This window comes from Nipponia nippon, unplaced genomic scaffold (genome assembly GCF_047370975.1).
Source record: "Nipponia nippon isolate SJK-2023a ecotype South Korea unplaced genomic scaffold, ASM4737097v1 scaffold_2, whole genome shotgun sequence".
Lineage (NCBI taxonomy): Eukaryota > Metazoa > Chordata > Aves > Pelecaniformes > Threskiornithidae > Nipponia > Nipponia nippon.
In genome coordinates, this window is record NW_028262336.1 from 38816284 (window position 1) to 39104641 (window position 288358).

General features: G+C 41.0%; 5 protein-coding genes across 17 annotated transcripts in view; 2 read left to right on the top strand and 3 right to left on the bottom strand.

Moving 5' to 3' along the window:
• The first annotated feature begins 28304 nt into the window (after positions 1-28304).
• SRPX (sushi repeat containing protein X-linked) lies at positions 28305-73002 on the top strand. 3 transcript variants are annotated; one of them, XM_087757405.1, is made up of 10 exons: positions 28305-28477; positions 51930-51989; positions 58423-58614; positions 59232-59408; positions 65076-65202; positions 67189-67310; positions 68016-68195; positions 68654-68787; positions 69980-70101; positions 72460-73002. In XM_087757405.1, the coding sequence occupies exons 1-10, from the start codon at positions 28408-28410 to the stop codon at positions 72638-72640; spliced, it is 1365 nt and encodes a 454-aa protein (XP_087613531.1). In that variant the 5' UTR covers positions 28305-28407; the 3' UTR covers positions 72641-73002. The 3 variants fall into 3 exon arrangements, with proteins under 3 accessions (XP_087613531.1, XP_087613532.1, XP_087613534.1); XM_087757406.1 differs by lacking the exon at positions 51930-51989; XM_087757408.1 differs by lacking the exons at positions 28305-28477; positions 51930-51989 and adding an exon at positions 52040-52191.
• A 493-nt stretch (positions 73003-73495) lies between these two features.
• SYTL5 (synaptotagmin like 5) lies at positions 73496-173933 on the bottom strand. Of its 5 annotated transcripts, XM_087758702.1 has the most exons (19): positions 173449-173661; positions 144365-144871; positions 129252-129467; positions 118174-118289; positions 116473-116605; positions 114417-114542; positions 109838-109994; positions 108164-108293; positions 106210-106316; positions 101522-101614; positions 97035-97100; positions 95905-96083; positions 94934-95036; positions 92596-92757; positions 88818-88926; positions 87186-87321; positions 84405-84613; positions 83655-83826; positions 73496-73523 (listed from the first exon to the last, which is right to left on the bottom strand). In XM_087758702.1, exons 2-18 carry the CDS (start codon positions 144481-144483, stop codon positions 83684-83686), a joined length of 2304 nt encoding a protein of 767 aa, XP_087614828.1. In that variant the 5' UTR covers positions 144484-144871; positions 173449-173661; the 3' UTR covers positions 73496-73523; positions 83655-83683. The 5 variants fall into 5 exon arrangements, with proteins under 5 accessions (XP_087614828.1, XP_087614827.1, XP_087614826.1 ...); XM_087758701.1 differs by lacking the exons at positions 73496-73523; positions 173449-173661 and adding an exon at positions 173833-173933 and having other exon boundaries at positions 77677-83826; XM_087758700.1 differs by lacking the exon at positions 73496-73523 and having other exon boundaries at positions 77677-83826.
• Positions 173934-189009: 15076 nt separating this feature from the next.
• Positions 189010-196886, top strand: DYNLT3 (dynein light chain Tctex-type 3). The gene is made up of 5 exons (XM_087758883.1): positions 189010-189122; positions 190460-190501; positions 192390-192513; positions 193492-193569; positions 194670-196886. Exons 1-5 carry the CDS (start codon positions 189093-189095, stop codon positions 194744-194746), a joined length of 351 nt encoding a protein of 116 aa, XP_087615009.1. The 5' UTR covers positions 189010-189092; the 3' UTR covers positions 194747-196886.
• An 8183-nt stretch (positions 196887-205069) lies between these two features.
• CYBB (cytochrome b-245 beta chain) lies at positions 205070-261853 on the bottom strand. Of its 6 annotated transcripts, none has more exons than XR_015704692.1 (15): positions 241207-241641; positions 230692-231367; positions 227756-227851; positions 226264-226374; positions 222518-222602; positions 221113-221258; positions 220131-220321; positions 216735-216864; positions 215815-215907; positions 214099-214352; positions 213645-213807; positions 212658-212804; positions 211350-211474; positions 208441-210650; positions 205070-205136 (listed from the first exon to the last, which is right to left on the bottom strand). XR_015704692.1 is itself a non-coding variant. In XM_087757234.1 (15 exons), the coding sequence occupies exons 3-15, from the start codon at positions 230845-230847 to the stop codon at positions 210524-210526; spliced, it is 1824 nt and encodes a 607-aa protein (XP_087613360.1). In that variant the 5' UTR covers positions 230848-231367; positions 241207-241641; positions 243394-245775; the 3' UTR covers positions 207668-210523. The 6 variants fall into 6 exon arrangements, 5 of the variants coding, with proteins under 5 accessions (XP_087613364.1, XP_087613360.1, XP_087613361.1 ...); XM_087757234.1 differs by lacking the exon at positions 205070-205136 and adding an exon at positions 243394-245775 and having other exon boundaries at positions 207668-210650; XM_087757235.1 differs by lacking the exon at positions 205070-205136 and having other exon boundaries at positions 207668-210650; positions 230692-230838.
• A 1678-nt stretch (positions 261854-263531) lies between these two features.
• Positions 263532-288358, bottom strand: part of LANCL3 (LanC like family member 3) — a 41393-nt gene continuing 16566 nt past the window's right edge. Inside the window, exons 2-5 of one of the 2 annotated variants that reach the window (XM_087758564.1) lie at positions 275156-275279; positions 273854-274051; positions 271676-271883; positions 263532-269819 (exon numbers count right to left, since the gene is read on the bottom strand). In XM_087758564.1, the coding sequence (XP_087614690.1) occupies positions 269783-269819; positions 271676-271883; positions 273854-274051; positions 275156-275279 (567 nt within the window). In that variant the 3' untranslated portion in view covers positions 263532-269782. Of the gene's footprint in view, positions 270681-271675; positions 271884-273853; positions 274052-275155; positions 275280-288358 lie in introns of both variants that reach the window. The other variant, XM_087758565.1, reaches the window with a different exon arrangement.

The window sequence follows — 288358 nt, forward strand, 5'->3', positions numbered from 1 at the left end:
ACACGAGAGGAGTGTCAGTAAATCATCAAAGATACGTATTTTTAAATTTTGGTATCACTGTGTATTCATTCTCTGTAGTTTCCTTCTGTTCATATATTGATAAAATGTTTGAGTACTCAGCGTAAATTAAAGAAAGGACAAGTTGCCAAATTTACATGAGTCTGTAGATGAGACGTAAATGGCAATACAAGCCTGGGTAAATGGTGGCCTGGGCTTTTTTGAAGGCCTTAAGGTTGACTTCTTATTTTGGTGTCAGCACACAATTGTCTGCAAAAAGACAAATACAAGTCTCAGAATCTGACGTAGATTATATTAGAATCAGAATGCATCTGTTCAGGGATAATTTTTGACTATCACATTTGGTGATTAGACATAATTAAGAATTTGGAAATACACATGTGTAAAACATTATTTACTTGTGTATACTGTGCAATAAGCAAAAGATTAAATATCTGCCTACAAAAGACTAGATTACATTAGTCATCTAACTCTAAGGTTCTCAAGGAGGGGAATATACTTTGTTGCAGTGTGAAGTGTATATATGTTTTCAGGATCAGAGCCTAAGCTTCTCTTCATTGGAGGAGATTTGTGTTTTTCCCTCCTAAAAATCACATCTGTGATCTCCAAAAAGAGGATGATGTAATAAACCAAGAAGCCAGATGGAATAGTACAGAAAATGGCATGAAAGTCTGAATTCTTTTTGGAAAAGACGAAGTATGTTAATACTTCTGGAGTTTCCCTAAAATATGCAAACAAATCTTGCAAATTATTTTTGTGACTTTGTAAGATATTGCATTAGTGTTTCAACTATTAGTGGTCGAACTGGCAAAAGAAGGGATAGGCACTCGTCATACAGCATTATTACTTAAATACTGTGGGTGGTCTGAGAAATTTTTGTAAACAGATCTCACTATTGACATTCTCTAGAAAAATAGCTATTTAAATCCTATTTGAAAATGAGGACAGGAGAAAAAAGGAATCAAAATGAATAAATGTCATTCAATAAAAATGTTAATAGATTAAATGTTAATGAGATTATGAAACATTTTTAATGTTGTTTTGTAAGATACTGGCATTAAACTATCTTTGACACAATGTCTCCAGAATTTATTTTTAAAAAGGCTGTAGTAGATTAATAGTTTGCCAGTAGATTCTAGTCCAGTTTGATCCTTCTTACCTCAGTCACCCCTTCCATATACCGCATTTGAAGGTAAGATCACTTTCAGTCATGTGCTGTATGCCCTAACTGTAGCAAAAAGTTAGTCCAGTGATTGTATTTTGTCCCTGTGAAATTTATTTCAAGCTTTGGGATTTTGTGGAATACGTTGTCTTGACATCAGCATCATAAGTCTTTGGAGAAGGGTAAGTATCCTCATATTCTGATAGAGTGCAATATTTTAACAGTTAAATGCACTTCCCAAAAAGCCAGCTGTCTCTAACAACAGAGTCCTCGGTTATTTAGCAGAAGTGCTGCGTTATCACTGAACTGCTGTGAAAATACTTGGTTTTGAAACTAAGTGGAACTAAGCTGTGCTATTTTGTCTTTCTTAGGAAAGATTAGGATGTTACTGTGATTAAACTTAGAGTAATATTGAAAAGTATTTTTATAGGCCTAAAACTGTGTTTCTTGGATATGACATCTATTTATTTGTGATTCTAAAATTCAGCTTTGGAAGAAAATTGTGCTGTGAAAAAAATCTGTTATTTCTTATGAAAAATATTTGCTAGAGAGAGGGGAGAAAAGGGAGAGCACTTTGAAGCAAGCAATTTCCAATTCTGCATAGGAATGGCTCTTCATTTACTATTTGGCTGTAGCTTTTAATCTAAATCCTTAGGCAAATGGGGACAATTTGTTGTTCCTCTCTTAACATGTGCTGATAGCATAAGGCTTCCCAAGAGAGTAAAGGAAGCCAAGTTACGGGCATCTCCTCGTCTTTGTTTTGTCTGGATAAAAATTCATTGACTTGAGAACCAATTTTATATTGTTTTGTGGATCGTTCCTGTGGTAAGGGAAAAGCAGAGCATTACTCCAGCACTTCTAAGGGTTTTCCACAGAATAGTTACATAAATTGTGCACTGTGCCAATGTTTCTGGGCTTTGGGGGGACTCTGGAAATCCATTAGCATAATGAGTGGAATTTTATTTAGTTTGACTCATACTGGTTTATAAAGTTTGGTACTTGTGGTTTTGTGGAAATTCAGTATGTCCTTGGTATTTATTATGGAATACAAAAAGATTTATGTGCAGTACTTAAGCAACATGGCAGAAGTACTCCTGAACTAGTTTTTAGTAGAGAAAAAATATCCTTCAATAGAGAAACAACAGACAACTGCTCAGACCAAAGGTCTATCTAGTCCAGTACCTTTTTTCTACCAGTGGCTATGGGTCAATGCCTGGCAAAAAAAAAACCAAGAATAGAGCAAACATGTAGTGCTACTTCTCCTGTGTATTACACATTCAGTATACCGAATATATTCAGTATATTCAATAATCTGAATATATTCAGTATATTCCGTAATCTATGGTTCAGAAGATGTATCTATTGTATTTAATAGCCATTTTTTCCCCATTAATTTCTTTCAGTCAGTTTTTAACCTGTTTAGCATCCAGTACGTGTTTTGGCAAACAATTCTTAGATTACTTTACATGTCATTTGAAGAAGTAACTCCTTTTTATTGTCTTGAATCTGTTTTTTGGTACCTTCATTTGATGTCTCTGTATTCTTGCATTAGAAAAAACAGCATTTATTCCCTCTTCATGATTTATTCCCTCATGATTGTCACATGGAAAAACTGTTCAGCTATGTGGTTTAAATCAAATCGAGATCAAGGTGGTTTATTCATTTATTAATACCAGCTAACCAGCAATCAACCAACTACACGTTCAAGATGAAGAGCGGCAATACAGCAGGGAACAAGAACGCTAGACATCCATAAATTAATAATAAATTAATCCATCCATAAATTAATAAGCACCTGCAAATTTCTAAGCACCCGCTAATCTCGGAAGTTTTAATCCCCCTGCACACTCTCACATACATGTTCACAGAATTACATATTGCACATACTGCCTTTTATAGCAGGCATGAATTACAAGCACATATCCCATTTTCGGGGGGCGGGATGCAAGTCTGCTGTTGGCACACACCTCCTGTTAGAGATGAGGGTGCTCTAGGTTACTTTTGAATACGCTGTAGCAGAACTCTTCGCTTATGCCTGCAAAATTTCAGCAGTTAAATTTTGCCATTATATCTGAAAATATCAAACTATTTTTTCAGATAATAGTTCTCTCTGCATAATTGATGCTGAATAACAAAAATGTCTTTCTCCAAACTACAGAAAATATCTGGGTTTCATTCACTATTTTTTGTCCCAGTGTCTTATCTGGATAGGTACATGGTTATTCTTTAGAATGGGGCTTTTAGGAATCATACAGAAAAGGACATTTAGTTTTTGTTTCCATTGCTTTTAGTTTTTTTCCCTGGTGCTTCTTAGCTTTAGCCACCTTTTAAGATAAATTTTAGCTTACTTTCTTCAAAGATGACACTACCTTCTAGATCTTACCTCTCAGAATAGCAAACAGTCTTTTATTTTTATTAATTGAATTTGTGGTGTGAATCTAGTAATTTGACAAAAGTGTTGTTAAATACTCTAAAACAAGTGAGAGTGATTAAAGGCAGAGCATCTTTTTTAATGCAAATTGAGTTGTTTCTTAGTGCATATAGGCTAGATTTATGAACCGTGTACTCACCTAAACTTCTGTGTATTGTCTTTAATTTTATAATGAGTATTATGGGAAGCAGAATCAAGCTCAGACATAACAGGATCTTCAGACAAAAGAATGTTGTCAGATCTGTAAAAAGGCAAAAAAGGGCAACATAAATGTAAAAGGGCAAATTCTGAACTCATTTCTAAATGTGCAATTCAGATAAATGACAGTCCTGTGGCATTCTATGAGCAACTGAGCAAATATTTTGCTTGCACAAATAGCAAATCTATAGTTTTGTCCTCAGTTAAGTTCTGAGTGTGTTTGTGATCTGAAGCTACTCACGGAGTTGTAATATTTTTATACACTTATTCATATGTTTTAATGGAGAAAGGAGAGGTTTGCTTTTGCATATTGAAAGGATTTTGGAGAGAGAGCTTTGGCGTCAGAAGATTGCGCTGCTGAGAGCTACAGAGGCTTTATTTTTCTGTTGCAAAAAGAAAAAGCAAGTACACTTAATCGCTGTCTTTTTTAAGGATTTGTGATAGTGCCCATTGCTTCTCTGCTTGGCAACCTCATGCTATAATAATTTAAACAAATGTTAATACTGTTATCTCAAAAAACCATACTTAGTTATGAAAATATTTATTATCAGGGTCCTGAAATGTCAAGTGTAAAGATATTTACCATTCCGGCTTTCATAAATGTCCCAGCACTGAAAAATCAGACATGATTCTTTGCTCTTTCTGTCTGAGGTGGGTCGCAGGGCAGTCTGCTGGGATGTCCCAGGTTCAACATTATGGGTTTACAGCTTCATAATTTCTCATGTGTCCCTCACCTTTCACACAGAGTTGCATTTGTGGTTTGTGTGAAATGTAAAGTATTTGTGGTTTCATATTGAGAATGTGAGAGAGCGCTAAACAAAAGTTGCTCTAAGCAGAATTTTATATTAAACAAAGCCTTTATCTGCACCTATACCTGTAAGGATATCGATCACAGTAGTAGTCAAGAGTAGTATTTCCCAGTCCCTATGTACCAATAATAATACAAGAGACTGTGCTGTGCTGTTCAACTGCAACCTCAACAATAATCACCAATCTAATATGAGTTTGGGATTGTGAGCCACCCTGGCAGAGGCTGGGTTTCTTACAGGAAGTTTAAAACACTTATTTTCACTCTGTCCAGCATCTAGCCAAGGCAGAAAACGACTCTCATGATTAGAAACACAGCAGCAGAACAGCTGCAAAATTTAATCTATTTTACTAGGCGCTTCATTGTCATCTCTGAGGAGAAAAAGAACAAAGCAAACCTGAATGTGTCCTGTATCAAGAGTACAGAAAGAAGTTAAGCTGTGTTTTAAAGCTGGCCTTCCAATAGCTGGAGTAGAACTTTCACAAGTACCAGCATGATGTGGAGAACTGCATGGGGAAGCTGGTGAGGCTTGTCTTACTAAGTTGGGTGTGCCTTGAAAAATCTACCCATGGAAGCTGAGAATGGATTTAAAGATTATTGATGGTTGTACAGAAATTGCCCCTTTCACATCAGATGGTGGATCTCCCCTGACAGACCCACTCTCGCAGGCTGTGGGGATTGTAGCAGTGACTCGTGGGGCATCCTTTTCAGGAATGTACGGAGAACAGAGAATCTTGAAGAACCTTCCTGGATGAGGTGGTGTTATTGGTGAAAGTTTGCCTCTGTCCATATTTTTATCTAAGCACTGAATAATAACTAGCATGATTAAGGCAGAATTTCAACAAAAAGCACAGGAGTTTGGAGAGACGTGCAGTACTCTAAGCTATGTGGCACAATAAAAGCAGAAAGTAGTGACTGTCCTCATTCACTTGCAAATACGTGGGAGCTGCATGAGAAACTCCAGACACTAAAAATCTTTATAAGAATTCGGAAAAAATGCACAAACTGTATCCAAGTGTGGGCTAATATTCCCAAGTTAGTTTTTCTCTGTGTCTGTTAGCGTTAAGAATTCATTTTGTATGCAGCACAGTATCTTCCAGAGACACACTGAGTTTTTGAGACAACATCAATATATTCTGATTTGGAGTTGCTCATTATATTTCATCTGTTTTGCTTATGTACCCAGGAGTTATTTTGGTATGCTGTTTCCAAATGACTGAATATTAAAGGGTATTTGTTACTATGTAAAATAGCTCATAAGAGATTATACTTGATGTAAATAGACTCCAACTTGTTTTGTGATTCTTCACAAAACACCTTAAAAATTCTTTCTAGTTCTATAGAGGGTTTTTTCCCTTTTCACCTTGGAAATTGGTATTATGTATTTGTTCTCCAAAGAAAGCAAACTTTTTTGAGAAGATAACAGTTTTGTATATGAAAGCTGTAGTACATCTGAGCTATTTCAGATGTTGATTTATCTTGGGGAATAAATAAAAAAAAATATTCTGAATTGCTGGAGAAAGAGAATCCTTTAGATAACTCTATTTAAATTGTTTTTTGTAGTGAATAGTCAGAATCTAAAACAAACCTGAAAGTACAAATACTGTCTTTTTTAGAATGTAGTTTTACATTAAATTTTTATACATTTCTAAGTAGTTATTTATACTCAAACGAGAATGCAGAGATATATCTTTCTCCAAGTACACCTACAGCAGAAAGCTGGCAAGCCACAGAATAGTTACACCAAAGCCAACTGAAATAATCTTTAAAAATCAAAAATCAAAATCAAAAATCCTTAATCCTTAGTCCTTAATCAGAAAAGGACTGTCTACTGTGTAATAAATGTTAGTGTACTATCTAGTAGTGCACTGTCTACTACTGTGTAATAAATGTTAGTGTACTATCTCTGAATGACACCTGAAGTCTTGATTAATAAATGTAAACAGATTAATTCTCTTAATGCAAAGTATGTGCACTGCCAGCCTGTGACAAAAGTGCACACATCTAAACTTGTAGGTCCTTGTGTTTGGCTTTTAGTAAATAAAATATATTGTGTAGTAAAGTACTGGCAGATAAGAAATTAGAAGCACAACAATGAAAAATGAGTCTGCTCAATCAGTTTCTAACTACATTATTTACAGCTATGTATTCTCTGTTTTATTCCAGTTTTCTCAGAGTGACACCATGCTGTTGGAGGATGCAACTGTAGTATCACAAGTACTTAGTCATTACATAAGTAATTAGTCATCAGATATTCAGGATAATCAGTGTATCACCATGTGGCCATCTACTACTTTGAAACCTTTTCTTCTATCATATTTACAAGAAGGCATAACTATCTTTAAATTTCAATTTTTGCTTGACATGTAGAAATGGAAACTCATGCCTGACATAAAAATTACTTCCAATTGTTTCACTGTCTGCACAGTGTGCCTGAAATTGTGCGTTCAGCATTGCATTAGTATTCTAGGATACTTACATGACAGAAGCATTAAGGGGCTGTTATAAGCATCAGATAATCCATGTCAAGTGCTCTTGATACAGAATTGTACAATTAGGAAACCGATATAACCTAGTGGAAGTCTAGATGTTAACTTTTGGACAAGGTATGGTGACAGGCTCGGCTTTGTACTGAAAATTCTTTTAAGTGTATTCAGCTGAGCTCTTCTGTTTGTCTCCATGACAATATATAAGGAAAGCCTAGTTTGGCTTGTTGATGGCCTTGTAATTGAAAGAATAAGCTTTTAAATCTCTCATTTGAGTAGTTATGTCTTTGAGTTTTGTCAGTCATCGAACTGGACAGCTCTTTCTTTAGTAATCATTAAAGTGAAAGATAGTTCTCTTAAGGTTTAGAGTAGCTGAGCTAATAAATTTTCTATATTAATAGCTACAAAATGAAAACCTAGTTCAAATTCCTGATGACAAATGGCTAGCACTATGTGGATTTTAAGGTGTTAAGCTTGCACTGTAACTGCTAAGTAAGAAACTACAAGTATGTATCTTAGCTTTACTAAGAGTTTTTTCAGGCAGTATTTCCAGTCACTTCACGTCAGATAACTTGACATCATGACAAGATCCATATCAACAAAATGTTGATGTTGATCAATGCCTATCCAACAATGCCTACCCATCCATATATCTCCAACGCACAAAGGGTAAACAGAGCTATTTTTTTTTTCTCTCATCTGCATGTAAAATCATGGTTAATATTGTTACTTTAAATGCTGTTTTAGAAAAATGTTAACACAGTGCATTTTCCCAGCATGGACAATTCAGGAATGACATTGATGTGCCCTAGTATTTTGGAGAGCAAAATGATAGCTAGTGGAGAATATGATTCCTCTACCTATTCCTCTTCAGCCCTGCATCAAAAAAAAGTAGGATGGTCTGTAGAAATGTATTTTGTAGTTCTCTTCACCAGTGCTCTACAAAGGGAGCATTGTTCAGTCCCATATGACAGCATATGACAGGGGAACTACAGGCCTGTCAGTCTGACCTTGGTGCCAGGGAAGGTTATGGAGCAGATCATCCTGAGCGCCATCACGCAGCACATACGGGACAACCAGGTGATCAGGCTCAGCCAGCATGGGTTTATGAAAGGTGGCAGGTCCTGCTTCACTAACCTGATCTCCTTCTATGACAAGGTGACCCGCTTAGTGGATGAGGGAAAGGCTGTGGATGTTGTCTACTTGGACTTTAGTAAAGCTTTTGACACCATTTCCCACAGCATTCTCCTGGAGAAACTGGCTGCTCATGGCTTGGACAGCTGTACTCTTCGCTAGGTAAAAAACTGGCTGGATGGTCAGGCCCAAAGAGTTGTGGTGAATGGAGTTAAATTCAGTTGGTGGATGGTCACAAGTGGTGTTCCCCAGGGCTCGGTACTGGGGCCAGTCCTGTTTAATATCTATCTTTATCAGTGATCTGGACGAGGGGATTGAGTGCACCCTCAGTAAGTTCACAGGCGACACCAAGTTGGGTGGGAGTGTTGATCTGCTGGAGGGTAGGAAGGCTCTACAGAGGGATCTGGGCAGGCTGGATCGATGGGCCGAGGCCAACTGTATGAAGTTCAACAAGGCCAAGTGCTGGGTCCTGCACTTGGATCACAACAACCCCATGCAATGCTACAGGCTTGGGGAAGAGTGGCTGGAGAGCTGCCTGGCAGAAAAGGACCTGGGGGTGCTGGTCAACAGCCAGCTGAATATGAGCCGGCAGTGTGCTCAGGTGGCCAAGAAGGCCAATAGCATCCTGGCTTGTATCAGAAATAGTGTGGCCAGCAGGACTAGTGAGGTGATTGTCCCCCTGTACTCAGCACTGTTGAGGCCACACCTTGAATACTGTGTTCAATTTTGGGCCCCTCACTACAAGAAAGGCAGTGAGGTGCTGGAGCATGTCCAAAGAAGGGCAACGAAACTGATGAAGGGTCTGGGCACAAGTCCTGTGAGGAGAGGCTGAGGGAGCTGGGATTGTTTAGCCTGGAGAAATGGGGACTGAGGGGAGACCTTCTTGCTCTCTACAACTACCTGAAAGGAGGTTGTAGTGAGGTGGGGGTCGGTCTCTTCTGCCAAGTAGCAAGCGATAGGACAAGAGGAAATGACCTCAAGTTGCACCAGGGTTTAGAGGTTTAGATTGGGTATTAGGAAAAATTTCTTCACCAAAAAGGTAGTCAGGCACTGGAACAGGCTGCCCAGGGAAGTGGTTTGAGTCCCCATCCCTGGAGGTATTTAAAAGATGGGTAGATGTGGTGCTTAGGGACACGGTTTAGTGGTGGACTTGGCAGTGCTAGGTTAATGATTGGACTCGATGATTTTAAAGGTCTTTTCCAGCCTAAACAATTCTATGATTCTATGATTATGCCCATTGACTAACCTCTTTAGACCTGATACCCATTTATTAAGAGTCTTCTACTTCATAGTGACACGCCTGCTAGGTATGTATTCCATTCAATTGTTGTATGGGCAGGTAAGAGAGCCATGGGATGCTTCTGAGCATCTAAAGTTAATGGGCTGGACAGGTATGGGAGAAATCTGTTCCTTAAATGATTAAAATCTCTGCTAAGCAATTGCTGTTTTATGGCTGCTTGGCAGAACAACTCCAAGGAAGAAGCATGTAGCTAACTACCTCATTCTCAGCTCTCTTTAATGATCTTCTCTGTGGATTTTTAACAGTTTCCAGGGCAACTAGAAACAGAGATGTCTTTTCTGTAAACCAGAGCTTCCCAGAACTCTCCATTTCAAGTGGTACACATAGTAATTACAGGTTTCTCTTCATCACTGAGTTTTTACCAGATTTTTAAAAGTTCTGCAGCTAAATTTGTCTCATCAGTGGTTTTGAGATTTTCTTCCCTAGAAACATAAAATGGTGGTGGCAAACATAAAATATTTTGATTTCTTGAGAAGGCCTGGAAAGATACCATAAGCCTTCCCTTCTGAAATGCTAATTATGAACAGCCCGTCTGCCAGAGCTCAGTTTCCATAAAGTATGCAGGAGCGATCCACAATGAAATAGGTAAGGCAGTATAGAGAAACCTAGTTCGCAGCTGTCATTTGAGCAAGGTCTACCATGAGACATGTCTCCAATCTTCAGTGAGACTGTCTTTCAGGCAGAGCAACCGTAAGCGAGTAAGGTCATTCATCCCCTAAAGCTTGGATACAGCAAATTTATCCTTAAGCATGTCTTGTTATGAAGGTCTAGGTTTACAGGAAACCCAGTGTAAATGCATGCAAAAAATTAAGCAAACAAAACAGTTATACAAAATCTGTATAGTCTGTTAAGTCTGCAAGGTCATCTTTTCAAGACTGATGTTCTGCTGTACTGATTTATTATACTAGAGGTAGAAAATGTTCAAGGTTGTTTCATAGTACCGACCACTTTTTTGTCCTTGAAGAAACTGGAGCCTCAGACTTAAATTAAAACCATTTCAAATATTTTACTTGTATGTTCTTTACAACTTTTGACTTCTTGTGTGTGACCTTGGCCAAGACAGCTTCTCTGTGTTTCAACTTTAGAGGTGAAACTATTAAAGTTATTCTTACAGCATTATCTTTCTATGAATAGGGAATTCAAAGTGGAATAAGAAAATAAACCTCCTAAAGCATAATGAAAGAGAATAATGAAGAGATTATACATCTATATAATATATACATATAAGATAACATGATATATACATATCATAGAATCATAGAATCATAGAATCGTTAAGGTTGGAAAAGACCCTTAAGATCATCGAGTCCAACCGTTAACCTGACACTGCCAAGTCCGTCTATACCATGTCCTCAAGCACCACATCTATCCGTTCTTTAAATACCTCCAGGGACGGAGACTCAACCACTTCCCTCGGCAGCCTGTTCCAATGCTTGACCACCCTTTCGGTGAAGAATTTTTTCCTAATGTCTAACCTAAACCTCCCCTGGCACAGCTTGAGGCCGTTTCCTCTCGTCCTATCACTTGTTACTAGGGAAAAGAGACCGACCCCCACCTCGCTACAACCTCCTTTCAGGTAGTTGTAGAGAGCGATAAGGTCTCCCCTCAGCCTCCTCTTCTCCAGGCTGAACAACCCCACTTCCCTCAGCCGCTCCTCATAAGACTTGTACTCTAGACCCTTCACCAACTTCATTGCCCTTCTTTGGACACGCTCCAGCACCTTTAAGACCCTTAAGATCACTGAGTCCAACTGTTAAATACATGTATATTATATGTATAATACATATGTACCTATACATATATATATATTTGCTTTAATTAGCAGCCTCAGATTCCTCAGAGATTATTTTTAATGGCCAGATGAATCATCTTTTAAAGTAAAAAGAGTATCTGTAGTATGACATTCTTATCTCTCCCTCACTACCATTGGTAAAAACTCTCCAAAACATGCCTGTAAATTGGCAAGTGGAAGTGACAGTAATAAAACTGTGCTATCAGAGTTATTATTCAAAGCAGGTTATTTTAGAAGTTGAACAGATAAGGTGACAGCCAGAGACACCTGTGGCAAGCTGCAAATACAGTAAATGGAAATTTGGTCAGTCTGGGAAGCTGTTCAGTTTAACAACAGTAGGTGTCTTCTTTGGGGTGAAATGAGAAATCGGCTCCACTGATTTTTTTTATGAGAAGCATGGCTCAGTTGCCTAAACAAACACATCTAGTGTGATTTTAGGTGTTGTCGGGTATCCTACATGGCTGTGAGTTGGGGTCCAGAATGATGCAGGTCTCTGTAAGCCCCATGTAAAGATGTCTCACATTCCTAGGATGTCTGAGTGGTGCTTATCAAAGGAATTCCACCGAAGATCTCCATTAACTACAATGGCAGCTTAGATTCTATCATCTCCTTTGTAGACTCCTGCATTTCGATATCTTCGTTTAGGCTAATAGGAAACATTGCCTTTATGATAGAATCTAAACCTGATACGTAAGTTCACTGTAAGCAGAACCTGTGGAGTAGTACAGTAGAAGTTTATCCATTATGCAGCTGTAGAAGAGCAGTGATTTTTGTAGGCATAGGAGCTGTATATAAGTCTTGTAAGTTCTATAAGGCTACTGTAGGATCTTGGTGTACAGTTTCTGAAATGCTATTCCTATGTTGATATGGATGATATCATACTGATTGTGGTCTGCTGTTTTATTCAAGTATGCTAAATATGTGTCCACCTGATTCTGCTTACCACGATAGGCAAATTCTAGAATGCTGACTGTAATTTTGTACTTCATTAAAATGTTGTTTTATTTGTAGAATAATGCTATTCTAAGTCCCACTGATCAATGCTGGCTGTATAAAGAAGCAGAAAAAAAGGTCTTTTTTTAATGTTATTCTATGAAAACTTTCCTAGCCATTTGGAGCATTTAGTTCTGATGAGATTTTCACCAAATTTACAAAAAAAAAAGTGTCCTTCCTTCCTATCTTTTTCAATTTAGCACTAGACTGTGCTTCTAGGAAGTATTTATAAACAGCAAGTTCTGCTTTTCTTCGTTGCTTTCAGTAGATTTAGCTGCCAGCTTAATGAGAATTAGAGAGTGCTGTTCCTCATTAGACACCTTATTATCTGTGCAGAAGAAATGGTTTTGAAAGAAAATAAGCTTTGCATTTCTTAAATTATGTTTTGAATATTCAGACGAAGAGGAAAACAGTTGTCAGCGGACAGAAAGCTGGAGATCAAGTGTGCCTAGAGATGAGGCTAGAAATACAGGTCATTTTTGAGACTGGATTATGTAACTGAAAAGGTGAGGATTGGAAGAAAGAAGAGCTGTTTCCATATCAGTTTGACTTTGGGACTGATTTTCATGTGAATATGTCATGACTCTTTACTATGTAATTAGGAGAAGTTCCTCCCTCAGACTCAAATCCTAACTACTTTTATTGCCCATGCTATATGGAACATCAGTATTTTTGTTGTTAACTGCTTGACTATCATCTCCATATCAGCAGAGCTAGAGATACTTACATCTGCTTATAAAGTGGGATAAACATCTTCAGTAGTTCAAAGCTGGACCAAACTCTTCTTTTAGATTTAGCTGTCTTTACACATTTTTCTGTGTTTTGTAGATGCATGTTACATAGTGCATACATGCCTTACCAATCTTAAATTTCTTCCAGTGTGAAACGGCTAGGTTGAATCCCTTCCATAGGCCATAACTATGCTAAACATCTGCGAAGACTGTTCTAATTTTGAAGGAACCAAAAATAGAAAATTCTGGCTTTCTCACAGATGTCTGAGTAATTCCATCTCAATCTGGTACTCTCCTGGAAGACAGAATGTCAATATTTTATCCAGTGGAGGGTTTTTTATGTTTTTTACAAAGACAAAATCCTGTGCACGTGTTATCTCTAAACACTTCTGTACTGACTGTTGCAGTGTACCCATAGTGGTACCATTCAAGTCTACAGATAAACTATACCAATGATAAATAACACCACTTCCAAAGGACTTTAGATGAAAACATTTTCAGTTTTTATTGTGCATTATTCCTCAGATATACTGATATGTAAGAAGCAACCTTTTCTTAGCTCCTAGAAAGGTGGAAGAATTATTAGCTTTTGCTTTCCATCATAGATGCTGGAATATATTATAGAAGAGTCAAGTTTGTAGAGCGTTTGTCATGTTTAGCTTCATAATCAATCTTCTCAGTAAAACAAAAAAAAAAATCAAGAACATTTCAAAAAAAGATCACATCCTTCTGAAACCTGCTGTCATTTTCCTCCTACCTGTTTACCTGTTGGAAATGTCAGGAGACGGGATCCTTACAGTGGTTGTGCTTGTTCTCAGAAGGACTTTCCACTGTGCGGAGCACCCAGGGCACAACCGTGGGATCACCGCTGGGAATCTTTGTGTGCTACTGCCGGGAACCTGCACAACAGTGTGCCAGGGCACACGGCCAGGTTATACTATGGAACGGTGTGCTCTACCCTAAACGGTATTGTGTGTGTCGGCTGCTCAGTCTGCTTGCTGGGGGAGAAGAAATGATCTCACCGCAATATTTTGTGCTTTTCTTTTGTTAGAGTTGAAAGCAGATTGCCTTTTTCACTGTTTGCGGTGAAATTCACAGTTACAGAGCCAGACTGTTAAGGTGACTGGAAGAAGCCTCAGTTAAGGAAATACTGGAAGGTATCTGTTAGGAGAAGGCCTTTTCCCCAGTTGTGTGAGCTGAAGCGTTCCTCTGTTGCACAGTGCCGGTTGTTTGGATCACATTGTCCTGTGCTACAAAAGGGACCTTCTGCCAATGGCACGTGGTGATTTCCAGTTTTATTTCATTCCTAACATTTCTAGAGCTGGAATACGTAGCTGGCGATATAACGTACTACCAGGGTACCTTCAGTTTCCCAGGTGCTCTCTGTAGCTTCAGCATGTGGTTAATGTGTAGCCTGAACTCCATGCTGGATTCATCTTTGCTGCTAGCCCGTTTCACAGCAGTTCTCAGAACGTGGTGTGTGCTGCACGGATACTAGACACTGTGGAGAACTCCCACTAACTCTGCTGCACGTGCTGGTATGCACAGTGAGGCTTTTTATCCGAAGTTTAAAAATTTGGTCTTCGAAGCTGCACCAGACAAACCTGTGGAAAATAGGGCAAAAGAGAACGAGGAAAGTGGTCCAAGCTGAATGTCTGTGGTATCATTGTGATTCTTAATTACAGGTGTGCTGTTGTGCTTAAAGTGGCGGAAAGCTTCTTAAGTAAGGTCCAAAAATACCTTGCTATGCAGTTCGCTCACCCAGAAGAGTACAGGCCAGGAAACAACTAACCTATTAAGCTTTTGCATGCCTCTGACATTCTTGGCTAAGCAGCCTTGTGTTCCGCCCTCTAGAACCATTAGCTAATGGTCTCCTCCTGACCAGCAAGTTACCTTCTGACGAGCATGAAAACAGTCATTGTGCAGACTGTGGAGCAAAAATTCAAAAAAATAAGGAGGAGTAAGGAAAACATTGGCAAAAGATAGGAGACAGCGTTTGGACCCGAGTATACGAAGGTGTTCAGAATAAGACCCATTCCTCTAACACACTTTCAAAAGAGCATGCGGATTGTTCACACCAGTTCCCATCATGACCTAGGCTGCAGTGGAACAGGAGTGTTTTGTTGTTCAGGTTTCTTTAACATAAAATACTGGTTCAATACCTGTATTTCAATCAATCACAGAAGAAGAGCATCAGAATGCAAACATGTAATAGTACATCTGGGCACTCTGATGCAATGATAAGGGTTCACCTGATTTGACATCAGAAGTCCATCTTGGACTTGGTTTAGGCCCTTATATTTCCGCAATAGGAGGGAGAATATTTCTGTTTAAAATATTGTATTTCATGCTGTTATAAATACATAAATGGCATAGTAATGGCAATCTGATTGAATGGAGTAGTAAGGATGTAATTGGTTCTTTTTTCTACACATTTTTACAAAAATAGCATTTGCACCTTTTAAAATTTATTTTATAATACTCCTGGCTATTTTATTTTACTATATTGAAGTTTTATCCTGGGCTGAAACCAACTTAAATGCAAATTATAGTGTCTATATTGAATCAGATGAATCAGAACATTGTATCTGGTACTGTTTTATTAATTTTCTTGGCAAATAGATTTTAATGATTTTTTTTTCAGTGGTGGAATTACTACTGCTTGTATTACTTATGCATATTTCAAATATTTAAAATAAGTATTTTGTTTAAAAAAAAGTTTGTTTTCATTGCTTTTCCATTAAGGAGACACGTTAGCAAAACATAAAAGTCAGCTGCGCTCCTAATGTTCACTGGAGGTCTGTATTTTTAAAATCTATTAAAATTAGCAAACCTTGAGTGAGGGCTCCTGTCTTTGTCCTTACTCTGTCTACTCCTTGGAACATTTTCTTTTGTGTTTTCTTGCTCTTAGTCAAATTGTGATGTATGACGAACTAATGTAGGATGAGGACCATGATATCATTGTGCAGCATCAGTTTCAAAATTATGTTTTGGCCATTTTGTCAAAGGAACAAAACTTGTCTGGAGATGAAGACACAGATGATGATGATGAAGAAGAAACAGAAGAAGAAGAAGAAACAGAAGAAGAAGAAGCAGAAGAAGAAGCAGCAGAAGGAGAAGAAGCAGGAGGAGGAAGGGAAGGAACAAAGAAAGAAGAGGAAATAGATGAAAAATATGAAAAAGAAAAACATAGTAAATCACCTGAGGGAGAGAAAAGCAGTAATAGCATAGTGGAAACTGTAGAGGTAAAAGCATTTATTCCTATTAAGTTATTGGTCTCTGAAAGAATTTGGTTCTATAACTTACAGTAGTTTGAATATATGTGTAGCTATCTTGGAAATGCAAAGTTGTTGTTTGGGGTGGTTTTGGTAGAGGGAGAAACAAATAGGTAGGTGTCAATAGTTAAAAATTTTATTTTTTAACAGGTTTGAACATAGATATTTCTTTGTTTTGTCTCTCTATAGACAGAAGAGATTACTCAGAAAGAGACCATCATTCAGCAGGGTAAGAATACAATTCCTAAGAACGGGACCATTACGGACATTCTAAAAAAAAATAAAACATTTCAAAAGATAAAACTTTTCTAAAAAATCTCTATTATAAAAATACTGAACAATACAGTTATTGTCAGTAGTTGGTAAGGCAGTTCTTGAGAGGTGATGAAATTTGAGAGGCAAAAAACCCATTACTAATTGTTAATGATTCGAAAGAAAAAAATACTTTTCCCAGTTACGTATTGGAGGAAGTCCATGAGGAGGACTTTCTCTTAGCAGGACTATATCTTACTTTCTAAGAGCATTTCTAGTTGTGCGGTGACAAATTAATGGCAATTGTATTACCTCTCAAGCAACTTCTTTAGGTGCCGTGTTTCTTCACTTCAACAGAGAAGCTTCTCAAAAGTCTTGCTCATTGCTGCCAACTGACATTTCCTCATTACATTCACAAACAGATTATTTTAGGTGAAATGTGGTAATTACTGAACACCATTCAGAGATGCTGAAGATGTAAGTCTAGATGTTTTGATGACAGTTTGAGTGAACTGTATATTCCCTTAGAAAAGCTGGGGACCGTGAAGCTGGGTGCCCTATATGCAAGACAAGTCAAAAATACTTATTTTATTTTAGAAATTCTGGAAGAATCTATAATAGTTCTTTTGAAAGAAAATAACAAATGTGATATAAAAAGACCACTGCCTTAATAATGAAGAAGCGATGCCATTTATTTTCAATATTATAATGGAAATAGCTTGTCCAGAATGGATGCTTAAATATTTTTCCATCACCCAGTGATCTGCAAGTTTTGATATTAAGTTCTAAATTTATATCATTCATACAGGGAGTATAGGAAAATTTAAACACAGGAACATCAACTCAGATGGAAAGTTTTTCCTTTCCCAGAATTGTTTCTATGGAATAAAATTAATGCTGAACCATAACTCCTGTCCTAAAAGTCAGCTTTTCCAGATTAGAATATACTTTCAAAATCAGTGTGCAAGACATTGTCTTCTGTCAGCAAGGGGAAACTATGAGTGTCAAGTCAAAACTTTTTATATAATGTCACTGCCATAAGTGTTCTGTTCTCGAAAATCGAGCATCTGGAGAATAACATAAGGGCATTATGTAGAGAGATTAAAAAAATAAAAACATTCTTGTCAGGCTGGGCATCAAGTTGAACTGAATATTCTGATTGCTTTTTTTTAAGATCCACATTTTATTTAGTGACTTGTACTTCAAAAATAATTTGAAGAACAGTTTTTTCTGCTCTTAATTTGCAAGAATCAGAAGGAAGTTAATATAAAAGTTTATATTATTGTAGAGAATGAAAACACTGACAATCACACTGTGAATAATTCTTCAGAGAACACTGATGACCAAGTAACTGGAGGAATCATTGGGAGAAAAAAGGTACGGGGCCTGATTTTTCCTTCTAGTTTTACCAGTGACCAAGAAGGCAGTAGGCCATTACCAAGCTAAAGCAAATAGCCCTATTTACCTGATCTGCATAAACAATTAAACTGCTGAGCAACCTGTTCCTTCTGTTTAAGGTTTGATTTTATTTTGTGATAAAATAACTTAAAGTTGTCCAAATAATTGCTCTATTAAAATAAATCATAGTACTTCTGTCAGTAGAAATGAGGTAAAGCCCATTATCACCTGTTCATGTATAACATGCCCGTACATCACAAAAGTCAAGTTGTTAATCACGTCAGATTTTGGTGAGGTGAAAACTTAGGACTTGATTCCTATGGGATGTTTACTAAAAAAATTTTCCACCATATTTTTCTCTGAAAGCAGCAGCTGAGCCAGTTGACCTTGTATCTATTTCCAACATGCACTGATTTAAAGTGTGGTTTTATATATATATATATATATGCATGTTGAGGAGTACCTTACATGGCATTTCTTACAGGTTTAGGACCCAAAGGCTTCTGCAGAGACTGGCTGCTGTTTTTGCTGCTGAACAAAGACCTTAAGCACCAATTAACTTCAAGCACGTGTGTAGTCTCACTGACATAAAAACACATTGTCACTAACTTTAATGGGACTACACACATATTTATAATGAATATTAAGCATTTACTGCTCTGGGGCTTTGCAGATCTGAGCCTGTATTTTTCGACCTTCCCTCAGACTCTTGTTTGAAAGAAATGCAGATAATTTTGCACCACTTGCAGTATTTTGTACAAACTGTACAGTGTGCAATTTGACAAAATGCAATCATTTTAACTTCTCTGATTCATTTGTGCTATTTTGATACATTTCAAATATTGCAGCAGAATGTTTTCCATTACAATTTTTTAAATTGTCACTTTGTTTTGAAAAAGTATTTACTTTACCAAGGAGAAATTTGTGACCTAAATTGACCTTGGTTATGAAAGGTTTTGTGTTTTTTTCAACCTTGAATGTCACAGCTAACTGTTTTGGGCATATTATTTACCTGTTTTTTACTTCAGTTTTCCCTGTTTAAGCGAAAGCCACTGGCAGGCCAGAAGAATGTATGTAGCGGAAAGGAAGATAGATCTGGAAAGCCATTACAGAGTGAACACGAAAAAGAAAGGGAAGATTTATCTGGTGAAGACAGTAAAGATGAAAACCAGAATCATACATTGGAGAATTCCAGGGAAACTGTGACTAACCAGGACAGAAGGATGAAATCTTCTACTTGTATATTACTCTAACACTGTTATAGTATGTAAGAATGTGACAGTCTTAAAGCACATAGCGCAATTTTTACTTGAAAACAGTTATGACTCACTAGAGATGTTGATGGTTGCTTTTTTGATTGATTTGATTGCTGTGATTTTAAACATGCAGACCATTTTCTTGGTATTTATTGGTAATTTTAATAGTTGCAACTGATATGCTTATCAGCACCTTGCTGGAGTTCTGTGGCCTTAACTGTTAGTGTTGTAAAAAAAAATATATTTTTTTATGTGAAAAGTTGAATACAGGCAATTCATGGTTTTTGCTAAATAATTTTATTCTGTTTCAGTCTACAGAGTACCACTTTCAGTATGATACTCTTGCAAAATTATAATATTTGATGTAAGATATTATTTGGTTTAACAAACTAGGTAAGAACATTGAAGTTCGCATTTTTAAAGAGGGTACTCAGTTACTTAGAAATACATATGCCTTTTTCTGTTTTGACTTAGAAAAATGGCAATAAAACTTTCAAGTTAGCATGTAGGCCACTATTGAGGAATATTTTATGTTATTATTTATTTTAGTATGTGCCTAATTTCATATATGGCAATAGTTCCATTGGAAACAGTACCTAAGAGCAGCGTAAGTATATATGTAAGTATCCTGCCAAACTGGGACTTGGAGAAACCTTTCATTCTGAGAGATGCTGAACACCTTCACTCCTGCTGAAGTCAGCGTAAGCTGATGGGACTCTCTCCTCACAGAATCAGGCCCAATAAAAAGTGGACATTCTTACTGTTGGTTCAGTTGGATTCTAATCCTATATTCTTTGAACATCCATACCTTAATGAGTCTCTAGTGAAGCTTTTCTTACAGGAAAATAGTGTGACCAAAGTTACTATGGAATACATTGGTATGGCAAACAGATCTTTATGAGCTAAATATTCATGTTTTTCTTAGGCAATCTGGCATTTCTTCAGATGGGGACAGAGCAGCAGGAGTAATGAATCCCATTCCTGGTATGGATGAGCAGAATGTTTGGGTTTTTAATTAGTCCAAGAAGCAGAAGTGACAAACGGACTATTCTAATTACCAGCATTCCCTCTAAATGAAATTTGCTTTCTGAAAATTTAGTCCGGGTGAATAAGAAATATAACCCTTGCCATGATGAATCTGATCCAGGGTCTGTGTTTGCCCCTTACTAAAATATGCTTAGTTTTTTATGAATAGACACAAGCTCTAACATAAATATAAAATAAAGAATTATTTCTAAACTGATTACTTTTCAGAATACTTTACAAGGGACAGATGATCTTTGTAGAAAACCTAGGAAAATGTTATTTATAATTTCACTGACATATGAACATATTTTAATATGCCTTTGGCCATGTTTCGCCTTTGGATTATCAGTTTTTCCTAGTTTCAGAGTTGCTTAAATTTTATATAACATAGTCAGAAGTGTCTGGAGTTGGTTTTGACCTAGAAGTTGATTCAGCTGAACGCTTTGTCCCTATAAGTACGGCAGGTGCCCAGATTCTTTCACGGAGCCTCCTCTGTGCTACGGTAAGCATCAGATTAAAAACCTGGATGCTCGGGTCATCCTTTGCCAGAGTTAATTAAGATCATTTTGTTTCTGTTATTTTTCTTCGGGCTACTCTTGAGTTCTGCAATGAACCTTACATAAGCTATTTTTTTTTTCTGCCAATGTGCATTATATTTACATATTTTCTTGTTTTCCTGAATGCACATGTGGTTTCTGTTCTACTTGGATACTGTTGTGAATAGTAAAGAAGTGGAAAAGGAAAAATAAAGTAAATAGTGTCCTCATTAATTTAAATAAGCTTTAATTATTTTTTAAGGGGAGATCAATCACAGAAATTGTTACTGTAAGGACAATTTCTTTTTTTAAAATGTGAAGTAATTTAGTGAAAAATATTACTTTAAAGTGGGAATTAGCCTTAAATCTAATGCTGCAGAAGTTTATGTAATGGATTCTAAACTGCTGTACATGAAAGCAGTTTCAGGGACTTGTACACTTACCTGGTACATACACTTCGCTTAAGAAGAAGCAGGAGCAAATTCATCCATTCAGATGTCTTTTTTACATGTCTTCCTCGGTAATAAAAAAGTTTAAACAAATAAAACAAGTTACATGTACACGTGTATTAATTTAAAGGGGTTTTTAATAAGTTCACAATCCTTATGATACAAATTAAGGGGGTTTTATTACTGAAAGGCTTTCAGCAACTGATGAGTAGCAGAAAGTTGTGTCAACATTTATAGTACCTTTTTCTCTGGTTTTTCTTACTTTCCCAAAGATAACTGTATCAACTTCAATCTTTCCTTCTAGATTTCACAGCCCTTTCATACATCGGAGATAGCGCTTTAGAATTGATGGTTTTCTAAAATTTCACCATGAAACTTACCACTAGGTGGAGGTTGTGCTCTTCGAAGATGTAACTGCCTCATCCCACCCAGCCTCTGGAGCCAGACATTTTCCTTCCCCTGGCCCCTGAAAAGCAGTTAAAGATACTCCCTCTGTATCAAATTTTCTGATTCAAAATTCTCTGAAAACTTTATGTTTTCTGGCATATCGCTTTTGGCTTTAAAGTACGCTGGTACCGTGACATGTTTATGCAGTGTATTTTTAAAGTTTTAGAGAGAGTATGTATATCTGTAAAAATACAAATATGGAAAAATAAAATCACTTATGTATTTCTCAATGTATACATAGATGTTCAGTGGTCAAATTCTGATACATAAATATAAGTTTAGGTATACATGTTTGCTCTAAAAAGAACCGCTGTTTGTGCATCTTGCATACACATATAACATACATACACGCACCCTATATACACTGATACATATATATGTGTATATATACGTTTACTAAGATACATAGAGACATATGTATGTATGTGTGTATGTATATGAATGATCAAACGTGTATACCTGACCTCCAGGATTCATTGATGCAGCTACCGTTCTGATGCAAGTTTGTGATGATTGAAGTAGAAAAGGAGAGAACATGCTGTTTAGACAGTATTTTATATACCTAAAGATAATAATAATATATCAAATGAACTTTGTGCAACTTTTTCCTTTTTCTTCCAGGAAATAGTTGTAATAATATGCAAACTACGTCCAGTCTTTGTCCCTGGGGATGATTTTAAGTCATGCTGTTGACATTAGGGTAGTTGAAGTAAATTGAATTAATATCATAATGGTAAACTGCTGTAAGTCCTGGTAATCATGTATACACAAGCTCATCTTACATTACTATTGATAAACTAAGTAGGGGTTCATTCAAAATGCACTCATGAATAAGACATGAACTTCTCCAGCTTTTGACAGCTGGCTTTTGACATCTAGCATTTTTGACATTTGCTTAGTATATCAGAAATGCTTTCTTGCACACGAAACCCATTCTGTACTCAATTTCTGTTGAACCTGCTGGCCGGGCTCCTTGCTGACCCAGAAAGGGGTGGTTCTTAAAGCGACACAGTTGCACGACCACTACTGATACCACTATCACTACTCTCCACACCTAATACCCCCAGGTGAAGGAGTAACACTTCACTCAGGTTTATGACATGCACCTAGGCAGCATAGATGCTTAGCAATACAGAAAAAAAATCATGTTCCAAAAATACCTAAAATATCTGAATTAGCAGTAGAAAGGAAATCTATTTGAGTTAGATATTAAAATCCAATATTGAGCACATTTAAAAATACCCAAATGTTGTATAGGAAAATGATAACCATTTACTGCATCCTTGGACTATTTTCTCTCTTTAAAATATAAATAAACTATCTCTAAATTCCCTCAGAGTGTTTTTAAGAGCTATATTATTTATACTATTCACTACTCACTGGTGTTTACAACATTTTCACACTCTGTTACATCTAAATTCTGTTAAGAACACAAATAGTGTCCTGGTTAAGTGTGATGAGACCACTATCAGTGGTGAGAATTTGAGAAATTAATGCTTTGGTAGTAGGTCTGCGTTGCTCAATATCTCCTACTGATGAGGTCTCAAGCTTCACACCTATTTGCCTTCCAAGACTGTGTTAGAATTACATTTTAATCACGCTATACAATTACCAGTCTCTTTTTCAGGACCAGGTAGTAATGGCTCAACAAAAACATCGCAAAATCTAAATCTGGCTGAGTTGTTGTTCTTTTATTTGTACACAAAGAAATCTTTCATTGTCAAGAACATTCTCATTTGATGTTGAAACAGTTTAGACACAGCTGTTTCCAATCACACTCATCAAAAGCTGAAGAGATATTAACAGTTAGAATTTTAAGAGACGTTAACAGCTTTAAAAAATTAAAAATACAGAAGTTTTGTTCTTCAGTGTATCTATTAAACATTAAACCATGTATCTGCTGATATACCACATATTATTCTTAAAAATACTTACACATCATTCAGTATCTAACAGGAATGCAATATTGTCTTCCCCGAAAAATTTCTGGTTTGCTGGCTGCCGAAGACACTCTGTGAGTAGGACACATGCACCCCGCCAGATGGAAGGGGGGAAAGGCAGCTGGTGTTCTCCAAGACTTGCTATGTGTGTATACTATGCATATGCTATGTATGTGCCTGACCCAGACTTCCATGTTGAAATTTTCCATCGCAAGGTTTTTGGTAGTGGAGAAACTGAGGGAAAGTTAGTCTAGCCATCTCTGTTATGCCATTGCTGGAAGGGAGGGCATGAGGCCACCATTAACTGGGAAGACCCAAGGAAACTTCTTCAGATCACTGATGTAGGGAGCAGGTAAGTGCTCAGGGATGGAACACACAGAGCACGCTGCCCTGAAGAACATCTCATTTCCCTAAAATATGTTATTTCTACAGCCAGCACAGTATAGTCTTTTGTATTTTTGTCAAGGAGTGTGCCATTAAGGTTTAGGTCTGACCTAAGAAAGAAAATTATTAGGATATAACTTAAGATTGTGGTTTCACGCAAGAAACTATTTGATCATTATCTCTGTTATTTAAGCTTATAGAACAAGAATTTCCATTGCTCTACAGCCTCTGAAATTTTTAGCCAGTGATGCTTTCTGGTAGGCTGGCCTCTAGTGTTTCTTTTCTGTCTGTCATCTTAGAAAAACCAGCTTCCTATTAGAAAACATGAATATATGATTTAAAAATGCAAAATGAGCCAAGTCTGTTTGACAGGCATGCTAGCTGCAGTGAGATGCCGTTTGAAACAGCACTGAGTGAAGCATCTACTCACCATGAACTGAGGCACATGTGCTGGCAGTGGGGTTTCACAGGCATGTGCTGACAGCAGCAGCACGGCAAGATTGAGGAGTTCTGTCTGTCATTCCCCAGACAGCGCTCCACGTGGCACACATCCAACCGCCTCTTTCTGACCATGTCTTCCCCTGACTCCTTTTTGCCTTTTCTCCTCTCGGCGCCTCCAGCTCCTCACCACAGCAGCGCCTACAGCAGAGCTTCTCTTCCCGCCCGTTAGCTCCGCAGGTCAGTCCCAGTCTTTGCTTCCATTTCAGTCTCCCTCTCCAGGACTCTTTGTCAGAGCTTCAGAAATGTCCCAACACTGAAGTGCACCCCGCCAGCCTGCAAGCACCCAGAGCGGGGTGCTGACAGGGACCAGCGTCCTAGCAAAGTTCATACACAACAGGCTGACACCCAGAGGGAAAAAATTGGCCCTAGGAGCTGGCACTTACAAGCAGCTGGAAGGAGGCTCTGATAACAGCCAACGTTGAGCAACAAGTAAGTATTTCTAACTGTTGCTGCCACTAAACATCATAAGAAAGTAATTAATAAACTTCTAGAATTGTAAGAACTGTACAGAAGAACTGCATTTTTTTTTTTTCATTACTATTGTTTTAGGACTGTCTCTTTTTCTGCAGATATTTACACGGGTAATTTGAAGCATTAGAACATTCTCACTCAGTAAGGCTGTTCACCGGGCTAAAAATGCTGTGTATTTGGATGGGGGCCCCAGTGTGTCATCCTCTTATCATGACTAATTGAATCTTAGTTGGAGCTTCCAAAATGTAATCACACACAGCGGGGATATTGGGTTATTTTTTTTTTTTCCTTATCATTCTTTTACTATTTGGAGAAAAATTATTAGATTGTTAAACATTATTAAAAATTGTACTGTCATGAATTTCTCTCCTCCATCAAAAGTGGTATTTTTATTATCACTGTAAGTGTAGTTAAGTTACAGCTATTCTGGTACAGAGTAATAAAATTATACTTGTGAACGGCTATTAAAAAAGCATGAAAGAGAAATGATGTGCTTAAATTAACTCCTTGGCGTATTAAGAATATATCTTTAAGTCTCCAAGAGCACTTAACTTTGCTTTGGGTCTTATTGCTTATTCGACTAAGACATTCTCACACACTTTCATCCCGTACTGTTGCTTCATGTCAGGTTTGAAAGTTTTCTTTATTTAATCTGGGACTGCATTTCATTTACCTCTGAACAGTCACAAACTGTGAATCTTCAATGAAAAGCACGCTGGTTATTTCTTGTGTAATGCCAGTAGTGCCTGGAACTCCAAATAACCACAAGCTTAAATATTTGGAATTTTTTCTATGAAAATTGAAAGCTGAACTGTGAGGAAAAAAATGACCAGGACTATGCTTTCAAATGCAATAAATGTGACATTTGTTTAACACATTCCTAGTTCCAAATGGTTTCTCCTATTAAAAGGTCCCTTAAGGAAACTACTTTACAAAAATCTCACTTGTATTACAAATTGAAAAAAGATTTTAAAGATGCCTTGAACTTGTCCTTCAAGCCCCGATCTTTTGGGTGGTTTCACGCAGCTGTCATTCCAACAAAGACGTAGAAGAAGGGTTACATTGCACAGAGAAAGTCCAGAGCCAGCTTGCATCTGGGTGATTGCACACCTCAGTATTCACACGGTTACAAGGCTAATTTCAAACAGTCCACGAAGGACACGTTCACACTACTGGTTATGCTTGCACTTGCGTCTGAATTTGAGCCGTAACTTGCAGTCTTCTGTGGGCAGCGGCTTCTTGTACAACGTTATCATACTAGCATAGACCTTATGTTCTTAGGAGGAATGTCCGAGTGAAGGCCATGGATTTGGAAATGGGCAGCTGAAAGGACACACGCAAAGAGAAAGCCAGAGATACCTCACCCATTAAATCTGCTTCAGGTACCTCTATTGTTCCAGCAGATTCATGTGCTGAACTTTTACCAGAGCCTCGCAGCACCGATAAACTACAGAGATTATCACTACTTATTACAGATTTCTAACCTTTTAGTTTAATCTTTTCTATGATATCTGTGCCAATAATAGCCTAAAGCACTCCTTTTTCATTATTCTTCTACTTTCAAACAGATTAATGTTGGTCTTTTTAATCTCTCCTCACATGGAAATCTAATCTTTCCTTAGGCTGTTAAACAGCAATGGCTCAGATGACACCGCTGTTGGTTTTGTTAGTTTTTGGTTTGTTTTTTTTTTTAAACAAAGTGATTCAGACTGAATATTGAAGCCCTGCATACTCAAGCTGCATCTGCACTGGGCAGAGCACGGTCAGCTTGGAGCAGAGCTGGTGCTGAGGGCCCAGCACCTACCCATGCCCATCCAGGTATTTTACTCAGGAGGAGCTCTCGCCTGGCCCCGCGGGCGCAGGAGGTGCACTCCCTCCTGGGGCACGTTTCAGTCTGGGACACCAAAAGCAGTGGATTCGAGTGGGGAGGTATACTTCAGGTGCACTCCTGATCCAAACAAAAACTCTGATGAGAAGAAAACGTTTTGGAGGCCGCTCCCAAACATAGCTCCCACCCAGATTTTTATTCTAATTACCAGCAAGGGCCAGTTTGGTACAGCCAGCCTCAAAGGTAGGCAAAACTCGCGTCTCTTCTTCCTCAGTTTCCAAACTAACATTTCCCCTTGTGATGACTATCCTTTCTCTGAAAATTGGTGTCTCTTATTGTTAAAGAAATATTCTTTTGCTTACTGCATAGTGTTTCCCTATTTGTGCTTCATTGCAAATACTGCAGCATGCTGGTGGGACCCTAGGAAATCCCTTGGGGTCTCTCCCTGCCACTGCCCCAGCACGCAGGCTCTTCACAGGCAGCACACCAGCAGGGGCCAGTGCTTTCCTGCACCTTCGCCAGTTTATAGGGTGCATTAGATGCTACCTCTTACGGTGGAAAGTGGGAAAAAAAATATTAATATCCAAGTCTAGCTGTAGTCAAGCTGCAGGGCTGACAGATCTCAGACTTAAATCCAAAGTATTGGCACATTTGATGCTCTGCCTGAAGCCCTCGCTTCCGTAGGCTATGAGCGATTGGGGAATTCGCTTTCCTCTGGAAGGCAGAAAAAAAGCCTCTACTTTTTGTGGTTATGGAAGACAGCCTGAAAATGTGACCCCACAACACCCTAGCAGCTCAAAAAGTTAATGGGAAACGTGAAGGCTTCAAACTTTTTTTTCTTAATCTCATGACTTGAGGATCTGACTCATGATTTTTGAACATTTAAAGCTGGCCATCTGCAAACTGCTGACGAACTGGAGCAGTTTATCTTGAAAAGCGCCGTCTGTTTTCCAGGCCCGCAAAACTCTGCCGGCCTGCCCCGGCAGCCGCCGCCGCCCTGGACGGGTGGCAGCCGGCAGCTGCCTGCCTTCCCTGCCTGGTCCCAGGCCGCCCGGGAAGGGACCGGCGGGAGCACGGCTCTTCCTCCCCATCACCCCTCGCCCAAGGGAGCGCCAGCAACGGCGAGAGGGCGCCGCCGGGGCTGGCTCCCTCCCAGCCTCGCAGGCGACACCGCCCCGGCCAGCTCGGTGCCCTGGCTGAGGTCCGGGGGCGGCACCGGGCGGGGGACCCCAGGCCGCGCACCAGGGCGAGGGAGCCCCCCAGCTCCCGCCGGGCCGGGGCACTGCCGGGCCGTGCCCGGAGGCCACGTCGGAGCGGAGCCGTGCCGCCGCCCGCGGGCGGGAGGAGCCCCTCGGGGGGCACCCGCGGAGCAAACCGACGCCGGAGCCAAATGCCCGAGCCCCTTCCCGCCCGGTCCCGGCGGGAGGCGAGGCGGGGCGGGGCGGGGCGGGCGGCCTGCCCCGGCGGTGGCGGCGGGAGGAGGAGTCTCCGGCGGCGCCCGGGAGCCCGCTCGGAGAATGTCTCCGTCCCACTCCTCCTCCGCCTGCCCCTTTGCCGCGCAGCCCTCAGCCGGGAAGGGCCGCCGCCCAGCATGGGGAGCTGCTGGCTGCGCCTCGCCGCGCTGCTCGCCCTGGGCGCCTGCCCCAGCCTGGCGTACGAGGGTAGGGAAGGGAAGGGAGGGGGCGGCGGGGGCCGGGGAGCCCCCTGCGGCGGGGCGGCAGCGGGGGGGAGCGGGGAGCCGGAGCCGTCTGCTCCCGCCGGGCCGGGGAGCGCTGCCCGCCCGCGGCCGCGCCGGGGCCCGGGGCGGCGGGGGAGCGCGGCGGTGCCCGGCCGCCCGGGGGGGCCTGCGGGGCCCGGCCGCTCGCTCCCAGCCCGGAGCGCTTTGTCTCGGCCTTCCCGTGGCTCGTCCCGGGACGGCCGTCAGCTCCGACGGAGCCTGATGCTCCGCTTAGAGTCCCGGGTCATTGGCGCGATTAAAACTTGGAGCTGTGTCGGGTTTAAACGTGCGGCGTGCAGGGTGGCGGTAGCCCATCGCGTTTTCACGGGGCATCGCATTTGCGTCTCCGTGCCGTTATCCTGGCAAACTTAGAGAGGACTGAGAAAGGAGAAGACACCCTCTCTTTGCTTGAGTAGAACAGAGACTCTGTGTCGTCCTTAATTGTAAAGGGGGGGGGGCGAGTATATGTCTGATCTGCCAGCCCTGGCTCCAGGACCTTGGCACTTGGAAGTCCTTCACTGTTTTTTGTTGCCCATGTGTGACTGCTGTGCAGAAAGCTAATCTCGATTTTCAGTGTGAAAAATGAAAGGCTGAATCTGGCTGGGTTCTTATGCTTCTAGCAATTAAAAAAAAGTACGCTTATGCTATTTCACTTCTAATTATTTGCATTTGCTTTAGCAAAATTTGAAATAAGCTCAAATTTACGGCCATTTCCATGACAAAAGGAAATTGGCATGTAGGTCTGCCTGGTCTTTTAAAGCAGCTGCATCTTGTCAGAATTAACATTGCTGACTTGGCAGACATGGCCAGCAAAGCCAGTGCATACTGGCATGCAGTGGTGGTTTAACAGGTGTAGTCAATGAAAATCTGTGGTCAGAACAGAGCCTTCAAAGTAAGTGGGTATTGCTTCAAATTAAGGTGCGTTACTGTGGGTTGACAGTGAAGCGAGGCGATGAACAGGTGAGAAAGGTGTCTAATAAAATTCACAGCTGTGCGTGCGGAGAACCTCAGTTCATTGGTGATGCCTATTTTTTTGTATCCAGGAGCTGCCCCTACTTAAGACATAGCTCTGCCCGTGGAGAGGCGTAAAATGGCATAATGATGGTATTTGTGAGTTGAAGTTAGCTTTTCTTATTTTTATTGGCGTGCTTCAAGGGGCTTCTTTCCAACAGGAAAGATGCTGGAACACACGTTTACGCTCTTTCTTTACAAAACACTAAGGTATTGGATACATCACTTGCTAAATTAACAAAGACAACAAAAGTTTCTGTCCTGGCATTTCTCTGAGGGCTATTGTACTGCCAAACTCTCTTTATTTTCTTAGGAAGATGACTGAATGCTTTATTTTGCGGTTCATGTGAATGTTAGTCTTCAATTAGTTTGCAGAGGATGCTAATATCCTGTCCTTCTCTTTCTTCCTAAAAGGCCAAATGTAATTTCTCCAATCTCAAAGATCTGTTTTTTGCATGTAATCTTCAAGTTGGCTGCACAATGGCCTGCTTGTTTCAGCTTTCACTCATTTGAAAGTCCAATTTTCCTCTTATGCTTAGTGTCAAAGGCTCCAAAGAGCTTAAATCATCAGCAGCTGTATTTGTAAACCCTAATAAAGTCAAGGTTTCATGTGCCATTTCTTTTGCTTGTTTGTTTTTAATGGAGAAAATGTGATATTCTTTCAAATCTTTATTCTCAATATGAACTCTAGTGAAACTGTAAATAAATATTTTCTTTAATGGTACTGTGTTGGTATGTAACTGGGCATATTAGGTACAGAATGCCATTCGGTAGACTAAAGTAGACTTCTTCAGAAAATCTCTGTAGGATGTGTGTGTATGTGGCCCTCTTGAACGCAGACCATTCATGCCATACTTCAGTGAACTGTTACTGGGAAGTTGACACTTGTCTATTTTGTAGACAAAGTGAAACAGTCTATTTCAGATTCATACAAAATGCTTATTTTCAGTAGCAGATTGTTATCTAAACATGAGAAATAGTCTAATCAACTTTTGAATTCATACTTTGGTAACACTGAAGTTTTTAGTGTAGAACACTTGTGTTCCATAACTTGAGGACGATAGTGAACACCACAATAAATAGAAATAATTTACGTGCTGTAAACAGAGTTCTGTGATCAATATTTGATTGTAGGCAGTAAAAATCAAGACAGTATTCTGCCTGTGAAACTGTCATGGAATTAACTATCTCCTTGGCATAAGAAAGGCAACCGAAATATATCTGAATACTTAAAATTCTTAAAATACTTAAAAGCATTTAAAGCAGCTGCTGTGTTACCTGTAACTGTAGTTTCGAATCTTGAAAGGACGCCCATGGTCTTTTTACCTCGTTCCATTCAAAGGCCGCGATGCGCTGATGAAGCCTCTCTGATGGCACCACTCAGAGAAAAGTCTCTTTGCTCTTCAAGAACGTTTGAGAGATGCGCCTTTTGGAAGTTAAAACACGCTTAAAACCTTTTCCCTAAGGACTAAAGAGGGAGATAGGATCTTTGAGCTCTTCAGTGACTCCAAAGTCCTAATGTTTTTTCCCCGGCTGGGGTAACAAATCAGATGTTCCTCTAAATACTTGGCTAATTTCTCTGTTTCTGAAATGGCTTTGTTGATTGCCTCTTTTTTTTTTTTTAAATTTGCTGTTTCAAGTTATGTTAAATGTTAAAAATTACAGTGTGCTGGGGATTGCCCGTTTCACAAGGCATTCACTTAATTTTTTTCAGTGCGGTAAATGAAGCATCTGAGGGCTCGGATGCGGTAGATGCAGCTCAGCATACAGGACATGGGTGGCTGGCAGGCACTTCTCTGCCACTGTTCCTAACTATTGATTATATTTAAAGGGCACTGTTAAGGTGGTTCGAAGTGAAAATTTATGCTGCAATACCTTGAAAGTGGCTCCAAATTATAGGTTTTAACTTCAACGATTCTGATCTGTATCTTGAAATAGCCACTTAAGCGCTCTGCCAGAGTTTAAAACCACTTTAACTCGTCATTTGGCATATCTTTACGTGAAGAGAGAAAAGATTTTTTTATTTCTTGGACACCCATGGAAATAAATAAATTAAATTTCCCCAAGTTAATACTTAAGAGCCTGCTACCAGCATGCCGCAGTGAGTCTGTCAAAATACCTTGGTGCTGGACTACTGTTAAAATGAAACATTTCTGCTAAAAGGCTTATTTGAGGAGAAAGCGTTGCTCATGGGTTGTTGCTTGTTTCCTAAACAGAAGTTACTGGACTGGATTTTTATTTTTAGTGCTATTTTTGTGCTTTCTTCGCTAGCACTTAGCAGATGCTGCCTTGCAAAAGCAGCTATTTCATGTTCCTTCATATCCTTCTCAACAGCATCTCTTTTTTTGGTTACTTTTGGGAGCTGTGCTTTGCCTCCAGGAAACATTAGACAACCGTGGCCTGTTTTTGCCCATCAGGGCAGACTCCTTCTTCTCTCCCCAGCTGTCCTGGGCTTCATCCTACCCATCCCTGCTGCCTGACTCCTGGCGTGTAAGACCTTGGGCAGGATTCCTCGCCTCGATCCCTGTTTGTTCAGGTGCTGATGCGGTAGGGCCCAGGTCCGGGCCCCGGCCAGGGCTCCTGGGCATCTCCGCAGTACAGGAGAGACTTCCAAAATGGCTTTGTCCCAAACCTACTCTTGTTCTGGCTCTGCATTGCTGGAAACATCATCTCTTCTCTAGCCCGGGTGGCAGTTTTCAACTCTTTTCTATTCTCCTGCTTGCATTTTTTAACTTAGCTCTTGACTTTGAGGCGGGTTGCCCAGCTTTCTCAGCTGCCCCCGGGTGTGGGTAAGGTGGTGGCTTCATATGTGATCTCGCAACGAGTTGCTGCAAACCTCCGGGGAGAGGGAAGCCCGCTGGCGAGGTCAAATCAGGATGCAGCTCACATAAGTTTATCTGGGTTGGCTTCCTTTACCCTCTTGTGCTATTTGGTGTGAAATAAGTAATGAGGGTGGGACCCATTTTATGGCTTTGGATGGTGCTGTGTCTTTCAGCTGGCCTTCTGTGAGTCTTTAATGCCCTGGTTCCAGCTGTCGAACCTTAGCTCGGTAGCTGGGAGAGCTGCTCTCCCCTCCCGGCAGTCTGCAGGGCAAATTACAGGCTGGGAGAGGGAAACACCCCCAGCTGTGCCGGAGCGCTGAGCCTCCAGCCTGTGCAACTCAAGCTAGGGGCAGTCGGGCATTTTTGGCAAAGGTTTTTGCCATTTGAGCAGATACAGTTTGTATAACTTCACGCTTTTTGCCTACTCAATGAAGCTGTGCCATCATTTGAGAACAGATGACATCAGTGGGGTTTAGGTTAGCTGCTCTGAGAGACCAAGTTTTGCTCAGTGCATAGAGCTCGAAAAGAAATGAGAATGCTTGAAATGATGCATGTTCTGGGTTGCTTTTGTGAGATGGGTCATTATGAGCTATTTTCAAGGGGGAGCATCCCCCCTTCCCCCAACCAAAACACGCAAGATGCATATCATAATGATTCTTGATGGCATTCATTTGTTTGAAACTGGTGAGTAAATATTTATGTATGTGTATATATGTCTGATTTGTATAGTCTTTGAATTGTGACATGCAGCTGTGTCCTTCAGGGAGGCACAGAAGAAACTTCTGCGGCTTCGCAGGAAAATATATAACAATACATTTTATGTTACTGCTATCTTTTCCTTCAGGTCTTGCAGTGGGTAAAAATATGTGTGAGATGTAAAAATGTGTGAGAATATTCCACATATGCAATTTGGATAATTTAGAAGTTTGTGTTATAAGGAAAGTTTGTTTTGAAGATTCTGAAATTACTGTGGTGTTGTTATAGAAGGAAACCCTTTTCTCCAGTCGTGTAAAATTTAAAATTTGTGACAACTCTGAATAGACAGGTGGTTTTTTACAATTTGAACAATGCGATTGAGGACGTCTGATTTTATTCTTCCCTGCTTCTTGTTCTTTTCAGGAAATGCCATTGCTGTTTAGGGTACTGGATTTAGTCGTGTTGTACATATATCCACTAAGAATAGCATTGCAGTTTGAAAGTAGTCATGCATTCAGGCTTCTCCAGCAGTGCCTTGCCATGCTGCATGGTTTACCCAAAGCCTACACTTAACCAGTGTGGGCTGGCAACGTGAGTCACTTAGCAAAGTCTGTCTCCTTTTAGGCTGTACTGTGAGAGTTTTAACCTGCTAGGGTCTGTGGTCTATCCTGGTGTCCCTCAGAGGTCTTTCGTCAGGCTTCCTGACACTGACTGGCCAGATGGAAGAAGGTGCTGCTCCCAACTCCTGCCTCAGAGTTAAGTTATAAGCCTATGCTAATTACGCTTTTCTTTAGAGTTGTCAACTTCAGGGCAATGCACTTAAAACTAATTACTTGATTTGAATCTGTCTGTCTTGAGTCCATCCATTGTGGCTCTCTAGTTCTGCTGTGTCAGTCGTAAGTAAACCAGGCCAAAATTAACATGCCTCTATCCAGCTATTCTTGAAGATTAAAAACGTTGGCTTGCAGACGTTCACTGTTCTAAGCTGCCCAGAGGCAGATACCAGAAACAATATGCCTGGCGCTGAGTTACAGTGGCAGTGAAATGTTTAAATAAAAAAACCCAACCCAACAAATAATAAAAAGGTCCTTCCCATACTTTTCTTTCCTGGGAGAGGAATGGATGTGAGTGCCCCAGGAGGCTACTCCATGCTGAAAGGGAGATCTTTCTTATTACTGTAGTAAGGAAAAAAGGGCTGACTTGCCGAAGGTGGTTTTTGTGAAGGCACCTGACACGTAGTTTGCTTCGACTTTGTGCCACTGATTTCTTTTTGTGACGCTGAGGCAGCTGGTTAGCCTGTGTCTGCATCCCCTTTGTAAAACGGTTTGCCTGGAGAGCTTTGACTGAAAACATTCATATAAGGAGCAAGTGCTATTATTGCTATTGCATGTTCAGTGTGTCACATTAAGGAAAACGGTGTGGTTGGGTTTAGTTACGGAACTGCTACAGGTTGCTCTTGGGTCTCTTCAGAGCTGCAGAGGGGTGACGCGTGCCTGGTTGTGGTTCTGGGCACACTTGAGCGCAATTCTGGCCAGTCTTTCCATTGCCCTCCTTACTGCTTCAGTGACAGCCTCTGGCTGTGTTTCCATTTCGGTAGGTACCGGGAGCCACATTTTGAGTTTCGCATTGGTACCTGGCATTTATCGTAATGAAATAGGAAATACGCGTCTGGGAGAAACGGGAGATAACTGTAACTGTAACTTGCTTTAACTTTGAGTTTAAGGAAATTTCCAGTCAAATGCATCAAATCCTGAGTAGCTCTGTAACGAGGGAAGGCAACTTTCGTATAAATGCCAGCAGTGCTGTTGGTGTCACCGATAACTTTTTGTCCTTTCTGCCAGCACACTAGAAGCTTGCAGTGGTTAACTGGCTGACAGCTTGTCACCTTTTTGGAAAATACAAACACCTGAATTATTTTTTGGCTCTATTTTTAAGAGAATTGCTTCCAATTGGGGATTCTGTGCCTATCTCCAACTGAATGTCAAAACCAAGAATATTAAACTGTGTCTTAAGATGGCTCCAAGGCATTTCAGACCTCTTGGATACCAGTAGCAGCGCAGGATGTGCACTGCAGCCCTGGAAGTTCTTTTGTTTTATTCTTATCCAAAATCATCCTTTTGCACTATTTTTGCTAGTTTGTAGGGAAATCTTTTATCTGTGGCATACTTATAAAATGACTCAGACATTTTAGCTATAACATACATTAAAAAAACACATATATTGTGTACGCAATAAAAGACAACTTGTAACTCATCAGAAGGATAATATGATTGATTTATAGCTGATTTCCCTGTCGGAAGAGTAAACCCGTTTGCCAAAACAAATCAGTACAAAGGAATTGAAAATAAGAGTTATAAAATATGTCTGTATTTGTAAGCCATTCACAATGAAAATGGGGTTTGATTTATTTGCAGTGGGTGCATGTCCTCTCTAAAGCACAACCCTAGTGTCCCTACTCTTCCGCCTTTAACAAAGCTATTCTTTATTGCACAAAGACAATGAGAAGGCGGGGCAGGGAACAGAAAAAAATGCATGTTGTAGTATGTGACACATGAGAGTAAATTCATGTAGTAGTAATGGTTTTTGTGGTGTAGAGCCTGGTCGTTCTCAGGGTTCCAGTTCGCAGGAAGCCGTGCCCTCCAAAATGTTCTTGGTCTTTCTTGGGTGAAGACGCCGTGGTAAGTGGGACTGACAAACGGCAACAGAAGTGCACAAAGGGAAGACATAAATAAGACCTCGTGGCTGCATAGATTAGTTACGGCACAATTTAAATAAACTTCAACTGGAAAGCCCTGCATGCCAGTACTGTTCAGCAAACTGCAGGCTCTTCTCCTCATTGCCCTCCTCCTAAGCCCTTGTGAGAGCTAATGCAGCAATTTATGTTTTGGATTATATTTGCTCAAACAGTTCTTTTAAAACCATCCCATTTAATTCTTAGTCACTTCTAGTTTCCACTGTGGAAGGAGCTGTGAGGAATCCCTGCCATTGCAGTGAGAGACACTGTGCGTGTGTGCGTGAGCAGGGGAGGGGGAAGGCTTGGCAGGCTGCACGATACACAGCAGCTTACAAGTTCATACAGGATTGCATCTCTTTTGGGCTTTTAGTTTTCAGCCGCCTGCGATGAGAGTGCTCTAGTCCCATAACAAGCTCCGGAAAATTTTTGAAGGCTGGAGCATGATTTACATCGGAGAGCTGGCTGATGGACTGGTCCTGCTAACAGCTTCTTGCCGAGGCAGCGGGTTGTTGAGGGATGGTTGAAACGACGTGTAATGTAGCTGCTTGTTCCCAGAAAATGATTTCTGTTCTCAGAGCGGGCTGGATGAGGGAGTTGGTACCAGGGAGCTTACTGTCAGATCTTGTCAGAGGTTGCCCTTGGCTTGATTTCTTACTGGCAAATGTTGACTTGCTTCAGGCTGCTGTTGAACTGGTGCCTTTGCAAATAAGAGGTGCTGAAGAGCCTGTCCGCTGCACAGGGGCAGAGCAGTGAGAGGCAAATGACTGGGTGAGCTGCCGTGTACAGCTTGTGTAACCCCTTGCCTTCTGCTACGAGTTTGTGCTAAATGTAACGTCCTGTTTTCTTTGGTGTAAAAAGGCCGGTACAGGACTATATATAAACAGTGGGAGAGTAATGCTGAGTGTCTTTTGCACACAAAACACACCACACTGTGGAAGTGATTGTACAATTTTGCATATCGTAGTAAAATTTCATAGGAAAGAAAGGAAATTTTAAATCGTGAAAAGAAATCAGCAAAACTCAAAAGCACGTTTGTAGATAGGCAAGTGGATGGACCCATTGGTTATTATTTTATCTGTCTGCAGTGGAAATCCATGTGAAATCTTTTACCATTTTTAATAACATGGGGTCAGATTCACAAATGGAAGGCCAGAGCACTAAATCAAGGAACCTGGGTACTCAGTTTCTTTGTTTTGGCTGGATGGTCCAAATCATTAAGGCTTTTTCTAGAAGCTATGCAGGCTCCCCAGCTGATTTTTTTTTTTTTTTTTTCCTGTGAAACATCATGTTTGATAGAGAGGCACAGAAAACTGCGGAGTCAATATTTTTCAATTATTTAAAAAAGCAAGTGTGTGGGGGCTTTCAGATTTCTTGCTTTTACCTAGAAGACTTCAGGGTTAGGGCTGTCTTGGCACTGCAAGGGCTGGCAGTGGGACAGGGACCTCCCCCAGTAGCCCCGTCCCGCTGCACCTGGAGGCAGCGAGCAGAGCTGGGATGGGGACCGACTCCTGCTGCAGGGACAGGGCAGCTCTAAGGCCAAGGCAGGGGCCCTGATGGACGAGAGGCTGGCAGGGTTGGAGCTGGTGTGAGCGTGACAGGGAATGATATGTCTCACATGTTTGACCTTCAGCTGGATTTTGGGTTAAATTCAACATTATTTACAATGTATTAATTCTTAGTAACAATTTAGGAAACGGGTTCATTTTTCTGTGGGAATTATTACTAGCTTAATACTTTTCGTGTGGATTTCCCTGCCCCCACAGTGTGTTTGACACGCTCCCTTTTTACATCCATATCTCCGGTCCGTATGACAAACTTACAGGTTGTCGGTTGGCCTTTAATGGCAAACCCTGAAATCTCACGAGTCAGTATTTCAGGCTTTGATGCTTCTGTGAGGAGGAAACAGCAGTACGATGGCATGCCTGTCCTGTCTTTATGAGACAAAACTGATTTGTGCTGTATGTCCCCAGTTTCTTTGAATAGCGTGTTTTGACACTCAGAAGAAATTTGTTGTGAAAAGAATGCAAATGAACCCATAAATCTGTTATTTAAAAATGTCTGTTCTGCTACGAGTTTGGCTTGTTCTTTCCAAGAGCCATCTAGTTCTAGTTACCATCTTCAGGATGTTTAGGAAACTTGAGCAATTTTTCAGTACTAAACTGCCTTTGTTGACAACTAAAATTCATAGAACTGGCTTTTAAAGGATTATATCCTAATTATGTTGAGTGAACCCTGACCTCGGTAATTGGAAGCTGTCTGCCAGCTTGCTAGCTGGAGCTGGTCATTTCTCTCAGATGTGGTTTATCAGTGCTAGGCATCAGCTTCTCCTTAACAAAGGGGACCCAGAGCACAGCCATCCTGAGGTAATATAGCGACTTCATGTTTTCCTGCTTAAACCTGCTGCTTCCCAGAACGCCCTGTGTCGGGAGGCCAGGGCTGGACTGGCCGCTGTCGATGGCGTGGCAGCTGCAGGAGGTATTTCCAGGAGCTGCAGGAGATGGGGCATCATCCTTCTTGCTGGGGACCATAGTGCTGGCCACAGCCTCTCAGTATCTGCTCTTGGTCTCGCAGGATGGGAGGGATGGGGAGAAGGAAGAAGGGCACTACTGGATATTTGATAATGGTGTGATGGAAGCGGGAGGAGGAGAGAGTTAGGCATGTATGGTCACCGTCACCGTTGCCCTGTGCTAGCCGGGGATGCGCTTCTTGTTTCTTGCTTCCCTGGGTCACTCGCTGCCTGGCTGGGCCGCACGAGGACTCTGCCGAAGCTGGGACCGCGTTACCAAGGGAGAAGGAGAAGCCCTCAGCGTTTACTGAAAGGACTAGCAAAAACCATGTTTCCATTCTGTCTTCAAGCTCATACCTTTTGAAAAACCTACAGGTTGGCCACAGACACGTTCCTCTTCTTTCCAAAAAGGTTTCTTTTAGGGTCCCACTTTAGGTGCTCCATTCACCTCTGCCATTTCTGGTAGTGGCGGTGGATTTTCCCTCTCTGGAAGGAGCAGGGTGTAATTCTGGAAACGTGGCTTCAGTGCGTTGGGGTCATTGATTTTGTTTAAGTTATTATATTGGTATTGCCAGATTTCTCTTTGCCTTAAACTAGTATTTGGGGTTCCGAAGACTGAGAAGATTTAATTTTATGTTGATTTATTTTTATTTACTTTCTAGTTTGGGGCATTTGAAGTTTCTGAGCATTGTCTTTGGCAGTATGGCTATATAGATATATATATTTTTTTTTATATAAAGCTAATGCTTCTCACGAATCGTGTAATTTCAGCAGATATAATTTAAGAGAATCACCAAAAGATCAAAGTCTATTTTATCAAAAGCCATCAATACAGTATTTTTTTTTCTTTATACTCGTGACATTTGCGATGTGCATGTATCATTAGTGAAACTGGGGCATCTAAACCATCCATACCAATGACCTTGGTAACCACTCTTTTGGAAAGAAACTTATTTACCCTCTTGTTTTCAATGGACGGGAGAAGTTGGAGAATATCCTTTTGATTGGGAGTTGCTGCCAACATGACTATTAATGAAAAATGAGCAGTGGTTTGGAGGGAGTATCTCAAATGTTCCTTTAAAATCTCATCAGCATTATTTTATGCTGGCTGTAGCAAAGAACTTTTGAGTCTGCCTTAGGATATGATTAACATTTATTATTTTAAACAAAATAAGCAAGCCAGTTCTCATCAGTTAGTTTATACAACTTCTGTGCTTTTGACTGTGAACTCCATATTCAATACTGTTTGCTTTGAGGCTGTTTTTAATGCTAATCTTCAGAAATAAATTAAATTTCTACCTCCTGAGTCTTGACAGCAGTTGTTTACTTTTTCCTTCAATTGATGGGTTTGCTATTAGATTTTAAGTTCCTCTGCACCTCAGTTTTTGAGTTTTTGCCTTACATGGCACCGAGTCATTCCTTCACCTCTTCCTCCCTAGTGGAATGCCTGCTTTTTTTCCTTTGTGCTACCCTTGCAAAGCACTAGTAAAGCATGAGTAGTCCTAGAGTCCTTAGAAATCTGTATTTTTCTTCTAAGAGTGGCCACCGATATTAATACCAACAGCCCTTAATGCTTTCGTCTGTTTGCAGGTGTCATGGGTAAAATAACAAACTTTCTAGTCAGGGACTTTGTAAACCCATGTTTACACTTCTAGTTTCTTTAAAAGGAAGCTGCTCACATGGAAGTGAGACTTCAAGGGATGGCAGTCATATTTATTCATAAGATAACTAGTGAGAAAGTGGAAGCTGACAAGTTGAAGCTAACGTGGGGAGAAGACCTGCTTGAGCCAGTTGAGGATAATGAGCCACAACAGAAAATATATTTTCTTTTAAGTGGTGACTTCAGCAGAAAAGGTAAGGAAAAGTTGTGCAGGGGAGAAGTCCCCAAGGGAGAAGCCCTCAAGGGAGCTCGTTGCCAGGATAGGTTTACAGTAGTTCTGTGTCGCTTCTGACACCGTGTGACTCCACTTACTAAAGAGTAAGAGGAGGTCACTGTCAGTAATTTTACATTTCTGCACTGCCCTTCTCCTGATTTCTAGCACCTTGTTAGAGAGTTTCCTATGGATTACAGGTAGCTCCTGATGCTAGTTTTCAAGTGTTGTAGTGTCTGATACTTAAAGCTGAGAGTTTTGTCTGAGGGAGCCTTTCTTTTAGTCTCCTTGTAAAATCTGAAAAATATTTTTAAAACGGCAGAGCTTCAGAAATACCACGCGAGTCAAGGATAAAGAGAAGAGAGGAAAGCAGTGTATTTGGTGCCGTAGTATTAGAAGTTAGGTACTGAGATGTGCCAGTTTCCACTGTCTGCATTTAAAAAAAAAAAAAAATTCTTCCATCTGTCACCAATTAGAATAGATCAGGATTAGTTTTCAGTCTCTTCCTTTGGCAAGTTATCTCAAAGTCCACTGGAACTTGTCGTTAAGGAGGCTTTGAGCTTAAATGTTCTTTGCTTAATTAACTAGTTACTAGTAGTTCTACCTGGTTTGAGTTACCAGTAGTAATACTTCTTTTCAGTCCCTTATTTGCCTTCTGTAGGTGGCCTCCTGTTTTTCTGCCTTTTCAATCAGTTCCTAAAATGTAGGCCTACATTAAAGACCACATAATATCTTAATATAAGGGGAAAAAAAAACATATAAGTATGTTCACAGGGATTATTTCTCTGGATCTTAAAAGATAAGAGTCTTATCTATATGTGGTAGCATTTGTTTGCCTCTTCAGAGTCCCAGTTTGCTTTTCATTCTTGCAGCATTCTAGTGCACCTAATGGTGTGCCTGCCTGCAATGTACCCTGTCCTCTCATCCTTTCCCCATTGAAGAAGCTGCTGAAGCATCTTGTTTGTGTAGGGCTGTATGTGTAATTCAGGCTTGATTTGTTATAAACTCAGTTTTACAAATTTCATGAGAAAAGTCTCAAAAAAAAAAAAAATCCAATTGCTTCTGCTTAGCACAGAAGGTAGCAATGGCCTGTGAGAGCCCTTCGTGCCAGAAGAGTTTGTGCCACAGGCGGAGGCTGGTCCTCACGATCTGCTGTCCTGATGGAGGTGTGCTCTGCCATCAGGATGGAAACCACTGCGGCGTCAAAGCATTTATCTGAACAGGTTTTCTTCCCAACCCAAGGTTTCACCCTTTCAGGTAGCCTGGAGGCAGACTGCTCAGTGCAGTGGCTGGGTGAGGGTGGCTATTCCTGGAGGGCTCCAGCCATCCCAGCTCTTAGGAAACCTTGATGAGACCAGGTATGCACAGCTGAAGGGTGCTGGCAACAGACCCATGTTGCTTTCTTTCAGTGAGGTGAAAGCTCTCAAGGTCCCTGGCAGCCTATCATTTTCTCATGACTCCAAATTCCCACATCAGTTAGACTTTTAGGATGTGTAAGTAAGATCCATCGGCAAAGCAGCTTTGAAAATAGAGTGCCTTTGGGCACTGGTCACGCATGTCCCTAGGGGGTCCCGCAGTCTCCAGAGTCCTGGCAGAAGAGGAGGGGTTGCTAGCAGGACCCAGGCAGGCAATTCTCAGCTCAGGCCACTAAACCACTGTGGAGAAAAGAGCCAAACATATGTCAGCAGCAGGAGTGCTGTGAGAAGCCAGCCTAGAAAACAGAGGGCAGGTGGAGATGTGCTGCAGGGTTATAAAATAGCTGGAATTTCCTTAATTGCCCAGAACTTCATGCTTAGGTAGGTTAGGCTATTGTAGTCCCTTTGAGCGGTGACAAAGCTGTGAATAATTGAGGTGAGCTGGTGTCTGCTGGGATGGGACAAGAGTCTGGGTTTAGCTGTAGGTAAGTGTTACTGGTGGACGATGCTGTGTGAGAGCAGCAAAGAAACCAGTAACGTTTACAGATGTCCAGACTACGGGCAATGTGTGGACAGCCTTTGCAGACCCTTTTGTAGTTTGTCAGGCACAGAGTGCAAATTCTTCTGTATCAAGAGCTGTCTGTATTTTCCATGCACAGCCCCATAGCTGCTGTAAATAATGAACACTTTGCTTTCCTGATATGCTTAACCTCTGGCTTAGACCACGTATGCGCTCAGAATAGCAAATATATTATTATGCAGCGTGAAGATATGATAGCTGTGTTTTATGTAGATGTAATGCAGTATGTTTGCCCTCCTTAAACCTGTCGATTAAAGAATGTACATTTGGTTCAGCTGAACTGATTTATGTTTTAGTGTTCATGACACTTTTCGTCCTTTCTTTGGTAACAGTCTGTGGTACTGTGACTGTTCCTGATCATGAAGAGAGATGCTGCCATTAGTTTTTTTAGCATTATTTATTGAAGAGTTCCTTAAGCAAAAATCAAACTTGATGAGTTCCTCATGGCCTGAACAAAGGAAACATTTTTCTTCAGCCTCCTCCCTGTTGGTCTCCTGGCATAACAAGCTGCCATTCCAAATATTCAGGGACTTCTTTTGTTTGCCTGTCTTTTGGGGGGTTTATTTTGTTTTGCTGGATTTCAGTTTATTCGCAGGATCCTTATCAGGTGGAGCCCTTTAAAAGGGAGGGCAGATGCTCTTGGGCCTTCTTTTGCTGGCTTAAAAAATCATGGAAACGAACTTCTTCCACTTTCTCTGCACCTAGTTATTTAAATGTTTGATTTGGCAATGAGTCCAAGCAAAAAAACCAAACTCACTGACCATGCTGCAGATCAGCGTTTCATGAGAGCACTGTTCATGTACCTAATGTTCGGATTTTTCCCTTTGAGCCAAGCTCCCAGCTTGACCCCCGTAGCCCGTCCACTTGATGAATCATTGTGGTACCTTGTGGGATTCACTGTTCAGCAGTCAAGGGAACGTGGTCTTTGTGGGATATAACGGACAACACAGGAGGTGACTGGTATTTCTCTTGAAGACATACCAATGTCAGCTCCCAAGTACATCTTTATTAGCCTGTTGAGCTTTTTTTTTTTTTTTACAGAAATTGGCACTTTATTTCAATAGCAGAGACCTTTCATCCTTATGTTTCGCTTTTTAATCTAGATTTTCTTTAAATGAATTTTCTGTTGAAAGCCAGCTGTATAAATGTATATATACTTATTTTACAACTCTGAAATTGTATTTTAAGAAAAATTTGATGAAATACTAACTTTGAATCACTCAAAATGTCACAAGAGCATCCAGAGCAAACCAGAATTTCCAGAATTAACATTCTGAAAATGCCTCATTTGTTTTCATTGAATATAAGGACACAATTTTCAAGAAGTATGTTAGGTTTTTACTGCTTCAGGTGTATAGTATTTAAAAAAAACCAATAACCCAAGGCCTTTGGTCATTTTATGTGTGTATACTGCAAGCAATATTTGAATACACTGCTTATCCGAACACTAAACACACAATTACAGTAAAAGCAAATGCATTTGCAATGGAGAAGGATATCTGGGAGCAGCCTGCGACTGCGCTAGGGTTCCTGGACTGTACACATGTGTTGGCGAAGGTGTTTGTAGCCTCTCATTAAATCTGACAGCTTTTCCCTTGACTGCTGCTGTGTTACAGGACTTCTGCCTGGGTTGAGTTAGAGCCACTTGAACAGCTTCCACTTTTATTGCCAGTCTGGAGAGGGAAAAAAAAATTCCCAGAAAACCAAATCAGTGGTGGAAAGTGTTCTGCTGTGGATTTGCTGTGTCTAAGATAGCTACATGTGTATGTAAAACGAAGCAGAGTTGAATTGTCCTTTACAGAGGTTTTCTGGGCTAACACTGACTTCTGTGCCGTGCCGTTTCTATCCCACTGCTGATTTTTGTGAGAGTAAACTGCAAGGGTATGGCTTGCCTACTGCTGGATATGTGATTTCATTGAAATGAATGAGACACCTTATGCCAGTCGTAGTGTTTTCTTTGTCACACAGTATTTGCCAGCACATAAAACTCATTTCATTATGTTAGCTGACTTCCATGAAAAGCCATAGTTTTCTCAACATGTGTAATTAATCTGTTTTGAAACTCCTTCGTGGCTTGGCGTCAGTGGCAGAGTTTCTTCATAGTTGCATGGGGTCACAGATGACAAGGGAGGAGGGAAGAGATTATCTTTCGGGAAAAGAGCCCGTGCCTGCATTTTCCTAATCAGATTGATTTCTGTGTAGTTGGGTGGTTTTATTCCACAAAGCATAAGCTGCTGCTGGCATGCAAACTTCAGACATCTCTGACCTCTTTTGAACTTGCTGATTCTGAAGCTTTCTGCTCTGCATTTCAATTGTGCTTTGATTATGATGACTTTGAAAGAACTGTACTTTGATGGAATCTTGTCTGAGGCATCTCTCTTGATGCAAGTTAAAACCTGTGCTTTAGAACATGGTGTTTGCATCTTAATCAATACGGAGACACAGTGAATTAATCTGTGTATAGCCCTGAGGGGATCTTCTTGCTATGGGATTACTTTCTGTGCCTGAAAGAACTTATACCTGCAAGGAACAGAAGCACAACAGTGGTGTGGCGCTTGTGGGTATGCATGGAAGCTCAAATCTGTGCTATCGGCGTGCATGTTTCCAGAAATACAGGCCGGGAAATTTCTAGACATCTCTGGAAGTTAATCATCTGGGCTACTAAATTGCACATAGGATTATTAACTTGGTCTGGATGAGTGAGCTGCGTTTGGATTCAGGAACATGGCATGACTGTCTTGATATCCTCTACTTCTTGGCACAACTCTTGCTGAATACAAGATTGTTGGGTTTCTGTGCTTTAACTTGCTTTCCCATGCTTTGCAAAGACAGCTGGGACTACTGATTGAGTCAAGCGGGAGACTGGAAAGTGCTGTGGCCAGTGGGAGCATCCTTTGAGGAAAGAGGAGAGCAGATGATCTTTTGAGTTACTATTCATGTTGAAGACTGCTTAATATGAGCAGTTGCCATTAGATTCTCTACCTTTAAACATGTTCATTAACACAGTTGCACTTCTATCTCAACCCACCTGTAGGAAGGTTCAAGGCAAATCAGTACCTCTAGCTATTTATTAATTGATTTTGCTGACTCTTTCTCTGCTATTTGTTGTGCTTTGATTTCTGTAACAAAAGAAATTTTATATTTGTTATTTTTTTTTTAAGCTTTACAGACAAGATGCAAAAAAACACCTGAGTGCGCAGGCAGTTTTTAAACAAATACTGAAATCCCACCAAAGCCGGTGGCATTTGCAGAACTGAGGCGTAATGTTCAACCAGTAAAGAATGAGATGAAAAACCTGGTTTCCCGTTTCTGCTACCATCATAAAATGAATGCAAGTATTTTTACACACAAAATAAAGCCTTCTAATGTGAAAGTCGTGACCGTTTTTGGTGACTTTTCTGCCTCCTCATGTACGTCTTCCAGGCTTCTGAGGTCTTAGTGTGACCTAGCCCTGCCATACTGCAAGAAGCTCTACAGTGTGCTGCACGTAAGACTAAGTTTTTTCATTCATATATTTGAGATGGCTTCAGGTACTGTGGAATGTAAAATTCTGAAGCAAAACATTGGAGGAACTAAATCCAGATGTTACAGACTTATTGGTGAAAACTGGTCACCCTCTCCTTACACATGCTTAAACTGATCAGCTGTTTGAATATGGAAGGAATTCTCAAGCGCTCTTCTCTGTTTTGAAGGATAGATTGCATCTGGAATGAGCCTTTCCTTTCCACCCAGTATCAAGAGTAGCCAGTGACTGCAGACCAGAGAAGATGCCATCTAAGCTTGTTTAACTCACATCGTTTCCCTGTGTTCAACACAGTGTCATTACAACTGTTTTTGGGTTTGGTTTTTTTTTTTTTCCACTTTGTTTTCCTTTTGTTTATTCTATGAAATGTGCTGTGCGGCTGAAATTGGAAATTATCACTGTATTTTTAGGGTTGTTCTTTTCTGTTCTCCATTTCCCAGCAATGTTTAAAAAATTGGAAATGCAGTGATCTTTTCTGAAATATATATTTAAGTAAATTGGTGCTATATTTAAGACTTCAAGCTTCAGTAGAGCATAAAGTGGAACGTTGACTTTCGCTGCTGATTTTTACAGCATGTACCTCAATTCTAGGTAATCCTTATAAACTGAGCAAAAGAGCATGAGAAAGGAGAAGGAGGAAAAAAAAAAACCCCAAAAAACCCCACACTTGAACTCAGTGGTGTAAATTGACAAAATGGTGTTGTCTAAAAAATCTGAGCTTTTATTAATGTATTCTGCAGGACTGTAAGTACAGTAGATATGAAACTCTTCAGTCTGCCTGGTGCTAAGCTAGGGAGGAGAGCACTGCTGTTCAGAAAAAAGCCCTTATTGCAGGTTAAATGCTGTAGCCTCTTGTACTTAAGTGCCTGAACTTGTCCTGTCTCAGGGCAGTAAACTGTAAAAGGTTTCATGAACTATACTGTTGTTGTCTACAGTTTATTTTCAGTTGATCCAACTCAAATTCTATGTCAGTCATGGGGAAAACAAGTTTGCATAGCTATTCTGCCTCTTATAAACCACATTCCTTCTTTTTCTCAGTTATAAAGGATTTATAACAGAATAGCACGTTAAATGTTGTTCATGTACCCACCTGCATATGCAGTGCCTGCCTTGGCATTATGTTCTTGTGGCCTACTTCTGCCAGCAGACCTGCCTGGGTGAACCTTTGCAATGGGGAGAGGAGTTCTGTGTGCGTAACCCTAAATTTGCCTGCGTGCAATCACTCACATAACCAGTGGCATCAAACAGTGGAGCACCAGAGTCCTCATTCCCTTTTCCCATGTGGGTAATCCCAGCAACCCTGGTGAAGATCTCACACTGAATAACTGCTAAGGTTTATATGCAGTTGCAGGCTTTAATGTTGTGTTTCTCACTTACTAGTACTTTGTTCTTCCCTTTAACTTTTTCCTAAAGAAACCTTTAAGTCTTCTACTGGTATTGATTTTTCTTTTGTGTGTTTTTTATTATTATTTTAAACCTTGCCTTGCTGCTGCTTGTCAGAATTAAATGATCTAGTCAGAAAATGCCTGGTTTGAGGTTGGAGAAGGTGCAAAGTTTTTCGTTGTTCGTAGGGTCAAGATAGCTAAGCAATTATTGATAGCTCTTCCCATTCTGGAGACCTTTGAGATGGTAAGGCAGAATGGAAAGATTGTTTTCCAATTAAAAGTTAATAGCATGTAATATCTGAAGTGTTTTATTGTGGAGGTTACCTACCCATTAGAGAGGTTTTGCCTGCTATGGCCTGAATTAGTGTGCCTGACAAGTGTGGTGAAGTTTGGGATCTTGTCGTCTGGAATAGTGTCTTTCTGTCTGCTCAGGGATCTGCAGTGCATAAAGGAGTAATGTACTTAAGAAAGCCAGGTTTTGAGCAAAACTGAAGCAGAAGTCCTTTCAAAACTTCCTCTGCAATGTGATAGCATTTGTCTTCCGTCTCTGGCTCAGCAAACACCGACAAATTGATTGTCACTCTTGTGTAGCAAAATACTCTCCTCTAAGCTTTTTCAGACTTATTAACAGGCAAAGGGGAGGACAATCGGATCCTAGAAATATAGGAAGTATCTTGCTCAATGCATGTTTGGCTGTGTGTGCTTTATTTATTTTATGTACTGTGTGCATATGTGAATATGTCATTGTAATCTGTGCTAATTCATGAATGCAGCTATATGCTCCACTTCCATCCCTTTCTTTTTCAGCAGACCAAGGCCCCCGGCCAGGAGAGCAAATGCTGGGCTGTAAGCATGGAAATGGAGCCGTCAGGGGAAACCGAGAATAGCTGCCTTCACTGTGTGTAGATTGTGGTACTAAAGCAGTGGAGTACTTCATCAGATGCTTGATGTTGAACGCAAACATCTGTAATCAATTTTGAGTGGGTTTAGAGTTAAGCAAGTGGTCTCCTAGAGGCTGGTGAGACCACTTCTTCAGGAGATACTTAAGTGTTTTTTCTGAATGAGAATTGATGAAGCACAGCCTGGAAGGCTGGCGTCAGGACACTTGGAGTGGATTTGGCAACCACAAAACACGGGCAAAACTGATCCTGAAATAGTCTGATTTAGGTTTTGAGCAAATGGGTAACTGTTGTGTGTCTGAGTGTCCTATTAGCTTGCCAGTTTGAACACTACAAGTAAATGTGTTCTCTTAATAATGAATTCTTGCATGAGGATTTTTACTTCATCAGAGGGCTTACCGGCTTACTGTCATATCTCCTCCTGCCCTGTCTGGCAGTCATATCCCTGGATTTATTCATTTGGCCCAGACTATTGGGTTCTTGGTGACAGACACTGCTACGTGTTTTCTACTAGGTTGCATGTAGTTTCATTAAAACTCTACGTCCTAGTAAAATATATGTAAAGACAAAGCTTTCCTATGCATCCCAGGTTATAAAAATGTAGTGATTATTTTGTGAATGAAGAAATCTCTTTTCCTAACATAAACAGAATTGTCTAAGTCCATAGATTAATCTCATCATAGATTCATCTTAAAATGAAAGTGTGATTTCATGGGTTTTGCTTCTTGTCTGCCAGAACAAAATCCACAGCCAGTTTTTGCAGGAACCTGCTGTAACATGAACCATGACGTGGGACATCTGTAAAGCAGCTTGTTGTTCATGTCGTTCTTCCTCAAATACCCAGTTTTTGTACTGTGATAATTTTAGCACTTTGAATGCAGAACAATGCTTTGTCCTTTGTGGCTTGGTAGTTGATTTTGAACTTATGTGAAGCACAAAAACCTTTTGTGGCTGAGAAAATGAAGATGAAATGGCGATTTGCTCAGGATCACTCATAGGGTGGCACCAGCGGGGAATGAGGTGCCAGGTCAGGCCTGGTGGCCGCCGGGACAGAAGCCATCCGCTGAAGCGGGACAGCTTTGCTGGTGGGCTGCTGCGTAACATAGCTGTATGCGCCTGCCACGGTAAGGACAGGTCTGTCAGCGCAAGGTGGGTGGGTGGATGAATATGGGGAGAGGTATGGGAGAGTACCAGGTGCAGGCACGTGTGAAGAAGGGCATGGGAGACAGGGGAAAATCCAGCACCTCTGTGTGAGGTGGTGCTGCAGTGCCCTGGGGCCGTAGCATAGACACATCTGCCCAGAGCCAGCCCAGCTCTTCAGGGACAGCCCTCTGGATTAGGTTGATTCTCCGTGGCATGGCCCCGGGTCGGTGGGCGATGCCCAGACTGCCCTTGGTGCCCCCATCTTGCGCAGGCTCTGCCGGCCGCGCTGAGGCCCGGTGTCGGCCATTGGGCTCTCTGTGAGAACAGGCTGCGGAAAAGCGGGAGCGAGACCCTCCCAGGGTAGCGCGAAGGCGACCTCTCCCGCGGTTCCTCAAGCCAGGCCTGTTGTGGTTATTAACAGTAACGAAACATAGCTTGTTAGGAAACAAACCCGACTTGCTTCTCGTTTCAAGCTAGAAAATGAGCTGGAAATGGGAGATGTCAGCTCCGTGAACCAAGCCTTGTTTCAGGGCAAGAGCAGTGAATAGCTCTTTAAGGCCAATTTTTGTTAGAAGACTTTCAAAAGCATTTAATTATTTCTCACCTAAGGAAAGGTAAACACGTAAGAGTTCACATAGCTCTAATGTTTACTGATATTTAAATGCTACAGTCACTGCACAGTAAAACTTGGACAATTAAGAATGAAAACACTGACAAAACAGTTTCATAACCCTCAAACTGAATAATTAGCTAAGAGTATCCCAATTTCTGACAGAATAATTGATGTTTAGAGAGGTGTTAATTTACATATCAAGGCCTCCATGAAGCCCTCAGGGATCACAGCTTGCTCTTTATGTTATACGGTCAGACTTCAAATGCAACAAAGTTTAATGGTTTTATGTTGAGACGTTTTTCAGATGTCAGTGTTTAGGTATCAAAAATTCAACCACAACAACAAAAATAAAACACAGAGAAATGGCTCCCAAGTGATAGGAAGCCTGCGCTATATAAAGCCCTCTATTTCAGGGGAGAAGCTGTTTGGAAGTTCACTTCATAAGGTCTCAGCTCCAAGCCTTCTGAAAATTGGTGGAGGAATTCCCGGTGATAACAGCAAGCTTTGAATCAGGCCCAAGGTGAATTGTGGGGTTTTACTACTTTTATGGTACACGTGAACACAACTCTCTTGATTTTTCATGTGCAGGAGCCTAAATGGTTCGCATAGCTACTGTATTGGTGCAAGATGGTGGTCTGACATGGAGCACACGCATCTCCCACTTCCCTGCGGTTCCCAGAAGGCGCCGCTGAGTGCTGCGGGCTGGTCGTGGGTCCTGGGCGCTAGCGCCCAACCCGCAAGTAACACGGCGAGAAGGGTCACGGGATATGCAGAGAGTCTCTTCTTTAGGCGGTCCGAACCCTTGCAAGAAATGCTGCTGCTGATGCTGTGGAGGGCACTGTGCTTCTGTAGACAGACCCTATGCACTAAAGCTACTCCTCAGCATCTGCAGATAACGTGGGCTGAGTTTCTCTCCCAGGTTTTCCTGAGGCTGGTAGAGTAAGAAGTAAAGTTTCACTGGTTTCTGGGCGGTTTATTTTGTTTTTTATAATAAGTGGAATCTGTTGACAGATGCTGACAGTAATTTTGGGGAGACAAATGTTTTGGCAGCTCTTTTATCCTTACACTAAATCATCCTAGCCATTAACGTCTCTTGAGTTTGATTTCTGCAGAAAATTTGTGTGCTTTGCACATAAAATTAGTAGCTTATTGAGGTGCCTGTATTATTTAATTTAGCCTAACTTTAAGCAGCAGCTTGTACAGACCATGGTCTCAGACCTCAGCAAATGGTGTTGAAATATCCCCAGAGCTGTGATTTGAGATACCATGTGTGAGAAGCTCCTGTAGCGTAATGCTGAGCCTCCTTAGTACCTGCCTATTGCATGCAAGGTTTTTAGAAAGATTTCTCAGAGGGGAAATTTGTATGAGCCTTTCTTCTTGGAGAAGACTTATCTAGAATTTAGACTAGACTTCATGCTCTGAAGCTGCTGATCTTAAGTAAATGTCGCTTAAGGATACTTTGAAGGCTTTCTTGGTGATTGCCATGTTTTATTGATTAATTATTTGAATGGTGGTGCTCCAAATGGTTTCTGCTTTTTATAAAGCAGTTTCTACCTTTATTTTAAGCTTTTAACTGCTGCACAGGTTTTTAAAAGTACTGAACTATACTATCTATTTTGAACAACCCCAGAAGACTGCTTGATACCAAACTGTGGTTTTGATTTGAGTGTAACTTGTGTTTGCAGGTAATGTACCTCAATGTTTTGTTTTTGGTATGAAGGCCATACAGGTTGTAAAAAAGGGTCGTTCTTGAGTTATGCACATTTTACTTCTGCTGTTTGGCCTGATGGCTGTTAACAGCCACTGACACTATGGAACCACTTTATAGTGAAACCTTTGATGTGCCCCTTCACCTGTACCTCCTCTGTTCTCTCTGCTCAATACATTGACTTCATGGGGGGTGGACTTTCCATAACAGAGGAGCTGTGACTTGACGTGTGCAACATGGCATTGCACAACATTGCTCTAGGAGCAGTGAGAGAGATTTACTATTTCACTTGATTATCAAATCAATTTGCCCCTTCCAAATTCACTATAAACTGGGTCTGCTATGAATCTGAGCTTCAGAGAAGCCCATGCTGATGGCATTGCATAGATTATTGCATCCTAATCTTGCATGTCTTTTTGCAAGCTTTCTTTTATTCTTAATTTATATTTCCTTTCTTGCTGCAGTTTTTTTTCTCTATTTTGTATTGTAGGATCGGGATATTCACCCCTTGAAGATGATGAAGATGTGTATGCACGCAATAGATATAAAGGTGAATGCTTTGCTTATGTGCTAAAGAGGATCAGCTGATTGCTGAGAGAAAGCTTCATTCTTTTTCTTTTCGTGGATTATAAAATCTTGGTGATCCAGCTCCATGGTTTTTCTCATGGATTTTTAGATCAAGATTTGATTTCTACTTTTTTTAACAATGGAAATTAGACCAAGTACTGATCACCACTCTTTTATGCACCTGAGTAAGTAACTTTTGCACTGCCTTTGCTCTTGGAAGATCAGGTTGTTAAATCATGAAAATCTAGGAAGAGCTTCTCTTTCTTCTTCATACATCCTAACAAAACCATCAATGATAAGCTGACTCAAAACCTGGGCCTACTGATGGTAATGTATAGAAGTACATGCAAGAGAACTTGATTTTCATGACTTTTTTTTTTTCTCCCATAAAATTGTTCGCATTTCAGGTTAACCTGCTACCTGAGATGCCAAGTGAAGTGTGTTTAACGAATGAATGTATACATTCCAAAAACAAATACGTAGCTGGATGAATGAGTGAATGGACTGGTGTGTTTATAAAGCAAATTCAGGTTTTCTTCCATATTCTAGAAGATTTTGCCATTCAGCAAGATTGAGAAGTTTTTTGCTACTACCAGTAAATCTTCCATTTACTATGCCCAGTTTCTTAAAAAGTCTACTTCTGTCTCAATACCCCTCTCCTCTGCCAGAATCCCTCAGAAACCTAGATAGTAAAGAAACTTAGCATTTAATTTGTCACTTGAAATGGTAACTGTGTTTCTTTTTAGTAAACTAATCTGTGGGCATGCTAGAATTGTAATGTAATCATTTTGATTACTTCAAAATACTGGGCATTGGTGTCTTGTTGTACATCATTGATTCCCTGCAGAGAATCAATGGGCCTTATAAGAGGTAAGTCATAAAGTAATTCAGACATTTATGAACAACAAATAGGAAAGCGCAGCTACTATGGCTATGTTGCTGTCTTATGTTACTCCCAGTAAAATCCTTCAGTATAAAATTTTGCTTTCAAACACATGCAGAAATATTTCACTAAAGCTTTATTTAGGTAAACTCATTTTTCTTTGCCTTTTAACATGTAACCCTCTGCAGACACATAGAAAAAGAATTCCAGAGATCATGAAGATAAGTCAATGCCAATTCATGCCAGGGCGGGCAAGTAGTTAAAATGCGGGTTCTGTAAAATTTCCTTTTATATGGTGATCCAAAATGGATTATACTCATGTCAGCCAAGATGTCACCAGGGTAAGTGAAACATAATGACTCATTCACGCAGATATTAAAAACTGCCCTGAGTTTGGAAGCGCTACTGCCAAACGTTGAAGATCAGACAATGTGAATCTAAGAGTATAAAGCATTGGAGCAGAAAAGGCTCACTCTTCATTAGCATACTTATTTAAGTTGGTATGGGGGGAAGGGGGTGGAGAAAGACAAAGCAAAGGAAAATGGGCTGAGTAGCTACGTTCAGAGCTTCTCCTTATATGTGCCGTCCAGCATTTTGGGTATGGCCCATTGCTCGGCAAATAAAACTTCCCAGTAACAAATAACCAAACGAATTTTCTTAACTGATGTTAACACACGTAGCAGCATTGTTTTTTTTCTTTGCACACATACTCACTAAACAGTGCAAGCAAGCACACAAATTTGTCCTCTTTGGCATCTGCAAACAAAACATTGCCGTTTTGGTGCAGGGAGGCAGTGGAAATGGACTTCCTACCAAACCCTTTTGTCTTCATCTGGATGTTTTTCAACTTGCTCAGCTTTCCAAAGAAACATCGCTGAGACCACCTGTGCCCACAGCATTTTTAAGGAGTTTTTCCCTTCCTCCCTGGTGAACCCTCAGCTCTGTTGACTGGTGTACCAGCAAGCAACAGTACAGCCGGTCACTTTGCATGTTGCTTGTGAAGGACATGCTCACGAGAGGCTGGTGTTTAAACAGGACTGAGGGGTTGGGGGAAATGATGCTCTAGAAAATTCTCTTCTTCCTACCACTGGGCATGGCTGTCTCGGATCATATTTGATGAGGGAGGGCTTCCCAAATACAGCAGTTCTTGTGTTCATCACAGCTCTAGTGCCACTGCTCTGATGATCCTCGTTCCTAATATGTTTTCTCAAATACTGTAATGATCAAATGGTAGCCCTAGCTGTAGAGGCAACATTGTGGCTTCAGCCATTTCTGCTTGCTGCCTGTTTTCCAGTGGTTTCAAACACAGGACTGAGTCTCTGAAATGTTTTACTGCAAAGTGATAATGCAGGCTATTGTATTGCTAAGGAATGGTGCAAACTTTCTGCTAAACAGAAAAACACTACAGAGGTCCTCGTACCTAGAAACTCAAATTTCAGTTAGGTGAACAGAGCCCAGTACAGATGGTGAAGCTCCAGAAGAGGTGCCTGGGAAACCTGTAGCTTTTTTTATTCCCAAAGCCTTCAGGAACACAGCTGATCTTGTCTTGAGGCAGGGAACAGCTTGTGTGACCTCGCGGGGCCCATCCAGCCCTAATATTCCATAAATACTCTATGTAGCTGCTTAGCCTTTGAAAACCAATATGTGCCTTCACTTAAAAATAAACAAACTTTGATCTAAAACTTTGTTGTATCGTTTGATGTGCTTTCAGGCACATAAGCTTTTCAAATTAGCTGGGTTGTTTTTAGTTTTGTTTTTTTTTTTTTTTTTTTGTCAATTATATCAGTTGGTCTAAACCCAGATATTTGCCCCCTTGTAAACTGTGCCTCACCTGCTTTCTTCTAATCACATTCAGTTCTAGAGTAAGCATAATGTTTTAGATCAAACAGATGTTCCTCCTAAGTTCTTCGAGTTATCTGCATCCAAAAGCACGTCTGTTTTTGTTTTTCTTTCTGACAATATCATTTGGTCCAGTAAAAGATGTATTACCCCTCCCTAGGAGCCTTGCTTTGTTTCTCTCTGTAGACCACCGTAGCTGCAACGATGCTACAGGAGGGGCCTTTTCTTTTTCAGTAGTCTGTTTGTGCATTAAACTGCATTTGTTAGCTGTTAGCTGCTTTTTTTTTTTTTTTTAAATACATGTGCAGCTGTTTACTCAAGGCAAGCCTTTTTGTAAAGCCACAAAAATTAGAAGAAAAACGCGGGTAATTTGCAATACCTGAAACAGCTGCTTTGCTTTTTGTTTTTAATTAGCCTCTTGATCATGTTGCAAAGTCTGTTTGTCTTAACAGCTTTTACAAAGGAAATCGGCCATGTGTATTTACACCTTATACATGTGGAAAACCTGAGGGATAAATATCTTGAACTGATTTGCTGAAGGATTACCTAGGTGGCTGGGGCAAAAGCCCAGCCTACCTCAGTCTTCATCTCCCCTGTTGTGCCCCTTCAGTCAGTGTTCTCTTAGCAATTTCAGGTTTAAACCCTTCTGCAGAAAAACTGAGGCCTCCTCCTTAGTTAAGGAGACCCTACAGCACATGGGAAAAGCTTTCTTTTCTTTTTTTTTTTTGAATTAAAAAAAAAAAGATGAAGTTTAGGGTCTCAGGCCATGAGAAGAACAAGTGGGACAGAAAAGTTGGAAATATTTTGGGATGAGACCACTGAAGGGGAGATTATGGGAAAACTATTGTTAGCTCAGGAGGAGGATTTCTCCAGGAGGTGAATGAGACAGAGGCTACCTCTGTGAATCCAATATGCGTGGCTTCCCCCAAAGGGTGGTCAGAGGTGATGCTTGAGACTGCACCAGCGGCAGTGGGGTAGGCAGCTAAGGACGCTGCAGAGATGGGTTCTGCCATCACTCATCGCTTCAGCACTAGCTGATTGACTTCTTTTCCTATTAGCTCACACTCCTCACCTGCTCTCCCAGTTTTAATCTGGTTCGTAGCAAGCATGAAAAAAGTAAGACACTGTGATACAGCCCCTCAACAAAGTGGCCCAAGTAAGTTGATGGGGGTTTTTTTAATGTCTTTTGGTAACTATGGGATATAGCTTAGGGTGAAGGACAGGAAATAGTTCTAAAAAAAAAAACCCCAAACCAAACCCCACTCTCCACCAAACTACTTTTTCATAATTGTAAGATAAGTAGTGGAGGATATATTTGACATTCAGTAATTGTGGAAAAAAAACAGAGATGGGATGATTGTGTGGCTGAGCCAGAAAGCTGAACTGCACTCTGCCCCTAACCTGCTGTGTGCTGTTAGACTGGTCTGCCCGTTTCCCGTGCCTTCGTTACTGCGTATTGGGTGACGCTGCGAAGAATGGCACTTACATACCTTTGTAAAGGGTTTGTAAAGTACAATACGACTGCTTCAGAAACAGACTAGTCTAGAGAAATGTGCTCTTGGTCTACTCAAAAGCTTGACAAAAGTCTCTGATTTTAGTCCTCCAATGCTATTTGTGTTGATTCAGGACCAGCACAGCAAAATGTAGTTTCTATTGGGAAAGTGTAAATATGTCCTAGAGACATTGTACACCAAATATAAGTATCCTCTGTATGAAACATATAACAGGCCATATTGATTTTTGTTTATGTGTGGAGCTGATCCAAATTGCATAGAAAAATGTATGTAATAACCATAGGAATTAAGAGCTAGAAGTGAACATCTGCCAGAGATGGTCTAGAAATTATTTTTAAATGCCTCCTGTGACTTTGTAAGGATGAAGGCTAAAACTTTGTGTTTTGTTTGGTTGGGTTTTTTTTCCATCTATCTTGCAGACTTGGAAAGTCTTGTCATGCACCGCCCACATGTCACACATTATTGTCACACAGGATTTCAGGACCTGTCATCTTTCTCTTTTTGCCTTGCAATCCCTCCTTTCTTCCCTCTTGATATGTCCTTTTCAAATCTTGGAGCTGAGAAGGGGGCAGCTTAGTCACTCCTTGTGCAGGAAACTCCAACTGAGGAGCTGCCCGCTGCAGAAAAAACACAGCTTTCTTGGTGAACCCTGTTGTGAAAGCTAAACACAGATTTTTGAAGCTTTGGCTGGGAAGGGGCAGTCTCTATTTGATAGTGCACCCATCAGTATCACAGTGTGGTGTTAAATCCTCACAAGACGACAGTATCCATATCCTGAGTATTTTAAAGTGTAGCCCTGACCAGTTATTAAAGGGTCAGTTTTATGTATGTGTGTTTCTCTTTTTCCTATGAGTTCGGTAGGAGCATTAGCCATGAAGTCCCAGCCAAATTCCAGCTTTCCTCTGACTTGGCAGATCCATCCATGTCACTGTCCTGCATCCAGGAGCAACGAGAAGGTGCTTCTCATACTTCAGGCTACATTTCTATGATATTAGGGAAATGTAGTCCTCCACCCATCTTTTGAGGTGAAGAGTACAACACATGAAGTCCAGACCTTTGAGAAGATTTAGAACTGGATTTAAATTTCTGCAGCTTGGGCTCCCTTTTCTGAATATGTGCTATATACTATGCTCATGAATGAACATCCACTGAAGGGTCTGGCAGTAGGAAGTGCAGGGGTTTGTGCTGTCAAGTATATGCATTGTGCCCGAATGCACGTTGCACTTGCAAGCTATAAATTACTACCAAAAAGAGAGGAATAAGGTCAGATCTTTCTCGAAAGCTCCTCACTTAGTCTGTTGTATTGGACACTTGCCTTCAGATTTAATCATGGCAATGGTATTGTGCCCATTTGCTGGTAGAAGGCTATTTTGTTGGCGATATAAAGAGTATTTGAATGTTTCAGCCTGGCACAGCAGAACTGCTGAGAACAGCGAGGGACCTGCTGTTTTTGCACACTTCACAAGTTCCAGTTCAGCCTTAATCCTGGGTGCTAACTTGGAAAGTAACTTTGCAAAACTGAAGCCGTACTTAAGCCCTGAATGGATGTTCTGATGCGTGGAGGGTGTGTACAGACAGGCTTGACATATTGGCAATATCATGTAAGTCCATCCTTTCTAACTGTGGGAGAGCTTGAACTATCACAGAGTTCAGCCAAGGCAATGTCCTTTACTGCACAAGTTATTACGGAAGATTTTTTTATTTGAAATGGGCAGTGAGAGCTAAATGTTGTCAAGATTACAACTACGGCTAGACCAAAGGCGTACCTAATGCAAACTTTTGTTACCAAAGAGAAGTTAGATGTATCCATTTAAAAACAAGAGGGGGGAAAAAGGTCCAGTTGTCATCAAACTGTCCACATGGTGGCACACTTATTCCGTGGACAAAAAAACATAGACCACCCCCCCGACCACCCCCCCCAACCACCCCCCATCTAATGGCTACAATCTTTAATGTTTGTAATAAAAAAGAGCTGCCAGTCTTTGAAGGGCTGACCTTCTGATGTATAAGACTTAGTGCACCTTGCTGCGCTGTTACTTCTCCACTTTGGTGGCTTTTTAAATCAGACTTTTTTTCCATTTCTTCTCTGTGACCTTGAATAAAGAAAGTGATTTTATATTTGTGTCTGACCTTTTACGTTTTGCGAAGTACTATGTGTGGGTTTTTGTTCTCTGTGCTAGAAACACCATGGTGCTCCCCCATTAAGGTGAAACATGGTTATGCAAACTGCAGGACACCTCAAGGGGAATATTACAAGAATGTATTGGGGACAAGATGTGATATTCGCTGTCAAAAAGGCTACGAACTGCATGGCCCTCAGCAGCTAATTTGTCAGTCAAGCAAACGCTGGTCTGGGAAAGTGCTGTGCAAACGTAAGTATCTACAGAATCTGTGCGTGCGGCTTGCACTGCAGATTCAGCAGACAATAAACTCTACCTGCCTTTGAAACAGTGTTCTTTGGATTGTTATTTGTATTTTAAACATTGACAATATACTTGGATATGTAGATTGGCTTATTGCTGAGGATCTTACAGTGGTACATGGCATGATAAGTATCATGAGTGGTACAAATATTCTTGGCAGATAGGAAATGTTGTATGAGTGTGGGATTTCGATTTGTGGGAATAGTTTTATGACAGAGCCGTAAAGCTGCTTTAAAAGATTGCCCATTTTGGATTTTGTAAGCTGACGCAACACAATTTGTATCGGGTGTCTAAATGGGGTCTTGCAGTAAAACATTTTCTGAGAAGAGAGGAATAGATACTTGTCACCTTTTTTTCATATAAATATTGCATTAGGCCACCGCTGTGTATGTAAAGTTAAATTTGACATGCAGCTCATAAGAACAGTGTGAAAAGCCTCATGTTGAACATAACTTTCTCCCACTTGTCGTTTGCTAGCTGTGCCTTTATTTCTGTGTAATACCCCATATTCACATGACTCTAAAGGGGGATAACAGGCTTCCAGAAGTCTTTGTTTTCCATTCCAGAAAAGCGCTGCCCCACCCTGTCCATGCCGACCAATGGGGGCTTCAAGTGCTTAGATGGTGCCTACTTTGGCTCGAGGTGCGAGTACTACTGTTCACCGGGATACCAGCTGAAAGGCGACCGTATAGTAACATGCATGGACAACAAAGTTTGGAGCGGCCGGCCAGCGTCCTGTGTTGGTAAGTAGGATGGTTGGTCTGCATCTTGAGGTACCTGCTGGTGCCCGAGTCCTCCAAATGAATTCCAAAATGCTCTTTTATCCAGTTCCTGGGGTAAAAAAGCAACTGTCCCTTTTGGCGAAGCAGAGAACAGTTTTCTGAGGGATACAGTGCACTGTCACTGAGTAATTTCAGTCCCAAGTGACCGTCTTCCTTACACACATGCTCTCAGCTCCAAGTGTTATCACTTTATTAAAGATGAGGCTGGTTTAAATGGTCAGTTCTTTACAATGCTTATAATAGCCTTTGCTGATCTCCTGGCTGACGCGTTGGTAGTCTGCAATTACCATGCTGCTCTTCTAGCATGTTCTTTGTGCTGGAGTCTGTCCTGCTCTCTGCAATTTAATGATAAAACAGGTTTGAAACTAAACCTTTTGTCTGACCTCCCCTGTTGCTTTTGTTTCTTGGGGTCACAGTCTCCAAATATATCCAGGGAATATGAATGGTTTGTAGTTACCAGCATGGTTGCAGTGAGCTAGACTAAATTTCAGCCTAGTTTACATTAGTTATGCCAGCAATTTTCATTACATAGTCAGCAGTCTCTCGGGAACCTCAGCTGGAATAATTCTTTTTATATACATATACATATCAAATCAAAAGAGAGATAAACAAATACTGAGATTTAACTTTCCTTCCTACTAATGAGATTTCAGCAGATAGTGAAGCCTCAGCTGCTGCTTTTGTTTCTGGGAAGTCTCTGATAAAAGGTTCAGCAGCTGTCCACAAATGAAAGTATTTTTTTTGCCATTTGAATTGGCTACCAGTAATTTAAGCTTGTGGGTGGTAGAGTATTTATGCTCAGTGTTTTTTTGTGTATGATGACTTGGTTTTCCTCAGAATGCCTGTGGCTCAGTCTAGGTTAGCAAATGGCTTTGGAGTCTCTCCACTGTGGCCTGATACTTGTAGAATTTTGTCCAGGTTTCCTGTTACTTGGTGTTGTGCAACTGAATACACATCCCTTACTGTAATTCAGTCATTAAAGAAAAGTCATCAGTGAACTGCAGCCTATGAAAGCTTACCAGTGGCCAGGAGAGAACTGGCTGAATAGATGTTCTTCCTCACTTTCAGCTGAGGAGTAAAATTTGGGTGAGGGAAGTGATGAAATCCAAAGGCAAAGAAACTGTTTTATTTGTTACTTTGGCATACAAGCTATTAGTTGCACTGTGCACTGTAGGGATGTCACATGTGATCATAGGCATGGGCTGGTAAAGTTCATGTCCTTGCAAATAGTTAGGGAAATGACCTGGGGACACCGCAGCTATTAGCATCAAGTATGGCAAAATTACTGTGGACCTGAATTTATAATCCTCTTGAAAACAAGGGGCTTTCCTCTACCTTTTTGTACTGCAGTTGCACTGCTTAGCATTTTTGCACAAAACTACTTGGGGTTCACAGTGAGGTAGTGAAGATCCACGTAAGAAAGGCATCGGGCCAACATCATTGCTGAAACAGGTATTCATTAAAAGGGGGGAAAAAGATTTTTTTTTTGTTTTTGTATTAAAGAAAATTAGGTATGTTTTACTTATGGAAGCCCTTACAGACAGTAAGTATTCTGTCCTAACAAAGCACACTGTCTGTCCCCCTCCTATAAGAGGAAGGATATCCTTCATGTTGCTGAAATAACTATGACTAAAAAAGATCAACATACAGCTGCTTTTGGTTATCAGTTAGCTAAAAATGCCAATACTCACTTGAATAATGTTTCCATTATATCCTTAATGCACTGTAACATAGATTGAAATAGGTATTTTCCTCGAGAAGATTGAAAAATGTCACCTTCTTTTCCTCTACAAAGGTTTCATTTTCCTGCTGATTGTGTAACAGAGGTTGCGGTAAATGGCTGTCACCGTGCTAAGTCATCCTTTCGTCACATCCTAAGACTGTCTTGATAGGTAGTTAACTAACAGCTTCCAACTACCTATGTCTGAAACAAGCTCTGCACTCTGAGTCATTAATTATACAGGTCCTGATAATGGATGTTTTGAAATACAGAGCAATGCCTTGTGGAGGGGGTGGGGAGAACAGAGCAATGTTTTTCTTTCCCACTTTTATGATTTCCAGTCTCTTCATCTCTTTATGCTTTTGACACAGACTAATGTTTTGAATTAACTTCCAGCCATCGTTTAATGTCATCAGTAATAACAGCATGTTTATGTAGCAGCAGACCATTTACCTGTCCCATACTGACTCTTGAATAAGCAAGCAGTGGGCATTCAGTACAATCCCTCTGTTTCTTTCCTCTTGTCATCCCAAATTCACAAGCAAATGAACATAAGCCTTTAAGAAACTATGAGAAAGGCAATTAACAAGCTCTTTAAATTTTGTTGATGTTGTTAATATGGCCACTCCCAGAAGCATGTTTTTTAAAAATAAAATAAAATTAAAATCTATTTGAAAACTTAGCATTTTTCTCCACAAAGTTCGACAGCTTTAGAATTCGTTATTCCACTGCTGACCTCCTGATGCGATGTCTGTAATGCCACTTCCCAGCATGGAGCCAGAGGACCAGTCGCTGCTGCCGAGCAGCCAAGAAAAGCGACAACTTACAAGAATGTAAGGGAAGTAGTGGCTGAACAGCGCCAAATTTTTTTATGAAAACTCAGTTTCCCTGCCCATGATGTAAACCTTGCAGGCGAGATTCACCCATTTAATACGTAACCCTGCTAAACAGCTTAAACAAATCTGCTTGGCTTGTCATTAGTCTTTCAGCAATGACACTGTAGTAAAAGCGTAAGACCAGCTGTACAGGGTCAGCCACCTTGCAGCGTGTCCTGGCTGCAGCTCTGGCCAGGAATACTAAGTGAGAGAGTCTGACAATCTGGCGCTTACAGGATGTTTTTTCCCTCTGATAACACCTCCCCAGCAGTCAGCAGTCTTGTGGGTTCCTCCATTGGGGTTTGCTTTGGAACCAGTTTAATTTTCTAACCTGCGGGTGGGCACCTTGCTCATGTCATACATGTTATTAAAGGTTTTTTTTGAGAGGGTTGTATTTCAGTTTTGTCACTTGTGCATTTGCCTGGATGTTCTCTGGTCACCTTCTCTGCATTTAAATGGGTTGGGTTTTTTTAGACCTGTCTTCCTTCTGCCAAGCTGTGGCCAAGGTGCTTAATATGCTGTAGATTGGCTGCAACTTTGTACAAGGGCACGAGGAAAAAGACCTGAGCGGTTTGGTTTAACACATCCCAGTGTCCACTGCAGTTAAAGAGCCTCTTTGGGAGACAGCTGCTTTCTCTTGGTCTGTTTCAAAGCAGAGTTATTCTGGTGAGGTTCATTTAGTGCCTGCTGAATGCTAAGAAGCAGCTGAAATAACCAAAGAAAATATCCTTTCCAGGAATTTTTAAGTAAGTGCAGCTAAAAAGGCTGCCTGGCCCCTGGGTGCTTGGTGAGTTGGTTCCCACAGTAACTGTATTATCTTTACAATGTGGAAGTCCAAGCCAGTTCATACCAACCAGTCTTCTCTGCGCTAAATAGCGTAATGAGCCTTCTGATTAATTAAGTGCTTAAAACACTGGGTCCTTAAATGCTGTTCTGTCTTTAAATAAACGTAACGCTGGAATAAATTTATACCGTCCATAGCACAGTGGTGAGCTGTCGCCACAGTAAACTAAGCAGAGCCAGAAGCAGCCTTGGTGAGACGGGGGCACTTCCTACCCTAATTCAGCTACGCTGGCGGCTTACCGAGAGCAACGAACGTAGTTTTGTAGAGGAGGGCAGGGCTCTCGCTGGCTGTGATGTGAGCACATTTCCACACGCAATGGGAAGGTACTTTAAAAATAAAGGAGTGAACAAGAAACATGAGGAAAGGAGACAAAGTGCTTCCTACAGCCAGAGTGGATGCTTGAAAATCCTGCTCGCTTGCGTACTGCAGCAGATGAGGGAAGGAGGAGTGAAAGAACTCAAAAAGTGAAAAAGTTAAAGAAGCCATAAAGAAAAACTAAGTGCCTTATGTATCTTTCGTGAAGAGTGTTCTTGTAAAGTACAGGAAGCTTCAAAAGCTGTTCAGTGGATTCTGCTGTTCATTTGTGATTGCTCTGCTCCCTGCAGTGGGAACCCACTCTTGCTAGCTTCACCTTCTAGTAGGAGCTACAAAGAAATCAATGGTTATCCTCCTAATACTATAGGAAGATTTTTTTTTTTCATTGTTTATTTACAAAAAAACCCACAAAAATAAGCACTTGTGTAAGGCAGTTTGCAATATTCCTCATGTTTTCTGAGTAACTTTGGTATGAGACTTACTTGCCTGTGCCTCCCCTGCTCCCTCCTGTGCAAAATTGACAGGAGCTCTTCCTATAGAAACGCCTCATAAAGCTGCGGTGTCTGGGGTTGGAGGAAAACTTACAGAAGAAATAGAGATAAGGAGTTTTCAAGAGTCTCAGGTTCTTGGAATACCATTAAGAGTTTGAAGGGGCTATAGCAGGGCTGCACTTGCCCTAGTTAAACCAGTAGAAAATATTGTGTGGTGCTTGTAGAATATGAGGGTCTATGAAATTATTTTGTATATTTGATGCTTCGTAAAGACCTAAACCTTTTTTCATTGCTATTTTTTTGAAAGAAATCCAGATTGTACTTTTTGTGTTTGCCCTGCAAATGAAAAGACAAGGCCTGCCACCCTTTAAATTTAAGCAGCACTTAAGGGATTGCTTTCTATTTGCAGATAAAGACCAATCCTGTCTCTGTGTTCATTTTTAAAACTGGTATATGACTCTATGGATTTATACTTCATTTGGGGTATAACCCAAGCAATAGTAAAAAAAAACCCTGAGACTTATTAGATTTTTTTTTTTAATTTTTTTTAAATTAATGATTGTGATGGTGTTTGGACTTGGTTCACCTCTGTTATTTCTGCTACGCTGGCAGGATTGGTAACGGAAGCAGCTGAAGATGAGTAGCTGTGCATCACCTTGGTCCTCCATCAGGGTCTTTTACCATTGCCACTGTTCCCTTTACTCCTGAATAGTAGTCACAATATTCTAGTAGCAGTTAAACAAGCTTTCAAAATTTACCTGGTCTACTTTTTGTTCTGTATTACCTGCAAGGCATTATTATAAGAATTACTTGAAAAAAATCAAATGCAGCAGCAATTCCCTGCAAAATGACAATTTTTTCAATCTTCTGCTGTTTCTCTTTTTGCCATTGCTTCAAGAAAAAATAACCAAGAATTTAACAGTAACACGCAAAGTTATCATATGGAGAGAGATTTATGTTCAGTGTGCTTTACAAATGTTCTTAATCACAATATCCACTGCACAGATGAACAAAGAGACGCAGAGCAGATAAACAGAAGGGTCAGGCTCCTCAGGTACAATCTTGGGTATCCCTCCATAGAATTCAAAGCTAAATACAGTCGATTTGTAGACATTGCTTTTTAACTGGGGACTAGATAAAGAAAGTTACGATAACTACTTTTTAATTAGTTTTTTACATTGGGGTGGGGACTGATCATTGTCATCTCTTACAAAAAGGCGAGAAGTACAGGCTCCACCTGCCTTGGCTGGGACGGCTCCAGTGTTGAGGAGGCAAGCTGAAGGCGGTCCCGAATTATGCTGACAACAGGGCAAGAGCTGTGAAGAAAATGTGTAGCTGTAACACATGCACACGTGCCCATTTCTGTGACGTTTATTTCAACAGATACGGAACCTCCAAGAATCCAGTGCCCGAGCGTGAAGGAGAAAACCGCGGAGCCCAACAAGTTGACGGCCAGAGTGTTCTGGGACACCCCGGAGGGACGGGATACTGCTGACGGGATTCTGACAGAGTAGGTGCAAATCTGTAAATGTTTGCATTTTCTCCTTTTTATTCCTGGGGTCCTTGGTTAGTAATTCAGCTCATGAGGGTGGCCAGGTACCCTTGCCCCTTAATTCATCCAAGACGCTTATTTATACACGTCAACGGCCTGTGAAGAATTGCATGTTTAATTGAAAAATTAAAAATTAACAACTTGAATTCTTCAGGACCTGACATGTAGAGGAGTAGCAGATTGTTGTGGTTATTTTAGAGCTGATGGAATAAATGACAATAGCATTTTGATTGCACCTGTGAAATTTTCCAGAGCTTCTTTGTGGGTCTTTTCTCATATACAAGAAGTTTTCTTACAGCAAGTCACTTTTTATACATCACAATGAAAAGATAATAGTGCATTGGAGGTAGCAGCAGAGGCAATTTTGACTGTCTTAAAAAAAACCAAGGTGAATTGTGTCACAAAACAATATCCGCAATCATCTTTAGGCTCCTTCCTGAAGTAATGCTGAGTACTGATGTCACAGTGTTCTGCAATTATTTGTAAAGTAATGCCTCTCATTTGAAACTTAGGGAGCTTTAAACATTGGATTTAAACTTAACGCTTTCTTCAAAATTTCCTTGTCAACTTTTATGTTTCACAGTCACATTTTCCAGAAGAGCAAGGTGCAGTTGTGATGGTATCACTGTCTCTGATTTTCCCATCTTTATCATGCAGGATTTATAGCAGTCTGTCTAGATTATTGTAATGGAAAGAGTATAGAAAATCTGCTTTTTTCATTAAGCAAGTTACATCTTTTAACTCTATATTAGTGGGCTAGTTAAGCTTAAAATCTCAAAGTTGTAAGCTTAAAGATGTTTACAGTTCTATGCCAATACAAAAAAGCTGTTGAAAGATACTGTGACATTGCCTTTTTATTGTTACAGTTTAAATAATCAGAAGGAATTCATTACACAATTAAAACCAATATTGCTGCTAAGGTCTAATGTGATAATTCTATGGCAATTAACAGCATCAAAAAAAATTAAGCGTGATAAAATAAAAATTCTGGAAAGTGTCACAATAAAGAAATTCCAAAGTCTTTTTGATAAAATAATGTCTGGCAGGCAATAGAAAATGGGGAATATCCCATGTAGACTTTGTCATATGAGTAACTGTTCCCAGCTCTGACGAGGCTTGCTGTTGAATCTGTAGAAGCTTTTCCATAGATCTAGTTTTATAAAATCTTGCTAAACTGTGATGTTTTATGGAGTGTATGGTGCTTTCCTTAAATGCACTGGGTCCTGCAGTCCCGTGAGTATGTAAGCTTTCCCATTACGTGGAACACGCTCAACCTCACTGCTTCAGTACTGAGGATACGGTTAACACGTCTGAATTCTCCTGACACATTTGCAGGGTAGGAACAAGTTCCAGGTGAAAACGCTGCTGTGGATCACCACACCCTTCTGCTGTGACAATAAATCTCGCTTTCTATTCCATTTTTGTAGAGTAGTATAATCATAGGAGCAGTGCAGAGCAGCCAGATGGGGTACGTCCCCATTGTAAGAGGCTGGAAGTTTTCTTACACTTTCTTCCACTGGCTCTGGGTTATGCTGCGGCCCTGACAGTGGATTGTTCACGATACAAAATGAGGGAGGATCAATCTTGACTTTTCCGTATGTTAAGGAAAAGGAAGCTCAAGTTCCTTTGGGAATGACGTGATGGTCGACTACTCTGTGGATTGTCTTATAGGAAGCGAGCAGGCCCTGCCCACGCCGCCTTCCTTGTCTTGGCAGGGTGGGACCCTTTTGTACGACTCCAGGGTGGGCTGTTGGTAGCAAGTTTAAATACTGTGGTTGCCTCTGCCCAGCTTCTTCCTTTGCTTACTCTCAGTCTTCAGTCATGCAGTGCAGCCAGACAATCTTAGCATTCCACAAACGTCACTCTTCAGGCTTTTACAGCATTGTCAGTAAAAAAACACCGGTGAATTTATGAATGTCTGTCCTGTTTTATCTCCTGTTTTAGTGTTATTTTGAAAGGCCTGCCACCAGGGTCACATTTTCCAGAAGGCGACCACAAAATCCAATATACTGTGTATGACAGAGCTGAAAACAAAGGCACTTGCAAATTTCTTGTTAAAGTCAGAGGTAAGAATGATGTTTTATCCTATAAATACAGTCACTGATTTGCATCTGGCTTACTAGGCAATTTTTTGAGAAATGTCCTCATTTCTATATTTGTCTGCATATGTATGTGTATATAAACTGTATGTTGATGCCATAAGGGAGAAGGCCGTCTTGCTCAAGACCCTGGGGGCCAGGCCTGCAGCAGGGTAGGTGGCTGGCTGGCACTCTGCACGTCAGGGAAGAGCTTCATTGATCGGTCCTGCCTCCAGCTCCACACCCCTTCCCTCCTGCTGGCTTCTCCATGATATTTACCTTGTGAGCTGCTGAAACAAGTATGTGAAAGAGTTTTTTCAGCTGTGACTCACATCTGTCAAGCAGGGCAGCCCTTTCACAAATCCAGATCGTGAAACCTGGAGTTGAATATACAGAGATGAAACCTGTAGGTTTCAGCTTCAGCTCTCTTTGTGCTCCATGACCTTTTGTCACCATGATACCACAATCAATCACATGCATATACCTATACAACTGTATCATTTTAGTTTACATATGAGTTGGGGGGGGTGTGTTTGGTTGGTTGAGGTTTTTAAGTATGTGACTCGAATAATATAGAAAGCAAACAGAAAAATGCCTTCTATATTGGTATTCCACTGGCCATGCTACTCTAGTAACAAACAGGGTGATTCATGCCTTGGTTTTTTCTTTTTTTTTTTCCCCTCTTGCTTAAAGTCAGGCGCTGTGTGAAATTAAATGCCCCAGATAATGGCTACATCAAGTGTTCAGGTGATGGAAATAACTATGGTGCTACATGCGAGTTCTCCTGCATTGGTGGCTACGAGCTGCAAGGAAGCCCAGCTAGAGTATGCCAGTACAACCTGGGGTGGTCAGGAGTGGAGCCAACCTGTGCACGTAAGTGAGTATTTCACCACTTTACCAGGAGGGCTGCCAGAGCAATGGTTCTTCTGGCAGTGAGAATTTGGGAAGGGGGTTGTGAGGTGGAATACAGCTGCAAACTGTAATGCCCTAGAGGTAAGAAACTTAATATCTTTGTCTCCTCTGCCAATTTGCACTTACAGCTGAAGCCTTTGCCACCTTTGGCTGCTCTTTCCTAGGATGATGATGGTACCTCACAACTGATAGTGTGTTTTAGCTCAAAGCTCTCTACAAAACTTCACATTCTGGAATCAATCCATCTTGCAAGCCAAAGGAGCTTAAGATAAAATTGTTGGCTTCAATGAGGCCAGTATTTCACCCGTATTGTCTTATTATTTCTTGTTCATGTGCTTCTGCTATCTAACAGTTTGTGCTTTTAGAAATAGATCTGTTTTCAGTACGCTCTATAACTTTTGTTTTAAATTTAATTCTAGCCATGAATATTAATGTGAATGTGAGGACTGCAGCTGCACTTTTGGATCAGTTTTATGAGAAGCGGAGACTGCTAATTATTTCAACTCCTACTGCGGCCAACTTCTTCTACAGGATGCAGTTGGGAATGCTGCAGGTAAAACGCAATTGGGGGGGCATGCACCTGTTTTTTTTTCTTTAAAGAAAGACACAAGGGGACAAGCTCCACTGTTTGGTATAAATCCGCAAACTTCAGCTGTTACATTGCAGCCACTGGAGGATCTGGCTGAAGCAGTAGGGGTTCTGGATTAATCCTTGTTACGTGGGTTTGAGTTATCTCCCCAGTCTCTAATTTAGCTACGTTCTGGGTTGTGCTGCCTCTGATTGACCAGTTGCTGAATCCCAGGCAGTTCTTGGCTGCCTTCTGTCCTCCCCAAATTAATTTAATATTAACTTGTGCTCAATAATCATTCCTTAAGTCAGCTCCTAAAGAAGCTGAAAAAAACCCAAACCATCCAGCACTTCAGTGGTTGCAGTTCATGCAAACCAGGCTTACAGACTTCGTAACTACAACGCAAGGAAGTGTGAATAGCTTCAGAAATAACCAGTGCGCCAGCAAACAAAGGACCGGAGACTCAGCAGAGAAATCATCTGGAGTGCTGGAGATAGCACTGGGGTATTTTGGTTAAAAAAAAAAAAAAAAAAAAAAAAAGAGAACTTCTGGTAGTTGCCCTTCTTATGTGTTGTAAATGTGATGCTCCTGTTGGGTTCTTGCTAGACTTAGAGATATATCTCGGAAATGTATCTGTGTTCTTAGGGAAAGGAGCCAGTCCTGTATTCTTTCACAGCGGCCAGTTTTTCTTCTCCCCCATTAGATTAACTTGGGAAGAAAATTCAATATATTGATCAAAACAAAATAGTTTAAAATCCTAAATTTAATGGCTATAGTACTTTTCCCACTGCTTGACCGTGGTGAAACTAAAAAAAAACTACAGTCAACTTCCATTTCACATACCTTGCTTTGATTGCCAAATTAGATTACTGGCACAATGCTTAATACCCTGACCTTTTCATGTCATTACAAAGACAAGGTTGTATTCCTCCTAGGTGGTCCCCGTGCGCTGTTTTTCTTAGAGTAGTTAATCCGTCATTTAACATCCCCTGGAGTCATGAGGCTCTAGTTCTTTGCAGTGAGAATTAGAGACTTTTCAAAGGATGCTCTCATTTCAGTTTAAACCATCTCACTAACATAAGAATATCGGACTCTTTGTGAACGCTCACTGCACACTGAAAACAACCCCCTGTTCTCTCACTGATAACTAACACCCCTCTTCTTTTAACCCTTCCAGCCGGCACAGTGTGGTTTAGACCTCCGACACGTTACCGTAGTTGAATTGGTTGGTGTCTTCCCAGCACAGATAGGAAGAATAGGCGTAAAGCTGCTGCCCCCGTCACTTGCCCTGCAACTCAGGTAAAGTAAGCTCTCGCTACTGTTGTGTTCGCACCTTAGCATATGTGATATATTGCTTTTGATTCCCTGCATCTTACTCTCTAAATGTACATATTCTACTCTAATGTACATAGCTAGACACTGGAAGGTAGATGCTGATGAGTAAGTTATAGGATTAATTTGCTCTCTGTGTAATAGCTACTGCAAATTCATGGGCATTTGGTATTTATGAAATTAAGAGCATAGACTTCAGCTTGTTTCACATGTAAATGGGTCACTCTTTCAAGTGCCATGTTTTCCTTGCCCCTTTGCTCAAACTGAGTGAATTTCTGAATTCATGTGAACTCCCTGTATATCCCTTTGATCCTGTTATAGGTCTATATTTTTGGGTGCTGCCACTGAAAACACTTCAAGTACGTCTGCATTTGTGCTGGAGTTGGTCTGATGCAGTCATGACAGGCTGCAGTCACTTTGCAAGGATGGCCTTGGAGCAGCTGCCAGTGCAGCCCCAAATGGCAGCAACGGCTCATCTTCTCTGCAGCGCTGCTGGTGGCTGTGGGCAGGCTGGGAGGGGAAGCAGTGGTTGCTTTTTGAAGTCCCACATGTAGACATGATATGGGCAGTACTTCAAAGGGGAAATTATCTCAGCCTCCCCAGCCTGACTACAACATTCAGCAGTTTTACTGAGGTGCCTAAACTGTTTTGACTTGGTTTTAGACTGGCAGGGGGTTGGTTTTCACTTGAAAGGGAGACTTCAAGTGCCAGCATTTCCTGGGGACAGGAGGACTACTAAAGCCAAAAATATGGCAGGGAAAGTAGTAGTTACTTAGGAAAAAAATCCAGGAGCATTTTAGGCAACATCTCCTGTGATATGCCTGAGGAAATGGAGTGAGTTTTAATTGGGGACAATAAAAAATGCTGACAAGAGAGGTTTTTTTGGATTGCAAAAAATACAAACATTTGTTCTCTATAAAAAGAAAGAGAGAGCACAAAGAACTTCTCTTTAATTCAAAAAAGTAAAAGTACTTTTACTAAAGTTGAAATGTTTTTTTTTTTTCTTGTGGCTCTGTAGAAAATAATAAGCTCTGGTAACACCCCATTCCCTCTCCCTCCCCCCTCGCAACCTTTAATGGAGGTACATTTCAGAAATTGGTATGGTATGACCTGCCCTACACCTACAAGTTAGTTTTCCTTTTGATTTTTTTTCTCTGTTGTTACTGCAGTGTGTGAATTATAGCATTCCAGTTCTGGAAGGCACTTAAATCAAAATGAAACGCACCCCGAAACATCTTGAATAAAGATGCTGTCCAGAATTGGCGTTCAGTAAACTAATGAGCACAGGTACCCTAGTTAAAACTTTGGAAACCTCAGAAGGTTAGCATTTGGATTTGTAGAAGGTAAGCATTTTTCTTAGGTGAGACAAGGCACAGGAGGAATGTAGTTTCCTATTACCATAGCTTAGCTTCAAACTTTATTTTAGTCTTAATTGAATAAGCCAAGCTCCCTAATTGCAACAAGGAGACACGTAGAGCCCTCAAACTTGTTATAAGGCTAAGGAAGGTCAATTTTGATGCTTCACACCTTACCAGCATCCCCCCCAGACCCTCTTCTTCACGGCAGCTTTCCTGTCCTGACACCCTTCTGTCACAGCTGCCTGAATTTATTTTCCCCACACCAATGATGTTGACTGACTCCATGTCTAAGGATCTTCTAGTTCATTACTCCTTCAAGCAAAAGATGAAAAGAGCACCAAGGACATACTTTTTTTTTTACTGTCACACCTCCAAAGGAGCTCAAATGGCCCCTTTTACCACTTGGAAGAAAAGGACTCTGCCATGATTAGCAGTGGCTTTTGTTCTCCTAAATTGGAGTTATCGCCAGGTAGATGGTTGTTATTATTAGGAAGCGATGAAAACTGACTCCAAGAATTTGTGTCCTGCTTCTTTTGATTGTGGTTTTACATCATGTGGCAGCCAAGAAAGAGAATAGTCTACTTGTAACTCTAGCTCCATCGCAATGGTTTTCTTTAGGCAATGTATATAGTACTTCTTTTGTCTTAGGTTTTTTTTTTTCTCTTGTGATAGCAATAGGTAATGGCATGTGCTATACTAACAGGTGGAGGTCTGAGGAGAAAACAGAGCTGAGTGCAGTTACCTTGACCCTTCCCTGCAGAGGTACAGCCTGTAGCACACGTAGACACCCGCTCTCTACCTGACTCCTTGTTCTTAGAGCTGAAACAAAGCAGACCCTGTGTAGCCCCCTCTGACCATCGCCGCCTTCCTCTGCTTAGACCCAACAGGCTGGTTCTGCCATTTCTTAGTTTGAAGCGTCCAGGCGGTAGATGATGGGCTTTAACACAACAAGTTCCTTACTTTGCAGGCTGCTGCTGAGGATCCCCCATTACAATTTCAACATCGTGGTGATGGACAAGCACGGAATGGACAAGGAACGCTATCCTTTCCCAGCAACGCCAGCTGAGCTCTTTGCACTTATTGACAATTTTCCCCTGAGAAAAGAAGAGATGAAACTGCAAGCAGAAATTGGTCAGTCATGTCCCTAAATTCAGGATTGCAGGGCTTGCAGTTGTCAGTGAATTTTTTTTAATCCACATAATTCTCCCCCTGGTGCTACACAAAGCATGGCTTTTTGAATCACTGATGTACAGATTTTTTGTGTGTATTGTTAAGCCTGTCCAGCTGTAGCTACTCTGCATAGAAGTATGCATGATGCTTTTTTGTACTTTCAGCCATCTTTAGATAAATGTGTACGTAGGATTACTACCCAATGGAATTTCTTGTACAGAGGGTGAAGAACTGAGGCACGTTTCTGGGAGTTTATTTTGGATTTTTCATTCACTGTAAAACTGGGGTTTCTTTCTTACTGTTTATAAGTCTTTTTATTAATAAAATATTGTTTTGCAAACAGAAAGTTGTCCAAAATTCATCTTGGAGATAAAAGTTGATCGACTAATTCAAAAGTTGGATCAAAATACCTCTCTGAAAACCATTATAACAGAGACATTAGCCTCAGATTGAAAGTGTACAAGCAATCCAGCCGTGTCTTTCAGTTCCACTAATAACATGGTTGATCACAGACACAAAACGTAAGCCAACAGCAACACGAGTACCTGTTTTCAGCAGCAGTGAGGAGAAAATAGCTGATAGCAGGAGTAGGGAAGTCATTGCCAGAAGGAATATGATAAAGGGACAGTGAGCAGTGTAGACAATGGGCAGTAATTACTGAAGGCCACATACTGCAATGCTTGATAGAAAAAATATGCTCTTAACCTGGTATGCTTCTGCTTCTGGCTTTTCATGTCCAACGGACCTGGAGTAGCAGATTTCTTTCCCCTCTTCATCTTGGAGACAGCCCAGGCTGTTGATTTGATAGCAGGGAAACACTGCCCCCAGGGAACCTTCATCAAGGATTTGTCATTTCCAGATCTGTGAAAATATTTGTTTGCAAGTCATCACTTACAAATTAACAAAAAGTTCCCTGCTCAGTGAAAACGGTCAGGAAGCAATCAAAAAAGGAGAGTTTTCTATTGTTTTATTATAGCCCACAGTCTTGCCAATCCACCGCGAAGAATATACATCATGCATGAAGAATATAAGCATCAAAGGAGTGACAATTGTGTGTTACGGCTTTGGATACCTCTTTAGAAGATATGATGCATAATGTGACATGCCTGAAAAGCAGCACTCCAGTGTCTCTGCTGTTCATTCTTGCCACTCAAGAGCACAGCCCTTATTTTGAGCCAAACCTTTGTTTGTCTTTGACCATAAGGCAGATGTTTAATTTTACACTCTGGTGTCAGCAGAGGAACAGTTTATCAGCATCTTTAAAGCAATCCTTACCAGAATGTGGTCTCTCACACCCTCTGAAATTAGAAAATCTCTTTTAAAAAGGTTGCTTCTCTAAGTGAATTAATGAGGGAATGAACACAAAGAGCAGGAAGTCAGCCCTGACACTAGCTAGCAAAAGCTAATTTGTCGACTGAAGCGCAACAGCACCAAGGAGGGGGACAGGTGGTGGTAGGCCGTGTCTTCTGAACAGGATGGTCTGCTTCCAAGTGTTAGGAGACTGTTACTGAACACCCAAGAGTAGGTATGAAAGCATGGCACAGCCAGGGGATGAGCTTTCCAAGTGTTGCCATTAGGAGTAAGATGCAAGGACAGGACTGGTGACAAAAATCACAGAAATAGCATTTCTGTTCCAGACCTGACCAAACCAATAAGAAAGTAGGTCCTGGACCCGCTATAAAGGAGCAAGGAGGATAAGAGCCAGCATGCTGATGGACACAGCTGTACCCCAGGTTGCCTCTCCTCTGCTGCCTAACCAGTGGTTAAGAAAACCAGACATGGCCAGGCACACCAAATCACTTCATGCCGTAAGTGTCGCACGTGGAACAGAGACGGCCTGAGGACACATCCATACGCATACTGCTGTGGCCACAGTTCTCTGGCATGCATACGCTTACAGCATGAATGCACAGGTGGACAGGTTTTTATTTCCCCTCACTTTCCTCATTGAAAAAGCACATCAACTGATTTCCAATGATTTGAAATAAATTAAAAAAAAAAACCAAACAACACTGTAATGGGTTTGATTTTTCTACTGTATTGCTGCCATTCCAATCCGCCGCCACTCCATTTTGAGTTAGGTACAGAATCCGTGCACCCAGTCATCTTTCATGACTGAGTGAACAGGAGTGGGGCTTTATGATTGCTACAATCAGGAAAGTGATTGCAATCACTAGGCTGTTCCAGGGAATTGAATTAAGTGGAGGAGAGTGCATGAGTGATTGGATTACTGGTTTGACACAGAACATCTATTAAAATCTTGTGATTAAGAAAAGCTGTTCTTGATTAGTAATGCAAGGTTTCTGGCATTTTCTGTTGTACATTTTTGTGGGGAGGAATGGAACAGTGAAAAACATCATGTGCCATCTCTGTTTTGGAGTCAAATCAGCCTGCATGTATGGTATGCAGGGATGTGGCAGACTGGCCTTTTGGGAAAGGAGTGTTTGAACAAGGGACTTAGTATTTCTGGCTTTAGCTCAGCATTTATATATTCAAATAAACTCCAAATATTCAAATATATTCCAATAATTCATCCCGTAGACTTTTGGTCCCAGAAAAATAACACTGCATAAACAAAGTGCAGTATCTACACTATGCACTTTTTTTTTTTTTTTTTTAATGTTTAACAGAAAATTCAGCTCCCTCAAAATAATACAGGCTGGAGTCTTTGTTGTACTACCGACGTGGCTCTTCTTGCCATAGCTCTAATCCTACCACTGCTGTCAAAATGCAAATCCTGTTTAAAACATGAATTTTAGTTGGGAGGATTAAAGGCTGTTTCCACAATGCAAGACCTGCCATGAGTCTTGTCCTTTCCACTCCCACCTCCAGGCTGTTCGTTGCAGGAGATGTGACAGGTCACGGTGTGTGGATACTGCTACGGGCTGGAGGTTCCTACATCTGTCTGGAGACACTTTTCAATTTTGAGTATGAACCACAAGACTTGTATCATTTTAGACCAGAAAAGAATTCATGTTTCTGTCATGCAACATCTTTTGCAAACAAAACTGGGATAAACTGTGGGAAGCAGCAATTTCTCATGAGCACAAAACAATTTTGTAAATGGCCTGATTTTCCCCAGATCTTACCCAAGAACCCACCTGATTTGATGAGAACAACCCCTGCCTCTACACCTGCAGAGGAGAGACAAAATTTCAAGTTGTACATCCCCGGTCTTCAAGTTCAAACCATCCCCTCTGGGACAGAAAGCGTTACGTTTTAATGAAAACACCAGTGACCCTTATGGCTCTGCACTAAATGACGACAACGTGCCGCTTCGTTACAGCTCAGTACTTACATAAGAGCATGAGTCAGACTGCCTAACATAATTAATGAAAACGCAGAGGCTAAAAAGTAAGCTGAAGTACATTTAAACACTCTTACGATCGCAACCCACTTTTTAAATTGAGGTGGTGAAATAATGGAGCTCAGGCTGTGCAACCTCAGTGCTAGATCACTCCTAGCCACTCACCTCTGTCTCTGTTAGTGCTGCGCATCCACAGAAAGGGAAAAGGGAGCCAGTGCTTCACGCCATCAGGAGATGGCACAGCTTCTCTCGGCCGTGTGGCTGCTGCCCGTTTCTCTCTCCCCGACTGTGTCTGGAGGATGGTTTTATAGCAGCTCGGTGAAGGGAAGAGTGGGAGAGCGTTAGCAGGCACTGGAAGGCAGAGAGCAGCAAGGCTGCCTGGGCTAGAGGAACCAGTGAGGACATGGGCAGTTGTGGCTAGCACATGCGTTTCCCTGGCCTCTTCCAAGCAGCGATCCAGCTGCTGTACGCTCTGTAAAATGCAAGGGAAACAGATGGGAAAGCCAGTGTCCACACAGAATGTGCTAGCGCCTGTCTAGTTACCACCACATGTCCCATTGCACCCATGCACCCAGAAAGTAACCGTGACCTGAATTTCAGTAATTAGGCTGGCCCATACTTCAAATGCACACGGACAACTTAGCATCTATCACCTCAAAGAGAAGGAGAGGAGAGACTGCAGTTCAATTGTACAGAAGTTACAGAGGTGTCTTCCTCCTCCTTCCAGACCCCCGAGCAAATCCTTAAGTACAGTCCCCAGGCGAAGGTGCAAGTGCAGAGGAATGGCAGGAGGGCTCTTCCCCACCTGCGGCTGCCTTCCAGTTTACTGGTTTTAGGCCAGAACCAGCATGGCGACAAGCTAGACAGGAGTGGTGTGAGGGCAAAGGAGCCAGCTGCTTGTGCCCGAATCACGCCGAGAGACCTCTGAACCCCGCTGAGGTGGTCTCCCCTTAACCTGGGTGCAGGAACCCAACACACTGAGCCAGACTTTCAGACTCTTCTGCAAAGCGAGCAGAGGCAAGCACAGGCCCAGAGCCCAGGAGCATTATTTTCCTTCCTAGTTTGTCACAGACAGTCGGGAAGGGACAAGAAGACACAAAAACCTGGAGAACTGGAGAACCAAAAGAAGATGGAAGAGAACCCTCAGCTCTGAGAGGTAAGTTGAAGTGAGCACGACTCAGCTGAAAGTATAAATTGAGTGATCAGATGGTTTTTGCTTTTCCTTAAAAAAAAAAAAAAAAAATCAGGGCTAGTAATTACAGAAAAGCTGGATTTTGAACATAGCTAGATTTTCAGGTGGGCAGGACTTCCGCCTAGGGAAGAGGTAGGAGATTCAGAGATGGAGGGGAGGACCTGCTGAACGTGCAGGGTTAAGGCACATGTAAAATAATTCTCTAGCAAGGGGGAAGAGAACACTGCATTTCCCTTATTCTTAGGGTTGCACGTTAAAAAGAAAACAGGTTTAATTCTTATAAAATAAAAAATAGCTTAAAAACACTTAAAGTGTAGAAATTAAGACAAACAAAAAAAGTAGAGAGACACTGTCAATGGAGTCCCACCTCTGAAGACATGCCAGGCCTCCTGCATTATGCACCACATATAAGTGAAGTAATGTCTTTACCTCAATGAGATAATATGGAATATTCCTGGAAGACATGGCTTGTAAGTTTGCTGTAATGCATTTTAGGAGAGACAAGGACACAGCAACATGTTTCACTATTTTAATTTTAAAAGACAGAACAGTAATCTTGACAGCAGCCGCAAATGTATTACCAGCCACCTTTGTCCACAAAGCTGAACATACAGTGCACAGTACAAAAATGTTCTGGGCGGGAAACATTTTGTCTAAATTTGGGCAGAACTTAACATACTGCAATGCCATTTACTGCTACTACTGTTCACGTCCAGCAGAATAATTAAACAAATAGCTAACAACAGATTTGAAGCAGAACAAAGGCAGAACGAGGGATACGTGACACTCTCTAATTGGTGCAACAAATGACTACACTTGGCTTTAGGCAAACCTCAACAATTAGAACTACCCTCAAAAACGTACACCAAGCTCTCAGGAGCAGTAGCACACAGCCATATAGATGTTATTGCCACAAAGCAGAATTGTTGAAATAACTAATCTAAATAAAGGGCCAAGATGCAGCAAGGGTGAGTTTCAAAACAACCTAAACCACACCTAAAAAGCCAGTCGAGATTCACTTTCCAGTGTCAATATACACAGTATAATTAACACTGTCTTACTACCGCTTATCAAGCAGCATTTGCAAACATGAAATGACCAGGCAGGAAATTCAGGGGGGACAGGGGTAAGGTTGTGCTAGCGTGCTTCTCAGCATCTCCTGCTGGGTTACGGTGAAAGACATCACTGCAAATAAAAGTCTGCATCCTATTTTGGAATCCATCACACGTTCTACCACCATTTCTCTAGGGTTCTCAAATGTTAACATTTCTGTGTGTAAAAATAAATAAATAATAGTCATTTTTTTAAAAAAACTACTTAAAAAAAAAGTTTACAAAGTGCACGGACCAGCTCTCAGGAGATGGTTATTTCTGTCGTTGCAAAGTGCTGAAAATCAATACTGTATGTTAGGGAAGTAAAATTTCAGTTTTTACCTCGTATGGATGAAAATAAGCGGGGCTATCACTTAACTGCTGCATGCTGCCTCCTTCCAGATACTGGAGATTAATGTTCGGGTAGAATGTTCTGGTGGGGGCTGCTGAACCGAAGGGAGGGATGAAGGGAAGAGAGACCTTTGCAAACATTCAGGTACAACCCTTACTACCTTGTGTGAACCCACGAACTAGACAGCTGTGGTCATAGGATCTGAGCTCTGATTCGAATGTGTAGGAGATCCAAGCAGCCTTTCTCTTCATTGACTCTACAGAGCAAACCACAAACTTTACATGCCTGAAGCTGGGCAATGTGCATGCCCCTCAAGAAGCCAAAATTATGCCAGTCTAAATGCAACCCTCCTGTTACCTCTCCTTATCAATTACCACCAGCTGATGCTCAATGACTGCTCTGCTGTTATAGTTGATATTTGCAGAATACAACTTAGAATAATTAGACTTGGCAGGGCCTAACCAGGAAAAGAAAAGAAAACCAGGGCAGGAAAAGAAAAATAAAAAATTAATACATAAAAATGCTTATTTCATGCTACCTTAGCATAACCTGCATTGGAACAGGCACAGAAGAATAAGCTTCCAGTCGAATGGACCATGATCAAAACATACTCACCATCCCAATGCCTTCTCTCTTAAACCATCTGCTAAAGCATCCAGCTGGGAAAGAAAGAGCAAAACGTGGCATCTAAAAGGCATTCAAGGAAGGCAACGGCACTTGGATTAGCACAGGAAGATGGCAACAGTGTCCCTCAGACTCTTTGCCGCTTTCCTCCCATCCTCGCTCAAACGTAACATGATGGAGGTGGAGGAGATGGGTTGGCCATTTCAAACCTATTTTAGCCTGCTTGTGGCATCTAAGCATGCAAGCAAGAGCATCAGCATTTAGAAGCCTAAAGTGCCCATATAGCTGACAAACTGAGCGGAGAAACTTCCAGAGAACAGGTCTGGATACCAAAATCTGATGGCAGGGCTTGGAGAGCCGTCAGCATCAGCTTTTTGATGGATATGGCAATAACCACACTGTCTAAAGATGTATTTACTGGCCCCACTTGACGTTTTACAGAAAAAGTTGCACTTTTATATTCTTCTTTAATGGGTCAAACCCTCCAAATCTAATCACAAGGGGGAAAAGACAGTGATGAAAGCCCTGTAGTTACCTTGCTAGAAAAATATGTATCACTGCACTGTGCAACACATTTTCAAAAACCACTGTAGAGAATCTTTCTGCTCCACTGACACATCTTCAGTTATTCAAGTCTGTGTGGAAAAATACTTTAGAAACATCAGCTCTGCTGTGTGTATTTACTCAGGGCAGGAGTTTATGAATCAATGTTGAAATTGTAGCTATTTTCTCCTAAAAATTAGCCTTGAACAAATTATTCATGCACCTTCAATACCATAAACATACAAACAAAAGCAAGGCTTTAGCCTAGTTCCTGGCTTTCTGTCTTTTTGTTCAGCCTGGTAACACACAGTACGTGATGACGCACAATTATAAGCAATTAATTCAAATATCTGGGAAACAAGAAATCACATCTGCAGTTAATCATCTTGTGCTTTTTCCAAACCATAAATCATTTTTGTAAAGGAAGAGAACAAAGATATAAGAGATACAATTAAATGTGACATTTTCAACAAATCGAACGCTTCCTACAAATGTGCTGATAACATCATAGAACAGCAACGCTTTCCAAATTGCTCTAGTGTTTATATGATGCTCATCATCCCTCCGAGGCTCATTTGAGGCAGAGTGTGATACCTATTATATGCTACCATAATGCAGAATTGTCACTGCTAACCTAGGAGGTAATTTCACTGTACTACTCCAAATCTCATCAATGGCAAACACCACTGCCTTGGCCAAAATTACTTCCCAGGTGAAATTGTTCCTTTCATATGCTGAACTGCACTTGACAGCTACAGTCTATTCATAGCCCGGTCTATAATTTCAGGTGCAGGCTCAGAGTTATTTTGGCCTTTGGGAAGGAAAAGGCAGAACTTAAAGCCCACGTATGAGCTGGGTGACACTTCCCAGATGAGTCTGTTCATCACAAACTCTACCACAGGATCAAAACGGGCAGAAGCTGAAGTAGTAAAGCACAGACTTTTTCCTTTCAAAGCAAGACCTGATTTAGCTAAAATGTTCATGCTTAGAAGGTTAGAAAATACCATTCCAAAATTAGACACACTCTTGTACTCCATGTAAAAGTAAAAGGTTTAGTTCAGTTCAAAATTATTTTAAGGTTTTCAATTTGTCAAGAGAAAAAGGTGTCCATTTTGGGGTCCAACTTGGAGGATTTTTTGTGTTGTTATTATTTTTCCCATTTTCACCATCAAAATGAAACAAAACCAAACCATCCGACTGCCCAGTGTTCCTCTACAACTCTAGCTGGAATTTTACCCTGAAGAATCATTTTCTTTAGATTTAACAAGCTTTATCTTTTTGAATCAACTTCCAGCAAGTGAAAAAAAAAATCAAGCTTGTTCCTCCATGTCAATATAATATTATTATTCCCAAAATAAATGCACGTTTGCAGTACAAACAACCAAGACAACTCAGACTGATTCTGTTAAAGAGAGAAGTAGTTTAGGTGCCAAAAGTTAGGTTTGGTTTCACTTTGGGGGATGCTGATACAAAAAAAAATAAATCAATGTAATACTTAAAGAAAGACTACCGTGATAAGAAAAAGGCCATAAAATCTATGTGCTTGATATTTGTGCTCTAGTTTATCAGCTCACAGCATCTGTGGCATAAAATGAAAAGCCAGCTAAAACTAGACTAGACTTGCTTCACTGCCCAATTTGAGCAGGACTTCAGAATAAAATGAAGAATAGATAAGGAAAATGAAGCCAGTTTTCTTGAGCAATTACTGATTTTGGTTCCCAAACTCAGATTCTCTAAGGGAATTTTATTTTCAAAGATGACTTGGTAATTTTTGCAAATTGTGGGTCTCAAACTGGGCAAGCAGTTCCTCCAATGACTTTTTAAAGTCATACCAGAATTTTAATAGAAAATATTCATAATGAAATAAATTGTTTTATTAAAACTAAGATACTATTTTTAACAAAAATTAATATTTTTTTATCTATTAATATTAGGATTTTAAAAGACTGCTTGTAAACTTCCCTGCAGTTTCAAGCCACTCAAACCAAAACCAGTATAAAATACCTTAAAAACAAAAAAAAAAGGCAAAAAAGGAATGGACACTAAATTTTAAGGTTTTGGATTCAGCTCTAAATACATGTGCGTAATTGTACACTAGGACAACTACAGATGTAAAAAATTTCCAGCTGTAGTTACTTAGGTATCCATTCGTATTCTGTTGTTCAATCTAGACTTCTTGCAGTTTCTGGATCGTGAAGAACAACATTTGTATCTCTCAAACAAGTTAGATTTTATGGTCTTTATTCTTCACGGAAATCTTTGAATACTGGAGTTTTGATCTACAGGGACCGATACATTCTTTGAAAGTTTTTTTTCCCCCCAGTACTTTATGTAAGGATTATGTTTCCATATATTTCAATTTGTTTCCTTAGTACTAATACTACATTGCTTCCAAAAATAGAACATTTGGGGAAAAAAAAAAATAAAAAATACAGAATAGCTCGAGGTAAATTTACCTCGAGTTCAAATAGGAAGCTGTGTTCTAATTCTGGAAAATTCAGAAGAAATGTTGTTCACTCAGTTTACTGATCTTCCTTTGTCTTTTACCCTGAGCAATCACATACCATGCAGTTATATTATTATCCAATCTTGCAAACAGACACGTGCTGTCCTTGAAAAAAGATTATAATCCTATCTCATCATGGTAGGAGTAGCCCACAACAACTATTCAAAACAGCATGCTCTTCACACATGACCTGCGTAAACCCCCAAAGGATGTTGGATCTAAATAGATGTAAAATCACTTTAGGAAACCAAATGGCAAAATTATTGTTCAACAATTGTCACGGTTAATAAGATTAAGGATTGAATTGGCCAAAACTCACTCTTATCATTAAATCCACTGTTAACTCACAGGGGGATGCTCAGGAGAAAAAAGTCCTACTCTGGTTAATAACTAACATGCGTGGGCACACCTGACTGGGATCCCAGCCCATCCAGAGAAAATTCCACAGTTGTGCAAATCATTCTGTCATGTGCTTTAATCACGTCACTTTACTACACGATCTGTTGAATGAAGGTCTTAGCTAACTATGTCCAAACCCAGTATGTGTCTCCTCGCAGCAACTCATCAGATGGGGACAGGCATGTGAACGTATTCCCTCTGTTCAATGACATCAGAAGGTCTCGGATAGAGCTGTCAACTGAATGAAAAACGCAGTAATACCACGTAGTTCTGGAAACTGTTTGAGGATTTGTTACGATTTATTTTCATCAGAGGCTCTTTGATTACGTTGAACCAAGTCTGCCTTTTATACAGTGCGTTAAAATAACCCAGAGAATGCCAGAACACCAGGACTGTACACCAGCTCACCTGCTGCCTATTTCTAGTGTGCAACACAGTGCATTGGCCTTCCTTGGTGGGCTGCTCAGTCCCAAGCCTACCATCCTGCATACTGCACAGCCCAACAAGCAAACACGATAAAGAAATATTGGGTTTTATCCTTCATAACATTATGGCTTCTTATCTTTCACGTACCAAAGCACAGATTCACTCTGAATCCGCTGATACTGTATCACTGCTGTCTTCTAGGCCATCTTTGACCCAGAAGGAGATATGTAAACCAGGCATTACTTACTAAATGACTAACTAGAGAATTTACTCACTCTGTGCCCCCCACAGGCAGAGGTGTTCATCAGCTGCACCAGTGCCCAGAAGGGAGAGAGAAAGCCAGTCCAATCTCTGTACAAGTTCAAATTCTCACTGGCTTCAGGAGAAACATAATCCATACAAGAAGCCTGGGTTAAAAACGTGTGTATGAAAGTGCAGAATGCATTAAAATCTCACTCGGAGCCTTAATATCCAAGGCAAAGAGTACAACCCTTCCCCACTTTCAAATGGGCAAAGCGACAAGAGCCTGAACACCACTGAAGTCAGGAGTACCTGTGGTACCCCTCAGTAGTGCCAGTCATTCAGAGTCTGCGTTTTCCCATGCTGGACCTCAGCATTAATATCCCCTCCACAGGAGCTCCAGGACTGTCAATCATCTTCTGCCAGAGGTGCTGCTCCTCCCCTTGAGAGTCCATCCAGTCAACCTCCTTGCCATTACTTACACCTGGTAATTGCAAAAACATGAGGCATTTTGGCATATTAGTAAGCAGTTACTTAATACTTGCTCATTTGCTCCAACAGTCCCTAGAAAAATGACAAGCACTTTACACTACCACCTGGAGAGCACCAGTTTGCCATTATGCTCCTTTGTGGCACATGGACAGAGGTACATAAACCTCCGCACTCTGCACCACAAGCAACTTTCTCCTAACAGAGGAGGAACGGATTCACACCTCTTCCAGATCACACCATCGTCAGCAGAAAGGCTGCTGTTGGACAAAAGTAGTCTCCTCCTTCTCACTGGGATGCTGAGAAACTCTTCCAAGGTATTCCCACTTCTTCTAGACTTTGCCGAAGTATGACTGGGCACCAAATTTTTGTGTCTCACTCAATGGAGGAAAGAACTAAACCGTCTACATATTACATATTACATCTTGCCTTCTCTCTCTTTTCAATTTCCCCAAATTCCCATATACTTCCCATACATTCCGTAACATTTCTGTCCCTCATATACATGAATCAGGTGGGGCGGGGAAGGACAGCAGAATAAGAAACACAATCGCCAGTCAGGTGGGACCTTACCATTTCCAGTGCTCAAACGGACACCTCCCAAAAAAATATTACTGGAGAGCGACTCCTTGTCCCACACAGTCAGTTCTAGGCAGACGTTACGTATATCCCTTGAATTCAAGCCACTGAAAGCAAAGGTATGATTCCACTGGGGGTTCACGCTCTTTTTTATTATGGGAGTTTTGTGTTTTGTAGCTTTGCTGTCATCTGGGAGAAGGTATCTGGGAGGTATAAAAAAGGAAAATTGAATATATAGACAGGATGTCACATAATAGTCACAAAGAATTACAATCATGTAGAGACTCAAATGAGATTAGGACCCTATTTCCCCACTGTTACTAAATTAAGCATATACCTCAAGTGTATATTTAGCATTTGTGCTCCATTTGTTCTTATAGCTACAGTGTCAGTTATCACCAGCAAAAAATGAAATTAGGTCTCCTTGTCCCATGTCTTGGGTCTTCACCACGAACTTTTTATTTCAGTGAGACTAAATATAGACAGGATCATTAAAATGTTGGCTAGAAGGGGCCTCTGGAGTTGCCCAGTCCAGTTTCCCTCTCAAAGCAGGACAGAAGGTCCTCCAGAAAGAAACAGAAATGACTGATAAGGAAGGAACTTCATCAGTTTAGCACCAGTACTTTGAATTGCCTAACACCCTACTGAGTGCAGAAACACTAATGCTGTAAAGTCTAACAAGCTTTTCACGTTTTTCTTTTAGCAGAGTTCCTTTAGTGAAACTAGAAGAACTTAATACTCTAGCTGAAAATCAGAGGTCCGTACAAATAGTCTGTACCTTCACCTCCTTCAGCGAAGCTAACGGAATAACTGTGTGGTTGCATATGAATACTAAAGGGTCACACATACAAAACAAATCACTGGACCTTGATCAGGATTCCTGGGCAGGTTTTTACTCGACAACAAACATGAGCTCCTTTACTGCAGGGAGCTAATAGCGGGCTAAGTTATGTCAAATTATCTCAAGCTAGTCTCAAGCTAACAGTGCAGATCAGACTGCTGCAGCATCTCGACTTGTTCATGGCAACTTGATTATGCATTTGGCCATGATACATGGCAGATCAGTAGTCCAAGGAAAACAGACTCCTCTTCCACTGTACTGAATAATCCATGTCAGCAACAGCAGACACCACTAACTAAAGACAGTCCAGAGAATTATTGGCCACACATCGCCACTGCTAATGTAAAAAGGCTTTGACAACATTTTCTCCCTGAACTCTTTCTGAAGCTCCAGGTAGGAACAAGCTGTAGTGGGATCAGACAGTCTATTTTCAGTAAAAGAAAACGGCTTCACATATACCAAGCAAAGAGACATGGCATGGGAGAACAAATACATAGAAAGAATAGCTCAACCTACTTCTACGTGCAGTGTATGAGCTTAGTGATAGTTTGAAGCACACTACCACATCAAGATCTCAGCTCCACCAGGGAATTAAAGGCAGGATGGTCACCATTTAGTAACAGCACTCAAACTGTTACTAATGAACTACAGCATATCCAAAAATCAGCAATTCATAAAGCTAGCATTGAGAGCAAAAACTGGCAAAGAAAAAGGTTTTAAGCTATCCATTATTTCCTAAATGTAACATTTCAAATGCATAACTTACATTTATGAAAAATCCAGTATAATGAGGCACGCAGGATTATGTTCACTTTAGTCAAACACAAATATATCCTATATAATATAATTTTCTATATAGTTTGGATTTTGACTGTCCAACACAAAATGCTGCTTATCTAATAAAAAGATGCATAGCTGTCATACTATATGTATCTTTACGTACACACATACATACAGGCATACAAGTGACACAGACCTTAAATTTTTCAAAATGATGCATCTTTAAAATCCAACCTGAAAGCCATCAGAGCAGAATCTTTAAAGATCTTCTGTCAAAAATATTAAATACTAACAACGAGATGCAATTAGAGTTAAGACACTACGTTTGAAGTCAGTGCTAGACTTCCTGGGAACCCTCAGGGTTTAAATGTGCTCCTTGACACTGTACTACATGCCAAAGAGCTTTCCCAATTAAACACTAAAAAAACCACCCCAAATTATTTATAGTATAAGAGAGAAAAATCTTTTCTCATTTAGTCTATTTACTTGAATCAAAACAGAATTTCCTCACACAGTGAATTTTCTCTTTCTGCATGTTTCAGGTGACATCCATTAGAAAGAACCTCAGCTTGATGGAGCGTGCCAGCTTTTATAGGTGCTATTTGCAGTTTTACAAGGAATCCAAACAGACTTGTATCTTCCTGAAAACAAGTTTCTTATTCAGGATGTAGTCTGGCTATTCCTCTTAGTAAAAAATATGTACTGTTTCAATTTCCTGAAAATGTAAATGTCACCATCAGATCAGGTATCATCTCCAGTGTGAGAGCCCTAATTTACAACTTCGTGCCTCCAGGAGTGAGGATTATTCACCTACCTCTCTCTGCTGCCTCAGTGGAAGTGTTTTCTTTTACCAAACATTATATTCTATAACAGTGTGCACATCAGCCCACTGGATACTTCTGTACAAATGGTTCTGTACCACTTGACTGAGTGGTATTTAAATACGATTGTATTTAACCACTGCGACAACTCACACCTCTCTGCCCTTATTCCACAGCATCCTTCTCTTCAGCATACCATTTAGAGGTGCCAGTTGCTTTTCAGGACTGACACTCCATACACATCTATACAGATATATTGAAAAAAAACCAGGGTCATCCAAAATATGATTCAGTACAGCCATTAAAAAAATGGGGAAGAAAAAAACCACAGACCCTTTCACGAAAGTGTCAGATGTGCCTCCTGATTTCACTGCTGTTAAATTCTTTGCTTCTTTGATGAGGACTTCTAGTATACCTCCAGATGGCATGTGAGAGTCTCCCTTTTTTCTTTTTTTAAAGCTCTTCTTTCCTATACATAGAACGGAGTTGCAACATCATCATCAGAAATTATATATACACTGCAAGACTGATTTGGAAATGTAAATTGTCTTGGCTAGATTTTTTTTTTAATCATTTACTGCAATGGGATTAAAGTATTCCTTATGAGGAAATTCTGATTCTCTGTGGGTAGATAAACTAATAAGGCAGGGACAGAAAAATCACTCCATATTTGATAAAGAACTTGACCATGTAACTAGCTGCTCCTTGCTGGACACAACAGAGTGCCCTGTCTGAAGTCCTGTCTGAATGTAACTAGTCGTGGATTACTATGCTGAGCACAAAGAACTGCATGTCCTGTAAATCCTACCCTCTTTTCAGAATCCACTTCCACCACTGATGTTAAGGCAGCCCTACACCACAAGCAAGGTATAAATGCAAAGCTTAAAACGCAGAAATCCATCACATGTATTCCATGTGTAAGGATGCGGCGCTCCTGGGAGACCGTGACAAAGGACACAGTGCTCACTGACACACTGCTGCCTTTGAACAGCAGCACGAGGACATGGGTACTTGCTGCTGCTGCGGATTCTAAGAGGCTTATCAGCAGGGATCGTACACACTGATCCAGGCTGAAAACATCAGAAAAAAAAAGATCAGGAGTGACACTGAAATGTACTAATTTAAAAAAATGCAGATAGTGTGTATCTGGACTTTTCAGACAACAATTAGCTTTTAAGATAGAAAACCTTGGAATTACGGCTAGCAGAGGGAATGTTATGTGTCAAAAAAAGAAAGAAAAAGGAAAAAGCCTAATACACTTATCAAATCCTAATGCTAACAAGCAATACTGTCACTAAGACAGTGATATACCTGTGTCTGGTATATCCAGGTACACTCAGGTGCTACCCAGTGATTGCTTTCACTTCAAATCATTGCTGTTCCTTATGCTACTACAATGCAAAGAGTTAGTCACTATTTTCCCCTGTTCATTGTTGATGAAAATAACGGCTTACCCTAAAGAATTCAAATAATATTTTACAGGACTGAATTACAGCAGTAATACCATAAAACTGAGCAGAGGTTAAGCAGTGTAAAAAAAGAGTGAAAATGAGGAGATAGGTAAGCTTAAGGATAATTAAGCATGACAAACTAAGTGAAGAATGTTACTTTGATCAGCTATACACTGTATATAACTAGCTGAACAAACTATGATGTAGACAATTTATTTCTATGTGGCTGTCCTCGATCATGTTATCTAATGTCTGAATTTTTTTTAATTAGGTCACAGCCATGCATCAACACTTGACTGCACACTCCTCTTCCCTTCTCTCTCCTTAAGTTCAATGTAAGAGAAGAGGATGGAGCAGGATAAACGTACTCACAGTTCAGAATTTCCACAGATAAAGACAATTAGTGTATTTAAGTATGATTTCAGTCTTCACTAATACCATTACTTCGCCCTAGGTGAGGATTTTTAATACTCAGAGGGATGTTATCATACACGGCCATTAATGTTTGTCTTACCTTGAAACTGTCCTAGAGGAAGCATTAGGTTTCTGTCTGGGGGAATGTAACGTAAAACAACTGTCAGTTCTCCTTTATATTGAAGCCCAACGTCTGTCGCAACCTCCAACTGAGAAGAAAACAAACAAACAAAACAGATATCCAGCTAAGGTTAATCATTCACCTTCTCCTTTTGATTTTAATTTTGTGGTACCAACATAGTGTTTGAAACACTTCTTAAGCATATCAAGATATACCAGCCCACTTTCAGATAATTAGACATTCCAGATTGAATGCAATCACATTTTAGAAAACTTGATGAGCTAGGGAATGCAAGCTCTCAGAAGAGTAAAGCCACGCGGCATTAGACACTGTTCAGTGAACATACAAAGGAGAAAGATATCTAGCATGAATAAGTGAAGCAAGCAAACAGAAAAAACCCTCAGACTTATTTCTGGACATATAAACTGTAGCTAATTTCAGCTGACCCTCAGCCCTTATTTCCCCAATCAGGATTTTAAACTGTAATTGGTTTCATGTACTTTAGAGGAGTCGCTCTTGGAATGGAGGCATGGGGAACCAAGGCAGGGGAAGAGAGCAGAGTCCAGCTCTAAAACAGAAAAACTTCTTGAAAGCTGTTATTCCCAGTGTCCTTTTCTACACAGCTACTATTTCTGCATCTTTTTGTTAGATAAATGTTTGAATCTTGCCCAGAAAGAATGCATTCAGTGCTCTTCAGAGCATCCTTGTTTAAAGAACATTAGGCTTTCACTGACGTGTGCTGAACTTCCATTCGCATTGTAGGAAGCTGGAAACTACATTTTAAGAACAATAGATGCAACACAGAGAGAACATGTTATGCCAGTTCAAACTGACTTCTAGAAAAATAAAGTGCAGTGAAAAAAGAAGTCTTGTACATTTATATGAGAGATCAGGTCTATGAAAAACGCAGGCATATGCTAAGCTTGCTCAGTGATGTCCACTAACGAAGGTGGGTCTACTCAGATGCTCACATTTCTGTACATGCTTCAGTGCTTAGGTTTGGGTACAAATCAACAAATCTTCCTGATCTCTCAACAGGGACAAAGCACACATATAAAGAGAGAGGACCCTTGCGTGCTGAGACACACACCAAGGTACCACACAAGCCTTTGAAGAACTGCTTATAGACGAGTGTCTGATCAGTGACAGCATTTCTCTGAAATGCATTCAGCTTGTTTTCTGACTCCCCAGGAAGGTCAAAATTCTATTATCAGAAGAAAACAGAACCAAAAACCCCCACCAGAAATACATATGGTGATATGCATAGAGTCAGCACTGCCTTTGTATGATAGACTCCAGGCTAAGGCACTAACCATGCTGAGTGGGGCTAAGTCTGTACGCAAGGATGGGACAGGGAACAAAGCAATTTCAGTGATAACAGCATGGCCCTTTTGAGAGCTTGAAGCACTTTTACAGCAACACAGGCATTGGTGCACTGATTCTGAGAGAAACAGTCCTGTCTCCACCACTGTCTGATACCAGTTGCTACAACACAGGACAAAAGAAAACCTGTAGTAAATGGCAGTGGAATAATTTGCACAACATCTAAATCTTGCCAGTCAGGCAGCTCACTTATGGTCTACGCTACGCAAGTTTAGGGTCAAGTTTCCCATAAAGGCAGCAAGGATTACTTTTTCTGTTCTACAGGTGGACACGTGATGGTATAAGTTCTTACCTCAGGAACAATTTGTCAACCTCCACCCCAAACCCACATATAACGTGGCTCTACACTCTGCCACAGAAATATCTTCTCTTCTTTTTCTATTTTAACCACACTCCTCTTGAAAACAGACATTCAATGTTCATAGAAGAAACAGGTCTTAAAGTCTCCAACCTTTTCAGTAAAGCAGCTAAATGATTCATGGCAGAACAAATAAAGTGCTGTAATAAAACCCTGGAAATGTTTCACTGCCATTCCTGTCTCTATCAGGCAGACCATCTCAGAGAACAGCATGTAATTTGCATGTGTATAAACCTGTGCGTTTTTTTTAATTCAAAATGCAATAATTGGTATTTTTTAAAAAATAGTATCTTTGCTGATCAAAAATTTTAGCAGCATTTTAAGTTTAGAAACATTATTTATAACAACTTAGGAGGCAGACAAGACCAATTCTGTGTTTGCTTTCTTTGGTAAAAAAGAACTCATCTAAAAATCCTTTTAATGGGTTTGGAAATAATCAGACAACACGTTCCAGCTGGAATGGATGAAATGCTTAGCGCCTCATTACTTTTTTCCTGAGCAGGAGGGTCATGACTGTCTTTTTTTTTTTCCCTTGTTAAGATTAAAAGAAACCACACACACACACATGAATCCCCAAAGACTGGTATGAGAGGACAGAGAGACTACTGCATGATAAGAAGCTCAATTTCATACCAACATTGCCTACAAACTGCAAGCAAAACAAATACCAGATGTGTATCTTTTGTTGTAGACCGGTGGGTGCTAAGTAAGAGCAACATCTGATGTCAGCCAGAGCTGTGACAGAGGTGTCATAGACATTTCTTCTACTTCAAGAGCAGACCCAACAAAAGTAACTTACATGAAGCAAGCTTGTAAGGAGGATGGTACAATCCTGGCTTGGACACAGTGCTGACTGAAAGGTTTGCCATCATAAACCACTTTCTCTTCCTGGTCTTACCTTGTCTGGACCATGAAGGAAGAGCTGGTGGTCACCCTTATTAACAAAGCTGAACTAGGAAACTGGGAATGATCTTCCTTGCCACTTAGGAAGTGTGAGGTGTGTAAGTGTTCAAAGAAGAGACCCATTTCCTTATGTATCTTCTGGCAGATTATTTACTAAAATATAGATTTGTGACAGTTTAGCTGTAAACCTCACAAAGGGCTATACCTAGAAATTAATTATACAGCAATCAGATCCATCTCCACCTGAAAGAATGGCACAAATCAAACACTCCCTCCTAAATTCCCAAATGTAACACTATTTCCTTAAAAATAATGAACACAGAGCAAACGAATCATCTGAGTCTATCTCCACATCACTTGCAGTAAAACCTTGGATTTTTCTGCAGCAAGAAAAATACACTTTCTGAAATGGCAGTCTAAACCACTGGAATTTCTGAGGGATTCTGGCTGCTGCAGGAGTAAGCAAGGCAGAAGCGTTTAATCCTCTATCTTACAATAGCTCTTTGAATCTCTTCCAAAAATAAACACCTTTGCCAAATGAGGGGGTGCCCTAGAGACAGAAGTCATCCTACCCTCAGCTAAGTACAATGCAAGTCCTGTTTCACAGACCAGTTGATTTGCCTGCTGAGGAGCCTTATCTTGTACCTTCCTAGTTAAGGTGAATAAGAGATTAATAAGTCATTTTGTCACAGCTGAAAAGTGTGAAGCACTTTGAACTGAAATGAAAAAAAGATCTATTTCTTTAATAAACTGTTAAGGGTTTGGTAGGTGGGAGTGGTAGAAAAGTCCTTTGGTTTACATGCTATTTTTAAAAAATAATCAATTTGTTTACCAGGTCATTTCTCCACTGCAGTTTATAATAAGATGAACTTATAGTTTATTTAAAAGGTGGGGGTTTTTTTGTCTGTTTTTAAATAGCCAATCGCATGTGAAGTTTTCATGAAGACTTTCAAACCAGTATGTTTTAATTGAATAAAGAACAAAGATATTATTTTTATTACCATATTAGACACTCATAAAGTCAGCGTTTTATAAACACGTTTCAAAGTAAAAATAACTAAGCCTTGCTAAAATTGCTTCGCAACACTTTCACCAGCCCCTGGAAACCCTTACCTTGGGCTGGAGCACAAACCACTCATCGCCCTGATTTTCGAAGTTCCAGGAATCAAATGGAATTTCCACCTCCCCAAGGAAGCTGTTGTGTCCAAATCTGTCATAGTGCCAGACAGAAAGCTGCAGGGTCCTGGTTTCTAGCTGTGTGTGACTGATGACATACTACCAACAGAAAAAGAGAAAAAGAAACTCTTAGAATAAGCATAAATAATAGTTTCCATGGAGCCTTTTACAGCTCTAGCTCAATTTCACAAAGCCCACAGCAGCTAACAAATGAAGCATGAAAGAGAGATTTGTTTTCTTTGCAAACAAGATTGATCTAGCTAGAAAGCTCGTAACGTTAATGTTAAGCCTAACTCTTTTCTTTACAGTATGCATCCAATGGTAATTAATGTTACTATCATGACTTTTTTCTGTATTATTTACTGGGTATTTATGACTATAAAGGAAATTATGATGCTTAAAACTATGATCCTGTTAATTCCTTATAAGTTTATGTAAAAGAAGCAGCTCAACATCAAAGTTTAGTTTGTAAGAAGAAACGCCACTGGTTCTTTCATCCCTAAAGAGAGTCTGCTGTATGCTACTTTCTAGAAATAGTGTCCTCCTCTCCTTTTCAATTGTATCTTTGTAACTTATGAAAAATTGTTCTGAAAACAAGTAAAATTGCATCTGCAAAGCATTCATGAAGTGTCTCAGTCTTAGCAACCATTGTTGGTTTTGAAAGCTACTAAAAAACTTCTCTGAAGAAATATTATATTCTAGCAAATACACAGAAAATTATAAACATCTGGAATTCTAGCTCTGCACACTCCGCTTTTAGCAAAAGGCCCATTAATTCCCTGAAATTCACCCTTCACCTAGTGTTAGCTGAGGAGACCCAGATGTCTGCCTTTCTGCATCAAGAACAACGCCTGGACACAGACATATATTCTCCAAAAGCTGAAAGAGTCAAGTCAGTTGGCGAGCCACACTAGTAGGCTATTCATGTATAGATATGTCTACAATGCTTACTCCTAGATGCCAACAGTTCCACTATGAGAGATGTCATATTTAGCAACAATGGAATAAAAGTCAAAAAGGGAAGATACAGACAGATTTAATTATTTTTCTTTTCTAACAGTAGTAACAGTTGGGACGGACAGATGTAGCTCTTGCTTACCTACCCACAATTCAAGTAAGCCCTCCTTGTTACAATTCACATTTTTAGCAAGCTGCTAGGCCCTGTCCTCACCGAGTTCCCTATTAGCAAACATGTTTAGTGCTAAAACGTTCCTTGCAAAACAGAGTCTAACACCTTTTTTTTTCCAGTTCAGGCAAGTCTTAACTTTACTATAAACCATTTAAAAATGAGGCTATACAAGAGACTCTCCCTTGGCAAGCAGTCTGGCCAGACCAAGTGTGTGTAAGTCTGCAAAATGGTTTTGTAGCCAGGTTAAGCCAAGTATACTGGCCAGGGAACATCTATTAGCCTCTATTATAAGAAACTTATTTAAAACATCACTGAAATGACAAAAAAAATATTTCAGGAGAAACTAAAAAGAGCTTCTGTCAGCCAGCTGGGATAACTCTTGTCGATTGACAATGAAGGGGAATCACCAGGAGCCTTGTGGTCCAGGTGCCAGACAGGCAGTGAACTGGGCAGAAACTGCCATTCCCACCTGCACCACGGAGCTAAGGAGGTGAATAAGCAGCTCGTGAGGAGCTCAAAATAGTTCAGCCTCTGTAGTGGACATGGGTAAACGGCAAGGAAGGAAAAGCCTGGGCACTCTGCTCCACCAGCCCTCGAGGAAGTAATTTGTCATTGTCTTTTGCAACAGAAAATGAAGTTCACCACAGCTTTTTAGGAAGGTAGGTAGGGAAGCCATTGTTGGCATTTTCTTATCAAAGTCAGTTCTGCTTTAAAAATAAATCAAAGCCTCCAGAGAAATTCAGATTTTACTGCAAAAGGTTATTTTCTCTTCAAAAATCACTTAGATGGGAAGCTTTACTCTAGCTCTATTTCAGCATAGGTTGCTAATTCAGGGCTTACAAAATCTTTAAGGTGCTTTTAACATCTCTGAGCTGAAGTTAGACAGGAACATCAGCAGTTTTGAAAGAGATCTGTGGAAACTAATAGAAGTTTTACCTGTAAACGGGAGAACCAAACAAAAACACTTCCTCAAGGCTGAAAGCCAGAAATTACAACTCACAGGATCACTAGATGGTTTTGCTTAACTACATTCCTTTTGAGGCATCTCTTCCAAATTCTAATCCCCACACTGGAACACTTATAGAAAATGCCTGTGAGCACAAGCGGAATATTCATCACAGCTTCAGAGAGAGACAGTGTTCTTACCTTCAGCATTTCATTAAATTCTGGATTGGTGCTGTTACTTTTAATTTTGGTCTTGCGTTTACTTTGGCGGGATGTATCAGGCAGAAGGTATGCTTTGACATATCTGGAAATCAAGTAGTAAGTGATTAGCAAGGAATAAAAATGACCAGTTTGAGCAGGGACCTGACATTGCTGCATCAGCAACACATACGACACAATTTTTGCAGTCTAGACAACATAGACGTGTAACAGAGAACATGTGAAACATGGAAAGGTATGGTCTTTATCTACAAACATAGCAACGTTATTCAGATGGGATCAGAATAACAAATGGTAGAGCTAAATTAATTTACTCATCCTCAGAAATGCAGAAAGCTTTCCTAACACTTTCCCTTCTGTAGTATACGATTACTGACTGGTTACATATGAGAACACATACACTGAAAATACAAGAGAATGAAAAACTTCATACCTTGCATACAATAGCATTACACATGATTAGAGACACTAATTATTAATTCCTGATGAGAGAATTTACAGATTATACTGAAAACTATAATGAGAAGCTCAGAAAACATGGTCTTTGCAAAGCGTATCTATGGATGTGTGAAACCAAAGTTATCACTATCCCTTCCTCACTCGAAAACATCACTCCTCTCATATACTTTAGTTTTGATTCTAGAAGTAAGAAATCAACTCAGCCTCCCTATTCCTTCATATTTTTTGCCCTTTTGCAGAGATCGCTATCAAACAGGTTGATAATTTAAGTAATCTTATTGTTTCCCCAGAACAGGCACATGTTGCCCTAAAAAACATATTGAAGATTCATTTCCCACCTGGAATCCAAAACCAACCATCACCAAAACACTGGCTTGTAGCAACTGGATTCTGTGAGTTCTCGGGCTCGTATCACATCCCCAGGCTACGTCACTGCACGTGACGTGGTGGAGGGCACCCCTAGCAGAGCCTAAAAGGAAATTCTCTGTGCTTACGGATCGGTCCTTTGCTTCTTCTCATCTGCAATGGCCAGGTTTCTGCAACTTTTTACCAGGATGTTGAGGGCACCTGTTTTGTAGCTGTAGTTGATGTTGAGAAGGATTTCGCCGCTGACCTTCACGTTGCCATAGTCACCAGTTTCACTATACACACTCAGCATGCTGTTAATGCTAGTCTGGAGGGGGAGAGAAAAAGGACTTAGAGGCTTAAAGAAATTACTTACTTCCAGAATCTGCTTTTTTCATACAGTCACAGCCTTGCAATATTGTCACACTTGTTAGGACTTGCTATAAAAACAGATATATCATAGAACAGAAATACCACTTGTTTCTATTTGATGTAACAAGGAGTAAGAGGAATAAGAACTGTAATTAATAATAGCTTAAATGTCTAGACAGCTGATGTTTTTCCATGCAGGACTCAAACCTGTTTATAAACATGACTAAATCTAAATTACCACTATTTAATTCATGCATGAACTGAAGAGCAGACAGGCTACATAAACTGTAAGCTCACATAAGTTCCAAGCAGGGGTGGGGGGGAAATCACCTTTCTGGCTCAGCTGTCCACCTAATTTTTACTGAGTCTCATAAGACAATTGCTGACAGAACCATTAGAAAAAGTTATAAGGATGCTTCCCATAATGGAGATGGTACAAAAGCATGTTTGTTTAAAGCGACACCCACATCTCATTAGTAATTCTAAAAGAATGAGCAAAATTCCATACCCACCATTTCAGCAATTTTCCTAAAGCCAAAAGTGTTCAGCAAAAATCCCACAGAATTTTCCACTACAGTGTAATACATCACCCTCCAATCTCTTTTTTTCACTCATACCATACAGAGTATTGCTATGAGGATTTCCTCTTCCAAATGATGACAACTAGGAAAGAACTAAATATTTTTAAAGAAAATCAGAGCAATATGCACACTGCCAGAACCAAAGGTATTCCAGAAATCTGGTTTTCTTTTGAGTCATTGAGCAAGATTGCTCAAAAACATATATAACCATTTAAATCCTAACACATAGGAACCTTGCAAGACATGCTGGTATAGTCTTCAACACAAGGGAGAAAAGAGAAAGAAACCTTAAAAGTAAGCTAAGCAGAGGATTCATGAGAACTCACAGTATCACCATCTGTTTCAGGCACATTTAAATACGTCCATTTTCTGTCAGAGCCTTCTGGGGAGTTCTTTAAAGAGGGCAGTGCAAAAGGGTGAAGAGAAAAGAGCATTAGATAGCTGCAATAGGAAAGAATAAGTGCAGTGATAAATCTTTACCTATATAGACAGATAAAGGAGGTTTGTATTGCAAAGCCATAGTAAGCAAGAAAGAAAAAGGTATCGCCAAATCAGAGAAAAGTTAAGTGTTTTCCATATACTTCAAGTATTGAAGGACACATGGCTCAAGGTAATTAAATAGAAATGAAGTATCTGCTGTATCAAAACAAACAAATTACATTTTAGAACACCAACACAGCACATTTGGATTTGTATTGGACTGTATTTGGATTTGTCCTCATTCATGTCTGCATGAAGTCGATTCTCACTTAAGCTAGTCAACAGCTAAGCATTCATGTATTTGCAGGATTGGCACCTTTGCGAGAAATTGCAGTTTCTCCGTGGAGTTTGTAAGAATAGATAAAAACGCACACAAATGTTTAAACATGTCACTCTCTGGGCAAAAAATATAGTAACAGAATATAGAGGGAAATATTTTTCCCCCTCTGCTTGCTAGAGCAGTATCTGGAAATCTCACCAATGCACTCAAGGGAAACTACATCTTGATCTACCTCCTTCCTTATCGGCCGCAGGGAGGAAGGAAGAACGCAGTCAAGAGGAAACACAGTCAAGGGGAAGAACCACACAAAAAGAATTGGTCTGTGGCAAACAAAACTTAACTCTCCAAGCACCTTGCCTAAGGGCCCTGCAGCAAAGAAAGCTGGAGGGATAAGCAGGCCTGTGTCAATATGGCAAACAACGAAAGACATGAAAAACCAGAACAAGCAATCGTTACCCATAAAGTTAATTTTATACATCATGTAGGAATAATAAATGGCAAAAAGGGTGTTTTTTCTGTCTTTCTGCTGGCCTTCTTTATCCTTCATTTAAAAAAAAAGAAAAAAAAAGAAAAATGCCTGTCCTTTTATTCCTTTGTACAGTTGGCTGAAATTCCATGAACAGGACTGGTTAAAATTACTGGAGAATTAGCAACACACACCAACAGACGTGTCATATTTCCTCCTATTCCTAGCATACCTCGAGCTGAATTCCAGCCTTTACCATTTATGCATTTTTACCTCTGGCATACATGAAAACTGGTATCCTTGAACACTGTTAGCAAACTTAACAGTCCCAGTATGTGCTACAAAATGCCTAAATTATCCCTGTAACAGGAAAGTAATAACTTGTGTGCCCACTTCAGAAAACAAACAAGGTTATATCAACATGAGGAGGTGGATGAGTTGTTCTCTACTGAATCCAAATATTCTTTTTTTTGATCTTTAGTTAAGTGGGCAGTGAAGGATAAATGATTGGGAAAAAAACCCCACAGGAAGGCCTCTGATGGAGGACATCCCACACATGACCTCTGACCCTAGAATTTATGCAAACACAATTTCTGAATTTCTTACAAACCACAAACAAAATAACACAAATTTAGTAGAAGTATTTGATATACTTGTCTTTTTCCCCCACAGACTCTGTTCTGTGGCATTTACACTGGACATTACATACCATAAATGTAATATCCTTAAGAAATCTACTCATTTGCCAGTTTCATAAGTAGTAAACAACCACCACACATGGAGGATGTGGAGCCTTATTTTAGTACCTCCCTAAGAATTATATTGGTTTTGCATCATATCTTATCACTGCAGTAAGGCACTGGAACAATTCAGTCTTACAGATGCGATGGGTCTTGACAGCAACATATTAATATGTTTAGGAGAGGAATCGGTGAAGGATGCAGGGAAAACTAAATACACAGTTCATGTATTAGCTTTGGGAAAACACAAAGACAAATACTCTAATGCTGAGATACAGTTCCTGTTCAACGTCACTTTCCATTTCCCTTTTTGCTCACTCACGTTACAGGTAGATTTCAAGTATATTTACCCTTTGAGATATTTCTTCCTTTACCTCAAATGCTCATTGTCAGAGTACCCATACTGTACTTTAAATTCTCATATTTGAAAAAAGAAAGAAAAATAGAGAAAAAATATGCAGTTAGAGCCTACTGTTCATTAATAACATTATTTCAATGTGACTTAGTAGTACACAGTCATTTCACAGATAAGCACATGAAAAAAATCCATACAGTGCAGAAGGCTCAAAGGCTTACAACAAGCAGAGTAAAGGCAAAAATAGAATCATAGAATTGTTAAGGTTGGAAAAGACCCTTAAGATCATCGAGTCCAACTGTTAACCTATCACTGCCAAGTCCACCACTAAACCATGTCCTCAAGCACCTCGTCTACCCGTCTTTTAAATATCTCCAGGGATGGAGACTCAACCGCTTCCCTGGGCAGCCTGTTCCAGTGCCTGACTGCCCTTTCGGTGAAGAAGTTTTGCCTGATATCCAATCTAAACCTCCCCTGGCGCAGCTTGAGGCCGTTTCCTCTCGTCCTATCGCTTGTTACTTGGGAGAAGAGACCGACCCTCACCTCTCTACAACCTCCTTTCAAGAGAGAGGGGGAATGTTAGTAAGTAGTAACACACACTTCAGGGGAATAAAAAAAAGAACCTGTAAAATTGACCTGCTTTTGCAGGGAGAAGCAGCTTGCCATTCGCAACTTCGCCATTAACATCGCATGCAGTGACATTAAAAGTCATGTCACGGTGAATACAGAGAAACAAGCGCATTGAGATTTGAGATTATCTCAAGCCTACAGCACTGGAAAAGCTATGCTTTGCTTAAGAAAAAGGTCAAAGGGAAATCTACAGCAAAAGACAAAACCCAGTGCACAGACAGAATGCTGCCTACATACAGCACAGAGACGGAAGGCTCTCTGAATGCAGTTCCGCAACTCGTGGCCTAAACAGAGAAAGCACTTAAGCACCTGCAACCCTCATATCAATATTCAGAGGAAATAAAAATAATTCTGTCTATAAAGTCCATGGGACCAGCAAGCATTGGAGACAATGTGTTGTAGTCAACCTTGAGTAAGTGGGTCTAATTAGACCAGTGTCAACAGGATACATTTGCTTGAGTCTGATTTGGTGTGAAGTGCCACATGTCTCTGTTGCGTCTGTTTCTGTGAACTACACAATCAGGAGGGAAAAGGGTCTGGACATGGCCAGATCCTAAGATACCAAAATGCTCTGTGACGGCAGTTTTCTCGGCCCTTTCTCCCCCTCAGGCAAGCCAAACTCGGATTCAGCCAACTCCGTCTCTTTGGGATCAAGAACTTAAGTGGGCATTTCCTGGGCCCTTCTTGCATGGGGACTAGTGGGGATGCAGTCCAGAAAGGACAGTTCATTGGTTACTGTCAGGGACCAAATTTTCTCTTCCCTTTTAGCATACAGACTCCTCATCTCTCTTCATCCTCTTCAACTCTCTCATCTTCTACCTGGAGTTTGTTGCAGTTTTCTGATACTCTACATGCTGACCAGAGCTATTCTTAGGCACAAGTCATGAAGAAGAGAGGCCAGAGAGGGCTCCACAACTTTTCTGAAGATGCTATCAGTTGCCCACATCCTAAGTGTTAGCTCCCAAAAATGAGGTGCACAGCAGGTAGTCATAAACTAGACATGTTAAAGGCTACTTTTATCCCCCATTTTCTTTCCCAGTGAATAACAGACTGCATAATGAACTGCATTAAGTCTTGTTATACCAACTTTGTTGCATCTCAAGCACCTGTTACCACCTGAAAATGCAGCTATCCTTTTAAAACCAACATTAAGTTGCAACAGTTAGACAACCACAAGACTCAGACACCTGATTTACAGTATATAGTTTGTGGGTATGAAAACAAACAAAAGGATGTAACAGAAAAATACTACAATTACTGCAGAAGGTAGAAAAGTTGTCACCAACCAAAATCCCCAAGTATCTCCCTCCTCACCGTAAAGAGAACTATTTTTCAGATGTGGGTGGCATAGCAATCATGTCAGGAAGAATGGGAGAAGCTGGGTTGGGGGATGGACAATGATTCCACAGAAGTGGTATGTATGCAAACACACAGACGAGTATTTGTGTCCCAAGAACCTGAACAATCAGAAAGTGGTTTGAGATGGAAGATCCCACCATAGCCTTGTTCTCTTCATTTCAAGTATATTAAGTGCTCCTTTGCAAAGCTGAGCAGTCACTACTGCAAACATCTATGGTTTGCCTTCTCCACATGTCAGCTTGGTAGTAAACTGAGCATGTGAGGAAATCTGCTGATGAATATGCAAAATGGTTTTCTCTTTCCATGTACTGCAGAGAACGGCATTTTAGCTTTGAACAGCATTAAAAGTATATTAGAAAAACTATCTAAATGTTAAACAACGTTTCTCAAGTGCAGGATGAAAGATGATCTGCTGCTAAATGGTATGAAGTTAAACTCCTTTTTGGAGGAAAAATGGTCTTTTGTGGAAGGAGAAAGCATATGTTTTCTACTCAAGATCTTACTGTTGATAATCCACTTGTCAAATGTCCGTGTTTCCTTGAATAAGGAGAGGCCACTATGTCATCAATATCTTCTTCTGTTTCATCCAGATAATCCTAAATGACAAACAGGCATTTTAGTTGTCATGTTCTGCTCTGTATTTGGTTAGCCTCTGTCGCTTAGTTTTGTTTAATGTATTTTCCACTTTAGGAAGACGGTGCAGGATGCATTCAAAATTCTAATCTCTAGAGGAATTTTGATTTACATTTTCCACATCTTTGCACAGGCACACAGCATAAGGGAAAAAGACACTGTTATGGTTTCACAGTTCAGTTGCTTAAGAACTGAAAAACTTGACACGCATACTTCATATCTTATTCTGGAGGCACATACCTTTGCATGGCCAACAACTGTGCACATAAACAAAACCCGCTTCCATGCCTACCAGCAATCCCATGTGAATTACCTTATTCTACTTACTACTATTTGCATTCAGGAATTCAGGTTTGGAAACCTTAGAGGGACATGGTGAGAATTTTTCAAATCTTAACAAAAGAAATGAGTGAATTAAGGTCTGATACCAGGGGATCACTGATACTGGTTTACCTGAAGACATTTGTAGCCAGAAGCCACTGGATGATTGACGACTTAGTTACAGTCCAGGTTATGTGTTTTTACGGGAGATATTTTTTACAATCCAGCAATCCAGTTTTCCAATTATTATCCACATTTGTATCAGTCACACTCACACAAATGGACAAGCACACAATTTGCATTACACTTGCATCCTTTCATGCTGTCTTTGGTGACAGGCGACGGTTTTGTGAACAGGATCGTTAACACAGACCTACTTTCTAACAGGCAGTGCTGGAAGCCTCGGGTTATTGTTGAACCACACGGGAAGAAACTTGTCTTATCATCATACACACTAAATATATTTGAGGGATAAACAAAAAACCCAGTTGATGTGCATATTTCAAAAATTATTAAATTCCTGTGTTATTTTAATAATTTTTTAAAAATGGAGGAAAAATCAGTAATTGCATAGCTTCACATATATGCTTGAGCTTTAATAAACAAGACTGAACTGTAACATCTTTAGTTCATATACAGAAAAAAAATAATTTTCATTTTTTAAACACAACAATAAAGTAAAATCTAAAAAGAAACTTAAAATCTGGTTGATGGTCTTAACAGGACTGTTAACTTTTTTTACTTAAAGTTACAAGAAAAAACCCAACAGACAGCTCTCATCCTATTAAGTGTAGCTTGGAAATCTCCACTGTTTCCTTAAACCTTATGGCAGGTATTTTGAAAGACTCTGCTTTTAGTTTTAATGGAAATCAAATGTTCAACTTCCTTCTATCTGCTTTGCATCTATAAAAATCTCACGTGGTGGCCTACCTCACTGTCTATTGCTTAGTTGCTCTCGCTCTCTTAAACTAAGCAGAGAAGTACTGTGTTCAAACTCAGGAGTCTCAAAGACTTCTATGCTAATCAGGAAAAACAGAGCAGAGAAGAAATGCTGCTGGAGAGCTGAACTGTCACAGTTTATGCAAAGATCTGCAGGGCATTTGTCATTAGTATGCCTAAAACTAGCTGTTACATCTCTTCTCCTTTGCTCCAGTGACTGAACTGAAATAAAACCAGCTGAAAGTGATCCAAAATTTTCTATTACTACTTTCTAATTGTAACTGCATATTTAATATTGAGCACAGGGAAATTAGGACAAGGCATCACTCTATTTGGGACCAAAATTTACATACTGAAGCAAACATTCCTCTCAGCTTCATGCTCTTACAATGAGCTGCCTCTGCTGGTCTCTTTCTAATCTATTCAGGGCTTGTTACCAACCCACAGAAAAAAAGAAGTCATAGATATTTTATGCTCTAAGGAAAAAGTCCGTGGAGACACAGGCACAACAGAGCAAACTATTTCAGGGAGACAGATAGAGGGCTGAATCCTTCAAAAGTACAAACAAAACATCCCCTAAAATAAAAACAAAAAACCCCAGCCCACCCTGCACTTCTACTCTCCTCATCGAATTCAGAATTCAGGTGATGTACTCAAGTTTAAAACCTGGCACAAGAATACACAATTTTCTTTCTTGCCTGTACAACAGGAAGAAGCAAGTTTGGTAACACATGCAAAACTCTTTCCTTTACACTGTTGTATACATACCTGTGGACTTTAAAATAAACAATGCTACATTTTTATTGCTGAATAATTAAATACAGGACAAAAATAAAGTAAGGCAACATCTTCAGACTGGGGTGTTTCAGGTGTAGATCCTCAAATATTAACTGCTTCACAAAGAGTCCTAACGACAGCTAGCTGACTACCCATTTTTGTCTGCAAGCAGATATCTAAAACTAAAAAAAAGGATTAACATTTAACCCATGCTCTTAATTTATTTTGCACCACAACGATTATGTTTCTCAGGAGGTGTTACAGAGCTGCAACTACATAATTGGTTAGTGTTATTAGCTTATTAAAGTTAGAGCTAGTAGAACATTAATCTCATGGTCTCCAGCGGGGGTTATAAAATGCACATTATCCAATTACTTCTAATAAAGCAGCTGAGCGTGTAATGAACACTACTTGGTCAGCAATTCAACACACACCTCTCTAGGTAAGGTGCTGACTTGAACACAACACTAGATTTAACTGGTTCCCCGTACTCCTTGATAAATACGTACCACAGTATGCAGGTTTCTGGGGATTGTCCCTTTTCACCATCAAGAGCAATGTTAAGTTAGAGAAGCAAAACACCCATTCAGTTTTCCAGCTGATCTGTCTCTATGTGTAATGGGTTTTCCTGATGAAGCTGGGAGCAAAGCAGCTAAAAGCCTTCTTCCACCCTTTCAGCTGATAAATGCCAGCAATCTGCGTATCCTATTGACATGTGGCATCTCCCACACCACTGCTGTCAGCTCTTATCACCCAGGAATGAGCCTGAAGGACCTCAGCTAGCTCCACAAGCCAGCCAGGAGAAAAGGGGGTATAACTTTTCTCAGACTGCAGGAGCTGTTGTTATCTTCATCAGATATCTTTCTTTTTGCCTCTTATATCAAGCACCAAATAAACTAAAATCCAGCAGGAATATGACTTTTATCTCAAAACACTGCCATCCATAATGAATATAGGGCAAGACTCTGAAGTACTCCAGTGAGTCAAACTACCCTAAAAAAATACGTTAACACTAAAGCCCATGAATGTAATCAATTGATTTCATAAGACAGAGCAAGCGAGGAAATGAGTAGAATCAGAGATCTATGAACCCCATTATGAATGAAGTTTAAAGGGGAACTGGCACTCTCACAGACCCTAGAGCAACTAAATCAAGGTTATGCCACAAGAGAGGTCTCCTATGTTAGCAATGAAGCTAGAGAGTTGCTAAGATGCAATCTGAAATTTCATTCAGAGTTAGCAAGAAAGAAAAATTAAAAAAAAAAAAGAAAAAAACCCCACCCTCTGAAAAAGAGGAAGACAAAAATCAAAGACCAGAAAACCACTCTGGACTTGGCATCTCTGGCACCTGCCTCAGAGAAATCCTTAACTGATAACTACTGCACCCTGTACAATTAGAATAGAAAACTGATATAAAGATATTTAAAGTTTGTATTTTATTATTTTATGCTTTTCTTCTGCAATATTTTCCAGCTTCTTAATCAAGAACACATCATTTTTCTTTACTACAATTAAAAAAATAAACCACTAATAATGAACCACAGCAATCTGACACACAGGAAGGGCTTTTTTTTTATTTCCTTAAAGATTAACCCAAACAAAGCAATGCTGCAGAGAAATTCCCTGAGTCCTTACAATCCAAGAAACAGATGGGAATCCCAACAGATTGTTTTCCACCAAGCCACAAGTATCAAATGCTACAAGAAGGGGAAATGGCCATGGCCAATGCTCTTCTGAAAACAGCAGATGGTAGGGAAGGACTATGACAATAAACAAAATGCATAAGCCATAACACAGAGGGTTATGGGGTTTTTTTCAAGCTACAAGGACACATTTGGAAACTTCAGAACAAACTACAATTAGAGAAAGAACTATTTAAATAACTCTTCTTTTTTTTTTCCCCTCATTCATATTTAACAAGCTTGGAAATTCTTTTATAGCATTGATGCACATCTGCAACTTGTGTATCTTGGATATGTGCATAAGAGGAGAGGGAAGTTGTGAATCACTTCAGGAAAAGGAGCCCATAGGACACACAGAAAAAGGCAAGGAGATGTATGGGAGAAAACAGTGAGCAGGAAGAAGAGGCAAGCAACAGTGACAGAACAGAAAGTTGGGGCTTTGTTTGCTAGAAATATATATAAGGGGAAAATCAAAACCAGACAAAGATTAAAGCTTTTAAAGTATAGTATTTCTCAGCATCAAAATTAAAATCTAAGAAAGTATGAATTAACAGAACTTTGCAGCACGTGTAATATAGTGCCTGAAATTTATTTTTGGGCTGGATTTCTTTCACCTGTAAACTCAAAAAACAGCAAATCAGTAAAAAACTGTAACCACAATTATTCATTGGAAAAATTCTATAGCCAACATACTCAGAAGATGAAGCTGTTTAAAACCTCATTAAATATCCCTGAAATAACGCTCTGCATTACTTATATTTTACACAGATAGACATACAGTGCTGATGTCATAAGTCTGAACAAACGGGATTTGCACCAGATAAACATTTATAACTCACCAGTTCCTGATCTAAGGCACTAGGTACAGATTTGCTTCTTATGCTCAGAGTATCCTCATTTCCTTCAGAGAAAGATTCACTCAAATCTATCTCAGATCGGCTACGATCTGGAAAATAAAAACAGTTAAAATGTTTGCTATAATTTGTACAAAAATATTCCGTTTCATCTTCCACACTTAAATAAGTGTTGTCTCAAACCCAATTGTTTTTAAGAAAAAACTTCAAAACAATATTTTAGGTATCTGTTGCAAACTCTATGACAACTGAACATCAATACGATAAATGGAAAAATATGCTTTCTGATGCTGTTCAGCCTTCTGGCCAATACTTTTTCCCCTGCACTATTTATCTGCTGTAATTGTCTCCTGTGGATGATACTGTGATGATATAGATCAAGCTTTTGACTTTCTCTGGTAGGCCTATCAGCCTGGAATATTGCAAAACTTGCAGTCCAAATGTTCACAGTGATTATCACGTCTCCCACCACTACCAAACTCTCTCCGGTGTCTGCTTCAGAAGTAAGCAACTAGGGATACAGATGGACATAGAAAATACTTCTGCCATTACTGGTGTTCCCAGTGCAGAAAAGAGGAGGAAGCAAACAAGTCTCAAGACCTGCACATGTTTCTTTCAGTCCCACAGGTCTCTCATCCACTCTATAGGCACAAGACACATTAGATGTCTTGGAGAAAGATTTTCTTAGTCCTCTTCATATAAATCTTTTGTGTAGCTTGTTCAATATATTGAGAAAGAAAGAAGGGGAAGAGAATACTTTTAGATCCTGCAGGCAGGAATCTGGAAAGTTTTTAACTGTTCATCTTCTACACGGGCTATACCTGATGTGACAGGAAAGGTCACTGTCCTGAGCTTAATGCCCTTTGAGATCCTCCAAAGGAGACAATGAAGAGTCTGAGGCCCCTTCCCAGGTTGCCTGCAATTTTGCTCAGCATCCATCTGCTTTGGTAACATGAGGCCAGCTCTTTTCTACTAGGAAAACCTTTATTTCATAAGGTAGCAGAAACAGGAGAATTTTCACTTCATAAAGAAGTAGCAGTCTGGAACACCTCTGCCTGGAGTTGAACTGTACAATATTCTCACAGAAAATCTGATGTTTTCAAGTTGAAAAATCTAAAGTGAAGAACGTTATCTCCTTTGATTAGCCCTGTGGGATATGCGACTAGGTTTCTGCTTTGGGCTAAATTCAGCTGAAATAAAGTGAGCCCTGCTGTGTTTCAGAGAGAAACCTGTAAATCTGAACCCACTCTGTTAGCCCTGTAAGAAGCCACCAAGTGCCTGGGAAAAGCCAAAGAGCGCAGGGCGCTCCTGCCTCCTATTTCAGATAGGAAAAGGAGGATCCCCACCCACTGTTGCGAAGCGGCTCTGACAGCACCTTCCTGCACAAGCCTCATTTTCCTAACAGCCTCCAGTGAAATGAGGTAAATTACAGCTGAATCGACTGGTTCGGTGCATGACGTATAAAAATGAAGCGACATGAAGTCTGGAAGGGACTTGTTGTCTGACAGCTCTTTGTTTCCCAAATTTGCTTCTGGGCAAAGTGGGCGTGAAATGTAATGGCAGCAGCACACTAGTATTTTACACGGATGGCAGATAGGTAGTATTTTATCCAGTTGACCACACAAAGAATGATTTAACAATGGGAAGTTATGAATGAAATCTTGTAACAATTCTAAGAGCATGTGATTTACCTAATACTAACATTGTGCCAATGTCACTAGGGTTAGGATTACCGTTTTTTTCAAATGTAAAACTCGTGAAGTGGTATAAACTTGGTTTGTAAAAGGGAAGAATTTTCAGAATGAACATGAACAAATTTATGAAACTTGTATCTCATCTTCCAATGTGCTTTAAAAACAAAAGGAGCAGAGTCACAAGAATAGGAATACTCCTCTGATCATAAAGGCTGGCAGAAAGAAGGAAAAGACTGAATACTTGCCTGATGACAAAGATACCCTAGAAACTGCAATGGAAGGTGTTCCAGATGCTTTCCTACAGTGCTTCTTTACTAAATCTTCAGGTACACTTTCACTTGCTGGAATAATCGTGACATTTTCTAAGCCAGCGTCCTGCCCAATAAGAAAAATGCACATCCCATAAATACAAAAAGTGAGCTTATTCACTATCAGTCTACAAAAGCATCATTTCTATTAGCTCCCAGAACTCCAAAACTCCTTTAGCATCCAGTCTATTACCGAATATATTTAGATTAAAATCTAATCTGCTTTGCTTAGCACAGATCATGCATAAAATTTGCATAAAGATGTGATTCCTGCATACACTCTGAGTTTGCAACTGAAGAATCAGAGCAACGCATCAGGAGTGAGAGGAGGGAAGTGAAACAAATCTATTAAACGTTCGCTTAGCTTGGAAATTAAAAAAAAAAAAAAGAAAAAAGGAAGAAAGAAAAGATAAAGCCTATTGTTTTTATACCAGCATAATGATTTCAGTCAGGGTAAAACCAAATGGACTTGAAGTAATTAAATTATGCCAGTATAACAACGTAACTCCATCTAAATGGATTGGCCTTTTTCAACCAAATCTAATGCACTTGAAATCAAGTCAGTCTGTGTGCCAACATGAATATAAATAAAACAATTATTAATTTATTTACAGCTCCCAAAACTTCCCTTCATATTATACTAACTTATTTTTTATTAGGAAAGACAATATATTAGACCAAGTATTTGGAAGTTAGAAAAAAATTGATGTGTTCAATGGGGCTCTGATCTCAAATGCTCATCTACTCTTTTCCAAGCATTAACAGTAAAAGGCATTACCTCTGACTATAAATTTCTCTTTCCTTGTACACTTACGTCATGGCAACTTAGATTAACTTGCTAGTACAATCCTGATTTCCTAAGAGGAGTGACTGAAACGAATTCAGGATGGGCGTCTCAGCATACAGCCAGGAGGAGCTGCTTGACAAACAGGCAGGCTGTCGGGGAACGAAGAGTGTCTGCTTCTGGCTAGATGAGCCACATCCTTCTGCTTATTACAAAACAGCCAAGGCGGCTAGCTCAGACATGGCTACCTACATCCCAAGGGGCCTAACAGCAGGTAAGAGGAATCCCACCTTTCATTTTGACAAAGCATCTAGCACACATTTTGTGTTATGCCATAATTTACACAGAGTCCGGTGTCCAAATCCAGAAAAAACTAAAATCCATATGGCCTGATCTTCTGCAAGTGCTGAGCTTGCAATGCCTCCCTTAGAAGTTAGTGGGAGCATGCTGGACCCTGCATGCTGGAAAGTCACCTCCTTAGTTCACAGCACTTACTCAAGGCCCTGAAGTGCCAAAAATGCTTACATCCATCCCTTGCACTTCCCAGTTCAGAATCTGTAACTCATTATGTAATGCTGGACATTAACAGCAATTTTTAGACAAAAGAAAAATGTCTGCCAAACCAAAAACCACATCACTGCTAGAGTATGACAAATTCTGGTTTAGCAGAGATCTTCACTGGTCCCAGCAGAATTAAGAAAGAAACAAAATCTCTGTCAGGCTTGTTCTTTCTGGGCTGCAAATTGATCTAACAGGGCAGATACCAGCCAAGGCATCTTGTTTGGCGTCAGCTGTATTTGGTGTCAGCTCTACATCACTGTACTTACCCTGCTATAATCTGCAGTCATGCTGCGCACACTGAGCGCCGGAGACCTCGGGAGGGAAGGTATGGAAACATTGCCTCTGTTCACAGGACCCACGGCCCCTTTCAGATGGCCCGCAGTGGCCTCTGCATCGCTGCTGTTCAGCGAAAGAGTGCTCCCTCTGGGATGGAGAGAAGAGTATTAAAGCATTATTGCTTTGAGCAAACCAAGGCAACCCATTTAGCAAACCATTGCAAGAAAACAGTCATGGTAACCGTTTACTAGAATAACATTGCCCTGGGTGAACTGTGTGATCCACTGCAAGGAAATGGTCACCTGGAAAGAAAAACACAGGCAAAGGTGAATTAGAATTACTTTATACATACAAGTAATACAAGTATTTTCAGCACGTCTACCAGAACTGCGAATAGCCCAAATGGGCAGCTCTTGTCCAGGCTACAGAAGCTGCATTCATCCACATTAATTTCGCACTGCATTTGCATCCCAACAGTAGGTGCAACAATTTGTGTAACACTTCTTACCAGGCTGCTCCTTGTTTTAAAAGAAAAGTATGGGGACGTGACAGTTCTGGCCACTTCTGCAGCTGATGCTAATGCCAGCACTATCTCCAGAAAGTCCAAAATCCTTGGCTATCTGCTCTCCATCCCCTCCAGAAAAACAACTTGTTCACTGTCCTATTTACATTGCACGAATGACTCTTGACCCAAACTGGTCGATTCTTTCAACCAGCTTGGAAAGCTAGAAAAGCTGGACAAGTCTTTTTGCCAGGTTTCATGTTAGTAAAGGTGACAAAAAAGCATCTGTGACCAGCATACCAGAACCCAATTGCTGTCTAATACCACAACAGGCAGAAATTTTTCCATGGGACATTTTCTATTAGAAAATACTGATTAGTCCATGTGAACATTGAGGGTTAGAAAGGGTAAGCTGTTGCAGTCTTTTGACCTTTTGAAACAATGACAATTATTTTAAAATGTATTTCAATACATTTCCAATTAAAGTTCTATTTTCCTTTGAAATTTGATTTGCAGTAAAAATACAAGTTCTTGGCTGATCTACTCTTCTTTCTCCACAAACATCAGTTCAAGTTTTCGTTTTTCTTTGCAATTCAGTGAAATTTCAAAAAGTCTTGCAGGACAGTAACAGTTCTGCATACATTTCTACTTAGTACTTTAAAAAAATTACCGGTAAATAAGAATTGATGCAGGAATCGCACCCTTTTCCATATGGAAAATAAAGTCTCAGAGGACAATAGTAGTGCCAATTTGCTAGTGAAAATCTTTGGAACTTACAGTCTATTTTCAGCCAAAAGAGGCTTGCTTAATAAATATGTCAGATTTTCAGGCATCTGCATTGTGCTGGACAACAGCTGAATTTCACCTTCACTTGGTTTAGGCTGTCATATCATGTTTAGAGAAACTGCAGTAAAAATCTTCTCTACCACAATGGAAATTTTTATTAGAACTACTGTTGAACTGAGAAAAATATTCTGGAACACAACAGCTCCTGTCTCACCACTGCATTAAGCAGTGAGCACAGGCTCTGAATCCACATTGGTGGAGTTACTGACAACATGGAATACAAAGGAAAACCCCAAACACCAGGACTGTCTACAAATGTTGTGCAACCATGTTTTTGTTTTTTAGTGAGCATATGGTAACCTTTTTAACAATTACTATCCAATTTCATGTATTGACAACAATAGATAATGCATAATAAACACGCTCTTACGCATGTGCACTTCACATACACGCACTGCTACTTTTTAATTTGATGAGCTAGTGATCAACAAATCCTACTAAATGTGCTTTTGTTAAATTTTAGTCCTATCTATTTATGTAAAGATACCTCTTTGGTGTTACAAAGTCAGAAAAATCAAGGTTACTGGCTGTCATCTGTATTTTATCAAAGCTACTGGAATTAGATGCACACACCTTAATTTCCAAACCTGCCAGTGCATGGAAAGTAGCCAAAATGTTGAAAACCTGAGTTTTATTGCATGTCACCAATTTTGATGGATTGTTGTGACTTTCTTTTACAAAAATTGTTGTTACAGATTTTTTTTTCCTCACTGTGTAAACTAACGTAAATCAAGAGAAGTGTTCAGAAGTAATAGTGGGCTGGGATAAAAGATTTGAAAACACGTTACAAGGGGTTCTGCAGGAGTCACCAGTCAGGCTGAGCACTTGCACATCAAACATGCTAAACAGACCTCTCCTGTACTTTGCCCTTATTTCAGTATGCTATTAGAGAGAGGTTCAACACATTTTATACGCAGATTAAGTAGACAACAAAAGAAAAATGTTGTTATAACTTGACTATGCCAGGCATTTCCATGTGGTAGACAAGACCTCAGCACAATGGGGTAGTGTGCCTGTGTAGATAAGCCTGAAATTCCTATACTATTTCTCCTAGAAGTATCCTGATGCAGCCTCCCAGTTCATTCAGCTGCAAAATAGGTAAACATTTTTGCTGGAGTAGAAATAAACAGTTGAAGAAATGTACTCATAGCCTGGGACTCCCTGTTCCCAGCTCAGTACATCTTCTCTAAAATGAAAATGTTTAGACAGAATAAAAATTCTCTCTGTTTCCCTGCTGGTAGATGAAATGCTACCAATTTTGGCAATGCAGCTAAAAAGATGAGGGCAATTAGAAAAATCAGAAATATGCAGGAAAATTTACAACAGCTACAGTGTCTCAACATGTTGTTATATTCTTTTAATTTGAAACACAAAACAGTTATGGAGGGGTAGCCTGGGAAATTTTGCTGTTATTTTTAATAATTACTACTCAGCTCTATAAATTAACGATAGATGAACTAAAGCAAGCACCCTCAAACATCTAATTAAAGTACTTAACCATGCATGCACAAGACAGGAATTTTCATCCCTCTACTGAGAAATACGAGCTGCTCCTCAATCCTTCCACAAACTAATACTTAGAAAGAGCCACATCTTCCATAGACAGTGGAATAATTCAGCCCTGCTACCAAAAGCATCTCCTGGCAACACAGCTGGGTTACTACACACTTTGACAAAGGACACCGACTTGGCCAGGTGAGGATGAGATGATGGGTAGAGAAGGAAGTTGCCATAATGACTCAATACCCCTAGTTTAATAAATCCTACACCCTGGCTCTGGGCGAAAGCTAGAAATTGATGCTTTATGTGAAAGTGAAGCAAGACAATCGAACATAAAGGCTATTTATTTATAGAGTACTTCACTCTATTTATCCTTCTAAGCGTGTACACAGAGCTTATCAGGTGCTGAATTCTGTCACCTCAAACAGAATTATTTTGCTTCATTTATGGTTAACTGTGTGATAACTTGCTTGCACTCTGGCACATCAAAACTGTTGCACAGATCTCTCACAAGCATCCCTTTGTCCTTATTCTGGTAAACTCTTAGAGAAAGTTACTTAATATTGCACATCCTTAGTGTTAAGCAGCACAGACACTAGATCCTCCTTTCGTCTCTACTCTATTCAACGAAAAGCAAAAGAAATCCAGAAATACAGCAAAAATACTACTTCTGGTCTCATAAAAGTCAGATATGAATCTGGTTAGATACAGAAGGCCTAATTAGCTAAGTGGAAAAAAAAAACCACCTTAGTGAACTGTGTATGGATTAAAGAAGAAAACTAGCTTTAAAGCTGATTTGGCTAGCAAGTGCTGCAGCATCCAATGAAAAAAATCAAATTATGAACTTTCAAGAAGATTGTTACCATCAACTTTAGGCACGTTGCAGAACATTCAGCAATTGGGTTTTTGAATTGTAGGTAACAAAGGAAAGGAAGTTCTTGCTTAAACAGGAAGGCTCATCTATGGGTGAATTAAACTTTGTGATGTTCCTTTTACTTGATATCCTGTGTTCCTGTATACCTATTTGGAGTCTCCCAGGAACACTGTTTTAGAGCTAGAAATTTCTGTTGGATCTTACAGCAAATTATTATTACTTTTCAATCCAGATTGTAAAATTTCTGGGTGTGTGCATCTGAGCAAAGAATGGGGGTCTACATCCAGTATAGACTATCCAACTGAAGAAGAAAAAAGTGAACTACTTTTTGGCTTCATTTTGGTGGTGGGACATGAGAGGAATGTTACACCTGGCATTTTATAATGCTATCAACAGAGGCAATAACAGAGATCTCTTATGCCCAGAAGAATGATAAATGGAATTCTATTAGAAATAACTGGGACAATAGTCATGGAAAGAGGCGGGCAAACAGAGCCTCTGAAGAAGAAAATATAAATTATAATCAATTAACACATCATTACCAAAGAAAAACTTTAAAATAAAGGGCCTCAGATCTGTACCATGAACACAGCTCATCAATTAAAAGCCAGAAGACAAAAAACAACATACTGGCAGCAATCACCAGCTGAACAGAAGGAGAGAAAAAGAGGATGGATGGAGATCATTTTTCGGTTTTATCTTTTCTTATTGTTTTTTTTTTAAACATGAGCTCTGCTTCTCAGATAGTATTAATGCTGAGCATGCAAAGACACAATGCAACACAGAGGGCTGACACACACCCCTAGGTCAATCCTGGCATAAACTGTACCAGATTTCTGCTGCTCACCTCTCAGAGCAAGGTGTTGACTTGCCACTGCGCAGACTTTGGGTTTCAGCTTCTGAGCCTCTGTTCCTTTCACCTTCATCTTTTGCATTTGTAATTTCTCCTTTGGTAACCGCCCTAATTACCCTCCTGATGAAAACAAGGAATGAAAGATTTTAAAAGTTGTAAGGTTTTTCCCAGGAAACAGCAGCTTGACTGAAATACCATGATGTGGGCGTTCTATTCATTTAATCTGTCTGACCTACGGACAACTCTGGATATAAGGGTCAATAGAGCACCAAATCTGGTTATCAAACTGATTCCTATGAACAAAAAAAAAAGCATCATAGTTGTAATAAACTGCTTTTTAAGACACAAAACATTAAAACATCCCTCCTATTCAACATGGCCACTTCAAGCTTTGAACCAGAAGTGCCTTTTGGGAAAATTCCTCTCTATTTTATTTTTTTATAGTTTATACACAGCCAAGTATTTTTAACTAAGTACGTGTATTTTCCCCTGGAAAATTACACTATATGTGTTTTCTCTTAAAGATTTCTTTGCGACATCTACACTTATACGCATCAATGCCCCAAACATGCTATTTTCTGAAAACATAACATGATCCCCTTACCCTGCAACATGTGGCCTAATAAGACAGAAATGAAATAAATGAAATGAAGTTTTGAAAAGTAAAAGTATTCTTCTTATAAACAACAACAGACTGTTAAGTTATCCCATGACACTAAGCATCAGTAGGAGCTGGGCCAAAAATGGCTTCGCTAAAACAAATCCACTCATGAGATACACAAGTGTGGAACCTGAGGGAGGAAGAAGGAGCAAGGAAGGAAGAGGAGGAATAATGAACTACCGCTAAGAGAGGCCACAAAATATACTAGGAAAAGCAAGCTTAATTGTTGTAAGATTAAATTTCCTTTATGGGCAACGTCACCACCAGAAAACATTTCAGGCCACAAACTGAAAAAGGCTGAACACCACTAAAATAAACGACAGACAATTATAAAAAAATAATTGTTCCTCATAGAGGAATATGACTAATAGATCTGCACAAAGGATTTAAACGAAAAGAGGATTAGAAAAGTAAACTTTAATGCACTCTTACTGTAGCTACCAGTTAGCACGATTTAAAGCAACATCTAGGTCCTATTATAGTAGATTCCCTAAGCTGGTTCTTTCTTCACCTTAATTTGAGAAGCCAGAGGCATTCTGATGTTCTTTTTCCCCAATATTAAAGAGAGATAAATAACTCATATTAATTTCTGGAGTCACTGGAACAAGTAATTCTATACCCAGCTCTCCTCAGAAGTAAAAAAGCTGTAGAAAGCTACCTCCCCCCCCTATATTTAGGATCCATAATAAAATGTGTTCTTTCTTCCAACAGAAGCAAAGTTTTCCAACTATCAGCCCATGGAGCTCCAGCCATGATACGAACGTTCGTCCAATTTTTCTTCCCATTCATCCAATAGCCTCAAGTTATGTCCAGACACCACTCCTGCAACATTATATTCAATGCGTCTGTCTACATCCCCTGAGATTAAGCGACTGCTCCTCTAAGGGCATAGCCAAACTGGGGTTACACACATCACTGAGACTGCAAGATGACCAGCAACATATCTGTTTATTCACTGCCATACACACAAAAAAGGGGCACTGCTTGACTGTTACACTGCATTCGCACAGCTGGAAGCTAAAAGAAAACTTGACTTCTGAGCAGAACCGACCAGTATACATAAAAAACAGGCCCTCCAAATACTATTTTTTGCATTTGCTTCCTCAGCAAACCTGCCTTTAGGGACACTGTTACTTTTGAGTATAAACAAGAAAAATCCAGGAGTAAAATTGCCTTTTTTCTGCTACCTTTATAGCTGGAGAGTAATTACTGCTGCATTTCATAGGAAACAGCAGTCTAATTACATTAAGTACGCTTTTAAATGAAGGCTGTTTCTAACCCTGGGAAGTTTGAGGCTGATGTGGGATGCTGAAGAAACTCAAAAGAAAATCCATGCAACCATATACAGCTGTTATCCAATTTATCAGTTTCCAAAAGAAAAGGCTTTACCCAATCTTTCTAGGTCCACTGAAGACTGATTTATGCCCATTTGTGGAGGAGACTGATACATCTGGCCTTTTTTCTTCATTCTCTTGGGGCTGATCCTTAAATGTTCTTCCTTCATCCTTACTGGAAACCGTATCTTCAGTGGAGGGGGAAAGAAAAAAGAAGTGAGTATTTGCACAAAAAAGGCAGCATATGTCAAACAACCTAAAAATAGATTATCCATTTTTCAGTATTAAATAAAACCATATGATAAAATATAATTAAAAAAAACCCGGGGGGGGGGGTGTCTTTGGCTTTTCCTTTTAATAACAGAAAATAAAACTTTAAGTAGCTTGAAATGTTTCTCCTTATCAACTCTTGTCTTGAACTATGTTTCTGAATTTATCACTGACAACATTTAATAACCAAAGGACCTAAAATATAGTTTTGCAGTGTCCAGTATTTTCTGTGTTAAATGAAAGAATGTTTTCCTAATTAAAATGTTCATTTAAGTGGTTGAGTCTCCATCTCTGGAGGTATTTAAAAGACAGGTAGATGTGGTGCTCGAGGACATGGTTTAGTGGTGGACTTGGCAGTGATAGGTTAACGGTTGGACTCGATGATCTTAAGGGTCTTTTCCAACCTTAATGATTCTATGATTCAACTAGGAGCAAGTTGTGGGAAAAATGGCTTAAATATATTTTTTAATATATCTATCAAATAACAAACTAACAAGTCACAAAATACCCAATTTGACACGCTGCATAATATCAAAACCCAAAGAACATTAGATACTTGCCAGTTTGACGGCTTCCGAAGCACAGTGATATTGGCAAGATCAGCATTTTGCTAAGCAGTATATTCGCACCAGGCATTTTTCCGATGGCAGTAAACCAGTCCCTCTTCCTACAAACTGCCCATACCCATCACCTTCCTACTGAAAGTGACAAATGCTACATCTGAAAACAGACTAAGTAAATAACAGCTTCTGTGTGCAAAGTGAAGTAGTTAAGTGAAGACAGAAGCATCAGCATTCAGCAAAAACTCCTGTTTCTTAAACCAGTGGTCCTGTGGTACCATGCAAAGTACCACAGCAGCTCACAGCCATGGTACACTTGCTGTGCTTTGTCAAGACAGCCAGACTGTTTACTGTACCTAAAAGCGCAGGTACAATTTATTGGGCATTCAGATATCTGGGCAAAAGGAAAGTCAAGCAAGAACTGAGAAGTACCAAGTAGTCTGGATGTAACCCATGGTTCAGCATACAGCACAGGAGTTAACATTTATCTTTCTTCTTCAGAGTTGAAAAAGAAAAATGGAATACTTGTTACACACCACCATCACAAATAAGAGAGCCAAAGGAAAAAAAATGGCTGGGTTAAGGTCTCTGCATACAGCCAAACTTCCTGGCAGGAACTGAGAACGACCTCTTAGAGCCTCTGCTGCTGGCTTTGCAGCTGAATAATACTGTCCACTTGTTTGGACAGTGGGATTTTAAGCAGCTCTCAATCTCCACAGAGATACTTCTTCATTCTTCTACACCTTACCTGTTAATGTTAATCATTCACAAATCACTGCATAGTAATACCCAAACATGAAATTGAGATTAAAATACTGCTTATACTTACACCTTCCAATAGTGAAGAATAAAATACAAGTCAAACACTCTGGAAACAAAGTTTGAATGCATTAAGCACAAGCAAATCTCTCTCTTCTGGTCCCTACCTGGGAATTTGCGTAGGATAGACTGTCTGACAACATCGGTTCCAAGAAGATTTGATTGTTTGAAGCGCTTTGCTCTCTCTTCAAAAAACCATTCTCCTGTCACTATCCGTAGCTGTCTATATGGGGAATATGAAAAAAGCCAGAGATACGTTCACATTAACAAACTTGGCCAACCAAAGCTACTGCTTAAACCCTTAGGTCGTTATTCAACCATCATGCTCACAAACTCTGGACAACATTTGCACAGTTCAAAATAAAGAGTAAAAAGATTGATTGCAAAGCTTGGGATAGTAGGACATGTAGCAGAAAAATAATATCATCTTTGTGAATGAAAAGTAATTTTCAGTACATGGAAATTTACTTGGCAAAAAAGTGTATCAACCACTTTTACCAGATTTCCATAGAAAACATGTAACATACTATCTCCCTAGTCCTTTGGATAGCGAACTACTCAACCTCACAGTTTTCAGTATCTCCAAAATGGTAAGAGATGTAGAAACAACAGCCGTGGATGGAGGGAGAAAAACCACCACCAAAGCTCATGCCAGCCAAGTCAGCAGTTCATGGACCCAACCTGGTGATATACAGGTTGCTGCAAGCCTATATGTATTTTTCATCTCTAAGTTTCATATGCTGCCGCTCTATGTAGTTTCTTCACATGACAGTGTTGTTATGAATTAGCTATGTCGGATGTTCAGAGCAATGAACTTTTGTCTTTGCTACTGTGCTGGATAATGCTGCTTTTTCTAGTTTCAAATTCTCTTACCAATACTAGCAACAAAGAAATCCAGTACTGGCATTGCTGTTTTCCATGGATATATTTTTATGCTGATCGCTAGCCTTTTCCTGAATTGGTTTCATTATAGTAAAGCATCACCATTTCTACTGCCTCACTACATACAGTTGATGGCAAAAAGCTACTAATTGTGAATACTCAAAAAGCAAATAAACAAACTAAAATAAATTTAAAAAATACATTAAAAACTGACATGCTTCAGACACGCTCCTGCTTACTTTATGCTCAATAAGAAAACTTATTTTCAAACCTATACCAGAAAAGAAATCATCTAGCCTCTTGGGCATGAAAATTACTACAGATGGATTTAGAGCACTGATCAATATCTTCCTTATTAAATTACTTTTGAGTCATGCCTGAATGGAGAGTCTTACTTGGGAAAATACTAAAAATTACAGAATACGATCCTGCCGTTCGTAAAAAGACCCTAACATCATAAGTTCTTCCTAACCTATTAATGAACCATGCACCTTTGCATGAGTCATTAAAAAAAAAAAATCAAAATCCAAAACATGTGCCCACAAGCACAGAAATAGAAGATTATTGCCTTATCTTCTTGTTGCAGACTCCTAGTGACAAACCTCCCTATAATTCATCATCACAATCAGTCAGTCATTATGCAAGGCATTAAATAAAATCTCTACATTTCCACTCAGAATTTTTAAATTACTTCTGTTAGACAGAAACACTGGAAAGGATTCATTGCATTATAAACTATGCATGGTCTGGCTAGTACGAAAAACAGCTTTCCTCTGAATGTGTATTTTCACAATTCATTTACAGCATGCACTTCTCTGTGCAGTTATTTTTATACCAAGGTTTACAGCAAGTTTAATGCTTTATATCAAACCATAAACCTTTCCGACCTTTGACTATGCCATCACATTCCATTGCAATATAAATGGCGTATTCCACTGTGGTATGAACTACATGGTTCATTCTTTTTTTTTTTTCCCTCAGTTACTCCCAGGTTTGACTGTAAAACTCCACCAGTACCATTTTCCCCTTGGACAGAGAGTTTATTCATCCCCAGTATCTTACCAGCAATGCTTAATTTGATCAAGGTCAGACAGGGCACTCCCCACCCCCTTATCCAGACAGGCGCCTTCACCCTTCTCCAAGCTCAGGACAATCTGAAGGAGAAGGTGTGACTTATGCCTAGGGTTTCAGCAGAGCAGGAGGCTTTTACAAGCAAAAACTTGTAATTATTTCCACACCCAGCCCTGAACTGTGCCACATGCCTGGGCTGCTGTGGTTCGTGGAGGGGCAGCCCCTCTGCCACAGGGTCCCTGGAGAGCTATCTTCTACATTTTCTGTCCAGAGGTGAACAGTGATGAGGGAAAGAAAACCTCTCTGGTGCTTCCTGCATCACAAGTGCCCAGGGGACCTCAGCCTGGGTGGAACGGTGGCTGAGACTGCTGTGTCTGCTTGTTTTACCATATATTAGTCTTACAATCTGATGTGGAGATTCAACCTTGCAGCAGCAGGACCAAGGGCTCAAGGAGAGTCATGGGGGCTGGAGAGATTGAAGGAGCTGAAGCCAAGGGAAGGACACAGTTGGGGTGGCTGTGGGAGGAGGCCCAGAAGGAGGAGGATGGAGGGCTGCTGGGCTGTGCAAGGAAGGATCAGCAGGGGTGCTGTTGGTGGGTGGAGAGAGGAGGTTCTTCCCCAGCATCCATCCCTGGGAGAGGGCTTTCCTCTCCTCCTCCACTCCACTGTGGTTCGGGTCACCCGCACCCTTAGAGCTCACCATCAGTGCTCCTCTTTCTGTCCCCAGTCACCCCCTGCCATCTCAACAACCTCTCCTACTCCTCATTCTGGGAGCAAAGCAGCCTGCAAGAGGGGAAGGGCTGGCGCCAGGCTGCGGGGCGAGGCAGGAGTACTGTGGAGAAAGACTTTCTCCTCCTCTTGCCATCCCCTTGTAAGAGTAACTACTGACCCCATACTCATCTTCCTTGCAATCACATAAAGCTGTTCAGGGAAGAGATAGGTTGATCTATTTGGGCAACAACAGTTGATCCCTGTATCTTCTGGCAAAGGATAAATAAGCAATCTACTTCTCTTAGTAATCTCTCTCTGCAGGCTGTAACCTGCCACCATTAAATAGCCCCTCATTATGCAGCTGGTCCCCTCTTGCTTAGCCAAGGAAGTTCAAGGTCATCACTGCATGCTCTGGCAAACACCAACTGGATGCCCAAGGAAAGAGAAGGGTGCGAATCATTGCTTTTGCAGGCCTGAGCAGGCAAGGCAGCGCGACAGCCACTACACCGATGGGGCTGAACCGTGAACCGTTTCAGCTAACTATGGTAAACTAAACTGCCCATCTTCTTCATCTGGCTGATCTTAGAAGCAGTAATAAGAGCCGCATTTTAAATTGAGGTACCAACTCCTTGGCAGGGCTGCTTTGAGGAGACCCACACCCATTCTGCTCTGACTTCACCAAGAGAACCAAGTCTGAGGTAAAACACAAACTCCCTCAATTGAGGCATGAAACACAGCAAATAAAGAGAGCACTGCCTTCTTTTAGTCAAGTGCTTCACCTCTCTAGCAAATCCTCTTATCCACAGCAAAGGGGAAAAAAACAATAGCCAGCAATAGCCAGCAATTGAGAGCGTCACATGGAACAAGTCTAGAGGCCTCAACATTCCCTTCAGACCTTCATCCTTATTATCATCAGTGCTACTCAGTCTTGGGATCCTGACTTCAGCTGGCAGTGCCCTTTTGTGAAAATGTCCTTTCCCAACAGATCACCTCTACAAAAACATCATATTCTAACAAAATAAAGGGAAAAAAGCTAAGCTTTCCAGCTTTGAATTTCTAGTGCGCTAATACTGGATATTTTTCACATATACTGAACAATTCACAAAAAAGACTAGTGTTCGTGTTATCTTAATCATTCATACATGTCAGGAGTACTTGTTAAAACAATCGTTGTTCTACACATAAATAGAAATGAATTCAGATTAAATGATTGCCTAAGTCTCTGAACTGAAGTTTGAATTTCATAATTGCATTTGACATTCTAAATCAAAAATTGAAGAGCAAGATCTAAACAGTCTTATAATAATGTTATTTTCATGCATTTATAATGATGACAAAGGGAGACTGTCTTTCCTACTGAGATAGCGCATCTTTCTTCTATTTCTGATACAGGACTTAAATGAACCCTTTCAACATAGATAATTGTTTCAGTAGGAAAAGAAACGAGGGCATTTACACAACAGTACATCAAATCAGTGCTCGCAGGTTCGGTTTTTGTTGTTTTTAAAATGGGTCCGAGGTCCATACTGACTGTAAATCATGGTATGTGCATGCATTTTCTTTACTTTCCTTTCTCAGTTAGCATGCAGCATGCAAAGTAAAAAACACATATGTGTTCTACCAAAACAGTGTTTAGACTGGCCTTCCAATGTGTACAACAGATGCTAAAGTCAGTACCTCTAGACAGAAAACAGTGCTATAAATTGTAATAGCAGCAATTTTTGCATGATTGGTTTTTCCTCTGCTCAAGATGTCTAGCAAAATTTTAAAGAAGATCATGTTCAAGTAGGTAAGTTTAGTACCAAATACTTTAGGTATCAGCTAAAGTCCTTATATATTAATTACTGATCCATCTACTCACATCATCATATGAGAGGGAGTATGCTACAGTTCCATGCTGCTTCTCCCTCTATGATCTCCTACTAAACAGATTAACTACACTAACACACCGCTCAGTTTAAAAATGGAACATAACCTGCAGCCTATCCCTGCCAAAACCTCAACTTGTTATTTTCCCCTCGTTTTTGCAAGACACTTCATGGTTAAACGCCTAATTATAAAAATTCCATTTAAGCTGGAAAGTCTCAATTATTACTTTTAATCTTTTTTTTTTAAAAACAAACAAACAAACAAACATACATATTGGTAAGACAGTTTCAGTATCTGTTTGATCATCCAGCTCAACCCACATCCACAGTAGAGGAGAGAAATTCAGTGTGGCTTCCTTTTCCTCTCCTGTTCTTCATGTATTTTACTTCTTCATGGGAAGTAAAATTTAGAAAAAAAATGGCAAGACCAAAGGCTGGATAAAATGCACCCTATACATGAACATACCAAAACACACACACTCATCTTTTTATGTATTCAATTCCACAGAGTATTTTCTATAACATAAATTAATTCCAGATAAATTTTTAATATGCTGTGAGGCTATTAAAAAGAAATTTTTGACCATATTAAACGAAGGCAAACTTGCTTAGAAGTTACTGAAATAAAAAGAAATTATAAGAAATCTGAAAAGCATTTACATACTAAAACATTTGAAATGCCTCTATTCTTAGGCTCCTAACGGGAATAAATGTTACTAAGATACTGATGAATTTTCATGACACTTTAAGACAACATAATTATTTCAAAGATGAATTTCCCATTTCTGCTTTGTTCTCCCGTAATAACTTGGACCACCTAGGCATTTTATCTCGCTGAAGAACTCAATCAAAATAAAGGCATTGTTCGCAGATATCTAGACACATTCGTGACGAGAAACACAGCATCAAGATGCAAAATCAGCTTGTCAGCAGACTGCTTGAAGAACTTGATTTCCCTCAACCTATTGATCATTTTAGATGCCAAATTTAAAACACAAACTCATCACATTTTACGAAGATGCAGGGAAAAAAGTGACCTTAATGAAAAGTTTATCTAAATTCAAATCTGGGTTTGAAAGCTCCTAATGACCTCAGTTCCTTGTATGCAGAGAATGGAGCAGAAAGCTTCCTCTTTCATCAAGTGCATAGCTACATACAGGCGTGATTTACCTCATTAAATACTACGTGACCATCAAACACACAATCACATAAATAAAGACCGTCTTGTTCTGTGCCCTCAGTAACTGCAGAACTAAGAATTTGGCAGAAGGCTTAGCTCTAACCCTTCTTGACCTTTAAATGCTTTATCTTGCAACTTTATATTCTAGCTGGTAATAACTCCCATGGCGGGGGGGGGACCCCAGTAATTTTCTCTTTATGGACATTCAGGGGAATATCCTGTTTCAGCAACTGTAAATTGTAAGACAATTTATATATAAAACTCAGTTTGTTATACTTAAAAATACTGATGAACATCTCTCACTATTCACATTCAAATATCTTTCCTCAAATTCACTAAATCTCTTTTTGCAAGTGTTTTAGAATGTAATTAATGTGTTGTAACACACTTCCCCATCAGCATAAGCTGTTTTTCAGGCAAGTCTGACTTCAGAGGAATGGCAGATGAAATGCTTTGAAGATTATTTTGGGGACAGAAGTCAGATTGACTTGTTGCCAGATGAAGATGTTCTGGTTGGCAGATGAACATTTATACTGTATTATTAAACAAACTAGTATCTCACCCCTACAGCTACCATCATGCTACTTTGTAATTTTTTAAAAATTTGTTCAGAAAATAATACTGTGTTTTACCATATCCTTAAAAAATGAGCATCTTGAAATTACCCGATCCTCAAGTCAAAGTCAGCATACTTGCAGTTCCCTGCCATCTTTTTTTTTTTTATTTTTTTTCGTAGCTGGACATAAACCCACCATAAATGTTAAAGCAATGACAACATTTCATCCCAGACTCAATGTGCTCAGAAGGAAGGAAAGGTCAAAATGTATTAAATGAAGCAATAGGCAGAAGCTGGCTGATAGTATCTACGTTTTCTTTTCTTGCCACAAGATGTTCTTTGTTTCAGAAACCACTTTGTATTATCTACGCAATTCAAGGGATTTCTGCAGTCATTTCTGTAGTACTTGTCAACCTCTCTTTGAATGAACACACTCAATACCCAATGTCAGACCTTCTTCCCTGACACCAGATGCAATGCAGTAGGCTTCCCAACAGTTCTGGAAAACTTGCTTCTGAACATATTCCTGTAGGTATAACTGATGACTATAAACCTGTACAAGTCCTGTTTACTACTATCACCATCGCCTTAAGCGGCACTTAATAGACATTCTTGAGGACAATTTTGGCAGAACAGCCAAGAAGCTGTTATAGCTGTTATACCACCAAAACTGGAAAGAGTTCACGAAGGCCACAAATCCTTCACCCTGCCTTTTGAGGGTCTCACAGTATGTATGACAACATACATATACATTATAACAACAGTATAACCTGGCTCTGCTAGTGGAACAGCACAGCAGGTGCTAGAGTCTATACAGATATTGACATTAGCCTAGTCTCATTCATCAAGGTTGCTGAAGGAAAAGGACAGGGGCAAAAAAAAAGTTTCCTAACACTTTTTGCAAAGCCACTAGCATGGTGAAACAATCCAATTTGACAGACATAAACACTGTATGCAGAGCAATGCTACAGAGCTAAAAGTTTTTTCCCCTCCTCCTGCCTTTTGTTTGCTACTCATAAAGTGTAACTGTCTCTTAACACTGGATTCCCATTTTCTTTTCCTTGCCATCTGCCTTTTCATCTTGCCAAGGGCCCTATTCACATTAACTTAATCAGCTCCTCCTTCAAATGTAATTTAAAAAGCCTAAAAATTCTAATTTTCCCTGCATTTCTCACTTAAGTGAGACAGAGAAAAGCAGAACTGAAAGAATTTAAACTACGCACAATAATTTAATTGAAATACCCATCTCAAACTTTCATCTCTATACTGCCTACACAGAAGATAATCTCTCTGTGTACTTCCAGCAGCGTAAAAGGCATTTTACAGATCATTAACTGTCACTATAGTCTTGCAAAAACACTGCATATGAACAAAAGGAAAGGACACAGAGAGATTTCAATTTAATAAGGATACCCAACACGGACAAAACTTTAGCATTTGCAAAGTTTAGCACTTTGCAAACAAATTACATCGTGGTTTGTAATAACTTAGAGGCAGGCTTCAACCAGAACTCGTTTTCAAGACGAGTGCTAGGACCACTGCTTGGCATACAGAATTGCAGCACAATCACAAAAAATAGGGGTGGCATATGTTTTGAGAAATTACCTCATTACCTCTTTCAGCCCCAAAACAGGACTATCTTTACTGATGTCATCATTCCTGAGAGAGGTTTATCCAATCTAGTTTTAAAACAAGATTCTGCAACCTCTCCAAGTTATATCAGTATTCATACCACCTAGCCTAAATCTTTTCACTGCAATTTAAGTATCACATTACTCTTCTTGTATCAGAAATAGTGTGGCCAGCAGGATTAGGGAAGTGATAGTCCTCCTGTACTTGGCACTGGTGAGGCCGCACCTCGAATACTGTGTTCAGTTTTGGGCCCCTCACTGCAAGAAAGACATTGAGGTGCTGGAGCGTGTCCAAAGAAGAGCAACAAAGCTGGTGAAGGGTCTAGGGAGCAAGCGTTATGGAGAGTGGCCGAGGGAACTAGAGTTGTTTAGCGTGGAGAGAAGGAAGCTGAGGGGAGACCTTATCGCTCTCCGCAACTACCTGAAAGGAGGTTGTAGCCAGGTGGGGCTCAGTCTCTTCTTCCAAGTAGCAAGAGATAGGACAAGAGAAAATGGCCTCAAGTTGCGCCAGGGGAGGTTTAGATTGGATATTAGGAAAAATTTCTTCACCGAAAGGTTAGTCGGGTGCTGGAACAGGCTGCCTAGGGAAGTGGTTGAGGGGCGTTAAATACCTCCCTGGAGATATTTAAAGGACATGTAGATGTGGCCTTTAGGGACATAGTTTAGTGGTGGACTTGGCAATACGAGATTACTGGTTGGACTTCATGATCTTAAAGGTGTTTTTCAACCTAAAAGATTCTATGATTCTTATCCAAAGTGAGTATGTAGAACAGCCTGTATGCCTCCTCAATGCAGCTGCCTTTTGTAGATTTAAAACTCGGTTATTTCCAGTTTTCTCTTGCCTAGGCCAAACATTTTTGACTCCTTCCATTACTCTGGGTATACTGTGTGCTAGGCTTGTGATCATTATTTTCTGCTGAACCTTCTCCAGTTGGCCAACATGACGTGCACTACACAAAACTGGGCAGAGTATATAAAACAGGATTGTGTCATGTATTTTACAGGCCATAATTCTGCTTGTACATCCCTGTGTGATGCTGAACTTTTCTACAGTGGAAAATACTGTTGATTCATGTTCAGCTTTTCACTCGGTACAATACCCAGATCCTTTCCTAAGAAACAGCTGCATAAGCTGTTTTTATCCTCATTCTATGTTTCTGCAGCTGCACTTTTGTCCAAATATAGTAATTCCACACACCCATAGGGACCCACCACTTGCTTTTCCTTCAAACCACTTCTCTAAATTGTAAGCATCACTATGAATCCTAATCCTGTCCTTCAGCATGCCTGCAGTACCTCTCAGTTTTATGTCACCTGCAGGTGTAACTAGCAAACTCATCTGCTGCATGAGAGTCCTTAACTAAAATGCTTAACAGGAAAAAGCCAGGAAATATTCTGCTCTATACCGCCGCTTTTTGTTTGTTTGGTTCCCCCCCCCCCCCCCTTTTTTTGACAGGGAAATGTCCATAACCACTCTGAGAATGGAGCTTTATAATTTTCCAGGCAGGTCTGCAATCACACTGACAGAATTTATTCCAGGGCATAGCTCCCCTTGTTTATCAGCTTATTAGAATGGCGCAAGAGAAAGCATCAAAAGGTTCGCTTAAGTCAAGTTATAAGACATGAACAGATCCTCCTCTACTCGCGAGGTCTGTCACCCTATTAAAGGAGGAAATTAAATTGGTTTTGACATTATTTGTTCTTGAGCCAGCTCTTACTCATCGTCCTGTCATCTTCCCTCGGTTTTCAAACAGCACAGCAATTATTTGTTTCAGTATTTTTGCAGAAAATGAAGGTAACTTGACAGGGTCAACAAATCCCTTGTTCTTCCTTTTTTCATTTTTAAAGAGTAGTATTGTGTTTGCTCTTCTCCACTCTGTAATTTCATCTGCACCCCATCATTTCTGAAAGGCACAGCACTGAGATCATCTCGGGAACTGGCTGAAACAAACTACAAGGAGCTCGGCCAGGCCCCTGCCAATTTAAAATCATTTCACAAACACAAGCACCTGACCATGTTTCATCTTAAGAGGTGAGACATTGTCCTCTGGATGTGCCTCACTGGCTGCAGAGAAGGTTAACGCAGATGTTAACAGATGTTAACCTTCTAAAGCTAAAGTTAGAAGACACAAACCCTAAACTCCATGTCCTGCTGTATTAATTTTTCACTGTCTAGGTAGCCAAAGCCTGACATAAGTAGCAATTTGGGTTCACTCTCTGATACAATTTATAAAAAGTCTTCCCTTCCTGATCTCATTAGTTGGATGGTCTGTGAAAAAAAAAAAAAATCCCTCTGAAATTACTTTGATTCTTTCCCCCTTTAACATGATTATTTTATCATGTCTTTTTCTTATACCATCCAGTTCTTACATCAGGATACATAACTGAGTTTTATTGCCCAATACATTTCTCCTTTCTTTCATGGTTATCTTACTGAGTCAAGCTACAAAATCCTGTATTATGATACCAATCAAATGAATTATTCTTCCAAGTATACACCAAGTAAATATCTTTGAACATATGACACCTCTTTTTGTTTATTCACTTGATATCCTATGTTAGAATATTGATTCTCTGCTTTTCAGCACTGTAATCTGCTACTCTCCTCCATTCCCCATGCTCAATATTCCAACCATGAGAAATGTGATATCCCCTTTTGTTTTACCTCCCACCATGGCACAATTTACTTTAGAATGCTCACTAATAGAGACATTATGAATACAGCCCTCTCTCTTCATGCAGAGATGTTCAGTTACTATAAACACAGAAAAAAACAAGGATAGAAACATGGATTGAAGTGCTTGGACTCAAAAAAGCACGGATAGAAACATGGATTGAAGTGCTTAGGCTCACAATTTTTTACACCTTTTTCCTTACAAATCCACCTACCACATCAATCAGAACATACAGACCTTGCTTGTTCTTAATTCTGTTTTGTTAATTTTGAATTACTTGATTCTTACATTTATGTCTTCATAATGTGAAAAGACTGTCACTGGCTTGTAACTGATTTTCTGTAATTTTCAGAGTACTTCCCACCAACAGCTTAGTACCCGTGATGCTTGCAGCTTTCTTTAGAAAGCAAGCTAGTTGAAACTGGCTTCAAACTGGAAAAAAACATACTGCAAAATAGTGCAGCAAATAAAACCACCAGATAAGCCGCTTCCCTTGTGTACTTGCTATGCATATGCTTTTGTGCTAAGGGGATGTAAAACAGTAACACCAGCACAAAATGACTTATACAGCGGTAATCTCTAAACGTATTTATGAAAGCTGCACAACTTACGCAATCTTGGCACACACTGAGCACTTCCACTGCCCATCAGCTCCCACGACACGACACTTATTGCAGACTCGAAGTTTGCAGGTTTGGCACAGGTCTCCTCTGTCAAAGATTAAGCCCAGGCTTTTCTGACAGCGAACACAGACCCTACTGTTGTCCTGTTGACAATGACGGTTTCCACCTTTCCTTCTCACTTCCAGAAGCTCATTTTTCAATTTCCTAGAAGTAAGAAAATAAGATCTTTTAATTTGGAGATACAACTCAATGATCTGTAAGAATTTTTTAACAGATGAAGATTTGGCGCTAAAAACTAAAAGACTCAAATAAATAAAATACATTTTTTTTGTATATTTGCTGTATTTTTTGACACATGTATTTCAAAGAAGAATAAATCTATCCTCCACCTCTCAGACATCCAGTCAAGAGGAAAATCTCATGGTAGATCAGTATAAGCAACTGCAGACAGCTGAGCAGTTCTGGACAATTGGTAAACCACCTTTGCTTATCCCTCATCAATAATTCAAGTCATGCTGAGCCCAGGTTGACAGCAGCTCAAAACTGGGACTATCCTGTGCATCCACACAAGGAAAAGGAGAAAATCTTACCTGTAATTAGTATGCATTTAATACTATGCCAGCATAGTATTAACAGAGTTAACTAGGAACACATATGCAGTTCCACACCGGCTATTCAAAGCCTAAAAAAGCCCCAAACCAAAACATCTAAACAGATAGTGGTGTTATGCTGTGATGCTACAATTAAAAAAAAAAAAAAAAAAGAGAATGTCAGTTTAATGAATGTGACTTGCAGATTACCAGTTCTGCCACTGACTCTGTAGGATAAAAATATTTGCATTTAAGACCTAATTTTGAAGGCTGCAATTTCAATGGTGCATGAGTTGGGTCCTTAACAAGAAAGTAACGATAAGTGAGATGTAACTACTATATTTCCAACAGCAAAGAAAGGAATTTGAAGAGAAAGAGTCAGGAAGGATGACAGGAGAGGCAGTTTTCTATGCCTGTCTTCCCAAACCAGGGACTCAAGCAGGACCCCATCATATCCCAAACCTTTCACTATTAGCTCCTTGTACCTTGATTCCTGACCTCAACTCCAGAGCTTTCCCTCCCAGGCCACAGCCTCTAGCTCTTACCTCTCCCAGCCCACAGAATCATCTACATTGGAAGGGAATATTGGAGGTTACCTAGTCTAAACTCACAGCCAAAGCAGGGCCAGCCAGACTGGGTTGATCAAGGCTTTTTCCAACTGAATCTTGAGTAACAGAGTAACTCCAAGTAAAGAGCCTACAATGTCTTTGGGCACCTGTTCCAGAATCTGACTAAATTTTATGGTTTGGTCTAGTTTTTGGTTTTTTTTAAAAAAAGCCTTTCTAATATCTAACCAGAATCTCCCACATGCCAGCTCGTTCCCCTTGCCTCTTCTCCTTTCACTGCATACCTCTGAAATGAGTCTGGCTCCATTTTGTCTACACTGTCACACTAAGGACTTGAAGATAGCAATCATGTCTTGCCTTTGCCTTCTCTTCTGAAGGCTAAGCAAACCCAGTTCCCTTTGCCTCTCCCTCTATGTCATGTGGTCCAGCCCTCTGATCATCTTGATGGCTCTCCATTGAACATGCCCCAGTATGTCAATGCCCCTCCTGTTCTGGGGAGCCTGAAACTGGAAACTGTATTTCAGTATTCAGAAATGTGGTCTCACAATTGCTGAATAGAGGGGATAACCACTGGCCTCAACTGCTAATGTAGTCCTGTATGTGGTCAAAATAGTTATGTCCTCTCAACACTTGCCAGCTGAAGCTCCATCCACTCAACCCCTACACTCCTCTCATCCACCTCAATCTTTTCAACAAACAACCTACAGGTCCCCTGCTCTCTCCAGGCTCTTTCCTGACTTCCCCCCTCCAATCCCTCCTATCTTAAGCTCCTCCATCCTTTCAAACCCTTCTTGCACTCCACTCTACCCCAGAATTCCTCCTCCCCAGGGCCCCAGCTCAGCAGCTCCTAAGTTCTTTCAGTTTTACATGCCTGGGTGTTGCTGTGTCCCCATTCCCTCACCCTTCTCTGCATACACATAGATGCTTTAAGGGGGATTTAAAAAAAACAGCTACTGGCTTCACCTAAAGATCAGTAAAAAGGTGTCAGGAAGAAAGACACTTTGGGAAGACAAAACCAATAAAAGATTACAGGTTGCAGCACAGTGAAGGAGGCTGGGCACATTGCTTAGGCCACCAGGGACTAAGGTCTGACAGAATTAGGTTATTTGTGGATACATTGCCTTGCTAAAAGGTTGGCTAATATTTTGCTTCCCACTGGGATCCCATGAACAACAGCTGCTCTGCAGCTACCTGGCCTGTGGATGCTCAACCTCTGACAGCTTTTGAAAAAAGGCATGTCCAATCCCTCCAGGCAACAACTACAAAACCTGTCAAGCATTTTTCCTCTGCTGGCCTCTATCCAAAAGTGATTTCTTCATCCTGCTTTAGACCCTTCTTCTCCTACATTCAATCCAAACAGCCATTCTCATGCCATAGCCCTCAAAAGTTTGTCCAGGCTTCACGAGCTTTCTTGGTACTTTGCTAATTGTTCTTGCAGTTTATCGATTGCATCTTATGTCTGCCTACCTCCTGCAGAGAACACTTAGTTACAGGTCCATGTCCATTTTCTTCCTCTGTCAGTCAGCCAGTTCCAAATGCAGATGGGCAACCTGCACTACAGCAACTGCCAACTGCACTGCAATATTGCACTGTGCACAGGGAAGGCAGATGATCACCACTTTTGCCACACCCTCCTTGGACCTACCTCCTAAAAAAGTCTGCCTTCAAACAGCAAAAGTCAATTTATCTGCTTCTTCTGGACCAAGAACTAAAGGCAGAAAAAAACCCATACAAAAAAACCCCCTGCTACTAGAATGCTCTCGACCACACAATTTTAAAAGAGATACCACACCTATCCACTTGAATAACAAATAGACCCTTCAGTGCTTGTGAAGACATCTAATTACCACTGAAGTTATGGTCACTTACATTTCACTAAATATCAAACAACATTCACAAAGTGCTTGATGATTTACTGTCTCCCCTCTTGGCAGTATGAATTCGTCAAAGTACTGTGCTACGTGGCCCTTTTATTTTAGTACAGCCATATTTGGTATCAACTGATCCCAGGGAAATTTGTTAAGATTGGATCGTGCTTTCACACATTGAGAGGTATTGCAGCACTTTCCAGGTTCACTCCCAAAGCTGTCCCTGTCACAGCTGAGTGTCCTTCACCAAGAATTCTTAACCTGGCCAATACTTGGTGTTTCTGTCCCTCTCATCTACTTTTTGTCTTCCTGGAGCTTGTCATCCACTTGCCTCTGTGCTGGGTCCACCCAATGAATAGGGCTTAGAGCTGCAATGGGGAACACTGCTGCCAGGAGACTTTCAAGCATGGAAAATGCAGACCCAAGAAAAAGAAGAGGAAGGGCAAATCTGGTTTGCACCTACCACCTGGATCATCACCCACCAATTTCTGTTCTACCTTCCCCCTGCGAGCTGACAGCAGACAAGGACATGCTGTCCCACCAGAGCTCTGGGACCGCTCCTTGCTTCCACGTGGCCTCTTTGGCATCTCAGCCACTTCACTCTTCCTACTCACTTCTCATAGGTCAGCTCAAACAGTTAGTCTAACTTATTGGTACAGAGGTGACAGCTATGGTTTACGTCTAAGTACAACAAGCAAACACTAACAGATGTAGCTTTACTCAGCTTCCCCACACAAAACTCTCTCTGCATCTGTACTAGGTTTACATGGCAAGGTTTTGGCAGTTGGGGGTCTTCAGGGGTGACCTCTGTGACATGAAATCAGGGGCTGTGCCTTTGCAGGCAGAGCCAGTTCCAGCTGGCGCCAGAACAGACCCACCACTGGCCAAAGCTGAGCCCATCAGCAATACTAGTGGCACTTCTGTGATAACATATTTAAGAAAGGGGGGAAATGCTGCACAGCAGCTGTGAGATGGAGGAGCGAGGAAAACGTGAAACAGCCTTGCAGACACCAAGTCATTGAAGAAGGAGGAAGAGGAGGTGCTCCACCTGCCTGAGCAGAGATTCCCCTACAGCCCACAGAGAAGATCATGGTGAAGCAGGTTGTCTCCCTGCAGCCCATGGAGGACCCCATACTGGCGCAGGTGAGCATGCCCTGAAGGAAGCTGCAGCCCATGAAGAACTCTTGCTGGAGCAGGCTCCTGGCAAGAACTGCATCCCATGGGAGCACAGGAGCAGTCTGTTCCTGGAAGACTACATCCCTGTGAAAAGGACCTATGCTGGAACAGGGGGTAAGTGTGAGTAGGAAGGAGCAGCAGAGAAAAAGTGTTATGAACTGACTGCCACCCTCATTCCTCATCCCCTTGCACCACTTGGGGCAGGGGAGGAGATAGAAGAGTTGGGAACAAAGGAGTGAAGTTGAACCTGGGAAGAAGGAGGGGATGAGGGAAAGCTGTTTTAGTTTTGTCCTTGTTTCTCTATATCCTACTTTTTTTTTTAATTGGCAAGAAATTAATTTTCTCCAAGTCAAGCCTGTTTTGCCTGTGTCAAGCAATCTCCCTATCGTTATCTTGATCCTTTAGTTTTTTCATCTTATTTTCTTCCCCCGTCCTGGTCAGGGAGGGAGCAAGAGAGTGACTTAGGGGGTGTCTGGCAGCCAGCCAAGGTCAACCCACCATAGCCTCCTTTCCCTCTTCCTGTCTGCTTGTTTGTTCTGAGTCTCCTTCAGCAGCAAAACCACCTTACTAGTACTGAGGAGACAACTTAGTCTCTGGAGAAGAAGAGGGCGAATCAGCCTTAAACACTCTGCACACAAAATGTTCTCTCATTGTTTACCCACCTCTCACCAGAGTTTCATCTGGTCACCAGTTCACAATAATAGAAACTCAGGCATTTGAAAATCTTGGAATTTTTGAATACCTTCAAAATCCTCTGCCCTCAGAGTCATATGATTGATTCAACACTAAAACGATACTCAAAATTAAGAAATCATATTTGGTTCCTTGGGTATGTTCAAGCTCCTCTTTGCAGCCACAAGGGACAGGCTCTCCTCTTCCCTTCACTCATTCACAATGAAGCCTAAGAGAACTCGGACACCATGGGCTATGGAAAACACAACAAAGTCTGAGGGCTTCTGACAGTATGATAGAAGCTGGTAACACTGAGACATTCTTATTTCAGCTGGAGCACAGAAATTGTTGTCAGCTAGCTGGACCAGATTCCTATGAACACAGAGTATTGGTTATCCAGTCAGAAGGGAGAAATAGCAAGCAGAAGAGTTCAAGATAAGCAACTGAATGCTATAGGTCCATCTAGATTCCCTGAAATACAAGAAAGGAGAGGGGGAACATTTCTGTGGCACAAAAAAATCAGAGAAGTGCAGCCAAATAAATACACCTCGGCTCACTTTATTTCTCAGATGAATATTATTTCTCATCATAAAGCCGTATCTTTTCAATAAAATAGCTGGTTCTAAATAAGAATGTGTCTAAGTTATTAATACAGAAAATTCTTAAGATAAATCACAGCATTAGAGGACGAAGAGCAACTTTTACAGTGTACTGTCCCAAATGTTGTTAAGGTCTTTGGAAGTTTTTCTACAATTAAACACATCCACTGTTACATGCTTCATTCTAAAACCCTGAACTGGACTGAGGACTCCAGATGTGTCTCACCAGGGCTGAGGAGAAGGATCACCTCCCTTGACCTGCTGGTGACACTCCGCCTAATGCGGCCCAGGATGCTGTTAGTCATCTTTTTTGCCACAAGGGCACATTGCAGGCTCACAGTCAACTTGGCATCCACCAGGACCCCCAGGGCCTCTTCTGCCAAGCTGCTTTCCAGGCAGTCAGCACCAAGCCTGTACTGGTATATGTGGTTATTCCTCCCCAGGTGCAGGACTTGTTTCCCTTTGTTGAACTCCATGAGATTCCTGTTAGTCCTTTTCTCCAGCCTGTCAAGGTCTCTCCAAATGTCAGCACACTCATGTGGTCTACCAACCACTCCTCCCAGTTTTCTATTACCTGCAAACTTGCCGAGGATGCACTCTATCCTATCATCTGAGTCATTAATGAAGATCATGAACAGTATTGGCCCCAGTATTGATTCCTAGGGTACGCTGCTGCTGGCTGTCCTCCAGCTAGACTTTGTCAGTGACCATAACCCTGTCATCCCAGAAGCTCAGCCAGTTCAGTCTGACTCACTGTCTATTTACACAGTCTGTACAAACTGGTGGTGTCAAAAGCCTTGCTGAAGTAAAAATAAACAACATCCACTGCTCTCCCCTCATCTACCAAGCCAGTCATTTCATCACAGTTTATCAGGTTGGCCAAGCATGACTTCCCCTTGGTGAATCCATGCTGACTTCCTGCAGACCTCCTTGTCCTTCATGTGCCTGGAAGTCGTTTCCAGGATTAGCTGATCCATCAGTTTCCCAGAGACTGAGGTGAGGCTGACCAGCCTGTAGTTCTCTGGGTTTTCCTCCTTGCCCTTTCTGAAGAGAGGAATGACATTTGCTTTCCTCCAGTCCTCAGACACCTCTCCCAACCACCATGATCATTCAAAGATGATCAAGAGTAGCCTTGTGATGACATCAGCCAATTCCCTTAGCACTCATAGGCACATCCCATCATGACTGATGGACCCGTCCAGTCTGTCCAGCTTGTTTAAATATTCCCTAGTCCAATTCTCCTCCACAGAGGACAAAGTTACCTTGCCCTGGACTTTCCCAACGATCTCGGGGGGCTGGGATTCCTGAAGACCTATTTTACCAGTAAAGACTGAGGTGGAGAAGGCATTGTGCACTTCAGCCTTTTCCACATGCTTTGTGACTAGGTCCTCTGTTCCATTCAGCAGCAGGCCCACACTTGTCCTAGCCTTCCTTTTGCTGCTGGTGTACTTGTAAAATATCTCTTGCTGCTCTTCGCTTTCCTTGCCAGATTTAATTTCAGGTGGATTGCAGCTTTCCTAATGCTATACTTGCATGCTTAGACTCCCAGGTCACTTGTCCCCTACTTCCACCTCCTGTATGTTTCCTTTTTACGTCTATGTTTTGTCAGGAGCTCCTTGTTCATCCATACAGGTCTCCTGCCACCTTTACTTGCTTTTCTGCTTGTCATGATTGTTCCTAAGCTTGGAAGAGGTGATCCTTCAAAACAAACAACACCCAGCCTCCCCCTGCCCCCCCCCCCCCAAAAAAAAACCCCAAACAAAAAAAACAACCCCAACCATATCTCTTGGACTTCTCGCCAGTACAGTCTCCCATGAGACTCTTCCCAGCAAGTCCCTGACCAAACCAAAATCTGCTCTTCTGAAGTCCAGAGCTGTGATCCTTTTTGCTTCCTTCCCTCCACTCAGAATCTTGAACTCCACTCCTGGTGACTGCATCACGGCTGTCCGAACCTTCACATCTCTGACCTGTTCCTTGTTGGCAAATTTATGTCGATACGCTTGGCGCAGGCCTCCTGCCACCCCGTTTTCTTGATTACAATGTTTCTCCTGTTCACCTCACCCCACCTAATTTGCTTGCCAACCTGGACCGCCACTTCTTTGCTTGATCATTAGTCATTTTCTCTACCTCATTTTTTTCATGGTCTCCTGTCAAAACTGAGTTTGTAGACAGTAGAACTGCCAGCCAATGTTCAATAGAGGTAGTCTTTGAGAGACAATTGTGTTTTCACATTTTATTCAATTTTGCAAACATTTGGTCAATCATATCCTATAGAACTAAAGGGGCACATACAATTCAGTTCCAGTTTCTTTTGGGACTTGAACATCTGCATGCAAAACAACAATCTGAACCTTGCCCAAGTGTCAGTGTAACTCAGAATACGAATATTGTTAATCCTTAAATCTCAAAAGGGTTAAAATACTAAGCACTAGCAAAGGCTCATTTTTCGTAGCAGATTTATTTACAGTGGCTCATTTTTACTTAAAAAAATAAAATCAACAGTGACCCATTGCATTTCAGGAACTCCACAGGCAGTATGATGCCATCTTTTTGGTAATCATCAGTACGTCCTATAGATTGCATCCAGGTGTCTAATGTTGAAATACAACCTTCACTGAACTCCTTCAATTCCAGCCTTCTCCCTCCCCCCTGCAACTTTCAGGCCCTTTTGTGCTTAACTAAAAGCATCACTGGGCACAAAGTCTGTGTTTTAAAATAGTTCCAATTTAAAATAAGGATATCTGTATCAGTCCAAACCAATAAACAGTGCATTTTTAAACAAAAGCTTGCTTAGAGATCAACATGTTGAAAAACTCATCAATATTCTTTTGACATTAAAAAGGCATTATTCCTACTGTCCAGTAGTGGTGACTACAACAGTGTTTTCCACTGCTGATGCAATACAAAATCTTGAATTCTTATCAGATGATAGTGGATCTGCCAACAGCATGAATTCTGAAAAGTGTTTGTTTTCTTGTTTTTTTAATACAGAGCTGCCTTTGATGACTTTTAGAGAAGTGAGATAAAATACATCAACCCACAGCTTCTCCACTCAATCAAACAAATAAAATAGAAAAATTAAAAAAGCAAACAAACAATGTATGGACAGATATACTGGATAAGAACTTTCTTTTGGGATTCCCTATACTATTTGTTGGATTGAACTACTGACTGACTGTAACAAATATGTTCAGATCTTAAGAAAATAAAAAATGAAATGTCTCAAAGGCCAGGAAGAGTAGGAGGAGGTGGGTGAGTCAGCTGAAAAAAAATCCATCATCATCAATCCAGCCTCACTGCACTAGTTACACAATATTGAAAAGGGATAACAAGTGCAGCATGTAGCTGGACTGACTTACCCCTGCTCTTTATCCCCCAAGACAGGAACGAGCTGTAATATAAACACCCAATTTCCTTTTGCCATTCTAACATTTGAGCTCTCCTTAATTTTAAAGGAATCTAATTAACCATGCAGTTAGATATTTTTAATCTCAAATATTAAACAAGAATTAATCTTTCAGTCCTCTCCTAGTAATATGAAAGAGAAAAATAAATTCAGCAGAAGCCAATTTAATGACCTGCTGAGAAAAAGAATCCTATCATGTACTGAAGTTTCTAAACCATCTATTACAACAGCTGTTTGATAGAAGATAGCTATTAAAAAGAAATTTGTTACTGCCAAGGATAGCAGAATGTTTAGCCATTCCTCTAACTGTGAATTTATATTAAGATCCCTCTACTGTCTGAGAAAAGATATTAAGTGCATTGGAGAAGAGTTCTGTTGCAACTAGTATTCCAGGTAACACTGAATGACTTAATCCAAGCCTTTCCAAATGGGGCCTAAAAGGCCCATATAACATATCAAAGCAAGAAACAAAAATAAACAAAAAAAAAAGACTTAGCCAACACCAAATTTGAGAAATGACTCAGATCCTAGATTAAGTCCATCTAACAAGTAAATATGAACACCTGATGCCTTGAAAAGATGAGGAAAAACATGCAGGCAGCAAGGACCACAATTCTACAAAACCCAAACCAAGGAGCAGCAAGCAGTCATAGCTCTCGGCACACTTGTCCACTGCCTGCAAGAGGCGCAAAAGAGGCCCTAAAAGAGTCTGACTCTTCCCTACTGACACTAAAAGTCAGGAGGCAAAGGCACTCGTTCCATCACAAATGCAGCCTCCAGAGATGGAGTATTCCCAAACCCTTATAATCCTGCAAAGAGGAAGAAGCAATGAGAAGCCTTAACAGGTCCATTTTTTTCTTAACAGCATGCTTTACCCTAGAGAACATTTATTCCCCAAATACAGAAAAGTAGAATAGCTATACTGTTGCAAGAGCCAAGACACTCAGTGCTCAAGCCATTCACTTAAATGAATGCCATCATTTCCTCTGTCAGCACAATCCACTTGCTTTGAGTCAGGTAACATTTTTAATATCAAACTGATTTTTTTTTTTTCATTTCAGTAGGATTTTTTCTACTTTGTCTCCTCTCCCTTTTTTGAAAAATCACTGTTGAATGCAATGGCGTACACAATTCCTCAGTTTGATTTTCAAATTTCTCCTGCATCTTCCTTCTCCCCATTTCAAAAACCTTCTTCATCTTAAGATGTAGAGCAGCAGAATCCAAGTATTCCTAATTTTATTTTGCCATTGTAAATTTCCAGATTTCAAAGAGTCAAAAAATTACAGTAAAAAAAAAACTGTCCTCAACCTACTGTAATTATAAGACTTCAGCAGGAAAGAAGTTTAAATATATGAAATTGCTTCAGTCTTGCACCTGTTCTTAAGAAAGTTCTGTTTCCTGCACAGATGTGTTGACACATCCTCCTTCTGAAGCTGTGCAGCTGTTAACTTAGATACTAGAGAATTTTTCTGTGCAGGAACTGGACAGAAACATACTCAACATACTTCTGGAGGCTGAGGGAGAAAGGAAATTTCCTCCCCAGACTGATTGCCAGTACCTCCTCCAAATTAAACCAGATCCCCTCCACTGATCTCCTTGCATTGTAAAATCTATCCATTTGAGTACCTGAAGTATTTTTTAGGTTCTTATTTTATAAGCACAGATTTTCACATTTTGCTTATGTAACAGATCTGTATGATAAAAACTGTCTTAAGAATATCCGAGTACGGAGGTATATTGGTGACAACAAAAGGAAACAGGGAAAGGCAAAGAATGAATTTGCAAAGGAAAACAGAAGTAGTGTAATGAATGGCAGAATGGAGCCCAGCTAACAGAAGGTAAGGAGGCACGGGAACTGAAATGATATTGGATACTATAATGATGACCAACTTCCACAGATGAACCTTTTTCTGAGTAACTCCCTCATCCTCTCAAGTAAAAACTGTTAGTAAGATTTTAAAAACTAAAATGTAAAATTGCTTGTTGGTTTCTTACTAGTCTTTCACAAAATAAATTGTACCCAGAGTATGAGAATTAATCACCATCAGAAATTCTTTCACCAGTGGAGGATCTTCATTCTGGAAGAACATTGGAGAGCAGACCAGGCATCTCTACCTTTAGAGTACTGGCAATAGTAACTACTTCTGATGGAAAAGTCTCTGGTTCAAACAATAACAGCGTGTTAAATTCACTTGACAAACGAGATAGCTGCCAGACAAGCAACCTCCTAACTTCCCATACACGTATGGATGAGCAACATGCTTTAACATAAGGACTCTTTCCTTCAAATATTTCTAGGCAGTTTTGCAAAAACACAGACCATATACCATACTATATACTATCTTCCAATCATTTTGTGCTTATAAACAAGTCCAAATGCATACTCAGCATATAAGACAATTCCCATTCCTGTTACTCAAACTTTTTTTTTCCTAAAGTACTTGCCTGTAGTTACCACATGGTGGTGTCCACGCTAACAGTTTCTCCTATATTGTAATGAAGTTAATACTCTACCCTAAATTGCTTCTGTGGATCTCTTCAGACTGATAAGGAGATGCCATTTCAGGTAACTGAAAAGACAGGAATATCAACTTTCCTTGTCAATACAGATCTGGCACTGGTGCAATTCTTACACAACTTCTGGCCACCTAAATGCTGGGGAAATGACTCAAGTAACAACCCAATAAAGCCTTATCCTTGGAAGAAATTGGCGCGTTCCTCCTTTGTTTTCTCAGTTCAGTAATTATTATGCTGGTATCTCCTCTTCTAAAAGCACGGTATTCACAGCTTTGCTTTGTAAAGAATGAAAAGAACCTTTGTATTTTAAATACTGTCTAGGAAAATAGTCACGGTAAGAAAGCAATGTACATTAGCAGCACGTGTCACACGTGTTTACTCTGTTGTAGCATAATAATATTGAGATGAAGAGCTAGCTCCAAATGCTAAATGCTATGCCCATCAGATCCGGTTCCCTGTGTAACACCACGGCTGGGGAGGATGCAGTGAGGCTGCTGTTGGAACAGAAACAAACCAACAACAGTTAGATGAAACACACCTAGTACACGGTACACCCCCCTTTCAGCAAATACATTCTTTCAATTTAGTATTGACTTCATGACTTATAACACTACACATTAAATGTGATATCGGTTTTCATAAAAAAGGTCTTAAAAGAACAAAACTATTTAAAAATAGTGAAAGGGTGGAGAAATAAGGAAAGAGATACATGCTTCAGTCCAAAACATTCTGTTCAGAATGTCTTGATTGACATTATCTGGATGCAACTTTCTCCCAGCAACTCACACGTTAAGAAAAAAAACAAAAACAAAAACGAACACTACTTTTTCACCCTCAAGTTCACTATTTGTAGCTATTTTATCTCTACGTAATTTAATGATTTCACCCAAATAATCTTAGCACTTGAAAACAATTATGACGGTCATTCGACTGACATCAAAAGCATCATAGAGCAATGTTTAGAACACTGTAGGTTATTTGCACAAGTAACCTACTAACAGCTTGAAATCAATATTCAAAGAAAACTTAAAGTGATGCACACTTAAAGTTAAGAACATAAACCCTAACATTTATCAAGCAGGTTGCTTATTTGTATTATCAAAACTAGACCACAGAAAGAGTACTTGCTGCAGTCTGTGTTTCTCTTGCATGTAGGTGAAGTATTTGTACATGAAATAAAAACACACAAACAGCCACCTGCACTCCAGAACACAAGTATGAGCAGTGGTAGTGAAAATAAACTCTTAACAATTTCACTATTAGGACATACTCCTACACTTACTATTGCTTTTATGTTGAATAGAAAGACCCTTTCAAGTTACAATGGCTTTTGAAGACTAATAGGAACAGAAAAAACAATTATCAAGATAGATCCAGAAAGAGTGGAACAGACTAACACAAATTCTTCAGTACAATATACAAGTAAGCATCTTGCCAGACTGAAAAACGCCTTGAAAATAAATACAAAAGGAGTTTATTCTTCCGCAAAGTACTTCAATAAAACATATAACAGATTGCACCAAATGGAATTCCAAAAGCAACAAATGTTCCTCTGAAGTATATTTATAAGCCGTAATTAAAGATATCCTTGCCAAGCTGTATTCAAAAAGAAAAATTATTAAGTCTCCTAGGAAGCAGTTACCCACCCAGTTCTTTATAGGTTGTATATCTTGGAAGTCTTTTATAGACTACATTGCACCATTATCAGGCACAGTATGGTCTACTGACAAGTCTTCAAATATACTCTGAATCTGAAACCAATTGGTTCACATACAGGTGCTAGAAGTACACCTAAGTATCACATTGCATCGTTAGTTATCCTAATTAGCATTATATTTCAGATTAAGTTAATTTCTAGCCTTTTCTTAGTGTGCCTTTTTCCATTTGTACCAAAGCACAGATAAGCCAATACCGTGGTAACCTGTCGCTTTACTGAACCACATCCTCCAGAGGTGCCTTGAGTTCTCAAACTCAGTAGGTTTGGCAGAGCGACTTCCAGTAGTACCAAAAAAAAGCCAAAATTTAGGGTTTTTAAGACATCATATTAAAAAACCAACAACAAACCCCCCCAAACCAACCAAACAAGAAAACCCCCACAAAACCTCAGGAGTTTCAACTTTCCACTTGAGACTGGGAAATGACAGTGGTAGAAAAGAAAGCCTTCTGGGGGTCTGAGAAGCTAGTGAGCTGATATACGGCTGCACTTCATACTGACACCTTTGATCAATGACTACTGGCATGTACACATTTCCAAGGCCACCACCTTAGAGAACTGAAATACTTGCTTTGAAATGCTTATCCTATTACAAAATAGAGCACAATGCTTGGAACAAACAGTGCTCCATCTGTTTTCTTGTGTTCTGTTTTCTCCTTCATCTGACAAATCACGAAGGAGATGAAATGATTAATTTGCCCACACCACCACAAAGAAACACCTTTCCTTCCAGTCTTACAGCAGAAGCAGCAACCAGTTTTAGCCCACTCCATTTATATATGAACCACTATGTTTCCCCAGTTAAAAGGGCTGCACACCAATAGGGGCATTGCACTTAGACTTGCTTCTCTCAAGGTAGAAATACTTCCAAAACCAGTGGCTAACTCTGCATGGATTTCCAAATAATAGTTTTATATAAAAGAAGCCTCAGTAGGTACTGAACATCCATCTCTGCAATGCACAATGTCTAAAATGCTTTTTAGCAAATCAAAGGGAAGAACAATGCAGCCTGGCCTTGGAGTACCTGGACAAAAAGCAGCAAAGGCTAGAAATCTTCCCTTTGTCATCCATTACACTCAGCAGCCTCGCCAACACCCAGTGCTGCGTACATCCACACTAAGCCTGTTTCTCAGAACCAGTGCTGTATAAAAGTTTAAAAGGGCAGCAGGAGAAGCGAGAGGAAGTGGCAACAACATACTAGAAAAGCATATGAACCTTTGCAGAACTGATACTTAGCTGAACTAACTGAATTTGAGTCATCTAAAAGAGCTGACTCTCAGCCTGCCTCCACACATTGTTCTCTTAACTTCGATTTTTACCTTTTTTCCTCAGAAAAGAACACGTGGACTCTATTAATACTCTGAGTCTCTACTTCGCCCAACAGTGACTTTTGAGATCCATACCTGAGATTTTCAGTTTTATTTATTTATTAGTAAATCAAGTAATTTCAAAAAATGAAGCGTCCCTCCTCCTCCTTATTCTGTAAGTACTGCAACAGAAAGGAAAAGGTCACTATCTCGCATTTGCCCCATGTTGCATGGACTCCTGTCCAGAGGCAGATGCCTACTTTCTCTCCCTGAGACACTTTCCAAACTTTCCCTCCTGCAGTCAGCTCTGGAGGCACAAAGCATACAGCTCCTTGCAGAGGAAGAAAGTTCAAGAGCCTTACTAAAGCCTTCCATTCACAGGGGGGGAATTCTGCCAAACTGGGCAAAATCTACAGAATCTGAAATTTAAAAACCACTGCTGTGTATTTTTGGACTTGTTATCTTTCTTACTCTTTTGCCTTGAAGCAACGGACACCATCTTTGTTTACAGAAGGCCACACTAGCAAGCAATTTTCTTCTTAACACACTTTACTTTGACTTATAATTAACTGTGCCACCTCCCAACGCTCATTCTTCTCCTGAGGTATCTAGAAAATCTTCACTGGGTACCGCAAAATATCTATACTATGAACCATATTTTTAAGAACAATAATGAAAAGGGTTACCTTATCCTTTTATCTTCAATTTTTTTCAGATACTCATCTCTCTTCAATACTCCCAATATTGTTTCCCTTTCATGTTCCAACAAAAAAGACAAATTGATGATCTCCAAGTGCTTCGTCATGATTCTTCAACAGCCACTCTTTCAATGACTGCTTTGCCCAATCAATTCTTCCAATGATTTATTTCCACAAGTCCAAAGGCACGTTTGTGTCAGAGTTAAGATCCGTACAGTCAAGAGGTATTTTGAAAAATGCTTCTTTAAGTTAACCAGGTATCAAGAATGTATTGCTTTGCCTTCCAGCTACACAAGAAATAAAGGTTTCTTCTTTGTTTCTTCCTCAAGAAAGCCAGTCATTTTCCTGGTCACTTAGTGCCCTTGTGTCCTGACCGACGCTCAACGGCACACTGCAGGCCTTCAGACTGCATTCACAAGCAGCTGCAGAATCACCTTCCTGGCATAACTGTAGTTCGGAGCCACAAAAAAGCTGGATATATTTATTTCAAAATACCTGAAAGTCAAAACAAAGGAGTGTAAGTGATTTTGACATTACCATCATGGTCTGATTTGAGAAAGGCTTAATCTAGTAGTGGTTTGAAAGCCACCAAAGAATGGCTTGCAAACTACCAGGTTATCTCAGGGGCTACTTAAACATCATGTTTTCTATGTTGTTGTTTATTTACTCACTAATGTTTGATTATTATGTTCCTCCAAGGGCTCTGCAATTATCTTCCTACTGCAATACATTTAAATGACTATATTCACCTTGTAATACTTCCATCCTAACAGTAATAAGCATGGGGGCGGGGGGGGAGGAATGATTCTATTCATTTCCCTGAGATTACTTTAAGGGAAAAGTAAAAATTAGCAAGTGGAATGGCTTCGGAGGACAGCACTAAAGGTAAGATTCACCTCAAAACAAGTATACACCTGCATCTCGGCAAGTCATCCATTACACTCACTTCACAGTCAATTTGGAGAAAGAGGAACTTTGAAGGAACGATTTATCCACTTACTGCAGACGTTGAATTTAGGATGACATGTTCCAGAAATGCCCATTCCCTTCCAGGAAATGCAGCAAGAACTTAGAGTGACTTATTAACATGTAGCCAGACAGAAGTAAGACAAATTTCACTTTTTTTTTTTCTTTCCTTTTTTTTGTCCTTTCTAAACAGAAAACAACTTCCAAACAAAACCAGAAGAGACACCCTACTCCATACTGGAGCTCTGAACTTGAACCGCTTTGGAAAGAGTCACCAAGAAGCTACCTGGAAAATATCTAAAACTTCTAGTTACCAGGTTGGAACATCCAGCCCTCAGAGTCTCATAAGTAAACAGAGTTTCACATCGAAACAAGGCATGACCTCCAAGACACTTTTGTTAAAAAAATTAAGCTATGTGAACAGATGCACATTGTACTTCGAAGCATACACACATTATATATAGTATACAAACCCATTTATACAGGAAAAAAAATGCATCCACATCATTATACATAAGTGCAAATACATATGTGTGCATACAGTTCAGCAGTCAGAGAATAAGCTAAGTTGCCTGGCTGGTCAAGGTGCTGCAAATTTCTGTTCGCAAGTTTTCTTTGCAGTGGTAACATAGGTGACACAGCCTTATTCTGACATGCTTTTTTTTTTTTTTTTTTTTAAACTGAGGGGAAAAAAGCCAAGTTTTATTGAAAAATGGAAAACCAAAAGGTTAAAGAGGAAGAATAAGCAATGCAATTAGAAATTTAGGACAACAAAAGTGTTAAAAATAATCTGATAGCACCATTTTGTCTTGATGATGCACTACAGGTAACTAGGGTTCTTGCAGAAAACCAGCGCAGTGGTACGACACGCAGGTCGTACATCTTACCTTGTAAGATGTATTCTGATATTGGGAATTCGGGGAAGAGAAAAAACACTTCAAAAGATTAACTTGACATCTGGCCATATTTTCTGGGCTTTTTTCTTTTAACTCTAAAGAAGTTCGTACTCCTATCAGAATACCTAAAAGCCAAAAAAATTCCCTTTGGCTAAGCATATTGCCTACCCTTGAATGTCCTGGAAGATTTTTCTCTCAATACAGTGAGGCACATATGAAATCCAAAATTACTAGGGTGACATGCTGTAATTGTGAGTCCAGTTACTTCATTTGCCACCTGGAGCACAGGGTCAAATACGTAGACTCCAGAGCAGGACTAAGCACTGGTAAGGGTGATGAGATCACAAACTGTCAAATTAGATGGACTTAAAATTTCAGGCAGTGCTACACTCTCCTGTGCCAGATGTAAATCAGCTGAAAGATCATTCCAACATGCACCACTGGCAGCAGAGGCAACACTTACAGATAGAAAGCTGGTCGGACCTAAATCCCACATGAATGGAGACCCTTCTGAGCCACAGATCAACAGGCAGTCACAGCAACCCCTGGCTATGCTCAGGAATAGGTGGAGAAGAGGTTGGATTTAGGGGCCAGCACTAGAGATCACGGTAGGAGGTTTGAAGGCATGCAGAGCAGAAGCACACAAGAGGTTAACGAAGGAGAGAATGGAAGAATTATACTTACTGCCCAGAGGCACAACCTGACATTGCAACTGATATCCGAGTTACGCCTTCCATGTCAGATGGGACTGGCTTAGAAACACTAGAGCAGACTCACTGGACAGTGATCTAGTCAACAAAATTCTGCTATCTCATGCCGCCAGCTGACCTTTTAGGTGAACTAGGTGAATCTTGAATAGAAATTATCACAGTCTTGTTTGTAAAGACAACAGAAACTACGTTAGAGTTCGCAATATAGAGAATAGTGCAGACTATTATGATGTTTACCAAATAGACAGGCCCAAATTACATTCATGTTACCCACATTAACAGCAAGATGTTTGTAGTAAAATCTATTCTTATAGAAAGACAATAATCAACTGAAGTTTTAATCCATTTATAATGGTTTTTGTTGCTTTCTTTCTATTTCTTACTGAACATAGCTGGGAATAGATCCTTCAGTCCCATTTATGACAAATCTTGTGGGTTTTAACTGTCTTTATCACATAACAGTGGGATTTGGCAACCATCAGAGAGTACAATTTTATCTGCTTATGTGTTCAACCAACTCTATGTAGGTTAAAATATCTTGTGAATTAGCAAAAATATTCTGAAGAGCTGGGATGGCAGCCTGTTTAATGATCTCATACTCAGTACTAGTAAGACATAAAACCCACCAATAACAGTCTTAAAAACCAGCATCCTCAAATCTCCCTTACTGCTTCGGTGGGGGAACGCAGTCTCCAGCACAACACTGAGCACATCGGCAATACAGCTTTTTTGTTCAGGGCTGCAGTAACATATCTGATGCTGAAATAGCCCAGTTTTTCTGTCCGCCTGCTATCCAACGTATGTGTACCACCTAGCTAACTGACAGTAAGATTTGGACCCACCTCAGCTTCCAGATTTTCTTCTGCACTATGGAAGTGCTACTCAAAAGTAGTACATTTCCTAACCAGACATTGCCTAGCTGCTGAAGCTTCAGCAAATATCTCAAGAGAAGCTCATATTTGTTCAGACAGGATTCCTTCTAAACACATTACCCTGATGACCTCTGCCTAGGTGACATTCTCTACCGTAAGCCAGCTGAAGTACCAGCAGCAGTTAACTTTGCGTAAGCAAAGTTTTCCCAATTCTTAGATAATGTTACTTTTGCAAGGCTATCTTTTAGGACTGAAGACAGTGCAGGTATCTTTACCCTACACAAAGCAGAGCTAGTCAAAAAATCCCTTGTCCCGGCATTCTACTGCAGTCCTGCCTGATCAGGCAAATCCTGTGTTGAAACGCTGCTAACACTGCCTTCATTCTGCCATGTGCTGGTACAAGAGGTACCAAAACATCACCTGTCTCACAGCAGGAGACCATCTGGTTTAGCTCCCGTACCTTTTGTGGTAAGTGGTGGGCATTTCTGTTACACACGTAGCTGTTAAACAAAAACAAGGGTGATAGCAAAACCAGCAGGAACACTTGCTCTATAGAAAAAAAGACTAATCAGTAATGAGATACTGTTTTTAACAAACTACCACTTAAGACTTCCCTGCTTTAGACAACACATGATTAGAGACCTAGGCCTGTATTTCACATTAAGATTTAACAGGAAAACTTGCTCTTCTCCTTTCCTGTGCTACTTTTTTGCGCTCTCTCTAAACAGTCCAGAATAAATTAGCTGACAAAGGCTGAATTACGAACCAACCAAGGGTTTAAAAACAAAACCAGCCAGCCAGCTTTTAGAAAGTGACAATGCTTCTTTTAACAGACTTCTGATGTTTTATTAAGCAGCCCTGTGGCTTGTTAGGAAACATAGTTGTTTCCATCCTAAAGTGAGTGAAGATTTCACATAACAGAGCATTTGAGGAGCGCTAAAATGCTGATTAGGACACATGGAAAAATGCAAAGCCCCCTAAAAGGATGGGCTTAGTTCTAATCTACATTTAATATGTAGATAGAGCATTAATTTCTTAAGTCAGAGTAAAGCAGTGATCTAATATTGGACTTGCAAAGGAGGTAATAACAGAGGAGGAATGAGTGAAGTGACAAAATCACAAGACAGCATCTAAGTGAGCCTCTCGAGTATGTGGTTGTTCTCCTTTGCCTCATGGAAAGGGGTACAAGAACTGCTCATTGGGCCTATCCACGTGCTTTCCCCACTTCTCCTATCCCTGGGGAAAGGAATTTCTAGAATAGAGTCTTCCTCTCTGAAGCTATTGTTGAGGGAAGATAACATTAGAAATAACAGACTCTTAGTAGCACGACAGCAAAATTAGACACAATTGAACAACAAGATGCAGTTTATCCTGCACTATACCTGCATCCACTGTACACAGGTACCAGGTCTGTCTAGAGAGCATTTGCTCAGCCTCTCAAGGCAAAAGAATTACTTAAAGCTTGTTTAAAAAAAAAAAAAAAAGGAGAAAAAGCATTACCATGGGGAAGAACATGCCATTTATTTTTGCTAACTGCTAGCACAGCTGCTTGTGACAATTAGAAATACAGCACCCCTGAAACTGAATCTTCATAAGGGATGTCAGTTAAGAGCTACAAAAGCACTGCATCCACTGCAATCAGCTACATTTGTAGTTCCGCAGGTGCAGCAACCGCTACTGTCACTGCCGTGTGCATCCTCCCGAACCCAGCAAATCAACAGCTTCATCTGCATTCCAAAACGCTTTCCCCTCACCTCTCCCCTGTCTCCTTGGGAAGGAGGAGAAGCACCCTGCTCCCAAGAGACGGAGGCAGAGCTGAAAGGAAGTGAGATGAAGGGAGAGGAATTATCCTCTTTTCTTCAATGGCGCTATTATCAAATTGCTTGATGCAAGAAATTACTCCCACTGCAAAGCCATTATGTTTACTTAGCCAGAGGCCAGTACATGGAACAATTTAGTGACTCAGCAACAGAGGCAGCATTTTCCACGTGCACTGACTGCAGTGGTATGGGAACCATGGCATCACCTCACGTTGCTTGAGTGACAGAGGCTTCACCTACTTCTGGTGGGAAATTCTTTGCCAGCAGACACATGCAGTCTGCACTACACATATTTACTAGCACAGGTGTACCTGGGACAGGCACAAACAGTATTTCCATACTGGCAAAGAAATTCCTACCAACAGTAGCTGAACCCAGCATGGCATGGTGGACTGTAATTGACTTTTGTCACATGAGAAGCTAGGATATATCATCTCTTGAAAAGGCACCAACCACTGCCCAAACCAAAGATGCATGAGGTACAATGGCCAAGTTGGAAACTCAACAGGAGCAGGATTGATGGCACTGCTGCCTCTTACACACGCTTCAGGAGGCCACAGTTCCCACCTCCCAACTCAGTGCTGGCACTACATATCACAGCGTGCTGAATCTGGACCCAACGCACCCAGCTTTGACGCTCAAACGGGAAGAGGCACGTTTCATATACATGCTGCTTAAAACACATAAATCCTGTGTATCCTGAGTTCAGTCACATAGGGGTCTGAAATAAAATTCAAAACTAAGACGGCATCACTAGGTAGCCACTAAAACACGGTCCATTTCCACAGTTATCTTTTATCTCTTCTGATGCCCACAGCTGTATGCAAGCCTATGATGGGGGCAGGAAGGGAAGGACTGCCAACATTATGTCTAATAAAATGGCAGAAAGACATAAAGAGGTTCTTGTCATACCAAGAACCTTTAACAAATGTAAAGCTTACCATGTTGAGAGCATAATAGCCAACTTGTCTCTTTTCCTGTTTTAACATGCTGCTTGCAGAATGCCATATACAGGAGCAAGAAAAACCAGCTTCACCTCTCAACGATGTGTTTGCAGAGTGCAATGCCCAGGTAAGCAAACTAAGTGCCAGCAGGTACTGAAGCACCAGAAAACGTTTGTTGCACAAAACCAATCAATTTGCAAGGTAAGGAAGAGCAACTCAAGACGCTGAAATCAAGTGGCAAGAAAAGAAAACCAAACCAAATTTGTTGAATGGGCTCTCAGTTAATGGCACAAATTAGACTGAGTGAGAGCTCTAGTCAATATTACAAAGCAAATAGTAAGCAGATTCTTTAACTAAGAACAAATTTCAAAGATCTTCAGATATAAGAACTGTAAGAATTTATGAACTGGCAAGTGGTATGTTACATTAAAGAAAGGGTCACGTACGAGTGGCAGCAACACTGAAGAGACATTAGAAGCACAGAATACCATCATACAACTTTATCTCAGTGCACTGGAATGAATACAAGCTGAGAGGAAAGCTGCAACTCTGATTCTTTAAGTCTACCTCTCTAAGTCATGCAGTATAAGTGTGTTTGACTTCGTAGTAATAGGAAAAAACTCAGATTCATTAATCAAATGAAAACAATGGATTCAGAAGCAGTTCATTTTTTAGGTCAGGCACAATTCCAGCTTTCTGGTAATGTCTTGACAAAGCTGTCATATACCTACAGGGCTGCAGATCTCTCTCCGACTACAGACAATGCCTTTGAACTATATCTAGTTTCTAGCACTACTGTAATAACATTTCAAAGCCAAAATCATAAACATTTAAAGACTAAAGCAATAAAGTTAAAGCTCATTAAGTCTATGAAGTATTCCACCTTACTGTGTAAGACAGTAGTAGATTAACATGCCTGATCATACAAGTAATAGCTAAGACTAAGCTCAGCACTGCCAGTCTGAGCATTCATTAAACCATGCTTCTACTACAGGGTCTCTCTCTGCTTGTTTTTCAGCCCTTATAAAAATCTTCAAGTAACATGAAAAGGTGTTTTTAAAAAAAATTAAAATGACATTTTCCATTTACTTGCTGTAGAATTTTAGGCTCACACAGCTGCCCAAACAGTTAGATTACACACTGCATGCAACAGGGAACACCACTGCCCAGTGAAAGCTCCCTACAGAGCCCAGCAGCTTGGCTGCTACCTCAACAACCTCGTGCTATTTTTCAAGTGCGCTACGCCGGGAGGAAGGCAGCGTGCATGCAGGCAGAGGAGCAAGTGCAGAACACACCAGAGGTATAGAGTACACCAGACGGCGTTCACTTGTGAACACAAGCCCACGCTCCCCAGAGGTCCTACAAAACAATGAAATGAGAGAATTTAATCCCTTAGGCAATGTTTTGGAATAAACGAATCTCTAATAATCTTCTCTATATTACACAGCTTTAGCTAGTATACTTACAAGCAGGAAGCAAGGAGTGGGAAGAATGACACAACAGGGTGGCAACCTTTTTCTTTTGTTTTGCTCATCGTTGAGTAAACATGGTTCTCTTGCCTGGTTGAGCATTTAACCAGAAAAAATGATACCTCCCAGGGTAAGAATGGAAATAAAATTTAATGTGTTAGCTTGCAAAATTAAAGAAGCCAAACAGATCCAAACCAAAGAATGAAGGAAGTAAGAATATTTTTGCTATTGTTAAGCAAAAAACATCTGTGCAGTGTTAAATCATCCATGAAAATATGACTTAGGCCTTGAGTCATCTTAATCTTATCGCTTAGTCACAGCGTGTATGAAGGCAGTATTCATTCAGTACTGAACTTTACCTTAATATGTTTAAGTTATTCCCTGTGTCTCTATACTTTCTGTGACGAAATGGAAAAAAAAGCAGTGAACTGAGGTCTAGAATAGAACAGATTAATACACAGTTGTAAACCAAGTTCTAATATGCACCTTACATACGTTTTGTTTGATAGCTGGACAAACTGTAAATTTAACCAAGACTCACAGTTATGAAATTTAACTAAGACAAGTTGAAGAAAGTTTATCAACTGTTTACTTTTGAACATTTGTAGCACCCTTTCCTCACATTAAAACAGGCGTAGCATTTGGGAGCAAGAAATCGCTTCTTGATTGAGCTCCCTTAGAAACAGAAAGCAAGTACAATGCGAGCAAGTTTCCGAACCCTTCTTTCTAACCACTAGCGTTTCTTACAACTATCAACACAGTGAGTTCAGGAGAAGTTAAATTAATATGTATTATGTTATGACATGATTGCAGTTGACAGCAGGATGCACAGGACAGGAATGAACTAGCATACCCAGGACCCCTGAAAGCCACTATCATCTCTGTTACTGATCAGCAGCTGCTGCTCCGTGATCTAGTCACAACCTACCTCCATCCTCCTTAAATGCCCTGTCTCCTGTTCACTGGGACTTAAGGCTGCTCTGGGCAGCAACCATCACGTGTAACTGCGGGCAAGAGGCCTGGGGCAGTGGTCTGTACTGCAGCACTACTACAGGAAGCTTCACCTGGCATGAAGTAGGAAATATATAGTAAAACAAGAGGATTATTTTCATTACTTAACAGTATGTTCTCACCCAAAAAAAAAAAAAAAAGTATGTTTCTTTTAGCTGCAGCAAGTGATCAACTGAATTATCAGTAGGTTTGCTTGATTTCCCCCCCCCCCCAACAGAAGTTTCTCATCAGAAAACACCAGCAGGTGTGTTCCACAGAAATGGATGAGGATTTTTACAAACAAGTTTCTATTGAAATTTTTGAAGTCTTTAAGTTCAAATGTTTTCACTAATTTGCTGAATTAAGAGTACTCCAAAGAAGGTGCCTTCAGTTTATCAGACATTTCATTTTGCAGAAAAACTGATGACTATCAATCTGAAATTTAGTCCCCTTGATAAAATTCTGTCATTGACTTTGTTTTCTTCATGAATGAAGAAAAATGAAATTATCTCTGAGCTTTGCAAGAGGGCTGCAGGAAGATTGCTGAGGAACTGCAGCCAGGCTGCAGAGTCAGAGAAGAGGGAACTAGCATTTAGAAGAGCAGCCATTTGGAAAAGCATCCACCAAGCCAGTGAAACCCCCTCTGGGTTTGGGGAGAAGGGAACCTGGACCTTGCGTGCGAGTGCTTTGAATGAGGAAATGTGTGTGTGGGCATGTAGAAGGTGAGAAATCCAGTCATCCATTACTTCAGCCTGTTAGATGCTAAGTGCTCATTTGCCTTTCTGCAACAACAGTATGATGTAGTAACACTCATCATCCACTACGCATCATAATAAATTTCTATTTGATTTAGCAAAGCAACTGGATTCAGGTTATAATGAAAAGAAATAAGTTTGTTTTCATGTACACCAAAGGAATATAATCATACGTTATATGACTTATCTCTATAGAGGTGCGAAAAATCTTTAGGAGATTCACCTGCGCAAGGCGGGGGATGGGGGTGGACATTGGACTAGATGATCTTTAAAGGCCCCTTCCAACTCAAACCATCCTATGATTCTATTCCATGATCTCTCTTATTTATTCTCATATACTCATCCCAGCCCCACTCTATAAGCAACAGAGAGAAATAGGCATTTCTAGGGCATGACTCACCTCATCTGCATGAGAAGATTTTAAAAAGGTCAGAGGAATCCTTGTCTAGTAGCATCCTTTTCTCTCCACTGACTGTGAAGGGGATGCAGCATGACTACCTCAAATGCAGGCATACAAAACACATGAGCAAATGCATCCTGCTTCTCATTTGCAGTATAAAATGAGCTGTTCACAAGGACACTTGTCCAGAAACCTACCAGACGATATAAACAGCTTAATCAGAAAGTGGGATGAGCTTGGAGTGTTGTCTTGTTTTGTTTTTCATTAAATACAATGCTACAGTGTTTTTCTCTACAAACAGCAAATAAAGCTAACAGGTCACTTAAATCCTGCCACGAAATGCATCAGTGTGTTGTCCCAGTGTGTCTACCTCCAAGTGAGCATGGTGGGAAGTCTGCATTTGTAAGCACAGCAGTTTCCAAAATTCTTGTGGAAGGCAGGAAAAAAACCCACAAAAATCTAGTTAGAAAATATCATCTCACTTTCACAGGTTACACTGCTGTCTGAAAACTGGCTTGTGCATCAGCTATCAGAATCCTGAGGATCACTTTCAGCGGGGCAGAGGAGATAACGGAATACATGGAGGCTTCCCTCTGCTTCCCAGGGTGAGATTTGTAACATAAATGTCTATCCAAGTAGATAGCTCGAAGTAATAGCATAAGGTCTGTGGGGAGAAGCCACGTATATCATCTATGACTGAGCACCAGAACTTAGATCAGTCAGAAAAGAGCTGCACGCTGCTGTCTGATCTTCTAGGACCCCAATGAATCCAGTGAGCAACTTCAGCAAAAGCCTATATAGGCTGCCTGACAGCAGCATACACAGGATCGGCATCCTTTTTCATACACTTTATAACAAGCAAAGAAAAGTCACAGATTCCTCCAAAACTACTGTTCATCAAACTAAGGGAACATCTGGGATGGTTTTTTTTTGCCATTTTAAAACCTGCCCTCTCAGCACAGCCCATCCAGCACCTCAGGTGTATCTCTCCTGAGAAAAGGGCGTGCAGCTGAAGTTGCCAGTGCTGAAGAGACTGCCTGGCTTCAGTCTAGTTTGCACAAAAATCAACAGCAGAGATTTGGCAGCAGAGTCTTCAACAGTGGCTAGCAAGCAGCAGCCAGGCACAGGGCTGGAGGAGTGAAGTTCAAAGCTGCACAACGGATCACTGCATGGGAAGTGCTCCCACCTAGAAGGAAGCAGATATAACTGCTAAAGTTGACTTTATAGGACATGACAGAAGATACAGATTTCCATTGCAAAAATACCTTATGAGCCCTGAGGCCTCCACCAGTCTTTGTTAGCAAAGTAAAGGCTACCTAATGTACACTATACTAAGATACTTTATGCTAACTGTAAGAAAAGGATCACAAGCTTTTTCATCTATCCTTCTGGCCATGACCTGTCAAGGCAGCTCCATAATATAATACTAGCAGGTGCTGTACAAACAAGAAGACACAGAAGCCCACAAAAAGCAGCTCCTACTCCGACACAGACAAACCCTTAATCATTTGTCTTCACTTCAGACTCCCTTTGTTACCATACTTGATACCTCTCTCCCTAGCTAGATGTGGAAGTGGCACTATTTCTTCCAGTGGCACTAGAAGAAAAAGAGTTTAAGAACCTGGAGGTGGGCTTCCAGACTTTCTACCTGTCCTAGTGCTACTCTTCCAAACTTTGGGAAGAACAGGTGGTGGGCACAGGCAACATATTACTGGCACGCTAGCTTTTACGTGAAATGGCAAAAGAGAAGTTATTCAGGAGAAGAACTGTGCAGAGCTTAACTCACAGGATATTAATCATAACTTGACCTTTCTGTAGCAGCTTTCTTCCTCCTTTTGGGCAAGATTTACTCCAGCAATCTGCATAGTGTTTTGGCCTTTTGATTGCATTTGTAATATAGACAGCTTATGCCACTTGAAACGATACCAAAATATATCATTATGTGAGGGTCAAACTACTCACTGGTCTGAGTTTGAGATAGAAAGCATAGTTGATACACACTTCCAGTAGGAAATCTATGAAAGATCTTTCAGAGAGGGACAAGTCATCTCTGAGATGGTCCAGCGTACACAGAGTAGGCAGCAAAAGTTTGCCAGCATGGAAGGGATGGTGGCTCCATGTCCTTAACTGGAGAGAACACCTCTCCACAATGATGGGGACATAGTCAGGAGATGCCAATAGTAGTATCACTTGCCACTGCTGCTGCCTCTTGATAACCTACAACAATCAGCCCATCACAACCTGACCTGTAAAACCAAGTTCCTCATTTACCAATACAGGTTTTAGAAGACATTTATGGAAGCCTGGTTAATAATTTATCAGTGTGAGTTACATTTTTTCCAGTGATAAAATGCTGGATACCCACATTCCACAGATGAGCATTTCTCCTTACATATCATGTGCAGCAACTATAGTTTAATGTTAGATGCCCTCAGGGAGTATATAGGAGTGGTAAGGACAGTTTTAGCTTGGGGCTACTGAAAGGGTAATAAGATTTATCTATTTGATCACTTACTCAGAGCACAGAGATTTGGGGTAGGTTTTGTTATTTTCCCCACATTTATTAGTATATCAGCTTCTTGTCACACACACGTGCTCTTCAGCCTAGCAGGCATTCTCAGAAGGATTCATGCATGCACCTTGCCTGGGGCAGACTAGCTCATCTTCCAAGAAAATCTGGAAAAAAATGCCTTCCTACATGATAAACCCATATGGTTGAGGAGGAAAAAAGGACAGAAATTTTTCTGTGACTTATTCCAATACTAGATCAAGTGATCTTCCCAGTCCATTGGTATTGAAACACCACTAACCACCAAATACTGTCCCATGTTTCCATGTGTAGACTACTGGGTACTGATAACCGTTTGGGCCCCCTCAGAGACAGGGGAGGAAGAACCTGTCAGGACTGGAAGTTTGTTATTTTATGACAGAAGAACAAGTCTCCCCAGTTTTAAAAAAAGTGCATGATTTTGACTACATCTTTATTCTTTACTTTATCATTATGGCAAATCAGCATGCTCAAACACAAGTCTTTTCCTCTTTTATTTAAAGCCCCTAAAGTAATGTTTCTAGAAACCAGAGTAAATAAATGCAAACAAAAAAGAGGCCTTGACAAAAACACTTTCTGATCATCCCAAGTTTATATTCGATAACAACTCCTGCCTTTACCACTTGTGAATATCAATACTATTCCAACCCTCAGCAATTAAGCTTGTGTTCATGCACAAAAACCCCTAGGCAATTGTTGCTACGTTGTAAATGCTATTCCTGGAATTCTTCAAGAAACAAAACAAAACAAAAACCCCTAAGCCATGAAGTCTTAGGCACAGCCTTCGGTACTAGATCAGACTTTCAACTGTTCAACACCTTAAAAAGTGTCAATTTTTATTCCACTCACTTGGCAATATGAGAAAGTTTTAAAAATACACAACCACAAATGTTATTTTCCACAGGACTCCTGTTCCGTTCAAGACACAGGGAAGATAACAGCAAGGCATCTGCCCAAAATTTCTTCCAAGTTTCACCACTCAGCATATAGCCCATGCCTCATTTGTGGCACATTTTCTCACTCCAGAATACAGAATTAGTAGAAGACTCAACTTTTTCTATCATACTTGTACACACGTATCCAAGTACCTTACAAACACTGATCTAGATAGTATTTTTGATGTATTATCTTAAGTTTTACATAGAAAAGCAAAATCCTTTAAGTTAATCACAGGAAGAAGAAAACTTTGGTACTTCAATGTATCTTGATGGCTGGACACTCCAGTTACAAACAGCCTGATTTTTCAAGTATATTGAGCATCCATAATCCCATATGATTTTAAAGAAACTTATGGCCTCTAAGCACCTTTGAGTATCAGGCCCTGAAGTATAAAATACTTCACCTTGTTATATAGACCAAGAACCCTTCACTCATCCTCTTCTTTCCTTGTGTCCTGGTTTCAGCTGGGATAGAGTTAATTTTCTTCTAAGTAGCTGGTATAGTGCTGTGTTTTGGATTTAGGGTGAGAATAATGTTGATAACACGCTGATGTTTTAGCTGTTGCTAAGTAGTGCTTACACCAGTCAAGGACTTTTCAGCTTCCCATGCTCTGCCCAGTGCACAAGAAACTGGGAGGGAGCACAGCCAGGACAGCTGACCCAGACTGGCCACGGGGCTATTCCATACCACATGGCATCATGCTTAGTATATAAAGCTGGGGGAAGGAGGAGGAAGGGGAGGGATGTTCAGAGCGATGGCGTTTGTCTTCCCAAGTAACCGTTATGCGTGATGGAGCCCTGCTTTGCTGGAGATGGCTGAACACCTGCCTGCCCATGGGAAGCAGTGAATGAATTCCTTGCTTTGCTTCGCTTGCGCACACAGCTTTTGCTTTACCTATTGAACTGTCTTTATCTCAACCCATGAGTTTTCTCACTTTTACCCTTCTGATTCTCTCCCCAATCCCACCACAGGGGAAGGAGCGAGCGGCCGTGTGGGGCTTAGTTGCCAGCTGGGGTTAAACCACAACACCTTGCAAAGGCTTCCCTGTGCCCTCCAAAAAACCACAAACCATCTTTTTTATGGGAAAAACCCCACATTTAACCATTACATATTTATGTGCGCACACACACACATGCACCATTGCAGGACTGCAGAGCAATGATTCTATTAACATAAAGCGATAGTGACACGGGTAAACCGATAAACTGGAAAACCAGTTATAAGCAACATGATTACATTTCTACATTCAAATTCAACAGAGCATCTAAAATCAACGAAATCTGAAACTGTTCTCTGCAACATTAGTTTAAAAGCAGCAGCACTATTGGAAAACTAATCATTTCCAACAAAAGGATTACAAGAGACACTAAGAAAGTCAGTCCCAGAAGCTAAATGGCTTTTCCAGCTGTGAGATGACATCTTCTTGGAAGACATTAAGGAATACATATTTCTATAAGCTTTTTTTATATAGGCTTTTAAAAAAGATGCAAAAACAAAACAAAAAAAAATCAAAGCAAAGTTAAAGTGAATGTTATTAGGGCTGTATAACTCACAAGACGAAGCAGTAAAATGCAGCTAATAACATACACTACAGTTTCAAACTGCTGTTTAAAAGCAGAAAATATAACCAGAAGCTAGCAAGATAGCTTTGTCTTTGCTGCACGTGATTTACTGAACAAAAAGCATAGCCTTGTAAAGAACACACCCCAGGCTACTAAAAGCATATCAAAAGGATAAAATATTCTCCAATCTGAGGGGATTGTACTTAGTAACAGATTATCGAATCTTTTACTTCTCAACTGCTTCAAACTTAACCCAAAAAAACTACAGACCAACCCCAACAACAACAGCGGCAAGTCTGATCCCTTTTATCAACCTGCACTCTCTCTGTATGGGTAATTCGGCATTAAATACTTGTTAAAAATAATATCTGAAGGCAACATTTTCTTTGGTACTTCTATCTATTACTAAGAAAACTGCAAGATTTTACTGAAATAGATCACCCTTAGAAAGGGCGGTTCCTTCCCCTCTTAAATGATGAGTCCTAGAAACTCTAAGTTACATTTTAGCAAATATATTTACATTTACAGCCTTCCTCCCTCCACTCCTTCATCTTTTAAATTTATAAATAAACTACCTGCAGCAAGAACGAATAGTCTTTTAAAAATGGAAGCACAGTACATTTCAAAACAATACAGAACAGCAGATGGAAGAACTTTCTAATTGACTTCAGTATTGTTTAGCAGCCTGTTTGATCATGCAACTCTGCAGTGCGGTTACGCCAGTCCATAGGTCAAACACAGTATGAATTCAAACATTTGCAGAGAGACCACAGGATGCAGAGCTCTTTGCACGTAACATCCCCAGTAAGGTTTCCTGCCATAAGCAGACATGTGGTGTTCAAGCAGGGAACACCACTCTATTAAACAACAACAAAAGTTTAAGCTTTCCTTGAATTAAATTCGAGCTTGGGCACTTTCTTTGGTGCAGAGCAGGGGGAAGAGAAAAGGGGTGCAGGTTGAAATGTACTTTCCTATGAAAAGGATCGATCTTTAGATCATTGAATTTTATGACCAAGACATGATAAACTAACTTTGATATATTTTGGCTATGTTACCCGGTAGATTTGGTAAGCTAACAAACAGATACACTTAAAGTTTAATTCTACTACAGTTACAACCACTAATCTGTGGAAAATGAGTGGATGGTCTCTCTCTACTATATAGTTCAATGTTGCTAGCAGTACACCGAAAGACTGAGTGTACAAAGTGAAGTTCAACTAGCTGCAAAAAAAAATAAAAAAACTTGCAGGACTGGTGTGCATACAGAGTGGAGGTGATGTATTTTTACTTTTTTCACATTACAGTAGGATTCAAATGGCCCACCGCTGCAACAGGCTATGGACACTACAGAAAACCCTAGGGAATGAATTTTTTGTTTCGCTTGCATTGGTACAAGAGGTTATCCCAAGATGCACTCCACTATGTTCATGAAAATCCAAACCACAGTTAAGCCTCTTATGCAAGGCTTACTCACTCACAATTCTTCCAGTGTCACCTGAAAAATCCCATTTTCTGCATACAGCTTGAATGCAGATGCAACATGAATTCCCACAAAAAGGAATTAAGTTACTTCTTTATAGCGATGACCTCGTTCCTCAACAGCAGCAGCCTTTTTTGAGGGGAATTTTACCATCAGAGATGCAGACTCTGATGTCAAAGCTCATCTGTAAGATTCATTCAACTCCCATCTTAGGCCCCCTTATTGTTATGTTTCCTTCACAGCAATGCAAGTGCTTTCCCCCAGTTTGTGAACTTGCATGCACAAATGCAGCTGGTCAGCTCATCGCACACCTGGCAGATGAGATAATAGGGGAGGATAAAATCTATTGTGCTGCACCACAACTTAGCATCTCTCCTGGTGGTAACCCACCAGAAAGCCCAATCCCCAGGTGTAGTTTCCTTGTGCATATCCAGTCCTTCCAAACGACGTGATGTGCAGAGGTGGCATCCATCCCACAGCTCAAAGCAGAGGTATGTGTTCCTCTGACACAAGAACAGACACAAGCCTGCACATCAGAAGAAGAGAAAGCAGAGGTTTGGAGATCACCTGGGCAAAGGACACCTTGCCCACAAAGGTTTTTGTGAGCAAAATCTGATTTGTTTCATCAAGCCAGACTAGCATCTCCCTGGACTGTAAGCAGATCAAGGAGAGGCTGTCTCTGGCTAATCACTGAGGAGCTGGACAGGAGATGATCTCACCCCTGGGATGTTCCCCTCATTGTTTGTGAAGGGAGTAAGCCAGGATACTGAAAAATATTGTGTTTAAATACATTTTAAAGACAACCTTAATTGTTTATACAGACTCCAAATGTTTGGAAACAGGGAAGTCCTACCTATGAAGGCAAAAGGAGAGGCACAGTTAGATTTCCAGGTATCTAGGTGTGGACTAAAATCGGTTTAATAAATGAATCCACTGATCCTAGATGTATTGAGTGAAGGCCTTATTGCTGTTACAAACCACCTGACAAGAAGATTACTTACAACCTATTGTGGAGACAAAGGGAACAGAAGTATCTGAATGCTTTTAGACACTGGAACATACCCTGCAGCCTGGAGAAGTAGGTGAGAAATCAGGATTAAGTGACCACTTAATTGCTAGACACAGATTACTCAGATTACTGATTTTCCATGCTGCCACAGAATTGGGTAAGTAGGACTCAGACTAAGTTCACCAGAAGACTGGGGAATACGTAATACTCATCCTATATGCATTTACATGCATAAAATCACATGAAACTATTCTCAAAATCCACCCATCAATTTACCTGCTCCGACATCTTGCTTGTATTGAGCTCTCTGAAATTTTCATCATCTTTTCAAATATTCTCTTCCCCTGTAATAGCAGGCAAAGCTTACTACAATTTGTTTAAAGGCATTTAAAGATAAGACATTTAATATTATTTGGCACTCTCCAACTCTTCAATCAGATTGTGTCTCCTCTGTAATTTATTATAGAAACTTATAAAACGGAAATTCCATCTATACAAGTAATTTCCATATAAATTATTATAAAATCCAAAAATTCTTGGGAAGTTTCTTAGATGCTTTTGTTCTGTGATACATTGTCATGTAAATCACCAGTTAACCACTGCTCATGAGAATCTCTATCACTATGTAAAAATATGAAAAAGGATAATCCTCCAAGAGGAACAGCAGATTGCTGCTAAGAAGAAACTGTTTCCACTGCATGTAAGACACAGCAAATCTCTTACCTTCTCTATACTTCAGCTCCCAGCCTACACAGAGAGAACCCCTTTCTCTTGCCTTGAGAGGTTATCTCAAGGAAAAACATATCAAGGATCATGAGGCTCACTGATATTATGGATATACCAGACATTTCACTAAAATGCACACGTTATGTCAAATTGCTAAAGTCCTCAATTTATTTTCTGTGGCAAATAGGGTCCCTTCTTTCTTGGTTTGCATATAACATTAGGCGGGCCAAGGAAGCCTCTCCATTAAAAAATACTCAGTATTTTTTTCTATTATAAAAGGTCATTTTCCTAACAACTTTCCCAAGTTACCTATCAGAGATGAAGTTTTCCCATGGTATTCACACTGATGTTTTGGGACATATTTTAGCAAAAGTTTCTGAAAAGAGCAAGGAAAAAAACCCACCACATTGCTCTTACTTTGTCATAGGTGTAACAATTTCCATTTTCACAAATTCATATATAAGTTTTAGGGCAGGGACTTCAAACTCAACAAACAGGATAGGGAGCATTTTCTACCCAGGAGTATCTTTTTGCAGACGCTGTTAAAATTTATCTGGTTAAAACTGCTTAAATTTTAAGCTTGTGGAGAAACACATAGGTCGTACAAGTTTGATAAAGACTTGCTAGAGCTACCAAATACACAAAGACAGAAATTTCCCAAGGATCACATTTGGGCTGATTTTGGGAGAATGAGAAGGAAAAGAAACCAAACTAACCACAAAATAAAATAAATATGACATGAAAAACACCCTATGTGCAAGACATACTGGGCAGCCTGATCTATAAGAATTGCTGGCTATGCCACTTATAGTACATCCAAATCAACTAATTCCATCTTTTCTCACCCTTACCAAAAGGGAGGGTCTTTCAAGACTTTTCCATAACCATCTGTGTCATCCCTCAAGCAATGAAACTCAAGTTTCTGGAACTGCTGAAACTATATGCTTAGCAAAAAGAAAGAATACTACACACCAAAACAAATAATTTGATTACTTTCTTGTCTAAGTCAATACTAATAAATGGTTTAAAAGTTAATTAAATGGGTAGATTGAGCAAGCAAGGCACTGAAAGCTAAGACTAATACCCTGGGGTATCAATATAGAAACAACTCCATTTAGGAGGTTTCATAAAATTTAGAAAGCATGCTTTAATTTTTAGACTTCTATCAGGTCTATTAATTGCAATAGTCCAGAATACGAACTTAACTGAGGAAGCATAAGGGCACTGGTTCCACTTAGTTATGGAGAACTGTGGGAAGGAAAATGAAGGTGTGATTCAGTATTTGCCCCATTCCTTCTGTTATTTCATAGTCAGAAACACCAGCCTCGCTGGACCTTTTTTCTGACCTAATGCGAGTGCTCTTATGCTTTGCCTCAGAGAGCATGAAAAGCTGCACTAACATGGGTCACAAAAACTCATTGCAAAATATCACGGTTAATGGTTGTAAGCCTTAAATACTATTCTGCTGTTTTCTGCTTGGCTGACTGCTCTGCTTCATTAAGTGGGTAACCTGTCTTTTGGGTTTTATTCCTCACAGCTCCCCGCACCCCCCTGGAAGGTCCAACAGTATTTTGGTAAAGTAGTCACTCTGTCCTTAGTGCTCTACTGGAATAAAAGAGTGACAAACTGTCGTACCAGCAGTTGGAAAAGGGACTCTAAGCATGAAATAATTAGAGCTGTGAAAAATTACTTGGGTTTTCTAGAGCTTGAGGCAATTATTTTCTTTGTGATTCAGCCATTATGACTGCAACAATCATTCTGTTCAAACTCACTCTAGAGTAAAAACTATTCAAACCCTTTCAGTATAGATTTTGTTCCAATCCAGAATTACCACAAACCTTGGAAAGCCTACTTTGATTTTCAAGCTTGTCATTAAAATCTGCCCCCACAAACATGCCCATATCTCAGCTTCACATAATTTAAGTTTTCACAGAAGACTGAGAACTACCAGCCTCCAGTTCTGCTACCAGCCTCCAGCAGATTTCCAGATGTGCAGGGGTGCGCATATATGAGTCTCCATGTGTGTGAGGGAATTAACCATTTAAATTGGTGTGTGGAAGGACACTAAAAGGACTCCCCCCATCCACTGTGCCAGAGAGAATTCTTCACGAGAACAGAGTCCAGTTTAAACTGCTTTAAATACAGGGATCCAGCTCCTCCAGTAATATAAACTGATATGGCTCTGTTGAAGGAAAAAGAATTGTCATTATATTGTTCAGTTGGGTTCAGTTTGGTTCTTTCTAAGCTCCATTCTTAGTCTCCCTCAAACTCAACACTTCAATACAAAGTTTTGTTACAACAGTCAGAGGAAAAAAAAAAAAAGGTCTCAGGTAGCCAGGGAGTTGCAATAAACCAGCACAGTCCCTGAGCACATTAAAGCATACTCTTCCTCTGCTAGAATCACTGGACACCTTTTCAGCCAAAGTCCACCAAAAAATGTAATTGGTAAAATTTCTGTTTATTTCTAGAGAATCCCAGACATCAAGTACCGCACAGCATTTCATTACAATGCTGGCATGGTCATTACTGCCCTGCTGTTCTATACATTGTCTCATGCTGATCTACCATTTATGTTTCTTTATACGATAGTGTTTCAAACCGTAGTTGGAGAAGTCAGCCTCTACTACTGAAGATCGTACTATTGCAGTGCAAAAAAACTCACAGGCAGAAAGCCGAAATTATGCTGTACTATGCTCTGTATTCATGAATCAATATCCTCAGACTCCAGCAGGTATTAACCGGAGGTGCAGCAGTAGTAAGTTGGGTGGATCAACACTGTGGGATTCCTTAAGTAATAACAGAAAAGTTGTAATGAATTAATAGTCAATGCAAAGAATATGGCCATGGTCCCTTAATTTAAGGATGCAGAAATTTTATAATACAAAAGGCACTGGCATCTGGCTAATTCAGGAACATCAGCTTGAATGCCAACTCTTGGCCAACTGAAAGATTCTCCTTATTTTTAGGGAGCCCTGCACTCAGCCGATTTTCTTTTTGCACTATCCACATTCACCAATAAACAAAGAATATGATACCACATGGGGTACACTTAATATTAGAGGTATTTTCCACTGCTATTTTAAGATATTCTTTCAAAAGAGCAAGTTTCTGTCTGTGCTATGTAGCTTTTAAAATGAACCACAGGCTGCTTTCGGTATACTAGGTTCTTCAAAACTAAACAGAGAAACCTACTAGGAGACAAAAAAACTCTTTCTAAACCACAAAACACAGACTGTTAATTGTCACTGGCCTCCTGCTTATTCCCTGCTGCCCCTTGAGACATGATATTGCCTAAAAACCGTAGCATATTGCCTAAAAACTGCTATTTGGGTATGCATGTTAGTATTACAGTAAAGGAAAACACTTTATGATCCCATAAAACGATGCCAGAATTTTTTATCCCCACATAACACACTTTTAAGACCTCATATAGGTATTTTTAGTGCTTTCCTTCCCAAAATGCTGTTCAAATATCTGCTTACAATATTGAAAGAAGAATATCTTACTATGTATTTTATCCTTTATGATTTACACATCTTTTGATTTCCCTCCCCAAAACAAAAAAATAAGTGGAAAGATAACAATGGGGGACCTTACACTGACAGCAGGGCTCAAGAATATTTGCAGGAATGAAAAGAAAGCTTTCAGCCTTCTCTCACATAATTTATGCACTAATAACTGAGCATTACTTCATTGCTGTCCTCAAGCATAACTGTCTAAAGACATTTGCATAGTTATCTAACAAAAAATTCTGTGAATTGACTTGAAAGAGTTTTCTATATATATGAACATATACATATTCATTCTTCTTGAATAAAGCCACAGCTTTCATACTATACAGACTGCAGTTAAACTCTAATGTTGAACTTCTGAGTGTCTCTTATTGTCTTGACCCATTTCATGCTTGGGCTCTCTTCCCTCAGAAGTCAAAGCAACGTGATTCAGCCGCCTGGGGACATGAAGCAGCCCCCAGCATGTTCTCTGCCCACCAACACTGCATCTTCACCTGATGCAATGAGACGACAGGAGGGACAGAAGCACTCTGAAGCCAAGAGGAGAAAACCACTCTTATTTTTTCTGGCTTCAGCTTGCACCTATGTAAGTGAAAAGTATCTCCACTGTAAAATCAGTGACGACAGTAAGACAAGCAGCTCCACTCCATTTAGTGATCCCTGCCTTGTTACTGGTTATTTTGTCATTTTATTTCCCTATTAAAAGAAAAGAAAGTCACATCCCTGGTTATGTGAGGCTGCCACATGGTGATACATTGTTCTGTCCCTCTTGCCATTCCTCTGTTCCTCAAACGTCACAATGAAAAACTTCAACCTGGTCTCATTCCCTCACCCTTAACAACAACCAGAAGCTCAAAAGGGGCATTGTTGAGAATGTAAAAAATAAAGGCAGTTTAAAAAAAGTGCAAATTTATAAATCAGGTGCAGTCTACTTCCAAGCAGAATCCAAATGATTGTATCAAGTCAAAAGACAAGAGACTTTGATTGCCCTATACTCAAAAGCTAGAAGTAATAAAAAACCCCATGTACTACAAACAGTACTTAAACTATTCCACCATAAACAGCTTGTGCAATTAAAGTTCTCTCTTTTTTTATTAATTCATGGGGTTTTCAAATTTGAGATCAGCTGTTTGTGCACTAGTGATACAAATTAACACAAAAACACCCCAAACAAACTTGCAATCCACACTATGATGGCTATGTTTTCAGTATTAAATTAAACATGATGTTGCCCAGATTTAAGGTTAAGAAACAGTTATTGCTTTTCTAACATTACTATTTCAATTAAAGGGAGGTCAGGCTAATAAACCATCATTTGTGATATTGCTATGCATTTTAAGGTGGCATGCTACAGGTATGGAGAGTCTCTGAATTGATCCATAGTATGTTTAAAATGAATTAAATGAATCTCTCTCTAGTAACAGCACTGACTCAGATCAATCTCATCAGAAGCCAACCTGTGAATGAGTGGAGAGGTTCATCGAATGAAAGCCAGAAGCTTCATGATGGGAGCGGGCACAGGAACAAGCCAGTAGAAAGACTGCACTTGTTCAGAAAGAGGACTTTCAGTTAGGTCATTTCAGTAAAGCAGTAGAACACAAAGACTTTTAAAGCAAGAAAAAAGAAAATCCACAGCTCTTTTTTTGCTTTTACCCAGGAGCAAGTCCTTTAATCCTGAGCCTGGGAGAGAAAAAGCGATCTTCAGAAGGTGGCAAACTGTTTGGAAAACAATTCTATACCACTATCTTTGAACCAGAGGTCTTACTCTTAAGTGTAAAAGCACCAAACATGTAGAGTATTTCTAAATATGCCCAAGGCTTAACTCTGTTCTGAAAAGCAACGAACTTAAAAACAGTACCTTGTGACTGGTTTACAAGTTTTACTACTTGTGCATCCCCGATTCATGCAGGGAGGTAGATTGCAACTGAGTTTCCTGTCCTCACATAAGAGAGACACTGCAACCGCAGCACCGTTCAAAGCAGATGCAGGATTCTGTCCAGGCTGCTGTAGATGACCATCTTTTTGTCAATTAAAACCATCTACAATCTCATTGGAAGCTGAAGGATGCGGACAATGAAGACAAATCCTTTAGAACATTTCTTTTCTCTTGTTTTCCTCAAAACCCAACTTCACTCTGAAAAATGACATTAGAAACACCTGCAAAAGCCTTCTCACTAATTTAGTGAGGATAATGCTGATGATTGCTACAGGTATCAATGGTTCATGTCTTCCGTCAAGCCTAAAGCCGAATGCTTAATTGGTTTTACTTCCAAACACAGTCTTTTCGTATTTGGAAACATGGTGTGGCAAACTAACATTAAAACGTTTGCACAAAATTAATCAGAAGTGAGCTCATAATTTCAATTCAGATATAAACAATATTACATTCATTATTTAAACACTTAATAGAGAACGTGCACTTTCAAAACTCGTGTCCCACAAATCATTTTGACATGTTTCTGCTCCCTTCACACAAGAAATGAAACGTCATCAGCAAGGTCATGGTTCAAAGTCATTTCAGGGCAAACTGCAAATTCCTGCCAAACCAGAGACTGTCTCTCAAAAAAAAAAAAAACCGCTTAAGAAAAGGTTTGATCAGGAGGGACTTGTACCTTATCGTGGATGATACTGCTTAAACAATTCCCTTAAAGGTTCCCACAATCATAACCAAAACAAACCCCAGCCTAAAGACATTGAGGAAAAACAGCAAATCCAAAGGAATATTATTTCTAGCGTGAAGCGCTGACAGCCCAAATAATGGCAGAATGCACAGCTAAATTTGCCTAAATGGCCTCCATTCAGGTTCTGCAATTAGAAAAGCCAAAGCCAGACAAGCATGTACTAATGAAAGCACAGGGTTTACAAATACACCAGCAGCACCATGGCACGCAGAATTCCTCACACCCTAGTCTTTCAGGGCACGCCTTACTCACCCCAGTGCCAGCCAGATGACACTTGTGTTTGCACAGGTTACTCATACTTCTCCACCTTTCTTTGCTGCCATAATCATTTCACAGCAGAAACGGAAAATACCAAGGAGGTATAGCCTTCTCCCTTATTAGTTTTCTGTCTTGCCTAATAAATCATTATTCTCCGGTGCATTAATAATTTTTCTTCTCCTGACTGCATCCTACTTGTCCATATTGTTCTGACAGCAAGGGTTTCAAAACTAGACAGGGTTAAAACCAACAGTCCCATTAAAAGCTTAGCTATGGCTTCATTACTTTTTCCCCTCTAAAACTTAACACTAGTGATAACAATGGAGTGGGCTCTAATCAGGTGATACAACAGTTAACAGACATTTTCCCTACTATATTATCTTAGTCTACTTAAAATATATCTATAGACCAAAGGGACAGAAATACTCCTAAAGAGAAGTATATGCTTGTACTTTAACAAAAGTTAAAAGTAACAGAGCATGACAAAGTCAAAGAAGCAGTTTTATAGTTGGCAACTATGAAAAATGTTTTGAACCTACGGGCTTCAGGAATACTCACTTTCATCATATTCCAGTCTTCTGGATTACTTTACACAAGATGAAGATTCTCCAGTCCCAGTACAAATCTCGTGTTCTCCCCCATCCACGTTAGCACACTCCACAATGCAGTTGGTACTATTGCTGCACTAATGCCTACAGTGAGTGGATGGTAATTCCTACACCAGATCTTTATTTAATTGAATGTATGACTTATGCTTCTCTTAGCCTTCTGAAGGCATACGTGTGTATAAGCACCTGACATCCTTGGCATCATTAGCCTATTTATTACCTTAAGCAGGTTTAATATTGTGAGATCAGGAATTCAGTTCCTTATTTCCTCCCTTTTTCTCTTCCCCAGCCCATCAGGTACCAGGGATTTTGTGCAAGATTCAGGAAAAGGAATAAGGTTTTAGAAGGGATATTAAGTACATCTCTTCCTAAGTCTGACCATTCCTACAGTTCTGCAATGTCCCCAGAAGTAAAGACAAGCTCAGATTCAACTCATAGACAATTGCTCAAAAAGCCATCAACTGTGCCATGTAGCAACTGCAAATGAAAAATATCGTCTCCAAATGACAAATGGCTTGCTTTCAAACAGTGCTTTCTCCCAGAAATCTGTCTAATAGCAGAACCCTTGGAAACAGTGTTCCCATGGTCATGGACATTTGCTTCCATGGTATTCAGATAATACCCTGCAAGTTCCATACCATACATATAAAAAAACCCATTTCCTTCAAGCTCCACTCTCCTGTTCAACCCCTGGAAATGCATTGGTGCTGTATACAGTTCCTGCATTGTCCCCATCCCTGTCATGTATTACATATAAACTTGGAGAAATTCATGCTGTGAACACGTTTTCCTCCCATCTGCCGATAACACTGCTACTTCCACAGTTTGCGAGACTGTACAGGTGAAAGGTATTAGTCTAATCCAAAAGTTACCAGAGTCCCAGTGGGGAGAGACTAATAAGTTCAGCTGCATTCAGATAACAAGTTATCCCAACACATAATGCAATCACTCCTAAAAGCACTGTCTTCCTCACATGAAATGGCTGTGGTGAAAGGTAACCTCTCACCAAAAAAAGGCTATAACAAATTCATCCGAAACCAAGACAGAGCAACTGAAAAAAGAACTTATGTGTCAACCACAAGGGACGCCCCAGATAATTTAAATGTTCCAGAGATGCATTGAAGTGAAGATGCAGAACAACTCACTTAAAAATAAATAAATAAAATGATCATTTAAGAAGATTCCTGTTAATACTAATTTGTGGAATATAGTACAAACCACGATGGAATTTTGTTTCTTTTCCGAGATCCATTTATGTTTCTAAGCAATACAAAAAGCATACCCAGGGAAACGTTACAGTGCAAATAAAAAGGTACAGATTAGAGTAACTGAATTATGAAGAAATCTCAGTGCAGGCTGAGGTAAAGATAAAAAACCTAGATGAATTGAGTTCCCAAGCAACTGATCCTGCTCTGAAGCTGTGCCTCAGCATATGGAAAGCCGCAGAGAATGGGGCCGCTCAGTCACACCCAGGACAGACTAAGATACAAGCTTAAAAAGACCTTTTTTTATAGCAGAGACAGGCTGTTTGGAACAGGAAGGCGGCAAAAGGCTTCATTGGCATATATTGTATGTATACATTATGTTCATTGGTATACATTGTATGTATATGTTTATATGGTCCTTCTATATAAATAGATGAGAAAAACTACTCTAAAGATCGAAAAAGAAATACGCACATAGCAGCTTCCTGAGCCTACCACAAATATACCTCCTACCTACAGCCCCTGGACTCCAACCCATGCTGTTCTTCAAGGTCTGCTCTTCCAGCTGTTCTTCCCGATTCCGCTTTCCTAAGTTTTGAGGCTCTGGGATAACACATCAGCACACTCATCCCTGGTACGAAGGCGGCTTGATTAGAAGGCAGAGTAAATGTAGGCAAGGTAATAGCAATAAAGAACTGGGAAACAAAGTGCTCAGTCACAGAGCAATCCTGCACTGCAGCTGTCTTCAGCCATCGCTCTATCAGATTCCCTTCCTCCCTCCCACCCCACGAGACCAAATGTCTTACTAACACACAGCAGTTAATCATCAGATATGAAATTTGTCTCTCTTGATAAGGAGATTTAGAGGAGAAAACATTATGTAATAAGAACATGTTTTGTAGATAGGCAAACAACTAGACGACTGCAACATCACACTGAAAATTGTTTAATGAGATCCTTCATACCTACTGTTTTTCCACTCTGAAAAATAGAGCTACAACCCAAAACTCACATAGAATTTTGGTTAAATAAGCATTTCTCCATCCCAAAAGAACTCAAGATTTCAACTACCATGAAATCTATAAAAGTCAAAACATGCTAATAAGTATTTCTTAAGGGTAAACATAGTGCTGAAGACAGCTTAGAAATGTTAACATGTTAAATCACTTCAAATATTTAAACACACTGATATTGTCTGGAAACGATACCCACACCTCCAGCCTTACAAACCACATTCCTCAAACCTTACTCAGATGTATGAACAGCAACTCTCACCTTCCGGATCTTCACTATATTCACTTAGATGCAAACCAGAAGCACAGAGACCCCTGGATCTAATTGCATTTGGGGAATAATTTATATTAGAGATACACAGAAAAGCACAGAGCCAAAAGGTAACCACCAATATTATCGAGCCCTTTTACATCAAGAAACTTGAGGGAGTAAAGGGAAGGAAAGAGAGGGTTTGCTTTCAGAGATAACACAGCTTTCCTGATTATATGCCTAATAGAGGCAATAAGAGTTCATTATCATCACCTGTTCCAGCCTCCCCTAGATATAGCCCATAAGATTTCCCCACACTAAGTCCTGTTAAAAATAGACCTGCCTTTAGAAAAAACATCCTTGGTTTAAAGTTTTTTAATGATGAAAAACTTTAAGAAGTTACTAGTCTAATGAGTGCTGTTATTTTGAGAAACTGCACCCTCTGTCTAGTCTCAGTATGTCCAACTTCAAATTTCCAACGCTGGATGTTGTTACACCTTTTCTCTCGTGAGTGAAGAGCCCATTCCTCACCTTGACGTTTCTAGGCAATAATCCAATCACTTCTTTCTTTCTTTTGGATCCACTCAAGACAACATACGCTCCGAGTGGTTTTACAGCAAGGGGCTTTTAAATGTTTTATATACAGCAGTGGGCTGCACCTTGCACACAAATCTCTCACCTGAAGTGCATACAGCAAACCAGTAACACTTGTGCACCTCACAGGTCATTTTCCCACCTGCTCCTCTATCTTCTCCCATTCAGCTGGCTGACCACCCATCGACCTTCCCAAGGCTTTCCAAAAACCACTAACTCTGGGGTGCAGAATCCCCAACTAACCATTCCTTGTGGTACGACTCCGCTTTTGGTATGCTGAAATGCACATTGGCTAGCTGTACTCAGTAACTACCAAGTAACCCAAACTACTTTATATAAGTGGTTCTCAGTCTCCATCATTTACTCCTTTCTTTGTATAGTCCTATAACAACATTTAAGTAATACATTGTTATATTTAATAACGAGTAGGCTGTAATTTTTAAAGCAAAAACCTGGAGGAAGAATTTAGGCAGCACCCAGCGAGAGCTGACCTTCCCCGAGCGCCGCAGAGCCGCTCAGAGAGGGCAATGAAGCGCCCGTTCCCGACCGTCCCCCCGGACAGTAACCACGAAGGGCACGGCTGACGGGCAACATCCACCACCTTCAATTTTCATAGTAACGTATGGTAGGAAGCGTTAAAAAATAAAACCCAGCCAAGCGTGCAAGCGCCTCCGGCCAGGTTACGAAGGCCAGCAGCAGCGGCTCTCGGGGTGGGGGGCGGGGGCCGGGCCGGACGAGCCCGGCGCCGTCCCCCGGCCGCGGCACTCGCCCTCCGCCGGGACCGCGCCGCGGGCTCCCTCCTCCGAGTCCTTCTCACGGGGAGAAAAATACCCCGCACAGCTGCTGTTAAGAAAGAGGGACTTACCAGGAACACCGGCAGGAGAAAAGAGATACCTACGAGCAGCAGCATCCCCGCCGCCGCGGGCTGCTGATGCCAACTCGGCAGCTGGATGGAGGCGGGAGGTGAAGTCCCGCTCCCGCCGCCGCGGGGCTCAGCTGCCGGCTCCGGCGGGGAGCGCACGCAGACCCGCACTCGCTCGCACGCCCGCAGGGTAGGGGCAGACTCGCTCGGAGCCCGCAGCGGCAGCCAGCCTGGCCCCTTCCCCGCCCGCAGCGCCGCTCTCCCCCCGCAGCCCAGGGCTCCCGCCGCGCCCGGGGAGGGCCGGAGCCGCCCGGGGGTGGCTCCCCGCCCAGCCCTCCCCGCCGGCAGCGGAGCCGCCTCCTCCGCCCCGCGGGCGTCCCCCCGTACCTCTCCGGCTGCCGCTGGGCGAGCCCCACCGCCGCTCCGCAGCGGCCACCCTCCGGCAGCGCCCCTCGCCGGGGGATGCGGGGTGGGAGCCGCCGCCCGGCGCTGCGGGGAGCGGGGCGGAGCAGCCGGCGGAGCAGCCGGCGGAGCGGGGCCGGGCGGGGACGCCTACCCGGCGGCCCCTCTCCCCTCCCGGGCCGCTCCCCCTCGGGGCACAGGGCTGCCCGCCCCGGGGCACCGCCCGTCTGGGGGTCCCGCCTGCCGCGGGCCACTGCCCGCCAGCGCAGGTCTCCCCCTCCGACGGGGCGGGGGAAGGGTGCGCATCCCCTTAACATCACCTCCTCGGTTCCGGCGGTGTTGTAGCTGCGCGGAGCCAGCAGCGCAGGAGGCAAGTCAGTGATTTCTCAGAATGGGCTTGGAAGGGGGAAAAAGGTGTTTACTTTACAGTTTTACGGTTTTTCAACCATTAGGAAGCAGCAGCTGTATCTGTTCTGTGCGCTGGGCGAGGGAAGCGTCCAAAGGGTAAAACAGTATGTAAGCGTACAATAAAAGGCACTTGTCCTAGCTGTCCTCCCTACAGCTACGTACAATAGGTCTTAGATGCAGTGCTTGGAGACATGGTTTAGTGGGGGACTTGATGATCTTAAAGGTCTTTTCCAACCTAAACGCTTCTATGATTCTATCGCTTTCAATGGTTCAAACGAGCTAGATTTATCAAATAGCTACAAGTGTTACAAAATATTCCAGATTTCAAAAGTAACCAAGCAAAACAGCACCTTGATTCATCCAGATGAATTGAATGATTCATTCACCCTCACAGGCATCCTTGGGCACCTGAAGAGCTCGCATAGCAGGTGTCTAAGAAAGATAAGAAACTAATTGGCACTTATGTGCATTTTCTAACACGTTAAAATATGTTTTTGAAAGTGGTGCAGTAAACAGAAGTAGGCCACATGAAAATACTTAAAAGCTTTTCTTTTTCACAGCTGTAACTGACTTTAAAACTGATCTAATTTTATCACTTTCAAAAAATTCCAATGCATGCAACCAAAATCTCCTGCTCAGCTTTCACACATAAAATTTTAGCATAAAAATGGAAGGTTTTGCCCAATAGCAATGTAATGTTACGTGTTACCTTTAAATTCCTAGTGTTGCATTTTTAAGAAACTGCAGTGCTTGTATTATTCCAAATGATGCGTATGTGGGGAGGTTTATACTTAGGAGGTGCAGTGTTTACTTGGTTAGTATATAAATACAACCCCTTTGAAGGGTCATTTGAGTTTGCTACATGTTATACTCACGACATCATGCTTTGACTTGTTCAGGAAAAGCTATTGAAGGGATGTGCTCTAAATTAAATGCTCAGATCTGTCGTTTGTAATTACCAGAATAACACATTGGTCTCTATAACAGTGTAAATTATTATAAAAAAAGATATGGAGGTGAATATATTCTGTAACGCATGATTTAATTTTAAGTATTAAAACAACAGCTTCAGATTTATGTGGTTTTTTACAGTTTCATCTTATAAATGTTGCTTGGGGGCTGGTGGAAGGAAGGGCTAGTATCTGTGTAGCAGCCCGAGAGCTCAGATAGAGCATTACCAACCAGGACGCCCAAGTACAAGGAGAATTTCTGAGAAACATCACCGACCTTTTGTGTTTCTGTTGGGACAGAAAGCAGCCACTCTTAGAGACTGGAGGCCCCATGTTATTTTGGTAGCACTGCCCTATACCAATCTGTATTTCTTAAGCACCCTTTGTGATCCGTAACAGACCACATGAACCGAGGGCTTTATAAATCAGGATTACAGAAGCTTGTGGCCTGTTTACAACAAAGGTAAAGTATTCTTGCTGTCATTTCTTTGGCGACTGCAATCTCCATCAGCAACACCTGCATCACCGTAAAGAATTACCCCGCTATGGTCCCAGGCTGCAGCTTTATCAGGAATGACTCCTAGTACTCATGGCCCCTTTCCAGAGTGCCACCGCAACTCTCTTGTCCTCTGGGACGCGGTTTTCCCATCGGTTTTCTTCTCTGGGTATGGAACTGCTAACTCCACGCACCAGAAATCAAGGAACTTAAACATGTATTGATATCCTGGTTCACACAGCCACAACATCTTCCAAAGGTGAAGAACTTGCACAAATTACACAGAGTTCAGTTCAATAACGTTAATGAACAAAACCTAGTTTGCTTTCGTTTCAGGTTTATTTCTCCTCACCTTAATCCAATCTATCAGTAAATATCAGAAAACTAGGCTATTGATGAAGTTTGCTAAACCAAAAGGTTTTGAGTAAGAAATCATGCAGCATGAAATAGAAAAGAGGGTTTTTTTAATAAACACCCATAGCTGTTAACAGCAAGAGCTGCTGTGGGATAACTATTTACATTTCACTCCTGAATAACACAGGTGCTAGGAGCAGATTTTCAGAACAAAATTGTAAAAGAAAGCTTTGTCAAGGAGGCTGAGATATGCAAGTTCCCATCGTCCAGTTGAGCCGTCCCTGGGCTGTTTTCCAGAAGGATAACTGCAGCCATAGTGAAAAGAGAGGAGTGTGCTTTTTACTAACTCTCATTGCTCAAGGTTTTGAGCTGTCACTTGCTGGAGGTCTTCATAAAAAAATCAGAGGCTTCAGCAATGCCTTCCATCAGTCAGAAAGTTATGGAAGCTACTTCAATAGAAGTTTCCTATTTCTGTGTCTTTTTTTCAGTGTTTCAGATCTTGTATGTTCTGCATTTTAAATGAAGAACTTTTGGGCATCTCTGTAAAAAGGCTCCCTGTTCAAATTTTAATGTGGCTTGTGATACTGATGTGCTTCTCTCCACTGCCAGTTAAAAGGGGAAAAAAGTCAAATTCATGTTTTGAAAAAATGCCTGTTTTGATGCATTAATCAATAATAAGGCAAAATAACATTTCAAGAAGAAAGGTGGTAACTGCTGCAGAAGCAATAGCACTACTGTTTCTTTAAACCATTCATCAGCTCATTCAGCACTCCTTCTTGAAAGAAGATGGATTTATTCAATCAATGGTGTTATACCTGCTGTTTTAATTTTATTAAAACATATTTAATTTCATTTGAGACCGTTCCGTCACAATTGCTGCTTGATGAGTGTGTGACATATGGAGTTTGTTGGAACTCGACGTAACCCTGTCAACTATGGTTTTTTCAGTGTGCATCATCAACGTTCATGAGATCAGTGCAACCAAGTACCCATGCGACCCGGGCCCACCGGCTTTTCTTAGGATTTGGGTTTTGTGTTTCTAACAATCGTATTGGGTCAGTTGCAAGTCAGAGGTTCCTGTCCCTGAGCTTACTTGCCACACCATTTTTACTTATGTGACATGAAGAGGTTTTCTTATTACAAAGCCAAGAAACTTACCCCTGAGAGAAAAGTAAGTAATATTTTTCAGGCTTCATTCCAGTTATTCACTGTCGTCTTAGCCTTCTCTTCCTCTCCATACAGAACAAGTGACATCAAAAGCAGGATGAGAATGCAGAAAATACTGTACAAGAAGAATGAAGCTTTCTCTTGTACAAGAGGGCAACATTTTGAAAAGGCAATTATTTAAGGTTTTTCTTAATGTTGGTTACTACATGAACAGGAAAATTATATGTCAGAGGCTTGGAAATGAAAAAGGGGGAACCGATGTCATTAGCTGTTCTGAGACAAGGCCATTTCTGTTTCAGCCAGTGAAAAGGTTTAGAAAAGCAGGTATTTACAAAAAGCTTTTCAGGGCAATTACACTGTCTCTTGTTCTTTTCAAAGGAGGAGTTAAAAGCAGACTTAGAGATGTATCAAATGCAGCAACACATTTGTACTTCTCTTTCTTGCATCATAAAATGAGGATCTATTTACTTGGTCCTGCTTTTCTTTAGTACATTTAAAAGAAAAAGAATAAGAGAATGCACTTATTGGCATCTCACTGTGCTATGTTAAGCCAATATTTGAATGACTGCCTAGAATGAACTCATGCAAGCTAAGGGAATGCTCTTACAGCCCCCATTGCTGTGTGTACTACTTACTTAGACAATTATTTTGGTGTCAGTGATGGCATTCTTTGCACAAGCAACAACTATGCAAAGTGAGTAAAAGCTATAGAACGAAATGCTGCATAAAGAAATGTTAACATCCAAGCGCCCTGTGTTCCACAGCAGGACATCGAGAAGTGTTCCTCCAGGCAACACTGAAGGAATGATTAAATGAACTTGAACATGTATGATGCACCTGCAAAGCATAAACCGGGAGCACAACATATAATTTCATCCTAAATGTACTGAGGTACTTTCTAGAATTACTGTCTTACTTCAAAATAGCTAGCGACAGTTCCATCAATTAGGAAATCCATCAGTAAAATATCTGTATTTTCCACAAATGTTTTATTGCAAAGAATTGTAATGGCCTCTACAAAATACAGAAACATTTCATGAAACCATTTGATTTCCTATATATAAAATTTGTGAGGTTCGTCAAGAAGATAGCTCAAGTCACCTAAATGTTAGTGATCATCTGTCAGTCGACAAGATTTAGGACTTTTTAGAAGATTCAGAGGAAATAAAACAAAACACCCCTAAAATTCCCCACAGTAGAGAATGAGCAGAAACAGTCTTTTCCTAGCTCATTAATTATTTTTTATCACACTTAACCTCAACATTTTTGCTGGAGCTGTGAAGAGTTATGCCATTTCTTCTAACAAAACCTCCCTAAAACTCTACAAGATGGCTATAGTTACTTTGGCTGAAAATGCATACACAGGGCCCTTAGAGCCTGTCAATAATACACAGCTTGCAAAAATTTCTAGGGTTTCAGGCAAAACTCTTCCATCTCCTCTGTTTGCTGTCACTGAACTACTTCAGGGTCAAGATGTTTCACCAATGTCTTTGCATCATCTTGATTTACTGTACAAATACATGCCAACCAGAAAATGAGTCTATAAAAATACAGGGTTCGTGCACTGGATTAACAGCGTGTACAAACTGATCCTCAAATTTGTCTTTGATCTATGAAAGTATTCTGCTGCAAGCAAACATATTTGTTAACACCAACACCAAACATTTAAAGCAGGCTTTATAATGCCAGTGCTTTCCATTCTGGTCAGAAACTGAAAGGACATTTTAGCTGAGACAAATTGGTTCAACTTGTCCTTGACAAGAAACACAGCTTAGGAAGGGAGAAGCTGCATTCTGCATTTGAAACAGGATTTGGAAAAATAACTAAGGCAGCAAACTTACATCTTCACAGCAAAAAATACTTCCATTTGTTTTATAAAAGAATTGTTCACCCTTTGGAAAACTCAATGACATGGCACGAGTCACTAATTTGTCTTTCTTTCATTTGGATTATGTTTTGCTCAATGCACTTGTTCACAGCTGTAGCCTTATGAAGTGATTTTTGCTAAGAGAAAAGCTGTCATCTTGAATGAAGTGTTTCTTCAACATGGTTTAAGTGACTTACAAACACAGCTCAGCTGTGTTGCCTTGAACACTATAGAAAGATAATACTTTCTATAGGCACTTTTCTATGCAGACATCCAGTTTTCTCTTTGTAGAAAGCATGTTTTCCAAAGTAAAGTCTGCTTTTTGGAGTCCTTAGGGCACAATCACATCTCTTTGCTGGCTGTCCCTCCCTTAGCACATGAAGACAACTGCTAGTCCCCATATTTCCAGTTCGGAGAAGCCTGTTAGTCCAAAAAATTAGTTTCTTTTCATGCTTTTCTGTGGTATGTTGGACAGTGCTTTGGACAATAGTTTTTATTGTTTCAGCCAGATTGATGAAAAGGGACGTTCAATGTCTCTTCCCTTTTAGCTGGGATAAATGTTCGTTGCCTTAAAGCAGGACTGTGACAGGCAAGGATCATTAAGATTTCTTGCTGCCTAACAGTAGCTCCTAGTACAGGTATAGATAGACAACTGCTATATAAAAAGATTATTAAAAAAAATTCTTCGATACCTGGGGAAAATGAGCTCATGTATGGTTAAAAGGCTACATTTGTCTAATAACCTGCTGTTTACTACTTTTTTCTCTATTCCTCAATGGTGTCCAGCCCGCTCCTTTGCTCTGCTGCCTGCCCGACCTCTTAGCCAGCCAGTACAGAAAACGAGCAGCAAGTTACTCAGTTTTTGTTGCTGCTGATTTAGTGAGGCACATCCCCAGGGTGAGGAGTCGGTGGAGGACCGGAGCCTCTGCCAGGGAAGGCAGGGTTGTGCTGCTGAGGAAGGAAATTGAGGGGAGAGGGGCTGGACCACTCCACATGCTGGCACTGAGCCTTCACGTCAGCTCTGCTGTCTTGTGCTGTTTGCTCCACCTTAAAAGTAATGCGTATTTGGGGTTTTTTCCAAACACCAAGAAAAAAATAAGATCGCCAAAATATAAATGCATCCATGTAACACTCTTGCCAGTTTTTAATTCAACATCTCGTGGTATGACATTTTATATCCATCAGCTGTATTAAGAACAATGTCAGGAATGCATCCCAGTCCTAGAATGGTTATTTTCACCTCAGTAAAGCAAATAATAGCTTAAAAGATAAGTGCTCTGGTCATGGTAAAGAACCACAGGTTTTATTTAACTTTCATGCACTTAAGGGCTTGCATTCGAGGAAAGGATAGCAATGTGCCTGCTTTTAGCAGCTGATACTGCAGCATTTCTAAATTATAAAAGACTTAAATTAAGAGGTTTTAATGTATAGTACAGAATAACAAAATTCATAGACCAGATGTTTTTAAACAAATACTTTTTTAAGCAGTCCTTATTTTTACTTAAATGTTTATATATCATAAAACCTGTCATCTTCAAACATGCATGTTGTAGGAGTTTTTGGACACAAGCAGTCATCATAATTTATAATCTTACAGCAGCATTATGATGACTGCTTGAATAACATTTAAAACAATACCGTATTCCGTGCATTTTAAGATATTATTTAATACCATTTAACAGGAGCAAATGAGGAGTTAGAACCATGTGACCAGGCAGCCTTGGTACACTCGGATGTTTACCCAATAACCTCACTGAAGGTCATTTTCTTTACCACACATTACCGTTTTCAGAAATCTTGACAAATAAAACAGTTGTCGCAGAATTCATTCAGATTTATGAGCCTTCATAGTCATATGAAGAGCCTCACTAAAACTTTATTTATTTCTGGTTCTCTGGTTTCAAAGGCTACCCATGTACCTAAGTAAACGAAACAGCAATTAAGAATTGCAATGCAGGGATCACACATTGTCCCTGAGCCATCTGTGGTGAATTTTGATTTGTAGGAGGAAGTCATTCAATAAATTTTGAACAAATAGATCTGGAACCATTCCAAACTGAACCCAGCCAATTTCTGTGGGTTTTTTTGTTTGTTTTTTGTTTTTTTTTTTTTTAAAAAGGGAATAAACTCATGCAATTTATTTTCCTTAAGGTATTTATTTTTGAATTTTGATTGCTAGCAATTCCCGCTAAATTGCCTTGCACATTGTTTTGTTAACATTTTTGGAAAAGTAAAATATATTCTGTAATGATCATTTGATTTACTTGGGAAACCAAGTCTTTTCCACTCATACACACAATTATATATTGAATCTCTAAATTCAGACTTACAGCTATAATTGGTCAAAAAAGATGTTAATACCCAACAATGCTTTATAATAGAGGTAAAAAATTAGTAATATGTCCTAAATATAGTGTCCCTTGCTTTTGACTGGTTAGATACATTCTCATTTCCTTGTCTTACTGGAACAAAGGCATCACTTCCAGAACAAGCAAAAAAAGACATAGGATGGAGAATGCCTAGTCATATCATCTGTGCTAGGTCTTTGCTTCATCGTTCTGCTCTTTAGCTGTTCCTGCTGTTGCTGTTTTGTATTTATCAAATCATGAGAAAAATGACTGAAGTGGAACAAATGATAAACAGCACACGTATCTTCCTCTCATGCTCTAAGACAGCTGATATTCAAAAGCCTTCAAATAATACCTTCCACCCTCCTGCCTTTTTTGTGTCTCTAATTGCTGAGTATTCCTGAATAAAACCACGCTGACAGTTATTCTGTAACACTTACAGAGTACAGCGAGCGGTTTGGAGAAACGTGGCGCTTTCAGGCGTACACAGGGAGCCCTGACTGCCGTAACCTGCGGGTGGTAGGGGTGCTGGGCTGACCCTGGCCGGCTGCCAGGCCCCCACCCAGCCTCCCCATTGCTCCCCCTCCTCAGGGCAGGGAGGGAAAATAATATGGAAAAGCTCGTGGGTCAGGATAAAGACAGAGCGATCACTCACCAACTACTGTCATGGGCAAAACAGACTCAACTTGGGGAAAATTAATTTAATCTATTGCCAGTAAAAAATAGAGTAGGACGCTGAGAAACAAGGACAAAACTAAAACCACCTTCCCTCCAGCCCTCTCTTCTTCCCAGGCTCAACTTCACGCCTTCATTCCCGACTCTTCTACCTCCTCCCCACTGAGCGGCGCGGGGGGATGAGGAACGGGGGCTGTGGTCAGTCCATAACAGCTCCTCTCTGCTCCTCCTTCCTCCTCACTCTTTTCCCCTGCTCCAGCGTGGGGTCCCTCACATGGGGTACAGACCTTCACAAACTTCTCCAATGTGGCTCCTTCCCACAGGCTGCAGTTCTTCAGGAACTGCTCCAGCATGGATCCTTCTCCAGGGGGTGCAGTCCTTCACGAACTGCTCCTCTCCACAGGCCACAGCTCCTGCCAGGAGCCTGCTCCTGCATGGGCTCTCCATGGGCTGCAGCTTCCATCAGGGCATGCCCACCTGCTCTGGCATGGGGTCCTCCACAGGCTGCAGTGTGGATATCTGCTCTGGTGTGGTCCTCCATGGGCTGCAGGGGGACAGCCTGCCTCACCATGGTCTCCTCCAGGGACTGCAGGGGAATCTCTGCTCTGGCAGCTGGAGCATCTCCTCCCCCTCCTTCTTCACCAACCTTGGTGTCTGCAGGGCTGTTTCTCTCACGTTTTTTCTTACTCCTCTCTCTCACAGCTGCTGCACAGTATTTTTTACTCTTTCTTAAACACGTTATCACAGAGGCACCACCAGCTTGGCTGATGGGCCCATCTTTGGGCAGCGGCGGGTCTGTTTTGGAGCAAGCTGGAACCAGCTGTGTCTTGCATGGAGGCAGCTCCTGGTGTCTTCTCATAGAGGCCACCCCTGCAGCCCCCCAACCACTGCCAGCACCTTGCCACGTAAACCCAGTACAGAAGGTTTGCGCCATTATTTGGGACCTCTCTGCCAGCACAGGAGGAGACAAAACGGGAAGTCAGCTGTGTTAAGCTGCAAGCGTGTTGTTCTCTCCCGAGGTAAGAGTTTGCCTATTTCCTAAAAGCATCAAAGAGAGAACTGTTCTCAAGGACCACCTATTGATTTCATCAACAAGCCTGAAAGCCTTTATCTCTTCCTTTGAGGCTAACATTTATATTTAAAACCTAGAGCTATTAATTAGATGTGTCACAAACTTTTCTTAAGTTTGGTGCCAAGGAAAATATTAAAGATCTTGTTCCAGGAGAGCTCTTCTTCATATCCCCCACTCCCCCATTATTTTCTCCTCGGCTTTATTTTTGGAGAGGGTAGAAGGTTTTATAAACACAAAAATACTGCAAGCATCTTTAAGGGCAGGTAACAGCTTCTCCTGAAGTAGTTCAATGAATTGATGAATTACTGCCATGCACAGCATCATTCATTTCTTCAGACAATCTCATTCTACGTTTTGTTAAGGCTTCATCCAATGTTCATTGAACACTTTTTCTTCTTTACTGACAGATAGGCTTGCTGGTAGTAGTTGGCTGCTAGCTCCAGCGTCTGTAAGCAGTCTTGAGCTTTGCCATATGGACAGTAGATATTGGACCAGTGCAAGTTGGTTTGATCACAGGTTGTTTTGTCCTGTCATGAAAGCAACAACAAATACATTGCCTTCAGTGAGCAGGTGACCAGTTCCCACAAATTACATTTCATTTTGAAATTTGAATTTCTGCCAAAATGGTGAGGTCCGAAATGTCAGCATTTCCCATGGAATAGAAATTCAAAATGTCGATCGGCTTATATCCCAAGTGAAATATGTTTGTGTAGTTGCCTGGGCACAAGGACATGACACTGTTCTGTCTGCTTCATGCTAGAATAATTTTCAAAGTTTAGGAAGTCAAGGAGGCAAGTGCTCTGCTCCCCTTCCAGCTCGGTAGTTTCTATGTTGTGTAGGAATAGTGCTTCTGACTTTTCCATATTAGAATGGCTGCAGCATTAGTTTGTGATAAGCCTTTACAAAAAAGCATATTCAGTACAAATAGAATTTTTAATTAAATAATGATGGTGACCTCTAACAAACTTCCTCTAAAACCGTGCAAACAGTTTTCCAGAGATTATAATTGGACCTGTTTGGGTGAGTTTTCATAAAACTCTTCTAACATTTGCTCTTTGGATGATCTCCTTGCCAAATAAGTTTTTTTTTTCTTCTTTTAGAGTATAAAGGTGATAGACTTTCTAAAAATAAAATGTACTACCAAATGATATATAAAAAATAGAACATTTTGCATATCGACACATTAAGGAAGGAATTAATTCTTTCTAAGGCTTATAGTACCATACTTTCAAAGACAAACCACATAAATCAAAGCACCACTTAATGCATAGTGCAAGTAAGTATACACTTTTAGTTTGTTCCTTTGAAGAGATTTCATTAGATCATTTGCTTTTACCAATTATGGTTTCATTGCACGTTTTAAAAATGTGTAGCATCAGAAAATTCTATATAGTTAGAAGAGATATCTAATTTGAGTAAAATATTGTTGCTTCATTCTCATGTCAAACACATCATGTAAGCTACGCTTACAGAAAATAACCTTATAAAAATCCAAGTAATATTAATGGTGAAACAGAATTAAAACTTCCTATTTATTAATTTAACAGATGTCATAACACTAATGTTAATGTTTTGGATCATTTAAGTGGGTAAGCCACTGCAGTGGGTGCTATGCAAACTTACTAGCACCAGAAAATTATTCTACCTTGTATGTCTTAAACACTGACTACAGACACTAAATATTTAGGGCATTTAACAGTGGCAGCTGGTCAAGGTTAACCTTAAAATTGACCGCGTACGTTGTCTTATCACGAAGCTCACCTGCGAAATCACATAAGCCTCTAAGGAAGCCAGCGTGGACTTGCAATACAGCCACTCCAGTTCGGGATGGAGCAAACGCCCTGCTCTCAGCAGCCGCTCAGACGGAAGGCAGCACCGCGCGGGTGCGGTAGCAGCAATTGCGGCTCCATGCTTTGTTCCACGGGGCTGGGATAAGGCACTTGCACAGGCCAGGTGCTGTACTCCTGTTCTCACTCATGACCGCAAGGTGATTTTCCAGTACCGTGACGATTCCAAAAATACAAAATCCGCTGTGACAGACCATTTGTAGCTATGGAAATAGCGATGTGTCTGACAATTCACTAAGAATTTTTTAAACAATTATTGAGTGGGCATTCAGCTCTTCAGAAAAGTTCTAGCAAGTCACTGCAGTTAACAGTAAAACAACTCTCAGGAAAAAAAAAATCAGAAAAGCAAATCATTAAAATGTCTGCTAGGGCCAAGCATCCCTGATCTGGCCAACACAAAAGCTGCCACATTGATTAGCCCAAGGGTCCATCTAATCCACCACTCCGTTCCCTGTGGCAATGAGCAGTGAGTGCGTAGGAAGGGAGCAAGAACAAGCGCAGCACACGCCGATCCTTCCTCCAGCATCTGGCCACACGTAGCTTAGGAACTAAGCCAGAAAAATTAAATACCAGAATTCGACTGATTTTGTATTCAACAGTTTAAGGTAGACGTAAAGGTTTTAAATGTTTACAACAGTTTAAAGGAAAAAGTGAGAGAGGAAAGATACTATTTTAGCTGCATTAGTATTCACATTTTTTACTGCCTCTGCTCAAGCAGCGGAGGATCTGCACAGCCTGCGCAGGCTGCCACCTCTTCAGTATGCCAAATCCTCTTCAAATATTTGGTTTTTAATCAACAAATGATTTGAGCTGCTCTGTTTATTCTCTGTCTTTTTAAGAGCTCCTGTTCTGCATTTGAATGATGAAAGCCTACAGCTCTTTCAAATCTAGGGTTGTATTTCTGAGCCACCTCTTTCAGCACTTTTTGCATTTCCTATGACAATTCACAGAATTAATTATACTGCCAATCCATTTGCATTTTCCAGTTTACAATTCACAGGAGTGTAATAAAGAATTAAGCAATGTTATCAGGTAACTCCCCTTGAAAAGAAGTGTACTGGCTACTTGTTACAATTTAGCATTGCTCTTGTGAAATCAGTGGTAGCATTAGTCATTCTCAGGAGAAAAAAGGAAAAATATTGGTGATTTTCATTATTGAAATTAGATAAAAAGTGAATCTGTTAGGAAAAAAAGGAAAATAACCACTCAATAGTTGTGAAAGTTGAATAAATTTAAGTCTAAATCTATCTCAAAAGATGATTTAATACCTCCTCCTCTTTGAAGGCTAGCTGGATGCCTGGCAGATCTTATCTAATGTGTTATTGATCCAGTGAAGGTGATTTCAAACGAGGTCTGCTTCAGTGCTTTATTACTCTTATACTTGGATTTTTTTTCTCCCTAATATTTAACATAAATCTCCCTGAGTTCAAATTAAAGCCATTATTTCTTGTCCTACCTTTCATCATACATTGGCTCATTAATCACCTTTTTCAGTAAATTGCTACACAGTCTGTGACATCTACAAGGAAGACCGGGCAATGGATATAAAACAAATGCGGTTCCTCCACAAATCACATTTTCTAAGCTTCCTTTCGGTCTTGCTGCCTTCAGGAAGAATTACTTTTCTCTCTCTGTCCCACCATCACACCAGGCTGAAAGTTACATTCGATGCCTGATCAACACGAAGCAGAACAACATAACTGCCTGCTGTGCCCTTCACGGTATTCTTCGATGTATTTAGTTATTTATAATGTCATACTCGGGCTCCTATTTATTGTAATTCCATATTTTTTTCTGCAGCACTACTGCCTAGGCAATTAGTCCCCATTTTGTATTTGTGCATTTGATGTCCTGGTTTTACAGATAGTACTTTATATTTTTTAGGAAATTTCTTCCTGTTGATTTCTCCAACCTATTCAATATTTTTAATTTTGATCCTGTCATTCAATGTGCTTGTAACTTCTTTCGACATGCTGTCATTAAAAAGCTTTTATAAGCACCATTTTAATACCATTATTCCAGTTATTGTGAATAATACTGATTAGCTCTTGGGGCAAAAAAACACCCCATCTTCTTGCGTTTATTCCTCCTACTTTGATAACCCTTTATTAGGAATGATTGGTTACTTTTTCCCTAGATGATATATTCTTATATGGGAGAGCACAAAAAGACACATTTACTACAAAATAACACACCTACTATTTATTTCCTCTTCATCCATTAAACCAGCTGTCCTACCAAAGAATAAAATCAGATTATTTGACATATACTCTTGACAAATCTGTGTTGGCTGTTCATGGGTGATGCTGAGTGTTTATTTGTAAACGCTTCCTGGATTAATATTGTTTTGTCATTTTGCTACTTTTCTAATGGCTCTCTGGATGTTGAGCTGAGCCTGATGGACTCAGAATTTCCTCAGAGCCCCTACTCTCTTCCTATCTGTAAAGGGTAGTGGGGAAGGAAGGATAGGTAATTTTTTTGCATTAAGACCTACACACACACACACACACTCATCGGTCATTTGGGAACCCTATTTTCCATGGAATTCACTGAGATAATTGTTGCTAATATTTCAAGGAATGTATTTCTTTGACTATTTCTAAAGAGAACTGAAAAATAGTCTAGAAACTATTTTCATTTGATAGTATACTGCATCCAAAGTTACAGATGTAAAGATGCATGATCTCTGAACATACAGAGAGTAATGAATGCACAGGATCCAAGGGTAAGTGATTTTAGCACTGTTAGCTTTGTCTACAGGGATGCCAATGCACATACAACACATGCTTCCACTAGCTTTTATTTCTTTAAAAATAAAGATGCAATTTTATCCCTAGCTTAGCCCACGAATATACTGCAGAGGCCACAACACAAAAAACTGTAACTGAAGGAGATTTATATTTCATGTGTTTTCCTATGACTACATCATCCATCTGCGCTTGCTTATAAAGAGATTTAGTCTTCACGTTCAGTCTGCTCCTACTACGGCCATTAGCAAATATTAAACGTGAAAGCTAGTTTGAGAGCAAGGCAATATAGAAATGTTTAGCTTTCCTTCCCCCGTACTTTCATGTTTTTCTAACAGAGTATTTCCCATGAGTGTACAACTAAGACTGAACAAGAGACCCTTTTGTAAGGTAAGCGTATACCCGTCCAAACACGTGCCACCAAAACTGGAACTAGGAGTGGGGCAGCCTTGGTCCTCTCGCTCACGTCTGGTTTAGAAATACCAGGTATCACCGGGGGGGGGGGGGGGAGGAATCTACACAACCTTCCCCCAAAATAAATAAAAACAACTAACCACCAAACCAACCCAAAACCTACCATTTGAAAATTCTGCATTGTTTTGTGCTAGGTGTCTTTCCTGTTTCCCAGGCAACTTCAGAGAGATCTGATGTATTTTTGCATACGTATGTATCGAGTCAAAGAAAACTCAGGATCAATTCTTTATAATAAAGTGGAGTTAAAAGAACCTGACATTGCAATTTGCCATTATTAAAATGTAATGGCAACTTTGTGTCAGAAAATTGACACAGATTCATTCAGCAACAGAGGGAAAAAAAAGGGGGGGGGGGGGGAGAGGCATTACCGCTCCTCTGGAGGAACCGCTCCTGTACGAGCTCCCTACGTCCAGCAAAGGGCAGGTACACAGCAATACAGTTACAAATAAACGCTCCAACGCTTTTCTGCGGGACTGTGAACACCAGGCCGCAGCACCTGCTGCAGGGTTGCCTCGGCACTGCCGACAGCTGGCGAACGCCACCGAGAGGCGGCCCGGCCCGGCCCGGCCTCACCTGGCCCGCCGCACCGGGCGGCGGAGGAGCGGACCGGTGCCTGGAGCCGGTTACTGCCAGCCCGGCTGGGCTGAGGGCAGGCAGCCACCGCTTCCCTTTTCGGCTCGGTTCAGCCCGGCCGGCTCCAGGCACCCTCCGCCCCGGAGCGGCGCCCCCCGCTGCCCGTCGGCCGCTGCCGCAGGAGGCCCCGCCCGCCCGGCCCGGCGGAGGCGGAGCCGCGCAGGACTCGCAGCCGCCGCCGGAACAGCCGCCGCCCGGGCCGGGGTCATGGAGGAGTTTCACCCCCACAACGACGAGGTAGGGGCTGCCGCCGCCCTCCGGCGGGGTGAGGGGCTGTGGTGGGCCGTGCCCGGGCGGGGTGCGGGGCCCCCCGGGCGCCGCGCTGCCTCCGCCGCGCCGGAGGGAGCCGGCCGAGAGGCCGGCGCGGGGGCGGGTAGCGCTGCCGGGGCCGCTGCCCCTGCCCTGGCCGGGACGGGAGGGGCAGGCCGAGGGCTGTGGTTGTACAGGTGGGCTGTGCCCAGGCACCTCCCGTGCCCCGGCGCTTCGGGCAGCCCCGGGGCCGGTGCAACGGCTGGCGGCCGGCCTCGGGGCCGAGCGGGGCTTCTGGCGGAGGCGGGGGGCTCGGCCCTGCCCGCCCGGGTGGGCCCGCTTCGCTGCGCGGAGCTAAAAGTTCCTGCAGGGGAAGGGGGAGGCGGCGCTCGGGGGTGCTGGCCCGCTGCCGTGCTGTCAGTCTGCGGCCATTTTTCTCATATCACCCCTGGGAAAAAAAAAAAAACAAACAAACCAAACAACACCCAAACAAACAAAACAAAAAAACCCACAAAAAAACCAAAACCAAAAAACCAAAACCCAAACCAAACCATGCCCGGTCTGCGCTGCAGGCTGGTCCCTGCCTGCCAGAACTGAGGACCCTTTCCCTCCCCAGCGGGCCTTACTTCGGGTCCTCGGGTCTCAGTTTTCATTAAAAAAAATACAGACTCGTAGAAACGTTATTGTCCTTGAGGTTTCTGTCCTTGCCCGTGTGTTTGGAACGGATGGATGTGAAGAGGCAGATGGCACGATGGCACGTGCTGCGCTTCCTTGGGAAGCCGAGCTGAACGCTGGCGTGTAGGAATGCACAGAAAATAGGAGGCATTGAAACTTGCACGCTTTTTCAGCACTTGAGAAAGTTACTTGGGTAAGCTAACGATGATGGAAACCCGTCTTTTTGATACTCGGGTTGTGAAACCTTGTGTTACCATCTGGCAGCGAGATGTTGCCCACGGGTTAGTAAGTCCGTGACTCCACTAAAAATGAGGATTAAGACCCAGAAGAAAAGATTTGCCATTTAACTTTTTGTCTTGGAGAATATTCCCATGACAAGCATAGACAGTGGTGGAATTTAATCTTTACAGAAAGTGTAAATTGAACTGAGGCCCAGGCTTTTTGGACCCACTGAAATACGACTGGCAAAACAATACTAAATAACATATGTATGGTGCTGGGGAAAAAAGTACGATTTTAGAATTATACTAACAGACTACACAATGCAAATAACCAGACACGGCGCCTGATCATTAGATGTTACTTAGAGGAAAACTGCATCATTTGTTTACTTTTCTATCGGAAATAATAATAATTATTTTTTATTACAGATGATCTTCAATGCTGATGAGGCGCACAACATAGTTAAGGAGGTAGGTTTTAGCTAACAGCTGTATTTCAAAGAAAATCTTTACCTTACCTTGCACTGTAGCAAAAGCAGTTACTTTCATTGACCATCCCAAATAAATTCAAGCTTATATGAAACTATTATTTATAAAGACCGAGTTTCATTTGAAGCTGCTTTAAGCTTCATCTAACTGCTGTCTTCAACTACCTAAAAAGGAGAAGGTAGATGAGAGAAGAGAGAGCCAGAATTCTCATTACAGTGGGAAGACGAGGGGCAGCGGTCAACAAGTTGCAAGGGAAATTCACTCTGATTTTATTTTTTTCCCTTTATCTAGCTAGAGAGTAGTTAATCAGTAGAGAGGTCGCAAGGAGAACTTGTGGAGTCTCCATCCTTACAGATTTTTAAAACTTGACTGGACAAGGCCTTGAGCAACGTGATTGAACTTGGAAGTTAGCCTTGGCTTGAGCAGGAGGTTGCACTACATAAGCTCGTTATTCTAGCAATGCTTTTGAAAACCAGTTTTTACGCAGAAAGAGCAGGCTGAAAGTGAGTAGCTTGATGGTCTAAATTAAATACCTAGTAACTGGAAAGTGATTAATGAAGAGCCTGTGGCATACAGATGCTGTCAGGTTTTGCAGGGAAATACCATTTTGAGACAGGGATCCCTAGAGGGGCTTGGCAGGTCCTTTCCCACCTGCCCTGTCTGGAAGGGGAAGCGCTGGACTTTTAGAGCTGCTCCAGTACACAACAGCAAGCTCTTGGATGTCAGATAAATGACAATTCAACCCTTTATATAACTGTCCCTGCCTTGAAAGGCCAAATATGGTATGACAGAGTCTCTTTACTTTCACACCAGGCTCTGGGAGTAAAGCCAAGTGTTTCTGCCTGTGATTGAAAGCTTAACCAGACCCGAGGAGTTGTGGCAATGGGTCCATTTCTGGAAGGACCAAAATCCCCAAGGGACCTTTTTGTCCCTCTTTGCTTTTCTATTCTGTTCTGTGAATGTTTGTTTCCATTGAGTCCTTTGTCCAGCATTATATGCTGTGATCAGAACTAACTGGGCTTTTTAAGATCTGGGGCACGAGTCTTTTACACAGCCTGTTAGTGGGTGGTTAGTGTGTGGGATTCATCTTACTGAACCAGAGGAGAACGTAGTTTTATTTTATTTACCTTTGCCAGGTGTGCATTTCTTAACTGAATTTCTCAATTTTAAGAAGTATCCATCAGCACATAATTCTGAATTTCTTAGGATTAGAGAATGCAGTGAGAGAGAAGGCTTTCTGTTCAATCATTTTAAGTTTAAGCAAGGGTTGGCCAATCTGTCGCTGTGGGAGAACATGCCGTTTCCAAGCAGTTAAGATATTTCTTGTGCTGTAAGATATGACCTTGAGTATCTCACTCTCATATCTTCCTCATCTTTTAAGCTGGGGTATGCATTTCACTATTGTCACTCTAGCTCTGAAGATTTTGGTATGTTGCTCGCAGGCTCTGAAAGGTTGGCCAGCCCAAGCTGACGTTATTGATTCGAGTAGTACCATTTCCATTACAGTAGCTTCTGAAAGCCAAGCTGGAGTAGGCAGTCATTAGGAACAGTGGGGTGTGTTAGTATCTTCACTGGTAAATAGATCCATTCACTTAACTTGGTACTTAAAGCATATGGCTAAGGTCTTTCCTACAAGAAATGTTCAGTCAGAACCTCGTTTTTCTCCATGTAATAATGTAGTAAATATGTACTAAATATAAGTTTCCAAGAAGGCTCATTTTACTTCCCATTCAGCAACTGATACCTGATGGGCTCAAGTGATTTAAAGTAATCGAATTGCCAGATAAAATTCCTCAGATTGTGCGAGACATTTTAAACCTCTACATTTTGAGGTATGTTTACTGTAACTATTTTTTTTTCTCTATTTTAGTGCATAGAAAGTGTTTTAGGCAAGGCAGATTATAATCACAACAAAGTCAACCAGTGGACCGCTGCTATAGTAGAACAGTCGCTGACACATCTGGTAAAACTTGGAAAAACATACAAGTACATCGGTAAGTACCAGCAGTCATACTTCTACCACATACAATCACAGTAAATAATTGCTGAAAGGTTCATCTGAATGTAGTGCTATATTCAGTAGAAAGTTTTAAACTGTAAGCAAAGCAGAGCAGATACCTGAACTCTTCTGTTTATATAGATTTTTAGGAATACCTGCGGTAAAACCATGGCAGTTTCACTTGGGCTAAGCGTGGTAGCAAAACTTAGTACAGGAGGTGACATGTTACACAGTCTTTCCTGACAGTTAAGCAACTCAAAACTATTGTATCAACTTTTTGATACCGGTTTAGGAAATGGATTCTGTTTATCTTAAATCAAATTTTTAGTAGGATTAAGCTTCCTATAAATACAGGCATTTGAAAGACTTTAATTGTGTCCTATTATATTTATATGTGTATCTGTGGAAGGGCAATGGAAATCAGTAGAATTTTAACCCACTTTGGTCCATATGTGGAGTGTTGATGTAATAGCAAATGTTGGCACTCTGTTCTGTTTTGAAAGTCTTGGATTCAGATTGTCGCTGGTTTTACGACCGTGGCAGGTCAGTCTAGAAATGCTGCATGTTATTAGGGTGTGGTTTCAGAGAGCAGTCAGCCAGTACTCCTGGGGAAAAGCTCTCATCAAGTGTGACTTCTGCTGTACCTGTAAGGACAGCACCTACAATCCCATTCTGAGGTGCACATGACACAAGCCATATCTAAGTAGTTTAAAAGATAAAAACCATAATCCTATTAGCAAGCATTTTGTTAAAGCCGTTGTCTCTACGCGAGTAAAAATAATCATGAAATGAATACCATGTTCTTGAGGAAAATCCTGGGGGCGAGGGGGTAGTCAAAAAAGGTTTTGACTTTGCTGAGTGCTGCCTGCCAGCCATTTGAAAACATAATGCAGGCTTGAGTTCAGAAGTCCTGGATGATTCACCTCTTCTGCTTTAATAATTAATTCCTTCATTTTATCACTGTATCTTGCAGTAACCTGCGCGGTGATGCAGAGGAGTGGAGCTGGTCTTCACACAGCAAGCTCGTGCTTCTGGGATACCACAACTGATGGTAAGTTTCCTCAGTCAAATTAAAAATTTGTAGCTAAAGAAATGTTACTCGTTGCTCAGTTGTCATAGTTAGGTTGAACATTTTCAAGAGTAATTGTAGAAGCAGTAGCTTCCAGGATTAGATGCTTGTTTACGATCCCAGCAGAAATATTTTGTTAGCAGTCAGTGCCTGCATTAGGAGCGATTGCTTTGTAAATTATGAGAAGCAGGAGTAGAAATGCCTTCATTCTGAAACAAGAGTCAAAACTTTTAATCCTCATCAGTAGCCATAGATCAGTTGAAGAGGCAGTAAAATGTTGCTTGCAATAAATGCAAGTGGCTAGTCCTAGACATATCTGCCTGTCCGCTGTAAGGGGATAGCGCTGCTTTGGAGGAGAACAGAACTTGGTGAAAAATAGAAATAGTTTGACTAACAGTATGTATTCCAGTTGCTTAACTATCAGCCAGGCTTTGGATGCATTTTATTTCTTCTAAATGAGTTCTAAATGCATTTTTTTCTTAGGCTCAGAGTATCATGGGGAAAGAAGATTAAAATAATCTTATGTCTGTCACAGACTCAGAAAGGTCTTTTTAGAAGAGGGCACTAAAATTTAACTTTAAAATAGAGATGGCATTAGAAAGTCAACAAGGTTAAAAAAAAATCATAAAGTGAAGTTAAGTAAACAAGTACAGTTAAATCTTCATGTTTCCTTGGCTTGTGAGGCATTGATACAATAGAAGAGGAAAAATTACAGAAAGTAAACACACTAGAATGTGTTTGATCTAGTCCTTTTTCTGATTTCTTGTCTAATTATCTTGCCAATTTCAGTATGAGATTTTCAAGGATTTTTGCACGTCCAGCTTTTAAAGAGAGATAATGAAATTGTGCTTGCCTGGAAATTGTCATAAGCATACAAGGCTCATGTTAGGTAATAAACAATGTACAAGTTAATGAAAATGTTTTGAGGAGTGTAGTCTATTTATAGCCAAGATGACATAACAGTACTTACCTTAAATCACAGCTGAATTATTCATACTAATTTGCTGTGATTTACGCTGCGATAAAGTGAATGTAGTAAAGACACTGGAATTCTGTTTTTATTTTGTCCTAATCTCTTCTAGGAACCTGCACAGTGAGATGGGAAAACCGAACAATGAACTGCATTGTCAATGTGTTTGCTGTTGCTATTATCCTGTAGCTGACTGGAAGATAAATATAAGCAACACCGAAGCCTTTAAAAAAAAAAAAATTCATCCAAACACATGGCTAAATATTTCAAACCATTATTTGTTTTTGTATGAGGAGCATACAGAAGTTCTCTGCAGAGTGCGTACAGTCTAAGCCAGTTCTCATAGATTAATTATCTGAAAGCTAGCAAAAAAATTAAAATATAAATATGTATCTATCTAAAGAGAAAGTTCTAGTAATTTAAATATTCAGAAGTATGTTAATGAGAAGATGCCACAAAGATCAATACAATTTATATCAAAGCTAATATCAAAGATACTTTATTCAAGAGGGACAAAACACATCAAATCAAAGGAAAGGGCAAGCAAGATCTCTTGGGATTATGGTGCATTTGGGAACAAATTATGAACACAATGCAGAGTGGATATACTGTAAGCAATACTGGTGCTTCATGTTTGATTAAACAAAGCTAACTGTCACATTGAATGCTGGTGCTTGTGAAATTGCCGTCGCATTTTGGTCAAGCATGAACATTTACATTGAAATAAAATCCAGTTAAGCTTTTCCCCTGGAGGCAGAGGATGACTTGACTGGGACAAAGGTGAAATATACCTAGTCCTAGCAGAATTCTAATTTATCTTCTGAATGAAGAACATAATATTTGTTACTGATTCAGGGAAACATGCTGGGGATCAGACATCAGACCTTAATTCATAGTTTACAAATCTGAAAACATCCTGAAGGTACTTAAATTTGATTTTATTCCACGACTGCGGAATTTGTGACAAGCACTTTATTGATTCCTCATGCAGTAGCCAGGAGCTATTAGACAATTAGACTGGATCCACATTACTCCCGAGTAGGATTAAAGTGTCCGGAGAGAAGGCACATGTATTTCTACAGGCTCTTGTTGGCTTTGAAAGCATGTATCTTAAAGCAACGTATCTGTTCTTTATAGGAGCGTTTCCTACGTTCTCTAAGTCTAGAATTGGATCTTAGTCCTATGAAATAACAGAGTTAAGTTTTAAGCACTAAGAATTCCCCTCCTGTAAAGATTTATGCAAGTTCTTAACTTTGCTCATCTGATGAGTCTTAACTTGAAATATTCCACGTGGAAGAAGAGCATTTGCACACATGCAAGTATTTGCTGGATTGGGGCCTATGTTTTTGTTGATTAATGCACAAATTATATGATAAAGAGATGTGTCGATACCAAAAATGCCTAAATGATTGCTGCCACTAAGTGGCAGCTACATTAAGTTGTTTTCTCAGATGCTGCTTAAGGATAGAATTTTTTCTTTATTACTGCATGTCCTTGGAAAAGACTGGTAACTACCTAACAGCTACCGTAAGGCTGTTTTGGGTTTTAACAAATGAATATTAAAGCACTATTAAGCAGTTTTGTTTGGTTTATTTTTCTTTTTTTTTCCAGATAACTGACTACTAGGGCACATAGTAAGTGTCCTGTACAAAGAACAAGCTAAAAACATTTCATTGCTTAAATTGTGTATACATATAGCTAGTATGAGACTACAGAAGGAACGTGTGTACGTGTAATTCACAATACTGTTCAAAACCTCTTGCTTTGCAGTCAGATAGAGTTCCGCTTTTACCTAAGTGCAAATAAAATTAATACTGTAATATCGCATTTGCCTAACAGGCAGGTGTAGTGTGAAGATGTATGTGTATGTTGTACCGACCTTCAAATGTATAATTAACGTTAGGACAGCAGTTTCTGAACTAGGTGCCAGCATCCAAGAGCTGAGTTGTGGGACTGACAAAAATGCAGTAGTTTCACTGATAGTTGGGATTGCGCAAGGTGAAAAAAATAAGTGGGGTGGCAACTGGAAAAAGGATTGATACAGTTGATAGAGCATAAGAAGTGGGTTATTAAAAATAGCAGTGGCTGTTATCCCCCTTTAATGGACGTTCAGGTGTCATGGTCAGAAGAAATATTCCAAATAGCCATTGGTAATCTCATTTGGTATTTTTGCTTTACTTGAAAATAAGATGCACTGAGTAAGACTGCCAGTTTAATGAGGCTTGGTGAAGGTTCTGCTGCAGAAGAAACACAGAAAATACTGCTTAATTATGACTGCTTCATTTTTCTTTCTACCAAAAAAAATAAATAAAGTTCTGCCTTAGTTGTATTTTTGCCTCATGTGTTCTTGATCGATATAGATAGGAACTGAGAACAATATTTCTCTTACTTTCCTTCACTTGTATACAATAGTGAGAACTTGGGAAATTTATTACAGTTGTGCGTGCATTTTAGAGACAAGACCTCGTCAAAGGCTAGTTCCCAGACCTGGCCTAATTTCTCACACCTCATGTCTACTTGGGCCTCTTCCTCTTAACTGCTTGTCTTGATGATGCAAATTAAAGGTTTTGTTGCTCCAGAAAGATTATTATGAAACACTGGGAAAAATATTTTCATTCCGCATTGTATCCCAGTGAATTTAACTTCTTTCCCATCTTGCCATTCCCGATCCTCTGTGGGTACAAACAGCTACTTGTATTCAGTATAACTCCCCAAATGAATGCTGAACACCACCTCTTGCTTTTCCAAGTAGTTTCTTTTCAAGAACAGAACTATGGATTACAGAATGTGAGAATGCACAACATTTCAATAGTGTTTTCTATCAGTATAAGGTTGTCCTAGTTGTTACAATCAGGGGCTGAGTTATTGTTAACAATGGGGGTCTTATTAATGGGACAGAAGAGTTTGCATTAAGGCATAGCCTATATATATGGAGCTATATGTTCCTACATCTGATTTCATGACAAAAGACACCTGTTACTCCTCCCATACAGAGAGGTGTATAAGAATTTTCTTATCTAAATGGAAAAGTGTGAAAGGGAAAGTAAGGGAGCAGATTCGTTACTTTCCTTTTCATTGCGTGCCAGATGGCCGTCAGTAACTGTCACCTTTCTGATGATTGTCTTCCCATTATACTCAACTTGATGAAGGAAATCTGGGTATGTTCAATTTAGATCCATGCAATCTAAAGCGCTTCACAGAAGCCGCTGAAATCCCAGCTTGTAGCTAGCTTATTTGGAGTTAGACATGAATGTCAGAGCACTGATATTTTAAATACACCATAAAAGAGAGAACACTAACTACTGGTTGCCTATATGCATTAGTACAGTAGCTGCCATATAGAGAAGACAGATTTTTGTTCTAATACAGGCAGCAGATCCTGTAATGAACAATTCTTACCTGATTATTGGATGTACCTTGCTGCCTCCTGTACAATCTGACCAGGTCATTTTGTTCCCATTTAAGGCGGAGAGGGATTATTTAGCACAGTCACAGCGTCACACAAGCACGGAGCCAGACCGAACCCCCCCGTCAGACTATCCCGAGGCAGGCAGTTCTGCCTGCGTGTCTGCAGGGCATTCCCAGCTGGAAGCCAGCACCAGTCTCTCGGGGAGTATCTGAGCTCAGAGGCGGTATTCTGTAAACGTGGCAACAAACCCAGTTGCAAAGTGGCTCCAAAGCTATGCAGTCACCTTTACGCTGTGTTGCGTGTGAGCTGCTCGAGCCCGTTGGGTCTATTGCCAGGTAAGGGGTCTGTGGACATTGGCTTGTAGGTGGAACGGTTTCTTGCTTCCCCCCATAATGCAAAGAAGGCTGCAGCCAACCACTGTGTGCCCACCCAGGGAGATTTTTCTACTCCAATGAGTCTAAATCACTATCGAGTAACTGGAGGTTTTAGCTCATGTGTTCCAGCAAGCATCTGTTTCTAAACACAGGAAACATACTGTGACAACAGGTTTATAGTTTGTTAAAAAGGAGCAGAGTAGTGTAGAGTGACAGCTACAAACACCCTGTAACTCCCATCCCACTGTCTGACCTAAAATGGCTTGGAAAGGAGACTCAGGGCTACAGAAACACACCTCCCTGGTCAGTACGGTTTGTATCAGGCACCTGCGGTTACTCTCTCATGCAAAGATGCTACTTGGGCCACATAGCACAAGTGCATGAAGGAAAAGAGACAGACAGGCAAGTTTTGTAGTGGCATTACCATTTTAAATAGACGGTTTTACCGTATCTGTAAGTTACAGAGTTTGTAATCTATGCTTATGTCGCTTCACAGTGTAGAGACCACACAGAGTTCAGAATCAAAGCCATTAAAATCCCCCATCCACAGGAGAAGGTGGTGAGATGGACTAGCTGGCTTGGCTGCAAGAACTCAAACTTCTTTCTAGTCACCAGGTTCTCCTCCTCACAGGCCTATATTGGATATAATTAGAATAATTTCTGAACAGCACCTCCTAAATCAGAAACATCATCAACATCTGCAAAAACCCCCATCATATCTGTAAACACCTTAGGAAGAAATTAAACATTCTCTGCTATTTGTTTTTGTAGAATTTACTGAAGTTTTAGAGGCAGCCTTTATTCAGTGCTTGTTCATGACCACCTGGGTAAAATTAGAGCTTGGGGGAGAGGGGCATGAAAGAAATGAAGTCCTTGTTTGACAAAAACAGGGTGATCTTTCTATATATACCCTGTCACACACACCTATATTATACATATATTTATAGGTATGTTCATACCTTCTATTTATCCACTTCCCTTTTACAATTTTGAGTCATACATAGATAATTTTGTTCACTTAGAATTTCATCTCCTGTTGCTTATTTCCACCTCAGCAATGACTAAGTATCAAAACAAGGGCTCCAACAGTGTTCGTACAAACAAATAGATAATATTTGCTACGTCAGAGATAATACAATTTAGCATTTAAATATTAGCCAGAGGAAGTGAGAGGGCTAGGTAACAGCAAGGATATGACTGCCTTTATCGGTACTCACAGCACTCCTCTTGAGCAGTCGCTACTTTATCCAGTCTCAGGCAATAACTCGTTTTCTGTGTGGGCTTCTGCAGTGGCTGTTGAAACTGGTCTGACCAAATCACACAAGAATCTATTGCAGGGTTTCGAGGGATGGCATTTGTTAGTTTGAAATGTCTTCAAAAATATGTAAGGACCTCACAGATCAGTGCTGTAATAGCTATATAGAGTTCATGCCCGAGTTGAACATTTTAGGAACTTAATCTCAGACAAACTGTGACCGCAGTTGTAGCTTGATGGTCTGCTAATTTTTTTGAACAAATTATAGTTGCCTGTTTTGTGGCACTTGTTATAGGTCCCCTGAATGATAATTGAAATAATTGTTTGTAGGGAACAACTTAGCAAAAGCTGGCTTTGGAAGGGAAGAAACTGAGTGGTTTCAGTTTAAGGTTTAGATCTGGATCAGCTGAGGCTGGGGGATCAGTGCTGAAATCTTCCAAGCTCAGCTCTTTGCACCATTGCTCTGACCTGTTAAGCAAACTTACACATTTGCCTCATTTTTTTTTCCTCAAAATTTTGGCGTTATTTGTGTAGGAGCTGGTAAATACATGCTTTCCAGTTCGGGCTTCACGAGTTGCTCCACATGAAGCAAACACAAACCTCCCTGAACATGCAGCTCGGCTGCCGCTGGGGGGGGACATAGCAAGCGCCGGTGCTGCCTTTACCTTAGCTAATGCGGGCGATGCAGCCTTGGCAAGTCGGGCTTTAGCTGAGACTGGACGTGCCCGCCCTGGGCCTTGGGTGCGGTGCTTGCTCTCAAGCTGCCGTCCCATACCGATTTCCCGGTTACGGCAGCTTCATGGCTGAGCTGGCTGGGTTAGAGGCTGCGCACACGCTGGCCGCCTGCCCCCCCGGATTTCAAGGCAGGCACGGCCATCCCGGCCGCCGGCATTCAGCGTTTTGCAAGTGCTGGGGTGCGATGCTGCTGCAAGGCCGCCAGGGAGGCGCGGCCCCCTCACGCCTCCGGCCGCCCCGGGGCCGGGGCCGGGGCCGGGGCCGGGTCGAGGGCCGAAGCCCGAAGCCGGCGGCAGGTGGCGCCGCGGGAGGAGGCGGCCGAGCTCCCCGCTGGGGCTCCCGTGAGGGGACGGGCTGTCCCCCCGCCGGCCTGCGGAAAGGCGCAGCCGCCGGGCCCGAGGAGAGGCCTCCCCGCGCGTCTCCCCCGCCTGCGGGGCCTGTAACACTGCGGTGGGCCAGCAGGCCCACAGCCGGCGGCAAGCCCACCAGCAAGCCCACCAGCGGCCGGGGCGCCCCTGGGCGGGGGTCGGCCTGGCCCAGCGCCGCCCGGCCGTGGTTCAGGCCGGAGCGCCGGCAGGGCCCGGGGCCGAGCGCCCGAAGCTCCTCCGGCTCCCCCGGCCGGCCGCTGACGGCCCGGGCACCCCCGCCGCGGGGGAAGGAGGGCGCAGCCTGGCTGCGGGTGGGAACCGGCCCGTTGTAGCGGCAGACACCGCTCCCGGGGTGCGCCCTGCCCGCTCACCTGCGCTTCACAGCGCCCGTACGAAAGCCCGGTGCTTCCCTGCCCGGGTGGGCTCGTTGGCAGCCGCTGCCCACGGGGCTGGGCTGGGGGGGACCCCGGGGCCCGGGCTCAGCGCCGCCCCGGGCAGCGAGGAATCGTCAAAGGGAGAGGGAGAGCAGCCGAGCCCAGTCACTGGCAGGGGAAACAGCCGAGGTGGAAATGCCCCGACTGCAGTCTTAAAAGTAGTAGTAATAACACGTAACAGTAACTTTCTTACAAAACAGCGTGGGGCAGCTACGGTTATGCCATTCCTCTTGAAACACATGTTTTCTGTGAAATGGTCGTAGCCGCCAGGAAACACGAGGCTGCAAACGGCCTGTCATCGCCAGCCGGCGGGCGCCCCGCCGGCGCTCTTCTTACTTCCCTACTGGGAATTCGGGAGTTGCGGCGGCAGCAGCTGTGAGCTGCGTATGCGACCACCACCCGTCCGCCTTCTGGCTTCGGCTGTTTTTGTATTAGCTGTTGGGTCTCGTAAAAGTAAGCTTTTTGTACACGTGCTTGACTGTATATATGACATACTTTTAATTTCAGTGTTGCTACTGTTAAAAATACTTTCTCTTGAGAAGAGACATGGGACTGCCATTCATATATTAGACCGCAACAGTAGTGATACCTATTGTTACTGAACAGATGTTGGGGAATTAAAAATAGAATTGGTGGTATATATTGCCAGCCTTCATTCACCCACTGGAGGTGGTACAATCTTGTAAAAATTTGCATGATGTTTTCTGTTTTATAAGCCAAACTTGAAATGGAGAAAAGCAAAGGAGAGGCAGTGTGAAGGGGCAGGGAAAACACCAACAGCTGAAACAGAAACTTAAGAAAGAATACAGATCTCCAGATTTTTTTTTTCCACATAGGTTGGTGATTTAAATGATAGGAAAACTCCAAATCATAGGACCAACCTTGAAATGCGGCTGAGTTTACGAAACCTGGTTGCCGTCTCTCCCTTTTTCAGTGTGTTCCTTCCCTCAGCTCCTATCATCTCATTTCTTCAGGAAAACAGGTTAAACAAATACACCTAGCTTGGAAACCTAGTTTAAGAATTGTTCAAACAGTAGCATTGGAAATACGTGATCCTGGTTCTCCGTAGTAGTAGTGGTGGTGGCGGTGGCGGTGGCGGTGGTGTTATTCTAATGATGCTATCACTGGCTCACGTAGAAGCACTAAGTTGGGAACAATGCCCCACTATGGTGGATGTTATTCAGACACAAAACAGAAGCCCAGCTACTGTCTGAAAGCTGTTCAGTTTGACTGCAAAGAGTATACAGCAATGGATGGGCGCAGGCAGTCCTAGGAACGCAAAGAAGCAGTATTAGCCACCCCAAAACCGGTGGCCCTAGAGAGGAATTTGAGTCCAACAGTTGCCTCAAGATCAGGATAGAGATGAAGACCTCGAAGGAAGATCATGGCTGAGCATGTTGATGCTGACTGATAGGTCAAGGACAACAACAGAGGGTTAGGGATCTGCCTACTTGGAAACTTTAGTCACAGCATTTTGAGCATTGGACTGAGTTAGAAGTCAGACAGAAGAAGGTTTAAGATGAAAATAGGAGCATTGGCAATTGTATAAAATATTTTCTCAGTAAGAGATGGAAGAGAAGAAGGGCTGGTAGTTATATTAGCAAGAAATTGTTTTGATTTTTTTTTTTTTTAAAGATGAGAGTATTCTTGAGTTGGGTGGAGAACAAGACAAACAAGGTGAGAGGTTCCCTTTGCAGTTTGTGTGGCATTTACAAGATATGCAAAGGCCAGTCCTGGGCAACCTTTCCCACTGACACTTTCCTTGGCAGGAATAAATACCTACTCGGCACATAAGGCAGAGGTTTGCTAGCTCACTCCAGCAATATTTTCTGTGCTGATACAGCTTCCTGGTGTGGTTACAAAATGCGAAAGCTGTCCCCATTAGCTGGTGATGAACGGTGTTTTTGTCCATTGGTGGGGGGGAAGGGAAGGCCCAGCATCTTTAAACAAATTAGATGGCTGTGGATATTAGCTAAATAAGGAGGGAACATCTGTTACTTCTGAAGGGGAAGTGGCCATCTTAATGGGTTACAGCTTAGTCTTTGCAACTGACTTGAAGGTAACATGAGGACTTTCATAATTTTCTTGGTTTTGGGGCTGGTTTCTGTTGCTTACATAGATCTAAGTGTACCTGTTAAATTTTCCTAATAGCAAGTTGTCTGTATCTATCACCCCCTGACTAAGTCTGAGAAACGCAGATGTTTTTGCAGTGTAACTGTTGGGGGAGCGCTGGTTTTCCTATCCAGCCTCACAAGTCAAGACTCATATAGTGGCTCTCATCATCTCCCTCCCTGATTACTACTGTTCCCTTCCTGTCGGCCTCAAGGTTTCCTCCCCAAATGTTGCTACAGAGGTCTTATCTCTAATTTGTCACTGATACCTGTATCCTGCTAACTTATAGTTAACCACCCCACCACCCTGGAAGGATTTGCGGCATACAAGTTCCCACAGAAGAGGAGTCAGTGCATAAAGGGCTTAAATAGGATATTGTCTTCTTGCAGGCTATCAACAAGGAACACTGGCAAATGCTCTAAACATACGAATGTATTGGCCCTGTAATGCAAAGCTCAGACCAGCACTTGTATCACTATGGTTATCCTGGAGGAGAGCTGTTATTCGGAGCGGTTGCTTGGGGACAAACTGCTGGAATGCTCCAGGCGGTGACGTGAGGGCACACAGCATACGAACCAGCAGTCCCCAAACGGTCACTTCATTCATTATGATGGCTTTTATAGTGGTACCAGCTGAACATCTGACAGATAAATGCAAATAAAGGCATTGGGGCATTAATTAAATTACCAACAGCGATGACTAAATTGAGGCAAGATTCCCTGGCTATGTTTGCAACACAGGCTTTGCTGCCTGCCTCAGAGGGTGTGAAATGGCAGGGAAAGGACTTGCTTCCAGCTGCAGCAGTAACTGGCAGAGGCTATAATCTTTAGAGGTTTCCTGTAAAGTGGATGCTGGGTAACTGAGCATCAGTTAGTCCTCTGTAAGCAGTATCTCATTGCAGCCCATGTTGCTGTTCTTTACACACTGTTTTTATCATTTGTTTTTGCTTGTAGTGTTAGGTCTTTGCTATTGAGTGCTTAATTTATGCACAAGACGGACAACAGTGAGGGACAATGATCCACATATTGACTTAACTGTTTGCAGCCCTATTACAGTGAGAGTATTTAATGAATTGTTAACAGATGAGGGGAACTTTCATAATTTTGAGGCAGAAGGTAGCTGCTGACAGTCTACAGGGCTCTTTTTCTGTCTCCTCAGGGGGATTGCCTCTAGAAAGTATTTCTCACAGGTGGTTTGTCAGTCTTTGCCGATTATTTCCTTGGTGCTGCCTGAGCAAGGTTCAGGTCTTGGAGGGCTTGTGTGAATTCGCCGCCTGAAAACAGGCTTGAGCTAGCATTGGTTGTCACAGATGAAAGGGCAGTACAAGAAAAAGGCAGGGAGGGTGATAAAACCACAGCAGCAACTGTCTTCATTAGCTGTTCATGGGAACTTGGCCAGCCTTGGGTCATCCTGCAGGGATATTCACTTATGCCCTGGCTACATGGGGTTGCAGGGTAGAAATCTCTTTGGTCTAAAAGGGTGGAGAGTCTGTGATGTGAAACTAGGGTCTTGCTGTGCCAAAATGCCCTGCTATTAACACTGGTATTGACAACTACATTTTGGCCTGTTAACTGCAAAGAGATGGTGGCAATTGCCCTGTCCCAGTTCTTCCCTATGCCGTTTCTGCACCCAGGAAAATTCCACCTGAATTTTCTCAGTGCTCTTCATCATTCAAAGAGAAAAGTTACAGAGCCACAGTGCAGACCCTGGACTTTTGCATAGTCCAGTCTAACTCATGGGAGTGTAAAAAGACAAAACCGGCATAAGAAACATCGACACTTTACTTCCAAGGTGACTTGACCAAAAATGTCTCTGCAATCCGTTTGTCCTGAAGGCCATAAAACTCATGGTGAATGGTATTTGCATATTTTCTGGGGTTAACACCAGTTGACCTACAAGTACAAAACAAAATCAACTGAAGAATTATTTGCAGGGCATGTTACTTTGTAAACTGTTGCCAGAATTATAAAGCGTCAGTTCCAAAGGAGAGAGATGATCTGACTCGCCCTTAGCTGACCTTTCCTTCCCTCCCTCCCTCTATGATAATGGTCAGCAGAGTGGGTGGGTGTTTGGGGGGGGGGAACTGAGCTTTTTAACCATTTCCCTCATTTCTGATCAATGCAAATGAAGCGTATGTTCAAATGCAGGTATGTTTTAGAGGATAAAAGTACATAATTTGACTAACACATGCTGAAATCCTAGAACAGAGCAGCTCATAAATTTCCTTCATTGTAGAATTTAAAATAAAGATCATTAAGCAGGGGGAGAGAATATTACGGGAAGGGACCAAAATAGTCACTTTGGGCAATGCAGAGGTGGCTACAGCCCTGGTCTATTTGTAGTGACGGGGAGGTTGCAGCTGAATCATGTTATGCGAGACGCGCGCTGCACTGGTTGGAGCTCAGAGCGAAGCCCTTGTGCCTCTCCCTGCACTGGCAGCGAGCACAAGCACTTGCAAAATTGGCAAAAAGAGTGTGGGAGCTGGAGATTTTCGGGAAACTTGCAGAGCTGGGGAGCAGGAAGGAGTGGGTGAGTGAAGGGGCCACAGCAGCGATTGGTAGGAGAGGCTGAACAGAGAGAGGCTGGTGAGAGCTGAGTGGGCAGAGATGCATGAGTTAGCCAGGCAGAAGAGTACCAGTGGAAAGGGAGGGAATGGCGTTAGCAGAAAGCATTTGTAAGCTTTCAGCAAGTCTCTCAACACTTTTCCACTCTACTGTAATTAATTTTGCTGCTAGTCTGGCCTGGTTTGTGTGTGGTGAATGTAAATGAGACCAGCGGGTTGCTAGGGTCTGTATGAAATGCAAAAATGAATGTGTGGCTTATGAGAAATAACTGCGCTGGCTTGTGTCTGTGGAACCGACACTGTTGTACACAGTCAGACATGAGGATCTTCATCCTGCCAACGCTTAGAACCATAAGCATCTTCATGTATGCTCCTAACTTCCTTTGAGCATATATACCTATGTGTTTGAGTTGTCAGGGCTTACACCTGGCTATGAATTCTACGAAGAACTCATTGAAAGATGAAAAAATAAAACCGAACAACATTAATTTGCTAAGGACACTCCAAAATAGAGCAGGGTCTTGAGAAAAAATGCCATACGAGACCCTAACATTAGTTCTTGTTTGTTCAAAAGAGCCTTGTGTTTCACAGGTAGCTTTTTGTTTGTTTTTCTGTATCTAATTTAGTTTAACTCACCATTTGAGGACTGAAAGGCAGAAAGCCCCCACCCAGCAGAGAAAGTCTTACACGACTGAAAAGAGGAAGACCTATTTTGCAGCCAGGGTGGTTTCCCCCTGGGACATACGTGATGGTGAACAGGCAGAGTAGCATTTTTATTGTAGGTTAAAACTTAGGAAAACTTGAATTTCATTTGGCCGTGTGCGCACTTTGCAAGTGTGTCCCAGGGAAGGAAGGCGGACTAGATGAGACCCAGTACATATCAAGGTCTTACTTGAATATATTATCTGGATATGACCAGGTGCCATGCCCCCTCCAGAGCCCCCTTCCAGTTTCCAAAATCAAGATGAGGCCAATGGAAACCAGAGCTGCCCAGCACCCCGGAGGATCAGGGTCCTTAGCTGTAAGACTAACTACAGTGGACTGGAAATCAAGGCTATTGATGAATTAATTAACTGCTTAATTCCAATGACTACATATGGGAAGACAGAGAAAATATTATATAAGAAGGGAAGGAAAACATGCTGAGCTGAGGCCGTAAGTGAGACCAACTTTTCTCTTTAGTCACTTTGAATTGAACTCTTAATTTCTTCCATTAGTTGAAGCAGTTATTTCAGTAATCCAAGAACAACTGTCTTTTCTTGCCATCAGTAGAGCATTTTTCATTTGAATAGGGAATTTGTGGAACTGTATGGAAGGACAGATAAGATGTCAGTCCACTTTGTAAACTCAGGTACGGCATGAGTTCAGTAGTGCGTGTCACACAGACTGCGCTCCTGTCTCTGCTGGTGGTGTCAGGAGTGCTAAGAGGTTCTTACCTCTTTTAGCGTCATCTCTGCAGATGAGGCAGAGCTAGGGCCAAAGGTTACTGTTAAAGGACAGCCTTAATGGGAGAGCTGCTTGCAGTGTTCAGATCCCACTGGAAGTGGGGACAATTCTGGAGGTTGCCCGGAGACCCTGGTGAGCACGAGCAGTGGCAGAGCTCTGCCAGAGTAAGCACAATAGCTCATTTGCTTTGGCACCCAGCAAATCAGGAGCTTAGTAAGGATGGGAGGAAGAGTTTTGTGGTGGCAATTGACCCTCATCCATGAAACATGGAACGCACTCAAGTCCTGCCTTTAACCATTTGCTGCCACCCACCTCATGCTGCTTCTCCCCGCTGCCTGCAGAAGCAACCTTGAGACATCCCTGCCTTTCAGAAAACCTTGCTGGTGCTACTGCAGCAGGGTCACGGTGCCAGATACCGTTGCCTAAACTGCTGAGTACCATGTGCGGTTTCTCAAACAAAGGTGAGAAGCCACCCTTTGTTTCCAGGGCACGTGCTTTGGAGCCAGCAATTTGACAGCAAAAGAAATGGTTTATTGTGAAAGTGACCCCTTCCCCCTCCCCCAAGAGAGAAAATCCCCAAACACAGGGAAGGAGGAGATTTTCAGCAAGAGGTCCAGCTGATAGCAATGGTCAGATTGCAAGCAGTGGCATTTGGCCGCAAAACAGGACTGTCCTTTAAGCTCACCTGTAGCCTGCCACCCTCACCTTTTCCCCCAGGTGAATAAGCGCTCTATGTCCTCCCTGGGAAGCTGTGGTGGTGTTGCAGCCACAGTTGTCTACGAATTTAATATAGGCATGGGCTTGATATCTAATGTAGGTGTTGTAAAAGATGTTTTATTAAGAAAAGGTCTGTGTCTAAGGTGGCTCACCAGTTAAACAACTGATTTGAGGAACTTCTATAGACCAGGCAAGCATTTGGAGGAAGGGCTTTACTCCTTTACTACCCAAGAAGACAGCAGCATTGACTTAAAACAGTACCACTGACATCCCTCTGTGCTTTGCTGAGAGTAGGGAGGACTCAAGCTAGTTTGTTTCTTATCTTTGTATTTCAGTGCTATCCGTTTCACTCCTGTATCCTAGATTTTTTTAAAAAGTTCATATTCAGACCATGACTGATAATGCGTGGCTTGCTATTTTTAGCCAGATTTAATACAACAAACCTTTGAAAGAAACTGAGAAGTTCTCACCTGCTTATTCTTTTATATATTTTAGGAAGACAGTGGTTCAGTAATAAGCACAGAATTCCTTTTTCTGAGTTTGAGGTGACGAACAACCCCTGGTACAAGTGTGCAGCAGGTCAGGGAGTGTCATTACATCTGGCTGAGTAAGGAAAGATCCCTGGAGTTTTAAGAACAAACATGGCAATGTTCAGAAAATTAATGGGTGACTTAAAATACACACCCTCCAAAACTCTTCACATGATAAATATGCTGTCTCCATTAGACCACTTGCAATTCTTCTTTGCCCACTTTCTAACAGTGTAGAAATCTGATCATATTTCCATTAAAATCAAAGCCAAATACTTCAGTGCTCTCTGCACAGGATGAGAGCCTTATTATATTTCAGTAGCATTTTTTTATTCCACAGAAAAAGTTTCTTTAATTCTGCTTAAGCTCTATTCTGATTTAATAGATGTGTTTCAAACAGAATTATGTGGATTTAAATATGGCCCTTCTGAAAAATTCCCCACCAAGAGTTGATCTTTGCTAGCATTTGCCAACTGTGGCTTCCTCTCCTTCAGAAGTTGACATAATTCATTGTGTCACTAACAGTTCACAGAAACTGATATTAATAAATACAAACTGGTAAGCTGTCCTTCTGAGGTAGCATGGAGTGCTTGGATAACATTTAAAAATCATGTAAAGGGAGAACACATCCTGTCTGGCAAGTTGAGGTGTAAAATATGCTACATGCAACCAGATGGCTACACAAACTTGTCTGAAATTGCAGGAGGAGGGCACCACTTTCTCTGTGACTATAAGAACCTGTCAGCAAGGTCTTGTGCTGTGGAGGAGCCCTCGCAGGGCTTGGCTGCAGAGTTTAAAAGGCAGTAAGCAGGTGACTGGGCTGAACAGGAGACCCATGGTATACTAAACCGTGGCTTTTTCAAGGCTTTTTGGACTTGTTTGTTCATTTTTTTCTATGCTGCTGGTTTTAATGCTTTTTTTTTTTCTCTGCTGCTGGTATTAGAAGTTTTGGTTCCTTTTTTTTTTTTTTTTTTAAGACCCTGTTACCTGTAATGTACACACAGAAGTACTGTGCTGTGTATGGGTGTCTTGTACACATCAGAAATTTTATTTATAGCTATTCCAGATACTGCCCACGTGATCTTTGCTTTCTCAAACCTGTTTCACCATCAAAGAGGAACAGCTGAACAATAGGGCTGAAAGCACTGTGTGCATTTAAGAATGCTTCAGAAAATACCCATTAAATCATTTAGCAACAAGTTTTTTCAGCCTTGAAAATCAGAAATGGCAGTCTTGAGAACACAAAACCTCTTCTTGTTTGGATCCCTGCACTGTGAATTTGAAGATGTGAAACTGAGAGTGTTTGAAGCAGCTGAGCGATGGCTCACATGCCAGGTGCGGGACTTGGTTTGACTCCGTCCTCCTCATCCCCCCGCAGCTGGGGTGGGGATGATGCTCAGAAATCCAGGTGCTTCCTTTCCAGTTCCTTGCTTTCCTAAAGAGGAATGGCTGCTTTTCAGCTGCCTGCACTATCTCTTGGACAAGACGTTTACACTTGTATTCAGAAGCCCGAAAGATGCTGGTGCGCAAAGGAGATTTCCTCTTGTAAGGAACAATCTTTCCAGTCACCCTTCCCTGACCCCCTCTCGTTTCAGACACTGGCTGTAGCCAGGATAAGCTGACTCATAATAGCAAGCATTATGCTAGAATGCTTTATTGTTTAATAGCATTAAGCTTTATCAGTGTGAATTGGCTCCCAAATGCATATGGCTGCCTAGACCCTTCAGCAGTCATTATGAATAACAGTAGGATAAAGGCAGTTAATTGAGGGGAAATCCCCTCACACAGAGAAAGAAAATAGATTTCTGCAAAATTGCCAGCACGCGGAAGGCAGTGCAAACTTCCCTAAGGTAAAACTTGACTCTTTTACTCTACCAGAGTGCCAAAATAATTCCCAAGAAGCAAAGGGATTTGTGTTAGTGTAGCTGAAATTAGAAGCTGGGCTGTCCTTCCCAGACTCCAAATAGGAAAAAGAGATCCAGTCTTTACACTTTGTATTGAATGACTCCCACATGCTTGGGAGTTAGAAATTTTCCTTGTTAAAAATGAAGTGTACTCCTCGTGGGTCAGCTTCTGAGTTGCTGATACTCTGCTTGTTAAGCGTGTCAGCTAGGCCCTCAGGTCCACAGAGAAAAACACCTATCCTGGAGCTGTTAAGAAAATGAAAATATGGTCAGGAACTAGGTATGGAGCAGCTGGATGTTCTTCCTGTAAATCAATATTATGTTCTGTAAGTGCAAGGTTTTTTTTCTCAGTTGCAGGAACTACAGTAGAACTGGATGTCTACCCCTTAAAACGTATAACCCCTTAAAACTTGCAAGGCACTTACTGTTGCTTCTAAAACAAATGGTGGGCTAAATCTCAGCTCAGCAGAAATCAGTGAAGACAGGTTTATTGACCTCAGTGGAATCAAGGAAATAGAGCTTCAAAGAGCTTATGGCACAAATTCTTGAAAGGAACTGTTCTGGTTTTTGTCCTACTAATTTTGGGTGCTCAGCTAAAGGTCATCCCTATTCAGGTTTTGTTTTTTGAGGTAGAAAGCATTTTTTGAGGCATTTAGACCTCACCTGATATTCCTACTTAGTTCAGCTGGAATGATGGGGTATGTTTTTTCTAAAACTTCTGCTAGTAAGTAGACACTCCATGAAGTATTTCACCACAAAGGGATGATTTTTTTTTTAAATTGTAGGTTAAAACGAGACCATAGATCATGTCCATGGCTGAAACAAGAATAGAAAATACCTGGAGATTGTTAGAAAAAAAATGCTCCTCAAACTTAGTCAGCCAAAGGAACAAGATTGTGCTATTATGGCATTTAGATAGAGGAAGTCAAATTTGTACAGGTTTACCCAGGATGCTTCCCTGCAATAGTTTTGAACTCATTTTCCCAGTTAGGTCTTCCATACAACGTTTTCTGTTTAAGGCCTGTAATCACATCTTTCTCTTCTTCATGATGCACTACGAAATGAGTGGCCTGTGGGAAAAGAAACACAAAGGACAGCGTAAAGACAGAGTTAGATATGGCAGTATTATGTCCTGGTAAAAAAAAAAAAATAATGTCAATACACACTGAATTATTTCCAAACTGAGAATGTGGAATTCATGGTGTTTAGCAAGGAAAGCTAACATTGGTAATGTCCTGCCTATTACTATCTATCTCCCCCTTTTCCCCAGGTTGGATGATGTCAAGAGTTAAAGCTATGAAGCATTGAACACAGCAATTAGTTACGTTTCTTTTGCAATGAACTGGTTTAGTCTAAGAACTATAAAATAAAGCTGTAAATTAAAACAAAACTTTCCCTTCAGGTACAATAATACAACTCCCTTGACCTTAATGAAGTCCTGCCAGTTTGATCTCTGGAATGTTTGATCCATATGAGGAGGTCTTGTCCACCCTCCCTGTATAACTTTCACCTAGACCAGCTAAGCTAAGTAGAGCCAGGAAGGTGAGAAGAGGTGGTTAAGGGCAGAAGTTCAGGCCTTGAAGAATTCTGCAGCACTTTTATATACCAAAAAAGTTACAGGTAACTTTCTCCCCAAGCAAGAATTGTGTGACTTTTCTTCTTTCCTTCCTGTTTTTCCATTGCCTGTGTGATAACTTCCTACCTTACTCCTGTCCGTCTACCTCAGCTACAGCACTTCAGGCACATGGTGAATTTTGCAATGGTGAGATATAAGTAAAATAAAACATCACTAAAAGTAATAGAGTGAGCACCTTTCCTGACTCAATCATACATTATCAAGTGGCTCATGGAAGAGCTGCTCCTTTGTATCCCTATAGTGACCTACATGCGTAGGATCAGATAGACAACTCATAAGAGTCCCGAAACAAATATGCTGCCGTCGCTCAAACCTCGTGCGTTAGCTCCTCCAGTCCCAAATGCTGCTAGAGATACTTGCATGATCGGCTGAGGTTGCTGCTGTGAGGAAAGACTGCTTCCCAGAGTGCACAGCCAGTGTAAACCAGAAAGAAAATCAGAGTGCACATTAGCAGCTGATCCCCTGTAACTTCTGATGGATAATACCTGCCTGCATTTAAAAACTCTGAGAGCCAGATGGAGGCCCAGGATAAACACCATTTGAACATTTATCAAAACATAACATGCTAACGTCAACCTCAGTGCATATGCAAGTGATATTTTCCACCGTGTTGTTACCTGAGATTCATCCCAGCCTGTAAGGTAGATGTTATAGCTGAGAAACTCTGCGTTATTCCTCTCCTGCATTTGAGCTTCCAGAGATTGCAGGAGGTCAGCAAACCATTCAAAGGCATGAGTGTCCCTGCAAAGCCAGTAAAAATAGATCTGGAAGAGACAAGAGTGAGCTGTCAGGGGACATAGGCACTTACAGTTTCTGGCTTTACGTCTGCTGACAGAATGAGGATTGTTGAGTTCTTGTAGAAATTACCCTGCCCATTTCAATAGATGGGTAGGCTGGTATCGAAACTATTCAGGAGTTTTGATGCTGGGAGGGTTGTGAAGCCGAATGAGTGACTGCAAGAACAAGGAAACATCTTTCTATTTCTCTTCCACCAGTGGGTTACATTTTTAGTTCATGATGTTTCCCCACTTACATCCTTGTAAAACAGTTTGTTAGGACATAAATTAATGATTTAGAAGTAGACTCTATCTCCCTGTCTGCTGGCGGGCAAGGTAAATTAAAGCAGGTAACAAAACCAGTTCTGTTCCCTAAATATGACCGTAACTGCAAAGTGTGACCCCGCACCTCTGCAAAGGGAGTTCCCAGAGCAGGAGGTGAGAGGAGGATGGTAGCAGTGCTCTTCCACTGACATAAAGTTGCTCTCTCTCTTCTTAGGGAAGGAATGCAATATTTGCACAGGCTGTATTAGTGCCTTGGACTTCGTGTTTCTCACACAGATTGAACAGCATCTCCATGGCAAGCGGAAATCCCCAGGGCCACGGTCAGGATTTGCATGTGTGATTTTGCTCGTAGGCTATTTCTCCTTTCATTATGTTTTTACTTTTGACCCTCCCGCTTCCCTGCCTGCTAGTCTTGCGAGATAACTCGACTCTTCTCTTAGGACTCTCGCATGTCTGGAGCCAGACTACTTTTGCTGGGCCTGTTTTGATTTGGGCTGTCGGCCCTTGAACAATTACATGGGTTCTGGGAAAGAGGACACGCACCTTTTTGAGTTTTAGGTTGGTCGCATCGTGGCAGTATTTGTACCAGACAGACTTGAGTACAGATGCAAACGGGGTGACCCCTATTCCAGCTCCCACAAGCATAACAGTTTCATAACTGAATACATCCTCACTCGCTGTTCCAAAGGGACCGTCCACAGCTATCCTGAAATTGAAAGTACGCTTAATAAATCAATAGTGAATACTTATTAGCATCATTTAAAATAACAATAAAAAGAGAAGATATTTGTCTGCTACAATGCACATTTGGGTTGAATACTAGTCAGCAAAAGAAGAGGTGGGTTTGATAGGAGGAAACTGTAAAGAGCCATCTAAGGCCCACATCTATGACGGAAGTAGCTAAGGATTGTATCACAGGTGCCACCAAACTCATTGAGCAAAATTTAAACTGTCATAGGTGTAGGTTGACTTTACCGTGGAGACTCTTTGTACATACTTGGGCAACTTCCATGCCTCCTGGAATTCTTGCTTATCACATCCGCAGGCATTGAACAAGCCCTCTGTCCAGTCCCCTACAATACGGACATGAATGCTGAAGTAATCCTCTTCTGGAGCAGAGGTTAATGTAAATGGATGCCATTCCAGTTTAGACACTGCTGGACATTTGACAAAAATGTATTGCCCAACCTCCATCTTGAAGCCCTTCTTCATCATCTGGAGCTCAATTGTCTTGAAGGGATGAATGACCACCTACAGTGAGAGGGACAAGGGGAAAAAAGGGAAAAGAAAAAGTCTGTCTTCACTGTTCACTGGATGTATCTACATCCTTCATCACTAACATCGTCCTCTGCTATGTGAGCAAGGAAAGCAGGTGAAACTTTGTTCCCAGCAGACCTGGGAGTGAGGAACAGCGCCTGACAGCCAGAAGAAAGACTGCAGAAGATGCTGAATTTTTGGTTGCAGTATTTTTTCACACCATGCTTGCAGTTACTCCAAAAGGGACAGGTCAGATTGGCATATCTTGTAACACATCACCAATCTATGTATGCACATTGTTAATTCCAGATTCACCTTACATAGCGGCACAGAGCACAGTGTTAATGTATTTGACTGTATATATAGGGGAAAAACCATAGGGCTATCATACAGATAGGGAATTGGATACATAGTACCACTGGGAACTGATGTTTTTGTGTTATAGCTGGGTGGGAACTACAACATGGGCATTTGCATTCTGCCTATCTTTAGCCAAGAATAAATAAAAGCAATATTCTAGAAGCAAGGCTCGATTTCTGTCACTATGATTTTTTAATCCTAAAGTTGTCTGCCAAGGTTATTTTCAACTTTCAGAAGAGATTTGCAAGAGGGAGAATCAAGTCTCTCTATCTGTTAATGTAGGTATTAATAATAGTGCTTAGGAATGTGGAAGAAATTTTCTGCCAACAGGGAACTAAGCAGATGCCATAGACATATGGTATAGAAATGGCTCAGAGATATTTTGGTAAAATTACCAAAAAGTACACTAGTATATAGGAGCCTTCCAACGTGTCAGCATCATGCCAGAGCACAGTAGAGACATCTAATGTCATCCCCCAAATCCTGCTATGACTTGAACAGAGCGTGTCCACAAGATGCAGCACAGTGCCATGTGAGGAAATTACATTGGGAAAGGCCAGGATAGTTTTTATATGTTTGAGCTTAGTGCCATGCTAATTTGGCTGTCAGACTTTCAGAACTGGCTTTCATATCTCTGCAACACACCATGGGGAATGGAAGCTCAGCATTAGCTTTGGCTGCACAAAATAGGCACCCCCTAACTCTCCTTTTCAGGAGTCATTTGTTCTGCTGAAGAATCAGAATTCCTAAATATCTGGGTAGTTTTGAAAACAAAGATTTGATATCTTAAACACTCTTAAGGCTGTGGAATTTCTACATTGTGGAATTTTTCACTCAGTACAAAGAAAATTAATTTCTCTTTCCTTAAGATTCAGTCCTGTGCCCTAACTAACTTCCTCCTCTTGCTCTCTTTTAGAGACAGGCTACATTTAGATGTTAGAGGTTGGCATTATTTTTGCATGATAGCAGCCAGAATATTCCTGAGAGGTGTTGCACGGATAACTTTGTCTGTCATGTAGGAGTCATCGGCTTTGCTGTACCATTTGGAAAAATCGGTAATGTTTTGCCTGGTGTTAAGCGTAGCACCAATACATACCTTTGTGATAACAACTTTCTGCTGTGACCTCCAAAACCGCACCAACCTCTCACACAGGTACAAAAACATGGGACCTACTACCCACTTCCATGTCTGTAAGCAGAATAAAATGAGAAGTCAGATGATGAAGATGGCAATTTAGATTAAATTGAGTCCTGGAAATGCTATGAGCAGACATGAAATTCAGATAATGTAGGTTCTTTATCAACCAGAGTAGGGAACCTTTAAGAGATACGACACCTTCAAAATTACTTCTGGTCGGAGAGGGAATTTCTTTCTCTGTTGAATGTTGCAGCTGGCTTTTTAGTTGCTGCTAGAGTTGCAGCAAGGTATTTTCCTATGAGTGATTTTGTCTCTGTCTAAAAATTAAGGTAACTAAGTGAAATGTGGAGTAAAGCTCTGAATGTATTATTGACTCAGCTCTGTATTACTGCAGGAAAAGATGTGGTTTCTGTTAACAGATCAGTCTGAAATGTGAACAAACAACCAGCCTAGTTAGTGAATAAAAGCTGAAGTTTCTATGTCACCTTTCCAGAGGCATTAATTTTCTGTTAATGATCATTAGTCCATTAATAATGTGAAACTATTTATTATGTGGATTATAGCACTTTCTAGAAATCCCCACAAGCCACAAAATACATTTTGGGTATAAACAGTTCTCAGATACGATTTGCTCTGTTGCTTTGCCTGTTAATTGTGCTCATTTTATGGCATGCTGGAAATGGGTTGTCTGTCTGTCTGCAGTCCATTTCTGCTTATAATCCATTGTGCCGAAATCTATCGCTTTATGTAAAGAAAGCTGCCACTGAAGAGTGCTGGAGGTTACGTAGCTGCTTTTCTACAGCACGTATGTTATTGAACAAAAAGAGTAAATTGTAAACATTTTAAATTGGATTTACACTCAAGACAACTGTTCTTACCATAGGAGGATTCCCTGAAAACTGGGGGATTGGGCAAGCTCCCTTCTTTCCCCAGTGAGTGAAGTTCTTGTAGCAAATCTCTGGATTATGTACAGCCAGACTCTCAGCTGTCTGCCCTCGTACGATACGCCTGGGAAAAAAAAATCATTAAGGCAATGAAATGAAAATGAAGGTATCTGTCCCTTAATGTTATCTATTTATGTACTACTCTATTTATGTGGAGTTGTGGACTTCTGTGGTGCGACAGCTTTGATACAGCTTTACTGCTCTAATAAACCCAGAAAATTGCTATTAAAATGAAAAAAATGGGGATGAAAGTTTGTAGGGAAAAATACTGACTACAAGATCAGGCAAGGACCTGAGAGGTATGTCCATTACCATTTCCAGAAAGCAGGAAAGCTTTATTGTTTTCAGAGTTATCCTACCTTTATCTTCAATAAAAACAAAACCTGGAGTGGGCAAGGTAATCAATTTCCTAGTGACCAGTACAGAAATTATTTCTGTTGTTTATCTTAGAAATTTGGAGAGCCCTTTCCAACATACATTTTTCCTTTGACCCTTCCTCTCCCTTTAAAGTTGTGGAGTACCTGTTCAGTTGGTGTGAATTAGCACAGATGCTTCTGACGCAAAGCAGCTATGCCAGCTATACCAGCTTATGCCAGTTGATGATCTGGCCTATATATTCTTGCTTGTTTAGGGTTTTTTGTTGTTGTTGTTGTTTGTTTTATTATAGAGAAGCCTGACTTCTCCAGTTCAGCTGTATTTCCAGTGACAGAGCTAGTGCTGAAAGGCAGTTTCAGTTTTGAGGGGGAGAAATACATTCTGATCTTGTTCACTATTGCCTGCCTCTGACTGGAGTTCTGCCAATCTCAGGGGTGTGTGAGAGTCCCCAGAATGATGGTAATTAGTAGGATGAGGGTCATAGTAGAGAAATTCAGATTAAGATCTGCTGATTTTTCACTAGAAATGGTCTGATTCTGATCAGGCTGTTCAGTTTTATGCCAATGTGATTCTGTTGATATCTTCTTCCATGATGTCTCTTTCTGCTTTTCTAGCTCAGTTTCCATGAACTAGACTATGTTTCTGATGTTTCAGAAAAATGTGGTATCTCAGTCATATGTATGCCTAGCTTTAAGTGACAGATTTATCAGAGGATTATTAGAAAGCCTGTGCACAGTCTTGAAAGTTAAGATTGCACCGCTCATGAATATTACTGATGAACCTCTTCCTCATTAAAGGTTTGATTAACATCCTGCCTGAAAAATAAAGGGAAGGAATGACAGTGTCCCAGGAGCATCACGAGTTGCAATTTGCGGGAACATCAGCCGTTGCAGTTTACTTCCCCACTGAGTGACAAGGGGTTCAGCTGAGCCGCCCTCTGGGATGAGTTACAGGAACAGGAGGAGCCCGTTTCCTGCCACTCCTCACCCCATTGCTTAAAGGAAAGTGGGGCTGGTTTTTTTTTTTTTGCCTTGCCCTGTGCTCCATTTGGGGTTTGACAATGCCAGTACCCTGTACAGGAGAAAGAAAAGACTTATTTTCCCTTATTACTCAGTGTAGATGCTCTTCCAGTACTGTAATTAAGCTTTTGGTAGTACAGCCTTCTAATAACTTCTTTTTCGGCTGAAAGTTTTACTTTGGCTTCCAAGGCAGGGTGATCTGAATCTCCGTACTCTCTCCTCTTTACATCTACTCTGATCGGAAGTTTGGGACATTTGCCTGTGACACATAGCTCATGCACAAAAAACATCAGTGCTACAAAAGTGCTGTAACACTTGTAATGGACAAGAATCTGCCCTTTTGATTCTATTAATTATCTTTGGTTCAGTTTTCTGTATATACATATATGTATGTATGTATGTATACAGATGTATGACACACAGCCTTCTGTCTCCTGAGATAAACTGACACCTATGCCTCTCTCTAACATGTCACTTTGAGACTGTCAAATCATACTTATTCCATAACATCCATCTTTGTACACCTAGGATGCCTTCCTTGAGTGTAAAAAGCCCATTGTTAGTGTATTAGTATTTTTGCTAAACTAAAAATGTCATTCTTGCCTTTAAGGCCAAACAAGTGAGGCCACTGAATTCACAGCCAGAAAGTATCCTTCCCTCTACAGATAATAATATTCCTGTGTTTATCTCCTTCCAAAGAATAGCTGAGCTTCTCTGACAAGCACATCCAACCCCACTACTGCCCAAACTCTTGTCTTTTCAGTACAGTGCAATTAAAATTGTGGAAGTATACTGAACATCCAAGTAAATAAAAAATCAACTTTTATGAAATATATGCTCCTCACTGGCCTCTAGAAAGGGCAATACTTGCTTTCTGATAGCATTATGTAGTAACCGCTTGCAAGTTTGGACATTTTGTCATTAACTGTGCAATATTTGCTGCAGGAAACATGAACCAGTTGTTCTTTTCCTTCAACAGGTTTTGCTCAAACCTTCTCCTTCTTGTTTTGGAAGTTGGAATGGACAAATATGCTGGTGGCAATTCTCATATGTCTTCTATTTTTGTTCTTCCTGTTGTACTCTCATTTCTGTCTTTTTTCTGGCACTACTGGGCTGAGAGGAAGTGTTTTTGAATAGTCATTTTTGCTGGGCATTTTTAAAGCACACTTTCTAGCGCACCTAGAATTTCCTTGAAAATGGACAATATAGTGTAATTATGAACTATGAAATGTAGCTTGGATACTTTAGCCTTTTTTTTTTTTCTTTATGCATCAGTTCTGTGGTTTTATAAAATGGAACTAAAGTTCATTTTTCGAAGTGTTAAATTGTGTTTGTGTAGTGCTAAAATCATTTCATTAGGCTTTTCAGCTATTTCAGAAGAAGGTATGGAATGAGCCAACAGTGGAAAAAGATGTTTGGCATTTGGAAGTTACAAAAACTTACAGTTGCCTATATTTGAGCTGCAACAGCTAAAAATTGATTCTGAAATGCTGCCAATATGAAAAGTTCATCCAAGTCTGAAAGATAAATCTATGTTATTATAGCTTTCATTTTCCCAACGAAATCCTAGACTCTGTATCATTTTTATGCTGAGGTCCCCTTACATGCATGTGTGTGTTGCAATTCCTTTTAGGAGAGAAACATAAATTAACAATTAGAAACAGGAACCTTGGAAAAGAGCTTTCCAATTAAAATATCAGAAGTTGAGTATCAGCGAGCTTAAGTATGCCAGAGTCTCATAAAGCCTCATGTATGTGAGTAGCTTGTTGCATGTATCAGTGAGAGCCTCTTGGCTTTCAGAGCCTGTATTGGCCCATCATTACCATTAAAAGTAACTGCTGCTTAGTGACTTAAGTCCCTATACTTATGTGTGTAGAGGGCTTTACATTAAGATACAGTAGTTATCACGTATTGTGTGATTAGCGCAAATACTCACCCAGCACCATGGATGACAAGGCCAATAAAGAAGATGACAAAGAGATGGTGGGTGTACCAGAATACTTCAAAATATGATCTTCGGATGGTTTTGGTGGATGATGTGATGATTAGTATAAGGGCCAGCGTGATGATAACACCAGTGAGACCAGCCAAGTACGTGAAAGCCACATATAGGCCCCCTATAGGATTCTGTGAAATAATTGCACACATTGGTCTAAGCAGAGCAAGCTGAACCATCAGTCTGTCTCACTCACCAAATCCTTTACCTTGTTGTAAATCTTTAAGTCATCCTCTGTAATTTGTATGCCAACAATGCCAAAATCCCACTCCATTTTTGTTGCACTGCAGATTTACCCTTACTAAAGTAAGTGGAAGTAGAGAGAAAGGGTTTTCCATCGATTCACACACCGAACATTGTTTCTTACTCTGCCACTGCTCAGCAGTACAGGCTTGGGGAAGGTGAACACATTTGCACAGCTCTGTTATTAAGAGCGGGAGTCCTACATCCATATTTAGGGAGCTAAATGAAAGATCTCCTTTTCAGTGACATTGTGCAGCTGTGGGTCTCATACCTCATACAGAGATTGGACGCTCAGTGCTTCTGAGGAATGGGGAAGTTTGTTTTTTTTTTTTTTTTTTTTAACCAGAGCTTAAGCAGCCCAAGTTCAAAATTTTTACATTGATTTCTGTGTACCTTTCTGTGTGCCATGTCTACCTTAGAAGACTGCTTTACAGGGTATTTGTTTTTACATAATGCTTTAAAACTACTTTGAAATCCTCAGGTGAAAGAGTTTAAAGTACTACCAAAATTCAGCAACAATATTACTGACAAATATAGAAGAATGAATTATACAAGGTTTTGCTGCGAGGTGGCCCAAACCCAGATTGTGCACACGAGAAATAGGCACTCTGCTCAAATAGTCTTATATGATCATCTAAACAAATGTAATAATGACTCTTCACAGCTTGATGTCACTTACCTCAATATTTTTTCTAAAAAAGTTGATATAACTTTCATTTGGGTTATCACCAAGGCTAGAAAGCGCAGCTGCCAGAGTTCCTTTCTTTTCAACACGGGCTTGCACACTCCACTCTACGTTGAATAAGTGTGCGATGGTGTGAATTGCTAGGAGCGAGAGGAAAGAAATAACCGAGGTTAAGCACAAGACAAGTGTTCAGTGGTTTTGGGTAACATTTGAAACTTTGCAACATTTTTCAACTGCAGCTGAAGACCTTTGCCACTCTCACCCTCTTCATCACAATTTCAGATCACTGACATGTTTTACTGTTAAAGCTTCACCATCTGAAGTTTACATCTTTTTGGGTGGGGGAAGGAATGAAGTAAAGGGAAGTTTCCAGCATGTCTTTGTTCAACAAAAGCTTTCAACAATTCAAGTAGTAGTACCCTAATACGTGGGAAACTGAAGCATGGGATGGCTTAAATTATTTGTCAGGATCACCCAAGATTTCTGTAGAAGAGCCAAGAAGTGAATCTGGATCTCTTTGGTGTCACATTTGCTAGCGCTGCTTTGTTCTGTTGTATTGATGATAATCACTAATAATGTTCTTGCTGAGCAGGACGTGTCCATAAACCTACTACAGCTGAGGTGTTCAACACTACTTCCGCTACACATTATTGTGGGGGTAAGCCGTACAATGCTTCTCAAAATTTTTCCCCTTTTGTATCACCAGGTGCTTATTCACCTCCAAAACAGGGCCTGATGGGTACAGATCTAACACCCCCAAAGAAGCCATCTCTGCTGCAGACCTCCTCTGTGGCCTTATGTTAACTGCATCACCCTGCTCCTTTTCTACGAAGTGGTGGTGAAGTTTCAGCCACAGCTCAGAAAGGGAACCTGCTCAGCTCAAGTAATCTACTGATATGAAGACTGTTCTAGGATATATGATTTGTAAGGTACTTGCATTGAGAAGTGACAAATTTGATGGGGAAAAAAAAGACAGAAACCCCTTAGTTTAGGAAATGAGAGATAAAATATGAAAATATTTCCATGGCCTGTCCAAGCTTTTTATACCCTTTTCTTTCATCATTTCTATTATTTGTTTCAGACATGCCAGCTAAGAAATAAGTCTAAACAAGAATTAAAGCCAGGATATCTGCTTCTCAGGGCATTGCTAAACCCTTTATTAACCAGTGTCATAAATGGTGCCGACAGTTCAAGAGAAAAGTATTCTTTCTTATTTATCTTTTGCTCTCTGCCAGTTGCACAATACTATTTGGAAACTGATTTAAGCCTTGGCACATGCTGACTCCTTTAGGTTAATGAAGTCAGGTCTCTGCCCATATCCTTAAGAACTTGAATGCCACCTGGATTCTGTGTAAAATGCATGAGAAAGCAATAAACAAAGAAACATTTGAGTACCAACCAGTATGAAGGGCGATCATCCATGCCACCATTTTGTGAAAGGTGAGGTTCCTGTCCAGCTGTCGTCTGACACGGGTAGAGCAGCACTTTGGGTTTGAAGAAAAAAAGTATTTGAAGACTATTTGTTATATCTATGCATACTTATTTAAATGCAGGGACAAAAACAGAGGCCCTGAGCACAACAATTGGTGGCATTGCTAGTAAAAATCTAGAATTCCTAAATATAGACAAAAATATTTCCCCCCATACTTCATAATACAGGAATAACAGATTATGTTTTAATATGTCCCATTGAAACAAAGTATTTGACAATGAGAAAAAACTTCACATCCAGTATGACAAAAGTATATGTCTTGTCTGTGTTAAATTACATGTTATAAACAGAAGGAGGGATCACAGTCTGCCATAGCAGGATGACCGCTTTGGTAGAGTCTCAAGTTGCCACCTAGCATCAGGATCCTGTTGTGGTTCACACTGTAGAAATGGTCTGTAAAGTCTGGGTATAACTGTCTCAGGGAGCTCCCACCCCAAATGTGCTACTCACTTATGCTTGGTAATATGAAGTGATTCCTTCCCCAAAATACTGGGTGTACTTGCTGGGCATTCACTTAAAACTTGTTGCTGGAGTTATCCAAAGAGAAACAAAAAGAAAAAAAATCTCTACTGATACAAACTGAAGAAGTTGGTTCTTAAGAAAAACAGAATGATATCCTCATTAAGAATGATGACAGGTTCCTAAGAGGCCCCATCTAAACTGTGCTGCAGTCAGTGGGAGTTTTCCTATAACTTTAAGTTCCTGTAAAGCTAGCATTTGCTGTCTCCACACAGTAGAAAGCATGATTATCCTGTATTGTATCTTTATATTGCTTTTGCTGTCTGGCAAAGGGAAGAAAACACTATGCAAACTAACACAAATGCTTCCTCACAAGAACCGTGTAGATGTTTCACACAACAAATTAAGAGAGACCAAAATATTCTCCCAAGTGTTTACTGGACATTAACTTTCTGGATGGCAGCGTAAGGTAACGTATCTTCCCAGTTAATGGGGTGGAGCTGATCATCCCAACAGTCCAGGAGTGAAACAGAAGAAGGGATGATGAAACACCAGAACAATTTCATTTCTCATTTGTTCTTTACTTAGTGGAGATATACCAGCAGTGGCCTTGCTCTTCCATACCAGTCCATTTCTAAATATCCCATGAGTATTAACAGTACAGATAAATAGATGAGCAGGAAAAAGTTCTTTTCTTTGGTTATTCTCCAGCTGTGGCATTGATTAAAGGGCAAACTCTAACACTCTGGGGCTATTGCAATGACTTCAGTAGACTATAAGAACAGCCAGGAGAAATTTGCCCTTCTCTGTATCATGTATCTTGAGACACAGTTAAAAAGATTGTAGAATGAACTGTAGCATAGTGAGCAAGTGCCAACTCTGCTTGACTGCCTTGCAAAAACAACTTGATCTTTCTGTTTAAGCAGCAGAAGGCCAAGTGATGGCAAAATGCTGTAGCTACGTTCAGTAGTGAAGCTCATTAACAACAGTGATGAATACAGCAATAAAGGGCATGCAAAGGCAACACAGCTGTTCTTTCAAATAATTACAAATAACTTTGTAGCATATGATTTCTGGGTGGCAGGATGTAAAGGGCAAGAGTTTCCAGCACGTTCCTATCGAATAGTGGGTTTGAACAATACTCCTCTTTCCTTAACCCCAATGACATTGCTGTTGGAAAGGTCACTACCCTTTCAATAAGTTACTTGACATTTAAAAATCCCGATTTTTCTTAAGAGATCCTCACGGGTGTTACTTGCAGAGCATAGCTAAGTAGAGACAACAGCAGAACAAGCATAAGCAGGTGTACCGCTGTGCTAAGGCCACCACAGTCCTGACACTACCACTGGCACGCTGGGCTGTGCATGTTTTGCTTAAGATATAAAATTACCTCCTTCCTGAGGTATAGCTTTATTGCAAAAAGCAACTGAAGTTAAACACCAACTGTCTAACAGTCCTATTTTATGCCCCTCCCTCCCCTCCTTGCTCATCCTCAGAGCCCTTCGCTTCCTCATACAGCCTAGCTCTATCAGCAAGATAGCGAGCTGCAGGTAGGCAGCAGAAATGGAGCTGTAGCTCTCTGCATGGTTCTTACTTGCAAGCTGGGTGTAGCCTGAGTGACTCTACCACAGATTTTAGGCTTCCAGTAACGTCTCCAAAAGTGTCTTCAGCTTTTGCATTGCTTTGACCTCAGAAGACCTCTGCCCAACCTGCTTTCAGCTTGACCCCCATGGAATCTGTTTCAGACCTCATGAAGGCCTTGTATGACCAAGGGCTCATCAGTGTTTTCCAGTTGTGTTCATCCAATAGCAACATTAATTCTTACTGAATTTATATTCATTATGGATTTCTGCAGCCTGGGGAGTCAGCTCTGAATTTTGGCAGGTACTAGCTGATCTTTCGCAAGGGGAAGAACAACTTTAACCCTGCAGTTTTACTTACTATTCTTTTTCCTTTTACATAGCTGGGGGGTACGGCTGTCTGCTTTTCTAGAATCACAAAATCTGAAGGGGTACAGCACAGGACTGAAAGCCTGGTCTGTGTAATTCCAACTTTATATTTCTAAGGGTTATGCCTTAAGCAGGCAATTTAGGAGCCTAATGAGGCAGACACATCTCGTTCGTGTGTGACAATCAGCCACACTGATTGTCAGGATATTTGTACTAGATGGATGTACAGTCTGGGTTGTCTCCGATTATTTTCTTATTACTTTTATCCCACTCTCTTCCCCCTTGAAGGACTCTCGAAACACTGCATCTATTTTATTGCTTCCTCTTTTTCTCTGCTCTTTCAGCTCCCGCAGACTCTCTCATTTGCATGAAAGAATTTGTACTAGGTTTACAGATGAAAACCAACTTCTGTGAACTGGTGTTGTTGACCATGTGTATATTAAAGAGGCTAGAAAGAAAGGAGGAATCATTATATATTTGGAAGGACGCAGTTCATGAGCTTGAGGAGAATATCGCTTTTTCACTGCACCATGGCATGCATTGTTGGCATTATTTCTGCTGTAACAGCCAGAGATCTAGATTTCAACAATGTGATACAGTCAGTGCTATCATAGGAAACCTCTCCAGCTGTCACCTAGAATCAGTTGTCCTTTTCTAAGTGGTGGTTCCTTGGTGCTGTATATGACAATTGCATTTGGGAGCTAGAAATGGTCAAAAGGCCTGTGAACTATTTCATACTGAGATGGAAATGCAACTCGGACAAGAAAGAATGTAATTTATGAACCAGCTGAAAAAAGTTCCATTCTGAAAGTCTGTGAAAGACTACATTTACTTTAAGAACTGAACACGGAAAGACAGAAGACATGGGGTAATACCTCCTGCTATAAATGGGTGTTGTTATCAGTGGCAAACAAGGCAAATGTGTGTCAGCACCACGTACAGCTGCTGCCAGCCAAAAGAGGGACTTTGCATCCAGGGCAGCACGATGCCCAGGAGGCAAGAAAAAAGGAAGGACTCAAAGGAGGCTAATTCAAGGCTAAACCTCTCAACAGAGCTCTAGATACACCATTGGCATATAGAACTCAGTCTTGCTCATAGCAAAACTCCAGGCTTATCTGCTTCTTAAAAGAGGACATCCCCAAAGTATGGTATATTTGGGGAACTTGGACGAAGTTGTTTGGTATATTTGCAAGGCTGCTTGGGTTATTATCTTTCATAAATTTTGAAATTCTTTCTTCATCTTACCGCACTTGATCCTCTGAGGAAGGAGAGCAAGTTTCGACATACTGGCAACAGAATCAGCATGCAGTTGAAATTCAGACAAGCTGCAGGGGCCCTTGCCAGAGCCAAAGCACGCTGTAATTGGAGAGATGCCATTATTAAATGAATTACCTATGACATTATCCAGGACATGGATAGGCACAGATTTCATTTATGTATTATATCATAACTTTTCTTGAGTGTGAGACCTACAGTTAATTAACAATGTTCACATTTTAGAATAGTCATGCCCTGGCCAAGTGAGAGGCATGCATGCAGACAGAACACATTCCTCCAGATAGACACCTTCTATTTCCAGTTTTGAAATCACATGGTTGTACAAAAAGGTCCCTGTCATGTCTGACAGTCAATGGCCAAGCACAGATGCAAGTCTAGGCCATTAGTAGAGTTTTCTGTCCCAAAGCTATAAAGAAAGTCTCACTGCTGTGGTTTCAGTTGGCTGGGGGGTTATGACAGACGGAGGGACAGCTTATGAGGGAAGTGGTTTTATGTTCTCTGTTGTCAGTAAAGGCAGTCTAGGGAAATTTGTTGCCTCATCTTTTAGGAATATATTCCCTTAACGTTGCTCTTCACATCCTGAATGATTTCAGATTTTGACAAAGACTGTTTGAAAGGAGGCAATAATGACCATATTAATCCAAACACACTGAAGGGAAGGAAAAGATAATGTTTGCTCTCCTTGCATTGATTAGGACCCTTTCAGGTTTCAAATCACAGTAACTGACTTGGGGTTACACCGAGATGTAGTTATCCAAGCACAGGTCTCTGTGACTTCAAAGGCAACTGCACCATGATTTTAATCCATAGATCTGAAGCTGTATGTGGAACAGGATTTCATGCTTTCTTGAATTAAACCATGGCTTTGCAAACGTTTTACGAAGTGCCATGTTCTGTAATTTGAAGCTTAGACTGATTTTTATGCCTGTGATCAGGCTTTTGAAATATGTGAACAAATGAATTTTCCCTGTCAATTGGTCATGACCCATGGTAGCTTTGGAAGCAAGTTTGTGGTAGGACACATAATGCTGCCTGAACCTGCTGGGTTACATTGAATAGCCCAGGGTCCAGGATCACTTCACTACTTGACTATTATTCACACACTTGATGAATATATGAACAACGATTGCATGGGGAAACGATTGCAGAATAGTTCAATGGCAATATTTTATTCATCTTTTGCTTAACAAAGCAGCCACAATGCATGTTCACTTTAATTACCAGGAGCATAACAGTTACCTGAAAACATCTTTAGAATAGGATCTCTCTATTTTGCTTACCAGCTTTCTATTCAGAAGCACTGGACATCTGTCTGCATTCAGTTATCTCTTTGCACATGACTTTTAACCCTAACATGAACCTGCTGCTCCAGCCACTTGATCCTGTTTCAGTCAAATAAAACTAGGGAAGAAATGCTATGTGCTCAGTCTATGCCAAGATAGACATGTTTTGTACTTACGCCAAGAAGTACTCTGGTGTAGAAGAATTTTGGTGGGACATCATATGCGAGATAGTACCACCAAAAGAGGAAGACATTTAACCCCAGCCACACAAGCTGAAAGACAAAAAAGAAGAAACTTTACAGTTTGTTGTTAGAAATCATACATCTGAATTTATACAGTTCAGATAATGGTTAATTAGTTCATTGTGCTCCTGTTTGCACAGGGAAGCATACTACAGGGTATGAAGAGTTCAGCAGGGGTGACAGAAATTTTTCTGGTGGAAATGGGCTCTGATGTGTGCACACAGGAGTACAGGAGTGGCAGTAAACTAAAATACAGCAATGGGTAGCTGAAACTTTTGCATAGCTCAAAGGGTTTAGACATGTAGACGTGGCACTTAGCGACATGGTTTAGTGGTGGACTTGGCAGTGTTAGGTTTATGGTTGGACTCGATCTCAAAGGCCTTTTCAAACCTAAATGATTCTATGATTATATAAGAACTGTCATATTATAGGTGTTTAGCTAAGTCTGTGAGTCTAGTTGAATCTCCAAACATCATTAAAGGTTAGGGCCTCTTCTAAATGGCGGTTCCTCAGACATATTAACCTATGTAAGAGGAAGACTTAGGAGCCGTGCCAAAGGACAAAGAAGCTTGAGATCTAAATATAGATGGCTTAAATTACACGTAAGGCCAAATGTTTTCTATTGAGCAGGAGGCTCTGAAGGTCTGAAATCAGCCAGCAGGAAATACTCAACACAGGCACATTGGTAGTGGTTAGACTACCCAAAACTGGGCTTCTTCGTAGCTGTACTGCAGCATTCTCTCACACTTGCATATCGTACTGTGCAGGTTTCTTTAGGGAAAGAGAAGTTATTAGCCCTTCTCAAAGCTATCTAAGGCAGCTACAAGCCTGTCTGGCCACAGAGATCATAGTGAATGTGGCCATTTGCCCTTCTGGAGCTGGTTGGATGATTTCATATATGATAGTGAAATCAATCTGTATCAGTGCACCCTTAGTCTAAGTAGATTTACTACGTGGTGCATGAAAACAGGGGAGAGAAAGTTTGAGAACTGGGAGAAAACCCAATCTCTGATTATAAGTTAAGGATGCCAGAAACTGTGACATTACAGTCCCTCACCCCTCCTAACCCATATGCTTTGCTAGTTCTTTGGCCCAGCTGACACTGTAAAAAACTTGGGATTAGTTTAGATCTTGAAAATGTCTTACCCTTGTGGCATAAGTACAGGGAAATGAAGGGATTTCCACCAGGGTAAGGCAGTATGTGGGAAATCCCCAAAACCTTATTAAAAAGCTAAGCTCATCTCAGGATTAAATGCTTAGGATATGTATTTAAAGTGAGAGTGTGCCACTTCCATGTACAGTAGCCTGACAGCATGCCCAGAAGACCAAGAAGTTTGGCATGATTCTTGATGGTCTCTCACAGTTCTTCTTGATGTTGACCCATATGGAACATGGACCCTTTGAAAAACACTGTGACACCCTCTGGCAACTTGGGTTGAGTTGCAGAGTTAGCAGCCATCCATGCTCTTTACCTAGGGCCAGTGAAGGCAGCATTGGCTGGGGTTAAGGCTGCCATGTTTCTGTTTTGTTGGGGTAAATCAATAGGAATTGTGGGTGTCCTGTTTCTGTCAAGCACTGGATAACCCTGTACCTAGTCAGTGTGCAGTAAAGCTGTAGAGGACAACGCAGAACACTTTGGTAAGGCTTCCAGTGAACTGTCCTTTTCGCTGGTTTCTTTGTCAGTGACTTCTTTGGTTTCCTGCCCTATTAGCTGACCTTGTTATAGCTTTGAGACTCTAAAAACAAATTCCTTATTTGAACAAAATAAGGGCCTCTTACTTATTTCTTTCAATATTTCAGTACTAGTGGGAAAAAAATATGCCAGAATTCACCTCCTGTGAGTTTCAACTTCCTCAATTCACTGAAGGTGAGAGCAAACACAGTTACTCCTTTTCAAAGCACTAAAGTGCCAGGATTATGTTCCTAAACTAGAGCTACACATCTACAATGTAAAGGTAATATGTAAGTATTGATTGTTCATAGCAGCAGAAATACCTTTCTGAATAAAGATGTTCACATTTCAGTCAGCACAAATATAAAAGTTCTCTCTCTTCTTTTTCTTCCTGTCAGTACTTACATATACTAACCATGCTTGACAACAATCCCTTAACTGGTATTACATTTCAGTGTTGTATATGTTTTTATTTATATATCTACATAAAATTGTAGAGCTATAGCTCTTGTATCACACTGTGAAGTGGAAAAATAGAAAACACTGAAATACTAACTTCTGCCTAAGTTTTCTCCAAGGAGGACTGTCCTGCCTTACTCTTTAGCACTTTTAAATGTGACTGGGATTTTCAGTACTTTTAAATCTTGCTCAGAATGAATTTAACCTACTTTCACAGCTATTCTGTGCAAGTTGTCTACAAACTCAGTTCAAATACTAGTTTTCTTAATGAAGCATTCATGAATCTCTGCTCTAAATTCTGAAATCTGACTCTAATACAAATACTATACTTCCAAGACACTGTGCTTTCAGTTACACCCCTTTTTGCTTATAAAAATGCAAGATAGGCTTGTTGTTGTAATTGCTTTCTCTGTTGAAGCGCTCATGGTTAAGCGAGATGTAATATATTATTTGTTTTCTTTAAGTCACTGATGCATCCAAAACCCCCAGATACTTAAATATTTCTAACAAAGCAAATGAAAGTCAACATACGATCATTTCTCAGTTGACAATGAAGCCTACAGCAATCGAGATGATACCAGACAGAGCTCCTTAAAACTTATTCTCTTGAAGCATTTCACCGCACTTGGTGCCCTAGTTTCTGAATAACCAGATGCATCCTGGCACAGTGAGATCTGCTTAGTACAACTTTCTGTAGAACTTTTTACTACACACAAATCACAATAAAAATTGTACTTACAACGACGAAGATGGACAGTCCTTCATTCTCCACCCAGTTACCCATGATTGCCTGAGACGAGCGTGCACAACAGCCCCCGTGTTTCTGGGACAGCGTCTGTCTTCTCTCATAAGGAAGTGAGAGTAGAAGCTTGCAGCAACCTGTTTCCTTTCTCATTCATTTAGGAAAAAAGTTAACCATTGAATCATGTCCATAGTTCTGTTTCAAACATGTGTCTACCATCTTTACATATAACTTTTCATAATCCAAATATATATAAACTGTTGAAATAGACTATTTTTTTCCTTATGATACAGAGGATAAAATAAGTGACACAACTGGTCAGGTTTTCTGCTAGAAGATGTATTGCCACTTTATATAATTTCAAATGCTGAAATGCAATACAGAATACACAGAAGAGTTATCTCTTCCCAGCCTTTTCTTTTTTAATCACCTCAGGTCTGAGTTGCTGTTCCTGCTGATCCTCTTTGATAAATAATCACTAGAATTATTTCTCTTCCAGTAATTCAGTGTCCACAGAAGCTTCCAAATGTAATCTAACACTCCTCTTGTCTGGTACATGCAAGCCTTGCTACTTCCTCTCTGCTCAGGCCAAAATCGAGGACACGTGTCACTAGATAGGCTATTTTTCATATTTTGCACTCTTGCAGAGTCTGCAGCCCCAGGAACCATGTCACTATATAAGAAAAAAATTAAAGTAAGCATTTTGCTTTGGTAATTAGAGAGAAAAATATGGCTAATTGCCCAAATATATTTTAGAGTTTACAAGCCAAAGGATATTTATCCCAAGTGTATTTGTTTAGAAAAAAAAAATAATTAAGGGAGTTTAATGATTTGTGAATGTTTTGCCTTTGTGGTATCACAATTCCCAAACCTGCAATACAGAGTGCAGAATGGTAGTTTGGAGGAAGCTTTGGAATTAAGAGGGACCATCCTTGGGCAAGGTCCAGGCCCTAGGGAGGAGCAAGGTGTCCAAACATGTCTCCCGCTGGCTCGTTCTCCTGTGTATTCCACCCACTGTGCCACAGAAATAACAGATCTCCTCCCAAAGCGACCGACACAGGTCTGTCTCCTTTCCAAAGAGGTGAAGTGTATGTACATATGGTGTTCTTTAAAGATCTTTTTAGGCTTTAGAAAGTAGCAGAAGGGCAGTTTGACCGGTGGTGTCTCTCTGCCAGAGCTGCGACACCCTGTTGGACCCTGCAGAATTTCATGGCTCTGAAAGGCCTGAGCGAGCCCGGCATAGCCTTGCGCCATGCTAATAGCTTTAGAGCATAGCGACATTTTCACAGGCCTGATCCTGCACCTGCTGGAGTAAACAGCAAGCTTCTTATCACGTTTGTATGACTGAAGTTTGCTCTCCAGCGTAAATGCTGATCTGATCCGCAACTGAAAGCAAGATGTCGAACAGGTAATGAGGGCAAGAGCTGGAGGTGGGATAAAACCTGTGTGACTCAGGGCCGTCAGAGAAGAGACTCAGCACAGTCTACCTTACTCTGGAGTCACTCAGAAACAAGCTTCCTTAGGGCCTGATTCTGGCAGTGATGAGACATTTGGTCACGATGTAGAAATGAAGATGAGGGGAGCTGGGGTAAATACCTGTGCTCTGGCTAGCGGCTCTCTTCCTGCCTCTACTTCCAGCATAGGACTGCCTTCATTCAATTTCTCCTGGAATATGCCCTCCATAAGGTGACAACTGGGAGCTGAACAAAGATCCATTGCAGAAACAAACTCATACATTTCTACATCTTTCTAAAACAAATAGACAAACACAGCTATCTGAATGATGCAGGTGACTTCTGCATTATTATTCCTTCTTGAGTCATGTAGAAGTAACAGCTCAAACATAGCCCAGGGTTGAAGAGCAGTCCTTCACCTCCTCACATAGGCAGGATTGGCAGTGTTTTAATCATCTTCCTCCACAGAAGCCTCCCAAGCTGCAGTAACTGAAAACCTAAATGAAGTCTTCAAAACCTGTTAAATGGGGTTTGCAGCAATCTCATTTGACAGGCTCTGTGTTGGGCCAGGCTCTCACATGGTACCCGTCGCTTTGATGGCTGTCCCAAATGGATATCAGCAGAGGGTCTGGTCCCCCATATTTCTGTTTATGGAGGTAGCCTTTCGGAGCTAAACAGCTAGAGTGGTTGGGGAAGGAAAGGAGGACAGCAGTTCTGATCTGTGGATGTCCATTCTTGTTGTGAAGACTAGCCTGTTCTCCCTGCCCAGAAACGGCAGTGCTCTTGCTGCCCCTTAGTTCAGGCTAAAGTTACTTACAGCTTCTCTGGGGTGAGCAAGTGCAGGCATCCGGGATGTTCTGAGCTTTGGCCAGCCCTGCCTTGCCTGGAAGCTCCTCAGGCACCAGAGCCACTGAAACACAGATTTACTGGCTCAGGCCACAAACCCAGCAGGGGCTGATCTTAGATCAGTCACAGCAGTCGCAAAGTCTGACGTCCTCTTAACAGCCTGAATACAGGCCATTAAACAGAATATATTTCAGCTACTCCCAGCCTAGCAATTATCAAATGCACATAGCTGATCTCACTGCCTGAACTCAAAAGAAAGAGTAGAGGTGCTGGGCCCTTCCACAGCTGGTGAGTTCTGGTGCTCCCTGATGTTTGTGAGTTTTCTCATTAATTTCAAAAGTGATGGGACAATGCACAGCGAACTTTGCCTGGTTGCTGCAAGTGCCAGGTGTGAGTAGAACTGGTACCAAAACCACCCACGCGTCACCCCTGATTTAATTCTGGCGCTTGCACCTTCTGAATGAGTGAAACGTCATTGCTATAATATTAGGAAGACTTGCATGTTTTATACTTCGATCTAATTTAAAAAATGCATCCTATACAAGAAAAGGCAACATTGGCAGCTGTGTATGAATTACGTAGGAGTGTGTAAAACTGGAGTATGGAAAAAATGAAACACTATCTCATTCTGTTTCTAAAATTTCTTTCAAGCTAGATGATCACACACAGCATTTTTCATCCCTCTTTGCACTGAAAAGTTCGGTGAACAGTGATCCTTCTGCAGTATGACAGTTTTGCAAAAGTATGCAGGTCTCGGGGTTCTGCATTTCCTTGCAGTAAGTTTATCCCCTTGCTTGGGAATTAATTTAGTTCCTCTCCTGCTCTGTGCAAGCGTTCTGCATATTCCTGCACAGATTTAATGCCAGACAGTTGCAATAGGCCCAGGTGTTTCACAACTGCCTCCTAAAAGGGACAATGTAAAATTCTGCATATATAAACCCCAAAAGAGAGAGTGATAAGAAGAACAGAGTGAAAGAGACCCGGCTGCTGCATTGCTGAGGATGTTCCTGAGCTGAGGTTGCTGAGCTCCTTCCCATGTAGCCGGAGCAAAGCCAAGGAGAGACCCTGATTAGCCTCTTTTATTTTTGTAGGCTGAAATCTTTATTTTGAATGCTGTGCAATCCTTGTTTATCAACCTTCCCTTGATTCTACACCAAAGAGGAAGAAGCGGACAAGAGACTTGTCAAGCTGTCTTTCCTGAAGGGGCTGCCTTCACATGTAGCCTGAAGCTGTCACTGTGAATGCGCTTGCCTTCACTCAAGGGAATGACATAGTCTGACACTCCTGCTCTTTCTGTTTTCTTTACAGGATAAATGATTCCATGCTGAAATGAGGGCAGAAAAGCATATAGATGTAAGCCAGGAAAAAAAATGCCAGTGAGACTGCAGTGAGGACTGGCAGATCCTCCTATGTCTTTGTTTTACAGTATAACCCTGAATGTAGCTCCCTGCTCCGGTACTTCCTCACACTGCCTTTTGCAATGATCATGAAACCCCTATGCTGTAGTAAAAAAAAAAATCCATGTATGATCCACATGCTATTGGCCATATCAGTCTTGGCTTGAAGTCAAACAGCACTAGCACAAAACGGGCCAGAATGGCCGCGCACTGCTATGTTATTGGAAGGAAGAGCCATCACTAGTGATGTACCGTAAGTACAGATAGAAATTGTATTATATTAAGCTGGCAGTAGTTTCCAGGTAGAGCTGGAGTAAAGTTAGGATAGGATAACCTCCCATGCATAAAGGCAGAGACCAAAATAACCTGGCTTTGTGTGAGACTGAGGGAGAGGAGCCCAGCTTGTAGCCTTTCGGCAGGGTACCAGGCTTTATGGTCTGCTAGTCTGGCTCTGGGACTGGAAAACAACTATCATCGATTTGTTTCTCCCTGTGTAGCTAGACTTCTCTTCCCGTGGCTTCAGATCCACTAGCTTTACACATGCCAGCAATAGCCCGCTGTAACTCTTCTCTGCCCGGAGAGAGGGACTTCACCAGAATCTGCTGACCAGCAATTTTCCACTCAAGAAAACGCCTTGAAAGATGTGAGAAGGAGGGCCGTTTTCTCCTATGCTCTTATCATGCACCGCCTAGAAAACTTCCAACTCAGCCCTACCAAACCGAAACGTCCCCAGAGGAGCTGTAGCTAGCGGAGGCGGGTGGCTCACCAGCCCCAGACTGCACTGAGGGTTGCACGCTGCGGCAGCGCGGCTCGGCGATGCCACCCGCTGGGCAGCACGGACCGGCCCAGGCCCCACACCAGGAGCCGGCACCCCACATCGCTGGTGGGGTACAGTTCAGCTGAGGGTGCTGGAGGAGATGTGCCCATTCGCTCCCAGACCTTCCCAACATACGCACCTGTCCTTGTGTCCCCTTTTCTATCGCATCCCTGTTCAAAATCTCTTTCTTACAGTTTCCCCTGCCTGTGATCTCTCTTTCAGTGCTGGCATGTCAAATCCCATTTCTAATTAACAGCTCATGATCACAGTGTGGGAAAGGACCTCCAGAGATTAATTCCAAATAGGATCCACTAGAACTGTATCACTCCTGGCACATGTTTACATCCCCACTTCCACAACTAGAAATAAGTGAGGTGCCTCGCAGCCTGCTATAGCTGTGCTTTAGTAGCTCATGACCGAGACCGTCCTGTGCAAAGAGGAGTCCATTTAAAAACGCATGAGAGGAGAGGTCTGCTCAGATGGTGTTAGTGGACTGGGCCAGGCATTGGGGAGTGAGATCCCTGTGAGTCTGTGCACATTGCCTTTTGCAGAGGTCCCTGGACCAATTCTGGCAGTGAATCTCGTGTGCTTTTGTTTGGGGAGAGACCTTGTTGTTCTGCTCCCCAAGGGATGCTGGTGCAGCGTGCAGGGTGGTGGGCAGTGGTAAGGGGCGAGGCAGATTTTTCTTAGGTGCCTCTTGGGGCACATTTTCATTCATTAGGCTACGTGCAGTATTTCTAAAGACACTGGGGAGTCTGTGAAATTTTTCTAAAAGACTTGTAAAAGCTGAGGAAGAAAACAAGCCCACTGTCAGTAAATGTAGGTTTACATTTTGTATTAAATGCTAATTTACTATTCAGGGATCATCACTTCCACAGGGAAATATTTTAGGTGATAATAAGTCAGAAACAAGAATGAAAGTCACTGGTGTGAAACTTAGGTAAAACATCAGCACAGCATTGATTCATTGACCACCATGGCCTACAGTCTCCAGACAATGGCTTTTTTTTCCTCTTTCAACTAAAAATGCCACTTCCTCACTGTTTTGCTCAGGATCCCAGCTCCCACTCACATGGCCGACTGCTGACTTTTGCAGCTATGTGCTCCCTGATGGATCTGAAAGTCTAGTAGACTTGACTCATCACAAGCCATCTGGTGCTAGAGAGAGGCAGGCTGCCTTGTGCTAGGATTTCCCTATTGCTCCACATCTATCACTTGTCTCTCATCTTTGACTTCAAAAAACAATTTTTGAAAACGAGTCTGTCTTTTTACTGCATTTACACAGTGGCTAGAGTTGGATCCATGTTATGATATTAAACGGGGAGCCTGGGAGCATGCACATGCACACAAAAGCCATCACTTCACAGAAGGCTCTGTAATCCCAGGTCTAAGCTAAACCTGCACCATGCCCTGATACAGCTCGCTCTGTTGGCTGGCTCAGTGTCTTAGTGTATGTGTTACAGCAGTGGAAGAAATGGCATCAATATAACTACACAGCCATAGAAGTATTCCAGTATCCCCATTCACACACAGGAACAGCTGCCCAGGTGTGAACACCGTAGCGCCTACACCCTAACTACACAGGTCTATATTACTTCACATTGCTGCAGTTTCTCTTATAAAATACAAATGAGAGCTGTGATAGGTTTTTGCTGATTTTTCTCTCTCCCAGTCCTCAGCATGGGGGTGACAGCGTGACCCAGTTCAGTTAGCAGATGCCTGTCCATGACCAGACAACTGACAGATAGAGCCTCTGGCTCAGTCCTGTTTGTACCGAGGATTTTTAGCTTTCAGTAATATCAGCAGGGGAAACACTGAAGAATGATGTCATGTTTTATGCATGTGTCTAAGTAAGATAACATGACACAATGAACTGTGGCACCAAGGAACAGGCTTTTGCTTAAAAATTATCCTTCAGCTAAGTTACTAAAATGTGCTTCGTCCCTGTGCCAAGACTCGGCAGGAAGCCTATATGCTGCTAAATCATACTTAAACTGCCTCTTAATATAGCATTACGCTGCTCCAGCCACACAGTCACTGGATTTATATGCTTTCCTTTGCTCATTTGTCATGATAAAGCTTTTTTACTTCTGGATTTGCCCTGATAACTTGGACACTTGTCAAAGTAGCTTGCAAAGCCCTCCCTGGCTTAAGTTACACTCAAGAGAAGCTCAGAGGCATCCATCCATCTCTTTGGAAAACTTAATGAAGACACAAATGACACACAACCTGAGCTATGAACTGGGATGACTTTCTTCCAGGCTGAATTACGACTGGATTAATGGAAGACTCCTGTTGCAAGACTGTTTACAGCACTTTGTACATACACACATACCTCCCTCCTGTAGTACATTTTTAGCAGTTCCAGATAAACCGCTATTAAAAATGAAATTGAGTGGATTAGATTGAGGAATACAATTTCCACAATATTACTTATTCATTATCTTTTTTGCTTTTATGACCTTTTAATATAAGGTTTGATGGCTTAATGATATGCTGTTATTTCCATTGCTCAGGCTTTCATGGCAGTAGCAATAGGCTGGAGATAACCTCAGTTCTTTCTCAGTTGGGTTTACAGATTCTTCTCTTCCATAGTTTTCTGCTAAAGTTAAAGGAACTGTGACCACCTTGATCAAAATCAGAGCTTTTGACTGCTAATTACAGTGGCCTACGACACTTTATTTTGCATTCTGGGACACAGGCCCATCTCACTGAGACTTCTGCTACCTGGCAGGGAGGGCCTACCAAATCATACTTCAATCCTTTGCCAGTACTTTTTCCATACAAATATGCTCTTACACATGCTAAAATTGCATTTAGTTTTCTAGTACACTGGATTTTCTTGTGAATGAGTGATATGCTTAAGAGAGTTTGTGCTTTTAATTTTAGATCTCCCATTAGTAAATCTTCCCTTTTCCTTGCCAATTTTTTTTTCCTTTTTCTTTTTCGCTTGAAGAGACAACTGCTCATTTGCTGTTATACCCTGGGAAGAACAGTGATGTAGGGTTTATTAAGATAGCAGCTCAAACCCATAAGCCCTTGATTGCTATAGTTCGAGTGATTTGTAGGTGTTTGCTAACGGACTCCTGCCTGGGGCCCTTGGGGGCTTCCATTTCATTTTGTACCAATGGCAAATTATGCTGAAGAGCCACGTGTAATTGGCAGTTGAGTCATTTGATAAGTTAATGGTACTGCACTCTTTAGCCTTCCCCGAATTTGCCTTACCATCCATCTTTATGGCACAACATCAACATCATTACCGATGTTCATATTTTACAGCAAGGCAGAAATAATTTTTCTCTTATTACATTCCTTGCCTGTTCCCACCTGATAACCTGTCTCCCCTGCAGTGTTTTCACTTTCCTCTTACTTTAAGGTAGTTTAGTTCATTTCTGATGTACACAGCCAAATGCCCATGAACAAGACTTAGCATGTGCAATGCCTTAGGTTTCTCCAATCAATTATATTTTATCTTTCTGTAAAGAACAGACACTGATTTTTCAGGGCATTGTATCTTATCAGCTAATGAAGAAAACATGATCCAACCAGAAACCAGCCAGTTACTACATGGTGTTACAAACTCTCTGATATATTGCACAACTCATTGTTTTTCTTTACATGCATAAGGAAGGTGGAATCAGCTAAGCAAAGTGCATGTATTATGTCAGTGGTAATATTTCTGTTCTGACCATTAGCATGGAAATTAACTGTTTGTGTTGAGATACAGAATTGAAACTAATGTGTGTACTGCAACACAATGTATATAATTAAGACTATGCTGGTATTAAAACAGACAAACAAGAAAGAGAGATAAATTTTTAAAAAATTAGGCTATGTCAAGGATCAGGGAAACCCTTTCAGTTTCTGAGGCTGGGTACACTGCCTGGCTGTACCTGGACTCCTTACTGGGACTTGCATCCATGCACCTTAGAGAACACCAGTGGGTAAATCTAGGTGCACATATTTCTGAGTTGCCCCATACATTTTTGTAGGTTTGCAAAGACATTTTATCATTTTCATAAAATATTTCTTCTGCCCATGTTTGGTCTTTTTTCTCCTTGTTGCTTAAAAAAATAAGAAGAAAAGGAGGGGGGAGGGGGAGGAAGGCCACAATAATCCACAAACACAATGAAAAAAAAATGTCTAAGAAACACCTAATTACTCTGCGGTTGTAAGGCTCCCTTCCTTTCCTTGTAGATCCAAAATTGATGCTACTCCTTTTTGAAAATCTCCTTTTCATTCTAATTTTTTTTAAAATGACACCTGCATGCTTTTGAGTAACTGTACTGCCCACTATTATTAAAATTTGCAATGTGGCAATGAAGAGTTGACGCACTCCATGAGTTCAGCCCTTTTCACGGCCATGCAACTTTGGCTCTAAAGAGCAGCCCTATTGGAAAATGCAGCCGAGTGTTTCACTGTGCCTTGTTTCTCCATTTCTATTTAAAACAACCACCATAAAGCAGCAGAGAGGAAGGAGGAGTAGCTGGGACATGTATTCTAAAGAATATAACTGGTGTTATGAGGGCCACCAACTGCAAAATTAAAGGAACTGCAAGCACCTCTCTTTTTTGTTAGCTGCTGAGTTTAGTGCACATCTTACTGCAACACAGATTTACAAGAACTGCAAATCCATGCATAAAGGCAATGAAATGCAACACTGGTACTGTAAGGTGCTGTGCCGCTGTTTTGATATTTAGCTCCCACTCTAGAAGCCAGATAGGAATTAATCTTTGCCTTCACTACCTCTGGCATTTTTCTCCATCTGAATCCATCCCTCATCATTTTCCTGAAAGCATCTGTGGGTGATTAAAGCTCTGTACTGACAGGGCACATTAATCAGATGAAAAGAATAGCTGATGAAAGAAATTTCAGAAGTTAACATCTGTAATATTTATTCACTGTCACTGTTTGCTCTGTCAAAATAGGAACTTAAACAATTATGAACGTGAAGGCACAAAACGTGTTTAAGACGGGCTGTTTCTAGTTCATTAAAGCAGGTCTCACCTTCAGGACCAAGAAGTTACAACTGTGATGTCATTCCAGAAGAATCTCAGTAAGCAACATCCAGCTAATTAGCATCTATCACCTGCTTAGATGCGTTTACCCATTAATGTTGGTCTGTGACCAGAAGCCTTTACGCATAGCAGCATTCACATATGAATTTCACACCGGAAAGATGAAATTTTCATACCATTTTTCAATACAGACACTCATCATTTCTGTAAAACTTAATTTCAGTGGCAGGAGATTTTCCTTACAACTGTGAAAAATCCAGAAAAGGATAAAACTGTTCTTTTTTTCCAGGATATAAAGTTGTCATTCATTCAAGGGAGAGATTCAGTAAACTTGCACAGTGTCATTTTGAAGCACTTACCTTTCATTTTGACTTTAGTTTTGGGGTGAACCCAAGAGACCTAACAGTTTTATTATACTTATTTTTCTTGGTCAGTAAAAAATTACATAATCCTTAACACTTCTTAGTTTTCAAGTCTTCTGTCTCCAGTGAATCAAACTTACCATCTCTGCCAAACTACTTTATATTCGTGTTTCTGTGATGATTCCTGAGAGACTAGAGGCAGTTATCGCAGCTGCATTTTAAAATACAGGATTATAAATATCCACCATGAAGTTTGGCTTGCAAACATCTCAATTCAAAATCCTGTTTTCTTTGGCACATAAGCCCTTCAAATAAGAGGAAGTAATACAAAATGGTTTATTGTTTGAGACTAGGTATTATCAGCTGCTATAGGAAAAAAAAAATCTAGGAACTACTGGAGAATTAAAAAAAAAAAATCCCCCCCCCTTTTTTTTTTTTTAAATTAGATTAGTGTACCAACCCCAGGTATTCACCAATTCTGAGTCAGCCTGCAAGTGTCACCAGATTGGCTTGCAAATAATACCTTTTTTTTCTTTTAAAAGAGGGTTCATTTTAGTTGTCAGACATTTTTCAAGTCTAACAAAACCCTGTCTTTCATTAGAATGATCAGAAACTTACTTTAAATAAGTTGTTCTGCAATCAATGGAACAACACAAGAAGTATAATTTCCTGTAGAGTCCATACTGCATCCTTTAAACTGAAGTGACTCCTATTATCTCTCATGACTTTATGATGTCCTCCTCCTCCTCTTTCCTTCTGTATCTCTTCATCTCCGCAACTTCTCGTCCTCTTTCACGCTCACGGCAAGAGGTAGCAGGTATGTGGATCGCTGAGTGATACACAGGCTTATCACGCCTAAAGCATGCTGACTGCTTGGCTTGCTAAGTGGTCAGCAAGAAGGCCAAAGTAGATAGCTCATGCTGAAAGCTCTCTTATCAGTAGAATCATTTTATTAGTTCCCATCTTTTCCTCCTGGAAGCTGATAGTCTTCACAAAGCTTGTATAAACCTCTGTTCTTCCTCAGATTTCTGCCCTCAGAAAAATTTAGTTATTCTACAACAGAAAAACAGTGTGGTCACATAAGTTTCTTTTCTTTAAGAAACCATGTTTAAAACAAAAAGCAGAGATTCTCTCAGACACTATCAAGAAATTTGTGATAAAAATCCCAGAAATTATCAACCTTGTGCCTGAATCTGAAGTTTTTCATTTAGGTTTCAATCTGCGTTTGATTAAAAAAAAAATGCTGGATACTCATTTAAAAATCATCCCTTAAGACTAAAAATATTATCTGTAAGAAGGGATAAATTACTTTCTATATTTTAGGGAGCGCAGGTCTTACCAGCAGATAGTGGTGTTCATCACCACCAGGACTTCTAAAACCTTTTCTGATTGTTCCTCATTTAAGTGATGTGCACACATTACAGCTTGTTACAATGTATCTATTTACACCTGCATTTGTAAAATACACATATATGTTTATATATATATATAAAAATTTGCAAACACTTAGATGTGTTACAAAGTTTCTATGCATTCCTGTTCCTCTATAATAGTCCTCAGCGTGGATTTTGCTGGCTATTCCCAAGGTCAGAGACAAGCAGGTAGTAAATCCAGATGAGCATGAAACAAGTGTGCAGGAAAAAGTTACGAGATCCTTTTTAAGGTAATGATTTTTTTCCAATTTCCAATGTAAACCAACTAAATATTGTCATCTTAACAATAAATAACCTATACTGATACTGTTTTTGTATAATACTAGTCTCTCAAACTGCCTGCCTCCTACAACATTTTCTGCTGAGATCCCAGCCAGCTAAACAGCATTGGAAGCACCACTGGTTGGAAGTAAGGAACTCCAAAATCAATCACAGATTATTCTTCTGTCCGGTCTGCCTGAAAACATTTCTTCCGCTGCGTGGTAACAGACGACAGCATGCTATATAACCTTTACCTTGGATTTCGGAAAGCAGCAGACTAAGAACCGATACCAACACAACTTCAGGGAGTGTTTCAACATTTTAATTTGTGTTGTTTTACAAGTATAAAAGAAAGCATGTGTATCAGATCTTGCATATTCTTATACACATGAATAATCCTTATTGAGTAAACCTCTGTGTGACTCAGGACTACTCAAGTGAGTACAGTTTTTAACAGTAGCCCTATACCTTTCCATTGAACACATACGCCTCTAACATTCATAGAGCAGAGTAAAACTACAGTAAACTTGCAGCAAGAGACCAGCCACTGTAGCTAATACTGTCCCTCTCTCAGTGCAGTCACTGGGTGTATTGATAACAACACTGTCTAGACGGTCATTATCCCGGGAAAAACTGCCTCTCCTAGCATTATAGCACACTTTACAAAAATAAGCTTGTCCTTTAAAACACTGGTCTTTAACAGAGCATCTTTGTCTCTATGACTCCCTCTCATACCTTCTTTCTACCAGCAATGCCAGCACAGCTAGATCAAAACATACATAGAGCAGCAATACTGTTAGGTAATGGGCACTCCGTGCTGTGGTGACATGAGGCACAGCAAAAGCAACGGCCATCACGTTGGAGTGTTTAAACTGTATTTGGTTAGTCTGCAGAACTAAGGCAAAACCATATGATAGTAATATAACCCATACAAATCAATCAATTTTTTTTCTCCCCCCCCCCCCCCCCCCCCCGTGATTTAAATATTCAGTTCCCTATTCATGCACTTCAGGAGACTGGTATAAAAATAGGAAGTAATATGGCACATTCTCTAAAAATATGCATATACAGTAGTCTTCATCATTGATATGTAAGGTTAAATGGTACTCACTCTGTATACATACTGGACTCCTGGCTGTGTAAATTCTCCTACTCTTGACTTCACTGTAGCACAAACATTTCACTAGCTGAGGTTTGTGAAGCTTCCGCTGTTTCCAAATGGCAAGATCACAACTGCACCATGACTTACAGTGTCCAAAGTCTGCTTTAAGGATTTGAGAGCTCTCTCTTTAGATATAAAGTACTTCTACATATGAAGCCACTTCCCCCCCCCCGGCAAAGACTAACATTTCAGACCTAGGTACATCTGTAGATAGGCAACAACCATAATTCCCTGATTATTGATGAGTATCCAGCTATGAAGTCAGATACTCAGTTTTAGCTAAGAACACCTGAAAATTTGGCCCTGTGTGCTGAACTGTGCAGGTTTGGAAGCAAGGGTTACATTCTCACTTGCTCTTTTAACTCACTACTGGGGGGGGGGGGGGGGGAAGAAATACTCTTCTACATCCTGAAAAGTGCAGAAAAATATTATACTGTACTTCTACATACAGAAGTACAAAGAAATACTGTAGTGTCTTCAAGGCGTCACTTCACTATTCTATGCTCCTCAGAGAGAAAAATTAGAACTGAGATGTTTAGTGTGTTCCCCAGATATGTGAGGTACATTGGCAAGTTCAGGCCAAAAATTCCCATTACCACCCACCAATAATTTAATGAGATCTACATACACATACCACACACAGACACATATTAAGCAAACTAAAAACCATAACTGCATTATAAAACTGAAGTACGAAGACATTAATTTACAGTGCAGTAAAGAAAAAATAAAACCAGCTTAGCTCTTTGCAGCATTGCATGTGACATATTTCATTATAAATGACCTCAGGCCCAAACCTGAGACACTTCTAATACAATGATGCTGATGTCATCCCTACTGAAGAACTTCGTATCCTCCATGATGATAGGATGAAGGCTAAGCTTAGGATACTAGGAGATGCTTTGGGTCAGGAATTATTTGTTTCCACTAGCAGCCATAATGTGTAATACTCAAAAGAAATGCAAGGTGCTAAGCAAACAAAGTACAAAAAGCTTTCACTTGATTTTTGAAAATACAATTGTTTTTGTGTATTTCCACTAAATTCTTGGGTGTTCATCTGCTAAAGCTTTCTCAGCAACTTGCAAAATACAGAAACACTTTTATTTGTGGTGATATAGTGCATAGAAGAAAAAGTCAACAACTTCCATTTCCTCTTTCAGATTTCAAGCCTGTGGTACTTCTGAGGTAAAGAAGTCAGAGGTTTTTGAACTACTTACATTAAACTAAACATAGCATATCACAGCCTCAAAAAGAAGGACTCGGTGTCTTCTGCCCCCACATAACGAGCCACCGAGTTGCCTGCTTGGTGTACTATCAACCCCCTGACAAGCAGGGTAGTGCTTGTCTCAACTTCAGCCATCTAAAAGGGAGACATATAGTCAAAACTAATTGTGAAGGCATCTGGTTAACACAGAGTAATAGGCCTCCAGAGAATGACTCATATCCCCTGCCTTAGAGGACATTTTAAGATGGGCTGAATTACTCCCTGGAGATGTGCTCTGGAGAGCACTTTACGTGACTAGTTCACACTATCATCTGCCCAACTTCTAGATATTTAAAGTTATATAAACACCACCCTAATACTAGAACATCAGAGTATTAGACAAATTATAATGTCAGAAAAATGAGCTATTCCAGAACATTACAATTAATGTGTTAAATTTAATTCCCTTACTAACAAGCAGCAAATATGAAGAGTAAAAGAGTGCAAAGCCAATAACCCCTCTGTCCATTCTCAGTAACAGTCACATTTCAGTATTAGTGCTGGCTAATTGGCTGTTTCTTGGCAACCTAGACTACAGTGCATTGTAGAAGTCCAACTCTTATACCACAGAGAGAAGAATTATCTTATTACACTGAGTAGAGTGTAAAAAAAGTCTGCAATTTGATCAAAGCAGACCACAGCTACAGTCAATATATAGTCAAGGACTATGCTCTGTTTCCATGCTAGGGTGGCATGCCATAATGACATCCTATCTGAAATAAAATGCATTTCCTTTCATCCTCAGATTTCCTGAGTAAGATGAGCATCAGGCCAGTTTTTGAAGGATGTCTCCTATAATGATTTCAAAATAAGCATGTGATAATAAACCTATGTGCAAAAACCTCTGAAACAGAAGTCTACAAACAATGATTGCTCTCTATGTCCATACACAAGCACACACAGATACACGTACTCATACACTAAGGTTTCCACAAAGGTAGGCTTGTCAGTCGTCATGCAGTGCTACACCTGCAATAAAGAAATCCCATCCGCAAGACACAATGTCCAAAATACACAGCGTTCCCAGCAGGTGATCTGCCACCTTCCAAAGGCACCTACTTGCTTCCAGTTACACTAGGCATTGGAAGAAACACTTTGATGAGGATTTGCCTTTTGAGAATCTATTGTCTTGCTACTGCTCCGTGCTTCATCAGTATTTTCAGATTTCACCTCTGCCTTGTCCATCAGTATGGTGGATTTGGGAGGCTTGCAAATAAAGCAGAGGAACTTGAAACAGGAGAACAAACCTTCGGAAATGCTGGATGAGAAAAGCTTTTTGCATGGGTGGCAGAACTGGTAGAACACCAACATGAAAAGGACAGCCATGCAGTAACCTATCAGGAGCTGCAAGACCAACAAAGGGGCACAGACATACAGGTAGATATCAGTTTTATAGAGGTACCACATCAGCAGGAGGAATGCATTCTCAATGAATCTCAGCATGTAATACACAGTCAGTCGGTACCAATTTTGGGATTTGTTAATTAAGTCAGGATCATTGAGCTTCACCTGCACTGCTGACCAGCAGAACATGTTAATGCCAGCATACAAGAAGGTGAGAAGGCACAAGACGATGGTAGTGCCGACCCTGCTCAGTGCCTTCTCTATGTTCTCGGGAAACGGGGACTTGCTTTGCCAGAAGAGAATCCATGGGTAGAAGAAAAAACCAAAGAAATTCACTAGCACAACGGGGAGAGTCCAGATTTGAAGGACTGAACTGAAAAGGACCAACACCGTAACCCGCGTAGCAATCTCAAAGCTTCTCCACATGAATATGCAGAGGTAGGCGGCTGGTTTCACGCTGACATCATAATCATCATACTTAATCTTAATAGCCAGGATGTTGCAGCGTAAGGCGCCATATACAATTGACAGGAGAGAAAGGACCATAAAAATACCTACAAAGAGAAAACACAAATCAGAACCTTCAGCTTAGTAGAAGTTAAAAGACATTGCAACAGAGCAGTGCAGATGTAGTTGTCTTCCTGGCACTTCTGGGGATTCCCAGCAAGGTGTAATGCCAGAAAAGCCACTCCTTGTACACAGTTCTGGGTTCTTACTCTAACCCTGCCTCCTGTTTTGGTCTCCATTTGTTACTTTTCCAAGTAGCTAGAAAGAAAAAAAGGCACTTCACAGTCACCGGTGTCTCTCCCTCCTCCCCCCACCCGGGCTGTTCATACACACAGTCTTTGGTAATTATGCAGCTCAGTCATAAGAGTATCCAAGTTGCTCTCAGACTCTCACAGTACTCCACAAAGCACGGGGGTGCTACTCCCCCTCTGTACAGATGAAGAACTGCAAAACAGAAGCTGAAATTTTGGTGTTGGGCGTGCAGATACCTCAGTGCTTGTCAATTTCTATGTCAAAGCAAATTGTCTAAGCTCACAGAAGAGCTCTGTGATGGAGCTCAAAATTGAAAGCCAAAGCAATATAAACCCAGAATCATCTGCACTTTTTCTGCCTGCGTAGACAGATATTTGCTAACCTGTCTATACCGTGTTTTCCTATACATCTATTTTCCTTATACATGTATCTATATCATGCATTTAAAAACAACGCTCCTTTTAAAAAAAGGTCTTTAAATTCAGATCAACTTTCTGTATCTCTCATCTACCCAGAATCTCTCGAGTGAAGGTTTCACAGCATTTAAATTCCGCAGCAGGTGAAGGTAGAGGCCAGTTGTTAGCTGGCCTCCCCTCCAGATGCAGTAAGGGCAAAGCTTTCTGGCACTGCAGGAGGGAGTCTTGTCTTGCTACATTAAGTAGGTACAGACATATAAGAACCCTGTATGCATAGAATAAGCATTCACAGAGAAGTACCTTGATGTTCAGAAGTGCTAACTGCCCACAGTTTTGTTAGCATTTGCGTACTACTTTCACAATTTTTCCCAACATGCTGAATAGCTGATTTAAGGCACTAATTTTAGGCACCACCAATCAATACTTTTAGTTTCAATCTTAGCATTTTGTCCACACAAGGAACACTTCAAATGCAAATGAGTTAAGCACAGTAAAAATGATTCATTTGTTTCTTTTAGAGTTTCAGCAAAAATACCTAAGCTAACTGGTCATGCTACAGGGCATTATATTGCATCAGATAAAACAAAATAATCAAGAATTCCCAACTCTGATTATGTCAATTACTTTTGCAATGTTTAGCAACCAGTGCGTTCTGCAGCCTTCAATTAGTTTGTGTGTCAATATCCTACAAATGAACCGGATTCCCTGCTTTGCTATAGCTATTTAGCCATGACTGTAAGTTTTTTTTTCCTCATGAAAGTTACTAATTTCTGAGCATGATTTTGAAAGAAACATTTTATATGGTAATTTTGTATATGCCAGTTTGGTCGTGCATATATTCTCTGAAAATGGTTATGTATTTGCTTGCTTAACACAGATTTTTAATGTCTGTTTTTAAACATCTTTCTTACAGCACTGTACTTGATCTGAGTTTAAACATTATGTCTTAGAAAACATTGGCTGAAAGCAGAAGAGCAAGCAAGTGCAGTCAAGAATACTGCTTGATATCCTGTGGCCCTTTACAAAAATCTTTCGTGTAGTTTTGAGCCGGCTGCTGAGCTGTCAGAGAACAAATAACTTCCATCAGCTAATGAAGCAAAAGAATATTCTCAGAGTTAAAGAAACCAAAAACCCTACCCACTGGGGACGGGGTGCTGCTGTCCTGGAACTCTGCTTGCTTTCTTCTTTGATAGGCTGAGACATTCATCTTATTACCCAATTTCATTTTAGGGATTCTATATTAATCTCAAACTTGTCTTAAAAACTCAAGCCTTCGAAAGAGGTATTTCTCCACTGATAGAAACCAGGTCATGCTGACTCTGGTTTAATATAGTAGTCCAGTCCTGCTCCTTCTGCAAAAGCTCAGTACTGTCACCAAATCTTCAGTTGAAACATCACTTTTAAGTCTGTGAGAAAGATGGTTTGAAGCAACCACTAAGGCAAATGTGGGAGGGTGACATTATTGTTGCTTTTATTCATCCTGAGCAGACAAAGAAGCGAAAATTTAAAAGGCAAAGTATCTTGCCCTGGAACAGTCCCAAACCCCCTAACAGTCCTCACAAAGGTAGCATTTCTCTTCTTCCTTCCTGCTCCCAGAAGGCTGTACTTTTCTTACACATCAGAGGTGCACACTCTCGGAGTTATTCAGGGAGGCACTGTTTTACTTTGTTGGGGTTTTTTATTGTGTCTTAAGTCTTTTCAAGACCAGGTCTTTCCCCCTTCAGAAATTGCTAAGAGTGAATTCTGCTCTAGATGAGGTACATCACAAATACCTATTACTGAAATCCTACATTCAGCTGAAGAATCATAAGTTATCTACTATATATACACTATAGTTTTCTAAACTGATAATCAGAACCCTTGAAAAATAAGGGCAGTTATTTTGTTACTTAGGACAAGACACCTAGATACAAATTTTTTTGCCTTAAGATATAATTTCAACACTTAAAGCCAACTATTAATACTCAAGAAGTACTCAAAGTATGTTGTTCAAATAATGAGAAAAGTATGCTGTGGTCAGAGCTTAATGAGCTGAGGAGAAGCAACTGTAGAAGCATCTTAAGATAACTGTAAGACCACCTACAAAGCGCAGGTCATGAACATTAGGAAAGTGACACTGTGAACACCAGCAAGTTGAAAAGAAATCATAAACCCAAAGCCTCTGTTCTTGAAGATGGCAGTCACTGCTACTAATTTTCATTTAAAAAAAAAAAAAAGGCACCCTTTGCAGCAGCATAATTTTATTTTTAAATGGTAGGAAATCCACCTTTTGAGATTATTTTGTCACTGTAAGCAACACTTGAAAAAGATAACTTGACTGCTATTAACAGCACAAAAACTTTAAACTTACAAAAAGACCGCTCTTAATGGAAGCGGATCTTCTGCACTCAGTACTGCACACTTGAGAACAGGCCCTTTTTCAAGCGTAAAAGGCCAAGTCATGCATCCCTCACCTCCAGCTAGCTGGTTTTGTAATTAACGCTAACTCAGGTCTTTTTGGCACCTCCTGGCCTTGTGCTTCTCCAGGTGGTACTACCTAAGTGAAGAAGTCTGGATAGCTGCCCAACAGCATGTAAGTGGACCTGATGTCAGCCACCTCTTGGAAGCAAGGCTGTAGCTGGCTCTGAGGCAATGCATGATACTGAGAGATGCTGAAGCATTTAGTGCAGGGTGAAGCACAAATGTACAAGGGAGACCTCGGCATCTGTTCTGGGAGTGGCAACTACAGAGTCAGACTGGGCATTTCGTACAGTAACAAGGTAGGAACTTCTTCCCAGTTACGTTGTAACCAAACAAAGAGCTGAATGTCTAGAACTAGGACTCAGATTAGGCTATTACATGCGGGTTTCCAATGTTGCATTTCATCCAACATTTCTGTGCATTTCATGCTAAACAGTCACCGAAACTTTCTGTCTTTCATCACTAACCTAGAGGTTTTGTCCTGCTTTTGCAACTCTCTTTAATTCTCTTGATCTTACATTCTTGGCAGACAGCGAAATGACAATTTTGGAGAATGCCAGACACTGGCAAAAATCTGATTATCCAAAAGAAAACATCCAGAGAAATTAATGAATGCCATGAAATACACAAGAAAGATGCAGCATGGCTCTGGTTGACAAAGGGCTAGGCAAGGATGCATGCTCTTTTCAGAACTGGTCAATTCAATAGTGGGAGCAATAACGAGTTTTAAACAGATCTGAAAGGGACAAACCATGCAATGTAACATGATGGTAAACAGCTTTATGTTCACAGGTGATACTGACCTCATTACCACTGACCAAGCAGAATTTACACAGAATAACAGACAGGGTACGTAGGAATCCAGAAAAATAAAAGACTGATGAGAAGACAAGACAAAAAATGCGGAAATCAAAATACAAGAAGAAGAGAGTGATAATTATAAGAGAGACAAATGGAAAAAAGCGTGCAGTTTGGAGGACCAGTGTTGACGAACAGGCAAGTTGAAGACATCTGAAGTGTGGAAGAAGAGTTGGACTGGCTGCTAAATTACTTTCACGATGCTGCAAGATCAAAAGGTTGAAGTCATGTCCCTATACATGAGAATCCCCGTGTACACATAAAAAACAGCAATGTGCTATGCATCACTTCCATTTACTCTGGAGGCTGAATAATACTGGTGGACAAAAGGTATTTCTGCAGAAATAAGCTGGCTAAAGAGACTGCAAAAAGTTTCAATATTTCAGAAGGTAAAATACACACAAGACGGATATGGTTAGGACTCGTTTCTCTGATAAATGAGCTCTAATAGACATTGCCATTGTTCGTAAATCACCAATTAAAGAAAAACCCACTTTTTTTTTTTCTTTTCATTTCTCTATTTTAGAATTACACCTCCTATGAGATAGCTTCTGGGAGACACAAGATAACTACTGTATTTGCTGGTGGGTTCACTGAACTCCCTGGTGAGCCAGCTTACCTCTGGTGGTTTAACTTCACCCACAGAAGGTCACTTATCAGTCTGTGATTCAGAATTTATCTCAGCAGTGACTGATAAAAGTTAGAAATAATAGGGAGTTACAAATCATTATTAAATATGCAATTCTCTAATCATCAGGAACACAGTGCTTCTCCTTTGCAATCATGACCAGTAAGGTCAACACCAGTAACAGAAGAAATACAATAAAAAGGTGACCTTTCTCAAGAAAATGCCATCTGCAGCGAAGTGATTGGAAATTTTGCTAATTGCACCACTCAGCAAAGGATTCAGCTGCTTTGTTCGCATCCCATGTCACGGATGCCATGGTTATTCAAAGAGCCTACCTTAGCTGTGAAGTACTCAGAAACTGTCAGGAGCAGTGTCTTTCAAGTAACTATTGCTATGACCTTAAACAAGTACTTTTGTATGAAGACATTAACCTGTTGCAATATCCTTTACATGCTGACTTGCCCTTTGGCATGCTAAAGTTTTCCATTCCCCGAGTTGAGGGGAGAACCCTGATGTTATTATAAAGGCTCCTCCAAAAACCTTAGTTCCTTACCTTGGTACACTGCCAACCAAGGCACCAGAACTGAAGAAAGCATTCAGATTTGTAATGTGTCGCTCTAGCCTCAGCCTCCCTAGCTGCGAAGCTGGTAAAGATCGCTGGCCTCTCAGGGCCTTGGAGATATAACAAGAGCTATTTTGTATCTCAGTGGAAACACACCTCCAGTTCACATAAGTGCCAAAGTCCTTTCTTACATGGAAAAGCTGGTTGTCCTACAACCAGCTGGAGTAGGTTCTTCATTTAGCAGCCAGCCAGCAAATGAAGACTTTGTTTCTCAAGGAGCTGGAGCACATCATGGAGCAAGATGTAGAGTCCCACGGTAAGAGAGAGGTGTCCTGGTAAGTCCATGTGGTGCACCACTGCTTGGTGAAGGCTTAACAGCTTGGGTCTAGAGATGAGATGGCCACATTTGCATACCAGCTTATTGAGTCCTGCCTTTGATTCCAAATTCAGAGTCTGGCACACGTAAAGACAGTTCATGTCCTCAGTCCATAATTGAAACTGCATTCCTGAAAGTACACCTTCCTTAATGCAGCATGGCAAAATACACTCTGTGCTGTACCCCAAGGAATCTTCCAGAAAGTTTGCTCAAAACCCAAAATGGAACAGAGGTAAATTTTTTTTCCTCTTCATGATGACAGCTTCGTCCCTCCAGCTGCCTTCCTCTCATGCCATAATGGCCACTTATCAAACGAATGTTTTTAAAGCAACCCAAGTATGCTACAGGAAGCATCATAGTCTAAAACATGATGGTATTGATAAACTTGAGAGCAGTATCACCATCAAAAGCTGTCAGGGAGATGAAACCCATTGCAATATGTTCGGTTCTTGCCCAGGGCAGCTACACCTCCCTGCTGACCCTTCTCCTCTCCCTCCCACCAAAATATGGAGGTGATAGCAACGGTTCTACCTACTTCTGGCAGCTGTGATCTCCTGCTGCAGGACGCAGATGTAGAGCTGGAGCGTGAGCTGGGGTGCTGAGCCGAGGAACGCCTGGATCACAGATGCCCTGCTGAACGCAGACCTGTGCGTACACAGCTTGCCTTCAGCCTGGCCCACTTCCTTCTCAATTTCTTCCGAGTACCCATCCTTGGGCATCTGCCTCTTCTTTGTGATGCTGACATAGGGCTCTTCAACTCTGCCAGCATGGAAGTAAATGTAAAAGACTTCCACACACCTACAAGCAAATCAGTAAATAGTGTAACAGGAAAAAAATGAAAGAAAAGCACAGGTCTTCCCACTCCTTAATATTTTAAGCCATCACATACAAAGTCATTTGTTCACAGAGCAGAGCCTGTACATTTTGCCTTCTTGGTAAATTGGGAATATGACAGATTTCACCCTTTAAAACATGAACTACATGCGACTAGAGGGCAAGAATCTGGGCTGCTTGTAGTACTCAAAACACAGGAGGCGGTTTAGTTGTTTCCCATGAGCTGCCCTTGCTCTCTGCTGTTCTATTGAAGTCCTTAAACTACTCATCCACTACAATGTTCACAGGCTCCCAACCCAGGATCCAAGTTGGAAGTGTTTCTTCAGATTCTCATGTCTTTCTCTTGATGTTATCTGTACATCTGTGACATGGCAATAAAACCACTTCTCATACCTTTGCCTTAAACAAGCAATCTCAAGACACTGCAGAGAAGCTCAGTATACGAGCAGGTACACACACTGCAAACAGTTGGACTCTAGTCCTTGCTTTACCAAGCAATGGTCCCAAAACACAAGCAACAAGCCATAGCAGCAATAATGAGAACAAGTAGTTTAGAGCCTCACAACTCTGGATATTAACATTTTTTAAAAAGACATAGAAATAGGAGCTTTACTCCTTATGTTTGCTTACATTTATTGCACTAAGGAATATTAAACACAATCTTGCAAAAATATTCCAAATAAGAAGATGCAGTGTTTCAAGTTGCTGCAGCTCTTTGTACTTTAAACACAGGTGAACCAAACCCTCTTGTTTATGTAGGTCTAACTTACCACAGGCTAACTTCCAAAGAAAAAAGTGGTGCCAGCACATACATTTCTATTCATAAATTACATATTGTTGTAATACACGCTGCCTCTACCTATGCACAGAGAATAATCCGTACATTTGGGAGGGAATGGAAAAGGGCTAAAGGGGTTGGCAGCAGCACATGCTGTAGCAACGAGGACAAGTTGGCTCCCTGAGTATTAAAGAAGAGAATACAGCCTCAGACACATTTATGAAAGGAAAGTTTTTGAAACTTCCTTCCTATGCCTTTTTTTAGTTTTGGCAAAAACTTTAGAAAAACTATTTTAAGAGAGTTGCTTGGGTATGAAGGTGTCAAGGGTGGGCTTGGGCATCAAGCAGGACCCAAAACACAAAGGGGAACAGTCAACCTTGTCTGGGAAGTAGTAACAAGCAACGATGTACTGAGGTACAGATGAAGTCACAAGCTGAGGGGGAAGGGAGAGGAAAGAAACACTATTTCTGTCCCATTGCATAGGGTCCTAAAAATACAGGGCCTGCTGTGGAAGAGCCCATGTATAGCAGGACCATAAAGGATAAATGGCATTGACTACCGAAAAATAAAACCCCAAACCCAGTGCAGACACAACCTGTATTCTCTTTTATGCCTAACACTGGTACAGGCTTCAAGAAGAAAAACAATTGTAATGTGAGCAACAGGACTGGTGAGAGCTGGCTTCCCGCCCAGAGGGAAGGTCAGGGGACAGAAACCCCCACTGCAAGGGCAACCTGTGGCACCAGCTCTGGTCACATCTCCTCCCATGGCCTGACATGCATGGTATCTTCTTCTTGTGTAGGCATCATTCTCTGATGAGGACTGAGCTGTCTTCTGTCCTTCCATAGTGCCTGCTGGGGTTCATCTCCTCCACCTTGTTGCCTCTGTAGGTGATACTTGCTGGAAGGCAGCATCTCCAAGTCTCTGACAGGTCAGATTTGGCCAGTGAGTTTTTGTAACGTATGAATAAGGCTTATCTTCTATTTAAAAGTATCTCACAATCACAAAGCACAGAGCTATGCTTGTTTGAGACTCTGAATTCCCATTTCCCTCTCAGCCTGATTTTCTTCAACAATTGCCAAGTCAGAGTCTAACACAGCCTTTTAGGGGAAAGCTCACGGACCAAACTGTAAAGCAGCACTGATAGAAAAATCAAATAAAAGCATACTGATTCTTCTTTTAATAAACTTGATTTCATTTTTCCCCCTAACTGGACCACTAGCAAGTTTCACCTGCTCTAGATGGAGAGCAGTTTTAGGATCCTGTAGTACTATCCTTGTTTCCCTAGACTTCAGCTACTATTATCGCTAAAGCTATTTGAAGCGCCTGGTGCACTGGAGGCTCCATTCACAGTGGTGACTTTCTGTTTTCCCCTCGTTAATTTTTTCAGTCCCTGCCAGTCTTGTTCCATGTGAAAAAATCCACACAGCCAAAAATAAAGTGTGAAAAATTAATAAAGTGCAACAACTTATGAAGCCAACAGAGATTGTGAAACCAACAAATTGATTTTATTCCAAAAGAAAGATCCCAGAACATTTTTGTCTCGCTTAGTATTCACAGCCATCTATTCATCCTGAGCTGAGGGCAAGTCTGAAGCTATTACGGAAAAATGAGATCTCAGCATCAGCCTCTAAACTCTTGCCGTCTGTGATTAGAAGCTGATATAGTCTAGAGACCCATCTAAGAAATACGCAGTAATCCCATAAAAGAGATTATAAGATCCATAAGACTACTGACTATAGCAAATGTTATAATCAACAAAATGTTGGGTTTTGGAGCAAGCATTTCATTTTTATTTATTAGCTAGGTATTAAGTAGCAGTATATTGTTTGTGATGGGAATTTTACGTCCATATAGAAAAAGCAAACACAATGCGAAATGAATGGTCTGATGAGCAAACCTTAGGGCCAAAGGGGACTTTTACCAGTACAACACAGTAATAAAAATGGTACGTGCAAGCACTCAGATTACATCAGTAATGATGCCCATCTTCTTCCAAGCTCTGCTCACCCCGTGCAAGAGTGTCTCTAGAGGTCATGCCTTCTGGGGCTAATAACAGATGTACTCAAGACTCTAGGTGGTACCACTGCCCCAGCAACTGCTTCAAACAGGAGCAAACTGGCAGCTGATACACTAGAAAGAAAGAGCACGAATCCAAATGTTTAAGTAACCAAGTATAAGAGGGGCCTAGGCACTTGAAGAACTATCCAGGTGAGAAGGGTTCAGAACAGTGATGAAGAATCAATTCAGATCATGTACCTGTGCCATGTTAGGACTTTGTCTATGAAGTGCATTCAGAAAGTCTTTAAATGAACTGGCTTGTTCTTTTTTTAGTATGAAACACAACTGAAAGACAATGTCAGAAGGCGATTGCTTCAAGCCAGTTTTCCTCCATAGTTACAAACTCCGCTACAGAACAGGGAATTCCCCAGAAGCCCCAGCTGCTCACTGCTAATTGCTGCTTTGCTCTGGAGGAACAGGAATGGGAGATCCCAACTTCTGTACAATCCATCTCCTGCAATGCAGTGATGTTTAAGACCCTTTCAACAGATCCTCACATGGCATAAACTGCAGAAGGCATGCAGCTGGCTGGTTTCACTGCATGTAAAGCAATGCCAGTTGCAGTACTGGCTCTGAAAGAACTAAAATTACTCTGAAGAAAAAAATGTCAGATCTACTCTCTACAGTGAAAGTTAAAAGGTAAAAAAAGACGGTGCTGCTTTCTCCCCTGCTGCCAAATCTTGGCAGAGAGAGGAGCTATACTTTTTCAAGGATGCTGATGGTACCTACAAAGAGTGATTCAGCAGCAACACATTCGTCTTTTACACAGTCAGTAGGAGGAATAATCCTATCCTTATATTTGCTGAGAGATAGCAACTCATTCCCTCTGTTAATCATGTATGTGCGGGATTTAAATACAGGCAAAATAATGGTGGTGTGAAGAGTGAGCAGGCAATGAAAACACGGAACTTCCCACAGACAATAAGCGCTCCAAGAGCAAACATCTATTCAGGAGACCTATCCACACATGCTCACTGCAAATGTACAAGCAGATTTCTCCAATGACTCAATTTTTAGTAATTCCTTTTCTTTAGAGAAGTGTGCAAAAGACTTATCAGTCCTGCAGATTTACTTACCGGTGTCAGACAAAGATTTGTTCCTCACACATTGTTCTACCTTCCATCTGCACTGACTTTCTGTTCATCGCATCTTGGACACCTAACACATCTGCTCAAGAATAAAGAAAAAAAAAAAAAAGCCTGAAGAGGGTCTAAGCATATTCTTCCCATCTGGAAAAGAGGGAGATGCATCAACAGTTGTGAAGTTTAGAGCTAGCAGAATCTCTTATAGTAAGGTCTGCCAATGGAAGCCCTACAAGGAAGAGAGGTTTTTAACCCTGTACTATTCTGAACTATAAAGCAGGTCACTAGGAAAGAAAGACTACCCACGAGAGACAATGCTTTTGCACAACGGGACTAAAGCATTATCTGCACCGTTATAGCTTATTAGATTTCAAACTGCAGAATGAGGTGCCCAGAACATTAATGACTCTGATAGTTTTCTCCATGTTCTGTTTTGGGTTTGGGCTTTTTTTTTTTTTTTTTTTTTCTTCCTGTAGGTCACAGAATCTAACTTTGGCTGTAACAGCAGTTCCTCTGTCAGTGTGATGCAAACTTCCTACTGCATTTGTTTTTCCTACACGGTACACAGACACATATAATTGTTTCTCCTTATGCCTTGAGAAACAAAGCCTGATCCCTTTTAAAAAAAAAAAAAAAAAAAAAACAACAATAAAAACTATTGTTTCTATCCTTTTCCCATTAAAACCTGAGGTAAACATATATAGGGGCCTGTTATACTGGCTTTTGATTTTTTTCGCAGGAGACGTTCATCATCCTGCAGACAGATCCATCTCCTAATTGCATGTTCCTCATAAGGAAGAACCTGTAGGCCCACATTCAGCTAACAGAGCACTAGGGACAGTAGTTTCAAAGACACCAGCAGTCACTTAGCTTTCTTCTCCATGAAGTTGGTATCGGAAGGAAGCACTGCCAAGTTCACACCAGTCCCTTCTTGGATATGCCACTTCAGTACTGTCTTCAGTAAATCAGATAGTAAGGAACCACCACATCCAGCAGACGTATGGTACAATACCACCAACATCCCCTGCTTGTGACTGTAAGCCCTGACTGTTCAAGTCAGTTTGTTGGAAATCTGCACTCCTCACTTCAGCTCCTGACCTAATCATTGCTTGCAGAATAGAAGACAGCAAGCAAGTTAACAGGGGTTTCTCTGGCACCCTTCATGAAGAGCTATTTGCATTTTGAACAAATCCCTAAGTGCAGAGCAGTGCACTAGCAAAAATACAGCCAGTTATTATTTATTGGAATTGTAGCAGCACCTAAAACCTCTAGACAATGTTGGTGCTACAGATGCTGTCCAAATGAACAGGGAACAAAGAGACAATCCTTAGCTCAGGAGCAGCTGATAATGAGCCAAAAAGCTCATCATGGTTTTCTCTAAAGAAAAGAAAAATGTATTAAATCTCTCATTGACATTGGCTATCGTTTTAAGTCATTTTTTGTGTAATCATTTACTTCATGTGGTAAAAGAATCTCCTTTTACAAAAAAAGAGTAAGTATCCAAATATATTTTCTAAGCGTCCACACAAATTAGTGCGCTTACAAGGAGCAGCACCGACCTGAAACACTGCAGGAATCCCCCATGGTGCCCAGAAACCTGCAGTCACTTTTTTCCAGCCAACTCTGAACAGCCTCCGGCATGCCTGCATCCTGGGGATCAGAGCCAGGCCACCAAGGAGGGTAGGAATTTTATTCTACAAATTGCTCCAAATTTACAGAGAATGCTTAGGGAGTGGGAGAAGGAATTAAAAAAGGGTGCATTAACAGTACTCTCCCAGTACAGCAAAAGTCCTTTCCAGGAAGAGGGATGATTCCTAATTTTAGTGCTTCCAGTGGCAGCAGCAGGACAGCGAGTGCCTCCTGAACAGGTGGAGTGTGGGTGTTTGGGGAAGGTGGTGGTATGCAAGAAGGTTTTATAAGAGAATGTACTTTTTTCCCTGTCACACGGAGGAATCAAAATAGGCTAGATCGTTTGGCTTGCAAAGCTAAATACCCTCCTTCCCTGCCAAGATATTTCCATACCATTCCCCAAAATTTAAACTTAACTTTTTAAGGGAAAAAGGAAGGAGAGAAAAAAAAGCGTAGTGTTTAAGATGATGAAGAAAACTCACACAACGTACATGGGCTGTCTGTAAACCCGTGCACTGATATTTGAGTCTGAACAGAGGACTACTAACTATCCTGTATCATGTCACAAACCAAATAGAGATGGTTAAAAAGCTAGTGTTAGCTTTTTTAAAGCCAGCTGAAGCAGACTGCCCTCTGTTGAAGGATGCCTAAAGGCTCTTTAGCATTTCATTCTGATGCCACAAGCAGACGGAGCTCAGGGCGGCTCCACTGTCTGTGTGTCCTATTTGACCTAATTTGACCCAGCACTCCCTAAAAGGCCCTGCGCTGTGCCACCGAGATATAAGAGAGACCGAACACAGGGGATGGAGGGAGGCTTCATACCGGGGAAGCAGATGACTAACAGCAGCAGGACTCTGGTGCAAAGGAGCAGAGGTTTGCCTAAAAGGATGGGACAAAATGGCTCCAGGGACAATGGTTCTTTTCAGCTTACAATGGTTAAAGCCACAGTGGAGTGATGATAGAGCCAAAAAAGACTTTGCCTTCTAGCTATCACCTCAGACTTGTGTGTATTCCAGTCCACACAGGACAGAAAGCCTCCTGTGCAAAGTAGGGAAAGGTAAGGTATTTCATGTGCTGAAAACACTCCAGTTTTTACAGATCTTTTTTCAGATCTACGCCTGATGGGCAGTGATCGGTTTCCTCTTCTGACAGATACAGATAATGTTTAGCGGCAGTGGATAGGAAGGCAAGGAAGAGAAAAAGAGACTTCACCTTCCTACACTATCCTACAAATAGATACATTTTCCTGAATCTAAGAGAGGTTGTTTTCTATAAGAGTTTTCTTCTTCATTTGTAGAGTCCTTCCAGCCTTTAGCAGGAAATAAGTTTTTCAGGTGGCATGAATGTACTACCCTCTTTTTATTAGTAGTTATAATTCCAGTTATCCTGGGTCTAAGAAAGAGGTTAACATGCGTCACCTCGTCCTGCCTCAACGATGCCATGGGGACTGTGGCACAGGCACGCTGCAACACTTCCAGAATACCTTCAAACCTCCTGGAAACACTAAGTTCATACATCTTTGGGAAAGGTAGAAGCGCAGAGCTGGCAACATGCGCATACACTGCAGCATCACGGAACGGAGAGGAGAGGGCTTCTGTATGCCCATGAGTTTTACAGTAGCGACTGCAGCTGGGAGCTTGCCAACACAGCAAAAAGTGTGTTCTGCACAAGATGAGATTCGTGTTGTAAACAGATAAACTTGATGTTGAGAAAGAAAGAGAAAGTGAAATCATGCTTGGTGGTTAAGGTCAAAGCAGAAGGCTATGTCTCTTCCAGATAATTAGAAAGAAAATCCTCTAATTTGTTGTTGTTGCTTACATCCTTTGCTTGCTTCTTCCCATCTTGCAGCTTGACGTGCCGTTCTTTCCTTGCCTGACCTCAAGAAATTGATTTAGAATGACAAAAGTCATGAACATAATTTTTATTTTGGTAGTTGCTTTCTCTTTGGTTCCGCTCTTATTTTCCAAAGAATGTGGAAGTATTTTGTTCTTTGCTTTTAGAAAATCAGAGCTCTTCAAGAACTTAAGTGTTAAGCCATAACTTAAATCTCTTTAAAATATTAACAAAACAAACAAACAAAATCCAACCATGGTTATAGAGGAATTCGGTGTTTTTGAAGTGTAAAATGTTTTGTAACATCCAAACTGTTCACCTTTATTAGTGTGAAATCGTCCTTTTCCACACTGTCCAGGAATTTCAAAAAGTTGGGGATACTTCTCCTAGCCCCTGCTACAGAGATACTATATTTAATTCCCTTTTTTTTTTTTTTAAGAAAAGATTTGAACATAGATTTAAAACGAAAGCCCCCCAAGAAACATTTTGTCATGGGGTTGCACAAGCTCTGTAACTTTTCATCTATCTGTTTTGTGGTTTTTTTTTCCTAAGGACATTTTCAGTCAGAAGTTGAACTGAAGCTGAAAAATCTCCAAAGCAATTTGAGGCAAGAAGCTCACTTTCGGAAAGAAGAGACAGGCTAACTACTAGTATTTCCTAGTAACTCTTACTAGTATTTCCAAGATGCACAGGCGGGATGGGTGCTACCATTGTTTTAAGCTAGCAACTGAGTGAGCCTTCCTTTCTCTCTTGGAAGTAACCTCAGAGAAAAGCGTTATGGATAAGGCAGCAGTGAGCAGACACAACCATTTGCAAAAAGCCACACGGACAGAAAGCAGGCGCAGAAGACGCCAGCAGAGAGAGGGAGCGGGCTCCGCCGGGCTCCCCTCTCCCCGCCGGAGCGCAGCCGCCCGCCACCTGCCCCTCAGGAGGGGCTTAACCCATTTTCTCCAACGCGAAGTGCTTACCCAAGGTCAGAAAGCACCACGCCCGTCACTGCGTTTCTGCCTGGGGACGTTCAAAAGGGAAATTATTCCTCCCGCAGCCTTCAGAAACAAGGCTGGGAAGGGTCTGTCTGATCGCGGGTAACGCCGGTGCAGAGAGCAGCAGCCGCCGCCCGGCAGCGGAGACCCCCTCCCCCCCGCGCGAAGGCCGGGGCGCTCCGGCCGCCCGTGCGACCCCCGGCCGGGCCGCCGAGGCGGGAAGGGGCGGCGGGGCGGAGCGGGACTCACCGACCTGACGAGGGGCCCCAGCTGCAGGAGGTGCAGCAGCAGCACCAGCGGGCGGTCGCGGCTGACATCGCGGTGGATGAAGACCAGGCTGAGCTGCACCAGCGCGCAGGGCAGGAGGGCGAAGAGCAGCGTCAGCCACTGCCACATGCGGTCCCCCGCCGCGCGGTACGCCCCGCTCAGGCACAGGGCGGCCGCTGTCTCGGCCACGAAGAGGATGAGAGAGACGAGGACGGAGCCCGGGAATTTCATCGCCGCCGCCGCCGCCCGCCCTCCCGCCCGCGGGGCGCGTTTTCGCCGCGCCGCAGCCGCCCCACGCCCCGGCCCGCCCAACCGCCGCTGAGGCGAGGAGCGGCGCGGCGCGGTGCCGCCCGGCGCCCGCTAGGGGGCGCCGCCGCGCTCCCCGCCGCTCCGCGGCCTCCGCCCGCGGCGGGGCGCCGGGGAAGGTTGGGGGGTGGCCGGGGTCCCTCCAGCGGCGGCCCCGGGGCGGGTGGGCTCGGGGCTGCTGAGCCTTGGTCCTGACAGCCCCTCGTCACGTCTCCTTTGGCCGTAAGATGCATGTTGAACTGAGGGGGGGGATCGGTCGGTGGAAAGGTGGGGCTGCTCTTCAGGGGGACCTCGGCAGGCTGGAGAAGTAGCCTGGAAGAAGCAGGCAAGGGCAAAGTCCTGCACCTGGGAGAAAATAACCCCCTGCAACAATAAAGGCTGAGGGAGAGATGATCTAAAAAAATGCAGAAAAGGAGCTGTGAGTCGTGGTAACCCTCCCCTGATGCACCTGGTTCAAAGACCTCCTCACCAGATTAACGAACCTGCTGGTAGAGATGCTCTCTTACCACCTTGCCAGGTGGATCTTCCCCTAGCCTGTCAGGCCTTTCCCTCGAAGGATCACAAAACCCAAAGCCCTGCTGTGACACCAGCTGCTGGCCACCAGCATTCATCTACCATCCCTGAGCCTTTCCCCGCCACCAGGAGGAGCCAGGAGCCCACCCCACGCCTTTCTCCCTTGCCACCAGAGCTCTGGAGTCATTCTGGATATGCGTAAGGCCACCCTGGCAGTATCACCGATAAGGGCAAGAGAAGCCTTTGCAGTCTCTCCACACCATCCTCAATCTGATCACCTGGCAAGAAACAAAACTCCTGAGGTACCAAGTCAGGTTGGCAGATGGTGCCCGTATCCTGCACAGGGGGAGTCTCCAGGCACCACCGCTTCCCTCCTCCTCTTGGTGCAGGCACTTGGTTTGTGCTCAGCTGGCCCTGATGCCTCCCCTGACAGATCTTGTTTCTCCTTGCCCATTCCCAGGCAATTGCAGATCTGCATGTGGAGATCAGCTACGGACCCGAGACCTACCAGGAGCACAACAGGAGGGCAAGATTCGGAGCTTGAGATGCTATTACTCTGTTAATGGGATAACACTAATGGCTACTTCTGCACGTCTGCTACTATACTTTAATGCAGCTTAGGTTGTCACCAGATTTATAGGAAAAAAGCCAATAAAATTTTGTTTGGGCCATTTCTTGAACTGCTGCACTGGCAAATCTGGAATCCCATCACTCACCTAGTTGAGCTCAGCTGATGATGGCAAAGATGGAAACCTGGTTATGGGCGGGCCTAGGTGAATTTAATGCTCTAATGCTCTTCGCTGGGAATGGAGGGGTCTTTCTGGAAAGGGAAGAGGCCACATGTGCAGGGATTGAAGCACGCTGAAAATAAACACCTAAGTGAGTAATTTTAACCTACAGACCAAAAGCAACCTGTCTTCTGTTATCTTGTGGGAAACTACCATGAGGTAGTTTCACCTGATTGCTATGTGCAGCCTGGATGCTTTATCTAATTCTCAGGTGAATGATTTCACCTTTGATAACACAGTACCACTGAAAAGCTTTTGGAGCCGAGTCATGACTGCTCCAGAAGGAAAAACTGCCAGTGCTATAAAAGAGAAGTATGGAAATAAGCAATCCCATACAAAATTGTACTGTTCAAGGTTGAGCTTTTACTTAAGGCAAAATATAATCACAGCTTTAATATTCATAATATGGATATACACAGAGTTTGCTCCACCACTATGAAGCTTAGTATTATCACTGCTTTTAAAAAGCTATAAAATCTAGTTTCTATCATAATCTACAATACAAAACTAATACAATAAACACATTCTGAAGGATCACAGTGTTTAAAACATCAGAAGAGCAGGGGTCCTGCTTTTAAATGATAAGGTGCATTTCTAAAGAATCAAATCAGTCTTGATTCTGTAGGGCCTGTATCATATTATGGCTGCAAATGGCTATTACACTGAGAAACCAATCTAGGGTGCGGCATGTACTCAAGAAACAAACACCGTATGTTGGAATATATTGAATAATCAAGCGTCACCAACACAAACTAGGCATGAAATAACACCCTTTCTTAGTAATGCCATTTAAGTTCCCTGTACTTTTTATTGGTATTGGCATTCGTGTATATTGCAGACATATTGAGGGAAAATGGGAATAAAACTGCTACCAAATAGGGCCCTGCATATGCAAACACCCATGCTTTCCTCTTACTATATGAACAAGCCTTACTAATTCCATGGAACTCCTGTGCAGAGGAAAGTTCGCAGGCCTGGGGCCCAAAATGATGCAGTTTTGCCCCCATTTCACACCTGTGGAAGGACCTAACCTTGCATGCCTGAAACCAAGTGGAGATTCACCGTTGACATCAGCAGGTGGCACAACAGGCCCTTAAAATGAGCACAGGAGGCCAAATCAGTGGCAAAATCAGACCATTGTTAGAGGAAATCTTTCTTCTCTCATGTGTGGTCATGGTAATGGAGACAGAAGCAGAGTTCAATTTCTGGTCAGACAACCTTTCTCTTCCATATGAAGTAGAAATAAATGTCTGAATAGGATTTGTTTTCTATTCACTATGGGACATAACTGATGTCAGGACTTCTACATAAAATTTTCTGTTGCTGAATATCACTGCATTATAAAGTATCTTTTATTCAAATATTACACCACTAGGCAAAGTGAGTTTTTAATTAATTTTCTGCCATTCTAGTTGGTATTGCTGTATTTGACCTAAATGCCTCCACCTTCGCTTTGAGTCATGCAATGAACAAAGTCAAGGGACTCCCTTGTAAGTATTAAAAATAAATAATGGCCTTATGTATTTTCAAGCAGATTGCGATTTATAAATTGACTTTTTCCAGAGCATGATGTAAAATTTTAAGCACACAGGGTACGGGACCAACAGTGACATCAGTGATGGTACAAATTAGTCAGGAGGTTTAATAGCTGAAACGTGGGTCGAAAAGTTGGTGCATGGTGGCTTTTTGGATCTATGTTTTTAAACTGCCTAAGCATCACTAGTGTGCATCACTTCTGTTAAATGACAGGAGTAGGTTCAGCTACAGGCAGCTCCTTCATAGGCAGCCTTTTTTCAGCGTATGATGACTTTGCTATAATGGCAATGAAGCGTTGTTCAAGGCAGCTAAAACCTGCACAGTGTGCACTGTACCACTATCGGTGGAATAAAGCAAACTGTGCTCTTCTCTTAGAAAATGCCTATTCACATCCCTTAACTGCTGTATTGTTTCGTGGGCCCTGAGCATTTTTGGCTTATGGCTTTGAAGTATGTTGTTCCCTCAGTAATGTGATTTTTGGTCATTTTCTTATTTCTTTTCAATTTAGCTTTCTGCTGCTTACTCCTTAGTCCAAGACATATTTTTAGAAACTGAAATGTCTTCTCAGAGCAATCTAGACTGTGCTGTTAGCCAGTAATTGCTCATCGGTGTAGTTCTTCACAGGAAGATTACTCTTTAAAATCTACAGGGCAATTTTTATTCCTGATATACTAATCTTCCTACAGATTAGAATATGCACTCATGCCAGTGAATATTCAAGGTATGTAGGAGAAGATTACCGCACCTGAGATTTACTTGTCAGACCTCAGAGAGACACTCTGGCCATGGATCCTATAGGTCCAAGTAACAAGGATATATTCTCAAAATGCATGTATACGCTGAAATAGGTCACCGTTTGCATAAAACATGCAGTATGTTGGCAGATGCTATAACTGTATATGTAGATAACAATGTAAGTACAAAAATTTGATTGCTTATGAAAGTTTCCATTTGCACATATTGCACCTGTATGTTTCTGAATACATCAGATACCTACATTTCGTTTTTTCCACAGTATTTTAAAAACTAATCAGTATTCTTATCATATTCTCTACGTGTCCATATAATTATTATTAGAACATCAAAGTGGCATTACTTAATTTCACAGAGTAGCGAAAAGGGTGACCGCTTTACTTGCATTCATTTGTGCATATTTCCCAGAACTATTTAAATGTGTATTTTGGGATGTTTAGCCAGTTCACTTGTTTTTGATTGTCTTAAGAGAACTGACATACTAGGGAAGTGAATATGCTCCCCTTAAAGTCTCTCTTTGTTTTATTTAATGATATAAAACATCAGTGACAGTTGTTATACAGTATAATGATTTTTCCTTAGCAGGTGGGAAATGGCAGAGCCAGTGAGAAGAGACCACCTGGGAGCGTAAAATAATGTAATGCCAATAAGTGGAACACCCCTCTTCAGCAAAATTAATCAAGCTGATTTTCAAGAATAAAAGACCTTAGCTGCTGCTTCAGTCTTCTGAAGTTATTAATAGGTTGGGAAAGAAAGGCAGGGGAACTGAAGGAAACAACAATGCAAACAAAGCAGATATTGAAAGCAGTGGCACAAAACAAGCATGTTATCATGCTGAGAAACTGTGCGTAGCAGGAAAAAATTAAGATGTATTTGTTAGAACTATACTGTTGATGAAACTTATTGCATCTGGCTCTATGAATCCTGAGATCACTAAATCTGGACATTACAGATCTAGTTTCCCTCAAAATTATTCCGTGACAGTAATCTATGGATGACCTACCAAAAGTCATGAATAGTATATAGCTCCTTAAACTGATGTGTAATCTACAGCTTTACTCACAAACAGCACCACACAAACACAGGTACATCACAAATAAGCACCAATACCCACACAATGCATCCTCTTTGCTTTAACAGCATAATCAGAAATACTATTACATCACTTAAATTCCTATTGCCTACACTTTACAAACTAAACACAGTCAAGAAACTAACGTGCGAACATGACGTAGGAACTTGCGTTTTACACTTTGAAAGAGGCTTCTCAAGTTTCTGGTAACACAGTCTTTTGTCACAGCACCATGGCAGAATCTGTTCAGGAATACACTTTTTCAGTCTATTAGGACCTGATTTGGGAGCAGGAGGAGACAGCACCCAGCTGAGAATGTCTAGCAAAGGTTGCATGATTGATTTCTCGAAGCAGTAAGGAGGAAACAGAAAGGACTTTATCTTTTATTACACTGAAAAGTGCTGACGGCTCTGCTCAGGTTGCTTTCCTGTCGATGTCTTAAAAGCAACAAATGAAGGTTGTAACAGCATGTATGTAACAGCATATATAGTACAAAGGAAAAAAAAATCAGATAGACAATTAAGAAGAGGAAAAAGATGAAAAAAACCTGCTCATTTAATGATTGGTATTTTCAGAAGAGCCCTGGGGCATATTTACACTGTCTTCAGAAGCTGTGACTACAGCACGTCTAGTAGCCACCTTAACCCAGCTAGGTCAAGTACGAAAAGCCACGAAGCTCTAAGAATGAGCTCAAACTGCCATGTCTGATGAAACAGATGAATAATTATGTTCCAAGATTGTAGAAGACGCATCCCATGAGACTGGATGTTTATGTTACTGTTACTGATCTTAAGTGTCAGTAAAGAAAGCATGCGTGCTGCCCTTGCTGAAGTCAGTGCTGAACTCGCATAACTTGCAGAGAGATGTTTGGGACCTAGATTTTGAAAACTGGGTGGTTGCATGGGTTTTCTCATTGTTGAATGGACTAACTCTTACTCAGATATCTATTTTCTTTCTCACAGGATTAGTACCAAATGAAGCCAAACACGTGCCTTCATATATGGAGAAGGGTTGCAGAGACAGAAGATTGTTTTGTGGGTGCTGTTGAACACAACACAGAGCAGAGTGGAGTCTCCCCTGAATGTAAATCAGAACGAATTAATTGTACGAAGAGACGCCAATGGAAAACCGCCAGAAAACTGAGTTCTTAACATATATTTCCTGCCATTTATGAAGAATTCTATTAAAAGATAAATGCAAACATGATTGCTAAAAGTTAAGCATAATAAAATGGAGTGATTTTATTTACACCTATTATGGTAAATTTTAACATATATGTGGTATATGTTACAAGATCGGCATTCACGACTTGATTAGGATCTGAGTTACTGTATTGATTTATTGTGCTCTAGATTTATTGAGGTTTTGGCAAAGATTTTCTTCTTCAAGCGTCTCCTGAGAAATAACTAACTGGAAACAATTAAATATTGTGGCCCAGTGATAATTAAAAAGTAGGCACTGGGGACAAAATCTAAAGGTCATGATTGCTATGCTGATACGTGTAGATTCTGTTAAGGCTTAAGTTTGGAGTTGTTTGGGTTTTTCTGACTGTATAGTTATCAAAACACTAGGCCTTTTTGTTTTATGTTTGCATCTCTGAATAAAATGATTGGCAATAAATGTCGGATTGCAACAGCTTGAGCCCAGATCATAGCAAAACCTATTTCTCTGTCTTACAGTAAGACAGAACACAGTTACAATAGCTGTCTAAATGCTATGGCACAAATGTTGTTACTTACATGTTTTAGCTGGGTGACATTACCCTAGAATAAGAATTGAGACTGAAAAGCTACTGGACCACAGGGAAAAAGTGAATAGGCCAAATTTTACCTTCCTTAAACCTTTGTTTAAAAGGTTCCAGTTAGGAAATATATTAGACACCCGCATTACAAGAAAGAACTAGAGAAGAATCCTACTTAGGATCTTCCACTACTGACAATTGACGTTGCTCTCATCTAACAGGAGCATTTAAACATGGCTGGGCAGAGCGTGCGCATGTCTCCACTGACTTCTTGATTTACCCTCACATGTATACCTCCCTGTGAAATACATCCTCCTATGCGTAAGCATCTCACTGCTCAGAGTAACATAGTAAGTGACATTAATGGCTTTCTTAAAAGACCTTTTATCCCACAAATAATAAACACATAACAACTACATATTGAATTTTAACATTTCCATTCAGCAAAAAATCCCTAAATTCTTGACAAACTGATACAGAACTGCATTGCTTTATTCACCAATGAAATACGGTTACTTCTACGATTAAGTAATTAATTAGAGCTGCACAGTGCAAGACAAAATAGCAGAAGTCCTAATCTGCAGCTTATAATAATGCAAGCCATCTCATTAAAATAACAGTGGCAAGAGTAGCAATGGGATTACTATATTAAAATGCGGAAGGACTGCAAGACCTGGCTCCAACTTACAGCCTGATCAAGGCCCACTGAAATTAAATGGGAACTTTAATCCATTAGGCATTAAAAATAAAGAAACTGTCATCTCCTCCAGCTGAGAATGCAGGAAGAGAGACTGCATTGTTTGGCAGTGCATGTAGGTCAGCTTTTCCACCCTAACTGCAATTTTTGACATACTGGTCTTCCCAATCTGTCTTTAAAGGTAATTGCATTATTTTATTCCAATATAAATAAAAATAAATAAATAGTAAATATATTTTAAATACAGATATTGATTTTATAGTTTTTTTAGTACAAATCTACATTAGCATTTTCTTTAGCTTTCAAGTACCGTGTCATAAATATAATACATATAAAACAACATATGATTGCAACCTTAAGTGCTAGTGCAACTATTGTTGAGCAACCCATTTATTTCTATAGCTACAAATCATTTGGGCATATATATTATTTTGTTAACCAGGAAAAGAAGCAATTTTGAGTTTTGTTATCAGGTTTTCCTTAAGATCAGTATGCCACCCACGGTTTGCATTCAGTTTGCAGGGTTTGGAGTGAACAATTCATCAAGGACAATAGATTTTGCATCCTCCGAAATGTGTATGTTATTGTTCAGAAATGCTGCTATAAGTAATTAATTTTTAAAGGAAGCTTTTGTATCACTGAACAATACTTATCTAGCAATGCTGTACCGTGAAGAAAGCATCTGCCTGCTGTATCTTTGCTACAGAACTTTTCGGTCCAAGTCTTCTCCATGGCTCCTCCACTCATCTTCCCTGTGACAGGGGAAGTACTGACAAGCAGTGACACGGTTACAGTAAATCAGTAAGGAGACCAGCTCCTCGCCACAGACTGAGCTCTGAAAGGAAAGGTCAAGTTCAGTTCTCATTTACACACATGAAACCCCACTAGCTGAAATGAACCAGTGAAACTGCAGGCTAAATATATAGCTATCTACAACTATCATTATACGCACATGAAGACGAAAGAGCTCCAAGATACAGGTATTTCTAATACACGTTACTAGAACTAGTAGATGTGGTTTAGGTAAAAAATCCCAGATTTTGCCCTTGTGCAGTGTAGTGACATGTCTACGACACCCTCCCCGGTAAGTGCATCGCTGCATGAAGACTTGTTTTTGCAGGTCTCTTTTTAAAACCTACTGGATGCATCGATGTTTCTTCTTTGCATTGTCCCTGTAATTCTAGCTTGCCTTTTTTTTTTCTTCTGCATAACCACCAAATTATAAGTTTGATAATGCCCCTTTCTCTCTCACTTGAATAATTAGATTTTGCTTCTTATTACAGCTAAATATCTATCACATCAGATTCAATCGCTTCCCCCATTTTTTTTTTCATTGACCCATTTTGTTTTTTGACCACACACTTCCCTCCCAAAGCCCCAGTGTATTTTCTTTTTCACCTGACTCCCAGCTACGTTAAGGCTAGCATTAGTGGTACCACTGGCTTGTTTTGTAAATAGCCTCTCTTGACAAATAAGTGAAACCGCAGGTGCCCTCTCCCATTGCCACCAGGATGAGGCCCTGGAGAATGTTACTCTCTAGACAAAGACACTGAAGAGCGGAAACTCGGCTTGGTTGGGTTGCAGCAAGTCAGTCAGGAAACACACAGTTCCCGAGAAGCCTTCATACAGACTATATACACTTTCTAATGCCCGGGAACCAGCCTTAAATTCTTCTGTAAATAAGAACTCTGCAAACCTAAGAAACAGGGAAAAAAAAAGAAGAAAGTTTGTTATTATTTGGTGTCCCTGTATGTCTACTTACTTGCTGTTTGAAAGCATCATTTTAATAGCATTCAATGATTAAAAAAGTAGAATGTTCATTATTTAACCTTATGTGGAAATTTTACACTCTCCAATTTCCACGATAAACTGAGGTCCGTGAGATCTAGAAAAGCCAAATCTTTGCGATCTGTACATGTGTTATGCTTCTTTGAGTGCTACAAACTTTTTCTGATGTCTATGAGACATATTAGTAAACAAATACTTTTTAATAACTTTTATCTTGGTTGTTATTTCAGCAGGATGCAAGCAATGTTTCACATTGATGTAACAAATTCTCTAATGCTGAAATGACTACACAAAAAAATGTTCTCACTTAAAAGCAAATGGCTGAAAATAAGTCACTCTAATTACCACTTCCCCTCATTATGTAAGGAAAACAGTAACAAACACTGAATACTACCTTCTTAAACATGTATAGTAAATTACAGAAATAAAATTAAAGATAACTGCAGCACGGTGACAGAATTTTCAGTGGGATATACTTGCTTGCATCAGGACAAAATGGAATTAACCCCACTAGCTAAGCCGAATAGCACAATGTCAAACTGGCTAAAACTGGGAATGATAACTTAAAAAACAGCAAGTATGTTTGGCTGTTCTGACCTCGTGTCAGATGAGACCTGGATGCGCGCCGTGCCTCCCCACCTGCGCCGCTTCCCTCCGCTCGCGGGCAGGGAGGGAGGGAGCCCCGGAGAACCCGATGCTTCTCCCACCACTGGCAGCCTGGAAGCGGGACTGCCGGGCTCCCCGCAGAGCGCGCCTGCCCCACCACCCACAGGTAGCATTGCACCTGAGGCTTAAACACTTAGGCTACATCAGAGGGTGGTGATCACAGGCTCTGAGCAGCTTTATAAACGTTCTTGAAACTTTCTGGCATTACCCTGAATCCAGAAAGGTAGGAATGCTGACCTTTGTGCCCTGTAAATGTATTTTGAGTTTCCAGTGAGCCTGTACAGCAGCAGGAACACATAAGCACTACCAGCCACTCCATGGCATATTCCAGGTCCCTTCTTCAACAGGCCTTTCTGCCAAGTTAGCTCTCCGCAGCGGATACAAGTGTCCAGATATTGAGGCTTCTTGGAAACCAGGTAAGCTTTGGCAAACAGATATGCAATGCCTAGGAAAATAGCAGTGAGATTGTCTTTTGTAATAAGTAGGCCAAGCGTTTCATAGAACACATAAGAAAATAAAGATTAATACACTAAAAACCTGCAGTCTCATGCTCTACACATGTCAAAGTTACGTATCTATATGCTACATATGGAGGTGAGAGTATCTGGTATGCTAAAAATATGAACTTATCCACTCCCTGTGACAATACCACTTTCGATCTTTTCAATGCATTATTGAATGTCAGGGTTTACTCTAACATTCCCAGTCTTTCATCAATTTAAAACAGTAGTCACATTTTTACCTTTAAAACAGTAAACTCTTAGCACTGTCTTCTATTGGTTTCAAATCCCCATTCACCTTACCTATTTACAATGACAGAACACAAGGATAGGCAAGATAATTTCTTACATTGGCAACAGATAGAATTTTTTACTGAATGAGAAAAATAAACTTGCCTTTTTTTTTTTTCAGTAGGGCCCATGCTGCTTTATTCTAGTTATAAATAGTTATGCATACTAAGTTCTGTTAAAAAAAAAAAAAAGCTATTGGGCTTCTTTTTAGAGGGGATTCAAATAAATTAATCATAATCTTCAACAGAGCACTGCACAGCTCAGTTCACGGTAACCTTCGAAGAATGCACATGACACATAACTAAATCAAGCGCCTAAGGAAATGTTTAGAATAGCTCGCTTGTGGTCTGAATATAATATACACTGAAGTAGCTGAAAAGCATTCTTGTAAACTACACGTGCGTTATTACCCAAGAACAGTGATGGGATACAGGATTTTCTGGGGAAGAACAATAGCAATTGATGAATTTACATGTCTCAAAATGTCTCCTAAAGTAACTTCTTTATGCCCTTTGGGATTTTGTCACTTTTGTTGAGTCTCACTGCATATGTATCCACTAACAGTTAAACCCAAGTCAAAGACCACTCTCAAGATACTGAAACAAAGAGGGCATCTTCCCTGCAGGTTTCATCACTTGGCCACCCATGCTGTAGAAGTAAGTTTTTCCTCTTAAAAATAAGGAAGGATGGTAAGCAAAAGCTGTTTTCACTTCACTTCATTATAGTGCGAGAGCAAGAAGCTTGTTCCTTAATCATACCAACAAAGAGATAATTTATTAGCAGAAAGCACACTTAAGGGATGTTAATTATAATGTACTCTCTGTGATTTAAATAGAACACCTTTAAAAGCAATGCATCAATGCTTATGGACATTCTTTAATAAAAGTAAGTTTTTCTGTAACCTTCTAGGTTCATGCTACCAAGCCAACATGACTAGTTAGCAATAAAATCCTGCCTGGGGGTAAAAAAGAAATTTCAATATACAACATTACTTGCCAAAATTGCTAATGTGTAGGATTAGATTCTGAACTGACAGACATCAGCCTTACATCATGAAACCAAACTAAGGATTGATTCTCTTCCTCTCTGAAAAGCAGTTTTATATGGGTGACTTTCAGAAAAAATGCCCCTTTCCAGTACAAACTCCCCTTCACATGAAAATACTTTGGTCAGATTTATGCATTATCCACGTAATAAGTGCAGCTTAAACTTTGATTCTGATGAGGGGGGAAAAAAGCTATTGTGAAGGCCTTCCCAAAACTCACAGATGTGTCCCTATCTGTGTTCTTTCGCATACTATTTCTCTGTCCAGCCATATGCTGTCTTTTGACTCAGCTGTACCATTCTTTGAGGTCTTGTCACGAAAGGGAGCAAGAGCAGAAAATATACAGTTCAGGATCACCAGAATTCTATGCTTTTAAAGCAGAAAATATGCCTATCCTTCCAGCTGCTTCAGCAATAAATAAAACACTCTTATCTGGAAGAAAGAGCCTAAATAGTTTGCTTGCATCTCATAAAACGTCAAAATCGGTCAAATTCAACCTGACGTTATCTTCTACATGGAATCACCTAACACGGAAAAGCATTGTGATCAGCATCTGGCTATTCATAATGGGAAAAGAACCTGGAGCTCCATGACACCAGTGTACGAGCTCGTTCTCCCGCTCAATTGTCTCTCCCAGCTCAGGAGGCCAGTTGCTGTTCTGTTCTTGGTCCATAAGAAAATCAACGCTCTGCCACACAAGCTCCTGATCTGCTGGCTGCAGGTACTCATAATAGGAAAGCAACATCTGAAGGATTGATGAAAGCCCATGTGCCGCACCTGTAATGAACAGAAACAGTCAAATCAGAGGGCAGGTATAGGTCCTACCTCCATCTCACAGCAGCTTTCCCTTGGGACTGATTTCCTTGTCAAGTGCATGGCTCTTTCATCTTCTTTATGCGTATTACAATAGTGCTTGGAATAAAAGCTTTCTAGGTGCATGACACTATGATTTGTTACTACTTCTGTCATTTCCAGTTCCCTTAGCTGTGCAAAAATACATATGATTTTTTTCTGCTCTCACTCCGATATGACTGAAACTCAGTGTGTGAAGTTAAACTGAACCTAAGCTGAATACTGTTTCAAGACATTATTGTTCTTGACACACTGCTGAATCTGGACCATTATTCTGAAGTCTTTGTTGAACCCAAATTGAACCTGGACAATAAATGGCATTCCCAGTTACTGATAGACAGTGTCAGTCAGCTAAAACTTAAAATTCAGTGCACGAATTGTCTGTACCTGCCAGGGTCTGTGGAGCAGCACCACTCAGTGACTTCTCCCTCTGCTCTCCTGCCAGAGAAATCGCTAACATCTGCAAACCAATCTCACACTTTCTGTAGTGTGATATTGTGCCTTGAGGACTCCACTAGGGCCCTGCTCCATGACCTTTCACCACTGCTTCAGATGAGCTCCAACTAAGCTGCTCACGATGGGTAGGAGCTGACCATATGCTTGAGTTGCACTGCTACAGCCAAAAAATGCTCTGCAAGTCCCTGTGTGGCAACAGCAGCTAACAAATAACATCCCCTGACAGTTCTCTCTGGTAATCTTCTCCACACAGGCATGGGTACCACACCTGTCGCTGCCTCCGTCTGGCAAGGGCAGATTTACCAGGGCAGAAAGGAGAAGAGGGAATGAAGCTGCTGCCTGCCGCTCCCCTGGTGCAGGACGGGCACCTCTTGTGGCCCCCAGCATTAGGCAGCATTGGTCCTTCCCTCCAGCTCCTCAGTCCCACTTAGCAGTCTTAGGAGGTTGGATGGTCCCAACTCAGTCGGGAGAAATCTTACACTGTAGGTTTTAGATGTTTTATTTCTGAAGCGTCTACTGGCTCAGTGTCTACACACAGCATCATTTTCAAAGCAGTTGGTGTGTTTTACTCACCAAGATACTCTGTTCCGTAGTAGGAATACATGAGTGGGAATGGTTTCCTCTTCTTCACTGCGTACTGCTTTCCTGATTCTAGTATGGCCAGGCAAATTGATTTTATTTGTGCTGGGGTCAGCACCTAAAAAGAAACATCAAAACAAACATCAAGGCTATTATAATAATTTTTTTTTTTAGGCATTTTTCAGGGCTCTGCTTTTTTTGCTGGTGCACAAGACAAAGTACTGCCTTTAATCTTATGAGCATGCCATAATGTACATCCTTATTAGGAGTTCCTTACAAAAAACAGTTAAGTTTACATAATGTTTCTCAGAAATAGAGTTTCATCCCGTCTCAGGAAAGTGAGTGTCAAATATTTAGCTGCACAGATGAGGTGAAAAGAGGCTCACTAAGAGCTCCTGCCTTTCCTTCCCAGAGATGCGTCAGTTTGATGGAAGCTGACAACAAGCCCAGGCAAGCTGCAGAACAAGAACCTCCAGACTGGAGGAAGAGACATTAGGAGAAGACAAAGGAAAACAGACCTATAGAAGAAGTGAATGTTACAGGCTTTATTGGGACACACTGAGGTACACAGATTTTTCTCAGATAATATAAAAAAGAGGAAGCAAAGAAGAGGTTACTAAATTTTATTGAAAATCAATACTACATATGTGGGTTCAGAAACATCTTAGTAAAAGAATCAGGCCTTCTTCAAGAACGTGATAAGAAAAATGAAGTGCAAGACAGGCTTCTATGAAGAGAGACTAGCAATGTTTATGGAACTTTATCATCATGAACAGGTCAACACTGCCTTTAATGCAGTCCTAAGAAATGACTAATGCCTTACTCTTAGTGGTGTCAAAAGTAAATAAGATCGACAAATTATATATTTCACCAGACATGAACTTTTCCAAGTTACTGACCTAAAGCATTCAGTGAGGAATCGGTTTTACAGGTTTTAACTACTGCTCTAATGACATGTAATTCACTGAAAACATCAGCATTTTCCTGTCAGCCACATCTGTACATTACTGAACAATACCTAGGTCATTAAAATAATTTAGTTCTAGTGTTTTGGCTTTAGGGGAAAGCCTGTATGGCAGCTGTACTTTGCAAAAAAATATTTCAACTTGTGAAAAGAGAACTGAGAAAGAAAAAAGGCAAAATGAGGCAGAAAAAAGAAAAAGGCTGTAGAAATAGCCTTGACAAGATAAACAGTAATCCTAAAACTAACTGGAATATCAAGATAATGTCTTTAAAATGTTTCTGAACACATTTGGTTTTGCTGTAATTTGTACTACCATAGGATTTACAATTACTTCTTCAAGTTTGAAAAATACTGTTAGCATTAAGTATGGAGGCAACATCTGTTATCAACCACATTCTCTCATTTGCCATGTAGAAGATGCTATGGATAATTAATGTCACATAGAACTTGACTGAAAACTAATGGCTGAAACATCTTGTTTGTCTATCTTACCTTGCTCCCTGATAACAAGGCATTTTATTACAGCTGCTCCAAATGACTATGATATTTGTACAACCTGGAGAACAACCTACTTCTGATCTTGATTAGTGTTCTTTAATGTTACTGCAATAGAAGTAAATAAGCTGTTAACATCTGGAGACTTCACTCATTTCCAGTCATTTTTAAATGAATTGTTTTAGCTTCACTGAATTTAAAGAAACAGTTTAAATCCTAAGCAAACAAGGAGATCAGAGGCACGGTGAGACACACTGCATTCTCTCTCTCATTTTACTGTCTTGCAGTTTGGGACCTAGTCCTCCAAACGCTATACTTTGTAAAATGATCAGTAAGGTAATACTTTAAAAATAAACGTGAAGGATAAGATCTCCTAGTTGTAATTCTGGAAGGCAAAGGCATGCTGATTAGAAAAACCATAATTAGTTCATTTTCTGTATGTAATGGTTCCTTCACTTAATAAATCAACTGGCTTTCAATACAAACCATGTTTTGCTAAGTATACTTTTATGTTCAGCACATTTAACTTTTAAACTGAATTAATGACTATTTTAAAATGCTGATTGTGTATTTTAAATGGATTTAAACTTCTACCTAAATCCAGCCTTGCACAATGCTTCATAAAGAAGCATCAGCTAGCAAGAAATGCATTGTTCACCATTTTCTAATATAAAGTAAGTGCAAAAAGTCAAACACTTAAGCGCTATGACTACTTAAGTGTATAGATAGTATACCCTTTTGGCTGGCATAATGATATATGCTAACGAATATCACCTCTTTTTCAGAATGCAAAAAAAGCCCACATGCAAAACCAGATGAAAAATGATTATTTAAAATCATGATTGAATGGATGATAGAAATCAACTCATCCTGACCCACTTCCACATTACCAAAGAAAATGGAAAAGATAACCTGTATATCCTGAAAGCTACCTTCTCTCTGGCCACTCAGACTGACCTATACACTTAAGGCAGATAGGAGATGTGTTCTAATAGCTAAATAAGAAAATTTTTGTGCTGACTCCAAATATCTCTTACCAAGTGCCTCAATGCACAGTCATTCTAGGCTGCTGCCTGTTTTCCAAAACACTTGAATATGAAGAATTTGTATTTGATCCTTATTCTAGGAAATGGCTGGCTGGAACAGAGACCCTCACCATCATTATTAGTGGCCTTCCGACGGCTGAATGATCAGAGATCACACTTAAGATCTCCATCGGCTTGCTACATTTTATTTCAACCAAATCTGTGTTAAAGCCTCCTCAGATTTCTTTCCCCTTGCCAAGAAATAAAATCTGTGGCTAGTCTTTGTATGCTCCCTCACAATATTTTTAATAAAACAGCTAAAAACTTATGACCAAAACAACAATCATAGAATACATTAATTGTAATCACAGATGGTGTAGCCGTGGTTCTACAAAGTTCATTTTCATTTCAGTGTAGTTGCAATGCCTCCTTGCCCCTGGGAATTACTGAAGCAATATGTTTAATTAGGGATGGCAAAGAAATAGACTGATCATCCCAAAGGCTTTGAAAGGATAAATTGCATATTGATATCACGTGCTCTGGTGAAAGCTGTCAGATGCTTTGATGAAGAATAAAGCCAATACAAGAATATGCTACGCAGAAAAAAATTTCATGCTTGAGAAGATAGCTACATTTTTTGAGAAACTTCTTGAATGTCATTTAATATGAGCTGGCTACACAGTGGGTAAAAATATTCTTTATCATGTCAGTACTTAGCCAAAAGACTACTGACACTAAGAGATATCTTGCTGGTGGCTTAATATTTCAGCTAACTCTTTTTGTATTTTTAAAGACACCACAACCTATCCTATCACATTAGAAGGGTTCATTTTAGTCTCCTCACTAGACCGAAGTTTGGAATACATGCATTCCACATTTTCCTTGCAATTTCCATATCAATTGGTCAGCGGAGTTCTTTATTTTCTGTTTTAAATCATTGTCCGGTGATGCTGTGTGCTGTTAAAGAACTGTTCCACTCACACTGGTGACAGCTGCGCTCCCATATACCTTTTACTTTAAGCACAACACTTAAGTAGCACTATAATACTTAGTATTTGTACTACTGCCTGTGCCTAGGAGCCCTACTTATAGTAAAAAAAAGTGATCGTTTCTAAAGTATCTCCATTTTTCTCTTGTGCCACTGCAGACAATATGCCTTCTCCCATTAAGGCACTCCACAAACTTGTGAATTATTTAAGGCAGGTACTTTATTCAGAAAATCCCTGTTAAAAGTCAGCAAGGAAGTGCTATGTCTACAGCAATCACAGAACACCATGCTTTTTTGTTGTTAGCAGTCTTCCTCAACCTGAGATTGGTTAGTTGGAAGTAAGTCATTTCACAAATCCTTTTAATCTACTAAGACAGGTTTAATAATACATTGGTTATGACAATGCTAGGCCCTAGATATATGTTTCAAAAATTGTAGACAGAAGTCTTGACCTTGAGGATTAGGCAGAAAGAAGCAGGACTAGTTCTTCTTTGCTTCTGATTACAATAACATTTTCAGCACTTCATCACTCTTCTGAATGCTTGCTACAAGCCCCTCGGCTCATGATTTGCCTTTTGAGAACCACTGCTACATAAAACTGAATACTGTATTGAGTATATTTGAGGACTGTAAGCTTTTAATTCTTTTAAAAGATCTGCATTTATTTTCTTAGGGCTCTTTCCTGTATGCAAGTAACAGAAGGCATTACTGAATGTCAAGTATAATTACCTTTTTATAGATGTATCAGTACTTTTAGGAGGTAACAGCTACGCTTACGTTATTGTGGAAAAAGCCTTCTTCTATGCATATAAAATTTTTAATATGCATCAAACACATCAAACCTCTGTCATACTTCTAAAAAGCCATTTACATGAATTTGATCATACACTTCTTCTGATGCTGTAGAAAATGTCAAAAATAAGCTGAAAAAAATGGGTCAGTCTACAAATAACCTAAAAGGAGCTTTGCCATTAGTCTCCTATGCTGGAAGCCCAGCAGAGGGAGCTTGTGAATTAGTTACAATACTAAAAAATACTGTAAAAAAACATATACATGTCTGTGTTCAGCAGGACAGCTGACTCAAGCAGAAAGATACTGGAGCCAACTTGGTAATTACATGATACTGCACCGTGTGATGCACTGCACTGTGTGATGTTTAAAAGTTCATACCTTAAGCTTGATCTTTTTCTACCAAAGACAGAGGCTGGGATTGTTCAGGGACCTTTCTGTGCAATGTCATGGCCAGTTGTTTTTTTTTCTTTCAGATGATGCTAACACCTGAAGCCATAGAAGAGCAGCAGGTACAAAGACAGAGGGGTCTGCCTGCCCCTAGTGTTATTGCAGTTTGATTGACATACCTCCCCTGCAGCACAGTGGGAAACCCAGCTCCAAGTGCACAGCTGTCTGCTTTCCTTAGGAGCAGTGTCAAGTACACCCTTCTTTTAAAAAAAAAAAATATTTTTTTTAAATCTCCTGAAAACTTTGTTCAAGAAATCGGATTAGTTCCTGAAGTACTACTGATACTGTTGCTAACGCAGTAGGTTCATGCTGTAACAGCACCGTGAATAGTACTTTCTAGAGAGCATGCTTCCCCAAATTTCTCACATTAACACGACTACATGACAGTGTGTGTAGACTCAGCACAACTACTAATATGATTGTGTCAGTTCATTGGAAAATGGTACTTGACTGCAATCTTGAGTAAAACAGACCACTATAGACGCCACTGGTATTGCTTGTTTTTAACATGTAAATCTGGGGGTTTTTGAAGCTTGCTCTTTGCCTCAGCAGCATGGAAACAGCAATGTCAGTCCTGTCCTGTATTGTGGGTCACTAATCATGAGTTCAATCAGAAACTGAAGGCTGCATTTATTCCTGATGAATCAGATCACTGGTAAAGAAGACAATACAGCATTTCTGTTATTGCTAACAGAGTACAAAACTTCCACAGGTCTCACTCGCCAGTACTGCATAGCACTAAACCCATCAAATTCTGCTGTTAAACCTGTCCTTCAGAAGGGGATAATTCCAGACACGGCTGCAAATGAAATGCTGCAGAGAAGGATGGAGCACAACTGCTCCTGTAGCCAGGAGGCTGTCTGAGAGTAGCTGGTGCTGCTACACAGTCGGTAAAATGCAATGAGCATTTCTATTCATTGTGTCCAAACTTAAACACTGGAGAGTTTCAGGGAAAAAAGAGCAATCGGCCTTTCTTCAAGCTCCCCCTATCCTGGGTCAATGAAGAGAGAGGGAAAACATGCGTTTCTCTGGTTACACTCTGTTGCTCATTCCTATCTATATTCCCCCCAGTTAATGACAGGCCCCAGCATCTCTCATGCAGCTGCACGAGGGTACGGCTGGATACAGCTATCTAGTTCTAATATAGTGGCTCTCCTAGGTCTTGGGAAAGAAACAGGAGGTCACCCTCTTTACTTGGAGAAAGTAGGGAAGCACAACCCCCCTGCTCTCTGCTGCTGGAGAACTGAAGCAGGAAGGATGTCAAGGAAAAGGTCTAAAAGCAGAGCAGTTCAGATGATAACCAACATGACCGAGGAGGTATCAGTCTGCCTATTGAGAGCTTAGGTGCTGTTCAGCCGAAGGCAGCTGGTCAACAGCAAAGACAGCAGGGAATTGCTCGGGAAGACAAGTCCCACCACAGAAGTGACGTACCCTGGGAGGCACTCTTGTGTTATGGCTTTCAAATGGCAGCTGCCTGCACCCCAGCTGCATGTTCTCTTCTGCCTAGTAGAGGGTTAGCGTTACCACAGAGCACAGAGAGCCAACAATTTAATTTCAAGCACCTCTCCCTAGAATTGCACCCAAATTCAAGAGCATGAATTGAAAGCATGCTTAAAAACAGTAAAAATATAAGATTTTCAAATTAACTGAGAAATAAACCCAGCGCTGCCTGGAGAGGCTTTTTTCTACGTTACAGAATTCCACCCAACTTTTTTCAACAAACAAGTAAAATTCTTCTTTTTTTCCTTTACGGTAATGGCTTTAAACTGAAAGAGGGTAGATTTAGATTATATATAAGGAAGAAACTCTTTACTGTGAGGGTGGTGAGGCACTGGAACAGGTTGCCCGGAGAAGTTGTGGATGCCCCATCCCTGCAAGTGTTCAAGGCCAGGCTGGATGGGGCTTTGAGCAACCTGGTCTAGTGAAAGGTGCCCCTGCCCATGGCAGGGGGGTTGGAACCAGGTAATCTTTAATGTCCCTTCCAACCCAAACCATTCTATGATTCTATGATTTATTATTCACCAGCCTCATAACACACGGCTGAGCCATTCTGGGGGTACAGACCCTGCAAACTGGCCAAAAGGGATGTACCAGTGACCACCTTCTGCAATCCAAATCCTTGTTTGGAGCTCCTGTGTGTCAACCACTCCTCCACCAGACATTGGAGCAGTTTATGACAGCTGCAAATGAGTCGGAGATCAGTGCGGCACAGATACTGCTTTCCTACCATCTATGCTCCCGGCACAGGTAGGAGGAAGATTATTCATGTAAAAGCCTCTTCATCCGTGGGAAATCCTTTGACTCTGTTTAGCGTCAGTCAGAAAGTACATCAGCACACAAGTGCTGTAGTTAGCTTATGCCAAAACTGCAGTGTGGAGCTGTCATTTCCTGATGGGAGATCTATCCTTCTGCACTCTAGATAGGTGTCCCTGACAATTCTGCGTTATGATGATAAACATCTTCCAAGCTGGGCACCTTGCACTCTGGTTTGAGTAACAGGCAGCCCAGTGTGTTGTAGTTGTGCTGCCCCAGGATCCCATCCCATTTTTTACACTAGTAAGCGAGAACATCTGGTCTGCCCATGTATTTTGGATCAGCTTACTTCCCCTTAACAGCAGGTCTGCTGGTTCATTGGAAGTGAATCCATGCCTTCATCTGTTCCACAGACATTTCTTGTTGTAGCAAAGCTGCCACAGTGCTTGAACTGGTTGATGCATGCAACCTATGCAGAGGCATAAGAAGTACTATCCATTCGTCGGCTCCAGAGCAGCAGGAAACAGGATTCATGAAACAGCCTTTCCAAGAGATAAAAACTTCGTAACACAGATGACAGCCTCCCCAAACATTACAGTAACCATGGCAGTGCCTTTAGTTTGAACTCAGACGTGATGCAAGTCCAGTTTAATTGGGCACCACCATTTGCTACCAGGAACTTAGGCAAACCACTCCTTGGAAAAATGAATTTGTTAGTGTTTGTATGCATCTGCAGGTCAACGTGAGATGGGCAGAACTTGATCTCAAATCAGTCAGTAAAGGCTAGTATTTTTCATAGGGAAGCTGACCTAGGCTTAGAGTTCTACAAATGAAAATGGTAAATGTATCTAGAAACCAAAGAAAGTTGATAAGCCATATTTTAAGATGTCCTGAAGGTCTCCAGAAAGAACTGGACACTTCCATTCCTTCATTCTTTTACTTCATCTGGAAAGGAGAGCACTCAGCATCTGACAGGGCACTGATCTAATAAAAGGTAACATTTTTACTTCTGAGGAGCATAAATGTACAAAGAGAAACGTTCATGCTAGGACCTATAAAGATTATGAATTGTATTGCTGCCAAGTTCATGAAGACATAGTTAATTTTGAAGGTGCCGCTAAATGTAGAAGTGAAATCAGACACTGTAAAGCACTGTTGCAAGGGGTAAGACGAAATGAGGGCATCTCTGGTTCAAATCCATAATTTAAGCTCTGAGAAACTTAGTCTAGTTTTCTACGGGAAACTGATAATACCTGTAAAGTTCCAAAACTGATGTTTGGTTAACATAGAGGGACAAGAGCACTGTGTATCATGTCATACGCCTGACTTAACATAACTTTACTGCTGTAGTGATCTCTCCTGGTAGCGGCTATGCGCTTGGTGGCTGGCTAGCTCTCATATTCCTCATCTGGGCTGGGAAGGGCCAGCTGGGCGCTACATTGCAAAAGGTGCCACAAAACAGAGATGGGCTGGCGTAACCGGCCCTGGGAGAGAGGGAAAGGGGCTAAAGAGAGAGAAAAGACTGAAAGAGCTCCTGGGCCCCACAGGCTATGTTAACTAGTTGTGTCTACATCCAAATTCAGTGTGGTACTGGCCTGGAGAAAACACTCAACGATTTGCATATAGCATATTCAGATGATTAAATGTTTTTCTACTGCACCCTTCACTGAGACATCTCTCTGACCAAATTACTGCACAGAACCTGTATGGTCACACAACCTTTTATCCATTTCCAGCTTATCGTAAGTACCATTTTCATGCTGCAATGGTATATAATATTAAAGCTTCACTTGTTTCAACAACAGTAATTATGTTGTTCATGTGAGATCACCAAAAAAGACAAATAAAAGATTACACTGAAAGCAACTACATAATACAATAAATAAAAAGTATAGGATGGGGACAGAGAAAGATTGATTGCTAGTTCCTTGACAACATCTCTAAGGATGTTCATAGTTCAATTCATCTTAAGTAATACCGTCATCTTAATCACTCAGAGTGATGGAAAAGGAAAAGAGGATTTTCAGTCTCATGCAGTATTTATTTTTTTTCAATTTGTCAAAGTCATTTCACCTATTAGATCATTCATATGGCTTTTAATATCAAAGTCCTCATTGACCTGAATGGGTCTTGACTTGGGGAGTGGTACTCCTGGCAAGTATTCAGTAAGGAATGCTGGAAGTTTTACCAGTTGGCGTAATATCTAACACAGATACAAAAATGGATTAATTTCATGACCCCCAGGAATGGAGTCCAATAATTCACTTAGTAACCAGGTGGATAAACTAGGGTTTCTACACCATGTAATTATTCTTGTAAATTCTTGTTATTCCATGTCTTGCCAGTAACACCACAGGGCTGGCTCACAGTCTGTTGAGACTGATAATAATTTTGTCTGAGGTAGTAGCCTTTAAAGACTGAGACTACAGGAATACGGCTTACTTGACAGAGTAAAATGCTGACCTTGCTTGCAGAAGCTGAGCAGAGAAACTTAATAGACACAACTGAGCAACCATCTAACTCTTCAAGGGTTGATCCTACTCTCATTTTAGTCAGTTTGGAGGGAAGTGACTAGCAGGTGCATTCTTGTTCACTGCTCTGCACCAATGTGGAGTGCATGACTTATATGCAATAAAAATACTTGGGTTTTTTTCATAATTTTTTCTTCAATTCAAGGCTGTGTACACTCTATGCCTCTATTGAATAAAGCTGCATTTATATGCAGTAGTTCTCCCTGGAACTCCTAGAATTTTGCTTCATATCAACAAATATTCTCAAGGAGATTGTTTCCTGTGACTAGCTGGGCAATATATCATCTTCTGTATCTAAATGAAAGAGGATTAAAAATTTCAGTCGAGGTATGAGTCACCACTCCCCTGCAGCTACAATTCCAAATAATGGTTTATATTTTGTGCTGAGGCAGAGCTTTACACTCTCGCTGTAAAGCTTTGCTGCTGCAAATACATTGTTTGAGAAACTAAAAACTTATCAATAAAATTAAAGATTGCAGTTTATACGCCCAGCATCAAAATGTACTGCACAGAACTATCTGATCTTGCTCGATACTCAGTTTAACAGGAATTCATTTGCCTTTCAAGCTGTTATGCTAGGACATGGTTCACAGAAGCAGTTGTGATTGTAGGACACAGGTCAAATTTCCATTGTTTTCCAGGGGAAAATTTTTTCTCTAAGGACTACAGGTTTGGGCCTGGAGTATACCTGTCAAAAACATTTTATCACTTTTCAACTAATCAAACATTACAATGTAAGCGACTGCACATCCATTTACTTATACATATGAAGTGGATCGCTGGGAATCATAGCTTATTTGTTCCTCCTTTTTTCGGCTTCCTCAGAGTCTTGTTTAGCATCGTTCACATGGCTGCAACTCACAAAAGAAGACACTGAATTCCTCATCTTTCATCATCATTCATTCCTCTTATCTTCCTCATGCAACAATTCCCAGTCTACCTCTAATGCCTTTAGGCTTGTTTTCCAAGTGTTCAGACCTCCTCCCTCTATACAAGTGAGCATACTTCATTCACAGGCTTAGCAAACTAAATAAGAAAACAGGTATGCCTCCTCAAAGCCTCACGGCAGAAGTGTCAGAACCAAAAAAAAAAAAAAGATGAGGGAGGACAGTGGCTGAGAGGAGAGGCCAAGGCACAGCACCCATTTCGTGCTCTTCTACCCAAACCCAAACACCAACTATTAGGGTTCCCAACTCAGAACCGATTGTACTGATTGCTAATGAATTCTGCTACAGAAAGTAGCATTTGGAAAACTATCCATATAAGACTTTATAGCTTGTTACTGTGCTAAACTTGCAGAGATGAACTCCAGAAGTGAAAATCAAAATATTATTTTCTTCATCTGTTTCAAATTAAGGTTCAAGAAAGAGAACACAGTTGCTGCCAGTTAGAGGCTCCCAATTGCAATGGTTTCCATGTTTTGGGTTTTTCTTCCCATTTACAACCAATAAAAGCTTGGTTTTATGCATTAAGATGCTACATAGGGGATGCATGGAATGCCCTGATAGTGGCTGTATAATACGTGCACAGTTGTAACAGTTCAGTACTTTAGAGAAGCCCTTGACCTTCTCAAAATCTTACACTCATGGAAGAGAAGGACCTAAACTATATGTGACCATTTGCATAGTGCTGTGAACAGCTCAGTGAAAATCTCTGCTTAGTGTATTGCAGCACTGTAGGAAGCAAACAAAAAGTGTGAGGATGCATAAGGGTAATACTGAAATGGTTATTAAAATGCTACTTTTGCAGTCACTGCTTTGTTCTTTCTTCTGATATTTCTCCAGGTCTCTTCTCCCATTATCAAAATAAAATAAAATAAAAAAATCAAGCAGAAACAGATATTTTAGAGACAAGTAAGAGATTCTCCTAAGAAGCAAAGCTAAAAAGACCGCAACATTTATTTTCTGGAGAGGAGGTAATTAATGTGATCAAGAACACAAAAAGTTATTCTATCTTGTAATATAAGAACAAAATGATAGCTTGTGAAAAGCAGCAAGTTTAAAGACAAAATATCTCTCTGCTCACCCAAGACTCAAGTAAGCTAGGGAATTTATTTCTGCGAAATTTATCTGAGCACACTTGCACTGTGGAATTTTAACAAACCAACTGAACCTCTCTATAATTAAGGTGATAATTTTTTAAAAATATTTTTGGGTTAACTGCCAGAAGTGCCCCACCACTCCAATTGAGTTAAATTACAATTCTTCAGAGCCTGTGTTGTTTGAATAAATATTTTATATACCTTTAATACCTTCCAACTCATCAAATATTACAATGGACGAACATTTATTCCTTACAGATGTTGCAAGGCCAAGTCATACAATCAACTCCCAGAACTCAGCCCAACAGTTCTGGAAGAAAGGTAAACCCTTGTGCTTCAGAGCATAAAGCCAGTCCTTAAAAAATGCAGGTTAGGCATGCCACAGACACCACATTTCAAAATTGCCTTCCACAGACATTCATGCAGCTACTCTGAGTCATCTAGTACTGGTACAAGATATTAAGCCAGATGGAGCGTTGGAAACAAATCCTGAAGAAGAAAAATTTGTTTGTATACTACTGTGCTCCTCACTGCAAGCAAGCGGAGGCATTCAACTGTTTGGACAATGTCCATGTTGTGCTGTATGTAACACAGCTTGAAAACTGTTACTCAAAGCTGTTATGCAATTAGCGTCTCTGCCCTGCAGGAACAGCTTATTTCCATGCTCACACTTTGGGTGACAAAGCAACAGAGTGACTTTGGAGCCTGGAGTTTGGGCCACTTCCCTGCAGGCCCTGATGTGAAGAACATTTGAGTATTTTACATAAGTAAGTTCAATCAGAGCTGCAATAAGAGAGACTTGCTCTAGCCATCAGCACACTCAGCTTAGAGGCATCAGCTTAAATTCTTGCACTGTGTCAGAAAAAGAGGGGATGTGAATTTGAATTACCAGGTTAGTGATGAAATCTCAAGGTTACTGCATATAAAAAGCAAGAGACTGTGACCCCCACTTGGACTGTAATTTGCTCAGAGCCCAATTTGGTCTTAAAACCTGTAAGGGTGATGAGAGGTGAACACATTCTGCCCTTGCTAATGGAAAAAGACATGATGCTTAGTTCACTTTTACTCCACAGCAGGCCAGACCCTGCCTGGGACTCTGTGAGAAGAGCACCTCCAGCAAACTGGGAGAGACTGCAACAGGGAGAGAGGAGCTAGGTGGGATGTCCTCCCCAGCTACAGCTTTACAGTCTCTTTTGGAGGAGGCAGAGATGAGTTACAGTAGGTGAGATGGAGTGCAAACTGCTGCTGCTGTGGGAAGGCAACTGGAAGGAGTTGCATAAACACCATGGAGAAAAGAAAGCACTATAAATCTGTACCAGAGCTCCATGGATGGTGAGTGATACAGTCATTAGCTTATGAATTTTGGCGTGGCTTACATGCCCCACAGCGCAGCACTCTCAGGATTTGTACGCCTATCAAAGGATGCCCAGAAAACTTCAAGGGCATAAACTAGGTGCCTTGGACATTTAGGCATATCCAACCTTAGTCACCAGCAGGGGAAAGTGTTGACTACAAAACTTCCAGGTCTTGGCAACCAGAGTGGGTTTTAGGCAATGGAAAGGCCTAAAGAATCATAGAGAGTGAATCCATAGTATCTCTGTTGGATGGTACAGCTGCATAGGCAGTCCAAAATTTCATTGACCTTCTGCATGCCATGTTGT

What these genes read in the sequence shown, in the direction of transcription:
- DYNLT3 (XM_087758883.1), top strand. Translation starts at nt 189,093, where the DNA reads ATGGAGGAGTTTCACCCCCACAACGACGAG. An exon ending in CGCACAACATAGTTAAGGAG is followed by an intron (nt 190,502 to 192,389) that starts GTAGGTTTTAGC and finishes TCTCTATTTTAG; the next exon opens with TGCATAGAAAGTGTTTTAGG. An exon ending in CTGGGATACCACAACTGATG is followed by an intron (nt 193,570 to 194,669) that starts GTAAGTTTCCTC and finishes AATCTCTTCTAG; the next exon opens with GAACCTGCACAGTGAGATGG.
- CYBB (XM_087757238.1), bottom strand. Translation starts at nt 261,809, where the DNA reads ATGAAATTCCCGGGCTCCGTCCTCGTCTCTCTCATCCTCTTCGTGGCC. An exon ending in GAGGCATGGAAGTTGCCCAA is followed by an intron (nt 213,808 to 214,098) that starts GTATGTACAAAG and finishes TTTCAATTTCAG; the next exon opens with GATAGCTGTGGACGGTCCCT. An exon ending in CCAACCTAAAACTCAAAAAG is followed by an intron (nt 212,805 to 213,644) that starts GTGCGTGTCCTC and finishes TGTCTCTTCCAG; the next exon opens with ATCTATTTTTACTGGCTTTG.
- SRPX (XM_087757405.1), top strand. Translation starts at nt 28,408, where the DNA reads ATGGGGAGCTGCTGGCTGCGCCTCGCCGCGCTGCTCGCCCTGGGCGCC. An exon ending in TGGGAAAGTGCTGTGCAAAC is followed by an intron (nt 58,615 to 59,231) that starts GTAAGTATCTAC and finishes TTTCCATTCCAG; the next exon opens with AAAAGCGCTGCCCCACCCTG. An exon ending in AGTGGAGCCAACCTGTGCAC is followed by an intron (nt 68,196 to 68,653) that starts GTAAGTGAGTAT and finishes ATTTAATTCTAG; the next exon opens with CCATGAATATTAATGTGAAT.
- SYTL5 (XM_087758702.1), bottom strand. Translation starts at nt 144,483, where the DNA reads ATGACGAAGCACTTGGAGATCATCAATTTGTCTTTTTTGTTGGAACAT. An exon ending in TCAGTGTGTGCCAAGATTGC is followed by an intron (nt 118,290 to 129,251) that starts GTAAGTTGTGCA and finishes TTCCCCATATAG; the next exon opens with ACAGCTACGGATAGTGACAG. An exon ending in CTGAAACAGATGGTGATACT is followed by an intron (nt 96,084 to 97,034) that starts GTGAGTTCTCAT and finishes CTCCCCCTCCAG; the next exon opens with ACTAGCATTAACAGCATGCT.